At 45.4% G+C, this 288,358-nt stretch overlaps 4 protein-coding genes across 18 annotated transcripts; 2 read left to right on the forward strand and 2 right to left on the reverse strand.

The window, feature by feature from the left end:
* Window positions 1–3,116: 3,116 nt before the first annotated feature.
* Nuggc (nuclear GTPase, germinal center associated) lies at window positions 3,117–47,755 on the reverse strand. Of its 4 annotated transcripts, none has more exons than XM_063234921.1 (19): window positions 47,626–47,755; window positions 40,940–41,049; window positions 37,715–37,822; window positions 37,016–37,124; window positions 36,064–36,286; window positions 35,310–35,546; window positions 32,915–33,124; window positions 29,175–29,350; window positions 27,907–27,925; window positions 27,661–27,750; window positions 20,789–20,894; window positions 19,084–19,217; window positions 14,916–15,080; window positions 11,425–11,582; window positions 9,528–9,666; window positions 8,339–8,447; window positions 7,154–7,290; window positions 4,966–5,056; window positions 3,117–3,357 (listed from the first exon to the last, which is right to left on the reverse strand). In XM_063234921.1, exons 2-19 carry the CDS (start codon window positions 40,980–40,982, stop codon window positions 3,200–3,202), a joined length of 2,412 nt encoding a protein of 803 aa, XP_063090991.1. In that variant the 5' UTR covers window positions 40,983–41,049; window positions 47,626–47,755; the 3' UTR covers window positions 3,117–3,199. The 4 variants fall into 4 exon arrangements, with proteins under 4 accessions (XP_063090991.1, XP_063090992.1, XP_023417290.2 ...); XM_063234922.1 differs by lacking the exon at window positions 47,626–47,755 and adding an exon at window positions 44,006–44,290; XM_023561522.2 differs by lacking the exons at window positions 40,940–41,049; window positions 47,626–47,755 and having other exon boundaries at window positions 37,715–38,015.
* A 7,353-nt stretch (window positions 47,756–55,108) lies between these two features.
* Window positions 55,109–127,911, forward strand: Elp3 (elongator acetyltransferase complex subunit 3). 2 transcript variants are annotated; one of them, XM_003479376.5, is made up of 15 exons: window positions 55,109–55,265; window positions 58,266–58,365; window positions 60,721–60,859; window positions 70,803–70,873; window positions 71,634–71,697; window positions 73,318–73,386; window positions 75,553–75,707; window positions 84,815–84,976; window positions 86,328–86,454; window positions 91,509–91,702; window positions 102,140–102,230; window positions 103,908–103,973; window positions 105,206–105,433; window positions 106,334–106,415; window positions 126,857–127,911. In XM_003479376.5, the coding sequence occupies exons 1-15, from the start codon at window positions 55,247–55,249 to the stop codon at window positions 126,931–126,933; spliced, it is 1,644 nt and encodes a 547-aa protein (XP_003479424.1). In that variant the 5' UTR covers window positions 55,109–55,246; the 3' UTR covers window positions 126,934–127,911. The 2 variants fall into 2 exon arrangements, with proteins under 2 accessions (XP_003479424.1, XP_063090994.1); XM_063234924.1 differs by having other exon boundaries at window positions 55,191–55,286.
* Window positions 127,912–226,387: 98,476 nt separating this feature from the next.
* Pnoc (prepronociceptin) lies at window positions 226,388–245,504 on the forward strand. Of its 4 annotated transcripts, none has more exons than XM_003479377.5 (4): window positions 226,388–226,687; window positions 236,124–236,273; window positions 242,140–242,533; window positions 245,101–245,504. In XM_003479377.5, exons 2-4 carry the CDS (start codon window positions 236,148–236,150, stop codon window positions 245,184–245,186), a joined length of 606 nt encoding a protein of 201 aa, XP_003479425.1. In that variant the 5' UTR covers window positions 226,388–226,687; window positions 236,124–236,147; the 3' UTR covers window positions 245,187–245,504. The 4 variants fall into 4 exon arrangements, with proteins under 4 accessions (XP_003479425.1, XP_063091001.1, XP_063091000.1 ...); XM_063234931.1 differs by having other exon boundaries at window positions 226,398–226,687; window positions 242,140–242,590; XM_063234930.1 differs by lacking the exon at window positions 226,388–226,687 and adding an exon at window positions 226,774–226,841.
* A 2,167-nt stretch (window positions 245,505–247,671) lies between these two features.
* Znf395 (zinc finger protein 395) lies at window positions 247,672–284,101 on the reverse strand. Of its 8 annotated transcripts, XM_063234926.1 has the most exons (11): window positions 283,975–284,101; window positions 283,596–283,681; window positions 260,728–260,992; window positions 259,581–259,813; window positions 257,304–257,413; window positions 254,028–254,266; window positions 253,570–253,670; window positions 252,923–253,223; window positions 251,472–251,564; window positions 250,589–250,692; window positions 247,672–250,396 (listed from the first exon to the last, which is right to left on the reverse strand). In XM_063234926.1, exons 2-11 carry the CDS (start codon window positions 283,601–283,603, stop codon window positions 250,285–250,287), a joined length of 1,566 nt encoding a protein of 521 aa, XP_063090996.1. In that variant the 5' UTR covers window positions 283,604–283,681; window positions 283,975–284,101; the 3' UTR covers window positions 247,672–250,284. The 8 variants fall into 8 exon arrangements, with proteins under 8 accessions (XP_063090996.1, XP_012998953.1, XP_063090999.1 ...); XM_013143499.3 differs by lacking the exons at window positions 283,596–283,681; window positions 283,975–284,101 and adding an exon at window positions 283,164–283,227; XM_063234929.1 differs by lacking the exons at window positions 283,596–283,681; window positions 283,975–284,101 and adding an exon at window positions 282,979–283,034.
* Window positions 284,102–288,358: the final 4,257 nt, after the last annotated feature.

Here is a 288,358-nt window from a genome sequence, read left to right on the forward strand (position 1 = left end):
TTTCCTAAGCTTTGGCTGGAGTTTGGGCCTTGATTTCTGATAGTAATTAGGTCATTTTAACTGGGCAAAATTAATCCAACAAGAGGACCCAGAGCCCTCACCTGGCCTTCGGGTTCCTTAGAAGTATGTAGCTTTAGTGTCAAAATATTGGGAGATTTTTGAGATTTCCTGTTATTGATTTCTAATTTAATTCCATTGTGATCAGAGAGCATGCTCTATATGTGTATTTTTAAAAAATGTATTAAGACTTAGTTTATGACTCCAGATATGGCCTGGTTTGGCAAATGTTTCCTCCACTAGAAATGAGTGTGCTTACAGTCTGTGCTCAATGAATGTTTGCTGAATGAATGAATGAATGCAATTCTAGCTGCTCAGATGGTTACTGAAATGTAAGGCATGATCTTGACATTCAGTGTTTGAATGAAAAAGATACGGAATAAGCAATGCTTGAATAACTTGTACTGCTTAACATACCAATAAAAACTGTATCATTAAAAAAAAGAAAGGAAATGTGTGTACTCTGATGCCCAGTAGAATGCTGCCTAAATCTCCATTGGGTGAGTTGGTTCATATACTATTCAAGCCTCCTACGTTCTTACTATTTCTCTGCTTGTTCTGTCCATTGTTAAGACAGGCTGCTGAAACTTCCAGTTATTATTGTGAGTTTGGCTGTTTCTCCCTTGAGTCCTGTCAGCTTTTGGTTTTTGTGTTTTGAAATGTTGTTAGATGCATAAATTAGTGAGTCATCTTGATGAATTAGTTTTATCACTATGTGATGACCCTCTTATCCCTGACAATATCCCTTGCTCTGAAATTTGCTTGGTCTGATTTTATATTTAGGGTGAATTTTGTTACCATTCTTAAAAATTTTTATTGGTTCATGTTTACAGTACATAGTGATTATATTCATTGTGGGGAGTTGGTGCATGTGAATAACACATCTTTTAAAAATTTAAAACACTTTTTATTAGTATGTTTGCAGTGCATAATCATTACGTTCATTGTCTTGTTCTGATATTAATATAGAAATACTGCCTTTAATATTAAAAAAATATGTAACTTTTGTCCTGTTGCTTGTAACCTCCTTATGTGTGCATGCAAATTAGATTTCTTATAGACAATATATAGTCGGAGTATACTTTTAAAAATTTAATCTGATAATCTCTGCCTGTGAATTCAACCATTTACACTTAATATGATTATTTATCTGATTAAGTTCAAAATTACCATTTGGCTATTTGTTTGCAATCTGTACTTTATGATATTTGTTCCTTTTCTGCATTTTCCTTGTCACTTTTGGATTATTTGAATATTTGAATGCTCTATTTCCTCCCCTTTAGTGACTCACCAAATATAGCTCTTTTTTCAGTGGTTGCTCTCAGGTGTATGGTCTACCCTCAACTTATCACATCGTCTTCAAGAAATATTACACAACATGGTATATGATTACATATAATATTGTATAACATGTGAAGTAAAATCTATGACTGAGGCCAGGGGAGGAGTTACGTTTTAACCATGCTGAACCTTGCACTAAAGGTACAAAAGCAAAGAGGTAAATCATCTGAACATTAACAGCAGCAAAGGTAATCACAATAAACTCTATTTGCTACTATTGCATTTTTCTCCTTTATGTAATTGCAATCTAACAATAAAAGCTTGCTTCTACTTAAGTTTTCTTGATAAACAAAATAACTTCTTAATTCTAATTATCAACTCTTATGTAGATGCCATTTTCTTAGTCTGTGCAACAGACTTAGAAAACGCAGTTAAAGCATTTCTGCCACCACAAGTCACTGTGTGACTCAGCTACAAGCCACCTCGACCCTTTTCCACAAGCACCGTTTTTACTTGAAATAACAGCTGACAAATTATGGCTCACTGCATGGTTACAGGCAGAGTTTTTTTTAAAATGAAACTTTCACTTCAAAGAAAACAACTGAAAGTATTTACTGCCAATGATCAGATGAGCTTTTAGGGAAAAACTGAAATGTATTCAAACTTGTATTTCCTGCCATCAGGCTGATGGACAATTGTTGTAGAACTTCAAGAAGTTCCTGATAAGATTGGTAAAAATACTAATAAACAGATTTTTGGTACTGTATGATGAAATATGTCAATACTTGAAATATCTGCTTAATTTGGAAAACAAGTATTTTTAAAATGACCAATGCCAGATGCCATAAAATCATGCCTTGATTTAAAGAAATCCACTCAAGTGCAAGGTAACACAATGGACTTTAATGTAACGGGATTTGAAAACAAATCCACTGATAGAGTTTCAGGTTCCACAATGCAACTAAACTTCAAGAAACTATTTTCAAGATTGTAGTACCAAAGAAGAATACCCAGTAACCTAACAGGGGCTGTTAAAAATCGTTGCCTGCCTTCCAAGTGAATGTCTGGATGATACAATTTCCTTCTTACACATCAACCAAAAAGATACACTACAACAGAGTGGATATAGACACAGAAATAAGAATCCAGCTGCCTTCTATCAAGCCAGAGAATAAAGAAATGTGCCAAAGTGCAAAATGATGTTACTCTTCTCACTCAATTATTGTTTTTGGAAAACAGCTTTTTTTCATTTAAAAAATTGTCTTTAGGTTAAATTGTCAAAGGTTTATTCTTGTTCCTTTGCATCGAGCTAGCACAGAGACATCTGAGTTCTTCGGTCCTAACATTTGCAGTGGATAACCCACACAAGCACACAAACCCAGGCTCAGAGGTCGAGGGTCCTGAGGACAAAGTGTCTGGGAAGCACAGGTGTTAGCACAGCCGAAAGGTGGCAAAGCCACGTCTGATCCTACTCCCACACTTGTGCTTTTGTCTTGGCAAAATGTTGTCTCCCTCCACCCCAGAAGTCTCATCACTATTAAAATGGGAAACAGAACTGGGACCTTAAAGCTTTCTTTTGCAATGGCTTTCCACAATAGTTTGGGTTTTTTAGTGTTTACATATAAGTCTCTTTAGTGTTTAGTATGAGTCTCTTGTCCTTAAAACTCTAGAATTCCATTAGGGATTCAAGATGATTTGGTGGGGGTGAGGTCTATAAAATAAAACTGAGCCAGAAGCAATGAACTAGAAGGTTTATATTGTATATAAAGACAGCCCAGACAGCTGGGAGATGTCCTTTATTAGGTTTCAAAAAACAGATTCTGATTATTTGGCTGCAGTCTTATTTGTTCTCCCTTTTGGGCTAAGTCTCAATTGTTGACGTTCTGTTTTGGGGGGCCGCTTTGCTGGGAGACATCCTCAGCAGGAAATCCTGCATGCCCCTCCGCAGCTGGGCATTCTCAGCCACCTCCCTCAGGCTCCTGTGGAGCTTCTCCATCTCCTTGTATTCACTCCTGACATCTGTGGAGAGAGCCCCAGTCATTCTCAGAACTGTCCAGGATTCCAGGACAAGAACCTGTCACTCGTCCCAGAAGACCAGTGAGGGATGCTGCTGAGAGGTCAGAGAGTCCTTGTTCTGTAAACCCCTGAATCAAACCAGCTATTCTCCCTCCATCCCAGGCATCTCTCAGCACGGGTCACCCTGTGCTGGGTGGAAGAGACACAGCACCTCACAGCTCTGCCCAGAGCCATCTCAGGCTCTCTCCTCTCCATTCCCTCTCCCCCTCCAGCCCTGCTCCAGGGAACTTGTTCTTTTCTGTGTGTCAGATTGTCACCCCATGATCTGCAATCTAGTATGTCCTCACCATGGTGCATCTCATGTGTCAACTTGTTCTGACCACAGCACCCAGCCAGATATGTGGTCAAAACTTAGGCTGTTCCTTAGTGGGTGAGATTTGCTTTCAAAACATCAGCTCTGGAGTAGAACAATTGTCTCCCTAGTGTGGTGGTCTTGTCCCATCAGCTGATGGCCTGAAGAGGACAAAGGCCGACCCTCTCCAGTGAAGGGGAAGTCCCCGGGATAGGGGTTTCAGCCTTCTCCACACCACAGGCACTTCCTTCTCTGCAGAGACCATGCTTGGGCTCTGGATACAGCCCTCTCTGGGGTCTTCAGGCTGCTCCCCTACCCCTTAGGTCTGAGATACATTGAGCTTCCACAATGGGGTGAGCAGTCCCATTGAGACCAGGCTCTTTCTACATCTGCACCCACACAGTGGGGTCTGTTTCCCTGGAGAGCCAGATCACTACAGTCCCTTGAAGGGACACTTCAGACTGACTGTGGAGTTGGCTCTAGCCATGCTTCTGAAAGCCCGAGTCTCTCTGGGCTCACCATGCCTTAAATAGTGACCCAGAAGAACACACCCTGAGCTCACACTGGGACCCCCCCTCCTGTCCCCTTATGACAGGAAGGGAGTTGGAACCAGGGTATTCTGTCTCGCTGGGCATCTGGAAGGCTGCCCTCCTGCTTGCTGCCTCCTCCATCCTGCCCACCTGCTCTTCAGGCTTCCTCAGTGTCCAGTGATGGGTAGCCCCTCCCCCACTGCTTTCCTCACCGGCTCACACTGGGTGACCTGGTGGAGCTCCTGGCAGGAAAGGGAGGGGCTGCCCACCACAGGGCACCTGCACCAGTGTGGCTTTCCCAGGGTGTCGTGGGTTTGTAGACACTTTCCCCACAACCACCAGAAATGGAGTTTGTCTGAAGGAGGCATCATTAAAAAAAAAAGTCTTTACAGAGACAGCAGGCCAGAATTGTGGATTGGAATTTGCCACTTTCTAGCTGGAAAACCTGAGCTTTTCTGACTACCCAGTCTGAGTATTTTTGCATCTGTAAAATAGAGTAATAGCCTTTGTCTCTGAGGGTTAATGTGAGAATTCCATGAGATCATAAAGTCAAAGTATGATGATTGATCTCTGCTGGGTGCTTAGCAAAGGGTTACTATCACCACCATCATCTCCACTTCTTACCTTGGAAATTCCTCCTATCTTGATTTCTTTGTATTTAGTAAGGAGCAGCCTCACCCTCGGTAGACCGCACCATCACCCTCATTTATACAAGTCTCCCATGGTTACCTGCAAGCTCCTTATAGAGACCATCTCCCTGGGATGACGCGAGGGCCAGCAGGGTGGCAATACTGCCCTTTGCCTTCTCCGTAATTCCATTCTACGGGACAAGGACATTCAGTCTGTTAGGGCGGCACAGCCCAGGGGAAGTGAGTCACATAAAAGGTACCTCACCCCACCCTCCAGCTGGAGGAGATGGAGAATCGGAGTTTCCAGAGTCCAAGTCCAGTCCACTTGGGAGCACATGGATAGCCCAGGGGTGCTCAGAGCAGCTTTTCTGTGGGCTCCTACTTTTGTGGGGGTCTTTCCCTCTGAGGCTGACCTGGGGAACAAGGAGCTAATGAGGGGCACCTGGAGGTATGTGGGCAAAAACAGGAGCTGGAGAGATGGAGAAAAAGCAGCTCTGGTCCCCTCCAGCTGTCTTCCCTGCACCTGGGCACTGAAGGGACGTCTGGTGGGCACCTGCTGCAATTGAGAAGTCTGATTCTTCTTCCCAATCACCTGAGAAGTGTTCTCTTGTTACTTGAATCCTCTCATCAACTAAAACCATTTTCTTCCCTCTGCTGTCTCCTGCCTCTTACTAGAAAACATAAGACTCCTCTCTCTGGCCTGGTAACTCCAGTTCTAAACCCAGATCTTCTGATTCCAAATTTTCATCCTTCTTCTTCAACACCAAGTCAAGAGTTGTGGCCTCACACTGGTGATTTAACTTCTGTAGGCCTCAACTTCCTTGACAGAGATCCATCGCTCCCAAAGCTCTGGTTCATGATGGTTCTGCAACTCAGCGAGAGCAAATCAATGAGCCACACAGCCGTGGAATACATCAGAGACCGATCGGGACCTTCAGCAGGTCATTCCATTCTTCACTTCACGAGAGCGTTAAATAAGAGGTCGTTGTTCAAACATTGTAAATCTTCAAACATTAAAGATGTATTAAAAGAAATTCTGCCCATTATTAAGAGCTCAAATGTTTTATTCAATGAAACAGTCACTGAAATTCTTTTTCTAATTTTGAAGAGTAGATCACACTAGGTCTGACCCCTTTGTAGCTACCTACATTTCTGTGAGGTAAGACACATTTGTGCACTAGTGGCTTCTTAGAGAAACTGTTTCCTTGAGTGACGTAGGATGTGACTTCTACATACTCAGGGGTGGTCTGCTCTGTAGAGGTTGGCCATTTCCTGCATGTAGACAGTAATAATCTATTAACCAACTGACCTTAAACTGTGCTAGGAAGTGAGAGAGCTGTTAGCCCACCCACAGGAAGGGTTCCTGCTTTGTTCTGGGAAGACAAACACTTTGTAAAATTGGGAGGGGCAGTTAGAAGCAGGTGAGACTGTTCCAGAAGGCTGGGGCAGCAATGGACCAACATGAACCCTGGCCAGTTCTGCCCCAGGTGGTTGGAGAGACGGGCAGCTTAGCTTCCACCAGGAGAGAAGAATTGGGAGTTTTGCGTGGTCGGGAGGGTACATAACACACCTGAGTTCTTTTTTCATCCTCTGCAGTTCCCTTCCATCTCTCTTTATGCCCTTCCTATTTACAAAAGAGCTGTCTCCCTTTTTCCTATTATCTGTCCTTTTGAAATGCTGTAATTTATTTATACTCTGGATTTCTCCTGTAAGAGAGTCTGTATGATAGTTAAGCTTATGTGCCTGGTTTATGTCACTTCACATCATGGTCTCAAAGTAATCCATTGTCCTACATTTGACTCAAATTTATCCTTCTTTATAGCAGGGTAGTATTCCAGTGTGTATATTTATTGATATTTCATGTAGATGAGTTATTTGTTTCATTAAAAAAAATATGCCTGGAGATCATGCTATGGTCAGCAATGCAGTATCCAGGTTTCCAGTCCCACCGTCTGGCTCTGTGTCTCATGGGTTCAAGACCAGTACCTCACCTCACAGGCTCCTGGGGTGAAATGAGCTAAGGCATGGGACGAGCTAGCTGGAGAGAGGTGGAGGGCTGTGTTCCAAAGCCCCAGCTTTGGAGGAAAGAGAGGAAACCTGATGCCAACACTCCAGGGGCCAAGAGGAAAGAGCTCCAAGCACTGAGCACTGGGGCAGAGGCCAGCCCTCGCATCCTGGGTGCAAGGCATCCAGCTGCCCTCTGGCCACTGGGCCACTTTGTGCATTGCTCCCTGCAGTCCCCTAGGAGCATCCCTAGGACCCAGACCCTGACTGTGGATGGCAAATACCTTCAGGAGCTGAAACTGGTGCTGCATCCTTTCCTGCGCCCTCTCGAACATTCCCTCGGCCACCTGCCGCTCCACCCCTCTTCTGATGATGTCCTTCATCCTCTCGCACGCCTTCTTGCCAGTGATCTGAGCTGCCTCTGGCAAAGGTGATGGACACAGTCACATTGCAGGAAGACTTGTTTAAAGATCGGTGACATCATAAAGAAAAGCAAGCAAGCAAAAATACATATCCACATGGACACACACGCATGCACACACACAAATGACAATCAATAATTTGACAACCATCATTCAGAGAACATCAGGAATGAATCGAGCAAAAGTTAACAAAATCATCCCAAAATGAAACCAAAACAGAGAGCCAGGTGTTGAGACACGGCAGAGAGAGGAGAGGCAGGTGTCCAGACAAGGGCTGGACAGCACAGCTGGGAAGCAGAGATAAATAGGACCTCTCAACCAGGCATGGTGGTGCACATCTGTAATCCCAGCACTTGGGGAAGCTGAGGCAGGTTAGAGTCCAGAGTGGGCAACTTAGTAATTTAACAAGAATCTGTCTCAAAACATGAAATAAAAAAGGACCGGGGACAATGTGAAGGCCCTGGCTAGGTTTGACCTCCAAGGACTCCCCCAACCCCAACACACACAACAGGTTTCTATGACATATCTAGATGACCCCTCAACGCCACATGTGCTCACAGGCAGAGTGACTGGATCATGGGCATCTGGCACCGGATTAGTCTGCTGCTGGATTAGCTGAGCGTGACCTTGGAAGGAGAAGCCTGACCAGAATCATCGGCTCCCTGTGGGAGGCTTGGAGGATGCCTATCCTTCCTACTCCCTCAAGCTCTGCTGCCGCTTAGCTGCCTGCCACAAGCTCTTCCTCTTTTGTGCTGCCGCCCTGCCTTAGAGCCAGCTGTCTTTGGACTGAAACCTCTACAAACTGTGAGCTAAATAAACCTTTCCTCCTTTAACTCGTGGGTATTGGGTATTTTGTTCCCCGCATTGAGAAAGTAACTGAAACACTTGCCGTGCCCTGCAGTTATCTGACTCAGTGTCTAGGCTGAGCATGTCTCAAGGATTTAGGACACCAGAGGACAGACCCATGGAGGAGGAGCAGCAGGGAAGAATGCCAGAGGAGCAACAGGAAGACCCCAGAGGAGAAGGAGGCACTGCCCCTGGCCTCACCTTCATAGCAGGGCTTCAGGTCATTTTGGACAGAGCTAGTGACAGACTCGTAGATCTTCCTCTTCTTTCTGAGGATATAGCCTTCCAAGCCTCCTAGGATGGCACTTATCTGAGGAGTCACATTAACACAAACCATTTGTGACAGTTCCTTGAACGGGAGGGGAGAGGTCACGTGTGCCTGTGTGCAGCTGCCCCCACCTCTTGCATAGCTGTCTGTCTGAAAGTCACCTCAACTCTCAGCTCAGCTGTGAGCCCCTCGTAGGCAAGAGCTCTGACTTAAGCATCTTCATGCCAGACATGGTGATACATACCTGCAGCATTCAGGAGGCTGAGGCAAGAGAATCACCACAAGTTTGAGGCCAGTCTGGGATACCTAGTGAGTTCAAGGCCACCTGAGCAACATATCAAGGCCCTGTCTCAACAAACTCCATAGTGCCTGCCCTCAGCACACTAAACATGCACACAGTTAAACCCGGCACCGGCAGCACCAGGCACCCGGAACAGGCTCTCTTTGGGAGACCTGAGTGGTGTCAGCCATAGCCCTAGTATTGCCAGTAATTCTGGAGTGACCCTGGGAGAAAGTGATAAAAGTCAGCATCAAAGTGAAAAGCAAACAAGAGGAGATGGGAGGGGACAATCCTAGATTTAAAAAGGCCAAAGGGAAATGAATGAGTTATGACTTCTTGTCTGTGGAGTGTAGGTATACAAATTGTTTGAGGGGAACAAATTGTGTAAATCTGAATACATTCTGTTTCAGCTGTTTGAGACAGGGTCTCACTACACCACTCGGGCTGACCTTGAACGCACAGGCTGGCCTCTAGCTTGTAATTCAAAACTAACAAGTAATTTGCAAAAATAATGCCTGACTTCCTTAAGCTCGGTGGCTTTGAATTCTACTTCATCACACAGCAAAAATCATAGAGAGGCTGATGGCAATGGTGCAGGTTGGTCAGGATTCACCGAAGGGTTCTTCCTGGGAACTGAGTGAACTTCTCACCTTGTGTACACCTCCATTCTTCACTGTGAAATAAAGCCCTCTCCATGTCCTACATTCCTGTGGCCTCCTCCGAGGAGCATCAAGACCCTGGACTCCCCAGGGGTGCATGTGCGGAGAGCCAGGCGACCTTCAATCCTGCCTGGGGAGCCCTGGCTTCTCAACTTCCCCAACCTCTTTACAGTAGGAACCTACCTCCTGGATTATGAAGGATTTTCTGTAACCATCGTATTTCCAACCGTTTCTCATCCCTATTTCTGTCATTTTCTCCTGCAGGGACTGCTTGAAAGCTTCTATGTGAGGCATCAGGGCCAAGCTCAGGGTGTTCTCAGTCCTACAGGAAAAGCAATATGAAAGGGGAGGAGGCAAAAGTGGCTATTGTGGCGCTGAGACAGGCGTTGTGCTGGTGTTCTTTCATGCATTTTAAAGAGCAGAGTACTGGAACCTAACAGTGATCCAATTCCTGTGCTGGGCCACACCCACACAGTGTGATAATGCCCATTTTACAGATGAAAAAATTTGAGGTTCAAAGAGAATGACACATGTGTCCATGGCCACACAGCTGGCCAAAGGCAGAGCCAGGGCTCAACGCCACCCTCCCCACAAAGCTCACTGTCTTTCCACTCCCAAAGTATCCCCACTTTGGGGAGGGACCAGAGCTGCACCTACAAAGACAGTAAGATTTGAGGAATGAAAAGAAAGGGGAGTCATTCTCTGCGGGATAATACAGTGAAGCAAGTTTCACAGCACCCTAGGAGGGACACATACAGGTCACTGAGCACAGGGCCAGCTTCAAATCTTTGCTCTGAAGGACCCTGGCAATTCTTCCAGATCTTGATTTGTTCATACTTAAAAAGACAGAGCCACTTCATGGCGACTGGGAACATCCCACAGGGTAATATATGTGAGTCAGCCATGGTGGGGCAAGGCGTAACTGAGGAGGCAAGAGGGCTGTGAATTAGAGTCCCCCTGGGCCACTTAGCAAGATGCTAAACAATAAAACAATAAAAAGGATGCAAAGTGCTGAGAACGTAGCTTAGTGGTAGAATACTCTAGGTTCAATACCCTATCCCAATGATGGCGGACCTTCCAGAGCCTGAGTGCCTGAATGCAACCCAAATCCACTTATTAATCATAAAGCGCCAATGTGGCAATTAAACCTGATGCTCAGCTGCTGGGGCGAGGTTGAGGCGACTTAGCTCACAGACCGACAGAGAGGGCTCTGTGTGCTCACCGCGGCACGTGTGCCATGGGTTCACCATCACTGCCCCATACTGAAAAAATAAACAAACACATGCAGGTGCTCAGCACAGTGTCCCTGACAGCCCCACTAGCCAGGCAGGCTCCGGCAAAGGGCTGATACCACTGGGCACAAGGCAGTGACAGTGGGAAAGGGAAGGGGGAGGCAGGTACTATGTGTTGATTGCCCGTAGAAGGAATTTGGTGTTTATGCCACGGATTGGTCCAGGAGGGTGGGGTGGATGAAGGTGGAAGTCGTGGTCCCAGATAAGTTTAAGGGAAGGTGGGGGAGGAGGTTTGGAGAAAGACACCAAGGTGGGGGAAGGGCTCAGCAGCAGCAGGTGGCTGTGCAGGTGACAAGACCAAAGAGCTTGGGGATTAGGAGGACCTCTGTCTATATGTGGAGGAAGGAGCTAGAGCTCAGGAATGGGGGCATCAAGTAGACACCCCATCCCCAGCTCGGAGTGGTCAGCCTCAGCGAGCCACTTCTGTTTGCATTCAGAGAAGGTTCCAAAGGCCACGTGTGTGCTTAACTCCATGCTCTCCAATCAAAATACCCTGTCCCGGGCTCAGGTCCCTAAGAACATTTATCCCCTGCTGCACATAGGAGATATTTGAAAAATAATAGCAATCATAACGTTAGTCCAAGGCAGTACCTCATTCTATACGCCAAATCACCACGGGACATTTTTAAAGCAAACCGAGAAGGCTTTTGTGTTTTGCCAAGACTAAGCTTTCCTCCTTGAGTTACAAGCTACTCTTTACACTCCCAGATCCAAAGTGTAAATCTTAAAACTGATCCCCTGGCTTGGCGTTCTTCAAACGTTTGTTCACCATGCAAGATCTTCTTTACCTAAAAATGGCTCCAAAGACAGGGTCAATCTGGTCGTAAATGGGCTGGGCAATGGCTTCGTTCAAGTTGATTCTGGCCAGAGTCCTAGAGGCATAGATGCCATTTTTCAAGCACACAGCTTTCAGAGTCTGGTGAAAACCTTGGTTTCCTCTGCTCCTCTAGAAAAGTAAACAGTGAGTTAGCAGAGTTAGGAGGCATGGTGCAGAAAGCCAGGGGAGCAGTTTGCATTGCCTCTGGCCAAAGGCCATTATGGAGAATCAAAAGAAGGAGTAGAAACCACAAGGTCTGCTGCAACCTGCCGCTAAGCTAGGTAGGGAAGAGCACAGTCATGTCTCCACATGTAGGCTGGGAACCCCTGCCTGGGGCTGCCACAGTGACCTGGACTCACTCCCACCACAACTCTTCCCATACACTTTTCCATTTGTCAGTTCACCCCTGTGTTGAGCTTTGATGCCAGCCCACTGGCTTGCTGAGATTAGGGATAATGTTCCACCCACCCTGATCCACAAATACTCGATAAGTATGAAATGAAGAAAGAAGTGAAGTGAGCTATGACCCAACAGTACTTACATCTTAGATTTCCTAAGGATAGCCCCTAGTTTTATATGCTTTTTTTTTTGCTGTGTGGTGAAGCACAATTGTTCACATTGTAGCTTGATTTGATTTGATTGTCTTAGTGATATTTTTCCTCCAGGGAAATAAATTCACAAACTAGAGGAAAAATGTTATAGTCAGGGCTATGAGAAATATTAACCAGTTTTAGCCAGAAAGTGCACATTAGTAAGAATAAAACTGTTTGCTAAAATTTTAATAGGAGGCTTTGCGATCTTTAATCAAGAATATGTCTTAAGAGAGTATATGTTAAGAGAATAGCTGCGGGCTGGGGATTTAGCTCAGTGGCATAAGTGCCTGCCTTGCAAGGAGGCAGTCGTGAGTTCGATCTCCGGTACTGATAAAAAAGAAAAAGGCAAAAAAAAAAAAAAAAAAAAAAAAAGAGAGAGAGAGAATAGCTGCATAGTAGGATGCAACTGGTATAATTCTCTCCCTCTCCCTCACTCTATGTAATATTACAACATAGGCACACCCCCAAATTACTGTAAGTATATTTCAAAAAGTCCTTTTAATAGTCTTCTAATATATTATCTAGAAAAATAATTCATTTGATCATTCTCTTATTTTTAGAAATTTAAGTTATTTAGGTTATTTTATTATGTTAGTGCTATGGTTTACAATTAGATGTCCCCCCAAGGTCTCAGGCACTCAGAGGTGGGGCATTGGGAGCTGATTGGATCATGGGGTTGTGATACTTGGCAGTGGATCAGTCCACTTTTGAGTTTATAGGTAAATGATGGGAGTCAAAGCTGAGCTGGATGAGGTGGGTCACTGCGAGTGTGGCCCGGAAGGGTTTATCTCCCACCCTCTTCCCTTGATCTCTCTGCTTCCAGATGCCAGGCCACGAGCTGTTTCTCTTCTGCACTTCCACCCTGCCTTGGAGTCAGCTGACTGTGATCTAAAATCTCTGCAAATTGTAAGTTAAAATAAATCTTTCCTCCTTAGAATCATAAGCACCTGGTATTATGTCTCAGCGACAGAGAAGTAGCTAAAACAGTTAAGAGATGATGTTAGTATATAAATGTCTGCTCATCTTTCTGATCACAAAGGAAATGTTGTTTATGAGATAGGAGCACCTTACACATGCTGTAGTCACAGAGGGAATAAAAGAGTGGGTGGGAGAGGGGACAGCTGTAGTAGGGGTCTGCGGGTAGCTGAGATTCCTTCCTTCCAAAAGCAAACAGCCCCAAGGGGCATCTCGTCTCTGCCTTTGTCTTCTCCACACACCTGCAGCCTTTCACTACTGTGGTCTGGTTCTTCTACCATAGGAAGAAGGGCTCACTTTGCTGTCACTACAAAACAAATTCACCCATGTGTAGTGATACAGTGACTTAAAACAACAGTGAAGGTTTATAACCCTCAGATTCCTTGGCCTGCAATTTAGGGGTGGCTTGGCTGGCCTGGGGCACCTCATGAGGTTCAGCCAATGTGGCTGGGCTTCCCATCATCTGAATGGGGCTGGAGGATCTGCTCCCCATAATCATGGCTGGCAAGGCAGGGCTGGCTTTGCACCCACGTGGGATGACCCAGCCCCTCTTCACACAGCCAGCAGCTCCCCAGCAGCTCCCCAGCTTGACTTCAGCACACGGAGCCTGACCTACCCTGAGCAAGTGTCCCAAAGGATCACGGTGGAGGCTTCAGTGGCCTGTGGTGACATAGCTCAGAAGCCACACACTGCCCACTCTGCAGCGCTCTCCTGGAGACCATGCAGAAGGAAAACCCACAGGCAAGACCCAGGAGGTGAGGACACTGAGGGGGAGACAGGTCATCTAGGAGGCTGCCCACCACTGTCACTGACGCACACCTTCAATGGCCAAGCCCAGTCATTTTCCTTGATCCCTTGGGAGCATCTGATGACATCCTTCTTAACAAACCTTCCTGCCTTGGTTTTCTTTTTGGGAAAAAAATTCAAGTGACAGGTTAAGCCCCCTGCGGCTCCCAGCTATGTGTTGTTGTCAGAATGCGACCCATTCCTCTGCCTACCAAACGCCACCAACCTTTCCCTGGCAATTGGCCTTTCTAAATAATAATACAGGGGTTGCCATCCAGCGTTGTTGTGAGGATTAAATAAAGTCAGGTACAGCGTCCACACCAGAGTGGATGACACTGTCCAGCACTCCTTGCTTTCCGTGGGCATTAGAGGTTGACTTCTATCCCCCAAAGTTTATATGTTGAAGTCCTAACCCCAAAGGTGCCTATATTGGACATGGGACATCTGGGAAATAATTAGGATTATGTGAGGTCACAAAGGTGGGCCGTGATTCGCTAGGATTGGGGTCCTCATAGGGAGAGGAGAGTGTACACACATGAGAGAAAAGGCTGTCACCTGCAAGCCAAGGATTGAGGTCACAGGAGAAACCATCCCTGTGGATGTGTGCTCTTGCCTTCCATCCCCAAAACTGAAAAAGTAAAAGTCAGTCATTTAAGCCTCATTTAAGTCTCTGGAAACTCTTTTCTCTTCTCTTTGTCTTAGATTAATTCATTTACATTTGCTTCTCTCAAAAATCCCATATGACTGATTAAGAAATAAAATAATTTGTACACCAAGGGTATGCTTTTATCATGTGTATACTAATCACATCAAAGTTAATGCTACAGGATCTGTGGCGTACGTACTTAGCACCCATTCTATGGAACAGAAAACCAAGAGGTTTCAGTGGGCTTAAGGCCTCAGGTGGTTCAGTGCGTGGCTCAAGGCTCTGCAGTGGCCATTTGGGGCTGGTGATTTCCCTGGGACCCTAAATCCCAGCTCTGTCTCACCCTTGTTCTGGCCCCCAAGGTGCACCGGTGAACACCTCCCACCTGTGCTTTTAACAACCTCATAAGAAGCAACAAGAGAGTAAAACAGGAGCTTGGGGGTCTGGCTGAGGGTCACTCACCACAAGGCACGCCCCAAGGAGGCGTCGATAGGAAGCCCTGGCCACCAGGACTCCTTCCTGCAGAGGCCGCTCCACAAGTGCAAAGCACTGCTCCATGGCCCTCTCCAGCAGCGCCGTCTTCTCCTCCACGAATCTCCGCAGGCTGCTCAAGTGCAAGTGTTCGTTCTAGGGACAAGGGCCGGAAGAACATCAGGCTGGGCTTTCCCCAAAGATGCCTGCTCCTCAATTTCTGCCTCTTTTCTACTTGTCACCAACACAAGCCTTGGCTCAAGGTTGTCACCTACTTAGTCTTCTCCTCATTGTCCCCATAATGTGGCCCTCCATGAAGCAATCTCCTTAGGTTTTAGGGGACTTAAAGATAGCACAAGAGATGCCCACTGCCATTTCTTTGGGTGTAAATTCCACTAGCTTAGGTGGGGAAGTAACTGTCTGACAGAATTCTCCAAGGACATCTGAGCAGACAAACATTTAAGGTGCTTTGACTGCACATAAAGCAGCTTTTGAGGATAATACTTCTCAGACTTTAATGAATCACCTGGGGAACTTAGAATCCAGGGAGTGTGGATTCTACACTTCTGGCAGCTCCCCAGGTGAGGTGAGCTCCTGCGCCTTGACCACACTTGGACCAGCAAAGCCACAGACCACAAAAATAAGGCCCTGATCTTTTCTTCACTTAGGAATCAGGGAGAAAAATACAGGCACGAATCACCAGCAGTGTTTCAAGCAGCAATGGCTGGCAACAAGGCAGTGGTAAGATGTGAGTGCCCAGGCGGGTGTGTAACAGGCTGCACCACTGAGGTTCTCATACGATCATGACACCAGCCAAGTGTGCATTTCTTGGAACATGTCCCTGTCCTTAAGCAGTGCACAAAAAGTGCGAAAAAGTAACCACCAAGAACAATGTTGGCCCTTTGCTTCCAGGTAGCAATCGTATAGGGCTGGGATAACCTTGGGGGACTCCACAGAGCCCTCAAGTAGCCCCTCCTGGGCCACTGTTGCTCTGTGGGCCCTGCAAGTCCTCCCAGGTGGCTGTCCCTGCACTTGCTGCTGTCCCTAGGTGCCCCTGTACCTCTGAACTGTGGTTCCTGCTTCCAGCCCTTCAAGGCAGAGCTCCAAAGTCACTGCTTTCCTGACTCCCCAGAGAGCCCGTCCATCCCTTTGACAAGTCACACCCACTCTACCTGTCTCCTTCCCTGGATGAGGGCCTTGCAGAAGGGGCAAACAGGCGTTCAGATTATCTCAGGGCCCAGTGCAGGGCAAGGGCATGGACATGCGTGCATGGCACGCAAGGGTGAGAAACTGCTAGACCACACTGGCATTTAAAGCCATTCCAAACAGACAGGAAGAGCTCTGGAGCCGGTGTGCAGCCTCAGATGGCGGCTGACCTGCTCTGCTTCTCCGCTGCGTCATCATTAAACCTGGGCTGAAGGAAGCCGACAAAACCTTGACCTCTGCCATTCTACAAGTCCCCGGATTTTGCTTCTGGCACACTGTGGGGGGTTTTCTAGTTTTCTTCCAATAAGAATTTTGTGAGCCATATTTCCCCCCTGAATTCTTGTTTGGTTCTTTTGGATTTATGGTGTCACTGGTGACCAACATGAAGAAAAAAAGTGATTAACAGGAAAGACTCTCCTGGGTCTCTCTCTGTAAACCCCTATTGAAAAAAGAAAAGGATGGTAACAGAGGAGGAGCTGAGTATAAAAGAATAATAAGAGGGGGAAAGCCAGCCTGGTGTGGAGGCGCACACCTGTGATCACACTCTGGCAGGCTGAGGCAGGAGAATCCATCAAAAGTTTGAGGCCAGCCTGGACAATTTAGCAAGAGCCTGTCTCAAAATAAAAAGTGCTATGGATATAGCTCAAGGCAGAGGTCCTGGGTTCAATTCCCAGCACCACAGAAAGGGGGTGGAGGCCAGCACTCAGTAAGAGGAAACGCAGGGCTCAGTTGACATTGAGATGCCATAATCAACTTCCTATTGATTCTAAAAGTAATGACTATTTTAAGATTCAAACCCTCAAGTTTTGGTTTTCATTACAATCTTGAAAAAAGGATCAATCATATACATTTTTAAGTTTGATTTTTCAGAGTTCAAAGACTCCTGTCTTCCAACTTTCCATCAAAAGAGCTAAGATGCATAACTCAGGCCAAGGAATTTTGAGGAAAGCTGCTGGCAACTCCCTCAGGAGTCCCTCCAAGAGATGCCAATTAGCATCCTTCTCTGTGTGTCCCATGGCCTGGCCCTGGGTGTTGGGATGGGACTGAGCCCCCAGGCACCTGTGCATTTCCAGGAAGCAAGAAGAGCACCTCCTGCTTTGATTGCAAAATGCCTCGTCCTTGGGTTTGTGAAACCCACCAACCACACAGCCCACACCTAACTTATTTTCCATCGGCGCTTCCAAAAGCAATCTTGTGTTGGGCAGAGAGGCAAATTTCACCCCAAAGAACTTTTTCAGGAAGTTAAAAGGTCAAACCTCTCCCCAACTATTTCAGAGGACAAAAGTCAAATCACAAAGCTCAGATTCCAGGCGTTTCATTTTGGTTTTGTTTCACACAACTAGATCATAACAAGGCATACGAGGGAAAAGATGGTGACTTTTTCTATGCCACATTTAGACAGAGGTTTTCAATGTAGGCATTTGGCCAAACGCAAAGTTGGTCCAACCAACACTGCTTCCTTTCACGTGGAAGTCAGATCTGCAGAATCTGCCTCTCCTTGTCTCCCTCTGGCTCCTCCCAGCTCACGGTCCCCATTCTGGGACCAGGCCCTTGACCTCCCACAGAGCCTGTGGCTGAACTTTCTCTGCCCTCCCCTTTCCCAACACAGAGTCAGACAGCTTGACTATGCAGCTCTACTGGATGAAATAAACAAAGATCAGCCAACTGACGCCAGCAAAGGGGGTTGCTTAGTTTGCCGTGGTGGTGGGGAAGAGAAAGTACACCTAGCAGAGACTCAAAGACAGGTGGAGAAGTGAGAGAGCTTTAGAATGGAAAAAAGGAAGGCACCAGGTGTCCTGAGTGGGGACTGTTGGCCAGAACAAGTGACCTGCAAGTGGGGCATCTTGTCTGATTGCTGGGAGGACAGCTTTGGCTTTCTTGGCTGGTTTTTTTTTTTATCTTTTTATCTTTTTATTGGTACCAGGGATCAAACTCACGACCGCCTGCTTGCAAGGCAGGTGCTTATGCCGCTGAGCTAAATCCCCAGCCTCTTGGCTGGTTTTAAGCAAGAAGCAGGCACAAAGATCAGGAAAGCTATTCATCCAAAACTGGTCATTTGGAGTTGACTGCCACAGAAGTCATGGTGTGGCTTCCTGGATTACCACCAGACCTGGATAGTCTGAGGTCCTGCAAGTCTGACTCGGCCTCCTGGGTGGGATATTAGAGGTAAGGGGTTGATCTGCTGGGCAGGTTGGGTAGGTTTGTGGACCAAAATTCTGTTTTTATATACAGTCTGGTTATTGTCTGTGTATTTTCTCTTATAAACAAAGCAGTTAGGGATTGATCAAAGGGACTGATTTTTTCCATAACCCTCCCAAGCTTCTATTCAGCAGGTTATCTCTCTTCTATTAGTTTTTTTTTTAAGTCATCCATCAAAGAGATAAATCTGTCCATTCCCATGAGAAATGTCATTTTAGCTGGTTATGGGAAAGACCTACATTCTAGACACTGAAGACAAATATTAAAACCTTTTGGGATCAGTGTCCTCCTGCTCACATTATTTTATTATGCTGTCACTCTGAGATTGAGACCTGGAGGGAAAGCCATGGACAGACAAAATGTTTTTGGAGCACAGGTGTAAACACACTGCTCCAAGAAAACCCCGAGCCATCCGTACCCCACTGCACATAAACCGTCATGTAAATACATTCTGCCCTGCCCAGCTCTCGGGAGAGGTGGAAAGTGGCCTCTAAGTTTTGCACTTTCCTCTTGGCCCATCAGTTCTGGCAAAATATTTTAAAGTTTCATTTTATAAAATAAAATAACTCTTTTATGCAGATGTTATGGTTTTAACCCCTTCATCATCTTTCTGCCCTCTTACTGTCTCAGAGATTTGTCTCATCCTTTGATAGGAAAAGGACAAAAATGGCACATGTTAATTTTCTGATACGGTAAAAGGGATGGCCTGCCCGGGCGGGGCTGGAGAGACTGGGCAGCCCAGTGTCTTCATTACCGGCAGGTTTTCCGCGGAGTTAAAGCTGGCTGTGAGGAGCAACAGGCCAAAGGCTTCCGTCACGTACTTGGTCACCACCTTCCTCTTCTTGTCCAAGAGCCTTTTTCTGATGTACTCTCTCAACTTCGGGATTTCTGGAATTCACGGGCAAGGCAAACAATTGTAAAAGCCAGGAGTTTGTAACTAATAGAATTCCTAAAGTGGAAATATCTGCTCTGTGGTCTGGATGCACTGAAGCTGAGGGGCCTGCTGCCCATTAAACTGACCTTCTGAGGGACACTTTCTTCATATCTAAGATCAATAGCAATGAATGGCAGATCAGCTGGATAGTAATTTTATTTAACTGCCCAAAACAAAATTCATAGAAAAGTACGGACTTTAGAAGGAAAAAAAAAATCACTTTCCTTTGGATTGGTCCACAGTGCAGAGTTTAAGCAAAGGTGCTTATTTTCAGTCCCAGCTCTTCGGCCTCCCTTGACATTTCTATCTACGCAAAGTAGCTCTCAGCATCCGCATAGATCAGAACCTGCCTTTGTGCTAAGCTGTATTAGAGTCGGTGATAGATGCCACCTATGCTTTTCCCATTCTTCCCATGCACGGCAGGCTTTGAAAGTATTATTCCTGTGCATATCATACTAATTTTGCCTCTGACACCCTTGTTCCAGCAGTTCCCCTAATTTTGGGACCATGTGACAGCTTCCACTGCTTAAGTTCCATTCACAAGCATCTTTGCATCCAGTATACTGCGTGGGCACTGTAAGCCACCTCAGGCTCAGATCGGAGGGAAGCTTGGATCCCCAGAGCCTCCCAGGGTACTCAGAGCCAGCACCATCTTACTATGCCTGGCTTCTCCTTTAATCTTTGCACACAGGTTAGTGTTAGCTCCTCATCGAGACTTTAAGTTCTATGAAGAAAACAGTACTTTTCCTGCCTCAAAGACAAAGCATGTAAGACCCTTAGAAATTACATCCGATGTCCTATAGCTGAATGGGAGAAGAATCTCCAGGTACATGCTAAGGACATTACAACCTGGTCCCTGACCTTTGCCAACCCATGGTAAGATTTGGAGGAAAGATGAATAGAGGCGAATTGTGGTCCCAAGCACCCCAAGATTGCAGGGAGAAAAAACACATATAATATATAACATGTATAATATATATTATATATATTATAATATATATAATATATTATATAACATATAATATGTAATATAATGTGTTATACAACATATAGTATGCATTATATATGTGATTTTTAAATATGATATTTTAAAAATTATTACAGTAAAAGACATATTGCCATGAATCACCCTAAGCATCATTTCTAATACACTTATCCCACCATTCCTGACCCTTCTGGAAGCAGTTCTGGAATCCTCTTTTGTGACTGTCTTTATTTGTGCTGTTGTGGCTGCTTGATATCCTGAACTGATGTAAAATGTCTCCCTCTTATGGTTCTTTTGGCTTCAAAGAAGAGCCGAAAATCACACAGTGCCACATCCGGTGAACGAGGAGGATGAGACACCCTGTCGTGTTTTTATGAGCAGCCATGGTCACCATAGTTTTGGACCATGCCTTGTATATGGGTTTGCAACAAGTACAGAACCTGTGACAGACTGGGGCAGGGGTTAGTTCCGCAGCAGGCGACCGAGAGTGCCAGGCTCAGAGCTGGCAATGTTAGTGACTGAGGTAAAAACATAAATTACCGGTTTCCTCCTCAGTCAGGTGAGCCTGCTGCCAGTACTCGTGGGCGCTGACCGTGTACACCAGGTCAGAGGCTTCCAGAACCTTAGAGTCAGCAGGCAGTTTTCTCTGAAGTAAAAGGGACACATCAGAAGAGAGCAGGTGAGCCAGGCAAAGCAAACACCACATACACCTTGCGAGAACCTTGGCAAATTCAAGCCCATCCACTTTCAGTTCTCCAGGCACCCTGGAAAGAACATAATTCTAAACGTCCAGTATTACTATCTCTCTACTCTTAGTAAAGTCAGTTTTTGTTTTATTTTCTTTCATTTTGTTTTGATTTGGTTTAGTTTTCTTTGAGACCATCTTGCTATGTGGTTCAGGCTGGGCTCAACCCCCACCAGACCCTCTTGTCTCAGTCTCTGAGTGCTGAAATCACAGGCATGTGCCACCACACCCAGCTAGTAAGATGAATTGTGAGGAAATTGGTTCACAAAAAGCTAGTCTCTTTGAAATTAAAAATATCAATTCTAGAAAGAAATGTACAGAGACAATAGTTCAGAAGTATATGTCAATGTTCAGCACAAGAAGGTACTAGGATCCTTGTATGGACACAGAAGCGTGGCCGAAATGGGGCCGGGGCGTAGCTCAGGGGAAGAGCACATGTGTAGCATAGGTGAGGGCCTGGGTTCAAGCCCCAAAACTGATTGAAGAAACAAACAGGCAGCAGCACATTTCTGGCAAAAGCAGAAGCATTCTGAAGACAGAAATCCACCAGCAGCTCGCTGCCACGTGGCTTTGCAACCCCACTTCAATGACATCACATTTTAGCTTGAAATAGGCAAAGGTAGGAGTGTCTATATCACAGGAACTGGCAAATGGTACCCACTGGAGGTTTTTAAAATTATTTGTTACATACAGATTGGATTTTTAAACACTACCTGCACAACAACATTGAAGTAAGGTCTTTAAAAAGTAAAAGTTTCTTACCCAGATGGCTAATGAGTTATCATGTACATTTTAATGCAGTGATGGTTTTAAATGTCAAGAAATTCAGAAATATGTGAGAAACCCTTTCTCCATGATTAGAAGAATATCATCACTGAGAAGTCACGCTAGAATCATACATAAATACTGTTCCATAACTCTTCATTCTTCTCACTCAAAGGAAAAGATGAGAGAGAGAGAGAGAGAGAGAGAGAGAGAGAGAGAGAGAGAGAGAGAGAGAGAGAATGAATTTGGGGGAGACAGAAGTAGAGTTGTTGATCTTTTTCTGATATAAAAGAGCAAGTGAGTGGGGCCCTGCCTTTGCTGTGTGCTCTGTGACTGCTGAGAAGCCAAACCTCCTGCAAGTGGTGAGCACAGGTAGGCAAGGGTGGAACATCGATGCCTGTGTAGCAGACCAGAAATCCTCAGGTTATGGGTAAAACTGCACGCCATGCTCCTATGTTAAGGTCCTAACCCTTAGTACCTCAGAATGTGACCTTATAGAGAAATTGGGTCATTGCACACGAAATTAAGATGAGGTCCTATCAGGTGAGCCCCAAATCCAACATGACTGGTGTCCCTATAACAAGAGGCTAATTGTATACAGAGACACACAGAGAAAGAATGCCATGTGACAGCTACATTCATGCTGCCATCAGAAGCTAGAGCGACCCCTGTGGCAGATTCTTCCCTGGTACCATCAGACAGTACAGAGCCTTGCTAGCACCCTGACTTTGAATATTTGCCTTCCAAATCAGAAAAACTTCTATTCTAACCCACACAGCATTTTTTACAATAGCTCTAGCAATGCATGTGAGTGACTTTGGTCACTGATGTCCTCTGAGGGGCTATGTACATTCCCTTTAGTTTCCATTTAAGAAGATTTCAGCACATTTCAGCATTGAAAAGGAAAAGTCACTGTTCACATGACAGACCTGCAAGGAGAAAATCAAGGTACACATTTGACATTAATTAAAAACATGGTTCATGGAATGGACAATAGTTCCAGGTTTTCACTCAAAAAGCAACATCAAGGTCCTCCTGGGAATCGGAAAGAGAAACCGCCATGTGTAAATGAAATTGGGCAAGGTTTTGACACTTTGATATGGGTACAAAATGACTGCTTATCTTACCCCTGCCAGAAAGGTCCTGAGATCAAAACTAGCTCAATGCAGTCTGTGACTTAGAAGAAACTCCCAAAACAATGGCAGAGTGCTCTCACAAGAAATGTTGCATTTGCAGTACTCTTGAAAGTATAGAACACTTATAGAAAAGAATTGAACACTCGCTTACACGTGTTAAGTCAGGTGGGATGGCCAGCTCCCATATTCCCGGTCTCTGGAAAGGTGAAAGAATAGGACCACAAATTGGAGTCCAACTTGAACAATTTACCGAATTAGCAAGACCTTGTCTCAAAAAAAAAAAAATAATAATAATAATAATAAAAAAACTGGAGATGTAGAGCCCAGCTAAACCCTACTATGCTCAATCTACAGCATCACAAAAACAAAAACAAAAATGTGATCTATTTAAGTTGTACTCTGAATAGAAAAACAATTGCAGAAATACTTTATCCAATATATTTTACTATATTTTCATTATTTTTAATGCACAAGTGTATGTGATTTATAACCCCCCTAATCTAATACAACTCTTCTAATATTACAAAATAAAAACTCTAAGTAATAAGAAAACATTATGCCATAATTTAATTGGCGGGATTTTTTTCTTTTTTAGAGAAATATAAAATAATGGTATACCTTAGAATTAAAGATAGCTTAGAGTTTTAGAAATATGAAACATTTACTTTCCAGGGAGAAGGGAAGATACTTGCAGCCTTAAAGGTATAAAATAATTATAAAGGTTATAATGAGAAGAACCAAATCCATTGTATAAATTATTTTATATTGAGCTTCAGAAATGATTTTCAAGCACGATAATCAGAGTATGTTACATTTACTTTTACAGGTATTTGTAGGGCCAAAGGTCATGACTATAGTTTAAAATGTCTACAAGAAATATAATTGAACTTAAAATGGTACAATTTTATGAAGGAATCAAATCCATCAACTCTATACGCTAAGGTTTTAGCATAAAAATTTCTAGAGTTGTAAATAAGACTTATAAATTGAGTTCCATGACTCCTGATTCCCTCTGACAGTTTAAATAGAAATGATTTCAATCAGACAAGGCCTTGTATGTGCACAGTCATCCGTAATTTTCATAGTCAAGTGAGCTGGATGAACCAGGGAGTAGCTGATTTGCACCTCGAGTGGGTATAATTGGACGAGTCTGCGGGACACTGATAATGCTCAGGCACCCTGTTCCAGTGATTTCCCTACAGCAAGCTGGTCCAGATGCCAGCACTTGCTGTACTCTGGGACCAGGAGTCCACTGTGAGCATAGAATCCTCCCAGAGCTGGCCACAAGCCAGCAAAGGGCAGGGCACGTGCTACAGGGCCGCCGGCACTGGCCTCTGCCTCGCTCTCAGCACATGTTACAAAATGCTGTCTTGATGATTTCCCTTGGTATCACTAAAAATTCCAGATGATAAAGCTAAGAGCAGTTCTAGCCTAATCTGAAGATTAAGAAAATTCCAGAGCTTTGGGGAAAAGGGGAATGCCAAAAAGACATTGTTAAATCCTACATTCTTCATTTTAAAAAATATGCTAGTGTTGTTTTTCCCTAGCAAAATAATGTCCCCCATCAAATTGTTTTTCAGGAAAGTACGCTTGCTTGGTAAAAATGAAACAAATCATTCAGAAAGCTATGAACTGCATATTTGTGCCCTCCGAAAGACTGTATATTAAAATCCTAACCTCCAAGGTGATGATTTTAGGCAGTGGGACCCTGTGAAGTCATAAGGGTGGGGCCTTTCCTAGTGGGATTAGTGCCCTTAAAAAAAAGCACCCCCTCCCTTTCCACCATGTGAAGATGAGCATCACTGTATGAGTCAGGAAGTGGGCATTTGCCAGACACCAAATGTGCCAGCCCCTTGATCTTGGACTTCCAACCTCTAGAGCTATGAGAAATGTCTGTGATTTACAAGTCACCTCCTCCAGGGTGCTTTTGTTCTAACAGCCCAAATGGACAAAGGCGTGGTGAGGCTTCAAAGCCTTGGAGGAAGGATAAGAACAGAAATCCTAATAACGTTCACTCTCAGCTCCTTCCCTCTGCATTCAGAGCAAGAGCTGCTGCGAATAGCAGGCAGGGAAACGTGCCTAGAATAAGTTGTGTGTGTGTGGGTGTGTGTGCACATGCAATAGCCAAGGCAGAATTTTAACTTGCTTGGCTTCGGGATCTGCCCAGGGGGCTGGTGGGGCTCACTTCTAGGTGTGTGTGGGTGGGTCATGGAGGTGAGGCCTTGGGGTCTCTGTCTGGTCCTTCACCCGCTCTGCCCTAGCATTGTTCCCCTGCTCTACTTCTGGGGCCATGCTCTGGTGCACTGAACTCTTCAACCATGATGTCTTAGCCATGGGACTGCTGATCGTGGACTGAAACCGTGAGCAAACGAAAGCTCTTTTCCCTTAAGCTGTTAGCGCTGGCTGTTGTGTCTAAGCAATGAGAAAACTGACTAATACGGTGTGTGAGGTCATCCTTCCCTCTCTTCTTCTCTTGACAAGTTAGCCTCTTGAATGAGGAGCTGGCACAACCCACTACAACCCAGATTCAAATCTGGCCCTTACCCTGAGGGATGCTCAGACAGGGTCTCCTGATTGAAACCAGCAAGCAGTTTTTAATCCCCTATAAGATTCTGTGCTAGCTTTAAAAGGATTGCACACTCTTCCTTCTTAGCTTTCTCCCTCACCTTCTGGACTTCATTTATATCCTTCCACTGCCTGCCTCCTTGGGCCTCTGTCCCATGTCCTCTAGGGCCCTGTTTTCCTAGTGGTCGTTTGTTTGCTCCATATTGGAATGGAACCCTGGACCTCACACAGGCTAAGCAAAGATTCTGCCACTTGGCTATCCTCCCCTCCAGCCCCCTTTTCCTGTGTTTCATAATTTTTATTTTATAACTTTAAAAAATACTGGCCAATAACTATATGAATGACCAGCCATTAACTATATGAATGGCTACCTCTCCACAAACTTCCTCCTCATATTTTGTTAAAATGAATGTGCTCCAAATGAAGGCATGTACTACAAGTGAAGTTTTCACAATCACTCAAACAATATAGGGAAGAATGGATTTGTAGACTTTAAAAGAACTTGCACCCCAGTAGGAATTGCCATAACCCCCACAAGCTGATATCCTGCTGCCAAGACATTTGCTCATTCAAATTGATTTGCCACATTGATTAGCAAGAAACCTAGTTGTGAATTGTGCATTAAAGCATTTTGTTTCCCATTTCAGAAATAATCTGATTAGGTCCTTATGAAATATGTATTTCTTTAATATCAACAAGATCAAAAGATTATGAGCATCTCTACTGAGTTACCACCTCCAGGAAACTAGTATTCAATTGCTGAGTAGGAGACTTGACTTAAATATGAGCCTTGGTCACACTGAATTTTTTTAAAAAGCTTTGAATTGTTCAATTCCACGTACATAATGCAAAGACATTTTCTGCATCAATATTGTTGAAGTCAAAGTACAGAAAACCACTGAATACAGAACAAGACACAGGCCAAATGTTTTTACCATGGAATCCAGGACTAAAGATTTAGTTTTGGCAAAACTAGGTCATCTATCACATAATACTCATCCAGACACATCATTTTTAGTGCTCTCATTTTTCATCTTAAAGTTGGTTTTCATTATAGAGCTGCATGAGACTACTATAATAAGAAGTTTTAAATTGTACTATTTTAGTGACAAAAAGTAAAAATAACTGAAGGGAACACTACGATTCCCATGGAATGATTACTCACACTCAGAAAATGCAGCTCAAACCTGATCACCCACTCTGGGCTACATACACATTTTCCTGAGCTATTCATTCAAAACTCCTCGCACAGAGTTTAGGTCTAAAGTGTCCTCCAAAAGCTTCATGTGTGTAGAAGGGGGTTAGATCATGAGGGCACTATACTCATCAGGGGATCATCCATTAAGTTCAGTAACTGAATGTGCTGTACGTACATGGGAGGTAGATTACTGGGGGTGTGACTGGAAAGGATATATTATTGTTCCCAGTTTGTTTCTCTCTCTCTCTCTCTCTCTCTCTCTCTCTCTCTCTCTCTCTCTCTCTCTCTCTCTCTCTGTCCCTTCTTGGCTGATATGGAATAGGATGAGAGGCTGTCTTCCCCTGGGCCTTTCTACCATGGCATTTCTGCCTTGGGGTTTGCCAACCATGGACTTAACCCACTCAAGACTGTGAGTCAAATAAACTTCCCCTTCTTTAAATAATGGGTGTCGGATATTTGTCTCAGTGACGAGAAAGTGACTAAATCAGCAGCCTACTTCAATCGTGTTCTTGTCTTTACCACAAGTGCCCCTTCCTCTACTTCTTCACCTTACCAAAGACTACTGGTTCCTTACAATTCTATTTAAGAGACTGGAAAGTTTCCTTGAACCATTCCCCATACCACCTTCTGCTCTGCTTGTGTGGTTCGGCCATCTTTCCTGTGTTCCTACCTCTGTGATTCTGTAGGGAAACACACGGTGATCTCTAATTCGCCCAGACTCCTTTCCCAGGAGACCACATCCTCATTCAATCTTTCCAACAAGCACAATCACAGAGGCAGAGATTACCAGGTTTCCATTTTACAGAAGAGAGAGTGGAGGCTCAGACAGGCAATGTAACTTGCTTAAGGTCACAACAGTACTAAGCAGTAGGGCTATGTTAAGTCCAAATGATACACTCCTAAGCTTTTTCTGCTTTTGCTAATGAAGCTAAATACAGATCTGTTTCTCAAACTTTGGAAGCTGAGAAGAAAAAAAAATGCATCAGAAATTTTGTAAGTTTACCTTAAACTTTTCCTTGAGAATTCTACTCCTTTGTAACTTAATTGTTTCATTTCTTTGTAAAACCGCCTCTCGCTGATTTTGAATAGCTCGCTAGATTGTGAAAGAAAATAAAAAGTTTGCAAAGAAACTAAAGTTATTAATAGTGATGAAATAGTAAGATACCCAGACTGTCAAATATGTGTGCATTGGTATTGTGTAGCATTGATCATAAAAAGTTTTGTTGAAAAATCAGTAGTCCATACTTACAGTTCCCACTTTTCTTTCCCTGAAATGAGATTAGAAAAATATCACAATTACTGCACTTTTATTATATGGCCCAGCAGTCTGATTTTTCCTAAAGACCATGTCTCTGTGCCTTTATATGAGCTCTCTGTGATTCCATACCCCATTTACCGATTCACTTCCAGGGTTCATTTGGGGGTGAAGGAAATGCCTCCTTTCTCCCCAGTGAGCCAGAGTTTGCATCCTGAAATTTCCTGAGACCTCCCTTTCCATCCCATTCAGAAAGCAGCCCTCTCACTCCGGGTTCCACAGCACTTTGCTCATCCCTCTCCTATACCATTGAACCTCTTTTAGAACAGGAGTTCAGAGACCAGACAATCTGCAGCTCTGACCACAATTCAATAAACATTTATCAAATCATTTAATTATGTTTAGTATCCATGTTGGCAGGAGAACAGATGAGTCTGAGGTATTATCTCATGGCAGAAAGTAGGGTGAAGAGAAACTGCAGGGAAAAAGAGAAACTGAGATTCCAGCCCTGATCATGAGAGCGTGTGAATTCCACACTGCACAATTAGACTAGAGTTTCCCTGGGGAAGAGGGAGGTGGCGGAAGAGACTGGCTCGGAGGCTCTTGGGAGAGAAATGTCAGCAGTGTTGCCCGTCATATCCGCATGCTTTGTGTGCCCTGCACAGCCCAGTTCACACCTGCTCCCTTCACACTCCCAAAGGTGTCCCAACATGGAAGCTAAGTTTTCTTGTTACTGAAGGGTAGCAGAGATCTACCTGGAAACCAAAGTTTGCTAACATCCACCAAGCTCTCTGGTGCTTATCTATCATTATTAGTTGTTAGACTGTTACTCTAAAAGAATGTTTTACTTTGGGCCAAAGTTCTAAAATTTAGGGGATCTTTTTCAGCTAAGTAAAAAGAATCTCTGCAGTAGACAAATCAGAACTAGAACCTTATATTTTAAAGCTGTTCTGACCAGATAGTCCTATAGAATAGAGTTCCAGTGATGGGACATCTACACTGTCACATCTATGGGCCAGGGGGGCCAGGCTACACCGTCTGCACATCAAACATGTTAGAGTCAAGGACAGCTGGCTTGGCACTGAGTAACTACCTGAAAGGGAGTCAGGTGGCTCAGATTCTGGAGACCATCCACCCACACCCAGGAGGTGACCCAGGCTTTCCTTTCACCTCCAGCAGTCACTTCCTGGAGGATGAAGTGACATCAAGTCCAAGAGGAAAGTTGCGGCTGGGACCCACATCCTGTGAGCCCAGCACCACACCTGAGATACTCTGGCAGGTTGAGTTTGTCAGTCTTGGTGACCACCAGGGCAATGTCCATGCAGAAGCCGCGCTGGCAGGCTTTGATGCTCTCATTCACAAGGTCTTCGTGGGCTCTTCCCCCAGAAGCTCTCTCCACGTCGCTGATCACCCAGATCACTGAGCACTTATCAATGGTCTGTAGAAAATGTCAGAGCAGATGTCAGAATGGCAATGGAACTCAGTTCCAGTGTTTATTGCCTCTCCCCTGAGTCTTAACTACCATGAGGGCTCTCAGAGCTACTGTGCGGGGCCAGCTCTCTTCCCCTAAGGGAAAGGGCTGCCTGCACCTCTCATCTTGAAATCCAGCACCTCAAGCACAGTGTTTGACCCACAAGAGCTTTGCAGCTGTCTTTGGAGCAACTGATTGTTGGAATTCTCAGAATCAGCCCTCCTGATCTGTCATTTGCTCACCTCAGTTTTCCTCTAGGGAAAATAAATTGTTTCTGCAGACCTGGTTTTGGTTGTCCAATACCCGGAACTGTCAGCGTTTGGCATCCTTTTGATGTTTTTTTCCTGCATGTTGAGCATGCAGCCACCATGTGGCAGCAGGGAGCCAAACAACCCTGTGATTCAACTTGCAGAGGCCAATGACCATGAAATCACCACTTATTAATAGTACAAATATTGTTTTACTTAAGTATGCAACTTTTGTGTATCAAGTAACCATGTGTTTCCCTCTGTTGCTTTTCTTCTCGGGTTGTTTTCTCTTATGTCTATATAAATAAAAAGCTGGTCCAAACCAGGGATTGTTTATTTGTATCTGGCAGACACAGGTGTCACAAGTCTGTGACTTGATAATTAAATCATTATTGTGCTTCATGCCAGCAGTTTTAACTAACAAAGATTTTTGTGCCCCAGAGGCTACCCGGCAATATCTGGAGATATTTCTAATTGTTGCAATTTGGGGATGCTGTGAATAAAAGCGATCTGTCCTATGCACCCAGAAAAGCCATGCACAACAAAGAATTATCCAGCCTCAAACATCATGAGTTTGAGAGGCCTTGATTCATGTAGTGAATTTCAAGCAGCTTTTGAACTGGGAGAGCAGATTTTCTAACTCCCCAACTGTGGCTCTATCAAATACTCCCTGTCCCTAAAATGTCCCGTGATTCCCTTCCTTAAAACAAGGCAGTCCCAGCATCCTTTCCCTTGGTAAGTACTCAGCTCAATGTAAATGCATAGGGAAAATCCACAACATACAAACTCAATTTTTAACATACAGCTGCCCTAGTTGAATTTGGAATGGAAGATCTGGAGCTACCACGTGCTCAATGTCCCTACCCTCAGTCACAAGTCCTTTGGCCCCATGAACCTAGGCCTAAAAAGCATTTGTTTCATGCACTAGACAAACCCTTGGATGATGGAGAAGAAAATAGGCCCCAAGAGGCAAAGGGACTATTTAGTGTCACCCAATTAGGGAGCCTGACTCTCCTCAATTCATGAGAAGACAAAAAAAAAAATAGGAACAATGGCATCCTTCCATTTCTCAAATTCTAATCAACTCAGAGAAACGGGCACCAACTCAAAGAAAGTGTCCACAGGGGCAGCAACTGTCCAAGCAGGTCTGCAGGGTTGAGGGGCACCAGGTGGCAGCTCCTCTGGGACAGGGCCACTCACCCCGTGTTTCCCAGGGTCTTGGTAAACCTTAATAAAACACATGTTAATGTGAAAAGGGCTGTGATCCTTAAGGTTGCAGTGGGTCAATTTCACGCCCCACACAAAGCTGAGTGACAGGAGTTGGTACAGTTAAGGTGGGTGGAAGTCACAAAGTAGCACGACTGATTGGACCGCAGAGTGGGTGGGCTGGCACCTGGCACCTCAGTCCCAGCCTTCCCCAGGATGACAAGGGACCTCGAAAGGGTTACAGAAGACAGCAAAGTCACAGGACTTCTAAGTGGCCAAACAAGGATGTCTGATTGGTTATCATTTTTAGGGATGCAGAGTTGGGGGGCCAGCAATAGGTGTCACTGTGCTTGGCTCTCCCTGGGAGCAAGGGACAGTCTTCAGTGACCGCTTGTGAGAGGCTGTCACAAAGCCACAGGAATGCAGGAGCAGGGGCCAAGCACCATCCCTTGCGCCAGCCGCCCTCCTCAGAGTGTGCTCCCAGCCAGAGCTGTGGGCTTTGATGAGCTGCCCAGCATATCTGAACTGTCTGTAACCAGGCTTCATCCAGAAAGAGGGCCTGGCCGCCTCCCTGGCTGCCTCTGCCTGGAACAAGCCAAGGTGGGTGGTTCCCCTCCCAGAGCTGGAACCTGGCTTATAATGAGGCTCCCATGGCCAGGCTTGAGTCAGCTGACCAAGACAAAGCAAGCTTTTTCTACCCTAAGTATGGCATTTTCTTGTCTTCATCCCCTACACAATACAGCACAACTGTTTACATAGCACTTGCGCTGTATTAGATCTTAATTAGTCATCTAGAGATGATTTCAAGTGAACAGGAAGATGTGTAGGTTATACGCACAATGTACACCATTTGATGCAAGAGATTTGAATATCTGAGAATTTTGGGACCCATAAGGTATCCTGCAGCACATCTCTCAGTGACACCAAGAGATGGCTGCATATGATTCTTAATAAGAAGTCATGATTGGCGTATTCTCAGCCACTTTGCATAGAGTTTTATCATGGAAGCTAATAATGGCCATTAAGAGCAGAAGCATCTTGACAGGGCTACGCTCTCAATGTTACAAGGTGCAATTTACTTCACTTATCATGGTATCGAGCACAGTTCAGTAAATGGTGGCTATCATTATCATTACTGCCTCTAATCTTTGCATTCTTGGCACATGGAAAACTGTATGTGGTCGATCAAGAACAAAGAGACACATTTTTAGAGATGCCTCACCATCTACATATAAGGTGCAGATTAAATCCCCATAATGCTTCACTCCTTGTCCACACATCTGGGACAGCCTCTTCAGCTCACATCCCCAGGTGCCTGACCATTCTGGTGCTGGGAAGTGAACTCATCGTCGTTCTTCTGGCTGAAGGGATGGACCATCATCTAGGGGATCACCTTCAGCCATAGCAAATTAGGGTAGAGATGGATGCCTAACAGCAGGACGATTAATCCATTCAGCTGGTCGGGAATCTATCAGATTCCTCCTCTTGGGAATTTGTGCTAAATAGGCCCATGAACTGCAAGATCATTTAGAGAGTGGGCTAAGATGGTGCTCACTTTTAGCCATGTGGATTCACATGGCTAAGCTAAGACAGAGGCAAAATTCATGAAGAGGGAAGCAGAATCACTAGAAACCTGCAGAGGAAGAGGAGGGGCAGCTCTTTGACCCTGACGGGTGGCCTGGCTGTGTCTCAGGAGCTCCTTCGGTACCCTTTCCACAAGCCCCTTTTAGCTTGGTGTCTGTCACTCAGCAAGGGCTCTTTACAACCAACACGGCCACAGCTTCTGGGTTCTGTAGTGACTGGCTGCTGTGTTTTGCACCCTGAGTGTTCTCAGCCTGTACCACTCTGTGTTTGCTTAGTCTGCTTACTCACAGGCCTCTTCTTTGCTGGCCCTGGTTACATCACACATCCTTGTTCCAGCCACTAGATCCACACTATGATTTCAGAACGTGGAAAGCAGAATATGTTTCCAAGGAACTCGTGACATCCCATAGGCTGACAGCAAAACAGCCTCTGTTGCTTAGAAAGGGTGTAAGAGTCAAGGGGAGAAGGAATGAAGTCCATGAAAGAGGATCACCTTTTTCCACATCTCATCTCTCTTACTGTTGAAGTCACCAGTGCCCGGAATGTCCACCAGCACGACCCCTTCTGGAATCAGCGCAGATTTGGGCAGAGTCACTTCTACGTGTTTGATCAAGGGCCAGATTCGTGTCTCGCCTGACTCTCCATCCCCATCTCTCGTCTGGGTGCGGATGTAGGGGTCCAGCTTGACAGACAGCTCTCCTGCCTGAGAAGGAAGGACAGAGTCACATGTACCAGCAGTGCTCCTGGCTCACTTATACCAGGTGGCCTGGGATGGGGGTGATGGAAAGTGTGCTGAATGATGGTGACAAACACTTGGAAAATTGGGTCAGGAGGCCTGGGATCTGCCAAGGCCAAGGCTCTGAAAGCCAGGGGAGAGGCTGCAGACCTGGGAATTCAAGGTCTTTAACTTACAGATCCAGAAACCCACATGAGCTGGAAGGGGACTTCAGAGAAGTCATACAGCACTGGATAATAAATGGACCTTCCAACTCCACTGGACTCTAAAACGAATGTGATTAACACGCACTTCTCTCCATTTTGTAGATAGTACATTCTTCCCCTATGGCAAATGTGAACATTTTAATTATCAGAAATCCAGCATGATTATAAAAATATGGACAGTCATACAATCACTGCCTCTTTCAAAGTGAAAATTAACTGCAAAATTGATCTTTGAAAATATTTTTAAAATAAAACAAAAATTAAAATATTTTTAGAACTTATCTTCCTAGCACACACACACACACACAAAATATGGTTCTTGGCTTTCTCAGGACATTTTAATGACAGTACATGGGGTAGAGAATTGCTCTTGGCCTCCTGTTCCTGCTTTAAAAAGGACAATGACATATTCATGTGTCATATTCACTATGGCAGTGAATCACAACTGGGAAAACTTCAGGGGACAGAAGATTTGGGATTCAGGGTGGTATTGTTAATAAATATCTGTAGAATGATCCTGAAATAAAAAGTGTAAATTTTGAAGAGTGTAGGTTAAGTTGGGGGTTTGGTGCAATCAGCATATGCAGCCATGGAGGACATCAATTCTAATAAAAGAGCAAATTGGGAAAGAAGAGGCAGTATAGGCTCTTTAGCACAGTTCAAAAGAGAAGATAAGATAAGTGTGCAGGGAACACACAGGCTTGAAAAGCTTCTTCCTGGGCTGGGGGTTTAGCTCAGCAGCATAAGCGCTGCCTTGCAAGCACAGTGAACGTGAGTTCAATCCCCAGCACCAAAAAGAAGCTTCTTTCTACAAGAAGATGGGTCAGCCCAATGCACTGTGGTTGTGAGCAGACCAACATGGCAGGAGAATTCAAATGGCTCAACTCAGTCTAGACCCTAACAAAAACCTCAAATTCATAAATGGTAAATGTAAATTTGTAGGTGATAACTCTGTTCCCCTTGTTTTAATAGGTAAGTTTTTAACAGTGGTAAAAAAAATTTCCCAATACACAAATGGCAATGAAATGAGTGGGCTATCAAAATCTTTGTCTAAATTGTGAGTAATAAGATGAAGTGATCAGTGTTATGTTTTTGAAAATATGAAAATCATTTTAATAGTAATATCCATGTAAATGTAAGAAATAGCTCCTATAAGCCAAGTGTGGTGGCACACGCCTGGAATCCCAGCACTCTGGGATGCTGAGACAGGAGGATTGAAGGTTCAAGTCCAGCCTGGGCAAGTTAGTAGCTCAGCAAGAACCTGTGTGAAAGAAGCGGTGAGGGCGGGTGTTTAGCTCAGAGCAAAGGCCCTGTGTTCAGTCCTCAGAACCGGGGAAAAAAAGCTACTGTATTTATTTTCTAGACATTCAAGATACAGCTGAGTGCTTTGAAAAGGTTTCATTCATTTGGTTTTGAGGCATTTTTTGAGCATTTAAAATACTCTGGAAGAATCAAATACATTAAACTTTATAATACAAACTGTCAAAGGAAAATTTAGTTATGTTAGGGATATTAAATGTTTAAAGAGGACTTTCTTTGAGATTGGAGCAAATTGAACATTAAATTTTAGGACAAGTGTGAACAACTGTTCTTATTTTATACAAAAATTGCAGGATTTATGAATAGAAGGACAACTTTTTAAAGACGATTTTTCAGAAACAAAAAGTAGGTTTTAGAACAGACAGTATTTCTTTGTTTATGTGTTTGCATAGGGGTCTCACTATGTCGTTCAGGATGGCCTTGAACTCACTATGCAGCCCAGGCATTAAACAATCCAATTTGACAGCCATAAGTAATGCAGATAATATGCACTGTGGATAATTTTCATTTGGGTGTCAATTGGTTTCTAATAAAAAATAGTGTACCTTAGGCTATTCCCCTAAATAGACTCCACTGTTACATTTGAGATTCATGATAAAATGAAGAGAATAAAACCTTGCAGGTACCTCTTCCGCCTTGAGGGTGATGATTCTTGAGTTGGGAATCTTCCCCTTGGGCTTTGCCCTTAGTAAGTCCTCGTAACTCTTCCTTTCTGCCCCAGTTCCATAGACCATTTGCAACTTCCAGATGGCCTCCTCCATGGCCTCACCCCTGTCCCACATCTCCACACCCACATCCTCTCCGCCAGCCTCCTCCGTCCTGTGCAGGAGTTTAGTCAGGTTCTTCAGTTCCTCCTTCCACTCCTGCCAAGAAAGAGCAGGACCATGCCCCTCGTGACCCAGATGGAGAAAACAGGAATGAAAGCACTGGCTGCTTGGGGGCTTCCCATCAGGAGACCTATGATCAGCTCCTCTAACCCCTTGTTGTGTTGACCAGGAGGCAAGGACCCAGAGAGGGCGATGGCTGGCCCAACACAGTCTCCCGGAGAGCTGGGACAAGACCTGACTGGAACCCACCGCGCTCTACTGAGCTTAATCATTCTGGTGCTCCTTTTCACTCAACAAAGATGTGAGTTGGATTTACAAGGAATATTGTGTTAATCTCTAGAAGAGAGGGAGAAAGGAAACAAGAAAGAAAGGAGAGGCTGGGGATTTAGCTCAGCGGCATAAGCACCTGCCTTGCAAGCAGGCGGTCATGGGTTCGATCCCTGGTACCAATTTAAAAAAAAAAAAGGGGGAGAGAAGGAAGAAGGAAAAGAGGGAGACAGAAAGGAAAAAGGGAAGACTGGGCATCGGGAGGGAGAAGGGAAGAAACGCTTGCCTGGTCCGAGAGAAGGTGGATTTTGGCCTCATACTGCTCACTGCAGCCCGAGCTCACTTGCACAACACAAGAAGTGCATATGCTCTCTCCAGACACTGGGAGAAACATTGCTTGCTGGATGAGGGCGTTGATCAGAGAACTCTTTCCAGCACCAGTGCTTCCAAAGAACCCAATGTAGATTGGCTCCAAAGTTGGCTTTTCAATCATGGCAAGAAGTCTGTTTCTGTATTCATTTTTAAATGCACATTGTTATGATGATTCAGAACAGAATGCAGAGTAACTGAGTTCTAAACCCCAGAAAGCCACTACATCTGCCTTGCTCCTCTCCTGAGTCAAAGGGGAGCATCGTCCCTGTTTCATATGCAGAGCTGGCTGGAGGTTCAAGTGAGACTATGCAAGAATACTTAGTGAAGATATTTTATTCAAACAGACTCACAGCATCTTTGTTTATGTTCTGTGGGAATTGCAAACTTTTGGCTCTAAGCAAACTTTTGCAGAGATAAAGTAGTTTTAGGGACAACTCAGAGTCTTACTGAGCAGGAGAAACTGTAACCTCAGCACCACTCAAGCCCTCAAGTCAAGCACAATGTTGGGGACAGTAGGCTCAGAGGTCACATGGCCAGGGTCCCTTTCACTTATCAATGGTGTGACTCTCTCTGCTCAATGTCTCAGCCTCTTTGAGCTTCAATTTCTATAAAGTGAGATAACCATAATAGTTCCTACCTTATGGGGGTGTGGACAGGCTGTAATGAAGCTGGACGTGGCAGGTCACTTGGTGACAGTGACAACACAATGGGTAGAAACTGGTAAGTGATAACAGCCCATAGCTGCAGACACTTTGAGCTGCTTTGCTTAGTTTCTAAACAAAAATTCCTTCCCCCTGTCAGGGGAAAGCACCTCAGTCAGCTAAGGAAAGACACTGACGTGCAATCTGAGACTATTTCGGACTCACATGAGATACTTGACCCCGCTAGGAATGCTGTCGTCCAGGAAGACAGACTGAATTAGTTTCTGATAGGTGTTGCTCAAAACCCTTCTGGTCCGTGACTCCAATTTTTCATCTGGAATCAATAGAAATGGATTACCTGAGTATACCCAAAAAAGATCAAGTCCTGGTCCCTAAAGAAGGAGTCTGCTGCATATCACAGAGAGGGGAAAGGATAAATAACATGAAAAGCTCATTAAACTCAAGAGCAAGTTATCTGATGCTGGAGAAAATGTCTCACTAGAGACAGCAGTGCTGGTTCGGAGCCCTCTGAGGAGCCAGCCTGCTGCGTGGCTCTAACAGAAGTCATCACACACTCTGTGATTCAGCCCCTTGTGGATTCTTCTCCCCTTCCTGCCGTCAGAAGACAAGACACACACATAAAATGCAAGGAAGGCATATAAACCCCCACCAAAGCACCAAACTAACCATTTTCACATCTCTGTTCTAATCAGGAAGTGCTTATTTTGATAAACAGAGCAGTCTGCAAGCTGACTGCCAAATTCTGCATCTCTGCAGAGACTCAGGCACGCAGAGGGACTGGCTTGTTTAAAGATGTTTCACCCAGCTTTGGAATTTAACTTTCTCCTCCTTGGAGAACTTTAACACATTTGGAAAAGACAGAACTGGTTAAAACAAGCTGTCAAATTATTTCATGACACTCACATTCCTTGAGTGCGCTTTGTTCTGCAGAGGGAAAGGCTTGGAAGCGCAGCTCTCGATCTGATCGGCGTCTTTTCCTCATTGGTTCTTTAAACAGATCAGCAGCAGCAGCTAGGGATAAACAGAAGTTATAAAAAATTGGAGGTCTGGGTTCCATGTGCCCATAGGAAAAAGAACACTATGGGGTTATCCTAGTTGCACCCCTATTCTGAGAGTCATGGGACGTTTTGTATTCAGTTTCTAAAACAGAAAGTCCAACGTATCTCCCCAGATGAAAAGTTAGAAGCCCTCAGAAGCCAACGCAGCTGGACATTCCTCACCAAATACCAAGTTTTAGAAAATCAACCAACTGTGAAGAGAAAAATCCCCAAACAGGGCCAATCATGGGAGAAAGCCAGAGCTTTCACATGAAGAAAGAATTGACAAGAAGCAGAAATCGAGCCAGGCATGCCTGTAATCCCAGCTACTTGGAAGGCTGGGGCAAGAGGATGTCAAGTTTGAGGCTAGCCTGGGTAATTTAGTGAGACCCTGTGTCAAAATAAAAGAAGGCTGGGAGGATAGTTCAGTGGAAGAGTGCCCCAGTGGAGTTTCAGGGCCCAGTATCGAAAAAATAAGCAAACAGGAAAAAATGCAGAGGAAGACAGACCATGAAACTGGGATGAATAACCCCTTCTCCTAAGCTTCTGTTTCTTCATCTATAAAACAAGAAAGCTGATAAAAATGTAAGCATTAGAAAATATGAGATAGATGCCTTCCAGAGATGAAATGAGGGGAATTTCCCTTTCTTCACCTAGAGACATTAGCATCTGCTTCCTCACAGGGCACATATAGAAACCATGAGCAGCATATATGTGAGGTCTGCACAGACCCATTCACTCAGGTGGCTCATGCAGTGGAAGGCTGGGAGGGCCCATGACCCTAAGGAAAGGGAGTCACCGAAGTGCTGTGCTCTGGATGGGAGTTAGAAACCACCCCTCAGTCTTGTTTGCCCTATTAGAAATGGGCAAGAGCCAGGTCAGTGGGTGGAGACTTTGGAAAGCATCCTAACCCAGTTCTTGGGGGGCTACAGGCAAATGGGAAGAGCTGATGCCCAACAGACAGGACCCCCAAGGCTCACACAAACAGGACACTGAGGCTCCATTCTGCACATAACCTGAGCTGGTCAACTTCCCTGCAGAATTACACTAGGGATCCAAGATGGAAGCCTGACTAGGAACCTCAGGCTTTGCCACTCACTCCAGAGGCAGGCTGGCCACCTGGAGAGTTCAGGCAGCTCCCCATCTGCCCAGCAGTACACCTCCCCGTCTGCCCAGCAGTATACCTTCCACATTCTGCTGCAACCTGGAGCCAGCTCACATTTTGCACAGTATCCGGTGTGAAGACACAGATTTGCCAAAGTCAGAACCTCTGCACCTCAAGCTTATCCTGTGACAGTTGACAGAGTTTGAACTTTCGACCCCTCTGTCTTAGTCTTTCACGTTTCATGACTGAGCTCAACTGAAACAATCTCCCCTCTCGGTCTCATGACTACACCAGAGTTTTAAATACCAAGTGGTTGCTGGCTCAGAGCTGGAGCTGGAGAGGAGAAGCAGGAAGGAAGAAAGAACATGCTCCTTCAGCCCCAGCTGCAGGCTGAACCCGCCCGTCTGCTCCAAAAGGCATCTCTGAATGCAGGATGTCTCCAGGACCTGTCTGTGGAAAGAATGTAAAAGGACAGCCACTTTGTAACTGAGGAACTCTTCTGTGTACACAATGTTCGCTTGGCTCCTAACCACAAGTATAAAACAGACAATCTCCTTTACAAAGACCAGCAATTGGTCTGATAAGAGACTGGAAGTTTATTTCTCAACTAAAGCAAAAGCAAAGGTGTCAGATAAAACAGGAAGATTTAAATCTCTTCCATTTCCACAATGGAAAACCATCTGGAAAAGAGAAAGCATTCCGTGTTTGACTCACACCATGTTTGATGAAACTTTTCTATTAGCTGGAATGTACTGACCTGAGCATGATTCAAAGCTCTTATTTCCCTTCAATTTCTCAGTACCCATCTGCCTTTTCCTGCATTCTACACGGAAAGCAATAAAGGTGCACAGAGGCCGGACCAAGTACAAACTACAGCTGCTGTGGCTTTTTGCCCCCAGAAAGTGTCACTTTGGAAAACCGATCCCCAGCACCCTCGTCTGGGATGCAGATTGTTAATTCAGACTACTGCCAGGGTCACAGGTCTTCTATGCAAAAATGATCCCTGGGCACTAAGGTCAGCTAAGTGGACCCCAAACTTATGGTTCTTTCCATTTGTAGTCGCAACCACACTTCGGGGGCTTACTGTTAACCCCTGACCCGGAAGCACTGCTTCCCTTTCCTGGTGTGGGAAAGAAGCAGCTTTTCTTCCTAAGTTTCATAAACATCAAGGATGTGATATACCCTCATTTTCTGTGCATGACGGTTACTTCCCTGCCACCTTCCTAGAAAAGGCAGTCACTTTGGGCTCCACTGGCCATCTGAGGGAGGAGGTCACCAACATGAACTCCAATGGAATGCACCCTTCAAGGAGCAGCTTAAATCACCAGGCATTCCAGGAGAGCCTCACCTTTTCACCGTAGGAAAGGCTACACTCAGAGAGCCTAAACTTATCTTTTGGGACCTTTTTAAAAATTGTTTATTGGTACCGTTTAAATATACATAATAATCACATTCATCATAGGGAATCTGTACTTGTGCATTGCATATCTTGGTTCTTCTTTTCCTCCATTCCCCTCCCTTCAACTCCTCTTGCCTCCTTATTTACAAAGCTTCATTTCCATTTTGTCTTTCTTACTCTTTTCTTTCTTTTCTTTTCTCTTCCTTTCCCCCTTTCCCTTTCCTACTTCCCCTTTCCTTTCGAATATTTTCTATTTCACAATATCTATTATACATTTTTAGTTTTGATTTACACTTTCAGTTTCTCACCGCAGAGAGGCAATGTAACACAAACCTTCTTTTTACAAACTGGCAGGAACCCCACAACCTTAATTTCTAGTTAAACAATTCACTTCCCTACGAATAGTCTGCTTTAGCTACTGTCAAAATAACTGATAGTCATTCACTGTTACAAATTGCCCTGAGGAAGCAACATCTGACTGAAGAACATGGAAAGATGGCATAGTTAAACTTCATCTCAGGCACTTGCCCTGCCCAAAGAGCAGACATCAGTTTCCATTTATTCCATAAGGGTTGTGGGGATGTTACCTGGGGGTAGCTTTGGACCCAACAAATCCTCTGTTTCTGCCATTTCCTGTTCTTCAGACTCCTGCTGTGTTTTGCTCAGAAGAACCAGCGTGAAAGGACACACAAAGAACCTGGAGAGAACACAGATGTCATAAACACAGAAAAGCAAAAGCTCAGGCTGTGTTAATGTTTGTTTTGTTTCCCCGGCTAGAGCCTAAAAGAGCAGACACCATTCTCATTTCTCTTTGAGTATCTCACAGAGCCTCGCACGCTACTTCTGACTTAAGTATGACAAAGATCCATGTGAGATCACTGTTTTTCTGTAGTGCTTGTATCTATGGAAGTTTCGATGCATGTTGCCTCAGATATTGAAGTAACTCACTCTGAAATGAGAATAAATGTCTGGTGGTCAGGGCTGTGAAGTCAAGACACGCAGCTTTGCCAATTTGGTGAGGTCAGTGCTCCAGATAGGTAAGCTCTGAGCCCTGTCCCAGTGATACTCACTTCCAGCAAGAAGCTGGGCAGCAGTTGGGAGCTTTCAGTATTCCTAGGGCTGTGTGGGGAAGGAAAGATGCAGGAACTCGGTTCCCTGGACCCTCCTCATACCCCACCCCACTTCAACCACGGGACACCCCTGCTAGGGACCACATGGAGCCCTGAGGCATGGGGCATCTGTGGAGGGAAAGAAGGGAGAAAAACCCCAGGAAGTGTCAGTGCTAGCTGTGTGCTGTCCCCTGGCAGGCAGAGCCTCAGCAGGGAAGGAGAACCTTGGACACACAGAGGCTTAGAACACAGGGCACTGCTTAGGCTGAGTAGGAATTTACTCAGGACCTAGGGGAGAATGTGGGGAGCACCCAGAGAGCTTGCTCTCCTTATCTGTGGTTTCTGTTGGGAGCATCAGTCATGCATTTCAAAAACAGAGTCACCAGCCTTTCTGAAATATGCAAAATCCCTCCTGCATGTCAAGCTCCTTTAGCCCACAGGCCAGGCTGTTACTGAGGAAAACCGGGCTCATTTACACATTAACCCCACATCCAAATGCAAAGTAAAAGGCATCAGTTGAAACAGCCTCTCACCCTGTTTGGCTTGCAGATTTGAGCTCACTGAATGGCTTCTGTGCTTGGCGCCTGTGGGTTGAATGCAGTGTGGTGCTGTGCTCAGTTTGGTTGAATGTGCTGTGAACGCTTATTATGCACAAGGTCCTAAGCTCTTTCCCTGTCTACCCTTCTCCTGCAGCCCTCTCTCTATCCATCCCACACTGTGTTTCTCCAGGCTTCCATGCTGCCATATATGTGTCCTGTACCCTTCCCCTTCTCTTCCCAGTGAATTCCTACTCTTCCAAGACCCTGTTTTGACACTTTGTGATTGGGCACCTGGATTCCTCACCATTTCCCTCTGTGTCCCCATTGCCCCATGTATACTCCTGTTTCTATGATGACCTGGTTTTCTTTATGTCTCCTTATTGTGCCACGAGCTTTTTAAGGTCAGGAAACTGCATTTTTTCAATGCTGAATTTCTATTAAGTCCAATGATAGCAATAAATGCTGAATGAATGAGAAGCTTTCAGGGAGATGCCACACCAAAGTGTGTTTAAAAGCTAAACTACAGCCAAGTGTGGGGGTGCTCATTTGTAATTACAGCACCCTGGGAGGCTGAGCCTAGCCTGGGTAACTTGGTCACTTGGGGGGACTCTCTCTCAAAATAAAAAACAAACAAACAAAAAAAAACGGGCCAGGGATGTAGCATAGTACAAAGGACCTGGATTCAATCCAGAGAGAGAGGGGGGCCTCAAGGAGTAAAGCCAGCACTGGGAACAAACGGACAAGTGTGCAGAAGGAGCAGGACTCAGAGTGAGGCCTGCACGACAGACCTAGTGATGCTGGAGAAGAAAATAGGAGACACAGGCAAAGCAGCTGATGGGAAGGGGAATTCATAGTGGATTCAACTACCTGCCTGGGGGAATTATAAAATAGAGGAGACGCATATTCCCTGTGGTTCCAAAAGGGTAGAACTAGATCTACTAGGTGGAAGGCATAGGAAAGCATTTTGGCTCAGATTTCTGAGGACAGCAGTCGGAGCTCCCTTTTCTGTGGTTTTGCTTTCCATAGTTTCAATTGCAGTCTACTGTGGTCCCAAAATATCAAATATAAAACTACAGAAATAAGCAACTCATAAGTTTTAAATTGTATGCCATTCTGATGTGCATGATGAAATCTCTTATTGGTCAGCTCTGTCCTGGCCAGCACCTGAATCACACCCTTGTTCAGCAGATCATGGTGTGTGGATGGTACCCACCATTAGCTGCGGAATAGCCCTCTAAATTATCGGATCGATTATTGTAGAATCACAGTACCTATATTCAAGTAACCCTTATTTTACTTTATAATAGCCCAAAGTGCAGGGTGGTGATATTGGCAATTCAGAAATGTCCAAAACAAGCCAAACATTAGGAGTCTTGGGGAGCATTTTCCAAGGGCAGGGGACACTATTGAAATCAAAATTGTCCAAAATACAATGTCCTTCCTTAGAAAATAATGTGCTTTCTGCCATTAGGGGAACGTGAAAATAAACTTTATGATCATCTGATAATGGTACTGGACTAGGTAACTCATAAGACTTCTTCAAGTTATTCTCACTGAAAACATTCACCAGCGAAAGTGACAGTGGACGTGGCCTATGAGGTCACTGAATGTCACGAGAGACAGTAGTTTCTGGTGTGAAAAACTCAGTTGGAAATGCTAAACCATCTCAAAACCTAGGAGAACAAAGAGAAAGAAAGGTAAATGAGATTCTACTTGGGCAAGAATACAGCAATGTCTGTCAGTAACTTCACATGCACACAAGGAATTAACACAGAAAGCTGATGCTCTCTGGAGACAGTAGCTCCATGAGCTATTGTCACACAAAATAGTAGGCACTAAATCATCACAAGGTACTCTGGAGAAAAAATAAAACATGATCCTACTGGTGGACTAAATCCAGCAGACTTCCAGGACAACTTTTGTTCTAGAATTCAGCAAGAAATAATGGCCCTAGACAAAGCCCAAAAGAATCAATCAAGTCAACAGGTATTACCACCATACTAACCTTGAGACTGAGGTTCTTCAGTCTGAGAGGGCTGGGGATCAAAGTGCCTTAGAAAAGTCGAGTTGAGAGAAGCAGGTTGGTCATTGCCTTCTGGAAGTGGGCAGTGGTTTTGGCTTCTTTTAGGGCCACGTGAAGTTCAGTTTGAACTATTGAGCTTCATTCACTACATCAACAGCACACAACAGCCAGCAAGGGTTGTTAGCATGCAACTATTCAGGATTGGAAGAGGTTTAACGGCATGCAAAAGAAACACCAAAACCTTCCACGGTAGTAGCATCCACAGTACCAGCACATGAGCAATTTGTGACCATTCACTAAAATTTGGAGAAAACGGAAATTACCTGAGCTGTGACTGTAAAAATTTGGACTTCAAATTCCTTCTGCCATGTTCAAAGACTGATAAGAAGGGATCATTTAAGTGACAGCCAAGACATTGGAAAAGGAAAAGGAATCATCCATACAAACAGTAAGGAAAACAGAAAGAAACAGAAAGCACCTGGAAAGGAGAGCCCACAAAGCCAGGGGGAGGGATGGGTACTTGGGGTACAGTCAGTGAGTGAACTGACTGATATGCTAGGACATAAGGGTGGAAATCAGGTACAGAAGCTGCATGTTTGTTTTGCACCAATCAAAACAACTATTGTCAAGTTAGGTTGTCACTCTGGACCTCAAGTTTCCCACCTGTAAAGGAAATATGAAACTAGTCCTCAAGGTGTGAGTGTTCTCCAATTTCATGGTGCTAATGGATGAAAATTTCCATTGTGAAATATTTCTTGTCATTGAAATCAACAATGTGCCAATGACTGGTATCCTGTGTGCTTAAAGTCACACAACTGAAGATTCTATAACGTCAAACTCATTGTATTGAGGGTAAAATGATGGCTAGAAGCACAGCCTTTTCTCAAATGATGCTGGAATCTACCTCCCCGCAAAGAGAGGTAATATGGTGGTATATATTGTGAAAATCTGGCTTCTATAGCAAAGGACAGGCAGGGTTCTGTATGTGTGGTTTATTTCACCCATATTTAAACAATGTGGTTAGCACATAAGTTTTGCGTTTAGTACTTATTTACATTCATGTGCACTGAGCCTCAAAATAGCATCTTTTAGGTGAGACTCTGCACATTTAGCTAGATACAGGAAAGTTCCGCACAGAGCTGGTTTCCTGTTAGGTAACTGACTTTTGACAGTTATTCTTATTTTCTCACTCTCCCTTTCTTCTGCTTGTGTTTGCTTATTGTTTTTCTCACAGAAAAATAATGCAAAGGTCATTCCCATGGTGCTCTGGAGCAGCTGCACACAAGGAATTAAAGAATGTTAGGACTCCTTCTTTTACAGATATGCACTGGAGTCGGGAGAGGGAAAGGAACTTGTTCTAGGTCCCATAGTGAGGTAATGGCAGTGAGCATGCAAGCTCACCTTTCCTTACTGCAAGCTCAATGTCCTTTCCAGTACTCTAAGTCGCCTGTAACAGGCACTGCTTAAATGAACCCTCAAGAGCTGAGGCATACGAGAATGAAGGGAGCAATGCCCCAAATGAGGGTTTTCTTAAATGTTGACAAAGGCATTTCTTGGGAATGGAGGCTGTGGAGTAGGAGGGAGCATAGCAACTTGACAACGTGAATCAGAAGCGACTGCCTGCAAGCTCTGGGTTGCACTCAGAAGTAAACTGAGCTGAGGCGTGGGGGAGCAATCAGAGCAGCACATTTTCACTGTATTTGTTCCTTGTTTGGTGTACAATTGGATGTGTTTATTACACACTACAAGGGTCTTTTCCCTGGTTCTTCTCTAGCCAGGGTCTCATCCCACCTCGATTTGCATCATTAAATCTTCCCAACATTATTATCTTATTTTCATTTCCACGCTCTGTCCTCTGTCTCAAAAATAGCACAAATAGAAAAAAATCATAAATGCTTAAATTGTCAAAAAAAATTAAGGGGCATTTTATCATGAACATTGGTTAAGCTCCCACTTTTAACACAGATAAGAAGTTCTTGGAACATAATAAGCACTGAATAAATACGTGTTAGATGAGGATATTCATATTTTAAACATATCTGAGAGGGCAAGATGAATCAATGAATGTGTGTCAAGTTTGTCATCGTTGCTGGAGATTCAGCAGGAAGAAAATGTGCAAGGTATCTGCACACACAGACTCACACTCAGTCTGGTTTTGGCACAGTGAAATTATTCAGGATTTCAAGTGATTTGAAGATGATATTGGCCCTGGATGTCTTTCGCCAAGTTTCATGCCCTCCTTCAGAGATGTAGGTTAAAAAATGAAATGAGGAGGGGATTCTCAATTCAATAATAGCCTGTTGAGAAAATTTATGATATACTTCCTAAGTTTTAGGTTTTGGTTTAAGTATGTTTTCTAATCACCTTATTGGACATTCCACTGCTCTTCCAAAGTAGCTGTTTAACACAGGAGCTCAGAAGGAAAGGTGAATGAGGGCCTTGAACCCAAGGAAAGAGGTCGGTTTTAGCATGGACACATGAGTGAGTGAGCTGGACACTGTGTGTGGCTGCCAGAGGCAGTTACGGTGGAAGCAGCACCGGCATGACGTGCTTTTCCTCTGCCTGTCTCCCCTAGGTGAATAGAGGAGTAAATCAGTTGGTATTTTTCATAATAAATTACCAGAGATTAACCAAATAAATTTTACTCTTCTAGTACTGCTCTCCTGAGCCTGTCAAAGTTAATGATGCATAAGATAACATTTCCTTTCTCATTAGGAATTTATAAGCTCCCCAAAATGCCTGTGCTAGCTGTTTTCTTTGGGAAGAAATGATTAATGACTTCCCTAAAATCACATTGTCAAGGAACATTCAAATTAAAACTCAATTCTCCCATTTCTAGGCTACTGGCCTTTGCATGGCCTTAAAATTCACTAACATAAACAGACAAAATTCACTTTTCCTCAAGAAATAATTTAAGAAAACTAATCTAGGAAAAAGACACAAATCTCCCATACAGAAGAATTCCAAGTAATTTATATAAATACTCAATTTTCAGAGACAGGGACAAGACTCCCAGTTCTTAAGGCTCCTTAAGTCATTGCCCAGTGACTACCTTCATTTTGCCAGGTATGAGGTCAATACTGATGGTTATGAGTCATAGTGGTGGTATGTACCCTCCATTCAGTGCTGTCTGGTATTCCTTTTCAATGCATAACTCTAGTCTAATCATGAGCAAAACGTTAGAAATGCCAGTAGAGGAGTGTCCTGTAACACACTTGACCACTACTCCTTAAAACTGTCAAGGTCATTGAAAACAAGGAAAGTCTGAGAAAATGTTACAGCCAAGAAAAGCCTAGGGAGACATGACAAATAAATGCAATATGATATCCTGGATGGGATCCTAGAATAGAAAATTGACATTAGATATAAACTAAGAAACTTGAGTAAATCATGGGCTTTAGTTAATAATAATGTATCAATATTGTTTCATTAATCACAGCCCAGATGCCATCCGAATATAATAAATAAATGGGTGTAGATTATGAGAACACTCTGAACTGTCAGCTACCTTCTCAATTTTTCTGTACTACAATGTTCTTTTTGAAAGTCTATTAAAAACAACTACATGTTACAGTATAAATTACGTAAGAGAAACAACTTACCAAATGTTTCTGAACAGAAAAAATGTTGCAAACACTTTTCTGCTTCAGTTCCAGGAGTCCACAAAAGAGTTGACAGCAGCTTTTCTGCCTTGGTAGAGATATTTGGAATCAAGCTATAAGGGTCACAGGGCCATACTTAGCAGAAGTGAAACTAACTTGCCACCAGGGGGCTGGTCATATTTTCCTCCCACAGATACTGAGACATGCTATTTTCTCCTCCCACTTAAAATCACACGACGAGCCAGGTATCAGGCACTTTTCTTCTCTGCCCCTCTTCCGATAAGCAAGCAGACCTTACCCGCTTCTCCTTTCATAACATGGACCCCACAGCATTTTTCTTTGTGGGTAAACACTATTCAGATGGAAGTGGCTCACTTGAACAGATTCGAAAGATGCCCCAGTTGCAAGAGAGATACATTGCTGGTTCTGAGACACCCAAATATGAGACACAACTGGAGAGATGGAAAAGACAAACCAAGTCTTGAAATTCACTGAAAACAACACCAGGTTGTTTGGTTATGGAAATGAGTGACACTGAGTTATTATTCTTCCTGGAACTTAACTTTCAAATCTGTATTTTCAAAAATAAATACTTTTGGGGCCGGGGATTTAGCTTAGCGGCGTAAGTGCCTGCTTGGCAAACGCAAGGTCATGAGTTCAATCCCTGGTTCTACCAGAAAGGAAGAAAGATTTTTTTAAGGTGCTTTCCACTAAAGAAGGGCAGAAAATAAATCCTGGTCCAGTGTGCTGCCTGACAACCCAAACAATGACCCTTAGTATGAGAAAAAGGTTGATCTGTGAAAATTCAGCTTCAGTCTGTGTTTCCTTTTGAGTGGGAAAGAAGGGACACAAACACAAACCTGAGAGGGACCTCGCTGTGCAAATGCAGCAGAGAAGGTGTCTCTTCCATGCTAAGAAGCCTTTTTTATAGTGTTTTTCTGTGGACTTTTGAGGGGATAGGTTGGAGAAACAGTGGGCTTGTGGCTTGCGGATGAGTCCTCTGTGACCATCTGACGTGTCCTCTGGGGACAGCTCACGACCTAAGTAAGCAGGGCCCATGTTGCTCTAAGACGACAAGAGGTCTTGTTCGGACTGGCAGTGTCCCTGTCCCGGCTCTATCATTTTGGAGGCCAACTCAGTCATTCCCAGGGCAATTCTCAGGAACTCTCGGTGTATGTTTATGTTAAAGGTGGGAATTCAGAAAGTAAAGAATCAAAATGTGGGAAGAATTGAAGATAAGTCTTTAGAGTGCAGTTTTTAAAGATGCTTTGGACTTTTGGAAAGATGCAATTCCCTGGGGAAAAAAAAAGCCATAGTGATATGGGAGAAATATAATTCCCAACCTGCTGATGTTTGAAACTGGAAAAGGAATTTTAAGGAACAATGAAGGTTAAGAGTAGGAAAGACAGCCATGTGGGGTCTGGGAGGAGAAACAAAAAGCCAATTTGCCCTTCTTATGAGGCAGTTGGCACATGGACTAGGAGACAAGAAAACACCCCCCAACCCCATAAGCAACTGGCTGATTGGGAGGAACACAGGCGGAGTTGATAGCAACTGAGTTACAAAAACAGCTTACTGCTTGTATTGTTTGATTGACTTTGCAGGCCTAGAGCCTGTAGTCTGAGCTTCTATTTAGAGGATAGCAGTATGCAATATAGCAACTATGGGGATTTCCTTCTGTCTTGTTTTTGGAATCCAATATTCTCACTGTTTTATTGTTTTATTGTTCTGTTTTACTCAATCTTCTGTTTTGATTGGTTTTATTCTTTCTGTTTTGATTTTATTACATTAGATGGAATGGGCAGCAATTTTGAGGATAACAAGAGGCGTTATGGTAGCCATTTTGAAGTTCCAAACCAGGATAATAGGAAATCAGTATCACTTTCACTGTTTTGATTGGCTTTATCCTGTTTTATTTTGTTTGATTTTATTTTCTTTAAAATAAAATTAAAAATAAATAAATAAAGAGCAGTAAATATTTATTGAGAGAAAGCTCCTGAGACACAGAAGGGGTCTCAGAAGTCACTTTCCACCAAGGCTCTTCCTTAAGGCTAATTTACACTGCAAGGTCACTATGTGGGTACAACATGGATCAAAATAGGATCAACCTATAGGATTACAAAAGATTACTACTTAGCTAGTAGAAGGGACATGGGATACACAGCAAGGACACATAGAAGGGACAAAGGCTTTTGGGGGAAGGGAGGGGTTTAGATGCTCTGGTCACCCCCCTGGGTGGCTGATAACCGATGACTATCTGAAGGCTACTGGACCAGGCGATATCACCCACGGTAGTCTCAAGTTACTGTTTACCCTTCAGGGAGACATGTAGGTCTGGTTATTGTATCTCTATCTTGAGGCCTGGCCTTCAATGGATGTGCTCTCGACCTTTGTACTGGTTTACTTGAGGGCCTGTCCCTCTGTCCCTGTCCACCCATTTTTTTTTTTTTTTTTTTGAGACAAGATCTTGCTTTGTAATTCAGGCTAGGTTTGAACTCATTATGTAGCTCAGGCGAACCTCAAATCCTTAGCGATCCTCATGCCTCTGCTCCCTGAGTGCTGGAATTACAGTTACGTGCCACCACACCTGGCTGTCTGACTGCCTATCAATTTACATCCAGCTTATGCCAGAAATGCCAATATAGAGTTCAAAACAAAGAAAGACAACATGAAAACCATCTTTATTGTTGGATCTGCTACTTAACCTCTTGGGCGTAATCATCCCTTACACCTGTATTCATATCTCTTGCACTAAGCTCTCCCTCTACTGGCGGTTTCTTTGTTTCCACAATTGACTGGATTCCTAATTACAAATGCTACTAAATTACTCAGTATCTAGAGTTAGTCCCGGGCAGTGTGAAAGCTTCCAGGGTGCTTAGGATAGTGCTGGGCTCTTACTAGTGGACACTAGAAAGCTTAGCCTGTTAGCAGTTTGGACTCCGGCAGAAGGAATCTTTGTGGAACTCACTAGAAACACTGAAGTAATGGAAAGAGAATTGGCACAGGGCACTCCTATCAACTCCAAGGTACACCGCTGCTCTGCCACTGGCCTGCTAATGGCTGACCTGTCCATGAGCCCATTGGAAGCAGAGCCCTTTTCTGCCTCGCCTTCCGCCCCTCTCTCCAATGGAGCACGCTCTCTTAATTCATCAAACGTTCACTCTGGGTTATTCCTATCGCAGGCAAACTTGCTGTCATTCCATTTTAAAGGACACACACTCCCCTTGACCTCAGCTTCTCCGTCAGCTACTATCCCATTTCTCTTCGCTGCTTTGTGACAAAAAGTCTCAAGAGCTGTCTGGTCCCGCGGCTCAGTCCTCTCCTCTGTCATCACTCTGCTCCAGTCAGCCTTTGGCCCCCTGTCCTTTCACAGAGGCCAATGTCCCCGGCCAGTGCAACCCTCATCGCCCTGACCCTCAGCAGCACCACTCCCTCCTCCTTTGCATCCTTTCTTCCCTTGTCGCCAGGTCACCGCACTGCCCTCCTCTCCTTCCTCCCTCCTCGGGGCTCCCCCATTAGCCTCCATTGCTGGTCACTGCTCTTCTTCCCTGACCTGTTAATGGCAGAATACCCCAAGGTTTAGGATTTGGTTTCATCTCTTTCCACATTTACTGTCTCACGGCTTCAAGTTTCACCCACACACATATCACTCTTGATTGGCACTTTCAGCGCCAACCGCCTTCATGTCTCACTGGGTGTCTCAGAAGCAATGGATTCCCAACTGACTCCCCAAAGCCCCCTCAAAACCCTCCTCCGTCTAGTCTTCTCTATTTCAGCTAATGACGACTACTTTATTCCAATCCACTGGTTCAAAATCTTTGTTCTCACACTTGATATTGAAGTCATTAGCATATATTGTCTGAATCCCTCCAGCCATTTCCACTGCTTTTCTACTTCGATTGGGGTCTCAGTCATCTCTCATCTCATTCCATAGTTCCCCAAGGTTTGCCCAAGGATTCTAAAACCACTGACTGCTTCCTACGCCTTGATGGTCTGATTTTATGAGAATCTCACTGTTCTCCAGGTGTTTCTAATGTGCATCAGAGCTTAGGACTTACCAGTAAGTGTATGCTAACGGCTGCCTAAGTGGTTTCCCTGCTTCTACTGCTCCGCTGCTCCCAAAGTCTATTCTCCAGTCAGTAAACAGACACACCTTTAAGTCAGAGCATAGCATTTCTCTGTTAAAAACTCCAACAGCGCCAGGCAGTGTGCTCCTGAGAGGGCAGCGTGTGAAGCTGTGAATGTGAAGCCAAAGGTGAAGTGGAGACCCCAGAAGTCTGGAAAAGCCAGGAACGTAGATCCTCTGAAGAAATTTGTAAGGAGGGAGCAGTGCCAGCCACAGAGAGAAGCCATGGGAGTTGCCACCACCAGAAGTGCCACAGGGGTGCAGCCACTCAAACCCTTTGGAGTTCACACCTTGCCACAGACTGCCTCACATGGTGCGTTGGAACTACAGGACTTCATGTGCCCTGCTGGACTTGGGACTTATTTTGGTTCCATTCCTTTGTATTCCCGTTTTGGAATGGAAACCTCTATCTCATACCATTGAATGCTGGAAGTGTTTAACTCTGTTTTCCTTTGTGCAAGGGCTCACAGCTAAAAGTTTGACTTAAATCTAAGAGGAGACTTTGGACTTGGGCATTTCAGCAATGCTGAAACTGTTAGGACTTTGTCAACTCTTGGAGATGAAAGAAACATACATGAGTCTTTGGGGGATCAGGGGTGGAATATTCTGGTTTGTGACTGGATGTCTCCCTAAAGCCTCATGTAGTTTTAAATGGGGCTTTTTTTTGAAGGTGGTTGAATCTAGAATGTGTGATTAATTTGTGGTACAATTCTGGGACTGAGGGGGCTAGGATTAAGGGTGGGTGCTTGCTGGATCAGCCCACTGACTGGATTGGCACTGCTCTAATCCCAGTAAATGATACAAGAGACAGAAAGAGAGAGAGAGATAAAAACCAAACCAAAACAAAACAAAACAACTCCAATGACTCCTATCTCAGAGTAAAAGCCCAAGCTTCTTAATGACTTATGGTCTCATATGAGCTACATGGTCCTTTACTGCCACTCTGTCATTTCTCTGACCTCTACTCTGTACTTGGTCTCACTCCCTGGTCCAGTGACATTGGCCTTCTTACATGAATACAGCAGGTGTCCTCTCATTCTAGGACCTTTGCAAAACTGTCCCCTCTGCCTGAAATACACTCTCCAGTAATAATCTCCCTAAGGAGTAGAGGTTCAAATGCCACATTCCTCAGATTCTCTAAAAGGCCTACTGTAATACCTATTTAAAATTACAATTTTACTACCCACTAATCAATCTCTCTCTCTGTGTGTCTGTCTTTCTCTCTCTGTGCTGAGGTTTATGATGGTACCTTTAGATAAAAATGCTGGAAAGAGAAGATTTGGAGGCAAAATAGATACCTGTTTTAGACATATTAAGTTCGAAATGTAAAACAGACATCCAAATCTAACATACTGTCAAACAAAGGAGCAGTGGGGATCGGGTTACCTGAATCTGGGATGGAGAGGTGGTACTCTGTGGATCATCTTGGGAGAGACAAGATGGAGTGACCACTCCGCAATACCAGTATTCTTGAATCCACAGGGACTGAGAAGAGTAGAATAATTAGAGTACAGGGACCCATAATAAAGTATTTTCAAGAAATTTCAAGTATTTTCAAGAAAGATAATCTACGTTCATTAGTAGTAGAATGACTGTAAGGACAATATATGTCAATGAATTTAACAGGATAGGATGTCACAAAGCTTCACCAGAGCAGTTTCAGTGTATAAGGGCACAGTTATACAATAAGTAAAGGCACAGTTATAGAAAAACAAACACAGACATGTTATAGCAAGTTCAAATCCAATAACAGCCTCTGCCTATGCTCCAGATGCCTGTGACATAAACACCCTGCTGAATTCAGTCAGCCTTGACCATCTGGGTCTGCTTTTCTTCTGATAATGCACTGAGCCAATCTATTTTCAGTTTATTTTCCCTTACTTAAGAAAATATATGTTGTCTCTAACTGGCTTCAAGGACATTGGAAGTAACTCAGTCAAAGATACTTTTCAACTCTGCTTGCTCTCTCCTCATCGCAAGGATGTTCCTATGTTATGATAAACAATTCCTTTTGAGCAAATATAGTTTTCTTGACAATATATGACTTAATTCAACCTATGTAACCAATCATGTAATGCCTTGTACTTCCTGCTTGTAAACTATATTTAAACTGTACTCAAAGCTGGTTCTTCAGTGATTTGGACTTGGTCCCACTAGTGTAAGAGTCTTCCATTCGCTTTGATTTTTTTTTTCAACAGTAGTGGGGTCAAAGACCTGGAATTGTCTTAATTCTAGAAGGAAAGGAAAGAATTGGAGATGGCACCTGTTTCCATCATTATTACTAAGAAGGATTCTGAATCTCGCTCTGATCCATGGACATGAATGGACTTCCAAAAGACATTCCAAGTCTTGTCTCCAAACTACAAAGTTTCTCCAGAGAGACATCCATCATTTTCATAATGGTTAAGCTGGCTCATACACCGTGATTTAAAAAAATACAATGAATTTAGTTTTTAATAATTTACTACAGCAAAAGACACATGGCCATCAGTATCCCTCAAAATGTTCTCACATCAACCACATTTACCCATTGTTCCTGCTACTCTCCGAAGCAGTTTTGGAAGTCCTTTTTCATGAGTCTTGATTCGTGGTTGCCTCAGTATTCTGTGTTCACCGAAAATGTTTATCTTTCATGGTCACTTTGTCTTCGAAGCAGTCCCTGACGCCCCATCCAGTGAACAGGGTGGATGAGAACACACTGTTACGTCCTTACCAGCCTGCCTTTCCGCGGGATGGTGGCTGACAGCAGCATTCAACATAAGTTTTAAAGCACACCTGGTAAAGATATTCACGAAAGAAGACTTCTAGAACTGCTTCAGAAAACCACAAGAAGATGGGATCCGCAGGCCCTAACGCAGGGGGACCATTTTGATAGGGGAGGAGATTTGTAGCAACGCCATTCACTGTAGTTTTCTTGTTGTTGTCTTTTTGAGACAGGGTCTCACTGTGCAGTTCAGGTTGGCCTTAAACTCACTTTGTAAGCCCAGGCTGGTCTCGAACTCACTATGATCCTCCTACCTCAGCCTCCCCAGTGCTGAAATTACAAGTGTGCGCCATCATTACCGGCTTGTAGTAAATATTATTTAAAATTTGACTATTCACCATATTTTGCGATCAGCCCTTGTCCATCATTCACAGAACCTGGCCCATAACCTGCTCCTAACCCGCATAATCTCCTCCAGCCTCTGAATACAAATTCCTCCCATCACGGTCTCCGCACTCCAGCTCCCGCCTATCCTCCCCGGAAGTGATGTATTTGGCCCAGGGCCCAGTTCACCCCGCGCGCCCCAACGCCGCCACTTAGGCTTCCCTGCCGCAGCGTCTCCCACCCCGCCTCCTTCCGCCGGGGAGCGCCTCCGGGGGGCGTGGCCAGGCAAACCAGCTTTACGGTACAGTGGCCGCCGTTTTACGACAGGCCGGAGTTGCTTTGTGGCTGTCGATTTTCTCGTGTATGAGCTTCAGTATCGTGGTGGCGTCCGCTCCGACGGTGCTGAAATGAGGCAGAAGCGGAAAGGTGCAGAACGGGAGAGCGAGGGTAAAAAGGGAGGAGGGTGGTCGCTGCAGTGGGCGGGTACGGACCCGCGCTTCTGCAGCGGAATCTGCTCCCGGATTCGGTTGCCCCGACGCCTGGGGCTATCGTTCTGCCTGTGTCAGTCCTTCGCCCTCTTGTTTTATGCATTATGCGTTAAATACCAGTCTACCCTTACTCTTTTCCTCTTTGTCAGTCCCTTGATTTGCATAAACGGCCGGATCAGCTTTATTCCAGGGTGTGCTCTCTGTGGAGTTAACGCGGCTGGTGGATTGAACGCTTTCTTAGACTCTTCGAGACACATTTGACGTATTTGTGATTTTCTCCTAAACCCTTCAGTTAAAACATGAAAAGTCCTGAGGTTCCATGGAGCAATCGTGCACGCATGTATTGGTCCTCAGCATAGATCAGTTCATTCTAATTTTCCAGCGGGATGCAGTTACATCTTAAGTGTTTTCTCACAAGTTGTTTTCTTACTACGTTTGGTTGAGCTATTGAGCTAACAATGCTGATGATTATCACAATAATTGATACTATTTATGAAACCTTTACCAGTCATTCTGAAGTGATTGTCATCTCCACCTTATACATGAAGAGGGGGAAGATTCCGAGTTAAGTAACTTTCCCACCCTAAAATTATATTTTGAATGTATGCAACTGGTTGGTTAGACTGTATTTTGTGACCCCAAACGTGGAAGGAAATGTGTCCTCGTCACTGTGCCTCTTAACATGAACCGCTATTTCTCTCTCAAGCAGCAGCTCCACATGTCATCTGTTTTGTCCATCAGACTCTGCATCCCCTAAGTTGATAGCATTATCTCTCGCTTGCTCTGTCAGACAGCCTTACTCTTTTGGCTTCATCTGTCACCAAGTCTCGTTCTTAAAACTTACCTCTTGAAATAGCTGACTTCTCTGCCTTCTTGCTACTGTCTCCTTACTTCCATCAGTAACTAATATTTGACTGGTATTTTGGCTTCCATATGTATTATTTGAGTTGATTCTTCCACTGGTATTGCAAAGTTTGTTTTGTATATCAGTTTCACAGACAAGGAAATGGACACTCAGATGTCACTGATTTTCACTCAGTGACTCAATCGTAGAGGTTGGGACTAACCTGTCATGTTTAATTTTTTTTTTTTTTTGAAGTCTCATGGCTTTTTAACGTTGCCTTTCAAGAGCATTTTGCGTAGCACCCAGATGATATGAATCCCTTTCACCTTCCTTGTACTGCTAACCTCGCTTTAAATGTGGCAGTCACGTTTTTATTTCTAAAATTGAGAATATATAATTCTCCACTGCTTACTGCATTCCATTTAAATGCCTTTCCCTTGTGGCAGGTGTGCTCTGTGCTGTCTGGTTACTGAATCCTGTCAGGCAGCCTGTATTCTAGTTAGGCAGTGCCCCTTTGCACAATGATCAACAGTGTTTATATCTGATATTATTTCTTCAGGATTGCTTCTGTGTGCTTCTGCCTTTCTTTTAAGATTCCTTTGCCATTTTTTCCAGGAAGCTTTTTCTTACCAGTTTACTCTTCTATTTAACACAAGCAGTTTTCAAACCTTAATCTGTTTTTACCAGCTGAACCTGCTTTTAGCCTCGAAATAAATTCTTATATAGAATCTTGGTGCATAACCAAATGAAAGAACTGTTATGGTTATAATGGGAGAGACACACCCCTCCCCCCTTTCCTCTGTCCCCAGCACTGCAACCTCTTACCTCTGCTACCTGGCCCCTGAGGCACCTTTGTAGAATTCCTAAGTGCTGAGGTATGTGGTTTGGAAAGCACTGAGCTTTTAATTATAGACTTTTGTGATTTTTTTTCTCCCAAGTTAGTGTGTGTTGTGTGAGCCTTGACTCTAAATTAGAGGCAGCGTGCTGCAGTGAAAAAAGCATAAAAGTTACGGGGAAAAGATCTGGATTTGAGTCTTAACTGTGCTTTTTAGAGTGTTTTAACTTGCCTTTACCTCATTTTTTGCATCAATAAAGTGGGATAACAGTGCCTAGCTACAGGGTTCTTATGAGGTTGCAAGTAAAATTAAGTGAATGGGCTCCATAGTTACCAGCACTTTCTCATCAGTATTTATGTATGATGGCTTCATTATGCTCACCAGCTTTCTCTGAAGGCAAGGGGCAAACTTCCTGAAAGCCCCCATGCTGCTAGCCTACAGCTTTTTATGTAATAGGCAGATATTCCTGTCTGTCTGCTTCGCTCTGTTCTGAGGATCTGTTGAACTGAGGAATCTAAATGTTCTCTGGGAATTCTAAAGTATGCAAGAATTAGTAATTACTAATCTGGAGATAAAAAGGAGGTGTTACTTTGGTATTTCAGTGTGCAGGCAGATTCTTTTCATCTCGTGTGTCACTGCAATATTCTTTTTCATATCTAATATTTCTTGTATTCTGTACTTCTAATGGGACTGTTTCCTACATATAGGTAAAACCAGGTGTTAGGCACCATGGTCATCAGTGGATCAATCCATTGGTTTGTTTATAGCTGACAGTGCTGTTAGGGAGTGAGGCCTGGTCAGAGGTGAGTCACCAGGGCTGTGACCAGCAGGGATCTGTCTCCCTTTGGTTCCTCCCTTCTATCTCTGCTTCCTGAATGCAATGGGTTAAGCACCCTTTCTTCTGCTATGCCTCTCTGCTGTCCTGTTTCTACCTTGAAGCCCTCTGATCATGGGCTGAAAACTTAATAAACCTCCCCTCTAAGTTGTAGGCATGAGACTTGTGTTTCCGAGATGGAAAAGGGACTAACACACCAGGCTTGTTTTAAAGTTGTGATCAGATTGTAACTAATAAATTTTGTGTCTTCCGAACTTGAGCTACACATTCAGGATATTTGGAAAATGATTTTGGAATGAAAACTGCTACTAAGTAAGATCTTTACATCTTTCCTGAAGAATGTGACTTCAGTTTTGTTGAATAATGTCTGTTCAGGAAATCTCAGTCTTCCTGATTTTTGATAGTTGAATGTTATCATTCCAGGAGATCTCAGCCCTGCTGAGCTAATGATGCTGACTATAGGAGATGTTATTAAACAACTGATTGAAGCCCACGAACAGGGGAAAGACATCGATCTCAATAAGTAAGTAAATCTATAAAAGGAGGGCAATTTCCTTCTTAGCTAGTAGATATGTTTTAGGAAATAATTTAATACTACTCTTTGTGCTGTGTTTTATTTTTTACCAGCTTTCTTCCTGCCCTGTCACTTGCTTCACTGTGACACAATTGCCTGACAATAACCTAATAATACTACTACCCTCTTAATGTTTATTGGGCCCCTATTATATTCTGGGCACTATTATTAATGCATTGTATGCAATAGCTTAATTAATCCTCTTAGAAACTGTATGAAGTACACGTAGGGCTACTTTGTTTGACAGAAGGGTATTTTAAGACATAGAGAAGCTGAATTTGTTCAGGGGTAAATGGTAATTGCCAGAGCCTGGATGTAGAATTAGGTCCTTTGTCTCCAGAGCCCGCGTTCTTGTCTCCTGCACTACGTCCTTCTTCATGTCCTATTCCTCTTCCCTTGGTGGAAGCAGTAACTCTTTTTCATGACAACTCTCCCTTTGGGGCCATTGATCTAATCCAGTATCTCTTTCCTTGAGAAGCCCTTTGACATGCTTGTCCTCTTCCTCTCCATCATCGTGTTCACCGTGGTCTTTGCTGTACCTTCAAATGCAAGTGGTTCTGCATGTTTGTGTCTGTTTTTTTAAACAGTGTATCATTCACTCTCTTACAGATCAGCCCTAATGAAAGGATTCTCCTTACATCGAGGTCATCTAATCACTATATGTGAGACCTTTGCTTAGATTCTATTCTCCATTAATTGAGATGCTGCAGTATTTGGCATTTTTCCTGAAGCACTGCGTTTAGGAATCATTTGCTAAGGGAATAAATACCCTTTTATGGCTCTGAAGTTGTGTTCTGTCAATCTTTCTACCATGTCTTTTGCAGTTTTTGTTCTTTTTTTGTTGGTTGCATCCCTTTTTTTGCGGGGGGGGGGGGTGGTGGTGGTGGTGGTGGTGGTGGTGGTGTGTGTGCTGGGAATCGAACTTAGGACCTTGCCAGGCCTGCCTTGTGCTATGCCACTGAGCTATACCCCCAGTTGCATTCTTAATTAGAAAAATGTTTAATTTCTATTTAAAATTTCTATTTCCTACCATTTTTGCCCTTCTCTTAATTGAGAGCATTAAAGCTGACACTTTTAAAACTAGTCCCTGCTCACATACCTTCATTTGTAAGACCTCTTGGGCTGGCTTTAATGTGCTTTTCCTACTTTTTAAACTTCTGTTTCTCTACACTGAAAGTATCCAGTTTCCTGTCGAGGCTGTGTCTTCTAAGTTTGCATCTTCACGTAAGCTTAGTGTCACCTCTGCAGCTGCGCTGCCTCTCTGAGGGCTCCCTTTCTCCAGGGCCCGTTTGACTTGACTTTTCCCAGGACCCACTGAGCCCACTCTGATCTCTGGAAGCCTTCATTGTGCTTGTGTGTGAGTAGGAGTTGTTCAATATGGAACACGAAAGGACTGTGCCTTCCTCGTTCAAACATGCCAAGAGCATAGGGAGTCTTTTGTACATCTTAGGTAATCATTAATATTGTTGAAAATTCAAGCACTCCACAGCTGTTTCAAGATGGATTATAGTTAGATTTTTTTTTTTTTTTTTTTAAATTGGTACCGGGGATCAAACTCACGACTGCCTGCTTGCAAGGCAGGCGCTTATGCCGCTGAACTAAATCCCCAGCCCTCATAGTTAGAAGACAGAATGACTGTTAGAATTTAGCTAACAGTCACAGAGAAAAATAAACTGGTACAGTTGTAGGGAAAATCAAAGGAAGCATTAGTCAGGGTTAAGGTTACTTCTAGGGTTAGAGTTACAGTCAAGAAGAAGTATACAGAAATATTTGCTTCATAATTATTAAAGAGTATTCATATGCTTTCTGCTCTGTTTTTATGCATGTAATATTTTAAGAAAGTAGTTCTTAACCAGGGTACTTTCACCCTCAGGCAATGCCTAGAGATATTTTTGATTGTTACGACAGGATGCTAGTGGAGAGAGGTCAAGAAGGCCACAGGTGCCATTAAACAGCCTGCCGTGGGCAGGGCAGCCTCCCATGGAGAATGGCCTGGTCCCACATCTTGGTCATCCAGAGGCTGAAAAGCTGTGCGCTGTTTTAACCAGACCCACTCTATATCATCACCCAGGTCTGTCCTCTGTAGTTTTCTGGTTTTCTTGCCGGTACTTAAGTGTGAGAAGAGGAAGTCAGTTATGCATTTTTGTCCTTTTGTCCTGTTTTTTTTTTGATATTGATAGACCTTACTGCTACTGGTTGTCATCTGGTGAACAGGCAGGAGAGACAGGAGATGGTATCATTCACATGTCATCCCGTTGGTAGCTGGTACCTGAAATATGGTGATGCTCGATGCTTTACTTGCAGGGTGAAAACCAAGACAGCTGCCAAATACGGCCTTTCAGCACAGCCCCGCCTGGTGGATATCATTGCTGCAGTCCCTCCGCAGTATCGGAAGGTCTTGGTCCCCAAGTTAAAGGCAAAGCCCATCAGAACTGCCAGTGGGGTGAGTGATTTGACTCATGGGCTGTGGGTGCAGTGGGGGAGGCGGGGGCTTAGGACTCAAGCCCATGTATCACGTGTGTGCAGAATGTTCAAAAGGCAGAGTGAGGAAACCAGTTAGTTGTACTGAAAGAAACAGAGGAGGTTTTGGTACCTTTCGACATGAAGATCAAGGCTTGGTGACTATCACATATGATAAATGTTACTGGCTTTCTTAAGCTATCACTGGTACTTATAAAAAGTACTGTTAAGGGGTGGTTTAATGGTGCATAGTGTTCTGTATATGGTAACTGAAATGATTGGCAGTAGGGACGCCATGGGATTTCAGAGGACAAAAGTGTCCTTGCACCTCAGGAAGTCCCAGAAGGCATGATGCTGGCTCGCCCTTTAAGCAGTGCTTAGATAAGTAGAGAGGAGCAAGCTACAGGGGGCCTGGGAGCGAGAGTACAGGGCACCAAGGCGCAGACAGAGGAGTGACGCAAGGAGCGTGCTATGTACAGGGCCAGTGAGTGCCCCAGGACAGCCGTTGATGGCTCTCTTAGGAAAGCAGAGGACGTTAGTTTTGGATCAGCTCATAAAAGAGCTTAAATGTGCAACAGCGAGGTTAGGTAATGGAGAACAGAGGTTTCAGAGAAAGGCGTGGGGAAGGGGTAGAGAGAATTGAGACATGTTATGCTTCTGTGCCAGCTCCCAACGAGGAATGTAGTCATTGTGGACTGCCAGCGTCTATGAAGACATGTGAAAAATTTTAAAAATAAAATCCTAAGACAGTATGCAGGGTGGTTTGAAACAGAAAGACCCTCTTAGACTCTGTTGATCTAATCTTCATGAGAAGGGTCTAAATTAGGGTAAAACCTGTAGGAAAACAAAGAGGAGTGTGAGAGACACAAAGGGAAAAATGCCAGGGCCCTGACGTTTTTCAAATGTCCCAGGGGTCAGGTTCTGTGTCCCCAATGTGAGCTTACACGCTGAGTCCGCTGTTTGCATCAGGATATGTTAGTTCTGTAATGGCTTCTCGGTGTTCTATGTGTTCTTGATCATATTACATTTCTGGATAATTAAATTGTAAAGCTTCTACATACAGTGTGCCATTAAGCTTAGAGTCTTCCAAAGAAGACTCTACATACAGTGTACCATTAAGCTTAGAGTCTTTCAAAGAAGACTCTAAGCTTAATGGTACACTGTATGCTTGTCCTTTTGTTTGTTGTGTTTTATCTTATTAAGAACTAATAACCCTATTCTCCCCTCATCTCCCTCTCTCCATCATCCCCCTCAGTGACACTTAACTCTTGGAGATTTCTTTAGCATCCATTCCACATCCCTCAATGACATGTTTCATAGACACCTCTTGAATTTTTGGGTGTAAGCATTAAATGTGGGCTCACTGCCATGGCTGGCAGGGTCAAGCCTTTCAATCTGACCCATACATCTGGCTTCCATATCACCTTCTCCAATCCTCCTGCTGGCTCTGATCATTCCTGACCTTTGCTTTTAGGGAGTCCCTCCTGCTTACCTCTAACAGTGGATGTTTGCATATTCCTTAAGCCCACTGTGTTTGGACTGTGCTTTCCTACTTGGATGTTTGAGTAGAGCTGTGATACCAAACACAGAATCCTCCGGCTGGTGGCAATAGCAATGAGACCAGGCCAGGGGCTAAAAAAAAGCACAGGGGAGGAAGTTGATTTGGGAGAGGGTACCTCAAGGGGTGGGGGCACAGTGCTGATGTAGAGAAAGAAAAATCATGCTGCCCTACTAGTGAAGAAAGGGGTGGGCTTTTCTTCATGTGCAGGGATGTGGGGGTGAGCTAGACTGGGGGTTTTTACCAGGCCTGGGTGTAACTTTGCAAGGTGTTTGCTTTTTGTGCAGACATCTTGTTTTTCAGGAATGGGCAATTAGGTCATTTCGAACTTTCCATCAGCGCCTCCATCTTGCACAAATTTCCTGGTCATGCGATAAGAAAGAGGCTTTGTGGTTGCTAAGGGAACACTTCATGATTTAATGAACAGCAGGCAAAGGATTCAGCGTTGAGTGTGTCCCAGTCCTTTTGTGGTTTTATTCTCTCGTCTGGTTTATTCTTCAGGTATTTATGGCAAAGGCACTCTGGGTTTAAATGATGTACCTGGCTTTTGAGGTTGATAAGGTTGTTTGGGAGTGTGAGGAGGGAGAGAAGATTGCATACCATGTGTTTAAAGGATAACAGGCCCTGAGCTCAGGACCCAAAGTGTGCCTGCCCTTTGTCCCCGGGATGATCCATGTCTTAGCTGTGTGCCGACTCACAGCCCTGACCTGTCCCTGAACCTCAGATTCCTGTCAGCTTGCCTGGAAGACATCTGTCCTTTGACTGCTTTAGAGTCCTGAGAGTAACAAAGCCAAAACTACCTGCAAATTTGCTTTTTCAAATTTCCAGCCCACATTAGTTCTTGGTGCTACCATCTACTCAGTTTCCAAAAACTCAGCATCTGTTCCTCCCACCACTGGCAGGAAAATTAGCCTTTATCCTTTTTTAGATTATTTCAGTCATTTCCTACTCTGACCATCACATCCATCTTAGCATCACCAGGATGGTTTATAAAAACAGCAGAAATGCAGTTATTCCCTGTGTGCTTCCAGTCTCTCCTCCAGGATTTATTCTCGCTGTTACTCTGCTGGTGCTTTGTTTTTTATAGAGTGGTTTTAGGTTGACAGAAAAAATGAGCAGAGTGTACACAGGGTTCCCATATACTTCTCACCTTCCCCAGTGCTGAGGATTGAACCCAGGACCTTGCACGTGCTAGATAAGCACTCTGCTGTGGAATCACATCTCCACGGCTACATTACCATTGACGAAAGCCGCTAATCTGCACTCTGGGTCACTCTTTGGTACATTTTGTGGGTTTTGCCAGATGTATAATGTCGTGTATCCATCACTATAGCACCATACAAACTACTGTCCAGCCCTGAAACTCTGTACATCCCTCTCCATGATCCAAACCTAACCTGACATCCTTCAGTATGTTTATGCCTCCCTAGTTTTGCCTTTTCCAGAATGTCATGAGCTGAAATCATGTACAGCTTTTTCAAATTAGCTTCTTTCACTTAGCAGCATAAATTCTTGATTACTTCCAGTGTTTGGCAGTTAGGAACAAAGCAACTGTAAACATTATTGTGAAGGGTTAGTGAATTGCATACATTTTCAGTTTATTTGGGTAAATACCCACGAGTGTGAGTGTGGTGTTGTATGGTTTAGGAATACACTTTCTTTTTTTTTTTTATTTTATTTAAGGAGAAAAAAGAAAAAAAAAAAAAAAACAGAAAAAGGATACAAGTTATACAGAATTGCAGAAAAAATAAACAGTAGGAAATCACTAGTTAATTGCATATTGTCATCTTAGAAATAGTTGTTGAAGTTACAAAATTAAAGCATATACAGGGGACTTTCAAACAGTGAGACTGCAAACAGTTTTGTTCAATAATCCAACAAAACTCAGTAATATGGTTATCTATCTTATACACTTAAATATATATGCAGTTATATCTTTTAGAGAACTTTCTTTTCCTTTCTTTTGTACAATGACAATTACACATTTTGGGTTTTATTACTCCCACAGTTCTTATTACTTTTTTTTTTTTTGAAGAAAGTAAAACCAAATGTGACATACTAGGACAGAGTCAGTCAAATAATACATAATGTAAAAACAAAATACAAGGTAATCAACAATGGTTACCATAATGCCTCTTGTTATCTTAAAAAGAATTGCCTATATCATCAGTTATAATAAAATTGGACAAAACAGTAAAGAATAAGATCAGTAAAACCAAAACATTGGGGTTAGAGGACTTCAAAAGAAGATAATAGTCAACCAGAATGGGCATCACAATGGATCTTACTGTCTTCATAGTTGTTGCCTAGACTTTCAAACTTGGTACTATCTAGCATAACAGAATAGAGGAAAATCAGTCAAAACAAGATGGTGAGAGCAATACAGAATTTCAAATCAAGTTAATAGGAAATCAAAGTGGGTTACTATAATATATCCTGCTATTTTTTATTTTTCCCTTAATTAAAAGGATAAAAATGAAAAAGTAGATAATAAAAAGGAGATTGAGATAAAAAAGAGGGCATAACAACAAAACAGTGCAAGTCAAAACATAGCCATTTAAGCAAAATAGTGTTTCACCACAAGATAATCTCGACATAATAGTAGTTACCATAGTGTCTCTTCCATTAAAATCTTTGGGTATAACTTCGTATACTGTAGCATCAAACATATCAAGACAATGTAAAACCATTCAAGAGAATGACAGTATTACAGGGTATTTAGAATCAACTAACAGAAAATGAACAATGGTTTCTGTATAATCTCCTTGTCTATAAAAGTTTTTGTTTGTATTACCACATATAATAAAATCCAATAAGATACAACACGTTAAAACTGATGGAGACAGAAGAACAAAAAAGCTTGATGGGACTTCAAAACAAGAGGATATTAAGTCAGCACTAGCTATTATGATGTCTTGTTTTCTCCAAAATGGCTGTTCCTACCATCCTCATTTGGCATCCTTCTCTGCCTCATTTCTGTTGAGCTTTTTTTCTGTCACTAGTTGTCAGTTTGTCCTCTTTATTTCACTTTCTGCTCCATTCATTGTGGCCGCTCTGCCACTGTTTCTGGAATCTTGGTATTTTTCATTTTTAGAATATCCTGCAGTAATCTCTGTAGAGTTGAATTGGTGGTTGCAAATTCCCCTAGTTCCTCTTTATCCTGGAAGCACCTTGTTTTTCCATCAATTTCTAGGGACAGTTGTGCAGGATATATCAATCTTGGCTGGAGGTTCTTATGTTTCAAAGCTTGAATTATTTCCCCCCACGCTCTTCATGATTTGATGGTTTGTGCCAAGAAGTCTGCTGTAATTCTGATGGGTGTTCCCTTGTAAGTGATCTGTTTCTTGTCTCTGATGGCTTTTAATATTCTGTTCTTATATTGGATTTCTGGAATTTTGATTATTATATGCCTGGGTGTAGCTCTGTTTGGGTTGTAGGTGGCTGAGGTCCTGTATGCCTCATACATCAGAGTATCTTTACCTTTTGCTAAATTAGGGAAATTCTCCTGGATTATTTCTGTGAATAGCTTTTGTAGTTCATTTGTTTGAGTCCCTACTTCTTCTTTTATGTTCTTAATTCTTAAGTTATAGATCCTCTTGTCATCTTCTAGCCTTTGTATTATTGCTGTTTGTTTTCTTGTTATTTTTAAGAAGTTTTTCATTTCATGTTCCCACCTTACAAATCTGTCCTCCAGTTCTGATAATCTGTCCTTAGTTTCTTTCAAGCTGTTATGCCAGCTTTCAATAGAGTTTTTAGTTTCCTGGTAATCTCTGTGAACCTGCTTCACGTATTCTATGTTTTCTCTATTTTCTCCATCAATAATTCTCCCCTTTTTTTCTGTTCTTCCATTCTACCATCTGTTTTTTCTTGGGCAGTGCTTAGCATTTCTCTAACTATTCTACTTATTTCTTGCTTTATTTCATTAAATACTTCATTTTTGAACTCGTCTATGAGGCTCTGGAGAGAGTGTTTTATATCTATAGATGCCGTGTCTGATATTGCATGTTTTCTGTCTTCATTCTCTTTTGCTTTTACCTTTCCTGGATCAGTGTTCTCAGGATTGGGGACTGAGGAGCCTTTGTTGTTGCTCCCTTTTCCCGTACTTTTTGTTCCTTCCATACAAGCGTATGTAGGAGGCTCAGTTTTTTTTTTTTTTTTTTTTTTTTTTCTCTTTGTCTGTGGCAGTTTGTTTGAATCCGCCAGCTAAGCGTTCCCGCCCACTGCAGTGTACTAGGGAGACACAGACCTGGGCAGCCTCTGCTGGGCCTGCCCCTCCAGGTCAACCCACTGAATGTTTCACTGCTAGGGTGCACCGCCAGGCACAGGGACCTGCTTTGGGCTAGCCTACAGGATCTTGGTCCGCGGCGTCACCAGGCCAAGCGCTCCCCACCACTCCCGCTTGAGAGGGGAATATGCGACTAAAGTCACTGCAGGGCTGTGTTCCGGTTAGTCTGCCCGTTCCCAGAATGTCCTCTGTTGGAGCCTCCTAGTCTATGAAAGGGTCCCCATTTCACTCACTGCAGGTCGAGCCAGTCCCGCACTCAAAGCCGTTTGGGCCGATTCTGCTCTCAGAGCTTTGGTGCGCCTCTTTCCCTGCCATGCGGATTGGGACGCAGTATGGGCAGCAGGAAATTCAAATCACGGCTTCCAATGGTGTGGGATCCAGCTTCCACACTGAGATTTTATCTGTTCCTGCTATAGCATCAGGATTGCATTTCCAGTTGGTTTCTCTCAGCTTACTTTGTTCCTGGGTCAGCAAGGTACATCTCCCCTCGTGTGGGATTCCTCACACGGCACCGCTCCTGGATTCTAAGCTGGTAATCGCAGAGAGCCTGCGTGGCTGCTGTTATTTGTCTGCTATGTTCTCCCAGAAGCGGAATACACTTTCAACTCATAACAAAGTCGCTGTGCCATTTTGTATTCCCTCTAGCTGTTAGAGTTTCCATTGCTCCACATCCTCATGGCATTTGGTGTTTTGTGTTATATTTTAGCCATTCTAATAGTTGTATAGTGATAGCTCTTGTTTTAATTTGAAATTCTCTAACACTGTATATTGAGCACCTTTTTGTGTAGTACTCATTTGCCATCTGTGTACGTGGTGTGATTGAAAAGTAATGTCTTCCTTTGTGTCATCACGGCTGCCTCAGTGTCCTGAATCAGTTCAAAACATTCTGCTTCTGTGGTCATTCTGACTTTGGAGAAGAGGCAGAAGTCGTGGGGTCCCGAATGATGTGAGTGAGGAGTGAGGACACGGTGAGATGTTTTTATCAGCCCGCCTCTCTGTTGGATGGCAGCAGGACTCTGCGTGTTTTTATCACATCTTGGGAAGACCCAGGAGGGGTGTTCCAGCGCTGCCTCAGAAAGTGGAAGATGGTGGGTTAAGTGTGTTCAGACCAAGGAGGAGGAATTTCGGGGGGACCCATGGAAACAGGTCTTTCCCTATAATAAAGTTTTTAAAAAATGAAGCACCATATATTCTGATCACATCATGTAGACTCTTTAGTCGGATGTCTACTCATATCATTTGTCTTATTCGTAACTTTATTTTCTTATTAAGTTTAAGGAGTTCTTTGTGTGTTTTAGATATAAGTCAGACATATATTTTTGCAGATGTTTTCTCCCAATCTGAGACTTTTCATTCTCTTCGGTTTTCATGAAATTTAGCTTGCCACTTTTCTTCTTTTCTTTTATGGTTATACTTTTGTATTCTATCTAAAACTCACTGTGAAATTCAGGATCACCTAGATTTTGTTCCCTCTGGAAGTTTATAGTTTTGCATTTTATGGTTAAATGTATGACCCTCTTTGAGTCTGTATGTGTATGTTTTGCTTAGAGCCCTGTGAATGCTGCTAGTAACAGACTAACACCAGCATTAGCAGCAGTCAGCAGCTGCCATATGTGACTGTGCCTCCTGTGCCAGCCACTGTGCTAAGCAGTTTGACTATGTTTTCTAACTTAACTCTCAGAATAGCCCTGAGGGTTAGATAACATTGCCTTTATTTTACAAAATATAGAAACACATAGTAATAACATAAGAAAAAGTCAAAGCTAATTCTCTCTGGTTGACCCCAAATCATGGTTTTTCCACTCTTATCAGTGATCCTTAAACTGTGTTCTACAAGACCACAGATTCCTTCAGCAACTCTTAGAGTCTGCTGTGGGTGACACTGCAGGAAAGCTGTAGGAGTCGCCCTCTTCTCTGCCTTGTTCCGGAGCAGTGACCTTCACCGCTTTTCTGTTTTGAGGCTGTTGGTACAGTGGTGCCCGAAAGGGTCATGCTGTGGCTTTGAGAATGCCTGCCAGCTTCTGCACCCCGCCTCGTCAGCCCCCCTCCCTGGTCTCTCAGTGTGGCTCTCAGGAGGCCTGTGTGACCCTCCTGGCTGGGCCTCTGGCGGAGCCTGTGCTCTCCATACCCTCTTGGCCTGTTGTTTGGAAATAACCAGCTTCCCAGCTTTCTGGCCTTCTGCTCCATGAGGCAGCGCGAGTTCAGGGGGCACAGACCTGAGCTGCTCTTCTGCCATCTCTGGACCCTGCACAGCTCTGGACCCTGATGCTCTGCCAGGCCCTGCATGAAATGTTGGTGAATGGGGGACTCACCTCATCCGTGGTGAGATGGTGGTGACTCTCTTAAATAAAAAACATTTGTTTGAAAATCTTAAGGTTTTAATTCAGACTTTTAAATGAAATTTCTGGCTAAATTATTTTTGGGGGGGGGTTCTCTAAATAACTTACTAACAGTGTAAATTAAATGTTAGTCATTTTTATTGTGAAAAATAATTCCAAACTTACAGCAAATTTAAAAGTACTGCTGGGGCTGGGGATGTAGTTCAGGAGCATAGAGCCTGCCTAGCAAGCACGCAGTGGTGAGTTCAGTTCCGAATATCAAAAAAAATGAAGAAAAGTACCCCAAACAATTTGAAAGTACACTGCAAAGCTGATGCCATTGAATGCTTCTATGTGTGTTTCCTGTCAACAAGAACATTGTTGTCATCGTCGTCGTCTTCTTCTTCTCCTCCTCCTCCTTCTCCTCTTCCTCCTCTTTTTCCTCCTCCTCCTCCTCCTCCTCCTTCTCCTTCTTTTTTTTGTACCAGAGATGGAACTCATGACCTTGAGCTTGCCAGGCAGGCACTTACACCACTGAGCTATCTTCCCGGCCCATCAAGGACATTTTCTTTTTTTTTTTTTTGGTACCGGGGATTGAACTCATGACTGCATGCTTACAAGGCAGGCACTTATGCCGCTCAGCTAAATCCCCGGCCCAAGGACATTTTCTTACGTTACTACAGTACAGCCATGTAAACTACAACATAATGTGGGTACCTTGGGGACTGTTTTCAACCCCTCATCCAGGCTTCACTGCTTCAGTAAGGTCCACAGGACCCAACAGAGGAGCCCTGGGAATTTACACATCATTTCTCCTTACTGTGGATGGTCCCGTCCTTACCTTCAGGACCTTGGCAGTTTTGAAGATTTCAGGCTAGTTATTTTCTCACACACCCCCCAATTTAGATTAATCAAATGTTTCTTGATGATTAGGGTGAGACGGGCTGTCTTTGGCAGGAACATCACAGCATACTGTGAGACTCTACATGTTCAGGACACTCATAGGTAACGCCTTTCCATCTGTATCTGTATCATCTGTATCTGTATCTGTATCTGTATCTGTATCTGTATCTGTATCTGTATCTGTATCTGGCCACACACTGATCACTGGGTTCACACCGTTCCTTTCAGTTTTATCCAGCACCAGTTTGATCCAGCGTCATTCTACTTCTTTCCCTTTTGGTTTTTACAATTTCCTTTCTTCCAGCGGAAGCCAGGATTGCATTAGCTTTTATGTGTACTGTCACTGCCTACCTTTCTGTCACCAGCTCGTTTCTGAGGCATCTACTTCCCTCACTGAGCTTTGGCTCTGTTCTACCCTCCAAGACTGTTTTTCACTGACTGGATGAGTCATTGCTTAGTGTCACCATGCTAGCTATAAATGCTGAGATCTAGTGTTTCCTGAGGAATTTGAATCACAGAGGTTAGGTGTATACCAAATTTTTATAAGGTCACGTAATTTTTTTCTTTTAGGCTATTTTAGTAAAAGCAATAAAACAGAAAATAAGCACTGTAGCTTTAAAAATCAATTCCTTAGTTTGTACTTAATTTATTATAAAATGTATAAAGCTCATATGGATAATTCATATGTACATTTTACAGATGACTAATATTGCAGAGAGCTTGCCTTATACCCAGCCTAAGAAATTTAGCCCTGAGGGTGCCATCTGATTGCATTTCTCTTCTTCCTTCAAAGAATAACTACACTGCAGAATTTTGTTGTAATTTTTCCATAATTGCTTTTTCGTTAATCTTTCTTTTATAGATTGCTGTTGTTGCTGTGATGTGCAAACCCCACAGATGCCCACACATAAGTTTTACAGGAAACATATGTGTGTAAGTATAGTGATCTTGATAAGTTTTGTGTGTGTGTATTTGCTTAATAAATTCTATAATGCCTTGATCAGTATGTGCTGGTAATGTTTAAAGCTTTGATTTAATAGATGTATAGGTTAGTTTTCTGAAACAAGCAACCATCATTAGGATAGTTCAGTACTTTAAAAATGGAACATGTAAATATTTTGATTTATTACAGTATTAGAAAAAAATACTCGGGTTTGGAACTTAGATGATTGGACACCCCGATAACTGGACAAGTGACATGTGGATGTTCTAACTACTTCAATTCCAGTGTCAAAGATTTAAACTGAATTTGGATTAGAAGAATAACAAAATAAAATAATTATACTTATCAATAAGCTTTAGATTTCTCAACTTTAGATATGTGGAAGAATTAGTGACACATACACATGACAGTAGGTGGGAGCATTAAAATGGGAGAGATTTTCCCCGGTGTGTTAGAACACCATGGTTATTGGTTCATACAGGAAAACTTGGTTCCTGTTATTTACTCTAAGAGTTTAGACCTCTGGGAAAGTGGTGATTGCAGCAATTTGAAAATCAGTGTCATGGTATTCCTTTACATAGTAATTTTATTTACTTACTGTGGGAAGTACATTATTTGCAGACACTGCTCAGGTACGCTGTTCCATTAGGGCTTGGAGTGAAGCTCATTGGATTCCAGGGTTTTATGGGGACTGTTAGTTTTTGAACTAAGTTTTGTGTCTGACATTTTCTTCTCTCACCACATTGTCAGCTATTGCCCGGGTGGACCTGATTCAGACTTTGAGTATTCTACGCAGTCCTACACCGGATATGAGGTACAGCACTTTGAGGATGTCCTGATGAAGCGTTGCATTGTATTTTACCCAGAGTGTGACTTTACATGCACCAGCTTTCTAAAAAGTCCTCGCTTCCTTTCCTGATTATCAAAGCTGTTGATTCCCCAAACAGTTGCTTTGTGTTTACTGTGTCGGCATTGTTCAGTCACCGGAGAAACACTGGAGTCAGCACTTGTCATTGATAAATTCTAGCCACTGTCCTGAGTGCTTTGCAGCATTAAATTGCACAGCAGTATTTGGGAGATAAGCAATGTGTCTTTACCGCTTACACAGGCGAGGACGCTGGGCCATAGGAGGCTGGCACAGAGACACTGCCAGCACATGGCAGCCGTGCTCTCTTGCTGCTGTATCTCTGCCTCTTCCAGCAGAAAGTGGAATTTCCTTTCTGACTGCAGAAGACAGGCAATAAACAATCAAGAACAGCATCAGATGCTAACAGATGCTGGCAGCGCAGTGTGGTGGAGTGAGGCCGCGCTGTGAGCATTAGGAAGGCATTCTCAGGGCAGGCCTGAAAGGACAGCAGGAAGGTGCACAGACAACAGCTAGGAGCAAGGGCCGTGGTGGGGTGGGGCTGGGGGTGCTCTGCAGCTCGGGGAAGGGAGGCAGGCAGGCAGGGAGGCTGCATAGCAGCTGGGCTCTGCAAGCCAGGGTGCGGAGTCTTAGCCGTGTCAGGAGAAGCATCAGGTTTAAAGCAGGGCTGTTGTACAGTCCAGCTGAGGTTTTTAAAAGACCATTTCAGTGGCCATGTGGCAAAAAGGAGTGAACAGATAGGGTGGGGTCAAGGTGAAAGCAGAGGGCAGTCACCCACACTGGAAGGAGTCACCCTCCGCAAAAAAGGCCACATGCTGGCTAATCCAGCGACCCTTCCTTCTTGTAAATTGCTTTCATCCCCGATCCCGATTTTCTGTGGTTCAGATTTTTAAAAATACAGAAGAAATCATTCAGTGAAAAGATCCCCTTTATTTCTATCTGCTGGCCCCCTTTTTCTGCTCCTCCTCTCAGTGGGCAGTAATCAGGGTTACCTCTTTCCTTCACATCCTTCTATGATATTTTGTGGATCAAAAAGCACAGACATACTCTTTTCCCTCCCTTCTTACACATATGAAGTAGTGTGTGGAAGCAGTGTTCTGCTCCTTGCCTTTGCACCCCGCAGCGTGTCTCAAGAACACTGTCTGCCAGCGCACCGATTCATGGCTGTGTAGTATTCCACCGCAAGACAGTGGCATCAGGGCTATCAAGTCTTTACAAACCGTGTGTGCTCAAGAACCTTGTTTACAGGTCATTTTGCCCCATAAATCTTTGTGCATGTGCGTGCACATCTGTGTAGAACACTTTATAGGCCCCGGGAGTTTCATAAGCATTTACATGAAAACTGATGAGATCCCAAGAGTCACCCTCCATTTTGAGGCCCTGCCGGCAGTCAGGTGGGACTGGCACAAGACAGTATTTTGAACCCTGCTTAGACCGAGAATGGCAGATGCACTGCAAGAAAAATTTTTAGTATTCAAAACCAGAGAGAATTTTATTTCTGATAAGTCTTTTCAGAACTACTTTTTCAGTTGATGAGCGTTAACAGAGTATTTTTTCTTTTTTTCTTAGCCAACCTCCATGCGAGCTATTCGTGCTAGATATGACCCTTATCTACAGACGAGACACCGGATAGAACAGGTAAATTTTGAAAAAGCATTACATTTTTTAAATTTTTAGTGCATATTGATTTAACAAGATACTGGGTTTCACTGTAGTGTTTTCTTACATGTATGTAACATACTTTGATTGTATCCATCCCTTTATTGCCTTGCCTCATGCCCCTGAAGTAGCATATTTTCAATTAGATTTTTAGACTTAAGAAAGTATTATTGTTTTATTATGAAATAAAAAGTAAGAGTGTATTTCTCTTTTCTGAGTTGTTCATACTTGTTCAGGGTTGGGGGAGACTATATTTTGCGGTGTCTAGCATGGGCCAAAACACGACTTTCTTTATAGATTATGATTTTTATGAGGGTTCTGTTCTATGGAGAGTCATATGGTATGAAATTTATGGAACGAAGTATGTGACAGTTCTTAGAAGACAGTGAGTGGATTGAATTTTAGGTTTCATAAGCTGAATGAAGAGGTGTTGGGACTGGTTTGCCGGATAGGAATTGATTGTAAAGTGATGTGAGGAACCTCAAGAGCTTATGGAACTGTCCTGTATCATGACTTTGGTGATGGTTACACGATTTAACTAAACATTTACCAGAACTCACCCTTTATCCATTTATCAGTAATGTATTTTATTGCATATAAATTAAGATCTCTACTTAACTGATTAAAAACAAGTATTGTGCAAATGACCCTCTGCTCTTCTAGAAATCTAAATATGGATACAGATTTTCTTTGTTTACAACTTTGTTTTAAACTTGTCCAGTTTTAAATATGTAAGCTGATTTGTAATCACTATAGTAACATATGGCAGGGCAAATACGCCGTCTAAAATAGTAAGTGGAATATAATAGACTCAGTAAATTGCTTCAGCGTTTATATAACTGTGTATCAGCCTGGCTGTAACTTTCATTTCACTATCATCTGAGCATGCTCTTGGACAAGATCATTAGCGGTAGGAACGGCTCCCATCTGGGGAGTGTGTATAGCTCGGAAAAGCGTGTTCTATACCAACCTTGGTTTTTGTTGTGGTTGTGTTGTTTTTTAAGCTATGGTATCAACTCAATTGAAAATACAAAACTGTTTCAGAAGAATGTGAATTGTTCACATTTATTAAAAAGGAGCCTGAGTTTTAGAGATTTAGAAACTAAAATAGGGTGATGATTCTTTTCTAACTTTAAGTGCACCAAAGCCATTGAATCACTTCTGTGACATGCGCAAATCCTCACCTCCAGTGTTCTGGCAGGATTGTTTTGAAAATGCCATCACAATGATTTTGATGTATGCTCCCTAGAAGCAATCATAGATATAGAAGCAGAATGTTCTTATAGTGTTGAAGCATAGATAGATAGATAGATAGATAATGAATTGTTATTTGCCTTATTCAGAAAACAAATATAAAAAGATGCCCTTCTGTCTTAATTAGTATGGACAGCCTTATATAGTTTATTAATACTAGTTTATAATTTTGCACTTTGCTTTAGGGGGGTTTCCTCAAGGCCAAGGGTACAGCAAGAAATTTAAATAACCTATTTTTAAAAATTACGGTCTTGGCTTATTGTAGTTGACAGAATGAAAGATTTGTGCCATTACATTGCCTAGTAGAGGAGACATAGTATTTCATTTTTAATCAATCATTCACTTTCATGGCTTTTTTTCTCCCAGAAGACAGGCCTGAGGGGTCTTCTATGACTACAGCTTCAATTGTAAACTGGTTTCTTGATTTTTCTTTCTAATTTAGTGTTCTTTTTTCTTCCATCTATGCAGTCCCGATTATGTTGTACAATCATACATGCATAATTGTTTCATAATCAGAAATGTATCTCTTTTGTCCCCAAGGCTTATCACAGACTCTAAGATGTATGATACATAAATATTTATTATATTGCATTTGATATTATATTTTCTTTGCTGCTTTCTAGTTTATATTCCTTGTGGTTTTTAAATTTCCACGTAATTCTAGGTATTGAAGCCAGTATTTTTGTTCATCTTTAATTCTCTCCTTCCCTTAAGCAGTAATTTTTTTCTTTTAGTCTTTTTTCATCTACAGAATTTGCTGAATGTTTAATGTCTTCTTATGTTTAAATTGTACTAATGACTCATTGAGAAATAAAATTAGAACTTTTGTAATGCCCTGTTAGAACAGTTGCCAGTACCTTTCTAATGCTGATGAACTTATGTTTCTTTCAGTTAAAGCAGCTTGGTCACAGTGTGGATAAAGTGGAGTTTATCGTGATGGGTGGAACTTTTATGGCCCTTCCAGAAGAATATAGGGATTATTTTATTCGAAATTTACATGATGCCTTATCAGGACATACTTCCAACAATATTTACGAAGCAGTCAAGTAAGAAATTATTATTTTATCTCACTCTCCAGCATGGTTACCAGGTTATCCTTTTAGAAATATGTTTTTAAGAATGCTTCTGTTCTCTATTCCTCTGTTCTATATTGACATGCTTCTTTCTTGTACCCTCCCCTGTTTTGTGGGAATCGGATCACTTTCCTTGAAATAATCCTTTTAAAACATGAATAAATGAATGAAAAGACTAGCCATGCATAATAGGATATGCCTATAATCCCAACTACTCAGGGAGCTGAAGCAGAAGGACTAAAAGTTTGAGGCCAGCCTTGGCAGCTTAGTGAAACTCTGTCTGACAACCAACAAAATGAATATGACTCATTGACATATGCTATGGTTTGTGTCTAGATGTCCCCCTAAAGCCTCACACAGGCATAGAGTTTTGTCAGAGATGGCTGAATCTAGAGTGATGGATTGGTAGTACGGTACGGGAATTAAGGATGGGTGATTGGATTGGCACCACTAATTCAGTAGACTGGATACTATACAAGGGACAGAAAAAGGCTTGCTTTCTCTCTCTTTGTTGTTTTTGCTGTCTTCTACCATGAACTGTTGCCCATCTTTCATGTGCCACTTTGCCTCGGAGCCAGCTGATTATGGACCGACTGAGCTAAGTAAACCTTTCCCCCTTTAACTGTGGGTCTCAGGTATTTTGTGTCAGTAACAAGAAAAGTAAGACAAGCTAGTATTTTAAAATAGAGATGTACACAAAGTATAGTCTGTAAAAGGTTTTTTTCAGGCTTAAGCTGATCCAAACTAGGACTAGTTTCAGTCGAGCTGGATACTATTTCTCAGAAATACTATAAAATCAACAAAATAAATAACTATTTTTAAAGCCTATTTTAAAACCTATTTATTATTTTTAAAACGTGATTTATTAGTGACTGTTGTAACAATTACATAATTCCTGTTTATGAATGGACTCAGTCTGTTCTGTGCTGCTGTAACCAGGGTATTAGCATCTGGCAGAGACCTTCTTGCTGTGTTATACCAGGAAGACAAGTAACAAAGAGGAGCCTGATACCCTCTCTTGTAACTGTGTTATCCCGCCCATGAGGGCTAAGACCTCATGCCCTAACCATCTGTCAAAGGTCCTGCCTCTTGATTTTACTTCATTGGCCACTAAATGTCAACATGGAGTGTGGAAGGGGCAAACATTGGAACTACAATGGATTCATCTACTCTTTCTGAATTCTAATAAAAAAATAAGAGAATTATGATTTCTTCTGATACTCTGTGTGGCAGAGTTTAGAAGGAAAAGTACAAGGTTTCATCTAACATTCAGTAATTTAAGAAGTATTAAAATAGTTTTGTTTTTGGATTCTATGAGACTACTTGGGTAGCCCCTTGTTTGCTGCTGTGGTTAGTATCATTTTACCAGATGCTTCCGCAGAGGCTATTAGGTCTCTGTTTTAGGCCCCGGGAGCCACGTGGTGATTAAGATAAACATTGCTCTTGTCCTCACGGTGTTTCTATTCCGCCAGCTCAACATGAGAGTGAGTGCTGCCATGGAAACGCACCACTGCGCTAGACAGGACAGGACCTGGTGGATAAAGGGGAGTCAGTCAGACCCCAGCCGAGGGGGTGAGACGGAGGCCCCAGCGCGGGAAGCAGCTTGAGGAGCAGTGGCTGGATCGGGGTGCAGGATGCTTAGTAAATGCGAAACTCTTTAAATTTTAGAAGAGACCCCAGTGGACAAGAGGGCAAATGCCCTGAGATGAGATTGGCTAAGGGCCAGATTATACACAGCTGTGAGGAGATGAAGCCGTGTGGGTTTTCTGAAATGTAGCAGGAGCATGGACGGCTGTAACAGCAGGGTGCCATGTTCTAGTGAGTGAGTAAGGTTGTGGTGGCTGCTGTTGGCCAGCAGTTTACGGGGTTCAGGAGTGAAAGGGGAAGCCTATAGGACCTTTGACTATCTCAGTTAAGGGTGGTGGCAGGTGATGAGGAAGAGGTCGGAGGTAGAAGGAAGGTGTCCAAAACGACACACGGGTTTGGGCTGAAGGCTTTGGTGAGAAGGTAGCACAGTATGCCAAGGTGCACGAGGCTGAGGGATGAGCAGGGGTGGGTGAGGAAAGCCAAGAGGTTTTCTCTGTGTGTGTTAGGTTCAAAATGCCTGCAACGTGTTCAAGTGGCAGCGTTGGGTGGCCTATCACTACAGAAGCCTGGACTAGCACTAAAAAATGGGGTGACCAGCTTAGGGGTGCTGTTTGCGGCCATGTGCATGGATGAGATCGCCTAAGGGAAAGTCTCAGTCTCAAGGGCATTTGAAGTGAAAAAGCACCGCATAGAGCAATTCTTATACTATGATGTCATCATTTGTGTGTCCACGAGTGTGTGTGTGTGTGTGTGTGCAGGAGGGAGGACACAGTAGAACCATACTGACCGGAGGCCGGAGAGTTGAGGAGACAGGGGTATGGGAACAGGAGAAAAGGAGTATATTTACATTTGCTCTGTCTACAGTGCCAGGATTGTAACAGGTGCTTGATTCACTTCATACTCACAGTAAACCATTGAGTCTTCAGATTATGTCTATTTTACAGATGAAGAAACTGAGTCACGGAGCGATAAAGTAACTTGTCCAAAGCTACTGTGGGAGTTGGTGGCAGAGTGAAGGCAGAAAGCCCAGGCAAGGGCTGGGAGTGTAACTCAGTGGTAGCGTGTTTGCCTCATGTGCACAAGGCCCCAGGTTCAAGCTCCAGTGCTGCAAACAGAAACCAAGAAAGAGACCGCAGGCTGCTTTGCTTCCAGAGCCTGATATCTGCTCCCATGCCAGAAGCTGCTGTGTGTAAAATTGTGCTGCATGTACTGTGTGTGTGTGGGTGTGTGTGTATACGTCTGTACTAGTACACCTGTGTGTACATCACTAGAACTTAAAACTACTACCAGGAATGTGGTCTCTGTTTTCTGCTGTTGCTGTCACCTTCAGGCTTATCTCTGGCTCCTCAATTATAAGAAAAAAGGGGAACATCGTCCAGCTGACGCTGAGGTTTTCACACTGTGCCCCAATCACAGTTATGGTGTGGTGGTAAGTAGGACCAGATTTTGAGTGGACCACAGCTGGCTTTATTACCCTGTAATTAAAGCAGTTCATAGCACGCAGTAGGCTTAAGTAGATGTGAACAGATTTTGAGTGAGTGATTGTCCTGCAGGTGAAATATTGACAGTGACTGATGGTGGTGAGGTGGCCTTCTGAAATTGGGCAGAGCGACATCTTTGTGTGCCATATCTGCTTCCCCTTGGTCTCCTTTGACTCTGTAAAACATGAAAAGAACAGAGAGGCTTTTTCACAAATTTGAATAGAAGTACAGCAGTGGCTCTCGGGGCCTGTGTAAAGAGCCGCCACTGGGAGAATGTGTGTCACGGCGAGCAGCTTGCCTGTCTTTGCCTGACTCGGGGATTTGTGACAGTGAAGCTGTGTCTCTGAAGCCAGACTTCTCAGTGGGCTCAGCTCCCACCACAGCGTCTGGAGCAGGAGGAGCCGGAAACTGTTCTCACCACTCATTCCAAACCTTGATCATTCACAAGTGTGACTCATGCTTAGTGAAACGCTGAAGTCTTCAAACTTAGAGTAATGTTGTCATCCAACTCGTTCCTCTTGATACCGAAAAATCGCATGACAGCCTTGATAAAATGCAGTTAAGGAAACTAAATTAGTCCAAAGCACAAGACTTCAGGGTGGCAGCAGTGCCTCAGAGGGTCACAGCTGAGAGCCAGGCAGCTCGGAAACTTCCTAGCAGGGTGGTCTTCAAAGACCATTCTGGTTTTCTTTCCAAGCTCCTGTTTCCGTGTCTTCCTGTCTTGGTGCAGGTTTCTTTTGCTGAGGTCTTCTCTGTTAGGTGGAATTGGGCTATAAATAACTTACATACGTGGTCCCCACCTGGGTTCTGCAAAGCAGGTGGTCCCAGCCCAGTTCAGCATGATGAGTTTCTGTGTGCCATTTCATTGTCTGCAACTGTAACAATTTACTTTCTCCATGACGTGAAGCTTTGTGTAGAAATGTGCCAGTGCCCTTAAAATTAGCCAACTTCAGTTCACCAAGGGTGTCTCCAAGAAAGCAGGGGAGAAAAAAGCCTCTTTCAGTAATAGAGAAGGCAAAGCCCGGTTGTTTTGTTTCTATTCTTGAACTTACCTCAAGAGGGCAACAAACACTTTTAAGTTTCAGATAAAAATTTATATATGGCTTGAGTCTTCACTGCAACAAATCTCATGAATGGCTCTCAGGAAATAATAAAAGTGCAATCCGGGACCCATAAAACCATCCTTAATGCTGCACAGAGCCCTGCCAGTCCACACTGTGCGTTTCACTCTATTCTCCTTGTCGCTGTATTTTTATGAGGCAGTGTGAAAAAAAGCCAGTTTGTGAACTCTTGCCTGCTTTGTCGAGGTGAATTTTGTTGCTGCCGACTTCCTATAGCAGAGCTGGTAGTTGTTTGGAGGGAACTTGGTGTTATTTGAACAAGCAGTCTGACATGGACTAGAGAACTAGACACAAATAATTATTTGCAAATATTAGCATCACTGTGATAACAAGCAGTCCAGGACAACATTATTTTTGGCACATTACATCCTTTTCAAGATGTTTGGATTCAACCTTGCTGTTCTCTGAATTAAATTGTGTAGAGGGTTTTGGTGAAACTTGGCCAATTTTCCCACTGTGTTTGGCCTCCCTCAGACGTAAAGTGAGGAGATTCCGGTTTATTTTGCTACTGGTTATTAGATGTTTGTGCTCACCACACAGCTATAGTTATCTTTCATTACTTTTAAAGGGTGCTTTTTAAAGACTTTAAACTAGGCTGAAAATTATGTATTGAGGCACACGAGTCGACAGTGTTTAGGGGTAAAAGTCTATGGAAGCCAGGATCAGGCCTCGCCGTTAGCGCTGGTGCCCCTGCTAACCGTCTGCCTCTTGCTTAAAAGATCAGGTATTAGGGTCAAGAAAAACTCCAGCGAGGCAAGCCTGGTTACTTGTGTCAGGCAGCACATTGTGTCCTTGCAGGTGGGAAAACCAGAAAGCTGGGTAAACGAGATCCGCTCAAGGGCAAAGCCAGTTACGGTCTTTGCAGGCTCACCGCGTTGAGCACAGCGCCAATCTCTCTTCACTATCAGCTCAGTCTCCGGGGAGCGACAGTTACTGGTGTCTGTCATCCCTAAGAGTCATAGCTCAGGAGATGCAAAGACCATGGTGGAGTATGAGTCACCCATTCACCAGGATGCAGATATTGCCAAATAACTCAGAGCAACCTTTTAAAGGAGTTTTATTACTTTTTAATCAGCTCTGCCCAGAAGCAGGTCCGCATTCAGTCTTTAATGCTCCTTGGCTGTTTTCACAAGATGCAATTTAAAAGGGTAGTTGCCCATCAAGAAGTGAGTGAGTCACACAATCTCCCTTGGAATTTTTAATTCATTTCCGTTCCTCCTTTTCCCCTTCACCCATGCCTTTAAATCCTCTAGTTGTCCTTAGATGTCTTAGAAAAGCTATAGTGATAGGGAATGCTGGGTACCAGAGTCTGAAGTCCGTTTTCTAGACTTGCAAATCCGTGAGGCAAGCACAGCAACCTGGGAGGCTTGGAACTGACTGTGTCCTGCTTGCTGCTCTGGGCCTTAGAACCCCAGGCCTCAGAACCTCCTGAACCTGGGGCTCCCCGCTCCTCACTTGATGTACGGACCACTGTCTTGCACTGATTTTCATAAATGGTCCTTAACAACAGCTAGGCAACCTAAGATACAGTCCTGGTTATCATAAAGGAGATGATACCAGTTTTCCTTCCAGCATTTTATTTGAAAGACAATTGGAAAGAATTTCCCAGTGAATATCCACTTACCCATCACTTAGACTCTGCAATATCACATGACTGTTCATTTTGCTATCCATTCATCATTCTTGTGTGTGTGTGTGTAAGGTGCATGCTTAGTGTACTACTCTCCAAGTACATACTTTTTCATGGATTACCTGTGTTCATTGTTGGGTGTTTTTCTTTTGACGTAATTTATGTATAGTGAAATACACAGATCTTAATTATACCATGAAGTAACTTTGACTAATGCATGTACGTATGGAGCAAAGCCCTATTAATATGTAGAACATCATCATTATCCCAGAAAGTTGCCTTCTGCCCTTCTCAAGAAATGCTCACTTGTACCTTCCAGAGGCAGCCATGCTGATATTTTCCTCCCCATCGGTGGATTTTGCCTACTTCAGAACTTCACATAAACAGAACCATCTAGCATGTAGTATTTTGTATAAGGCTTCCTTCACGGAGCACAGTATTTTAAGATTTCATCAGTGTTATTAGGTGTTTAGTACTTGCTAGCTTTTTAGTACCAAATAATACTCCATCAGAAGCATCAACCAGTCTGTCTATCCATTTCTTCATTAATGGATACCAGCGCTATTTCCAGTGTGTGACTATGTGTAAAACTTCACAAAATATTCTTATACAAGTCTTTGTGAATATACATATCTATTTCTCTGGGTAGTAACTAGATTTGCTAGTTACTGCTAGGTTTTTGTTGTTGTTGTCTTTTTGAAACAAGGTCTCGCTATGCAGTTCAGGCTGACCTTGAGCTCACTTTGTAGCCCAGGCTGGTCTCAAACTCGTAACGATCCTCCTGTCTCAGCCTCCCGAGTGCTGGGATTACAGGCACGAGCCACCATGCCCGGCTAGGTTTGTTTAGTTTTAAGGAAACCATCAGCCAGTTTTCCAAATGTCTGTATCATTTGTACCCCCGCCAGTAATGGCTGAGCCCTGGATTGTTGTGTATCCTCAAAAACAAATGATTTTGCCAGTCCTTTCGTTTTTCAGGGCTGTGTATGTGTGCATTTGTGCTGGGGCCTGGTACATGCTGTGCAGCTGCTCTGCCCCTAACCCACACCTCTTCTCAAGAAATCCTCCCCGTGCCTCCCAGAGGCAGCCGTTCTGGTTTTACTGGTACCTAATGCTGGTGCTGCACTGTGTCGATGACTATAGCTTTTTACTGTCTTGAAGTCAAGTAATGTGAGTCTTCATCTTTTTTTTTTTTTTTTTTTTTTGGTCTTTTTCCTTTTTATCGGTACCAGGGATTGAACTCACGACTGCCTGCTTGCAAGGCAGGTGCTTATGCCGCTGAGCTAAATCCCCAGCCCCCAATGAATCTTCATCTTTGTGACTCCTCTAGATAGTCTAACCCTGGCCCCCAACCTTTTAATTTTAGTATAACTCTGTGGGTATGAAATGATATTAAGGTTTTAATTTGTGTTTCCTAATGACTAATGACATGAGGCACCCATGCTTATGCTGCTGAATGTGTTTCCTTTGTGAGGTATCTGTTAAAATCTTCTGCTGATTTTTTACTGAGTTGTTGTTATATATCCTGGAATCGGTCCTTTCACACATTTGTTTTGTGTAAATATGAAGACCTAGTTTGTTTGTTCATTGTATTAATGATATCTTTGAGCAGGATATCTTTGATGAGGTCTAATTTAGCAATTTTTCCTTTTATGGGTATACTTTCTGTTTTGTCTCTAGTAAACGTTGCATGTTTCCAAGGCATAAAAATTTTCTCTTGTGTTTTCTAGTTACAGTTTTAGCATTTATACATAGGGTTTGTGGTCCACCTTGAATTAATTTTTATGTATAATGTAAGATAGGCATCAGGGTTTCTTTTTTTCCCCTGATGGGTAGCTAGTTATTTTAAATCTTTAAAGCCTTTCTTTTCCATTTGAATTGCATCCAACTTTGTTAAAAATCGAAGGCCTGTATTCACGTGGGGCTGGGCTCTTCCGTTGCTTCTGTCCTCCGCTGTTGCTGCACGGTGTCTGTGACTGTAGCTGCTTACTGTGCTTGAGGTAAAGCAATGTGAGTCTTCATCTTTGCGACTGTTTTTCAAGACTGCTTTAGGGAGTCTAACTCTGCATTTCTTTGTAAAATTTAGAACTAGCTGACTAATTTCCATTAAAAAGTGTTATGGAAGTTAAAGGAAGCTGATAATTTATTGTCTTCCAATTCATGAATATAGTCTACCTCATTTGTTTACATCTTCTTTAATTTCCCTTAGTAATGCTCAGTGTAGAGATTTGGTAAGCCTTTTGTAAAATTTTTTCCAAAATATTTTTGTTAATGCTACAGAATTTTATTTTAGGTTGTTGGCAGCATTATGCATGCAGTTGACTTTTGTGTGTTTGCTTCTTATCATAAGACCTTACTACATTCATATCCTGACTGGAAATTTGTGGTGCTGTATCCTTGGATAAGCTCTTAGTGTCTTTCAACTTCAATGCCTTTATCTGCAGAATGGGGATGATAGGACTCACAGAGCTCTTGGAAGGATTGTATGCTGAGAGTCTGTGCATAATAGTTGACCCAGGGTGGCCTCATCAAAGTGATTTTCTGTCCTCGTCCCTCACTAGGCCCTGAGCAAGCAATTTGATCCTGTCAGTCTGTGGCCAGCATAAAGACCACTGACTCACAGCACTGAAATTAACGTGCTGCGCACTTTTCTGTACCTACTTTTAGAAGATGACAAAAATGTTTTCTGATTTTGTAAATTATTACTGAGTAATAGGCTTGATGGGAAGACTTCTGTATATGTAGAAGACATTTATTTCATCCAAATTATTCCTGTGATCATTACATATATTCTCCCTCCCTCTTTTTTGCCTTTTGTTTAAAATGACTCTGAAATACAGAGTGCAAAATAATGCAGATAGTTTTCACTGATGTGAAAAATGGTTACTAGGAATTGAAAAATACATTTTCAAGTAGAAATTACTGTTTTGCAGAAGATTATAGCTGTAGCACACTGCATGGGAATAATAAGGATAATGATAATAACATTCCAATCTGCTAGTTCAGTCACGTCAGTCCTGTGAGGTAGAGGTACTGCTATTACCGTCATTTTGCAGAGAAGAAATCTGAAGCCCGAAGAGGTTAATAGCATTGCTGTTTGCATAGCTAGGCAGTAGCAGAGCCAGGATTTGAACTTAGTCTGCCTCCGTAGCCTGCTCCTAACCACTGCCCCATCCTGGGCAGATTAGGGAAAGGCAGTACTTGGAGTGAAAGAAAATGACCCAAGATTATAGCAGATGTGTTATTTTTAAATGTGCTCTACAGGTATTCTGAGAGAAGCCTCACGAAGTGTATCGGAATTACCATCGAGACCAGGCCAGATTATTGTATGAAGAGACACTTAAGTGACATGTTGACCTACGGCTGCACTAGGCTGGAGATTGGAGTGCAGAGTGTGTACGAAGATGTGGCCAGAGACACCAACAGGTGAGAGGGTGGCCGGGGATCTCGTAGTTTTTCCCCTGCTCCCCAGTTTCCTCACATTCTCACACATTCTTCCTTCCCTCCGGTCTGGGAAAAAGGAGTCTGCGATTCCTCCTTTTCAGAGTCTTTTCCTCTGCCCTGCTCTTCAGTTCATGCCTCTTCCCTCTTTTTCAGCCCTTCACTGTGGCCCCTCGTCCAGTGTCCTACAAACATGTACACCCCATGCCCCATCCCTGCCGTAGGTGGCTTTTCCCATGCAGAAAGCAGGAGGCTCCTGTGGAAATTCAAGCAGGAATTTCCGATACCCCATTAAGAAGTGAGCAGCAGTGTCTGGTGAATGCTTAGAAATGAAAATAGGAAGTCCGGAAAGTTTGGAGGGAGACGGGTTTCATTTTGGACTCACTTTAGTTTTCGATAGTAGTGGAACCAGTGCGGATGCCAGGGCAAGGCCAGCCAGGGCCAGCCAGTAGAATGTTTCGCAGGGATGAAAATGCTCTGTGCCTGCACTGTCCAGTATAGTACAACTAAGAAACTAAAGCTTGCTTTTTATCCCACTTAAATCGTTTGAAAACCGCACATACCTAGCAGCTAGCACATCATACAGTCTCACTGTGGGGTGTTGGTTATGTGAGCATGGAATTCAGACGACACGCCTGGCTTCATCATAGAACCTTGGGAGTCCTTAGCCAAAAGAGATTAAAAGTGAAGCCATGGGAAGGTCTAGGAAGGTGGTGGACTCCATGGTTTCCAGGGTCTTTCTCTGGTGAATGGGAATATCCGGGAGGAGGCAGGGGTTGGCACCGGGCTTCCCTCTTTAGTGCCCCGGACTTTTGGTGCATTTCGCTTCCTACTTGCTGGGGCACTAGAGTGTATGAGGTGAGAGTTTGCCCACCTTCTCACTAAAGCGGGCTCCTCAATTTTTTTTTAGTTTAAGGATCCCTAAATCTATTTTGCATTTTAGGGTTCACTCCTCCTCTTTCTCTCCCAATAGTTTCACAAGACTTTTAAAGGAAAGTACAACAAGCTGTAGCTTCTGCATGGTTTGGAGCTCATTGTTGTTCTTCTAGCATGGATATGAGCATTAATAAGCTCGTTTTGACAGACAGTAGCACCACAAATAGCTACAGCATGCATGAGTCCTTACTGCCCTGTTGTTTACTGCAGGACTAGAAGTGGCTACGTAAGGGGACTCTGAGACCAGCTCTGAATTAAGGTGGTTCACTCTCAGGGCTCCACGGATAGTTTGCTTCCCCAGCCGTACATTTCCTGGTCTCACAGATCACCTTCCCCTGCTCCCTATGTTAGCTTCGTTGTCCTTTTGTTTGTATAACAGTTGTGAATTTTCTTTCCTCAGAGGCCACACTGTCAAGGCAGTGTGTGAGTCGTTCCATCTGGCCAAAGACTCTGGTTTCAAAGTGGTGGCTCATATGATGCCTGATCTGCCAAACGTGGGACTAGAACGGGACATCGAGCAGTTTGTAGTAAGTGTCACCTCCATGGGCAGGTGGAGAATGCCTCTGTGTACACTCAGACCCTTCTGCTTTAATTGCTTATTGGCTGTGGATTTTCTCCATTCCTGAAGCAGTACATCATCACTGTGGAATATTAGAAACGCAGTAAGGAGAAGCCACCCACAGCCCTAGTGTCAAGACAACTCCCTTAATACATGCTCTGCAGGGTTAGTTTCATGCTTAGGATTTGAGGGGAATAGGACTGTCTAACCATGTCCAGTATAGGCACGCCTCCTTGCCTACATACACATGGGGTGGGTATTTCTTTTAATCTCTTCTTTTACTTAACTTTACAGTAAGCCTTATGGGTGTTGCAGCCTGATCCTGATAAATTAACGTATTTAAATGTCTGTGTGATTTAATCTATCCTACTTGGCTTTACTACATCCACATTTTTCAAAATTTGAATTCTGGCCCCACCACTTAGAAACAAACTGTTTCACTGCTTCTCTCCTCGGTTTCTTTGTGTCTTCAGTGAGGCCAGTTTAGCATCTGCCTGTTGCAGAGATTCACTGAGGTGCCACACAGGGACCCCAGGGAGACACTCGTCGGCACCAGCAGCAGCTGCTGGTGCGTCCATCCGGCCAGGGTCCTCTCGGCTGCCTGCACGCGTCTTTCAGGCTGCCGTCCGTCATTCCCCCGTGACAGCTGCCCCGCAGGCTTCCTTGGCTCGCCACGGTTAGCATCTCACCGTTCACTGCTGCCAGCCTTGTTCCGTTTGGACATGTCATTAGCAGAGTGATATAAGCTAAAGTCATTTTTTATCTTTGTTTTACCAAAGCCATTAGAGAATAGGAATCCTATTAAATAATATTCTCAAATCCAGTAATGCTAAAAGCCTTGGCAGTAGTATTTGCCTCCGCAGTTTTTAATCCTGTACTTGCTGTTCTTGGCTTATCAGTTTTAGATAGCTTCCTTTGCCTTGCTGGTGTGGAAGTTGAGTATTTAATTCTTTTACCCTTCCCTCCTAATATTGCATTATTTTTATCTTTTTAAGTTAAGCAGTGTGGTAGGAACATTTCTGCTCTTGAATAACCTCATTTTTTTCGGAGTCAGCAGCTGCCTTGTTTGCTTGCCCAGGACTTGTCTTGTTTTCCCCCTGGGGAGGTTGGCTGCTCAGGTGTCCTTACTCCTGTCTCAGCCAGGAGACCGCACTGGCAGGCAGGGCCCCGTCTTCCAGCCACACACAGGGCCACCTGGGCCTTTCCTGCTCTCTCGACCTACTCCTTTGTTTGCTGGCTCTTCGGGTGTCTTCTCTGTTAACTCTGCATTTTGCTGGAATGTTCTCCAGCAGCTTCCTAGAAGACGGTTCCTCAAGGGAAGTCAGTGTTTTCGCATGCCGTGTCTACACTGTAGAATTCTAGGGTGAAAGTTATTTTACCTCAGATTAAAAAAGAAAAAATCAATTACACCATTGTCTTACAGCTTTTAATAGTGCTCTTAAAGAGCCTAATACTATCCTGATTCTTAATCCTCTATAGTATTCCTGACTTCAAAATCCTACAATGTATATACCTAGGTTTTTTCCCCTCAAAAATTTTTAAAGAAATTCTTTTTATATCCTATAGGTTGTGAGATTTTACAGTGATATATCTCGGCAAGACTTTTTCTTTCTTTTTTCTTTTCTTTTAGTGCTTTCTCTTTCCTCTTTCCTCTACTCCTCCTCTTTCTCTTCTTCCTCCTCCTTCCTTCCCTCTCTCTGTCTTTCTTTCTGTCTCTATCTCTCTCTGTGTAGCTCAGTGGAGCCCTGGTTGATCTTGAACTCACTTATGTATATAATCCAGGTTGGGTTCAGACTTGTAATCCTCTTGCCTCACACCCCCAAGTGCTGAGATTACAGGCATGTACTGCCAGCCTGGTTTATCTGGGGGGTTTTTTCCTCCCTAAAACTCCACTTAAGAAAAAGTTGGATCTTCATAATTGATCATCTAATATTCCTGTCTTTGCTGGTTTTCATTTATTTTTATTTTTTACTCTATTAACTATATCTTTCAAACTTTGTATTAATTTTTTTATAATTTTAATTTCCAAAAGTTCTTTCTTGAATTCTTGTTATTCAATTTTCTGCAGCATCCTTTTCTTATTTTATAGATGTGATGTTTTATCTCTGAAGGAAATGTAGGGTTTTTTTTAAAGTTTTGTTTTCCTGTATACCATGTTTCAGTGTCCTTTTATTCTTTTTGCTTTGGTGTTCCCATCAGCTTCTAGGCTTCCCCAGTTTTATGGTGCTCCTTAACCAAATGTTTGTTCCTATAGATTGAGGATCTTCTGCAGGCTCTCTATAGCTGCTGCTGGTTTGCTCCATTGAAAGACATGATGTAATAAGCTTTTGTTTAGCACATTCCTGTCAGTGTTTTGAACTCTGTTGTAAAGCCATTTGATTACTCTCCATCTTCCTGGTTGGTGGCAGATAGTGTGATCCGCACACTGGTTTCTGCTTGGTTCTCACCCAGCCCTTCCTTTGTTCCTGGTATCTCAGAATCTAGGGGTTCTCCAGTTTCTCCAAGTGTCTTAGTTACTTTCTTCATCACTAGGATGAAATACCTGATACTCACAGTGTAAAAGAGAAAGTTTTATTATGGCTCACTGTTGAGGTTTCACTCCACAGCCGGTTGGCTCCAAGATAGGGTGGTGTAGCAGAGGGGCCTGGTAAAGGAGAAACAGTCTGTGACATGGCAGCAGAGAAAGATCAGGGGAGAAGGAGGGAGACAGGCCCTCCTAGACCACGCCCCTGGCCAACTAACTCCTCCAACCAGGCATCACCTTGGGCTGATCCACTGATCATATATACCCTGTGGTCCAGTCACCTCCCCAAAGCCCCACCTATGTGCATATGAGGCTTGCGCGGGCATCTAAATGTAAACCATAACACCAGGGAATTTGCCGCCTCCTTGTCCTGTACAGTAGCGCAAACCCTGATCCAGGCCCCGCTTGGGTTGCCATATCTCTTTCCCTGGGTCAGAAGTCCTGGGGTTTGGTGTGATCGAGCTGACCTTTTACTGCCGTTTCTTTGCTTGCAAAGTCACTTCACTGGTCTTCCATCCACTTTCTGTTTTCAAAAACTTTTTGCTCTCAGTTATCCCACTGGTTTGCTTTCTTGTTCTTCTAAGTTTATACTTCTTTTAAAAATCTTTCCTATATTGTGGTTTTGGAGGAAAAGGAGAGAAACACTTATTTTATTTCCCGGTCTTTCACTAAAAGTCCAGAACCGGGACAGTCTGTCGTCGCTCATACAAAAGCAGTAATCAGTTGACATGGCTCCAGGAACCAGAAGTACTTTCCTGAAATCTCCTGTCAAATGTGGATTCAGACTAAGTGGAGATGTGCTTTCTTTCACACTCTTTGTGGGTGGCTATTTATTAAATACCTGATGCACCTTTGTAAGTGTCACAGGGAAGATCACAGCTACAGAGCAGTATCTCTTAAGACCACATAGTTCAAAAGGATACAGCATTTAAGACTATTAAATCAATGTGAGCTCCAAAACCCTGCAGGGGTTTCTTTGAAAAGCAAGTTAAACAATAGAAAATTTTGCAAAAATAATGTAGTGAATACTAAGAAGCATTCTTCCATTTCCTAAGGGAGAGCATGGCTGGCCAGATAGTCATGGATGCCAAGGTGAGGATAAGAGTGAGCCTGTGAGTTCACCTCCATTTATCCACCACATACCTTGCACAGTCAGGATTGGAGCAGTGATCAGCACAAAGTCATGAGAAGGAGAATGCCTGGGGTCTCCTTGCTGCATCCTAAGTAAAGACATAAGGTGGTTACAGGAGACAACATAGCGTAAAAAACGACTGCCAAAATGGATGAGTTCGACATGGCGCCCAGGGTCCAGGTAACAAATGGACAGTGTACAACCCAAGTTAGCATTGATGCCAGCTGGCCAGAGGACAAGATAGTTGCATCAAAAACTCAGCAGGCTTTGTAATGGCCCATGTGGTAAACAGTGGATGTTTTGTAAGCCAAATGATACCAGTCACAACTTTTTGTTGTTTTCTGTGTTCCTGTCACAACTTTCACAAGATTCAAACAATGAAATATATTCCATTATTAAGGAAGCTATGGTCAGGAGCTGAAGGCAGACATCGAATAGATTGTCAGTGTGATTCTAACAGAAAGATGTAATAATATAAGATTCCCCAGAATATTAGTTTTCTAATGCAGCAGTTAGTATTTGAAGGTCAGGAAGACCAGTCTCTAGCATGGCATTCTGAAACAGGAAGATTAGCTAGAGGAAGAGAAGTTGATGACTTTCCACACAGAGCACAGAGCCTTTGCAAAGGCAGACAGGCAGCATGGAGGGGGACATGAGGTCAGGTAGCTATAGACAAGGATTGGACAGGCCTTGAAATCCAATACTTACATGTTTGGTGCCCACAAAGCTACAAGAACACGTTTCAGTCCTGTCCTGTCTCCTCACTTGGCCCCACAGTGTGCTGGGGGTGTGAGAGAAGCTGGCCCAGGCTTGAGACTGCACCGGGGGGTGTGATGGTTCTGTCAACCTGAGGAGTCCAGAAGCTTCAGTAAGTAACTCAGCAGTTCTACATGCTGGGATGTAGAGAAGACATGCCCTTACCTCTAGGGTGTTGTTCATTGTGTCACCTTGAGACCTTTAGAAGTTTAAGGGACTCAGCAGGGGGCCAGGGTCCTCACTTTGTAAATATCCTGAGCCTGTGCAAGAGTAGTGTGAGGAGACAGTGTGAGCACTACACCTGCCCTAGGGAGGATAGCCTGCATACAGTATAAGGGAGGAAAAGAGGCTCAGCCCCACCCCATTCTTTTTGTTCTTGTTGCTTTTGCTGTCCTCTGTCGCCTTGAACTATTGCCCTTCTGCCAAGCCACTGTGCCTTGGAGCCACCTGATTACAGACTGAAACCTCCACAAACTGTAAGCTAAATAAACCCTTTCTTCCTTAATTTTGGGTGTCAGGTATTGTTTCAGCACCAAGAAAAAAGGAACCAAGACAATGGGTAATCCCTACCTACCTAACAGAGAAGTAACTTTTTGTTCTTTACTCACAGGAGTTTTTTGAGAACCCTGCTTTTCGTCCTGATGGTATGAAACTCTACCCTACCCTGGTGATTCGTGGTACGGGACTGTACGAACTTTGGAAATCAGGACGATATAAGAGTTACTCTCCTAGTGACCTGATCGAACTAGTGGCTCGGATCCTAGCCCTTGTGCCTCCATGGACTCGAGTGTACCGAGTGCAGAGGTAGCATGTTGTCTTATATTCTCCTGATAACTGGTGACCAGTCTATTTACAGTTCTAACGGGAGTGGTGTGATTTCACTGAATCAGGAGTTTTCTTTTTCTTTTTTTTTTTTTTAATCGGTACCGGGGATCGAACTCACAACTGCCTGCTTGCAAGGCAGGCACTTATGCCGCTGAGCTAAATCCCCAGCCCCGAATCAGGAGTTTTGAATTGTTTTATTAAACGTGCAGTATCTGGAATGCTACCTGTCAGTAGAAAGGGATGGACACCAAGGGACAGCATGTCCACGCCACTTTGCCAGCAGTATATTTATTCACTTACCTGTTCATCCTGGAGTTGGAGGCTTGACGGAAGCACTCATAAGGTCTGATTCTCAGGAGCTTGTGGCCTGGGTCAGGGTTTCCTCTGGCACAGCTACTTCAGTCCAGATCCAGTGAAGAGAGTGAGAGGAGACACAGCATTGTGGAGCACAGGGGATTCCTCCCTGCACAGAGCTGATCTGTGCCAGTGTCAGAGTGGAGCAGCATGTGGAGGGGGAAGGAGGACAGAGAAGAGGGGCAGCAGGAAAGATTGGTTACTTACAGGGGTTACTCTAACTGGTAGATGTATCAAGGATAAGGAGGGCTAGGGTTTTTAGTCTGAGAAAACAATTACAGATGTGGAAAAGGAAAGAATTAAAGTGGATGTCCTGGTGTCTTAGAAGAGAAGATACTGGTCTTTTCAACGTATGATTACATTAATAACTATAAATATAACAAGTAACAATAAATCTAATGTGTGTGGAGAACAGTATTTTATAGCACTGAGCACACCTGGTACTGTATTCCCATCCTGCTTACTAAATGCTGCGTTCACTAAAAGGAACCAGGGCTCTTGGAGAAATGACTGATTGCAGGCCTGGAGCCTTTTGTGCCAAAAGGTGAGGAAGTATTCAAAGGAGAATGAAGAAGCCTGCTAAGAGGGCCCTCACTGGCCAGATCTGGGGCAATCTGAGCATCAAAATAAATACTGATGTTAACATTATACCCACCCAAATAAAATAGGAGCTTATGAGTTCATTCAAATCAACATAACTAGATCAATGCAGTGACACAATTCAAAAACATAAGTCAGTCTTTGTGATATGCGGATTCAGTGTTTGCAAATCTGCCTACTTGATTAAAGGTATTAGGACTCAAAATCAATACTTTCAGCACTTCTGCCACAAATCATTCAGACATGTGAAGAGCAGTGAAAAATGTGAGCTGCCCAGCAACATACCTTCTCAGCTGTGGGCAAGCAGGATGACGCTCTGCCTGCCTTTTCCAGCCCTCACACCGTCATGACGGGCGTCCTTTCTACAGCCTACCTCGTGCCACATTTTGAAAACTTTTGGGCAGCTTGTTAGGGATTGACTCTAAAATGGCCCCAAACAAGAGCTGAGTGTGTTACAGATTCCTAAGCACAGGAAGGCCATGATGTTCCTAGTGAAGAAAATACACAGGCTAGGTGAGCTTCGTCCAGGCCTGAGCTGCAGGACTGTTGGCCCAAGTTCTATGTGAATAAGTCAAAAATATCCTGTATATGAAGTAAGGCATCTTGAAACAGAAATACGCACCAAACAAGGGTTCATAGTAACAGCCAGAGGCTAAGGGGAACGTAGCCTTGTATTTTATGGAATGTGAGAAAGTATCCTCATAGGAAGAGCTGAGAGTATTCTGAGGGCAATGGTACTTTGTGTGTGTGAGTGTGTGAGGTACCGGGGGTTGAATCCACACTGAGTGACATCCCAGGCCCTCCCTCTGCCTTTAATTAAAGACATTGTCTTGCTAAGTTGCCTGTGCTGGCCTTGACCTTGTGATCTTCTGCCTTAGCCTCCTGAGTAGCCAGGATTGCAGGCAAACACACTCCCAGCCTTTTTGTTGTTGTTTTCAGTACTGGAAATTGAACCCAGAGCCTCATACTTGCTAGTCCTAATACTCTACCACCAAGCTACAGTCACACCCTTTTTTATTATTTATGGTTTTACTCAGTTGCCCAGCTGAGCTTCAATTTGCAATCCTCCTGCCTCAGCTTCCTGGGTAGCTTGGATCACAGGTGTGCGTCACCACACCCAGCTAGTGCTGACATATCTTGTTAACATTTTACTTTCTGATGTTTAGAAAAAAATCATTATTTGTACTTTTTTCCTGTGACTTTGAGGATGTTTCAAAAAATTTAAGTTACAGCAGGAAACAAGAGTGTAGTAAACAGCATTCATTGTCAGAGACAGAGGACAGAGATCATTTGTGTTTAACTGACTCTGACTGCTGACCGCCACAGAACACCAAAGGCCCTTCCGAGCAGCAGCGCACCGCTGTCACATCCTAGAACCAGCCTCACATCTGGAGAGCCACTGTCTTCTACCCAAAGTAGCGAGCATAGCTCACGCAGGCATTCAGATAGAGAATCTGCATTCTGTCCTTTGCTTGCATCTTGAAGTTTCTTACTGCTGTGATCAGTGAGTGAACAGCAGCAGAGGCACATTTCACATTGAAAGCTTCGTCTTACAGCCATCGTGAAACACCACTGTGGGCCATTTTCCTGGCACACTGAGCTGAGAAAGTCAGGCCTTGGAGCCACCAGGGCAGCAGATCTGCTCTCTAAAGAGTCAGTGAAGGAGGTAGAAGGCAGGCGTGCAGAGGCCTAAGGTTTCGAAGTGGTGCTGTGGTGCTTCACAAATGTGTGGGTGAATTAAAACTTCAAGGATCACTGTATGATGAGAAGTTGGGTTGGAGTCTCTTAGGAGTGTGTAGTTGGCAGTGTTTGTGGCAAGCCTAAGGTAGCGCATTGTCTGCAGAGAACAATGACTTGGTTCCTAATGCAGTAACGAGGCACCTCCACGCCAGCCAAGATGGCAGGTTTTTGAGCCTTGAAAGTGATCGTTTACTTAACTTGTCACTGCAAAGACAAAAGTCTTTATAGTGCTTTCTACTTTGTTTTTTACATTTTTTGATGCTTTATTAAATGTTCGGTAAAGCATTTGTTTTTTGTTAAGCACCAGAAGTTTGTCAAATACCATGTTATTTTGTGTTTTCCATTGGGTATTCGTGAGCTGTTAGTATGGCTACCTGTGTAAGAAGTCATATTTATTGTATTTTGCTAATTGATCTTTTTGCCTATTTTTATTTACACATTCTCTTTTTGTATATGATAAGCCCTCCATATCAGTGGGTTTCACATCTGTGGATTCATTCAACCTCCAGTTGCAAACATTCAGAGAGAAAAATCTGTGTCTGTATTGAACATGTAGAGACCTTTTTTCTTGTTATTATCCCCTAAACAATACTGTGAAACAGCTGTTTGCATAGGATTTATGTTATGTCAAGTGTTACACAGGAAGGCCACAGACATACTTGACACCATTTAATACAAGGAATGTGAGCATCTGTGGACTTAGGTATCTGCAGGGAATTCTGCAGTTGGCCCCCTCCCAGCCATGGGAGAATAACTGCACCACCTTAAAAAGGGACTCAAGTCTAATTTATCCTGAACTGTGGTTCCCAGTAATCACTGAAACTTACACACAGCAGACATAGTACTGAGGTAGGGCATTAGCTTCATTTTCTAGTCAGTATTTTATATCACATATATTTCTGGTGTAGTCCAGTGTTCAAGGATCTCCATACATTTCTTTTTTAATAATATGAGTTTATACTTTGTTTCCAACAGAGTTTACAATATATTACTAATATTTGGAATTTGTTTTCTTCATTTCTAGCAATACAGTGCTATATTTACATGAATAAAATCTTTATAAAATTACTTTTAAATCACTTCAATAGATGTGTTAATAATGAGCTTGTTATTTTTTTGAAATTGTTCTTGTTTAATTGGATGCATCTTTATATAACAGCACATTTTATACACTGGAAATATACTGTTTGCACAGCAGTTCTTGTTCAAGACACAGGCTGTAAAATCCTGTGTGATCATTTGTGGAATCTAAACAAGCTGATCTTATACAAATATTGCAGAGTAGAATACTGACCATCAGAAGCCAGGGAGTTTGGGGCAGTTGGTTGGGGTGTAGCGAGATTGGTCAGTTGGTACAAAATGATGGTTAATAGAAAGAGTACGTTGTGGTAATCTGCAGCACAGTAGGATGACTGTAGTTTTAACAGTTGTGTACTTCAAGACAACAAAAAGGGAGGATTCTGAATGCTCTTCTCACAGAAAAATGATAAATGGTTTTGAGGAGATGAATATTCCCCTGGCTTGATCATTTTACAATATATACGTTTCAAAATATCACATTGTAGCCCATGTAGATACAGTTATTATTTGTCAATTTAAAAAATCTGAAATATCCAAAAAGTGCTAGAATACGCTACATCATTTTTTGTTGTTGTTTTTTATTTTTATTTATTTATTTATTTTTGGTGTCAGAGATCGAACTCATGACCTCACGTTTGCCAAGCAGGCACTTAGGCCGCTGAGCTAAACCCCCAGCCCCTACATCATTTTAATTTTAATGGCACATAATAGTCTGTCATTTAACTTGTGTTATTCAGTAATTATTTCCATTGTTAGACATTTAGCTTGGTTTCAGATTTCTTTTAAAAAAAATACTACTCTAGGCACTATTACAGCAAAAATGCATGCACACATTACTTTTTACTGCTGTTGAAGTAACATCTTACAGTAGTGTGGTCTGAAAAGAATGGCCCATAGTAAAGGTCTAAGCATCTTGTTTTTTGGCTTCCATTATCATGTGTTATATCCTTTCTGGAACAAGAGAGTATAAATAATGTTGCAAGTTTTGCTCCATCTATTGATAGGATTGATGAGGCATTAAACCAGCTTGCCTATTTAGAGAACATAGTTACTGTTTTTATCACCTTCTCTATAAAACTGGATCCCTATAATTTTCATATTAAGTATTAATTTACATTCTGCTATTATTATATAAAGTCCATTGTAAAAGATTATCAGTTATGTTTTTTGTACATCAGTTATCCATATCTAATTTTCCAGGTATGGAATTTGGATCATAAAAGTGGTCCTTTTATGGTGATAGCTCAAGAAAGAGTTTGTCAACCCTACCTCAGTTGAATTGTCTGCTCTCGCCTGAACGTAGGAGCCTGGGGAACCAGAGGTCCTGTCTGTGCTTAGACAGCGCGCTTACACTTCACACCAACTGAGAGCTGCGGTCTAGTGAAACAGAATCATAGCTGTTTAAAACCTTCTAGTTCATTTCAAGATGTTCTAAGGCTTACCTTCAGCTAGAAGTTATTTCTGAACTTCTAGAAAGAAACTTGCATCAAAAGTTAGATGGTAAAGTTTTGAAATAAAGGTGCTAAGGAAAATGTTAATCCACAATTTAAATATTACAAAGGTACACAGAAGGCTGGGTGTTTGGCAGTGTGAAGTGGTCCAGAAACCTGATTTGGGAAAAGAGAATCTTGGAGTTTGATTCTCAGCATATTTCTTCTTTTAGCTTCAGTCTTAAAGTTTGAGAGCAATTCTGAGAGTATAGAAAACTAAGTTAAACACCTCACTTACGTAAAGGAAAATCATGTGTCTTTTCTGTTCTGGGCCTTTGGAAGTCTGCCTGTTTCCCTGTAGGTTTACTCGGCAGCTTCTTTCCCTTCTACGCTGCTGCCTGGCGAGGCTGAGCTGCAAGGCTTAGGTGGAGACAAAGACCTTAGGAGCTATATTTTAGGCAGGTATCTGGAGGAACCAAGGAAGGGAAGACACTCAAGTAACTTGTTTACTATATTTTTTAACAAATTACTTGGTATTTTTGATTATTTGCCACATACCCCACTGTACAAGCACTTTTAAAACTATCTTTCTAGTTTCCTGACAGTTGAGTCGGTTGCATCTGCCGGGGTGCTTTTATGAAGCAGCCTCCTGACAGAAGATTCTGTATTCTCCCCAGAAGGGTGCAGTTAGTGATTAAGTGTAAAATTCTGTCCGGGCACATGATGGAACCACATTAAACTTGCAGCCCTTGGGCTATTTGACAGCTGTCTGCCTTGATGCGATATTTAAATCACTGTGAGGCTTGGAGTAGAAATACCAATTTGCAACCAAAACAGGCTTCTGAAGCATGAGAAGACAGACAAAAACAGCTCTAGACATTGCTTCAAAGCTTTTTGATGAGAAAATTGCAAATATCAGCACCTCTAAGCATAGAATATTATCTATTAAAATAGAAAAGTGAATATTCTCATAATATAATCTCTCTTCCACCCAAGGAAGTAAAATGAAATTGAATTAAGTTGAAAACTCTGAAAATAACCCTAACTCCTACCTACGTGCCTATAGCAAGATCAGATGATCGGTCATCTCGCTGGGTTTTATGCTCTCCCAGCATAAAACAGTGTGTTTATGGAGTCCAGACAGCCTAGTACAGTGTGTGTCCGTGGAAGCGGCTCAGCCTAGGTTACTTCTCCTCGGTTTCAGTGCAAGAGACTTTATCACTGGACTTGGCAATCCCCACATTCCTATTCCTTAATGTGAAAACGTCCATCTGGTGCCATCCAGGCCTGTCACTGCCCAGCGCCATGAGAACCGGGCTTCCTTTCTACAGCAATAGACATATACTTAAGGATGTTTATGAACTGTCAGAATCCTTGTGCATCCCTGTGTTGCCAGGTCACCTCTGGGTGTCAGGGCCAGCTTCAGAGCAGGGGACCTGTTCTTCCCCTAAGCCCTTGCACTTGGCTACATGCCCCACTGCCACCATCTTGAACTTATTAATACCTTTTTTTAAATAAGGAGCTCATATGCTCATTTTGCCCTGGGTTCCACAAATTAGGTAGCAGCCTGCTGGTCATTCTTGATGTCAGTTATGCCTACTACCACTGTCTGATAAAAACCTTCCTCTGCAGGTTTATGTCTCCTGAGAAGGTAGTGCTTTTTATTTTTGTGGTGTAGGGATTTGAACCAGAGCCTCACCTGTGTACCACGGAGCTGCCTCCCCAGCCTTAGTGTCTTTGTAAAAGGACTGGCTTGTTATTAAAATATTCATCTAGCCCCTCTTCCATTCTGCTTCTGCCACCTGTGGAGTCAGTGCCATGGAGGTGCTGGCAGCATGGGGTAGAGTTAAGGGAGGGGAGGCAGAGGGGCTGGGAAACTGGTTATATTGAGCACATAAGGTAATTGATTTGCATGTGAGTAAATGCCCTAAAGCTGAAGGCCACCTTTCTCACTGTCTGAAAGGATGTATAGGTGGCTGACAAGAATACTGGCACTGTTCATACTGGGATTACCAGCCTAGACATGTAGATTTTTAAATTTCTATGTAGAAATAATTACAAATGAGTCTTTGTGTTTCACAGGTAAATTGCACATTGTGGGTGCATATACACACATTTCTGAGCTGTGTATGGTGACAGCAGCCAGCGGCGGTGGCATAATGCAGGCTGTATGGTGAAGGCCACCTGTGGGCTGGGTCACCTTGTGAGCAGAGCAGTGGCAGGAGCGCTTCCATCACAGAGTGCACCAGGCCTGCTCATTGACCAGAGAGCTGCCATCTAAGGACAGGTCCCCAGTGAGCTGAGGGCCTCCCGTAGGCCCCACCTCCCAGTTTTACTGTTCTAGGGCCGAGCTTCCAATCCCAGTGGACCCTGGGAGCACACTCCAGCTGCTCCTTGGTTTTCTTTTGACCGTTCATAAGATCTGTAGTGATGTCCCACTTCTGTCTCTGATATTAGTTGTTTCTTCCCTATCTCTTTTTTCTTATTCTGTCCAGATGGTAGTTGATTTTATTGATCTTTGCAGAGAACCAGCTTTTGGTTTTGTTGATTTTTCTCTACTGATTTCCTGTTAGAGTAAGAAGGAAAAAATAAGTTTTTACTATTCACTTATATTTGTTTAATGTGCTTTTCTTTACATGGATCTGAGTTTCTTACCTCTGTGATTTTCCTTTTTGCTAAAGAATTTATAACATTTCTTGCAGAGCACATGTGTTAGCAACACATTCCCTCAACTTCTGTTTGTCTGAGAAAGTCTTTATTCCTCCTTTTTCCTTTTGAAGGATGATTTCACAGGACAGAATTACAGGTTAGTGGATTTTTTTAAAGAGATAAGTGAGATATTTTAAGTATCTCAGTCCACTGTCTGCTTTTTTATATGATTTCAAAAGAGATGTTATATGTAATTCTTAATCTTTGTTCCTCTGTAGGTAAGATATTTTCCTCCCTGGCTCCTTTCAGGATAGTTCATTAACTTTGCTTTTATGTTGGTTAAAAATGATATGCTTAAGTAAAGGTTTTGGGGGAATTTATCCTGTTTAGTATTCTTTGAACTTCCTGGATCTATGATCTGGTGTCTGATACTAACTGGACAAATTCTCAGTCAAAAATTTGTTTCAAATATTTCCTGTTCTTTTCTCTTTTTTCCCCTGTTGTTCCCATTATTCATAACTTAAACCTGTGTAGTTTTTACACAGTCCTTTGAATATTGTTGTTTTCTGTCTTTGTTGTCTTTGCTTTTCTGGTTTTTGAGATTTTTTGATAATGTTCTGAGATTTTGTTCTCAGCCATATCTATCTGCTGATAAGCCTTTCAAGGGCATTCTTCATTTCTGTGTTTTTGCATCTTTCTTTGTTTCCCATCTTTCTGCTTATATTCTCGACTCTGTTCTTAAAATGCTATCTTCATGTGCCCTGGCAAGTGCAAGGTCAAGAGTTTGGTCCTTAGTACCCAAAAAAGAAACAAAATGCATGTGTTCGGTGAGCTTCTTTGAAACATAAGTTAAAAGTGCTGTGGTCACAAGTTCATTGTTAATGAATCAACTGTATGTCAAATAGGCATCTTTTAACAGAAACACACATAAAACAAGTTATATATTAATCAGTTGAAAAAAGTGTTTAGAGTCTCATGAAAACCTAACTCCATTCTCGGAGCAATGTTTCAGTATTATGTAGCTCAGTAATTCACAGCAATTGTATTGAATAGTACTCCCATGAATAATAAGAATTGAATGTTATTTTTCAGGTCATGGTGCCGCTTGATTTTCTGAGATTAATTTCATGCCATATGTAACAGTGTTGAAAATTTTAGTGAAGTGTATTTATGTTCATATATGTGCTATATAGTTTATTTAATATATTTTTGAATTATTTATAAAATATTTTAAAGTTAAAAAGACATTTAGAAGACTTTACCTTTGGCTTATATAAAACAATAACACTTTTATTCAGTTTCATCTGATTACTAACTTTACAATAGGTTTAATTTTAAGAAATGATAGCTCCAAAGATAGAAATTCATTTTTCTAAAAACTAAACCATATGGTATATAATGTCACTCTCACTTGTAATGCCTGTGTGTTTTTGCTTTGTAGTGTTTTTATGAAAACTACCAGCTTCTAGAGCCTCATAGACTTACAAATAGCTCGTTAGGCTAATTGATAGCTTTTTGATTCTTCTGGGTGAAGAATATCTTATTAGAGTAGAATAGATAAGTCTGCTAATTGCATTTAGCATATGAAGGAATAAGTGAAAAGAAGAAAAAGATTGAAGTTGGTTCTAAAGGAAAATGAGGAGAAAAGATAACTGGCATATTTTTCACATCTTCTGGTTGACCAAGTATTAGACACAACAAATTGGAGATTTATTCTTCAAATAGGAAGAAGTGCCAAACATTTTCTTTCTTTCTGTTCTGCGTGTGTGTGCCAGAAATTGAACTCAGGACCTTGCACTTGCCAGGCAGATGCTGTGCCACTGAGCTGTGTCCCTCGCTTGCCAAGCATATTTTTACTTCGCACATTTTTTTCTGAGAGATACTCTAATATATGCTAATTATTTTTTCTAGAGATGGTGTTTGAAAGAACTTTAACTTTCAACTGAAGCCTTCTTGCTGCCCAGCACTTTATGCTATGTTAATGCTAGGAGGTAAATTTTTATCTCCTCTTGTCTTTAGACAAGCTGTTGTTATTTTAATGTAGAGTCATGTCTAATCTAGATTTTTGGGAAGTGAAGGAAAAAAGCGTATTATTTGAGACCAGTTACTGGCTATGCCAGACTTTTGCATTTCCGGTTGCTGTCATCCAGCAACTACATTAAAGAGTGTTTGTAAGCTGTAAAGTAGTGCATTAAAAATCCCTGTGTCACATCATTAAACAGATTGAACTGTACCAAACACATTTTATTTCATGTTCTATTTATTATAAATGTCTCTTCAGCCAAAAATTCATGGTACTGGGCATTTGTGTTTTCTGGTTTGGTAAAATGATTTCTGTTAGACGTTTCTCACCAAAACTCTGAGATGTTGATGAGAATTTGTTTTGTAAATTAGAAAACTGAGTCATGGGGATGCTGTGAACCTTCCTTCCTGGTCAGGCTCTTCGGCCTTCACTTTCCTGTCTGCCTCGGGTTTTTTGCTTTTCCCTCTGGTTAATATCCTTGCCTTGACTGCCCTGGAGAGGGGATTGTGTTTAGCCACTGCTGTTGTCTGTCTCCCACAGAGACATCCCTATGCCCTTGGTCAGCTCGGGAGTGGAACATGGCAACCTGAGAGAACTGGCCTTTGCAAGAATGAAAGACCTCGGGATACAGGTATGGGTCCATGCAGCTGCCAGACCATGTTACTGAGAAGGAAAGTCTCCCTAGACAAAAATCTCTGGTACAGTCGCTCTTCCTTACCCCTCCTACCAGTCAGAAGGTTTTCATGAGGCAGAGCCCACCTTCTGTCCATTTCTTCCCTTCTGCCTTCTCCCACAAAGAGTGGTAGCTTCGTCAGCATAGTGGTTGTTTCTGTCTGCTGAGATTCTCTACTATGTGTTCAACTCCTTTTTCTAAAACACTTTTTCTTTTGGAGTACTGGATATTTGGCTCTTGACTAGTAAATTATAGAAGAGTAAGATGTTGTTCCTCAAGAGGAATTAGAATCGTTGGAACAGGTAAAGGTCATGTGCTGGAAATCATCGTCAGACAGTGCTGTTCCTCCACGTGTACCTAGCTACCTCACCATGGCCACCCCTGGTGCTGGGGGAGGTGTTCTGTGTTTTTGAGACGGGATCTCGCTATGTAGTTCAGGTTAGCCTTGAACTTTCTGTGTAGCCCAGGCTGACCTTGAACTCTGAACCTCCTGGTAAAGATGCTACCCATGAGAACTAGACATTTATTGCTATGACTGAATGTAAGCTTTCAGACTCAATCCCAGCCTGTATAACAGAGGGACAGGCTTAGAGAAGGCAGGTAGGAGAAAAGACTGTCAGCGACCGGGCAAGGCAGGGACTGAAGGGCTGGGGACAGCACACAATGTCATTTGGGGCTATTAGTTACTCTAAATGCATTTGCTTTTTTTCTAGAACTGTATTGGGAGTGGTGGTAAAATAGACCAATAATGTTCAAGAACCTTATTTCTGCCATTAAAATAGCCCCAACCACCACCACCCCCAAGTAGGAGGATAGGAGCAACCAGCGAATGTTCACTGATACACTGACCTGCAGCCTGCAGACTACTGTACAGAAAGACAGCATCCATGTGTAGTGGGTCGGCGGGTCAGGGCTGGATGACCCTTGCTTGTTATATACTCTATTCCAGCAAAGTATTGTCTTGGACTTGGTTCCTGGGAAATGGAAATAGCTTTGTTTTATTTTGTTTTACTGTAGGCTTGAATCATAAGCTCTTACTTTGTTATGGAATTTCATACATATGTAACAGTTCTTCATAAATATGTTATTAGAGAAATGGCTTTCATGATATCAACTTTCCTACATTGATATTTTCTCTCTGGTGAAAACTCAGAATCCTGAAAATAATGTTATACGTTGTGGTACATTTAGAGAATAATATTCCATCAGACATGTAACTGAATGATATATTTTTATAATACATCAAGAATTTGCTTTCTACTCTTCTGCATACATGATTTGGGATTTTACTTTTGGAGAGTTATATACACTGGGCAAAATTATTTTCTAACTCTATGATTTAACATCTTTTATCCTCAAGATTATATTACATGTTGGTCTCTTTAAAATTCAAAATTTATTTTAAAAGCAAAAGAACTCAACTTCATAAATTTCTGCTTTCCCCATTATCAAATTTATTAAAGATAGGTTCCTTTTTAAAATTCAGTTATTTTACGTCAATGTAGATTATGTCAAAACTTCATTTTGAGCCCAGGGTTTAGTTTACATAAAAGAGAGTTTTAACTAAACATTGTATCAGTTACCAGTTTAATCACCAGGTACCTTTTTGGGTTTTTTGTGTTTGTTTTATGATAGTGTCGGGATGTGAGAACCAGAGAGGTTGGAATCCAAGAAATTCATCACAAAGTACGGCCGTACCAGGTTAGTTTCTTTTAAATCTTTGCCAAGGCTGAATCCCCTTAACTGCTTAGATGAGTAACTTGGAGCAGAGAGTAATTAAAGAGTAGGGACAGATATGGAGACCGGAGAGCTAACCAGGAAGCTAGCTGAACTGCAGAAGAGGACGGGTGTGAAAACAGTGTCTGCCCCCGCATTCCAGATCAGCAGTGTCCAACACCTTGTGCAGGGTGGGAAATGTCTGGGGGTCAAGCTGCCTGGTTCGGTAGCCAGTAGTTGCATGGAACTGTCAAGTACTTGGAATGTGGCCGCTACAAATAAAGAAGGGCTTAGTTTTCTTCCCCATTAATTAATTGACATGTGCGAACCACGTGTTAGACAGAGCTGTGTGTCTCTTGGTATGTCACTGGTGAGCTGCTGTCTACTGGTGCTGGTCATGTGAATAGATGGCATTATTAGCAGTGACCCACCATGCCATGAAATGTTCATTGCATGTATTGGGTTACCTTCCTCTGCATCTCCAGTATCTAGCTGTGTGCCACATGCTCTGGGGTATAACTCAGTGGACCCCATCTGGGAAACACTGAGCTGGAAATGATCTCTGAATCGATATGTCTAGTCTTATTTAATTGACATTTGATACATTTTGGATCTCTTGAGGAAAAATCAGACCCAACCCAGTTAATCATTTTGTCAAATTCTTACACAGTCCGGTTAGTTAGCAAATGTTGAGTCTTACTGTTGAGTCAAATGTTGGTCTAAATTGCTTACCTCACTTTAAGGATAATCTGCCTATCAACAACAGCCCAGTATCTTTTTTCCCCCTCCTAAAGCAGGCTTTAGTGGAGAAAATAAGTTTTTAAAATGAAAACACTGAATTTGACAATTTGGGGGCAAAAAGGAGTGTCCATAAGAGCTACCAGTGTGACACTATATGTACTTTTTATCTTAGAACAGTTCATGGACAATCAAAGATTTAAATACACAGAAGCATTTATGGCGCTGGATATCTATATAAGAATCTCAAGGTTAATTAAGTTCAAATATTTATAAAATCATTCTCCATTTGTAATGGTCCATGAATAAAGCATGAACTCTTATTTAATCTCAGTGCTATTTGAGAGCAGACAAGTAAAAAGAAACATAATTAGCAGTGATTCATTCTTTATTCCCAACTGAATATTAGCCTCAATAAATACATACAATTATAGAAATAATTTTGAAAAATTTATGTCTTGTGGCTTTTTATTCAACAGGTTGAGCTGGTGAGGAGAGATTATGTTGCAAACGGTGGCTGGGAGACGTTCCTGTCCTACGAAGACCCTGATCAAGACATTCTGATTGGCCTCCTGCGGCTGCGGAAGTGCTCGGAGGAAACCTTCCGTTTTGAGCTGGGGGGCGGGGTGTCCATTGTGCGAGAGCTGCACGTGTACGGAAGCGTAGTCCCCGTGAGCAGCCGGGACCCTACTAAGTTTCAGCATCAGGTACCCTGCTTTTGTTTCTGTTTGGCTTCCAGTTAAGCAGTGACTCATAGTGGGAGGAGAGAAAAGGAATAGGTGAGGAGGGAAACAAAAAGAGGGGAAAATGGGGAACGGAATACAGAAACAAAAGAATCGATGTTTTTAGTCATCGCCCATGTTGTCTCTCCACCTTGCTGCCTTTTGGGGGTGATGGGAAGGACACAGATGTAGGCACGCTGAATATATCAGACTGAGCCATAAGAAACCGCTCTCTAGAAAGTCAGAAATGGAGCTTGCTTTGGCAGCACATAAACAAAAATTGAAAATCAGAAACCATCTAATACTGGCAATTTTACATGACTCAATATACTGTGGAATCCAGTAAGACGGTGTGAAAGCACTCATAAAATACTGAAGTACTCCATAAATGTAAACTAGTGTGGAAGTAGAACTCTGAGCCCAGACAGCTTAAAATGAGTAACTTTAAAATTTCAGGCAGATGTGTTGAGAACATTAAGGTGGCTCTGGGGCAAGCCCCAGAATGGATGTAAGACTCTTGCGTGGTTTGTAAATGCCTTTAGAAAGTGGAGGGGCAACTTAGAAGTCTAGTGCCACAGACACCTGTCCCCTGAAGATGGCCTGAAATGTAGCTAAAATAAGACAGCTAAGTGAGAATAACCCCTTGCTGTGACAGGACTCCATCACCCAGAGTACTGTGTGGTGGCTCTTGCTGGAGAGTTCAACCTTTTTTGTTGATCGGCCAACATGAAGTTTTGATACAAATTTTTTTCCTTTTTATAAAAAGATTTTTGTCATCCCCTTTAACAGATTTTAGAGGCTACTGAATTACAGCTTGTGATGTGGGCCTTGCTCAATGGACTTCCTCCCCTTCCTAATCCCCAACTCCTCCGTTTCTCCCACCAGGGCTTTGGCATGCTGCTGATGGAGGAAGCAGAAAGGATAGCTCGAGAGGAGCACGGATCCGGGAAAATAGCTGTTATATCAGGTAACCCGGGAGGGCGAATTCATGATCCAGTCTCATTTTGAGTGTGCTACAGTGGTGCCATCCAGCTCAGTCCTCTCTTGCCCCTTTCTGTGATTACTGTATTCTTTACTGGGCCGGGCTCACACAAAGGACTTGTGCCCATCATTCAGGACCCGCATGAAAGTAGGGTGGCTGGCTGGAGCTGTGAGAAACTCTCCATCTGAGCGAGAACCAGGCATCCTGCTCTGCTGTCTGCCACGCTGCCACCATACTTAACTCCTCACTTGTGCTTTGTGCCCAGTTACTGCCTAAGGAAATGGATTTGGAGGATATGGATCTAAAAAGGTGGAAACCAGTAGAGAGATCATCGCTGTTGTTCAGAAAATGAAAATAGAACCTCAGTCCCAGTACAGGATGTTAAAAGGCAGATTTCAGTACTGTTCTGTGTGACAGCATTCCTAGGGAACAGCATTCCCCTGCCCGGGAATGCAGTGTGGGGAGGGGGGTGATACTAGCCCTCCTAGGGTCCCTGGCTCAGTCTGAAACTTAAACTGGCAAAGAGAAATTGACAAGGGAAAAACGTGCACATTTATTTAATGTAAATTCAGCAGCGCAGGAGCCTTTATAAGGAAATAAAGACCCAAGGAAACAGTTAAACCCGAGTGATTTTAGACTAGGCTTGAAAAGAGTGAGAGTCTCAGGAGATATGATAGGACAGCAGAGTATGAGCTAAGAGTGGTGAGCGAAGCCATCCTGGAGACCCACCCAGTGTCTGTCCACTCTCAGAGACAAAGTGTCCCCTCCAGTAGTCTCAAGAGGGCACCTCTCCCAGCAGGGTCACAGAACCCTCTGCAGCAGAAGAGAAAGAAGGGTCCAAGAGTCCTTCCTGCCCTGCCTTCTCAGGATGCCCCCAGCTTAAGGCTTGTGTGTGCAGCAGACAGCATGCTCTCCCCCTGGCTAGAAGCTGCCCAACTCCTTACCTGAGCCCCGGGCTACCTGCGGAGGTGGCCAGGAAAAGCAGTTTTGGCCGAATGGGGCAGGAAATGAGACGTACTGCCTTCGCTCCTAACCCTTTAGTGTTGTGGCCCTACCAGAATTGTAATTTCTAGCAGAAAGCTTAGACCTGAAAGCCAAGATCAAAACACTTTAAATGGATTTTAGCCCTCAAATTTGTTTTCCCATCAGACTACTACATTCCAAAAGCTAAACTATACCTTTTGTGAAAATAATGTTTTCTAAAAATTCAACTGTATCTAAAGTTGAAATGAGTTTTTTTAGGAAGCAGTTGATAAGTTGTTGCTATTCAGTAAATCATTCCACATACTCGGGTCTTAATGAGTATAATTACGAAAATGTAATCACCCAGGCTCACTTAATCAATTAGACTGGGCCTGAGTTTTGGTATTAGCTTTATATATTTTTCCTTATCATCTTTAGTCCCACGTAGAACAGGAAACTAAATGAGGGTCACCTGACTGGTACAGTATCTATAATAAGCTTTTACTTCTCAGGTGTATAACCTGTAGTTGACCCGAAGTAGCAAGAAAGAGCCAGGCTGATTTCAGACACTTTGTACATGCACATCTGTGTAAGCCTGATAACGCCTGAAGTTTTCATGGCCTCTTTTGCCAGAGCAGGATCGGCACTTTCATTAGGGAACTTCTGAGACTGTCCTATGCTTAGGCATCACTTGAAGAGCTTGTTAAAATGTGGATCCTGACTCATGACATCAGGCTGGGGCCAGAGCCTACGTTTTTAACCAGCTGCTGGGTGACACTCAAGATTGTCTTCAGACCACATTTGAGTAGCAGGATCTTAGTATTCCTTCCAGATGTCCCTTCCCAGTGGTTGCAGGAATAACTCTCTATGGCTCTGTCAGTACCACACTCTCAAAGTCTGGTGTACAGTCACATGATTTTCCAGTGTCTGCGAGGACCTAATCAGTTCTGAAACTGAAGCACATCTGTATGCCATCGTTGCTGGTTTTTATTTCCTCTGCCTTCACAACTTCCATCTCCTCAGAAATGCTGCATGCAGGGGACCCCTGACTGGCCTGAGGTCATAGCCAGTTGCTCCGACGGGCCTCAGTTTCTGCTTTTCTGAGCAGGGCATCTTTCTAAGTGGAAATCAGCATCTGTCCCCTTTCTAGCTTGTTATCATAATTGACATGATAGCTCAATTTTAGATCATCTGTATGGAGAGTTTTTAAAATAACAAGAGGCTTTCTCAGTCGGGAAGAACCCTTCTCGTAGCTGAGTAGTACATCTGCATTCTCCACTGGGTGCTTTCTCTGTGGGTTTCTATGGGAACAGCCTCGGGTAGGGTCTTGAAACTGAAGTCAGTGCTTCTTTGGGAGAAAGGACAGGGTGAGTGTTACTTCTTTCCACTGGCCTGGAAGCCCCACCGTTGCTCTTTACTGAAGAAACCACATAGGACCTTGGCTTTCTGTTTGAGTCAAGCCCTGGGCACCCTTCAGATGAAAACCACCGAAAACATTTGTTCTGTGTTTGTTACTGTATTGGTAACAGTTTTTATTTTTTCCTTCCATGTTTATTTTCTTCGACTTCAGTTTTTCTGATTTGAGTACAGTGGTGCATGTGTGTATATGTGTGTATATGTGTGTTTTAATTTATTTTTGTAAAAAGTCAATTATCCTATGTATGTCCTAAACCTGAAAATCTCCATGTGACATTTGTGGTTTTATGGTACTGGGATGTCTGTAGGCTGCTTTTTATGAACAGCGCTCCATTCCCCATGGCATACAGGGACAGAGACTGGGCAGTGGTCAGGGAGCCAGAATACCTTTCCCACTCTGCTAGTAACTGTCCTTGTGATCAAGGGTCATTCTGCTTGACCTCCATGGGCCTTCATTTCCTTTTTAAATGTACGTGGGTCGGGTTATCTTTCACAGTTCTGATACCTAGGATTCTATCCCTTGAAGTCTTAACTTCTTTAACTCTTATGGCCATTGGGGTTTTCCTGGTTATATTTTAAGTAGATTCTTATCTGATGCTATGGCTCTGATGGTAGATTGAGTTTGATGATGAAAACGGTAACGATAAAGTTTCCTGTAGGTGATTAATCCTGTCCGAGACTTGTGGAGACATAGTAAGTTTGGTCACAAATGATACTTTGGGACCTAAGTGTCCTCCATTTTTCACTGGCCTTGTTTTCCGTTTGTAAGTCCATCCTTGTCCTGGGTTCCTAAGGTTATGCACAGTAGTGACCTCGGTGTTGCGTCCTAGCATGTCTAGCAGCTGAGTAAGGGCGAGACAGGATCATTTATCATCTCAGTTACCCTTCCTGGAGGAGTAAGGCTTGTATATAGAATTTTAACTTGTGTTCAGATTCATTATGACTTCCTGTCATCTTGCCAGTAGGTTTTGTCCCTTAGATTTACTACTTTTGTTTCTGCCTCTAGACAGTATTAACTCTATAGTATATCTGATTTGAATCACCAGTCAGAAAGACTGTGTATTCTCATTTTCTCTATTAAAAAACAAACTTTTTATGTCTTGCCACTGTATGTACACCTTATATATACATACTATATGTTTTATAGGTGATTACCCTTTTTAAAACCAGAACTACATTTACAGCTACATAAGAAAATTGAAAATGTCCTCATTTATCAGAGTCAAATTAAGAAAGACCTAAGTTTATTGAGTTTTTTTCAAAGTACATGTAATTGTCCTGGGACTGTGTTTTAAAGTTGACTGTCAACTCTAAATGTGAAGAGTTTTAAAACAAAGGGAAAGTAAGTATTTAGCTGCATCAGCATCAGAATGACCAAGTGTGCCAAGAGGCAAACAGGAAAAGCCTGAGGTGGCTCGCTGTCTTCTGGAACATTCAGACAGGCTCACAGGAGTGGTCTGCCTGCCACAGGACAATTAAGGTTTCTCCCTGTACTACAGATTATTTCTCCACTTAGGATAATTGCTTTACAGTAAGAAATCATTCTTTTTCTTTGTATAAAAATGGATAAATCAGTGTTTAAAGAACAACCAGGTAATAAAATAACAACACATCGGCTGAAAATAATGTTAATCACTGCTGAAATACCTAAGCAATGTACTCGTCCTTGTAAGTCCAAGCAAGAGTGAGTCGCTCAGCACTTTACTGGTGTCTCTTCACAGTCCCCTTCTGTTTACGAGTAACAAACTGTATTTATTTTAAAATGCTACTTATTGGCTTGAATGATGAGCATTCTTTCCTTCAGACCTGTCAAGATAAAGCTATTTCTGTCCTCCTCCACGTATGGTGTAAGGTGCGAGGCATTCTACGGTACAGGCTAACCACAACGTCTCAAATGCCATCACTCATGGTCACCATGGAAACCAAAGATCGCTGATGTCACACTGCCCATACCATTTCCAAAAGGGCAAATAGAACTGTCGACAGCCGCTATTTAAAAAGCCATTTAACACCCCTAACAAAATGAGCATTTTTATGTTTTGTTTTTGGCAATTTTGGCTAGGTATCAGATTTAATCATGTTACTGTTTCAGTTTGCCAAGCTAATTACTGCACAGTAAGATGAACAGCTATTCCCCAAGCTCCCCTACTACCTTCGTCATAAGCAGTATGCTATTTGTGTTCTTTCAAGTAGAAAATTAATATGGCCATTGGCCAGGACTTGTACAAGGCTGATAGATCGCACAATGGTGAGGAGAAGTGAGGAAAACGTCTGAAGGGTTGGTGACAGAAACCAGTGAAGTCAGAGGCCGATAGCCATTTTGTTTAAATCTATTGAAAAGCCCAGGAAAAGGAGGGGAGAAGAATTTAAATAGAGGGCAATTAAACCGTCACCGCAGAGATGGGCGCTGGAGATGAGATCACTTTTAATCGAGGTAGTCAGAATTATGTGGCCCTAAAGCTGTATCTGTAATCCCCAGCTGTCAAAAATCAGTGTGCCTGTGCCTTACATAACACACGGTGGCTTCCCAGGACTGAAATTAATGGGCTCGTCCCCCAGAACCGCTGATTAATAAAGTCACACGTGGGCAGAAAATAGCAGTTGTTTTGTTTTCTTAACTGCAAATGGCTGAGATTTGCTTCCTGAACCCCAGAAACCCCACCTCTGGTCCAGGCTACTGCACTGCTCCTTCGATCTCAGGTGCAGGTTGATTTATTCCTTGCATCACAATCTAGTTGAAAAGAAGGGTGCTGTGGTGGCGAGGCCTCTCTGATAACGGACTCCAAACGCTTACTAAAGTGCCAGGAAAATGTCTTCTTCATTATAGTAGAGCAGTCCGCTAGTGGCCACGTTACATCTGCCAGGTACAGACCTGTTCATGCCACGTATGTGTTCCTTAATGTAGGACTCACCAGGAAGGACAGGGAAGGATCTTTGCCTCTTTGTGCCCTCTCCTTCAGCCTTTTACATAATTAATCTTTTTAATAAATTACTCGTCCTTTGTCCTCTGATTACTTGCGTGTTTTCTGTGTTGTGTGTTCTTCTGTTCCATTTTGGCTAGAATGTCCAATTCCAGCACTGATCACACGTGTTTCTTTTTTGATGCTTGTTCCTGTAAACTGTTATCATTATTAGTGTCTTTCTCTTTACAGACAATGGCTACAGCACAATGTATTGCTTTACTGCAAGAACACTATTAATTTGATCATGATTGTTAATCAGACTGGCATCGATGACACAGGCTTCTTCTTTCTCGATAACGAATTGGCTAGGTGTTTGCTAATTGCTGTGTATTGCAGCTCAACCATGAAGGCATTGTTGCATGGCTCCTCTCAGAAGTCTTCACTGCCTGGCTTGACCTTTATTCATTTGTAGAAGAATTAGGTACCAGTTTGAGGTGCTTTGCCTATCAAGTGCATTAAACCATCCCTCACAACACTGTTAGTGTGCGTCTCCAATCATCTTGAATAGGCCACCATTGAGATTCGACTGTTTGAATCTTGGGGGCTACTTCTTTTTTTTTTTTTTTTTTTTTGCAGTTTGCCAGCTTAAGCTGCCCTGATTTGTAGTGGCTTCATGGCACTGCACTGCTGCACTGGAGGGGCCGCAGCCAGTCCCAGGTCCATGCAGAAATGTGCATCTTGAAGTCTCAAAGGCTGGCCTTGCCCACCAGACACATTGTGCCCCAAAGACTTCTCTTTCCATTCTTGTTCCTTTTAGTTGGTGGACGTTGGCAGTGATATGTGCTTTTGCTTAGATGATGATACTATCGTGTGGTGTCCAAGATCCAGGAGCTGAGAGAGATGCCACGATTGGCCAGATGGACACTTTATAGGCATGTTTCTGAGGAAGGAAGCTGTCTCCAAAAGGTTGCCTGACTGAGCTCCTCATGCCACCTGTCCAGCAGAAAGTCTGATTTAATGCTTTGTTGCAACATTAAATCCTGGTCACTGTTAACTTTCCTAGGCATAATACTCTTCTTTTCTCTAAATATTTGACATTGCTTTGATCCATTCAATTTGATAATGCTTTTCTATTTTAGAGTGATCAAAGGCAGGAATTTGGCAGATTCTTCCCCTTTGGGTGAGCGTGTGTTACAAATTGCTGAAAAATATTGTTGCTGCCTTCTGTAGCAGCTATCAAGAAAGTGGCTTAGGACATAGGGGAGATAGTTACTCTTGAGGCAGCCTGCCCTAAACTCCTGTCTGTGACCAGTGGCGCACCACTCTAATGTTATCACTGTTGGGTTTAGGATTTCGGTTGTGTTCATGGGATCATTTTCTTATGTAGCTCATCCTCCACATTTCTGAGCAGCAGATTATGTAATTTGTCCACCATTTAGGACAATGGTGAGCCAATCCAGAGGCTCCAGGTCTGTTGCCTCTTACTGCAGATCAAACCAGTTACTGGTTGTCAGGTTATTTACTGCTGTATAACACCATCCCAAGACTTAGTGGCTTAAAATGCAACTGTTTTGTTTGCTGCATGATCTGTGGGTGAGACAGAGATGACTCATCTCAGTCTGTGATGTCAAAGGCCTCCACTGGGGCAGCCTACATGGCTTAGCTAGGATGGTCAAAGATGAGCCACTTAGTGTGCCATGTCCTGTCCACCCTGGTATCAAAGATAAGTGTGTGTCCTCTTTAATTTTTTGAAGTATGTGAAAAAAAATTCTTTAATCCACTTGATAGAGTTTACCAGGAAAGCCTTTTTTTTAGGGAGGAGTCATTACTGTTGTAGTCCATTTAGACTTTCTTTTTCTTCTAGAGTCAGTTTTTATGCTCCTAAGAATTTGTTCATTTCATCTAAATTATCCAGGGTATTGGTTTACACTTGTTTGTAGTATTCTCTTCTAATTCTTTTTCTTTCTATAAGGTCAGTAGTAATTCTTCCTCTTTTATTTCTATTTGGGGAGGTCAACCTAAAGTAAAGGTTTCCTAGGTTTACTAAGAAGAAACATTTTTATTTTGTTCATTATTTTTATTTTCTATATATCTCTGTGTCTATTACCTTGCTTTGGGTTTAGTTTTTTAAGGTATAGAGTAGGTTATTGACTTGAGATCTTCTTTTCACTGTAAACATTTATAGTCATAAATTATCTTTCCCACACTGTTTTACTGCATCCTGGGAATTTTGGAATGTTATTTTCCTCTTTTGCTTGCTCAAGGTATTTTCCAGTTTCCTTGAGGATTTTGCCCCCTGCATTGCTTGTTTAAGAGTGTGTTGTTTAATTTCCACTTACCTGTCAGTTTCCTGGTGTTCCATCTGTTCCAGTGTCCACCTTCTTGCCTTGTGATTGGAAAAGTTCCTTTAACCTCAGTCTTTTGGGATTTGGGCGAGGCAAACATGATAACCGATCCACTATGGAAACTTTTGGAATTTGTGCAGGCTCGTTTCTCGACCTGACTTGTGCCCCTCCCCGGGAAGCGCGTCCCCAGGGCCCTGCTCTGGCAAGCAGTGCGCTCCTTGTCCTGTGTGCCCGCACTCTGCCCCTGCATGTCTCCGTCTCACCCCCTTTCCACTGTTTCTGTCACAGAACACATCCTTGTACCTATGTGCCAATTAGCAGATTATAATTACTGGTTCACAAATTTGCCTTTTGAATTATGTTGAAAGAAAAGGGCAATTACAAAAGTACAGCAAAACCAGCTTTTACACTTACTTGCGTAATAACCTTTACAACTGTCCTTATTCTTCATGCGGCTTCAAGGTACCGTCTGGGGTCCTTTCAGTTCAGGTCTCAAGGACTCCCTTCAGCACTTGTTGTAGGGCAGAAGGTAAGGAGCCCCTTTCACTTTTGATTTTCTGGGAGTGTCTTAATTTCTCCTTAACCTTAAGGGATAGCTTTGTCAGTATACGGTTCTCAGTTGCCAGGTTTGGTTTTCCTTCCATACTTTCCCTGTCGCGTCCCTCAGCCTTCCGACACCCAAGACTTCTGGTATTGCTGTGAATCTTACTGAGAGTCCCCTGCAGGTGGCAGGTCCCTGGTGCCTTGTACAGACAATTTGACTGCAATGTACCTCACTGTGGATCTCTGTGACTTTTTCCTGCTCAGGACTTGCTGAGCTTCTTGAGCATAGTGTCTTCCATCAGGTTTTCAACCGTTTCTTTAAAATTTTTTTTCTACCTTTTAACTACTATAGTCCTCTGCTCCAGAATTTCTGATTGGCTTCTGGCTATAATTTAATTCCTTTATTCAGGTCCCCTCTACTCATTCAGTGTACCCCTGCTATCCTTTACTCTTTATCTTGGTTTCCTTTAGCTCCTTGAGCAAATTTGATAGAGTGGACTTCAGTCTCATGTCCAGGCTTCCTCGGGAATAGTTTCTGCCAGATTGTTTTCCCTTTCCTGCTTCTTTGGATGCTTTACAGTTTTTTGTTAGAACTAGACTTATAACTATAAAATGTTGTGCGTCAGGAAATCAGAATTGTCTGCGTCGTTCCATTTATCTAGTGACATCTGCAAATTATTTTTACAAAGTCTATATTCTCTTTTATGTGGAGACACAGAAACCACTGTCATCTCTGTTCAACCTGAAACCTTAGAGGAATCCCTTAAATGTGTAGAGTCAGTAACAATCTGGGTTTGTGTTTTTCTTCAGATCTTCTGGTGGCCCTTCCCGGAGATACTAGCATGACTACAGGGGTGCAAAACAAAGGCAGGGGTTTGCCCTGGACCCCCTAGGAAGCTCGAGACTGACCAACACACCCAGCCTAGATGTCTACAGAGCAAGGCCCTTACTGCCCACCCTGCTGCAAGCCAGCTGCCCAAATGATGCATTCCTGTGGCTGCAGTGCGTCCAGGAATTGGATTGTGGGTGGTTTGAGCTTGCTGCTGTCTGACCAGAGTTCTGCACCAGCTCCTTTTGTCAAGCACTCCCCCAGGTGCTGTGCTTTATCAGGTTCCAGCATTCCAAGGCAGTTGGGTCCAGTTGTTATTTCTGTCTTCATGGTTAGTTCCATGGAGAGACTGAGCTCTGAAATGCCCCACTTTGCCCTTCCCCTGTACTGAGAGACCGTCGGTCCAGGGGCTCCTTCTGCTTCCCTGGCTATGGGGTTCCACAGTCTTCAGCATCTCATAGATAAAAGAATGACCTGGGGCACAGCAAAGCAGTGAAAATGGCCTGTACAGTAACAGACATTCTACCCTGTAGGGACACAGTCGTCCTGCTTTTGAATCGGATGTTATGGGCCGCCTGTATCAGACTCCCTGCTAGGAAGAAAGCTGCTAAGACCGCGAATGTAGCCCACCAACATCACCCATCTGTGTTACCATGGTAACCACTATTTGGATCCTCTATACCTACTTTATAAGTTATCTGCATTTATTTATTTTTATTCTGTTACTTTCTTGCTATAATCTTTCAAAATGAGTAGAGGAACACTTGTGCTGCTGAGTAACAGACTGTGAGATGCTATATACTTTCAAGGTGATGGGGATTAATGACTTGCATAATAGCTACTTTGAAGAGCTAAGATTATTTGTGAGTAACCTTTATCAGCCCTGTAACACTTTTTTTTCCTAACAAAATAGGAGAAAAATTCTCGTAAAGACTTAGGGTCATTGAGTTAATTGGCTCATTTTCAAACGTTCAGAATAATAACCTTTCATATCAGTGTGCATTGTTGAAAAGTGAAATATTGCCACCCCTCTAGGAGATCAATGAGATATAATAAAGTCTAATTTCAAAAGCAAATGAATGAAACTAACGAATACATTTCTGTGTTTTAATGCTACTAGGCATATAGCAAGCACTCGATAAATAGTTGATTAATTGAACCAAAGTAATTGAAACAATTTGTTTTTATTTCACTGATTTTTTATTAATAATGAATCATCATCTCAAACTTTTCTGTCTAATCACAAGAATCAGATTTAACTTTCAAAGGGACAAATTTTTCCATGTTCTCTCTCTCTCTTTAAGTTTGGTTGTGGGAGTATCCTGTGGGCTCAGGTTTTATTCGACCCAGTAACACATTGCTAGGGATACAGGGGAACCTGTGTCCTAACAAAAGAACTGTCAGCAGGAGTCTGCCTCCGGATGTCTAACTCATTTTTCTACCTCAACATGAAAATATCTAAATTATTGACCAAGTTTTCCTTTTCTTGAGTTCTCCAACATAAAACTTTTTAATTTCTAAACTCCTAGGGTGCATTCAGTAAATAACTTGTTCAGTCAAACTTCCTTTATTATTCCTTTCTCTATTAAATCACATTTATAAGTCTACATTCTTTGCCTAGTTGGAATCAACAACCAACGTTCTCTAGTTTTCTATAGCAATGAAGAATTGATTTATTTTCTCATTTAAATAAGCATTCACATACTGGAAATAACTTACCTCTTTTTATTTTTAAAAATATTTAACAAACAGTAAAGTCTGCAGCCTGTTAGACGGTGAACTGTGTAACCTGCCCTGTGTCTTAGCCCACCCAGGCTTCTGTAATGAACACCTCAGGCCGGGTGCGTTATGAGCGGTGGAACCTTATTGCTGCAGGTCCGGAGGCTGAGGAGCCCAAGACCAGGACATCAGCCGACTCAGCGTCTGGTGGAGGGCCCTTCCTCAGGATGGCACCTTCTGTACCTCACAGGGCACAGGGGCAAAGGGGACAGGCAGGCTCTTTTAAGCCCTTTTAGAAGGGCTCTAATCCCATTCACATGCAGTTTAATGTTTTTAGTTTTAGATAAGTACAATCACTTTAGTGTAATTTTTCTGGCTTTCACTCAACATTGTTGTATGATTGAATCACATTGAGTGTAGCTATAGTTTGTAGGATTCCATCATGTGGATGTCCCACAATCCATCTGTCTTATTCCCACTGGATATTTGGGTAGTTTCTAGTTTAGGTTTATGGCTATTCTTGGATTTGTATGTTGGGACGCTACACGTTTCTGTAGAATATACTCCCAAGAGTGGAACTGCTGCGTGGTAAGAGAGTGCCGTGTTCTGCTAGAAGGTTCTGTGCAGTGGTTTTCTACAGTGCTGTTATTGGTCTTCACTCTCAGCAGGAGGGACTCCGTTTCAGTGGTGCTGATCTGATGAGTGAATGGTGCATTGCTTTGTGGTTTTCACTTGTACCCGAGTCACAGATGCAGTTGATAACCATCTCCTAGGTTTATTGGCCAATCTGATGTCTTCTTTTCTGCATGATAATTTTTCTAAAGTCCACAAGTACTGATTTATTTAGTAATAATCTGTTGGTAGCAAACTATTCTGGTTTTGATCATTAAAGTCTAGACATGAAAATATCTTTATTTTTAAAGGAACTATTTGCTACATGTGAAATTCTAGGTTTATAGCTCTTCTGTTTGTGTACCTCAAGTCTGTCTTGTACTATATCCTGGTTTTTAATACTATAGGTTAGAGTTAAGAACTCTGCTCTTTGTGGATCTCTAACTTTTGGGTTTTTGTCATTGTTTTTGTTTAGTATCATCTTTGTTTCTTCACACTGTCTTGATTGCACTCTGGCATTAACCTGATGTTTCATGGGTATGGATTTTCCATGCCTGGCCTGGGCTTCGTTAAGCCTTAATGGATTAAATTTTTAATCAGTTCTGAGTAGTTTTTAACCTCTAAATTATAGTACGTTGGCTCCTTTTCTCTTGCCTTACTCTTCCTAAGATGGATAATACATATATTCACAAATACACATAATATATAGATATATGTAAGATACAAATATGTTAGGGCTATTTCTGCTGCCCACGACCATCTTCCCACCCACATTATTTCTTTTCTTCATATTGCCTTGTTGATTCTTTGATTTAACTTTCAGTTTACTCATTGGGCTGTGTCTAACCTGCTCAACCTGTCCATTGGTGCCTCTGTCTTTATTTTTTTTAATTTTCGAGTTTCTAGTATTCTTTTCACTCTGTAATGTCATTTTATAGTCACTAGTCGTTGGTAGACACTCAGACTTCAGCTTCTCTCTCTGTAAATATGGTAAGCATAGCTCTTTCGCCATCTATGTCAAATGATTTCACGTCTAGGGTTCTACTGTCTTGCACAAAGTCTGTCTCATCTTTGTATATATGTAATTTATTCAGCATTTTGAATGAGAATTCGCTTTCCAAAATAATTTCAAGACCTACAGGTGTTGGCTTCCTCCAAGGAGGAGCTTTGCATCCTTTCGCCGGGCCCTGATGGCTGCTGATTGGCTGGGACCAAGCCTAGGGACCCCAGAGCAGTCTCCCTCCAGTTTCACCAGCAGTCCCAGACTGAGATTGCTGTGCCCGGTCTGCTCCTGCACCAGGCTCCCAGCTCAGACCCGGACCCTTCACCTGCTTTTGTCCTTAAAGCAGAGGCTCCCCACCTCCCAGAGCCGGAACTGAGATGACAGTTAATTCATTATCAGTGATGACAGTGTGCCAAGTTTTTCCTGAGAAGTACCCCTTCGAAGACCTCTCTCTTCATAAGCCATGTCTGCTGCCCGTCTCTTGCTGGCTGCCCGTGTAGCCACTCTTCACTATGATTAATCCTTCTGTTCTCCCGAGCTCTGTGACTGAAGTGGAAGTAAGGTCACTGTGTTTCAGTGTCTCTAGTGATTTATCAAAGAGCATTGAAAAGCTGGACACAGACACAGAAGGTTAAAACGATGAAGACAGATTGACGTCCTTCCTGCACGTAAGACACGGGCCACGTCTCGCCAGTGGCAGACGGTGTGGGGGTGTTAGGGGCGCAGGTACATTGAGTTGCGACCCATCCTGAAGCTCACGCCCCTCTGAAGAAGGTAGTTCCGGTCTTGTTAGGCTTGGTGTCTAAAGAGAGTCTGCCCCAGTGCACAAAGCTGCGTGTGGCCAGGAGCTCCAAAAGGCCGTCCCCCTCTTTGGGCTTTATACCTCACGGTAACTCAGCTGTCACGTTGCTCTCTTCTTGTTTTGGAATGGAATTAGTCAGAATCACAAGATCAGTAGCATTGAGGTCCATTTCCTGGTCTCGATTTATTTTCTGTTTTAAAGGAAAAGTGTTTATTTCCAGCATTCTGAGACTTGACTCTGGGGTCGGATTTGTCCCCTCGGGAATAAAAGCTGTCTTTGAAGGAGGAGAGTTGATTTTTGCCAGTGCAGCCACCCCAAGCCTAACGCCAGGAATATTTCATTTGCCCCCTGGCCCCTCCTGAGGCCCTGGGGCACCAAGAGAGAGGAATTAATGGAGTAAACTGTTTCTTTGTAAGGTGTGTGACCCGACCCCTGTTCCTATTAAGGAGCGTCGAGCAACCTGACTCACCTGCTCCTGAACCCCCAGCCGAGGCAGTCGACATGGGCGCTTCTGTGGTTTCCTTTCTGTCTCTATGCTCAAATCTGCTTATTCATGAGCAAGGGAGAGGGAACCAAAGCACAGGTGTTCTTTGCCCTTGCAAGGGGCTTGATTCTGGAGGATATTAGAGAAAAGGTCAGAGAGATGCGGTCACTGTGGTCTCTCCAGGGCGGAGATTCTGGGGAGGTCAGCGGCCCTCAGCAGCCAGCCTCACAGAGCCCTTATGGGAAAGGAGCTTCCCTTCTGTGAGCTGAGCAGCTCCCCATCCCACCCAGGACCCAGCAGTCTCCCTCCATCTGCATTCCATCTGGACTACACATTCAAAGCCACCTGAATAATTTAGTTCTTTTTATTTTGAGACAGTTACAGGGCAGTTCAGGCTGGGCTTGAACTTACTTTGTAGCCCAGGCTGGCCTTGAACTCATAGCCATTCTCTTGCCCCAGCCTCCCAGTGCTGGGTTCACAGGCATGTGACACCACAGCCAGCTGAATAACTAAATTTCTAAAACACACAATAAAATCTGTGCTCTCCTCTTGTTTATTTTCTTCTGAAAACATGTAAGTCCTGGGGCGGGGATAGAGCCAAGGGTGGCTTATGGCTCAAGCCACATTTCCATGTTGTGTTGCTGTGAACGTTCCTCAGGGCACCCTTCTTTCATATTGACCCACTTCATCCCCATCATAGCTGGTAAAGTAGTGAAGATAAAAGTATTTATCCTGCCCACAGGGAAAGAGAAAGGTCCCTACATCACGAAATTGTAGCTGTGTATGAGGTAACCTGGAGGAGAAAATAAAGTGTTTGCACTGCACCTTCCTCCCACCCTGATGCTCGACTAGCAGTTGCCAGCCCTGTGGCAGGGCACTCCAAGGCCCCCGCAGGCAGCGGCTAGAGCATGTCTGCTCCTAGCCTGGGATCTGGCAGCAGCCCACACTGGCGGCGGAGTGGAGTACTCAGTTCCTTGTGCAGCCCCAAGCATGCCCCTGCAGGGGCAGGCAGGAGATGAGCCCGCCCGCTCAGTCTGGGCGGCTGGCTGACGTCAGCTCAGGAGGGTAATTGCTTCTTCCTGGCTGACTAAGGAAAGGAAAGTTACTGTGACAGGACTTTCTGGGACCCTGCTAGGCATGGCGAGGAGATGGGAGCAGAAGGAGGCTTGGGCGCAGTCCTTTCGTAGGAGGTGAGGGGCAGGCTGGTACCTTCAGCAGGTGACAAAAGCAGGCAAATGTTTATTTCAAGAAGCAGCAGGTGCAAAGAAATACTGTGCCAGTGGAGAATGTTTGTTTAGTTGTGTGGGTGAAAAGAGGAAGATGTCCACACTGGCTTCCACCCTGGGATACGAGGAGCTTCTCAGAGCTCCAAGGCTGTGTCCCTCTTGGGACTTGTCTCAGTTACTTTTCACTTGTTGTTGCAGAAACAAAATACCTGATGTCCAAAGTGAAGGAAGGAAAGGTTTATTTAGTTCCCAGTTTTTGGAGGTTTCAGTCCATACTCAGCTAGCTGTGTGGCAGGGTGACGTGGCTGAAGGCAACAGCACATGGCAGCTGCAGCAGACACCAAAAACAACAAGAGCAAAAGGGCAAAACAGGGAGCAGGTCACTTTCCCTGCCTTGTATCGTATGCCGGCTTCCCAACCCAGCGCAAGTGCAGCACTCTCACTACCAATGCCTGCGCTGGACTGTGAACCAATCACAGACTCTAGAACCTGCCTCCGAAAAGCACCGCCATGACTGCATGAGGCTTTGGGGGGACATCCAGACACAGACCATAACAGAGCTGCTGTGTGTCACTGACAACAAGGAGGGAGCTGCATAGACATAAGGCCTAGAGCAGTGTGAGGCAGAAGGACCTGCAGCTTTTTGTGGTGGACAATACAGGTAGTTGGAGAGTCCTCAGAAGAAAACGTTTTGCCCACCAGCAATCCTCCCTCTGCAAATCAGAGTGTCATCCTGATTTGACAGAGGATGCATAGAATAGCACAGTTAAACATGTCTCCAGGCCCTGAGCTGAGCACCACCAGAAGCAGGAAAGGCTCACTGTGTTGTGTGACACTTGTGAGGAAAATCACCCGAATCCTGGAGTGGATTGGGCTTGTGTGGTGGGCTTTTGGAACTTCAGCAGTATACTCCAGGATAAATCGCTCCAGTTCATGGAAAATAACATCTGCTCTGTAAAATTAGAACAGAAATATAAAAAGAAATATTTCTGGAGGAACTGGGGAAAGTTTTAATTAGCTAGAGATAATAGTATAGCTCAGAAAGCTGCCTCTAACTCCCTTAACTGACAAGGAAGGAAATTTGCAACAAGGTAGGAATTTGTCGGGGTAAGAAGTCCTGCCCTTCTGTGCTTTTGTATGGAATCATTCCCACTACCCAGCACGTCACATGGAGCTCCTTCTTAAAATTCGTCCTTCAGGAGCACATTCTTTGTATGTAGCATGAAAATAACCAGTAGTAATAGAGCTGCAGGCGCTCATTGCATTTTGATTACGAGCCAGACACTGTAACCAGCCCTGATGGTAGAAACCATTGGCTTTAAAGATCCAACACTCTAGGGGAGAGGCAGGCAGGCCAGGGAAACAGTGCAGTGTGATTGTAGGACAATAGATCTATGATTGAAGTATGCACCTAGGCTGGTGGGGAGGGCCAGTAGTTTGGTCTTCCTTGCAGAGAGGGGGAGGGTGTGGTGCCCAAGAGACCAGGAGACCAGGCAGGCTCTGCAACTCTGGCTGCTCCTGAGATGACACCAAATACCTGTAGCCACACCAGCAGGCAGATGTGTGGCTCTGCCTCACCTGCGAATCCTAGACCACCAAGTAGCCAGTAAGGTCAGTGTTGGCTGGCATGAAAGCCAAAGAGTCAAGTATGAAGGACCTCGAGTGCAGGTCAGGGAGCTGGAACTGTATTTCAGAATGTGCCCTTGGTGAGTCTAGGCCAGAGGATACTGATTTTCCAGGGTGACCTGACCTCATGTGATGATCTTTTCCTGTCCCCAAACTTACATGTCACTTACTGTATTTTCAGGTACAGGGTATAGCAAATATAGCTCACATGACTGCTGTGGGTTATCCGTGGTTTAAATGTGTCCCCCAAAGATTCATGAGGAGGAAGTGCAGCCCCTAGTATGGAGCCTACCTCTCACCCCATGTTAGCTCTGGGGAGACAGCTGTTACCATCAGAACCAGGTGGCCCTACCCAGTTCTCTATGTGGCTTCCTGTACCGTTGCCATCTGCCATGACGTGACACAACCAAGGCCCCAGCCAGAGCTGTGCCAGTGCCTTCCCCATCCCATCAGCTGCTTTAAAGCCAACCAAACCTGTTTTCTTCATAAAGTTAGCCTGCCTCAGCTATTTCACTGTAGTAATGAAAATGGACCAATTCAGTGGCTTGAACACTAACATGATTGGTCTTGAAAACACTGTGCTAAATAATACATTCTCTTACATGAGGCCCCAAAGGGAGTCGGATTCACAGAGGCAGAAAATGCTGTGCTGGTTTCCAAGGGCTGTAAAGTTACTGTTGAACAGGGACAGAGCTTCAGTTTTCTAGGATAAAAGGTAGTGGCCACGGTCTTGCTGCGGTGTGAGCGTTCTCAGTGCACTGAACCACACAGTCCAAAACGTTACAGTGGCAAGTTTTCTGTTGAATTTCATCACAAAATAACTCCCAAAAATGACAGGGACCAACAGAAGAGACCTCATTTCATGACAAACGTGTAGATAGAAGAGCTTTGGACTTGGTTAATTCCCAGTTCACCAGCATCCAAAAGGGACCCAGCTGTTCCCATCTCTTACTCTGCTGCACGTGCCCTTGGGCCCCACGAAGGCATCCCTCTTGGTGGGAAGTCGCTTTCCACTCGTGGAGAACCAGACTCTCAGCACCACAGGGCTGCACCACCCAGGCTGCAACCCCAGTCGCTCTACACTGAGACTTCCTGGGGCGATTTCCCTACTCCAGCCATCACTCAAAGTCAGTTCACCATAAGGAGAAAGAAAAGTCCATTTTCTACTGAGAATGAGTGAGTCCAACTGCGAGCTTCCTGCTCTTGTTATTTGGGGGGAAAGCCAAGTTTAGGAGCTCACACATAGCTGGCCAGTGGGAGAGGAACGGAAAGCTCTGGGTGAGGCTCCCAGCACCTGTTCCCTGCCCAGGGATTGGCCAATAACGGCTTCCTGATGGCTCTCTCTTCTCCTCCTCCCTGATTGCACTGAGATGTTTGGACACATCAAGCTCTCAGCGAACATAAAGAAAACATGCTCCTCCTCATGAGGTTTTTCATTTTCTGTATTGAAGTATAACACTCACAAGGAAGTATGAAATCTCAAGGCAACTCAGTTAGGATTAGTGTGCATACATTCCCTCAGACGCGTTCCCCAGACCACCAGAAACTTCTTCCAGACTTGTCACGTGACCACTGTCTGACTTCCGCACAATACAAGCAGCCTTGCCTGTGCCTGAACTTGGAGGAAAGGGAACGTGGCTTGATTTTGCACACAGGAGTGGGATGTGCAGTACACCGCGCTGTTGCAAGTAACTGCACTTGGGGTAATCATACTCCTTTCAGTGAATGTACGAGGTTTTCTGTTCTACTCCTGATGGAGAGTTGGGTTTTTCTGGTTTGGAGATTTATAAATAACATGCCTTTTCTTGGAGATTTATAAATAACATGCCTTTTCATGGACGTAAGCGTTTCTGTTTCCACGCTGGAGTGTCATTGCTGGGTTGTGGGGCCCTTGGGAGATATAGTGAACAATGCATTTCTGTCTGGGAATCTTCGTTCTTCACCGAGCCTGAGGTGCTGGCCCGCCCACTATTCATGGTGTCCTTTTCCTCTTGCTTTACATCGGAAGTGGGAAGTAGTGATAACAACAGGAAAAAATGAAGAGCTGCCCTTCGGGGAGCCCGGTTAACCTTCTCGGGTGCTAGGAAGTTCCCTGGGGACCAGCTCTGCTGCCTCCACCACCTCTGCTTCACTTGTGGAGAACCTGACTCTCAGCACCACAGGGCTGCCCCAGCCAGGCTGCAACCCCAGTCACTCTACACTGAGAGCTTAATGCTGAAAAGATCTTGAGACAAATGTAACGGGAAATGCGGTCCCAAATATTGATCATTTGGGTTAAACATTGGGATAGACTTGAGAAAGCTAACAAGCATTGATTTCCTGCTGGGAACTTTTGTCTTCCTATTAATCTATTCAGTAAAAATTTATTAGACACAGTCAGTACCCATGGCTGGAAACCCAGTGGCAGGCTGGATACCCTAGAACTGACACCCTGACACAGCCACTGCTGTGCCCAGCACTTGGGAACCACTAGGGTGAGGTCAGCAGGCTGAGGGCAGAGAGGCTGCAGCTAGGGGAGGAGCCAGGGACAATTCAAATTGACCTTGACCATGGCACTGGAAGTGAGAGGAAGCCAGAGATGTCACCAGCCGGCCAGTCAGAAAACCCTCCCAGTCGCTGCAGCTGCACCGTTCTTCGGGGATTACCTTCTCCCACCTCTGGCCGAGGGCACATCAGTCCTTCGACTTACTCCTCAGCACTCTAGAGACATAGGTCGCCTCTTTGAGGTGAGAAAACAAGGCTGGGGAAGTCAGAAAGAGACTCAGATCTCAAGTCCGCATCTCCCAGCCCCAGCGCCCCTGCTCTGAGCCGCGGCTGCGAACTCTCAGGAGTCAGACTGTGTCCCAGCTCAGCTTCTTAGCTGCGGTCAGGTGTCCATCATAGTCATCGTTTAGAAGAGGGTCCCTCAAACTTAGCCTTACACAGATCGGTTTTAAAGGGAGACCAATTCCAGCACCCTCAGTGTTGACTGAAGTCAGTGAAAGTTCCGTAAACATCGGGCCATAATAATCAGTACCTAGCAGCTTTCTGTCTGCCTTTTCTGACACAAAACTCCTAAGGTCTTGGAATTTCCTTGGCATAGGAGGTGACTCTTGGTGGCACTCTTGGTGGGGGCTGCTTCCCAAGGAAGCAAGCCTTAATCAGCAGCTTGGAGCCCTTAGCTCCACCCCCGTGCTGGGGAGCAGCAGGCTCTGGAAATTGAGGTAATAAATAATCCTGTCTATACCATGGAGCCCCCATTAAAAAATCCCTAAATACCTGGGTTCTGAGTCCTCTCCTGATAGGTAACACATTACCTTCCTCCGGCTGTTCATCTGTGCCCTTTGTCATGTCTTTTAATGAACCAGGAAACAGGACACAAATGTTCCTCTAAGTTGTGCAAGCCCTTACAGCAAATTCTGTCTCCAAGGTGGGTCTGCAAGAGCCCCCTAAATGTAACCAAGTCAGACAGAATATCCACATGTGCAATTGAGGTCTGAGGCTGAGGACAGTTTTGTGAGGCTGAGTCCCTGCCCAGGCCAGTCCAGCACACTTGCCTCCAATAGCTGGGCAGGGAGAGACTGGCCGGGGCTACTGCCTGTGCCTTGGACTCCTCTGATCTGGTTGGCTGTTCGTACCTTTGCTCAGAGGGCTGGGTGGGGCAACCAGGTACCATAGACAACATTCACCAGTCTCACACTGCATCCTGTGACCCACAGATACATGGGTCAAACGCCACCTGCTGTGTTAGCATCAGGGGAGAGAGATTTATTTCTCCCACACAGCAATTGCTGTGTTTGCATGCAGCCTGATTCAGCCTGTGAAAATATTCTAAACTTATTAAACAGGGATCGATCTGGAATGGGGTTTGGCCTGTGAAGGGGAATGGGTGAGGGCGAGGCAGAGGCAGTTGCTGATCTGGGCAGACGGCTACCGGAGCACTGATGAGACCTCTCTCACTTTGGCTTCTCCACAGGGGTTGGCACCAGGAATTACTACAGGAAGATTGGCTACAGGTTACAAGGCCCATACATGGTGAAGATGCTGAGATAATGACACAGTCCCCTCTCATGCGGCACCCTTCCTGGCAGAACATGGCAGAGCAGCAAAGCAGACAGACCTCCCTTGTCCCCCGGCCACAGAGACTGGAAACTGTCACAGGAACCCAGAGCACCCCACCTGTGTGTACCTGAGAAGTGGCTTCGGTTTTTGAGGCTTAAATCATTTCTCTAGTTTTCACGTTCTGCACTGGGCTGCCGGTGACCTGTTTTTACTCACTGACAAGAGCAGATCAACTCATTTAGACCGCGTAGCCCAGAGAGTAGGACTTGTGATAAGTATTTGAGGAGCGGCCTGGGGGGGGGGGGGCGGCTATTTATATACTCTGGGGGTGAAAGTCAGGTTGAGAAGCATAAAAACCGTCACACTCGCCTCTCTGGCCCTTAACTACATAATGCATTCACCCAGGAGTTAAGAAAATGAGCTTTTGTGTTAATGGAAGTCGTTCCCATTACTGTGCTGATGCTTTGACAAGAGGCTGACAAGGAAAGTGGAGTTAAGCTCGGGCTTCATGTTAAACTCGGGAGCTGTCGCCAGCCCCTGCCGTGCACCCTGCGCTGGGCCTTCAGGGCCTCCTGTGCCCAGTCGTGACTGTGGGAGCTTCTCACACCCTGGCGATGCAGAGCAGTGTGGTCCCAGAGAGCCCTAGGCTGCTTGTGCCTCTCCAGTGCAGGCAGGGTCCAGTGGTCAGAGGTGTGACCTCCAGCCACCATACTGTTCCCTGCATTTCCTTCTCGGTGGGTGTTGGTTTGTGTTAAGGGAGAAAGGCAAAATTTCAGCTCAGCTATGACAGCAAAAAAATAAATGGAAATTGGGCCCAACTATGAAAATAGGGGATGACTGGTATTTTTGAAGGTGCATCTCGTAAAGCTGCTTCTTGAGACCCCCAGGGACAGCATGGCTCCACTCTGGCCCCAGTGTCATGTCCTCACAAAGTCTAAAGGCCTGAAAATAAAGTCTTGTACACAGGAAGGAGAATCGTGTGGTTTTGGTGTTTGGTTTCCGTGCTCTGTAAAGGCAGTAACGTTTGCCCTGATGTACAGGTTCCAATTTCCAACCTGTGACACCGCTCATTTTCTCCTGGGAGCTTTTTGCCATTTCATTAGACTGCTACCAGGCAAATGGCATGGCTCTCTACGGGTGCGCAGTGGCACACCAGTCACTCCCTGTAAGTGTGCCTTAGGGAATTCAGCTACTTCTCAATTAGGCTCATTTTCCCTGTAAGAGTACAACCACTAAAGCAACACACTGGATGTCACACACATTCCAGGAAACAGCTCACCACCTGCAGCTTGCCCCGGGGACACAGCCTCAGGGCCTCCAGTGGGCCTTTTCTTCATTTACCCAGTTGGGACAAATGGCACAGTGGCCCAGAAAGTCCTTTGGGAAGGGTTTGTGCAAAGTGGTGTGCATGGTGTTCATTGTAGAAGGTGGTGATGCAGCGCCCTGGGGGCCCTACTGTTTATCTCCACTCGCGATAGACTCTGCAGCCCACCCTCACCTCCTGTCACCTTTGTGCCACCAGACTCAGCCACAGGGCTTTTCCCAGCCACTGGGCCAGGTGTTTGCAGTCCCCGTTATGTGACTGCTTAGCAGCCCTACTTGCAGCTCAGCTTTTGGCCACATCACCCAAAGACTTGAAAAAAACAAAAGCCATGTGAGAGAGAGACTGAAATATATTTGAGTAGAAAAAAATTTACAAATACAAAGTGAAAGGTCCTGGTAAAGGTCTTCATGTCTCCCATTTAGGAATAGACACATTTTCCATCCTGCTGATTGAAAAGAGCACTGAAAGTACAACCCTGAAACCAAACCTCTTCTATGGAAATACGTTGTAAATTACAGATTTTCATTGCCGAGACTCCGGGGTTTTGATTTTGGCTTTTGCTGTTGTTTTTAAGATTTTGAAAACACAGATTTTGTTGTTAAAGAACTCAGACCTCTGAGTTCACCAGAGCTAGAGTAAGGGGTGAGTGCCCTCACCTTTCTGGGATTTGGTTTTCCCATTTGTGACCCAAAACCAACAGGCATTGCTCAGGACAAGTGTGAGGATCAGACATGGTTGTGTTTGAGAAATGTCACTGAACTGTGATGTTTTATGAGCAGTGGTTTCTGTTCCAACGAGGCAGCTCCTCTACAATGCATGACCTTGGACAGACAAACTACAGTTATCCCCATCTGTGAAATGAGAATAAGAACAGTGCCTTCTTCGTATGGTGCTTTCAAGAGTTAAAAGCCTCATGAAGTCAGGCTCTTAGAGCAGAGCCTGTGGGACATACAACACCCTGGAAGCACCAGCTAGTATCCCAGACCTCTGATAAATACCATACTGGGCCCTTTTCTTTGGGGAAGGAATTGCTAATCCTAAAAAAAGAATTTCCCTTTTTTTTTCTTTCTCGCCTGGGCTCCTGACGTCTTCCTAGAAAGGAGGCATCTGGTTCGAGGCTCTGCCTCTGCACCCTCTAGCTGGCCTTTCTCTTCCATGCACAGAAGTCTAACATTGCAAACTGTCATGTGCATGCTTTAGGAGATGAGATACTGGCTGAGGTGGCAGCAGGAAAGAGCTTTTTGAAATGCCGGTGTCATTCTGAGGGCTTCCCAGAGGGGTCTGGTCTCCAAGTGCTTGACTGATTTGCATCACCTGAGCCAGTGGCAGTGTCCACCATGGGATCCCGCAAAGGAGTCTGCTGCCATTGGTGACCGGGACAGGTTGTGTCTCTAGAGTAAAGTCCCCTACACTACAGTGCCTTCATGATGCTTGAGAATCAGGGTTCCAGCTGGAGCAGTGACTTAGCCAGACGTCCTCAGGCCACACTGTGCCATACTTTCTGTTTGGGGGTCAGGAGGTGGAGTTTTCAGGGAGTCTACGCTGAAGATGATGCTAACAGGTACTGAGCCCTGTGCTGTCATGATTATTTCATCTGCACACCAGCTTGTGGGGAAGGCCTTGTACCATCACCCGGCTTTTACACCTGCAGGGAGTAGACATGCGGGGGACTTCATTAGAGAGAGTACAAGGGAAGCAGAGTCTGCTTTTTGTACTTAAATGAAAGTAGCTTGTTCTGGACATAAACGTTGTTTATGTTAATTCTAATGAATGCAAAAGGGACCAAAAGCATAGTGAGCTGAACACCAGCAGAGACAACCATGGTTAATGCCATGGCGAATGCTGCCCCCAACCCTCTCCCTGCATCTCTCTCACTCACACAAATTTACGTAAAGCAGCCATGAACATCAGGTGCACATCTTCCCAGATTGATACAGAGCGGCTCCCCCTAGCAATGAACACTGATAGATCCACCGTCTGCAGGGGTGGTGTGGCCTGGATGCATTCCCCAAGTTCATGTGTTGGAAATTTAATCATCAACATAGCCATACTGAAGAGGTGATGGGATCGAGAGGCTCTACCATTCAGAATGGATTTAATGCTCACATCCAGGAGTAGGTTACTGACGAATTCACATGTGATTCTTGCCCTTTTTTTTCTTTTTGCCTTTTGCAATAGTGCATATAGAACCCAGGTCTTTGCACAGAGCTACATACCAGTTCTTTTTTATTCTGAGACAAGGTATCACTAAGTTGCCCAGGTTGGGCTTAAGTTTGCAAGCCTTCTGCCTCAGCCTCCTAGAATGCTGGAATTTCGGGCATGCACACCTCACCTGGCTGCTTCTGGCCCTTCTGCTTTCTGCAGTGTGGGAAAGGCCCAGCAAGAAGACCTCTCCGAGGCAGGCCCTCTGACCTTGGATCTCTACCTCCATAACTCTTAAGAAATAAATCTTGGTTCCTTACAGAACACCTAGCACCAGGTAGTCTATGATGGAGCACAAGACTGGCTGGAGGTGTCACGAGTCTTAAGAAGCAGGGTTTGTATCTTCTGCTATCTCTGTAGGTTCTCAGGGTCAGAATGCTTAGGATCAGGTTTTAAGCACAGGGCTGCACAAATGTGCAGATTGAATCCAAGATCTGCTTCTTTAGCTTTTTTGTCTAAGCAGATTCACTCATCCAAGGCCAGTGTCCTCTGTGTCCCTCCCTAAGGTTGTCCCCAACCTTCCCAGTCCTCCAGCATGGACTGCCTCACAGGTTGCGGTGGGGGGAAGCAAGCCAGTCTGTCTGGTGTTTGGCCTTTCTCATTCACAAGGTAGCAGCGCCTTCGATCATGACCAATCCCATCACACAAAACGTCAGGGTGCCTGCTGGCGGGGAGGCACTGGAGTGTGAATGTCCTTTATTGAGGTCACAGGTGACTACTGCCTTTCTTCCCTTGATGCAAGGCCCCGCATCATAGCCATTCCATACCAGCTGCAGCCCCTGGAGAAGGTCATCCTCTTGTCTCAGGTTAGACAATATGAGCATGGAGAGGCTTGACAGCAGCTGCTGTCACCAGCAGGGCAGGCAGGGGACAGGTTGTCAGCACAGATCCCACTCTCACACCCAGCAGCAGCATGCTGCTGCCTTTGGCCAGTTCTGTAGGGACAGAATGTGACCTTGTGTTCAGGTGCTGGGCAGTGGGAAAAGGGTCACCTGTGTCTATCGGAAGAAAGAAAAGGACAGGAGGCCAGAGTGTGTTAAGCAGCGTGCTGTGCCTAGAGCCCCTCATGCCCACCCTGGGAGGGACAAATTATGATCTCCCTTGGCAAGGGACACTCCACAGTTCACACGAGGGAAGTGACAAGCCAGGCGATGGGGTAGCCAGTGACGAGCTGTCTGTGAAAGCAGTGACAATGGCAAACTTGGAAAGTCTCAAGGGTTCCTATCTCTGGGAGTGGAGCTGGCTCTAGGGCATCTACATCTAAGTTTGGGCCTGGCAGGAGATTGGCAAATGATTGGCTCATAAATTGACAACGTTCGCTGTGCCTCAGCTGCCCAAAGCCCGCTTAGCACAACCACCAGTGAGCTCCTCGGGGAGCACCCTTGGGAAGCAGCCAGGTGAAACATCCAGATGAAGAGCAGAAGCGGAGCCAGCACTCAGAGTCAGCCTAGAAAGCAATGGGTGCGACTGAGTTAGAAGGAAGGTTGACTCCACACATCTCATTCTGGGTCCTCCCAACCCTCACAAGACCGAGGTGAGTGAGTTCTCTGAGTAACACTTAAGCAGAATGTGGTGGCGCACACCACAGTCCCATCTACTCAGGAGTCTGAGGCAGGAGAATCACAAGTTCCCGGGGACAATGTAAAGAGATCCTGTCGCAAGTTTTAAAAATGAATTTAAAAAGGATGCAGCAGGCTGGAGGTGGTCGGGATTGAGAGCGTGCTGTTTGAATTCCTGGGCTGCATTTGGTGTGGTTACCAATTCAAGTGCATAATCAGTTTGGAGCCCATCTTTGGCTAAGGTGTTAGATTAAGCCAAAATATTAGACCTCAGACTTTGGGAAGAAGGCAGAGTGGTGATCAGCAGAGAAACAGTCCCTCAGAGATTTGGTGTCCAGATGCTGAAAAGAAGGAAAAGGAGGGAAGAGGGTCACTGGGTCCCAGCAAGGACATGGCAGGTGGCACTTTCTCCCTGAGCCCAGACTCACCATATGGGAGCGACAGCTCACATCTGCAGCTGCACAGAGACTAATGGCTACCTCAGAGGTCTCCACAGAGATACATACCAGTGGAACACAGCAGTGGACACAGCAGACTGCAGTGGCTGGTGAAGTATTTGCATCCAGATGCACTCCAGGAGAGGGCAACTGACCAGTAGCCATTTGGGCGAGGGGCCAACTGAGCTCAGAACTCAGCAGCTGTGGGCTGACTTCATCTAACAGCTCCTGGGGACAGGGTGAGGCCAAACTAAGGTCAAGGAGCCAATTTCAAGCCAGCAGTGTGCCAAGTTCAAGCTGGCTGGAGTCACAGGGACTGTTGCAGGCTGAACAAATCAGGTTCCCACCTCACAGCCAGAAACCAGCCTGAACTTAGTGGAACAGAAGCTTCAGGCTTCCTGGAATTAACCACTGCCCTGCCTTAAATCTATGGCTAGATTTAATCAACTGAAGTTAATCAGCATGGATCTGGGCTCTGTCTGCCCATTCTGTCTACCAATGACAGGACAGACTTGCCCTAAAGTGGACATTTTGTTTTGTTTTGTTTTCTTCCTCCCCGCCCCATTTTGTTTTTTCTTGATTGTTTGCTTTTATTTTTGTGAGTGTGAACATTGTTTCTAGTTTTTGTTGTTGTTGTTCTGTTCTTATTTTTATTTCTTCCTTCTCTTTCTCTCCTGTCTTCATCAGTTTCCCAAAGTTTACCTAATCTTCCTTTGTCCTCCAGCCTTATTTCTAATTGCTTTTTCATCTATTTCTCTATCCTCCCCCCCAAACCCTTTTAAATTTTCTCCACTGAGGGTAAAATCACCATATTGAAGGCATATTTACTGTATACAATTTTCTGATTCATTTTAGTTTTTTTATATATATTCACAAATATAGTTCCTATGGGTTAAAGATAGCAAATTAATACTTACCACAATTTGTCATTTTCCAGGCTGTGCTTGTTGCTGTTGTTATTGCTGATTGCACTACTTTGGCCAAGGTAACATTGTTCTAATCATTTGTTCTTCCTGGTATGCCAAGACTGAGACTGTCTAAAGGTCATAAACAATATTATAGGCTGGTACCAAAGAATCAAGGACTAGGCCAAATAGGCAGCAGCTTCTGATCCTCCATCAATTGAAGAGGTAGGATTTGCAGCACTCGCAAAGCCCAAAATCAGCTACACCTGAAAGATATCTCTGAGCAATAGTCATTTCCTAAGAGTTCTCAACACTAGCAATAAAGCTACCTGCCATAAGCAATTTACAAGCATCAACCCAGGAATTAAATTAAAAAAAGAAAATTAGAAGACACTTAAACAAGATGGAGCCCCAGACTTTTAGGTCACCAAAGGCAAACTCAGTGAGGTGGAGCAGTTTGAAAGCCACCAACCTGAACCTCTGAAATGGTAACAGCAGAAGTAACAAAGCAGATGGGTGAGGCTCTAGAACAAAATCAAATCAGATATAATTTCTCAGATAACTACAGAGATGGTGACCATAATGAAGGACATTGTTAGCGACTCTAGAGCAGATACAAATAAAAAAAAAATAGAAGAGCTTAAGAAAACAGTGGAAACCATGAACACTCAGCATAAGACAGAAATGGAAACAGATTCACACAGATATCCAGGAGATTAAAAATTCCATTGAAAGTATGTGCATATCAGTATAAATTGACTGAATTCACTGATCAAAAGAGACAGAGTAGGACTATGGATCAAGGAACAAGATTCCACAATATGCTGCATAGAAGAAACACATTTAACTAAAAGAAATTCACAGGGCTAAGGATGTGGCTCGGTGGTACAGTACTTGCCTTGCTCGCACAAGGCACTGGTTTAAATCCTCAGCACCACAAAAAAAAATCATAAACTGAAAGTCCAAGGATATAAAACAATACTCCATGCAACAAGAACCCAGAAAAAAAAGCAGGGGTTACTATTCTATTTGCAGACAAAGTGGATTTCAAGCTAATACATCAAGAGAAACAAAGATCACTACATCCTTGTTAAAGGAATTATAAAAGAGGTAGAGATAACACTTATAAATATATATGCACCAAACACCAGTGTACCCAACTATATAAAATAAGCAATAACAGACATGAAAAGTCAAATAAGCCCTAATATGTAATGGGGAAATTCAATACCTCAGAATCACAAATAGATCAACTAGACAAAAAAAAATCAATGAAGAAATAAAAGAACTGAGTCAAATTTTTGGACAAATGGACTTAGTAGTTGTCTACAGAGTGTTTTGCCCCACCACAGCAGAATACACACTCTCAGCTGCACACATGATATTTTCCAAAATAAATCACATACTAGCACATAGAACATGCTTAAGTAAATGCAAAGCAATTGAAACTATCCCATGTATATTATCAGACCATAAAGCAGTGAAATTGGAACTCGGTGGCAAAAGAAACCACAAAAACTTCATAAACACGTGAAAATTAAATAGCACCCTCCTGAACAACAAATGGGTCACAGATGAAATTAAAGAAGAAATTAGGCAGTTTCTACTATTAAATGATCATTCCAGTGCAATTACCAGAATTTATGGGACGCAATGAAAGCAATCCTGTGAGGGAAATTTATAACAATGAATTTCCATAGCAGAAAAACAGAGTGAGCTCAAATAATCAACCTAACATTCAACCTCAAGCTTCTAGAAATACAAGAGCAAGTTTAGCCCAAAGGCTGTACAAGGGAGGGAATAACAATGGATCCTGCAGAAATATAAAATGGATCCAGAAGATCATCAATACCTACTTCAACAAACTATATTCTAATAAGATGAAAAACACAAAAGAAATGGACAGATTCCTAGATACATATGAATTACCAAAGCTGAATCAAGAATATCTAAAATTTCTAAATAAACATCACTTAATTAAATTGAGGATTAATTAAAAATCTACCAACAAAGAAAAGCCCAGGCCCTGACAAATTCACTGCTGAATTCCATAAGAAATTTAGAGAAAACCTAATGCCTCTATTTCTCAAACTCTTTGATGAAATTGAAAGGGATACAGTACTCCCAAATTCATTCTTGGGAGCAAGCATTACCCTGATACCAAAACCAGAGAAAGATCCAACCAAAAAAGAAAACTACAGCCAATCTCTCTAATGAATATACATCCAAAAGTCCTCAATAAGATATTGGCAAACAGAATGCAACATCATCAAAAAAAATTATACACAGTAACCAGGTAGGATTTGTCCCAGTGATTCAGGGATGATTCAATATATGTAAGTCATTAAATATAATGCACCATATCAACAGAGTCAAAAATAAAAACCATGCAGAAAAGACATTTGACAAAGTCCAATGCCAATTCATGATGAGGCCCTACAGAAAATTGGAATAGTCTATTTTAGGCTGATAAAAGTCATTTATGACAAACCAACAGCCAACATCATACTAAATGGACAAAAGCTGAAATTTTCCACTCAAAATCAGGAACAAGACAAGGATGTCCAGTATCACCACTCTTACTCAATAAAGTTCCGGAAACATCAAGCCAGAGCAATAAGACAAGAGAAAAAGCAAAAAGAATAAGACTAGGAAAAGAATAAGTTAAATTATCATAATTTGCAGATGACATTAACTCTGCATAAAAGATCCCAAAAATTCCACCAAAAGACTTCTAGATTTAATAAGCCAATTCAGTAGCGTAGCTGAATACAAAGTCAGTACTCAAAAATCAATAGCCCTCCTGTACATAAATACAAACTCACTGAGAGAGAAACTAGGAAAACGCCTTTCACAGTAAGCTTCCAAAAAGATGAATCAATATAACAAAGGAATAAATCTAACAAAGGAAGTAAAAGACTTCCTTTATATTAAAAACTACAATACTCTGAAAAAGGAGGTGGAAGAGAGTATCAGATAGCAGAAAGAGGAGCCAAGGATATGGCTCAAGTGGCACAGTACCTGCCTGGCAAAGGCAACGTCCTGAGTTCAATTCCTGGTACCAAAAAAAGAAAGGGAAAGAAAGAAAGAAAGAAAGAAAGAAAGAAAGAAAGAAAGAAAGAAAGAAAGAAAGAAAGAAAGAAATCCCTTGTTCTTGAGTAGGAAGAACCAATACAGTGAAAATGGCCATACCTCCAAATTTGTTATACAGATTTAACCCAATCCCAATCAAAATACCAATGTATATCTCACTGAATTAGAGAAAACAATTCTAAAATTTTTTGAACTAGAAGAGACTTCGAATAGTGAAAGCTGTTCCGGGCAACAAAGGTAAGGCAGGGGGCATCATCATCCCTGATTGAGATTATACTAAAAAAGGTACTGTTATTTTTTTTTTAAATGCATGGTACTGGCAAAAGAAAAAAGAGAAGCAAAAACATATTCAAGGATCAGTAGAACAGAATAGAAGACGCAGAAACAGCTCTAAATACACTCAGCCACCTTATCTTTCAACAAAGGAGCCAAACACCTTCACTGGAAGGAAGATGGACTCTTTAGTAAATGGTGCTGGAAAAATTGGCTTTCCACATGCTGAATTTTAAAGTTAGACCCATGTTTTTTACCATGTACTAAACTAAAATTAAAATGGATCAAAGATTCAAATATTATGACAGAAACACTAAATCTGCTGGAAGATAGAATATGCAGAACCGTTGGAACAAAATGTGTAATAGACCCTGGGAAATGAGAGGCAAATGTTCAAATGAAAAGAGGAACAAGGGAAGGCAAGGGACAAGTAAAAGAAGAGAATAGAGGGGAGAAAATGGAAACAAAACTTTTTAAATAAGGGAAGAGGCGTTGAAGGGAGGAAAGGGGAATGGGAAAAAATAAGATGCAAGATAGACCCTGCACAGGTACAAATCCCCTATAGTGAATGTTGTCTATATATGTGTATCTCAGATGTACTAATAAAAAATTTTTAAACAAATAAAAAGGATGGAGCCTTTTAGCACAGTAGCAGAGCACCCCTGGGTTCCATCTCCAGTACCATAAAAATAAACAAACAAGTAAATAATAAACATCCAGAAAGAAGAAAAAAAGATAAGGAATTGAAAGCTACAGAGCAGATTCACAAGTGGCAACAGCCCAGCAGCTGGTGAAAGTTCCCAGCCAATGTGGGTCCACCCCGGAAAACCCGCCAGCCACCAGGTCCCCGAGGGACAAGAGCAGAGTGAAGTCAACACGGATGAGAAGTTGCCTGGTGGGAACTAGACCCTGAGACCCCCACAGCCATGAACACCCCAGAGCAAACACTGTGGCTCGAGGGTATACCCTGGCAACACCGAAGCACGGGTCTTAGGCAAGAACGATGACCCTGAGGCCTGGGTGGACCCGGGCCAGGACTGAAGGACGCAGCCGGCCAGTGCATGGCCAGTGTTCTAACTGGATGTCACCTCTCTGCTTAGCTCAGTGGGGCAGCTACACCTTTCCCCCGAAAGCAAGAAATTGATTTCTTTTCCTCCTTCACTTCTCCCCTTGGATTATCTTTTTAAAATTCTTTTTAACAAGAAAAAAACAATAAAAATAATGATACAGAATTTCAGACTAAGATAATAAGAGATTAACAATGGTTAGTGTATTGCGCATTATCTTCAAAGTAGTTGCTCAGATGACAACATATAGGCATAAAAATGGATCAAAGAATATAAGCATAAACAGTCCTTTTCAATGAATTTATAGAAATTAGTGGTATAATTATCTTAGCTATCTTATGTATATATTTTTTTCTTTTCCCTTTCTTCTTTTCTCTTTTCTCTCATCTCAGTTTCTCGTTCCTTTTGAGCAGTTTCTCCCCATTTCACAGTATCTGTTGTATATTTTGGATCTTATTTGCTCGTTCAGTTTCGTACTCTAGGGAGACAACTGATGTTCCCACTCGCGAGTGTGATTCATTTCACTTATGCATATGGTTTCAGGTTGCATCCATTTACCTTCTGTGGACACCGATCTAACCACACTGGCCAGGCCACACTCGAACGCCCGGCTCATGTGACTCTCCCCCATAGCTGACTCAGGCAGGACCCTGAAAGGCTGTTGTGTAAAATCTGACCAGCTCTAGATGAAGGACCTAACTGTAATGTTCGTAAAGTTCCACAAGAAACAAGCCAGCCTAACAAAACCCAGTGTGAGCCTCTTTATTAGGGACAGATGTGCTGTGACCTCCAAAATCCATCCTGAAGCCCCAACTCCCAAGGTGACTGCTTTTGGTGATGCAGCTTTGTGGGGGTGATTAGGGTTGAATAAAGGGACTGTAGCCCTGATCCAACAGGATCAGTGTTCTTAGAAGAACAGGCACCAGAGCTCACTTCTCTTCACCCCCCCACCCCCTTTCTACCACGGTACCCTGAATATAAGACCAATAGCCTAGGAAACTGGAGATCAAAACTGCCAGCCTCAATCAGCCTACCGCTGTTGTAGCTGCCATCAGAGTGGCCACTAAGCAAGAGAACAGTAGGTATAATCTTTTGTGTGATGCAGGCCGTCTCCATGGTAACAACCAGCTAGGGCTTATTTTCTAGTTAGGTCTTATTTTCAGGAAAACACAGTATGTAAAAACCCAGGAACAAGGCAACCACATGCAGCAGGAAGACAGCCATCACCAGACACCACCCTAGTGACACCTTGCTCTGGGACATCCAGGCACCAGGCTGAGAAAATCCATTCCTGTTGTTGATGCCTTTGAGTCTGGGGCACTTGCTGCAGCACTTGGTGCAGACTAAGACACCTCCTGTACCCCCTGGGCTATTCCAACTTCTGTCCCTCAATCACTAGTCAGCAGCAAAGAATTCCTATGTTTCTGAGGAAACTTCTGTTATGGAAGCGTGAGAGCAGGACAAACAGGAGAAAGTGGCTTGGGAAATAAATGTGCATCAGAAAAGGTTCCAAAGACTATTCATAGTCTCAAAGAGTTGAAGAAAATATCACACCCATGAAACAATAAGATTGTACAGATCCAGACAAACACAAATAAAAGTGAAAGCTGTAGGAAAATTAAGTACTCCTTAATCTCAGAAGATTGGGAGGCCATTCTGTATGGTCAAAATAGAAGGTGGAGCCTGATGGGAAAAAGAGAGGAGAGTCTCTAACAAAACTGTTCAGAATTATTCTCCCAAATCTGAAAGGCGTGAGTATGCACACTGAAATCGGATTGCAATTTCCCAGTGCTAATTTGAAAATAGTGAAATTTCAGGACACTGAGGACAAAACATCTAAGTTTGATGAGAAGTAGAAAAGTTAGGTCTACAGAGGATGGAGAATCAGAATGGTTTTGGACTTCAAAACAGCAACCTTATCCTCAAGAAGGAAGAAATGTCTTTAAATTCTAAAGAGAAAAAAATTCCACCCCAGAATTCTACCCTCAACCACATTATGAACTAGTTGTAAGGGCAAAGTAAAATTATTTTCCAGCATTTATGTCTCAGAAATTCACTTCCCTTGTACTCCTCTATAATCTCCACTTGCTAGACTGGAGGATACAGGACAGACCACAAAGCAGAAATTTCTGGGGAGCAAGACTGCAGGTGAAAACAGTGCACTTGAGAAATGCATAAACTTCCCTGGACTGTGGAAAATAGAATCACCCTAAAAGCTAAAGTAAAATGAAGGAGAAATACAGGAAATTGAAAGGAAGTATTAAAAACACAATAAAAAGAAAGTAACACTAAAACCAAACATATGCGTTAGATAGCTTTCCACTACTGTAAGATACTGTTACAGTAAGATACTACTACTGTTGAGATAATCAACTTTAGAAGAAGAAAGGTTTGTTTGGCTCATGGTGTCAGTCTCAACTGGCCCTGGAACTTTGGGCTGGGGCAATGCAGCACATCATGCCAAGAACCATGACCTCTTAGTAAGAACAAAAAACAGGAAGAGAACAGCATCCCACTATCCTCTTTTTAGGCATGACCCTAGGACCCAAGGCCCTCCCACTAGGCAGGACTTCATAAAGATTTCCAGGCTGAAGACCAAGCCTTTAACATGTGGAATACTTCATCCAAACTAGCAATATACATGTGATTTTTTTTCACAAATACAAATGGACCACATTCATACTGGGTCCAATAATAAAGTCCAAGTTTTTTAAATATGATATTTAAGAAAAAAAATTGAAACCAGGTATGGTGGTGCACGCCTGTAATCCCAGCACTCAGGAGACTGAGGCAGGAGGATCACTGCAAATTCAAGACCAGCCTGGGCTACAAAGTGAGTTTAAGACCAATCTGAACTGCCTAGCGAGACCCTGTCTCAAAAAAAAAAAAAGATGAAAAATTGAATTTAACAGATATCTGTTCTATCTAACCTATAGTCTGTTAAACATTGACTAAAAGCAAAAAGCTGGAGTTTTATTAATATTAGACAAAGCCAAATTTGATATGGAGGTATAAAACATATGAAAGAGAACTTTATCATGATTTAGCCAGTAATCTACAGTCAGTCAACTGTCCTCAGTAACAGTATAACTGAATTTTTAAGAACGGAAAAATCCGGATACTCAGGCAAATACAGAAAAAATAACTATCAAAGAATTAATTTAGCTGGGCGTGGTGGTGCCTATAATCCCAATACTTGGGAGGCTGAGGCAGGAGATCCACTGTGAGTTCAAAGCCAGCCTGAGCTACATAGTGAGACCAAGTCTCAAAAACCGAAACAAAGCAAAAAATCCACGTAAGTAATTGGTGAAGGGAGAAAGCAGAAAGGGTCAGCACCAGCTGAGAGAGCATTTGAGGAGCCAGCTGTGTGCAGATGGTTAATTTAATCAATCGTGGTTCATGGATTAGACACCGAACTGGTTCACAGACAACAGAGCCATAAACCTTGGGTAACCTGTGGAGTCGCCTGTTCCTCCAGGACATGAATGTCTTACCACAGTCTCGGGCTCACCTTCCACCCCTGCAGACTTGCAAAAGGCCTGCGAAGTAGGGCAGAGCCCAGCATGGCACGGGAGGAACACTTAGCAACTCTCTTCACCCTCTTCCAAACCTCAGGTAACTCTGTGCAAAAGCACAGAAGCAGTAAATGAAGGCCAAATACCACACACAGAAAACTAATTCGTTTCTGTCTAAAAAAGATTAAACATTTTTTAATGTTATGTGAAATAGACACACAAGCTTAAATATCACATGGTTTCTCTTATTTGAGAATCCCAAAGTATAAATAAATCAAAGAGAAAAAAATAGGAAATAGAGTAATCTTTTGCAAAAGGGAAAGTGATCAGGTATGGGGAAAGGGGATGAAACAGGACTGAGGTGTGTTACGGACGTGTGCCAACTCCCCATGATGAATGCAATTTTTTTTTTTTTTTGGTCTTTTTCATTTTCCTTTTTATCGGTACCGGGGATCGAACTCACGACTGCCTGCTTGCAAGGCAGGTGCTTATACCGCTGAGCTAAATCCCCAGCCCCGATGAGTGCAATTATTATGGCACTGCAAACACTGTCTTATTCAAAATAGAAGCTAAGGAAAACTTGGTAAACTATAGGCTTCAGAGTACCCATGGGGCCAAGGTTAACAGAATGAGTGAAGTGGGTTTAAGAAAGACACCAGCACACAGGTAAAATACAGTGTGCTGTGCAGGGCGGCCTGCTTCCTCGGGGATGTAATGATAATATCTCAGCCTTTGGGCTGAAGTCTCCCACACTGGCGGGGTGCGACAGGAACAGGAAGCTGGACTGAATGCACTCTAGGGTTTTGAGAAGCCACAGCAGAACTAATAAGCCAGCAAACCCTAGCAGAGAGCCAGTCTTGCCAGCAAAGGAGAGCCAGCTGGACATGCCTGTGAGCAGTTATCAGGAGGAGTTCCTAGCACACATCAGCCCCCTGGGGTTACTAGGGGGCTGAGAAAGATGGTTCTGTGTCTCCCTGACTGTGGGAACTCCTAACAACTAGTGGGGCCACCAGGATGCACACCTGTAGACCTACAAGGGAGAGCTGGGGGGAAACCAAGTCTGGACATGAGTGGACATGGGGATGGCTGCCTTTGCAGGAGACCAAGGGTATCATGGGCACCAGGGACCTGCAGGAGCTGTGCAAGAACCTTGGCCAGGAAACATGTGTGCCCATGAAGCTAGGGGTGTGGGGACATGGCTGGCTGGTAAGGGAGCATCTGAAATGTGACTGGCCAAAGGGTGTGTTGTGATAATAGAAAGAGGGGACCAGCAAGGCCTGTCTCCTCAGAGTCTTCTTGGCCTCCTTTAAGGCCTTCTTCCTTCCGTGGGTGTGAGCAGTCCTCCCCCAACAGTGAGGGCCTTCAAGGGACAGGGAGGGTGTGGCCTTCCTAGGTGTTACGGTTTAGATTAGCATTATCCTGAGACTCACATGTTCAGGCCCAGCTGCCAGCTGATAGACTCTTGGGGAATTGATTGGATCATGAGAACTCTGACTTTGTCAAGTGGATTAATCCACAGGTGAGATTATAATTTGATGGCACTTTTAGGAGTTATGGGAACAAGCAGTAGGCCCTCATTGAGGGGAGGGCATCTGTGTCTGGCGCCCTGCCCCCATCCCTCTGGCTTTTCCCTTCTCTCACTTCCCAGGCACAACAAGATGAGCAGCAGACTTCATCAGCTCCCTTCCGCCGTGATGTTTCTGCCTTACCACCAGCCTAGAGCCGTGGAGCCAGCTGAAACCTCTGACACCATGAGCCAGAATGAGCCTCTCAGTCCTTTGTTTTTTCATCTATTTTGCCACAGCAACAGAAAGCTGACTAACACTCTAGGGCTTAGGGCTGGTTTGGGGGGAAGCGTTCTGGTTTCTACGACCTTCCTTGGAACACAGGAACTCTAGTTTCTCAGACTTGCTTCTGGGGAAAGAGAGGTGGGAGGACGGAAGAGCAAAGCTGAAAACATCATGGAACCTCAGCACACTGCGGTCTCCGGTGATGCCCATGTTGCTCACAGGCTCTGCCCTCTGCCCGCCAAGTTTAGCCACCTCAAGAAAGCCCACCTGTGTTATAAAACTGTTCCAGGGTGGCTCGTTGACATCGTTCACCTCTTCCCCGGAACCACCTCTAGCAAGAAATCCACAGGGTGCTGTGAAACCCACTGGATGAGGGGGCCCGGAAAGCCTTGTGTGGACAGGGACACCGCTGTGGTTTAAGTGTATTTCCTAAAGGTTCATGTGCTGGACTTGGCTCCCAGTGTGACAATGTACAATGTACGGCCCTTAGGAGGCCGGGCCCCATGGGAAGTAGGTCACTGGGGTCCCTGCCCATGGCAGGGATTCATGCAGTTCTTTTAGGGTCCTGGTTAGTTCCCACCACAGCAGATTTTAGAGGAAGCCCAGCTCCTGGATCCCTCCAGCTTCCTGTCTTGCCATGTGATGTCTCTGCAGCCACCATTTACATGTCACCCTCCATGAGGTTCTCCCCCGAGCCAGCAGAAGGGACGGCCCCATCCTAGATTTGACTCTAAAACTGGGAGCCAATTTATCCTTTTCTTGAAAAATATCCAACAAGTGTTTTGTTATGTCAACAGAAAGGCGATTAAGCTAGCTATCAGGTAAAACAAGAGTTTGCAGGGCTGGAAAATCCTTGGCCAACAGACTATCAGGAGGATGGGTACAGGCACAGGTGGGAGCAGGGGACGGCAAAGGGGCCCTGCCTGAGCAGGTATCCTGGCACCAGGTGGAAAGACTCATTTTAGAAAGAGACTCACTGAACCAAGCAAAGTCCAGAGGGCTTGTGAGAACTCAGTGTGGAGATTCAAGCTGCAGCTGTGACTGGATCCAAAGAGACGGGGTCACCACAGAGCAGGCAAGACCCTGACTCACCCTGTGCTCTGTGTGCCAGACCCTGGTGCCCAAAGACTGTTTGCTGGGGAAAGACAAGACTGGAGGAGCTGAAGAAAATGTGTGGAATTGGGGAAGACCGTGAGAAGGAAGCTGAGTGTACTGGGGTCAGACGGTCACTTTCCTTTCATGTTGTTTTGCTTTATGCATCTGCCCCCCAAACACTAAAGTGAGCACAGCTGCTTCCTATCTTTCATTTGTTTGAATTTTATTTTTTTTTTTTCTTGTTTGTTTGTCTTCTGAAGTATAGTCCTCCTTTTTAGCCCCAGCTGGCCTTGATCTCTCAGCAGCTCTCCCGCCTTGGCCTCCCAGGTGCTGGCATTACAGGTGTGCGCCCCCACACCTGCTTCGCCTTGTCTTTTAACTTTTTATGTTTCACTTTAAATGTGCTAGCGAGGAAATTTTCTGTGCACTCAGATTCAGTATCCACGTGGACCCTACTGCCTTCTGCTCTGAGATGACACACAAATCTGTTAGTGACAGCCGTGTCCCCTCCACATGAGTGCCAGTCGCCCATTTCCAGTGGCACACTTGACATTTCTATGGTAACGTCCCACTGTCACCTCAGAGTCATCTAAAATTAAACTCCCTTCCTTTCGTCCCCATGAGCCATTGACCTCCGTGACGCCATTGCTGTTAATGGCTTCAGCTCCTTCCCCACCGCCCAACTCCAGGTCGTGGTCACTTTGGCCTCCCATCTCCTCCCTGAGCTCCCTGAGTAGGTGGCCCATTGCCACACTTTTTTTGTGTTCTCACCTTTTCGTCTGCATCTGCATGGCTTGACCACCTGTGAGATTCACCCCACAACCCCTCTGCCCCTGCTTGGTCCCTCTGCCTGCCTCTGTTGTCTCTCTCCTTTGAGCTGTCAGGTTAACCTTCCAGGAACAATAAAATCAACAGCTGTCAGCATTGACTAAACACCTAGCGGGTGCCAGGCACTGCTCTAAGATCTCCGCATACATCCAGCGCTCCTGGCAGTCCTCATTTTGTTATTTTTATCCTACAGACAAGAAAAGATGAGGCACAGAGAGGTCCAGTAATCTGACCACGAGCACACAGCTGGGGACAGGAGTGGTAGGATGACACTGAGTTCCTCACTTCTGCAGAAGGTAGAGGAAACTCCATCTTCCCCTGCTGGCCTGGCCTCACTCTCTGGCTCAGATGTGCCTGCTGCAGTGAGATGGGTGCCTCTCCTGTGCCCCATGCTTCCCTCCTGGGCCCTGTGTTGCTCCATCCCCTCTGCCTCCTGTCCTGTCCTCCAGGCAAATTCGGTGGGCACGGTCCAGCTCCCTTTATGGCCATCCCAGCTTCCTCGGTCTGCACATGGTGCTGCACATGGTGTAGGAGGATCTGTGTCTCACAGGGCTTGATCTTCCTATTTCTTCCATTATCTGATCTTTTTCCTAAGATGCACATATGTAAAATACAAAATGCCAAAGGGGATAGAGGACACATCAGGAAGAGTTTTCTTTATACACTCCCCAAAGTTAAGTGCCCATCTTTTCAGAAATAGTGCCTGTTTGGGCTTAGCTGTCTATTCATGGTTTTTTTTTTTTTGCTTTTTTTTGTTTTGTTTTTTTTTTTTTTTTGGTACCAGGAATCAAACTCACAACCTCATACTTATACCGCTGAGCTAAATCCCCGGCACCTATATGCTTCATTTTTTTAAGGTGAAACTTCCATCATGTGTCTTAATGTTGCAATGATGAAGTGTTTCTTTAAATTGCTAGTTTTACTAGCACAGGTCTGCAGCACATCGCATTCGTGTGGAGAGTTGGTGCAGACACACGGCGCATCTCAGTTCTTTCACATTCCCTTCTCTCCTCCCTCTTCCCTCCCTCCACTCCCAGTCCCCTGCCCATTTGCAAAAGATCTATCTCCCGGTGTCTTATTATCTATCGTTTATTTTGCTCTTTAATTTATTTATACTTTGGGTTTCTCATATAAGAGAAACTGAGCAATATTTAAAAAGTGTGTTTGATTTATTTCATTTAACCTGATGGCTTCAAAGTGCATCTGTTTGCCTACGAATAACTTGGGTTTCCTTCTTCATAGCAGAGCAGTTCTCCATTCAGAGATACAGATGTTAAAAATGATCCTGATGTTGAAATGATAATGTGGATATGTCACTATCCAACTCTTTGCAAAAGAGATGAAAGGTCTTTGCCCTGAGCTGCTTCCCAAGCCCTTTAAAAAAAAAAAAATATATATATATATATATATATATTTGTTTGTTTGTTTTGTTTTGAGACGGGTCTTACTAAATTGCTAAATTGGCCAGGCTGAATTCAAAGTTGTGAATCTGCTGCCTCAGCCACCCAGAGTACCAGGATTTTAGGCCGGCTCCGCCATGCCTCAGTATTTCTTATCTCTGCCCTCCTCTCCCCCAGGGCCCAGCACTGATCCAGTGTTGTGCAGAGAGAGGCTCCAGACTGTGGTGTGAGGAAAGGTGGCTGCGAAAGCAATGGCGCACTGGTGAGGAGGGAACCGGAAGGAGGAGAGAAAACATGCAGGTGAGTGCATTGCCTGCCCGCTCACCGGTGTGTTGGTGAGCCCAGGACAGCCCTGCACACTCAGCTGGGGTCCCTCTCGTCCCGCCTGACCCCAGCCTGCCCCCCTTCACTCTGCAGAATTAAGCTCAGCTCCACCTTCCAGCCACATTAGCTAAACAGCGCTCAGCATCCCTTCGAGAAAATTGCTTGTTATGACTCACGGGGCAGGAACCATAAACTCTGAATCACCAAGACCCCCTGCCCTGCTCCGTGGCTTCTGCTCTGTGTTTTCCCTCCCAGGGACAATCTAGGATCGGTTTCTGGATCCTGCTGGCTACGCTGAGATCTGCAGTAAGCTTTTCCCCAGCTCATTGTTGACCTGAAACTGGCTGTCACTGATAAATGTCGTGCCTTGTCTGGCTACTAACCAAGGTGAACAAGAAAAGAAAATCAGATCAACAAAAGAACAGATCTGTGCTTGGCTGAGGCCCACACTGTTTCTGTAGAATAAGTGAGAAGTTCATGCCCCTGACTGAGACGCCGAGAAGAAACCTTTTTCTCGCTGTGTTTGAAACTGGTTAAGAATTATTTTGAATGGTGTGACTTTGAAAAGACCCACACACAAAAAAAATGAAACATTCCTTGAAGATGAATAAAAATTTTTCTAGAAAATGCCCAGCAATCCACATGCAAAACAAGTGAATCTAGACACAGACCTTAGCACTTCTCAGGTTAACACAAAAGGATTCTCGGACACAAAATTATAAGACTCCTAGGTGATTACACAGGACACAGTCTAGATGACCGTAAGTATGGCAATGACTTACCAGTACAACATGAAAAGCACAATCCAAGGTAATAATAATGAGGATAATAATAATCAGTAGACAGGGCGTTGCTAAAATTAAAAGCTTCCACTCTGCAGAAGATAATGTCAAGGCAATAAGAATACAAACCACTGACCAGAAGAAATATTTGCAAAAGACAGATCTGATAAAGGATTTATGTCTAAGATGTACCCAGAACCCTTAGGTAAACTAAATGGTAAGAACGAAAACAGCCTCTTTTTAAAATTAATGAACTTCACCTAAAAACATCAACAGATAGCAAATAAGAACATGGAAAGATGCTCAACATCTGTCCTCAGAGAACTGCAACTCAAAACCAAACAAGATAGCACTGCCCACCTTGCAACTGTGGCTGACACCTGACGCCCTGACAGATGAGGACAAGAAACAACAGGGTGCCCCATCCTCTGTTGGGGGAAGGCCAAATGGTACTTCGACTTTAAACTGACGTCTAAATGCCTTGTGCTTCACAACACTGTGAGGTGGGTCCAGGTCATTCTACAGCTACCCCAACCCGGAACCTATGATACCACGAGTGAACCTTACTGCCTGTGGTGGATTCTGGATGTCACCAATGTGTCCCTGGAGGTTCCTGAGTTCTTAATAAATAAACCACTTCGCTGGAGGATGTTGGTTATGGGGGAGGCGATCCATGTTGGGGAAACAGAAACTCTTTGAACTCTCTGCCCACTTTTGCTGTGAAGTTAAATCTTTAAAGAATGAAGCCACCTTTAAAAATCATGGGATGAGGAAATATTTTTAAGAATAAATTAATATTCAAGGTCATGTTTTAAAACATGCTCAGAGAGTAAGGGGCAGGGAATCTCTCAAGTCCAGGAGAGGCTGATAAAAAGCCCCTTGGGCTTTATTTACTGAGCTTAATTGAAAAGTGGACTGGCCCGGTATATCAGAATCAGAGCTTTTCTTCTGAGTGGTCCAAGGCATACCAGCATAAGCCCCGATGTGTGTCCCAACAGTAGATGACCACAGAGGTCCCTCAGGCGGGGACAGTGTCCTCCACGCAGATCTGTTTCTGTCTTGTCTGGACCTTTTCAGGTGTGTATATGTTCTGTCTTTGTGATTTTTTTCCCACAGTACTAGGAGTCAATGACTTTCACACTGAGCTTCATTCCCAGCCCCTTTTTACTTATTATTTTGAGACAGGGTCTCACTAAGCCATAAGTTACCCAGGCTGGGCTCAGACTGCAATCCTCCTGCCCCAGCCTCCCAGAATGCTGGAATTACCGGTGTGCACCACCCTGAAAGGCTCTTCTGTGGGCTTTTAAACCCAGCCATCAGCATCTGGCCTGGCTGTTGTTTCTTTGAAACACTGGTTTTCTCCTTGTACTGTCCCTTTCTCCCTCTTTTCTTCTAGGCTCCATAGTTTGACTCAATGTGAATGTTTATTTCCAGGTTTTATTAGCCAGTGGATTGGGCAGGCTGTGCAAAACACGAGGGAAACAGAAGATGAAAACCAGAAGGAGTTCGGTGCCAAGGACAAGAAACCTCCGCGCCCAGCCCACTGATGCTCCAGCCACGCTCTCCTTCTCCTGGGAGCTGCACATCGTCAAGGTCTGACACGGATTACTCACACAGTCAAGGGCAAGTGAAGAGAACAAAGACAGACGTCACGGAATGAAAAAGCACCTGGCCGGCAATTTGTACAGTTTATGCATGTGAATAAGCAAAACATACCCTGGGCTGATACACTGTGCACAGCTCAGCTTACACATAAGGTGCACACACAGCACATGCAGAAATTTAGCCGTGGACACGTGTGTACAGAGAAAGATCAGAAAGTGTTCTCCTGGGCATGTAGCCATAATGCAAAAGACAGTGTTTCTCATTTCCACCATCATTATCATCTTATCAGTACTAGTGAGAAAAGTGACCGCTGTACGAGGCAAGCTGGCACTCTCCCTGGATGACAAGCTGCTTGCTAACGTGCAGCTTATCGCTGTTCTGTTTTCTTCAAGTATTCTGTCATTACTTTCTCATCTAAAATTATGCAGAGTTCTGCATCAATAATTACCCTGAATTGGTTCTGTCCTTCTAAGTCTTGAATGTAAGCTATAAATGCATTTATGCTAACGTTTTGTTCTTTTGTAAAAACTGCTTTATTGGGCTATAACTTACAGAGAATCTCTTCTCGTCCTCATTGTGATCCAGGAAGTTTATATTTGTAATCCCATGGAAATGTTATTGGAATTCTAGCAAGTTGATTCCAATCTACCACTTCTGGTACAACTCGTGGTGAGAATAAAGACACTGAGACATATTTATAATTATGACAAACCAAGAGAGTCCTAAGTCTGGCCTAGAGAGTGGCTTATCAGAACAAAGCCCTCTACCCAGAGCCCAGCACAGATTTTATTAGTTCATGAAGAAGGGAGTGGTGGAGGATGAGTGACTGTGAGAATGGCACAAAATGCGTGAGTGCTGTGAGCTGGGCTAGGTAGGAGGCCAGAAAGCACCTCTGTGATATACTGAGAGAAGGATATGCAAGAAGAGCAATCTGCATAATGCAGTGGAGGTGGCATTAATGTTTTGGGGGCCAGTGACTCAGCTCTGATGTGCAAACTTTTCTGTCCTGGGATGTCATGACCTCTTATGTTGAGGCTAGAACCCAGCTGACAGCCCTGGAGCCATGGCTCTTCATCCTGCCTAGCTCAACTATGTTTTGGGAGTCACAGGTGGGGAAACAGTGACTGTCACCTGGCTTCAAAGATTATGCATCAACACCTCAGCCAACCCTGTTTACATGGCTTAGAGCCAATTGAAGGGAGAAGGAAATGGCCCAGCAAGCTCTGTATATATCAAGACATGGAGACAGGGCCAGGTTTAGCCAAAGCGGAGGTAACTGCTCTTTGTTCCAGGAGAGCCATCCAGCTGGGCCTCCACAATAACTCATACCATACAGCTCAGCCATTTGAGATGCACAAGTGAGTGGATATTGAATATTCACAGAGTGGGCAGCTATCACCACATTCAGTTTTGAAATATTTTTGTTTTTATCATCTCTAGGAAATAAACATAACAGCCACAATTGGAAGGAGGAGAGATTTATTTAAATTCATATTTTCAGGCCATGGTCAGCTGGCTCCAAGACAGAAATGGCATGGAAGGGCATGGTAAATGAATGCTGCTCACATCACGGCAGCCAGGAAGCAGAGGGAGCTGAGAGGAGGAGGGGAAGCAGATACACCCTCCCGGGCCACATCCACAGTGGCCCACCTCCAACAGGCCCCACCTCCTAACAGCAAATCACCCATGATTCATAGCGACCCATGATCCAGCACCTTCCAGAAGCCTCACCTCTGGACGCCTGAGGCTTTGGGGAACATCTGAGATTTAAACCCTAACAGTTCTCAATTCCACCAGCAGAAACCCCATCCACTTAGCAGTCACTCCTTTCTTCTCCCATCCACACTAACCCTAAGCTATCACAAGTCCCCTTTCTGCCTCTATAGATATAGCTGGCCTGGACATTTGCCATAAATAAAGTATGTAATGTATCATCTTTTGTGACTCAGTTCTGTCACTTAGCATATGTTTTTGAGGATCACCCACACTGCAGCATGTATCAGCACTCCATTTCCTCTTAAGGTTGAATAATATTCCATTAACGTTTGTTTATCCTCTTACCTTTCAATGCACATTTTGCCTCTTGGCTATTGTGATGAACACAGATGTACAGGTAATAATCTGGGCCTATATTTTCAGTTCTCTTACATGTATACTTAGAAGTAAAACTGCTGGTTAATTCTATGGTTAGCTTTTGTAAGAACTACCAAACTGTTCTCCACAGTGGCACATTCCCAACAGCAGCAGGTTCTGATCTTTCCACATCCTAATCAATTCTTGTTAATTTCCCTCGCTATCGTGATAATTCATATAGCCATCTTAGTATAAAATAGCATCTGGCTTTGGTTTCAGTCTGTATTTCCCTAATATCTAAGGTATTGATCATCCTTTCATGCACTTGCAGGTTTCTTTGGGGAAAAATGGCTACTCAGGTCTGTACCCCCACTCAATTGCAGGAAAATTCCCAAGTCATACCAAACTGAAAGGAAGACTCTTTGTACCTAGGAGATAAGAGGGCACTGCTTAATCTTTACACCAGTGGACTGCTGAGTCTTCACACCAGCAGACTGTTGCGGGATAATTCCACAAAGGCAACAGCACTGAATTTAGAAGGAGTTTAGTTTCTATGAGTTCAGAAGTGGGAGGTACAAAGCAAGTGACAAAACGTTACATAAGTGGTTACATACATTGAGTCATATTTTGACAGGCAGGCTAGTCTTGAACAGATTGGTTGAAACAAAGGAATTGTTTATCATATATAGAAACAGGGAACAAGAGGAGAGGCCCTTAGAGAGTGAGCGTAGTTAAGGGCATTACCGTAATATAGGAACATTCCAAGGAGGAGGCCCTTGAATTAGCCAGGGTGCCTTAGGGTGCAGACAGTTGCTCTGACTCAGTGCCCCTCAGAGCTGTACAGCTGGGCTGCAGACACTGTCAAGGTTAGATGAATTCAGCAGAACGGAAACTTGATCAGAAACCTCTCACTGACTATGCAATACCTGTAAGTTGGCTATTTTATAAATGTGATCTTACACCAGAATCATGCCCCAACAGCCCTACCCCCAGGAGTACTGAGGACTGAACCCAGGGCATGGGGCATGTTGGCCAAGCACTCTTACCAGTGAGCTATGGCTCCAGCTCCAGCCCTTGCTGGATTTTTAAAATTGGGTTGTTTTTCTTTCTATTTTTGAGTCGATTTTTTCTCAGTGATGGTTATTTTAATCCATTTGTCCATACTTTTAGTAAGACCCTGATAGACAGGTTACATTTCACATCCCCAGTGCTGTGACTAAATAAGATAAGCCATTCTGGTTTGGACAGTTCACCTGCATGGCACTGCCTTGTTGTTTCAACTACGAGCTCTGTTGTGCTTATGGCATTTAGGGACTCAGTGCAAAGACTGATATTCACCCTGGGAACCCCTGTGAGATGGAGGTAGTGAAAGCATAATCATTGCTAGAATAAGTTCTGATGCAAGAAAAATTATCACCAATTTTGTGAAATAAAAAGTCTAAACCTCCCCTTTCAACATAGTAAATTTAAAAAAATATCTACCACAGAAAAAATATCCAGTAAACATTTTCGGTGTCATTTTCAACCTAATCTTGATATAAAATGTGCATTCGGATGAAGGATAAATAATATTTACATGGAGGCACTTGGACGGATTTGCCACTTGCTGCTAAGGATGAGGAGAGTTGAAGGGCAGGCACTGTACACAGCCACCTGCCCCGCTGTCAAACAGCATGTGTCCCTCAGAGTAGGGGCAACACCCTTTCGCAACAGACACACTAGGATGTTGTTAAGAATGCATATTCCCAGGTCCCCTCTGTGTATGGGCCCAGGACCTACATGATTCAGTAAAACAGAGCAGGACAGGGAGGTCTTGATCAGCCTTTAAGAAGTTAGGCAAATTCAGTGTACAGAAGAAATGATTAATTTCAAAGACTTTGATTAAGCAAATACCAGTATGTTAAGAGTCCTTCCTTCAAAGAATACTTAAGAATTTTAAGATTATTGTCAGGTTAGAATTCTCCTGATTATCTGGTTTCTGGTTATTAACTATTAAATCAAGGAACAGCCTACATGTACCAGTATACATCAACCTTGAAATACCCCTTCCAGAATTTCCATCCTATGCTGCTTGAAAGGAACCTTCCTCTGTCCCTATCTTTATCCCTGGGGAGCCAAGGGCCACAGTAAACTCTGAACATACTCATCTGAAGTTTTCCCTCACAACTTTTACATGTAGGACGTGTGTTATACTAAAGGGATATTCCACAGCAAACAAACAGAAGCAGACAGGTGTTCAGTAATACTTTCTATATTAGCCAGCTTTCTGTCACCGGAACAAAATATTTGTCATACACAAATCAAATGCAGAAGAATTTATTTTAGCTCATGCTTTTAGAGGTTTCAGTCCATGCTCAGCTGGCCCCAAGGCAGAAACACCATGGAAGGGTATAGGAGAGGAAAGTTGCTTATTTAATGGTGGCCACAAGCAGAGAGCAGGGGAAGAGTGTCAGAGAGAAAGGGACCAGTGATCATGTGTAGTCCCCAGTGTTACATCCCCACGACCCACCCGGACACACCAGAAATGTACTTTGCTAATCTCTAATGCGTCTCTCACATTAATTAGGTCAACAATCAAAATCAGCTATCATAACTCACACGTTAATATGGCAGCATACTGTGTAGTTATTAAAATTGTACTTATTAAAGCTGTGCAATAACATGGCAATGTTTAACTGTGATGGTAAAGAAACAGTATATATACCTTTGTATCATAAGAACTGCGAGTCCAAAGGCCTGAAAGTAAATTCCTAAAAACACGGTTTCCATCTTTGAATAACACAACTATGGTTTTTCTCCCTACTATTCCAAATATCCAGTTTGAAGATCCCATATTACTTTTATAATGCAATAAGAGATATTTTAGTGCAGTGAATAATTACTACCACTGTTTCACAGTTCAGTGTTCCCAAACACTGGTTTAGTAGCAGCCATCTATCTTGCCTGTGGGATTATTCACCTATCAAAAATTCAATCAGAACAAAATCAAGGACTCACCATTTTCTCTTTTATCTGTCACTGGGCTGGCTTTGGAGTGACAGAATGATATGGGAAAGGCATTTATAGGATTCTCAATGTCGGATCTGAATGTTGACTTTGACAATCTGAGAGCTGTCACCTGCATAGAGTTAGTGATTTCCAGAGACAAAACCTAGCAATCAAACAGCAGAATCCATTCATCTGAAAGACAGTCACGAGAGCTGTCACCTAGGCCTTGACCCACTGTCAGTCGACTGCCCTATGTTGGGGAAATTACTTCTGCTCTCTTGGCCACCATTTTTCTGAAAAATGATGAAATTCAACTATACGTGCAAGGTCTTTCTGCCTTTAGCAATCCATGAACCTATTAAAGGAAGTTAATAGTCCATGGAAATTCTAATTCTGAAGAAAACATGCTCTTGTGAGCCTACACAAGAGCTCAGGAATTAAGAGGAGCAGGAGGAGAAAGCGTCCTAGAGAAACAGTAGACAAAGGAACACAGACACATCAGCAAGGATGTGTTTTACAGTGTATGGTGGTTGCACCAGTGAAAATACAGAAACAACAAATCATTCCAGCACAAAGGAAACAGCTGAGTGAATTGTAGCAGAGTTCGAAACTATAATGCAGATCTGTACCTTCTGGCATAATTACAGCATAAATGAAAAATCTACCTATAAAAATGTATCAAATGGACCTATTTCAAATATGTATACCTACACATACCTCTTACAAAATTAAATAATGATTGTGTGGTAGTCAGATTGCCCTAAGGTTTATCTTTTGGTTTGTTGGTGATTTCCAGTCTTTTACAATAAACTTGCCTTATTTGTGTAATTAAGGGTGTGTCAGTCAGGGGTCCCCAGAGAAACAGAACCAGTGGGACATGTGCACACGCACGCTTGCACTTGCACACACAGAGAACCAATAGGAATGTATGTGACATATATGGATATGTGACTAAATTCATTTTAAGGAATTGCTTGACACAACTGTGTGGCTGGCAAGTCCAAAATCTGTAAAACAGGCCACCAACCAGGGACCCGTCAAGTCTTGAGACAAGATTTTTTTCTTCTCCAGGGAAACTGGTTTTCTCTTAACGCCTTCCACTGGTTGCAGGAGTCCCATGTACTATTGGGGTGCTCTCCTAAAGACAGTTAACTAACTGTAGGGCTGGGGCACAGCCCACTGGTACAGCACCTGCCCAACATGCACAAGGCTCCAGGCTAGATTCCCGACACTGCAAAATAAAAAGGGAAATAAACCCAAGTGACTGTAGATATTAAGCACATCTATGCAATGCCTCCCAGCATGCCTCGAGTTGGTCTGTTGACTAATGAGGGGTCTTCTGATTTCCAGAAATAATATATCATAATGTGACAGAGACAAGTTAATTCCCTGGGACCGCTTTGACTCAGGGCTGGGTGGTCTGGTGTGATGCAGACCTCTGAGGCACCCGCCTTCCAGGCCCTGCATGTGACAGTCACTCAAATGGCACCAATGTAGCATGCGTTTCAGATAAAATTTGAAGTCATTAATGGTTCAAAGTTAGCCAGCTGAATGGTCTCACTGTGTAAGGAACAGAGCAGGCCTGGGTGGTGGGGCCCTGGGCCAGTGACTCACAGCTAGGGGCAGCAGTGAGGCCAGAGAAGGACGGGAAAGGCAGTGAGAGGGACAGGTGTGGGGGTGCAGGCCTGTAATCCAGCACTGGGAGACTGAGAAAGGGGGAACACAGGTTCAAGCTCAGCCTGGGGAATTTAGCAATTTAGCAAGACAATTTCAAAATGTGAGGAAAAAAGGGGTGTGCTGGAGGCTGGTGCTGTAGCTCAGTGTGAAGGGCCCAATTTCAATCCCCAGTATTGAAGAAGAGAAAAGGAAAAAATATATATATAAAGGAAGGAAAGGAGGGAGGAAGGGAGAGAGGGAGGCTGACCCATGATGAGCGCACTCAGATACCTGGATACGGCAAACAGATACCTGGATAGAACCTTGCTGCTTTCTTTGGGGAAACTACAAAGCAAACCGAGGATCTTTGTCTCTTAATCCAGCTGGCAACCAAGGGGAAAGTGTTGGTTTGTTTTGTGTTTCTCGGTCCTGGTAGGTGAGCTGCCCAAGGGTCTGGCTGGTGTTTCCAGATCTTCACACCTGTGCAAAGGCTGGCAGGCACCATCTGTGTCTGCATCAGGGCGCAGGATGTTGATGTTCAAGAAAAAGAATTTACATTTTAAAAATCTACTGGGAGAAGAACTGAAAACATATCACAGTGATATACGCACATCCATGTTTATAGCAGCACAGTCTATAATAGCCAGATCTTGGAAACAACCCAAATGCCCATCACCTGAGAAGTACATAATAAAGATGTGATGTTTTTATACAATGGAGTACTACTCAGCTATAAAGAAAGATTGCATTGAGGCTTTATAGGTAAATGACGTGACAAGATCATATTCATAAGTGAAATAAATCAAACTCACATTCCATATTGTCTCCCTAGTATAAGAAACCAAAAGAGCAAATAAGTACCAAAATCTATGATAAATATTGTATAAGGGTAAGAAACTGCTCAAAGAGGAAAAGTAACTGGGATGGGGGAAAGGAGGAGAGAAGGAAGGGAAAAGGAAAAAGACATAAATGTGTATATATATTATAGCTAAATTGACTGTATTTATGAATTCTGTTAGTTCTTAGAAAAGAACAGTTAATAATCATATGATTAAATCAATTTTGCATGTCTATCTGGTAATCTAGTAATCTAAGCAACCATTTTGAAGACAACAATATGCAACATAACAACCATTGTTAAATTTCTATTATCTAGGGGCTGGGGATTTAGCTCAGCGGCATAAGCACCTGCCTTGCAAGCAGGCAGTCGTGAGTTCGATTCCTGGTACCGATAAAAACGAAAAAGACAAAAAAAATTAAATAAATTTCTATTATCTTGTTTTGAAAGACTATATTTTTATTGTGTTGGATTTGTTGTTGTTTGCCACTTTTGATATTTTTCTTTTTCTGTGTCTTTTTTTCTCTTAAATAAAAAAAAATCTATTGCAAAACTCCTAGTTTCAAGATGATCAATTGAGAGCACAGCCTTCCCTTCCCTCTAGTGCAAAAACTCTTTTTTGCAATGATCCACACATAGTTTAGTAATGGGGAAACAGTAATAGCCAGACCATACCATGAAGGAAGGCACCATAAAGGAGACCAGAAGTCTAAGCACTTCCTGCAAACTTGGAAGCCAATGGGAGCAGGGAAGCAGATGGGGAGAGTTTAACCTGCTATGCTTCTCCAGAGTGCAGTTTGGCAGAATATCAATCATACACAAGCACACCCAGCTCCACAGCCACCTTGCCCCTAGGAATTAATCCTGAGGAAATATAGACACATGTACAGAGATGCATGCTAATGATGACAGCTGGCTTCTCATTTGTTTATGTTTTTCAAGGATTATTAAATTTCACCTCTGTCCTTCATATCTGAATTTCTAATTCCTGTAATTCTAAATGTTGAAACCCATTTTTAAAAAAGCCATCGCATTAATATATTATGCAAACATTGTCCCTTGGTGGGCCATAACACCAAGCTACTTGAAGGGGGATCGCTCTCCCATGAAGGACAAATAGATTCTCTATTACAGTTCATTGGCTCCTTAAAATTGTGCATTTTATGTTAACCTATGCATTCCCTGGCAGATTTTTCTAATTTCCCTTCCCTGTTTATGTAACAATTTGTCTTTATATCCTCATTTTCCCCCAACATTTTAGCCACATCCTCCATTCTGTAGTTTCCCCATTCTGCACATATCCCCGCCCCCCTTTTTTTCCCCTGATGAAGACCTTGGTCCTTTTCTCCCAGTGATTGAGGTTTTCAGAGTCCGCCATGCAGCTGTCGCCCAGAAGTCTCTCCCTCTGCCCTCCAGCAGCGAAATCTACTGTTTTCATGTTTGCTCTTTTCTTTAACGTCTTGTTCGGCTGGACTATATCAAGTAACTTCCTAAAAATGATAGATAAATACTATTAGAAATAAAAAAAGAACACAACTGTCAATGCTGCAGAAATAATAAAGACAGAGATGATGTACTGTGAATAAATTTATTCAGTTTGCTAATTTGGTTGAAATGGATCGATTCCTTTTTAAAAAGTTGTATCCTCTCCAGGAAAACTAGGACATTCCACACTATGTCCCTGAAAGTCCTCCTTTAGAATCCCAAGATTCCTACAAGCCAAAAGGGTGTTGAGATCAGCAGAAACTGGATGGGAAGCAGAAAGATGCAATCTGAAGGACACGGGGCTGGATGACTAGTGTTATCTGCAGAAACTGCCTCCCTACCTGAGTGCTGAGTCCACTACTCCTTGAAATGTTGGGCATACACTGGACCCAAGCAGGCTCACGATGTCACTGCCATGTGACCTAATTTATGAGACACACTCCACCACCACCATAAACGGGCACAGGACAGATTGCTGTGGCATCCTGTAATCCAGCCAGACACTACTATTACTCTCTGGCCAATGCTTGTCCAGCCCATTAGCACTGGACCCCTCATGGGCTTGCCGAGCAGGGCGGATTCTGCGTACATGTCACTGGTGAATTTCACCAAATGATGCTGCTGAAGAATACACGCACTTCCTCAGTAACAATGTTAAGCACCTATGCATCTTATGGACCCTTTGCTGTGAGCAGTATCAGTAAACCCTATCTGCCTATCAGTACTGTTAGTAACTCTAAATAACTTGTCACCTCTTGCAAGCCACCTCTGGCTATTTTCTTTGGTCTCTCAGCAACATACCCCACTGTCCCAGCATACCTAGGATGTGAATGAGACAGAAGTAGAGCTCATCAAGATGGACATGAGGTCGAAAATGGAATCATTCTTTAACCAGCTACCAAACTGAATCAAAGAAGCAGCCAGAAACCTTAATAGGAAAATTCTACCAATCATTTAAGGACTAGCAAAGTTTTTTCCAAGAAAGGATAGGAGGATAACTACACCCCGGCTATTTTTTTTTAACTTATTTTATTTATTTATTTGTCTTTTGAGACAGAGTCTCACTATACAGATCAGGATGGCCTTGCACTTACTTCATAGTCCAGGCTGGTCTTAAACTTGCAATGATCTTCCTGCTTCAGCCTCCCAAGTGTCAGGATTACAGGCGTGCAACACCACGCCCAGAATAATCCTCAATTTCTAGCCCTTTATAACTACCATACTGAAACCTAACCTTAATATCAAATACCAGACAAGGAATTTCATAAAAGAGCAAAGTTCCAGGGCAATCTTAGAAACACCATAGCAAGAATGTCTGCTTGCAAGGAAATCCATCTTCTGCCTTTCTTCCTAGCATGTGAACACTGTGTCCCAGGCTTCCTGCGGTTGTGTAGCTGGAGAGCTGAGTTCTATCCAATGAAATGAGCAGGCAACATGTGAAGCTTCAGGCTAAGACTTTCAACAAGCACTAAAGTTTCCTCTAGATGCTCTGCCCTGTCTACTGGCCATAGGCAGAGAATGGCAGGGTGGGGGTGGGGAGATTATTGATCACAAGAGAGAAGGCATCTGAGCACCACCACCCAGATTGCTACACAGCAAGAATGAACACCAAGTGATTGTGTAAAACCCTGAAAACTTGAGGATGTTTGTCACAGCAGCTAGCACTGTTCCTAAGAACAGAAACAAGGAAATTATGCATAAAAATTAGGTAAGATTTGTCAGGTTTCCTTAATTACTCAGAGGACTCAGTACTGCAAGAGAGATTAGATTAGGAATGCAGTGCCCTTGCAGGGAAGGAAGAAGGAAACCAGGCAGTCCCAGAAATAATGTCCTAGCCACGTGGCCCAGTTTATGTGGTACAGAGCCCCAGAAAAGCAGCCAGTCCTAATTTACATGTATACTAAGAGTAAAATAAACATCAGATTTCAAAGACCTGCTATGAAAAATGTCAACTATCTCATTCATACTGTTTTATAGTATACTATCATTTGTATTGAAATATGTTTTACACTTGAATTAACACTTTTTAAAAATGAAAGCATTATCATAAGCACTTCAGCTCCTGCAATTTTTTTTTTTTTTAAAGACAAGGTCACACTAAGTCCCTAAGTTGTCCAGGCTGGGCCTGAACTTTTGATGGACCCACCTGTTTCAGCCTTCAAGAGTGCTGGGATTACAGGCAGGCAGGCACTATCAAATCCAATTTCAGATTTCTTAAGAAAGCAAAATTCAGAAATAATGAACTACAACACCGTTATGGTTTATATCTAGATTTCTCCTGAAGCCTTCCCACTGCTTCCCGTGGCTCTCTGCTTCCTATCCACCATGCCGTGAGCTGCTCCTCGCCACACCTCTGTACAGGCCATGCTGCCTCACAGCCTGCAGACTAAAACCTCTGCAAATGGAGCCGGAATGATCCTCTCTTCTTTTAGCTGCAGGTGACAGATATTTTGTCCCAGTGAGAGAAAAGTGACTAAGACAAATACCTGTGATCATTTATTCTTACATAGCAAATATAAAACACATGAATAAAGAACATGGTAGAGAAAATTAAATACGCAACACGCATTTTGTTTTTACTAATCAAATCTAAAACAATAAGCTTAACACTTTAGGAAGATGGTTTCTTATAGCTCTGAATTAATAGAAGCTAAAGTTTTTCAATAAAAGATGCATAAATAGGCTTTGCTGTAGAATGATAAGTATTTTTGACCTATAAAGAAAAAGCCTTTTAGATTTGCCCAAGCTATGGAACCTTGGTATCCAGTTATGTCTAGAAAGTTGGTAGCTAAATACTAAACTATTATTCTGCTATGTACAAAATGATTCACTGTAATCCCAGCACTTGGTCATACAGTGAGTTCAAGTCCAGCCTGAGCTACATAGCAAGATTGTCTCAACAACCACACAAAAGCCAGTGTGGCGGCTGAGTGCGTGACATTATCATCTGCTGCTCCTGCACTAGAAGAAGGTCATGCTTGTAGAATTGAGTTCTAAACGTTCAGTATGAAAAAATGTAATAATATTCATGTAAAGGTTTGCCCCAGTGCGGACATTTAGTTCTTGAGTTCTAGGGGGAGCTGCTGGCAAGGTCATGGCCAAGTGATCCTGTCCATGTTCCAGGCAGGGCCGGGGGTGCGGCCCACTCAGAGGAGGCGATTAGGACCATTCAGCTCTCTTCATTTTCAAACTACCGCCACACATAGAGATCTTTTGTAGTATTTTGTGCCATTAATAGTTTTGAGGGCTGAGGGAGGAGCTCAGTAGCAGGTCACATCTCTGGCACCCATGAGGCCCTAAGTTCACTCCCCAACGCGGCAAAGAAAAACAAAACTAAAAAGGATTGAAAATTCACCTTGGGCATTTGCTGACCTTCCAGCAAGCCATGATTACATGCGTGACAGCAGGCTTAAAGGGTTTTCTGATGAACTCAGGACTAGAGAATGCTTTGGAACATGGCAGCTTCGCCTCTGTGAAATGTATACCTGGCATTGCCTTTAGGTCGATCAGGAAAATTATTATGAATTTTTAATTATACTTTTTATTTTGAAAAAAATTATTTACCAGAAAAATTGCAAAGATAGTTCAGAAATTCTCATATATGCTCTACTTCCTCCCCTCATGTTAATGTCCTACTTGACAATGGTGCCTTTGGCAAAAACAGGAAGTGCACACTATTACAATGCCATCCATTAAGCTAAGGTGCTCTACGCTGATTTCATTAACTTCTCCATTACTGCACCATTTTGGTCCAGGATCCCATCCATGGTTCCACTTTGAATTTAAATATCACCTTTCCCTGGTCTCCTCTGGCATAAGTCAGTTTCTCAGTCCCTCCTCGTTTTCATGACCTTGAAAATTTCCAAGAGTTTTGAGTGTCATCTGATTGTACAGCACCCTTGAACTGGCTCCGTCTGATGCTTTCCCGGTATAAGACTGGGGTTATGGCCCTTTGACAGAGTGCACACAGATAAAGCAGTTTCTAGTCACGTCAGCACGTTAAGGGCTGCAGGCCAACAACGTGACTGCCGACTGCCGAGGTTAACCTGGATCACCGGGTTAAGGTGGCATCTGCCAGGTTTCTCCACCACTAAGTTACTGTTTTTCCTTTTTCACACTCTTATTTGGAAGCAAAAGGAGAAGCGAGTAGAGTTTACATATTTACATATGTAAACAGTGGTTCCCTTTTTTTTACACTTTTTTTTCTTTTTATCGGTACCGGGGATTATGCCGCTGAGCTAAATCCCCAGCCCCTAACTGGGGTTCCCTTTAAGAAAGCCTTGTCCTTTCTCCCCCATTTATTTATTTCTTCAGCCACCTACCTTTACCAGTATGAACCCCTACATCTTTCTTCTATCATTTCTGATGGAACCCATTATTTTTTCCTGTATCCCTTCAACTTCCTGTCACCAGAGATTGAACCTAGGGCTTTCACCCTGAGCTACATTCCCAGATCTTGTTTATTTTTTGAGGCAGAATAGTGGTAAGTCACTAAATTGCCCAAGGTGGATTCCAACTTCTGGCCTTCCTGCCTCAACCTCCCACGTGCTGGGATTACAGGCCTGAGTTTATAACCACTCACTCTACTAACAGGGCCCCAAAGAACTTGCAAGGGCAGCGCCCCCTGTGACCTAATCACCTTGCAACAAAGCCCTGCTTGTTAGGGCCCTGCTGCTTCCCAACGCTGCCACTCTGAGCATTGAGCTGCCCACACACGAGCTCCTGGGGCACACTCCCAAAGCGTACCCAACTGTAGCACCCAGCTTGTACTTTCTCTGCCCCAGTCTTATTGGTTGCAGTTTTGTCATTAAGGTTTTGATTACACGGGAGCAGGATACTGATTCTGACAAACCAATAATCATGGGACCCATGTGACCTGTTCTTAAAGTGGTACTTAAAGTGGCCTCTGTCTTCAAAGGGAAAGTGACAGATAATTCTCTGAAAAACAAATTCACATACGAAGAAAGGGGCCACGTTATCTCATTCTGGAACTCTACTCTCTTTATCCCACTGGGAATCCACAGATTTTTTTTCCCCAGAACAAACACCAAGCTAGAAGAAACTTGGGTTATCTTAATAGCCAGCTATGGGGGTACTTGCATATAATCCCTCTGGGAGGCTAAGGCTGGGGATCACAAGTTTGATTACCACCTGGACAAATCAGTTTAGCAATAATTTGCCTCAAAATTAAAAATAAGTAAATAAAGGCCTGGGGGTGTAGCCAGTGCAAAGGCCCTAGGTTCATTTCCCAGTGCTGCTAATTGTCATTGTCATTGTCATCATCATGATCATCATCTTAAAAGACTTCCTGTGGGTGAATTCCAGGAGGGAGGTCTATTAGATCTATCCATTGTGTTCTATCCATTGGGTGGATGTGTACCAGCTCACAGACCTTCTCAGTCCCTATGCATCCCTTTCCAGAATAAACCCCCCAAAGGACCCATTCTATCTACCAGTGAAAGAGGGGCCCTCAGGGAGATTTAGGCACTGGCACTGTGGTCACTGTTTCCACACACACCCCTCGGAATCTGGTTGTTATGGGATAAATCCCTCCCCACCCCTAATTACTGTGAGGTTCCAAACCCTGTACCTCAGGATGTGACTGTATGTAGAAGCGGAGCTTTGAAAGATGTGTCTGAGGCAATATGAGGCCCCTGGGATTGGTCCTGACTCAATGTGATTGTCTTCCACATAAGGAAAGGAGATTAAAACCCAGACACAGAAGGACTTCACAGGAGGACTCGGAAAGAAAACAGTCACTTCAAGCCACAGAGAGAGGCCCCAGGACAAACCAGCCCTGTCTACACCCGACCTTGAACATTGGCCCCCAGAATGGTGAGGTGCTGATATTGATGCTACTGGTCTGCAGTGCTATCGTGACAGCCAAAGGGGACTACACGCTAGTCACAGGGTCACTATAGGAACCCTACTCTCATCAGAGCACCATGAAATCTGAGGCTGCCAGGAACAACCCGGAAGTCCCAATGCAGAGAATGAAAGCAATGAACAGTGTCATATCTAATGGCAGCCAGGGAACCAACCAGCACAATACCATGTCTGATGACAGGCAGGAGGACGGTATAGCAAACACGGTGAGACCTCTGGCAGTTTGTCACCCTACTTCCCTTTGCAATATTTATTTAAAGGTAATGACCTTGAATATTCTTATAAGAATAATTTACATTACTGTTCCACAGTTGGGTCAGACTATTGAAAGCAGTGTGTGGACCAGGGGTCAGATTACAGGAATACACTCCATTCACAACCAAGTATAACATACAGGTGCATTCGAATGCAATCTCTTTTTGGAGTCAAAGGAAACATAATTGTAGCTGCCCAATGGAGCCTGCAGCTGAGACCTAGATCAGATGGGTTTAGATACAAATCCATGCCGCTGTCACCACCCACAGCCTAAGATAACTACCACCATGATAAAAGGCTATTTGTTCCCAGACTTCCTGAAACTTGTCCTCATGGAAAGCAGGCAGAGTGGCTTAGTGTTTCACCTCATAGGAACCTCACCAAGAGAAATGGATAGACTCTGCCACGTAAAGTCCTTACCAAATCTAAGGGCTGGTTTCTTTCTACCACTTTGAGAAAGATAGGCTAACCTATGGCCTGTCCTTTAAGCCTTTGAACATACCTTCATCAACTCCCAATGAATTCCTTAGATGGTAACTATCAATACTGTGATTCAGATCACTTTTGGCACTCTGACTTACTATTCTGGGGTAATTAAAACTCTAATTGGTACATTGGCATCACCTTTATTTGGTCTAGGTTGCACTTGACTTCTGACAATTGTATAGCAGAACATTACATGTTCTTAAAGGGCCCCCAAGCTTAGTCATATCATGCACCTCTGGATTTATTTACCTTCAACTTAGGCTATCGTGATGAACATTGTAATTTCTCCAATATTCCTGGAAAGTACCTTCCACTGGGGAGGAAAACAGGCACCAAACACTATGATGGTATCCTCCACTGACCATTCCTAGATAAAGCCCTCTGCAGTGAAGTGATGGGTGATACAATAAGACCTTCCTGGTGCATAGTAACATCAAAAGGCCAGGCAGTGCTGGATTAAATGTCATTAGAGCTCAAGGAATTCCTCTCTACAGCCTTAAAGTAACTGATAAAAATGGAATTTTTGCATTACTAAAGCAAGACCAGTGCTTTATAAGATAAGAAACCACCATGATACAATTTTAAAGTAAGACCATGACAATCAGTCTGGCTTTCAAAAGTGATCTGTCACTGTGGAGACCAGCTTTGCTCACAGGGAACTGGTTCACTGAATTATCAGCCTGCTTTTGTAAAACTATTAGTCTAGTACATTATTTTCACCATGAAGTTTTACTTTATTAAAATAGCTAGGAAGCTTAGCAATTAATCATAATAAGTAGCACTTATCACATTTTATATTTTAGTGTCTTTACCAGAATATAGTAACCTGGGTACTGGGGCGAGCTTATTTTAAAATTTCATTTAAATAAAGACCTAAGTTACTGTAGCATAAAAAACTGAGATGGAAATATCTTTCACTGCAAGCTGAATTACTCCTTTTTAAATTTTACTGTGATACATGAAACCTAAATTAGACACTGCTAAATCCAGTACATTCATAAACAAAGCACTTACTGAATTTTTAAAAGTACACTCTCAAAATCTAAATTGTGTTATACACTATTGCAACTAGGTAAGAAATATATACATGTTTAAACAAGATGCCAGGGCTTTCTTTTTTACAGCCATGTGGGAAAGCTGTATCATAAATGCCTGTTCCTGCCTTTTGTAAGAGCAGAGAGATTAATTTTCAATAAAAAGTCAGCTCCAGGCTTGTACCCTGTAAGTCCCTTCAGTGACGGTAGTAATTGGCTTAGACCTCAGCTTCAGTGGGATGTTGACAATCCACTTAGTCCAACCCTTTGGATTAATTGCCTTTGGAGATCCACTTAATCCAAGCACCCACGCTCCTGGGCCATGCCGGATGGCATATGGGTGCTGCTGAGCTGGATGGTGAGAGAATTTACCAATTGACAAGGAGTACAGGAACCACAAAGCTTTATTTAGATCTCTGAGGACCCTGTCAAGAGGGACAGCAGACAAGCTTCCAAGAGCAGAATCACATACGTGGGGTTTTTACCAGGGAACGAAGGTGTGGAAAAGGGTCTGAGGTTGGCAGATGTGCTTATCTTAGAAATGTGTTTTCCAGGGCATTCTGTTCTTTGTTAATCTTTTAGGAACACCTGCATTGTAAGTGAAGTGGGACATCAGCACTGGAAATTGTCAAGGCTCTCACTCAAGCCTCAGGAAAGGCTCTATAGATTTAGATAAGCTAATCCCTAGGTTTAAACCTTTTGGGAGAAAGATATAATCTTAGCATAGGGGAGAAAAGGATGATTTTGCATTTATTTTACCTTGTGCTGTTTTTAGTCCGCATGATCACAGTGCTTAATGATTGCTCCTTGTGTTCTGGGCAGAAGTGTGTTGTCCAGGAAGTTAAGAATTGGGTCTGGAGATTCAGCTCAGCGGCATAAGCGCCTGCCTTGCAAGCAGGCAGTCGTGAGTTCGATCCCTGGTACGGATAAAAAGGAAAAAGACAAAAAAATAATAATAATAATAGTTTTTACCCCATTGTTAACACATCGTACAGTGGTATCCAAAGCAGCTGAGACATTTAATTCCTAAGTCTGGTTGACATTAGTGAGCCATTAGCAGCAGGAGATAGCCTAGAATTCCTGCCTCCTTCCAGGGGGACCCACAGGCCAAGCAGGTCTCTCTCCTGCACCTTGAGATGCCGGGGCTGATGCTTGGCTTTTGAGACTCAGGCAGAGATCAGGAACTGAGCCCAGGGAGGCAGAAATGGAACTTGAACACCCAGGGGAGAGCTGCCGGGTACACTCAGCTCTCCTCAGACTGCTTTTAAAGATGCTAAAATCTGGCAATTTTGGTTTTCAGAGGACCTGGATGTATCATTGGACAACTTCTCCCACAAAATGTAACAGGGAGCTATGGGTTTGGACACCACCACAACCATCTGTGTCTCTGCCTCAATGAGGACAATAAACTTGATGAGGGTAAAAGCTACCATGTGAGTCACAGGTATGGCAGCCACAGAATGACACTGAACAACAACTGGCCTGGGGTTTTGATGTCCTGTCAGCCCCAAACCCTTTGCTTTCCAACCCTGGGAATCGAGGCTGACATTGGAAAGGGGTCACAGAAAAACCAGAAACCAAAACAATTTTCTGCCCTTGAATCTCAACTGAATTCTCTTTCCCTCCAGATTTATCCTCTACTCTGAAACTATAGAACCTGGAATACATGCATGGAAAACGATTTGCAAGCCTCTGTCCATCAGACAGGGAAGAATTGGGATCCCAGAGAGACAGGTGTCCACCAGGTAGTTCTATGATTGCCCCGGACAGTTCCAGGGGAAAGCTGTGGGTGGGGAATGGGGGACCCGAAAGTTGTGCTAAAAGGGTCTGCACAAACACGGAGCCAGATAGTCTGCATAAACTAGGGAAATTGGAATCCACTCGAGGAGGAGGGTGAAAGACACAGAGACTGAACCGACTTAAGTCATAAAGGACTGAGAATTCCCTAAGTAATTTTATAGTGATTTGATTAGTGTTTACTAAGCATTAGATGACACTTGAAAGAATTTTCTTTATGCATTTTTGAATCTTAGAAATTCTATTCATTGCCAAATATTTTACATCAGTGAAATTCCACTGCTAGAGTTAAAGAAATAACTGGAATTAGAGCATTTTCATAGTCATTCCTCTATTTTCCCAGGAGCTGTGTGTGGTGTACCAGTCTATAAAAGTCCTTGCATTTCCAGACATCACAGTGAAGAGTGAGGGAGGAAACATCTGCAGTTCCTCCGATTAGAAGTCATTCTTCTTCCTCTGTGAAAAAGCAACTCCTCCCCACCCACCCCATAAAACAAAATGCTCACATCAAATCTCTGAATCCTGAGCCTGTGACCTTGTTTGGGAAAAGGCTTTTCGAAACCATGATTAAGTTAAGGATCTTGAAAGGAGGATTATCCAGGTGACTCTAAATCCCATGACAAGTGTCCTTGCAAGACAGACAGCAGGGGACTGGAGACAAGCAAAATGGGGAAAACAGACACACAGAGACAGCGGTGGGAAAACAGGGGCTCCCAAGCCAGGGTGCAGGGACAGCCACCAGCCTGAAGCCGGAGGGGCAGGAATTCAGCCCCACCTGACGCCCACAGGGAGGGCAGCCCTGCTAGATTTCAGACTTCCAGACTCCAAAAGTAGGAAAGAATGCATTTTCTGTTTGTTAAGCAATCACGCTTGCCATCTTTAGTTACAGCAGCCAGAGGACGGTGACATATCCTGACTGTCACGCTGAGCTGGCCAAGCCAACGCTGGGACCAGCAGGACTTCACCCGTCTGCACACCCGTGGACACAAGCACGGGCGGAAACATTGCCGTCTGTTGTAGTTCGGGTATTGATCGGCCTGTGGGGGTGAATTACAGCTCCTCTCCCGGGAGTCCAGCGGAGGGGAGGCGCACGGATTTCTACATCTCAGGCCGGGTTCAGTCAGAGCTACGTTCAAGGTCAACCAACTTAAAAAGCCCATAGACAGTCAGTCTGAGATTTTAAAACATTGATCTTGCTGTCATTCTGATGATAAAAAAAAAAGTAAACCGTTTATTCGTCCACGACACGCATCTGATTAGCACAAGGCAGGGAAACAGACCTTCACGGATTGTCTGTGCATGGGAAAGTGGAAATTCATCGGCAAGAGGTCAGGGCGAGGAGAGGACACTAAGAAATTCAGGGAGCTACGGCCCTCTCCTCAGTGGCAGAGACTGACCTCACAGCGCACCACTGTGGAAGTAACTTGGCGTCTTCAGCCTATTGTGCTCTGTGTCCCCTGGGATCCTCCAGGAAGCCTCAGCCTTATCTGCCCAGGCTCAGAAACCTCTCCAGGGCGTTTTGGGAGCATGGGATCTCAGCATCTCCTCTCTGGGGGACTTTAAGGATGGCCAAAGGTGGGAGTAAAGAAGTGAATACAGAACAGGTTTTTGAAAGCCTTTGGAGGTCTCCCATATGGTGATAATTGTCTAATGCAAAGGCCTAAATGTGAGCCCTCCAGAAAAAAATAAACGATATATTTTGAACTCTCTCAACAGTCGTGCAGGTCAAGTCATTGTCCCTATTTAGGATGGAGTACATGAGGTTCCAAGAGTGTGACCGACTTGTGGTGACACTAAGACAGGAATCCTGGGTTAGAACCCAAACTTGTCTGCCTACCAAGGGCCTGGCCCTCAGGGTCCCCCGCATTTCCCCAAAATCAGATGGACACGTGCTCAGGAAGGGGACGGCAGTACCCCCTGGGGAGGGAAGCCTTCCATCCTGTGCACTAATTTCCTCCCTCTGAGCACTTGTCCTGAGGATGGTGAGGAATGAAGCTGAGGGGACAGCAGTAGGGAACACGCTGGGTGTGTTTCATCAGGAAGAATGAAGAAAAGCCCTCACTAGTGGAGAGGGGTTGCCGGGGAAGACCCGGGGACATGCCTGAATCTAGGGGCCTGGGTACAGCCTCAGGTTGGTGTGGAAGGGACAGTTTGTCACCGGCCACTGCCATCTGGAGCCATTTCCAGACAATGAAGAAGAAAAGCAAAGTATAACTAGAAAATTGGCAAAAGACAAGAAAACATATTTCACTGAAAAATCTATAAATACATCAAAATAGTTTCCTATATGTGACAATGAGGCACCCAAACAGATGCACAGCATCATGAGCTATTAGGGAAATGCAAAATAAAAATACAATGACATATGACTCCGCAGCTATCAGAATAACTCAAAATTAGTTACGTGTTATTGAGCATGCATAGAAGCCCAGTTCCTTGTGCACCACTTCTGGGAATGCAAACCAGCATGGTTACGCTAGAAGACAGACTGGCAGTTTCTTTAAAAAAAAAAAAAAAAAAAAAACCAATCACCATGCAGCCTAACTGCCATGTTCTTGGACATTCCTCCCAAGGAAATTAAAACTTAATTTCCCACAAAAATTTGTACACTAACATTTAAGCGCTTATTGATTTATTTTTAGCAGCTTTATTTATTTTTTATCTTTTTCCTTTTTATCAGTACCAAGGAATCAAACTCACGACTGCCTGCTTGCAAGGCAGGCGCTTATGCCACTGAGCTAAATCCCCAGCCCCAGAAGCTTTATTTTTAATAGCACAAAACTTCACACAGCTCAAGTATCTTTCAGCAGATGGATGGTGAAACACACTGCGATATGTCCACATGAGGGAACACTGCTCAGCAATAAAAAGCACGCGATGCCGATTTGGATAAATATTCAGGGAATTATACTGAATGGAAAAGAAACTGAACTCAAAGGGTTCCATACTGTACGATCTTACTTATATAATATACTTGAAATGACAGAATTATGGATGTAGAGACAAGATTAGTGTGAGGAGGAGGGTCTACAAAAGGACTCCATGAAGACTCCTTATAGGATTGGAAATGGTCTGTGTCTTAACTACATCAATATCCACGTCCTAGTTGCGATTTTGTGCCATAGGTTTATAAGATGTGACCATTGAATTTAAGTAATTGGGAATCTCTCTGTACTATTTACAACTGCAGGTGAATCTATAATCATCTCAGAATAAGAAGAAAAATTTCAGTGGAAAATCAAACTATGAGATGATTATACAGCAATTGCAAATATGTAAAAATATAGGCAAAGACTGGGAAGAATACACAAAACTGAAACTATCTGTATTTGGTGTAGTATCATAGAGAACTTAGTTTCCTAAAAATTAAAATTGTTATTATTTCACTCTACTATCAATAACTTATCAGAGATATTTAGACCAGCATTGTGGTGAATGGATCAATATTTCTTACTATCATGTGCAAAGACTAGGTTTCACTTGTTGCAAAAGTAGCAGAAACTACACCCAGTTTAATCTGCCCATCAGCGTGTTATTAAAAAAATAATCTCTAAGTCTCTGTTTCTTTGGAGAACTCATAATGCCTCTTCACCTGCCTCACTGCATTGTTAAATGAGGTTGAAAATGGTAAGGTACCTACAGTCTGCAAGCCATTATAAATCCAGTGTAGTGTGTGACTGCAATATTGTCTCCATTTTATATTCAACGTACAGAATTTTATTGACCAAAACTGACTGAAACAAGGAATTGATTAAATATATCCACAGTTAAGGGCTGAGCTATGATTCCCTCAGATTCATGTAATGAAGCCCCACACCCCAGCAAGACCTCAGAATGGGACTATAATTAGAGATAAAGCCTTTACAGAGGTAATTAAGGTCAGGGGAAGTCATTAGGATGGATCCTGAGCCAATAGGACTGCTGTCTTTGTAAGAAAAGATTAAGTCATACACATGCACAGTGGAGAGACCATGAGTGGATACAGATGGGAGATGGTCACCTCCAAGTCATGGAAGAGGATTCAAGAGAAGCCACCCCTGCTGGCACTTTGACGTTGGACTTTAAGCTCCCAGAACAAGGAAAGAATAAACATTTGTTGTTCAAGCCACTCAGACTGTAGAACTTTGCTATGGCAGCCCTACCAAACTACTTTGGCTACCTTGACTCATCCACTGAAGGATTTCCAGCTTTGACTGTTATCTAGTGATACTCAAGAAAAGGTCCCAGGAATCTTCACGTATGGTGTAATCTGGATGTAGAATCAAACCAACCTGGTTACAAGTCTGTGTCAGCCGATTCCCAGTAGTGAGACGTGAGAAATGAACCTCTGCCTTTGTCCCTTAGTAAATTCTGCAGGTTTAAAGACAGGTCTGACCTCTTAGTGTTTCGCTGAGACTGGGTTAAGTGAGGCAAATTTTCTGAAGTTCTGACTCTGCAAGGCCCTGCAGATATAAATTCCCTTCCCCTGCATAAAGCCTGTGTCAGGTGAACTGATACCGTCCCACACATAGACTCCTTGGTAATTGCACATATCTTCAGGTGTTCATCTGATTTTTAACTTAACTGATGTTCAGCTGCGATAGGAAGGGTAACTATGACCTCATTTTATAGAGAAGGCAACATAAAATGATTTGGACAAAACACAAAGGAAAATTCTGGAAAAAACTAGAATCTGGGCTTCTGACTTCTCTAGGACAAGCAGGATGGACGTTCCCAGAGTGGGAAGAGGCGAACCCTGTATAGGATAAGAATTTCTATTGTTGGATGAAAGAGAAAGGGGAGATGAAAGGACACTTTTATAAAATACTGGCAAACTAATAAAAGCCAAGGAAGCATTTCTATTCCATGGCCTACTAATTCTACTTTGGGCACTATCTTCCAAGGAAATCCAAAGGGGAAAATAGAAAAATAATGAGCTGGATGTGGTAGCTCACACTTGTAATTTCAGTGCTCTGGGAGGCTGAGGCAGGAGGGATCACTGCGTTGACAGTAGCCTGGTCAACGCAGCTACTTAGTAAGACCCTGTCTCAAAATAAAAATTTTAAAAGAGGCTGAAGATACAGTTAAGTGCAAAATCACTGGGGTCAATGTCCAGAACTAGAAAAAAAAATAAAAGATAATATTGATAATGTTTACACAAAGGTCCACCATGGTTTCATATAGAAAATAGAAAATTTGGAAATAACACAAATGCTACCCTCAGTATCTACCACTGCTCCCCTCCAAAATTAGGAAACTGGGAAAGGAAATTACAATCGGTCAGTTCTCTGGACTCTTCTGAAGCTACAGGCAATTTTGAAAAGATGAATGATGTTAATGCTCAGAAATGTGTTTGAAAAACAACCAGAGATGAAAATCAGACACACAGTAATGGTTGCATCTCCCCAAACATTTATCCCCCAGCACCACTGGACCCACAGTGAAACTGGAACAATGGAAAGACAATGCTTCTGAAGTTCTGACTTCAGAACAGTTCTGCAAGCAGCACAGTTGCTTACACTTTTAAAAGTGAGGGTAAAGGTATTTTCACCACAGGCATAAGGCAAGGCCACGACCGGCACTTCTCTGCCGTACCTCTAAGTGCAGAGAGCCTCACGGGCTTTTGAGCGGTAAACAGATCAATCTCCACATAAGAAGAACATGGTCAGGGTGCATGGACCACTTCCTCATTCCCAAAGCTCTGTCTTCTCCTCTTGAGGGTTTCAGGACCATCTCCCCTTTCTGAGCTAGGAGACCTAACTGAAAACACTCATGACCTCCAAAGCCTAAACTTCTAGTCTTTGCTTTGTTGAGGTTTATATTTGAAATGCATCCCTCCTACCCCACCCTCAAGTCTATGTGTCAGAGGCGAGGCCTGGTTGGAAGAGGCAGGTCACTGTGTAACCTCAAAGGGTGTATATTTGTTTCTAGCTACAGTTCTCCACTTCCTGGGACATGAGTATCTGTCCCCTATCATGTTCTCCTGCCATGCTGTTTTTGCCTTGGAGGCATCTAACCTTGGACTGAACCCACTGTAAACTGTGAGCCAAATAAACCTCTCCTCCTTTCAACTGTGGATACAGTGACAGGAGACCTTGCCTCAAACCACCGCCTCCTCCAAGAAGACAGTTGAAAGATACTAAAATAAGATGGTCAACTAAGAGTTTTCCTAGATTTCCTTTCCTGTCTAGGGGCAATAGATCTTGAGAATCTAAATTCTAAGCCTGAATTTTACCTTGGCTTGGCCTGTGGCCAAGATTTCCAAATTGGTTTTGAACCCAGTTTTTTGTTTCCATTGCTTCATGTGTGGGATGACCTTACCCCCAGCCAGCTGACACAGTGGGGGAAAGACAGACGTAAAAGTCTTGGCCCCATGAGAAAAAAATAAACAAATCCTTCTAATTATCCTCCACAATCCACTAATCCAATTTCCACTACTTACTTGCTAGACTGTGTTACTTAACAGATCCTTATGATTCACCAAAGGGAATGATGCTGCTGCCTACCAGAAATTCATCTCTAAAGCTCTAGAAGCCCTGCTCAAAGGAAGCCATGGCCTCACAAGGTGATAACAAGTCCTCTCCACACACAGGCCTTGCTAGAGCAGGTGTTCACCAAGCACCTGCTGACCAGGAAGCAGCTCCCCTCCCCAACCCTCCCACCCAAAACAGCACAGCCTGCCACACAGTAGGAGAACCTAGCCCAAGAGTCAGGGACAGGACTCTGGCCTCAGTGGACTCACCAGGAAGGTCACTATCAAGGCTGAGCTGTCACCATCACAGGGTCTCCCACTCTCCCAAACCCATCCAGACTCACTCTTCCAAGTGTGATTTCACGTCTCTTCACTACTTAGAACCATTTCTGGCTCCTCTTACCTGATTTGTGAAACAAATCATAAAGAAAATATGGCGTTTATACACAATGGAGTACTTTTCTGCCATAAAGAAGGGTAAACGTGAGTCCTTTGTAGGACACACAGTTTACAAATCATATAGTTTCTGTTATATGAGAAACTCCATGTATAAATAAACCAAAGAGCAAACTAAATGATAGAGATTAGGAGCAGGGAGAGAGACTTTTTGCAAATGGGAAGAGAACCAAGAGACATTGGGAGAAGGAAAAATAGAGGGGAGGGGAATGTCTCACGTGCAGGCATCAGCTGTCCACAGGAATGCATTCAGAGGGACTGCAAACATGGACTAATGAAATAGAATTTTAAAAAGAAGCCATGTCCATCTGACCTCACCTCTCCTGAAAGTCAGTTCCTCCTTCATGGGCTCATTTTCTAGCACCCAGCTTTGACCCACTCATTTCCACCCACTTCCCCCCATGCCAACTAAGCTGTCCTCTTCAAGACCAAGCTTATTACCCTCTGATGGCTCCCAAAGGACAGTAATGCCCCTCATTTCCAAACTTTCTCTGTCTCAACACCCCACCTCACTGTATGATCAGCCTCATTGCTTCCCCTAGCCCCACCCCTCAACTCCTCACCCTTCACTCCCATGACTCAGAAGGTTCTAGAAGGCAGGCCCACCTCTGCAGGAAGCACTTTATGAGGCCTGTACAGGTGTCTCCTGCATGGAAAGCTTCTTTCAAAATAAATTAGTAAACAAGGGCCCAGGGCCTTTTTCTTGAAAGTTGAATTAGAGGATTTGTTTGAAGATTCTTTTTCATTTTAAAATGTTTATAGATGTTACCTTGAGGCTACTTCTGAAAGCAAGAAAAATACAAATTTCTTCTTATGAGTCAACTGTGCCATTTTTATGGATTTTATATCGTCTTCAGGAGGAAGCATGGAACAAAAGATCTTTGTAGTTCTCTCTCTCTCTGAAGTTAGCACCAGTGGTAACCTTGGCAGCCTTGACTCCCAAGGTCAGGGGTCAAAGAGCAGGAGACACTTGCTCACTGGCTAAAGCAAACTCAGGGGAACTGCCCATAAAGCAGGCCACTGTAAGCATATGGCCCTTGTGGAAATAATGTTTTAACTAGGAATCGATTAAGAAGCATAAACTGAAAGTGAAGACATCTACAAAACAGTTCTCAAAGTACTTACAAGAAAAACCTCTGCAAGAACTGTCATAAATACATCATATACATACTTTATATGCTAATGAAAAGGAAAGTTTCATTGTACACTCATAAATAGATTTTATCTATACTGAATGTACTAAGTCATAACCATAAACATTTAAGTGAATACTAATTTTTCTTTCTTTCTTGGCATTTGAGGATAGTTCAAACAGAAGTTGCAAATAAAAGCATTCAGAAGATCTAGTTTGTCATTTATTATCAGTACATGTATGTGGTGGTAATGTGTATATTACTTGTGGGGAGTGGTATACATACACAACACATCTTAATTCCTTTTTTCATCCCCTTTCCCTCCCTTATCTCTCTTCCTCTATCTCTTGATCTCCTTGCTACTTCTGATTATCTATCTTTTATTTGCTCTTTGTTTATATTTTGGGTTTCTCATATAAGAGAAGCCATGCAATATTGAGGGTCATGCATCTGATTTATTTCACTTACATTATGATCATATCTCATCCTACAAATGTTTATCCTTTTTTAATGGGCGAATAGTACAGTGATACCTCAATTCTCTCTACGATTCTGGTCCCAAACCAAACTAGATAGGAACTAAATCAAATTTTCCCATACTTCAACCTTGCATCTAACCACTGAATTTGATTCAGTTCCCATCCAGTTTGATTGCCACCAGAATTGTGGAAAGAACCGAGTTTGTGAGCTGAGGTACCACTATACTCCACTGTGTGTAAAGACCACATTTGCTCTATCCATTCATCTTTTGATGGACACATAGGTTGCTCCCAAGATTTAGCTATTATGAATCGCGCTGCTATGAACATGGGTGTGCATGTATCACTATAGTATGATATTTTCCATTCTTCGGGGAAAATACCTAGAAAGGAATGCTGGGTCAAATAGAATTCTAGTGTTAGTTTTTTGAGGCATGTCCATACCAATTTCCTTAGTGATTGTACTAATTTACAGCCCCACCAACATCGTAGGAAGTTTCCTTTTCCCACAGCTTCTCTAGCACTTGTTATTATCTGATTTTTTTTTTATGCTAACCATCCATACTGGTATAAGATAGAATCTCAGTATTGTATTAATTTGCAAATGGAACTGGCACAAGAGTAGATACAAGGATCAATGAACCAGAAGAAGGGTGCAAAAACAACCCCAAGCACCTCCAACAATTTGATCTTTGACCAAGGGGCCAAAAACATGCACAGAAGGAAAGATGGGCTCTGTAGTAAATGGTGCTGGGAAAACTGGCTCTGCACAAGCAAGAAAGTCCGCACCCAAATCTCTCAATATGTATTAAGTTAAAATCAAAATGGATCAAAGATCTAAATATTATAACAGAAACACCCTGCTGGAAGATAAAATAGGCAAAACTCTTAAAGTCACAGGTGTAGGCAAGGACATTTCTGAACAGAACCCTGGTTTGTCTCTTCAAGTGGCCCAGGAACCATGCAGGAGGCAAATGAGGATGTGGAAGTGGTGGGAAAGGTGTGCAAGCCAAGACAGCACCCATACTTAGTTTGGAAGGAGAAAAGAATATAAAAAGTTATCTAAACTTCAGTAAAATGTGGTGGTAGGCAGGGGAGAGGAGAACCAACAAGAACAGCAGGATAGATATTAGGGTGACAGTGCCCCCCTCTCTCTCTGCCATATTTAATTGTATGTGTCAACTTGGCTCAGCTCTGGAACCAGCCGTGGACCAAACACAAGTCTAGAGGTTGCTGCAGACTTATTTCTTAGGTGTGATTCTAGCTAATGGGCAGACTTTGAGTGAAAGACAGGAGGGACCTCACTCAGGCACTTGAAGACTTTGAGAGCAATACCCGAGGTTTCCTTTATGATGTTATGATTTATATGTCCCAAAGCATGGGGCTTTGGAAGGTGGTTGGACCATGGGGTGTCCATATGCATCAGCAGATGTGGTACTTTCTTAGCTGAAAGACCTGACTCTCCTGCTAGCTCTGTTCCTCCGGGGACCCCTGACCAACACTCTGCTCTGGCACCGAGGGCCCTGGAAAGAGCTGTGCATAGAGGGCTGTGGACAGCAGAGAAGTTGAAACAGATGCAGGAAACTGTGGCCAAAAGCTCCAGTTCATCCACTTTTCCAAGGTGACAGAGTGTCCCAGGTGGCCCCGGACTCCACACTTTTTGGAAGTGAGACCATCTTCAGAGTCACTGCCCCAGAGACAGACAGCATATCTCACAGGACATCAGACATTCGGGAGGAAGCCGTGGGTGTTTATAAGCCGATCAGAAGAACCAGGAAACGAGGCCAGTTCACCTCCTATTCTATCATTGCCGGAGCTGTTGGGAGCATCCCTCTGGCCTCCCGGAGACCAGGTTAGCCTCTCTGACTTCCCAAGTGACCCTGTCAGAGCCAGGGCTCCAGAACAGGGCCTGGCAACACCCCATTCCCACTTGGAAAGACACAGAAAACCTGTGATCTCTGACATGAAGATGATTTTGATGTCAGGTAATGAGTCTGTGACACCTGCCAGCCTGGGTGTCAGACAGCACCTGGAGATGTGCAGAAACTGGAACTGGCTGCTTGCTTCCTTCCGGAGGACAACTCTGAAAGAGTTTTGGCCTAGACAGGATACTGTAGCCAGTAAAGCCTCAGGGGAACCAAGGAGCTCCATCTCCCCCACCCCTAGGAATTTACCTGTGACCCTATCTTCCCCACCCCTAGGAATTTGCCCCTGGCACCAAAAGAGTGCCAAAGAGATACCTGTGCATCCTAATGCCCCCTCAGGCACCACCCCAACCCAAGCTACATGTATGCCCCCACTCCACGTGTCCCACGGAGAGATCGCCAACCCTGGGGGGAGATGCCACACTCCAGGGTGTGGGGGGGTCTCTCCCCGCATTCTTAAAATAAAGGTCATTTATATTTCATAGTTCTTATCTTTTGAACCGCTGCCCCCCACAAGTCTATCAAACTCCTTGGTCCCCACACAGGGAAAACACTCCCCCTGAGCTCTGATCACATATCTCAATGTAACACCCCCCCCCCCAAATTGTGCAGAAGGGAATTAACATCTTTAATGGGACATGTAAATTAACGCCCCTGGGGACAAAACTGGCTGAGAGATGGTGACCAATGGCGAGGTCCCGGAGGAAGAATAAATTAGATTCTGGCAGATGAAGCACCTCAGCGGGAGGAGCACAGAAATGTCACCATAACTCCTCCAATCAAGAAACCCCACAGGCCTGGAGGGGCAGAAGGGAGAAGCTCAACAGACTGAGAGAAAAGCACCACAAACCACACCACATTTATTCCCTTGCTTGAGTCTCACAGGAATTCTCCGAAGCGTCCTTAGTCTGACTGGACTTTTTCTTTCCCAGATAGAGAAACTGAGCGTCCCAGAGGCTGGGACTTGGCCAAGAGCCTACAGACCGTCAGAGGGAAGCTGGGAGCCAAGCACGGGCACACGGGCTTCTCCACCCACCTCTGCCCACCACACCCATGCCCATTCACATGGAGGTCACTACCTGGTGCTGGGACCCAGGTAGGTACTGGGGGAAGCAGCGACACAGAGAAGACGGCCCCGTAAACAAAGACAGCCAGACCCAGAGAATGATCAGTGAATTACTGTTGCTCTCATATTCCCCTGATTTAAAACCGTTTTATTTTTTTCTATTTTTCTTCATCTTCTCTTTAAAATAAAAGTTTAAAAAGAGTGGACACCACAGCCCTCCTAACTGGAGCTTCTGCTTAGCAAGGAGGAAAGCCTTTGAGCAGGCCCAGACGTGTCCAGTCTGACAAGGGAGACAGAGGTATGGAGGTCACAGGGGTCAGGGCAGGCAGCAGTGAAGGCTTCTGGGAGGAAACACAAAGAGGCACAGGGAAGACAGTGACACCATGTGCTGGACACAGAACCAGTCAGAACAGTGCTGTGTTGGGCCAGTCAGAAACTTGCTGCCATATTTTCAGTAGCAATCTGGTGCTGTTCACAGGTTCAGTCACAAGATTCTCTTATCAATCCTTCATTTGCATGCAGGCACAACCAATCAAAACACAATATTTTTGATCTTTCATTTCCATGTAAAAAGAAGCCAAAGGAGTTTTTCCACAGGACAGTTTACACGTTGTGCTGTGAGGAAGACCAAGTGAATGAAGCCAAGAAGATGTCTCAATGCCTTATTTATAGGCAAGGGAGATAAACTAGGAATTTTGGATACAAAAGACCCCTTTTTCTTAACCCCGGACTGCTGAGAACCTTTTCACCACCCGTTCTCACTCTGCAGACCATAAATGCATGTTTTTGCTGTCATTTCTGTGGACCTTGTCCAATTTTTTCTGTGACATCAAGAACCTGGAAAGAAGCCCACTATCTAGTAATACAGAGATGAAACAGGAGAGGGGTGGCTAGAGGCCCTGAGGAAAGCAGGGTGTGGCAGCCCCAAGAAGCAGAGAAAAGTCCAGCTGAGGCCCTGCTGTGTACACAAAGCCAAGGCCTCACAGGGCCACCGCCACCGGGCCCCTGATGTCACCAAACACGGCTGCGCTGCGGTGCTCTGGCGCTTTGCATGAAACCCGCTGCACAGCTGAAGCTCACCGTCCCAGCTTAGAGCTGGCCCCCAGGATGACCTGTCCACCCAGGTGAGTCCCCAGCACCTTCAGTGTCGCCCCCCGCCAGGGACAAGGGCTTCGTGCTGGAGGAGCTGGAATGGCTCCTCTGGCACCTCCACTACTTCCTTTCCTAAAGGAGCATGGGGGTCACTGGGGCTGGAGCCTCACTGGTCCCAGGGGAAGAGCTCCTACAATGAGCCCACGTGAGCATCTGAGACATCAGGCAGTGCCACGCACTTGAGTCAGAAGCGGCAGCCAACATCAGTGGTGGATTTTGAGAGTCGGTTTTAAGTCTGAGAACAGGGAAGCCATAGCCCATTGCATGTTGGATTGTACTAAGAGATTAAAACCCAATCAGAAACAGCAGACTGTGGGCGATTTAAGGAGCCCCCTCCCCCACAACCTCTCCTGCCACAGCAGTGGAGCCAGTGGATCAGGATGTGGATCGGACAAGACTGCTTGCCTGGCTCAAGGCCCTACAGGCATCTTCCTCTGGACCTTGGCCCCGCCTTTCCATCCCTTGTCCATGGTGTGTTCCTGAGTGGGCGCTACCTACACCCCTGCAGGCCTCCTCGGCCACCGAAGACCATCTGTCAGCTTTGGTCACCCATGGCGCCGCTCCCCAGCTCCTGCAGGCCCTGGGCTGTGCAGTCTGCTGAGGAATCCCTGTGGGGAGACACTTGTCCTCGCCTTGCTGCACTTCTGCACGCGCTGTGAGGGGCTGCTGAGAGCCCTGAGCCTCAGACTGCTTAGAAGGTGAGGCATTTGGGAAACCTCTGCCTCTGGGGACAATGCCAGTCCTGGAAGGGTGGTAATGATGTGTCCGGTAGCCGAGGGCAGACAAGGCTACTGTGCTCTGCTGAGCTCCGAGCAAGCAAACTTAAACAGGAGCTAAGCAAATGCTAACCCAGGATGCACACCCAGGAAGCAGACTCTGTGTGTGAAAGCCAAGGAACACCACCAGATTCCTAAGGACGGCTGCCTTTGGGTGGGGTGGGGCTTAGAAAGAGGGGGGGGGGGTCCTTAATCAGTGCTCAATATTGGAAATTTAACAGGAAGTTGGAGCATAGTAACTGGGCCTTTGATGCTCTGTGCCAATTCAACCCTGCAAAGCAACATCCGACCTCAAATTCTTGAAGGAGTATCTTGAAGATGAGGAAAGACATTTATGGAGTTTACAAGGCAAGTCATAAAGCTTCCTACAGCTATTTTATTTTATTTTTGTCTTTTTAAGGCAGGGTTTTGCTATGCAGTTCAGGCTGGCCTCAAAATCACTTTTTAGCTCAGAGTGGCCTTGAATTTACAGCAATCCTCCTATCTCAGTACTGGGATTATAAATGTGTGCCACCACACCTGGTTTACAGCTCTCTTGACGATTGATCTTTATCAAATATTTTTTACTAATAGCAACCATCAACAAGTCAACCTCGTCTGCCTGTCTCTCTTTTAAGGCAGGCACATGTGGACACACATACTGCACATGTGTGTACAAACAACTATACATGTACATACTACATAGAACTATGCACATGCCTACACACATGCATTGTAGATGTACACATGCACACGCTCACAGGCACATATACGCGTGCGCGCGCACACACACACACACACACACACACACACACACACACACAATGTCCCGCTTCCCTGCCACGCTGCCTGCTCTCCCCTTCCACCGACCTCTCTGGCTGTTGTGGTGCCTCCTTCCTCTCCAGAACCTGCTTGAAAGTGGGACCCCTTTTCCTTCTGGGACTCCCCTTCTTTGGTGGAGAGCAGCTACGTGGGATTCTTTGAGCCAATTCTCCACTTGGTCACATGCTCAGCCACAAGGCCCGCCTTGCCACAAGCAGTGGCCTTACTGTCTTTTCTGCAGGGCACAGCCCAACCCCAAGGCACCCTTCCAGGCCTAGCTGGGAGCCACATCCTCCACCCTCCCTCCACTAAGATTAACAACTATCTGTTGACCCCTCTGTTATCTTCCTATCTTGTCTGCCCAGCCTTGGCTCCTTTCTAGTTTACAAACGGCTCCAGTCAAGGGCTGTGTCGGGTTAATTTGTAACCACCCCAGGCTCTAATGCAGGCCCCTGCACACAACAGGCACTCAATAGATATTTGTCAAATTGAATGTAATTTCAGCTGGGTTATTAATTCAGGTCTGTTCTGCAGAGAAAAAAAAATCACTTTCACTGAGATAAACTGGCGACATTTGCATATTGAGTCCAGGATGGAAATAACATTAGAGAAGAAATAATTTCACATTTTAAAGCTGAAAAAGTCACTCTTGGAAATAAGGAGTGATTTTTATTCCCATTTTCACTATTTCTCCAATTATCATAAATAAATGTGCATCTATTTACACTAAAAACTGACTGTTTTAAGCAGGATGTGGTGGCACACACCTATAATCCCAGCACTCAGGAGGCTGAGGCAGGAGGCTGGCTATGAGTTTGAGGCCAACCTGGGCAACATACTGAGTTCCAGGCCAGCCTGAACTACTACTCAAAAAACCAAAAAATAAAAATCAACTTTTAAATGAGTACATCGGAAAACAAATCATGTAATCACCATGTCCACTGGACTATTAACACAGATATACTTATTTCTTCAGCCTGAAATAATCATCAGCCAGTTTCCAGACACTACCAGCTAAGCATTCCACCAGAGAGAAAATTGTCAGTGGTCCAGCTCTCTGACACAGATGTTAAACACCGAAAAGCCAGTCTAGGCCTGGGCATGCAGTTGAGTGGTGGACTTTGGGTGCATTTACCCTTCCCCCACACACTGAAATAGTAACAGCAGCACAGCTATGCAGATAATAATAAGAGCCAGTCAATCTACATGCCCAGCCAGCCAGCTTCCTCTCTCTCCAAGCTGATCCTTAAGATTTGCTCTTAGTTCCGGATTTGTGAATGAAATTCTCCCAATTCATATCTGGTTGGGTTGTCCAAAAAGACTCTAACTAACCTCACTATTCAAAGACCTTGTCAAAGTTCAATTCCCAAAACACCTCTACTTTAACCTGGGAAACCTCATCTTGAACCCCACCCATCTCTTAATTCCCTTCACATTTGCCAAAGTTTTAATCTGCCTAAAATAAGATTTTAATTCTTCAGTTGTTCATATAAACCCTTCACCCGTACCGGTACCCTCCAGCCCATGCCTAGGTTTCCCTTGGAGCCAGGTTCTTCGGGAACTGGTGAGAGTGCAGACTCCAGAGCCCACATAAGATATAGAATCAAACACTAGTTCAGGTCCTCCAAATTCGAGCTCTGGTCCTGGAGCCCCAGGACCACCCACCATTCCTCCAACATAGCTCAACACTGTGCATCTTCTTCCCAGAATGCTCCTCTTCCTCTTCATTGATGTCTGCTCATTCTTCTAGATCTGACTCTCGTGTCACCTGCCCATGAAGCTGTCCCTGGCCTCCCCGCAGAGTGAGTTACTTCCTTGACTGGTTCCCATACTTGTTACCCAGTTCATTGTCCCCTCTCAAGCTCGGTTTGGGACTTAATTGCCACTTCACAGCATCAAGAAGTCAAGCTAGTGGGAGGTGCTGTAGGTCACAAGGGCTGGATTCCTGTCACTGTCGCAGGAGGGGTCTGGTTATATTGAGGACCGGTGAGCTACGACTGAGGGGAGGTCAGTACCCTTCTCTCTCGCCACGTGGTACCCTCTGCCATGTTCTGACAGAGCAATGAAGTCCTGCCCAGATGTGGCCCTTGCTCTCAGATCTCCCAGCCTCCAGAACTGTGAAAAATAAATATCTATTTACAAATCCTCCAGCCTGTGAGATCCAGGGTCTAAGACAGCAATACAACTGCTTCCTGAAGATGGGAAGCCCCTGCCCAGTGCAGATGGAGAGGATGTAAGTGAGGGCCAGCGCAGGACCAAGCATGTGGCATGGGACCCACATGTATGCTGGCAAAGCCAGGAACTTTCACAGCCAGAAGACCACATGCCCCTGCTCTAGTCCTTCCTGGCTGCAGGACCCCAGATCTGCATCTGTCATCTGGAGAAGGGAGTGGGACACCTACCTCCCAGGCAGGGCTGCCAGAGACGATCCAGGCTGCCCAGTTACATTTGAAACTCGGATAAGCCCCATTTTACAGTGTAAGTATCTCCAGTCAATATGGAGACCTACTTCTCCTTTTTTAAATGTATTATTTACACGCAATTCAAATTTTAACTGGACATGCCACATTTAAATGCCAAGTCCGGCCACCATCTCCAGGAGTTTAGCAAGGATCAAGGGAAATGAGTCCAAGGTCTGTCAGGGGAAGGCACACAGTAGGCGCTCGGCAGTGGCACTTTTTAAAGGACAGGAAGCCATTAATACAACTTGGGCAAGCGCATGACAGAACCATCCATCTCAGAGGCTCTAAAATTAGCTCCGGCCAAAAACAATTATTTGAGATTTCTTAACATGGCTGGAAGTAGAAAGTCGAACTCATTGAAAATATATCACGTAAGTGGCTTTCAATTATAACTTTATCTTTTCCAGGTTCTGCCCCAGCAACTTTGTAATCTAGCGTTTTTCCAAGTGTCTGGAGACACCGGGCATAATGAATGAGCATAATCATTCTTTCCCAGAATGCCTCGGCTTTGATGATATAGTGTGTCAGATGTATGGTCTGACTCGAATGACAATTGACTAAGTCATTGTTTCCGCTCAATTAACTTACAGCCCTCCATCGCTGAGGCTGGATTCTGAGCACAGGTTGCCTGACAAATCCCCTTCTGTCAACAGCCCCAAATCTGAGTCCAAACCTTCACTGGGGAAATAATGGGACGCATTTCCCTTCATGGGTGACTCCTAGGAGCAAACAAAAATTTTAATACATTAAAAGAGAAATTCTATTAGAAGTTTCTCCTTGTGTTCTTTTCTCTAGCATCACTCAAGAGAGCATCACTCTCTCTTGCTCTCTTTCTCTCTCCCTCCCTCTTTTTCTCCCTCTCTCTTACTCTCTCCCTCTCTCTCTTTTTCTCTCTTTCTCTGTCTCTTGGCCCCAGCATGTTGCATAATTCCTGATGCATCATGCTCAGGTTGCAAAATACTGAATTGCTGATTGTTTAGATGCAAACATATGTAAATATATCTGGAGAATTAGAATAGCTCAGTGGAAGTCAACTTCCAGGGAGGTGGCGGGACTTCTGAAGAAGAGATTGGTGGTGGCTGATCCTATGGGTCACTTTGCCTGGGCTATGCGGCGCCCAGATATTTGGTTAAGCATCATCCTGGGTGTGTCTGTGAGGAGTGCTATCATTTGAATATTTGTGTCCCTCCAGGATTCATATGCCGGAATTTAAGCCCCAAGATTATGGTATAAGATAGGGGAGAGGGCACAATTTAGGGAAGTGCTTAAGTCATGAAGTGAATTTGTGTTTGTGAGAAGGTCTTGAAAACATCACTTTGGCCCCCTTTTGCCTTTCCTCCCTCTGCCACAAGAGAATATAGCAGCAAGGTGACACTTGGAAGCAGGTAGCGACCCTTAGCAGTCACTGGATCTGCTGGTGGCTTGATCTTGACTTCCTCAGCCTCCAACACCAAGAAAACAAATTTTTGTTCTTTATAACATATCCACTGCTAGAGGTTCTTTCTAATAGCAGCAACATTTCATCCTGAACCAGAGTTTTTCTGGATAGGATTAGTATTTGAGTGAGTAGACCGAGTAGAGCAGCTTGCTCTCCCCACCTCAGTTGGGAATCATGCAACCCCATTGAGGGCCTGAACAGACAGAGCAGGAGAGTTCGTGCTCCTCTGGTCTCCTCTCTCCCTGCTCTTCTCCCCCTGCCCTCGTTCTTTCTCTCACTCTCTTTCTGAACCTGTGCACTGGAACATCAGCCTCCTCTTGCCCTGGGACCTGGATTCACCTTGCTGGCTCTCCTGATCTCAGAACTTCAGGCTTGGCTGGAGCTTGACCACATGCCCTTCCTGTGACTCCAGCCTCTTAGTGGCTTTTCCTGATGGCCCTCTGAGTGTGGGCATCTTGGCAGCAAGTGTATCTCCAAGGAGAGAAGGTCACTGGTGAACTAAGAGTGGCCGTTAGCTGTCCCCTCTTGGAGGCAAACAACATTGCTCTGAGACCCTCCCATTCTTTCACCTCACTGGCACTACTGAAGCCTGCACCAAGCAGGGTCTTGACATGAGAACCACGCAAGGAGTAACCGGCAAGAGCACCAAGCACTGAGAGCAGACATCCAACCGGAAGCTGTAGCACTATGCACCACCACGCACCATGGTGGTGACATCTCCTGTACATGTAACAGTCCCTCAGTGATCCCTGGGAATTCCTAGGAAGACCTGCAGACAAGGGGGCTCCAGGATGGGGTACAAGTATGCAAGGTAATGGGATCCCGGGAAGCGAAGCAGGTGAGAGTCTGGTCATAAAGCTGGTGACAGAAAACTTCAGTCACTTTCATACATTCCAGCAAAGGTCCCCCCAACAATCAGAAAAGGTAAGAGCTGAAGTGCTTGAGGAAGAAACAGGTTTAGAAACACTGGGAGTCTCTCACAGAGCACCCTGGTAGCAATACATGTGTTGCCTCTCAGGTGGTAATGATCAGACTCCGGACCACCTCGGGGCTGGCGCTCTGCCCCAGGAAGTATTTCCAGCAGTTGATACTTACAGTGATTGAGACAAGCGTTAGTTAAAACCAGCGCCTCTGCAGTCAAAATCTTTTTCAGTGCTCTAAATATCGTGTGCGTTTAAATCATAGAGCTGGTGTGGGGCCTTCTGTGTACTTTGAGAAGTTTACATCTAATTGAAACCTCACCCCAAATCTGTTTTCTCGTTGGCTCCAGTTTACAACCAAAGTAACAGAGGCTCAGGAAGATGCATGTTGACCCAAAGCCACAGCTGCTTGGGACACCGAAGATTAAGCCTGGAGCCATCTAACCCTAGCAGTCCTTCCACTCCCCCACGCCACTGCCCAGGGACCAGATAGCCCCCTTCACACCGGACTGCTGAAAACACTGATCCCCAAGTGTCCAGAGGGCATGGCGTCCAACTGATTCTCTCTCAGGGTTGCCCCAACCTGAGAAGGCTGGAGTCCTTCCAAGCACACCAACTGCTGGCAGAATTCATTTCCTTGCAGCCAAAGCCACTGTCAAATCCAGGATGCTCCCTGTGGTGGTGGACATAGCATCCCTATGGACAGTTCCGGCAGGGAGTGTGCTTTCTTCCAGGCAGCCAGGGTGTGACCCTGTGACTCTCTCTTCTACAAGCAGCCAGAGAAAAGTATTTCAAAAGGGTTCATGACATTAGGGTTCATGATATTAGGTCAGTCCCATGCAGATAATCTCCCTGTCTCAAGGTAACCCAATGGGACCTCAGTGACATCTGTAAGAACCTTTCGCATAGCATAGTATCAGAGTAACCTTTGCAGAAAACTGAGGCTAGGTGTGTCTACCCCAGTGACCTAGAACCTCAGGGGTCGGCCTAGAGCCACCCTGCCTTCAGGGGTTGATTGGTGTGGTGTGGATGCCTGGGGAAAGAGGCCAGTGACATCCAATAGGAGCTCCCAGAAGAGAAAACTCAGTCACCAACAGACACATGAAAAGATGCCCTACGTCCCCAGCCAGGAGGAAAAAATTGAAAGGAAACAGTGACAGATCTCAGACCCACCTGACTGGCAAAGCACTGCAAATCTGAACAAGTGAAGGATGGCAAGGAAGACAAACAGGACATCTCGGAGCACACGGGGTATAGATGGTACGGCTCCAGAGGGCGCTGCAGCCACACCCAGTGCACCTGGCAGCGTGCAACCTCTCATCCGACAATTTAGAATCTGCAAACACACTGGAGAAAGTCTCACACGTGTGCACCAACAGATATGAACAAGGATGGTGATTGTTTCTAAAAGAAGCAAAACCAACACAGTGCCCTCCAGCAGAAATAGCCTCATGCCCAGGTGAGTAGAGTACTGAAAGAGTTTTGGCCCAGACAGGACATGGTAGCCGGTAAAGTCTCAAGCAGAACCAAGGAGCTCCATCTCCGCCCCCCCCCCAGGAATTTACCTATGGCACCAAAAGAATACCAATGGGCTACCTGTGCATCCCTAATGTCCCGTTAGGTTCCACCCCAAACCTAGGCTACTTATATGCCTCCACTCCCCATGTTCCACAGAGAGATCGCAGGGAGGGGGGATGCCACGCCCCAGGGTATCCGGGGTGTCTCTCTCCGCATTCTCAAAATAAAGGTCATTTATATTTCATACTTCTTATCTTTTCAGCCACCGCCAGTCCCCCACAGTTCTATCAAGTACATCATAGATACTGGGACACTGTATGGCATTTAAAAATGAAAGTACTAGCACCAGGTATGATAGCACACACCTGCAATCCCAGCACACGGGAGGCTGAGGCAGAAGGAGAATGGCGAGTCTGAGGCCAGCCTGAACTACATAGTGAGACCCTGCCTCAATAAAAGTGGGGTAAGCTGAGGGTTTAGCTCAGGCAAATGCCACAAAGTGCCAGACAAATGTGAGGTCATAAGTTCGATCCCCAAGCCCCCCAAAAGTACATCTATTGCTACATCTATTGACTTTGAATGAATCCAAAAAATGATGTTAAGGAGAGAATGAAGATGCAATGGGACATTTATAACAAAATACCATTTATATAAACTTTTTAAATGGGTTTTAAAAATTCTTTGTAATTGTTTTGTGTTGTTTTTTGTACCAGGAATCAAACTCGGGACCTTGTGCTTGCCGGGCAGGTTCTTATACCACTGAGTTACATCCCTGGCCCACACTTTATAATCTTTATGACTACATAGCATATGTAGCAAAAATGTGTGTGTGTGTGTGTGTATGGGAATGGAAATGATAAAAGCTGGATTCATGAGCAGAATGTCCTTGGGGAGAGAGAGGAAAGACATGAGAGCGTGTGCAGGAGGCTCAGCTGTGTGCATGATTTCTTCCAGAAAACACTCAGGCACGTGAGGCATCACACTTAGAGCCCATGAGGTGGGGTCCTGGACGTGTGGGCCTTCACGATCCCGCCCTTCCTCAGGTCTGAAACTATCAAGTTGCTCTTTCATTTGCAATGAAAGAGGCAAATTCATTTTCTAAGGGGAACAACAAAATAGCAGTGAGGGAAAAGCGAGGTTGGAAGCTATGGATGCAGGACAGCAGGGAGAGGGCGGTGAGAGGATCTAGAATATTCCCGGACCACTCCAAGCAAGCGTTCCTGGACCCCACTCCTGACAAGGTCCTGGACTCCTGTAGCACCTTGTTAATCCATCTTTCATTATTCCAGTTACCTCCAATGGAAATTTTTTGTTTCTCATAACGCATAATGTCACCCCATCATTATATATGGGGAGAAAATAAAATATCCCAACAAACCTTTTTTTGAAAGGGGGGGGGTGATACTTGAACACAGGGCCTTCCTGCTGAGCTGTATTCACAGCCTATTTTTTTAATTTTGCAACTGGCTCTTGCTTAAATTGCTAAATTGCCCAGGCTGGATTCACACTTGTGATGTGATAATCCTGTCGCAGCCTTGGAGAGTGCTGGGATTGTAGGTGGGTACCACCACACCCTGCTAAAAATGAATGTTTTTATAAAAGAAATTCTTTGCCCTGTCTTGTGTCTGTCTACCGACCCAGAGAGGAAACTTTCATGAGGCAGGAGTCACATGTCTTCCAGATTATTCAAGCCACCCTGTCCTGCTGCTTACCTGCTACTGGAGTCTGTCCAACAACACCCCCAGCAAACTTTCATGCATTCACTAACCAGCCTCTGCTCACCATAGATGGTCTCTCTTTATTTCATTTATTTATTATTTTGCTTTGTTTTGGTTTGGTTTTGGGTTTTTTGGTTCTTTGTAGTTTTATTGTCATGCCACGCTCCAATACACAAGCCCGCCACAAAAACACAAAACACAAAACACATCCAGCTGTGGCCAGGCTCCTGCATGGAATCCACACAGCCTCCCCACATGAGCACAAAACTCCAGGACCCGGCTATGAGGCCGGAGCTCTTCCGCGCCACCTGGGGGCCCTGCTCTGCTCTCTTAAGGCTGACTTAGGTCTCTTCTATTTCACTTTTCAGTGCCTTGGCCGGTGCCTCTGCCAGAGTGGGATGCCAATCTGTTCCCCTAGTGTAAGAAAATCCAGTCCTCACCTTATAATCCCAGAACAGGAGTCCTGGCTGGAAAAGTGACCACACAAACCTTCAGGAAATTAAACCATTTTTCTGTTGTTTACTTTTGCTTTTTGATACCATCAACAGTGACACGCTACAGTGAAAAGCTAGCACTGCCTGAAATGAGGATTTTTCTCTCTACTGAATTGCTCTCTGAATTCCCAAAATTTAATCGTATTGGAACAGCAAGGGCTTATTGGTGACCCAGGAACTCCCACTCCAGATTGGCTTCTCTGAAAGCGACTCTATCAACCATAGCCCAGCATGGTCAGCAAGGGCCTCTTGCTCCAGGGTCTTGTAGGATTGGGGAGTATCAGGTTGCAAGCTGAAGAAATGTGGACCCACCTCTGTCTTCTCCTATGTAGTCTCCTCAACACAAAATGTGCTCCTTCAGAAAGATGGGAAAGTAGTAATTTGAGTACAAGTGACCATTTCAGTGGAGAGAGAGACCTCCCTTCCTCCCCCAGCCCATAGGCATCAGATAACAGTCAAGTAAGCATGAGAGAGAAGAGAAAAAGACCAGGAAAAGTGGTGAAGATAAGACAGAAGACAATGAGAAATTGTGAATACACAGCCATAAAGGGATTGGGAAAAGCAGGAGAGAAAAAATGAACCATAAAACATGGCAGGAGAGAAACAGTAGAGTCTGAGACAGAGAGAGAGTGGAGACAGACGGCAGAGACCAGCATAACAAACTCACAAAACCCAGCAGGCAAGGAGACTGGTGGCAGAGGGCCTTGGATTGAAACCAAAGGGTTCCTCGAAACCCTTGGTGACCCATGCGGGGTTTGCTGAAGGGAGTATCACATAAGAGAAGACTGAGGTGAGAGTCCCCAAAGTCTAATGTCACCCACCCTGTGTCCCCGTAAGTTACATGGGGGAGGGGATGAGGTAGGTGGTAAAACATGGGCCAGTGACCACCAGGAGGCTGTGGGGCAAAGGATGGAGAAACCGGAGCCCAAGTCCCTGGCTGGATTCTACCATTTTTCCTTCCTCCCCAGAGAAAATCAGGGTCCTGAATTCAGAACCTGCCATGTCCGTACGGATTCCTAGTCTTCCTACTGGAGTTTGTGTGTGTAAATACCATGCAGACTTGTTCTGCAGATCTCCAAGTCTCTCACCTGCCTCTGTTTCTCTCCACCGTGGAGCTGAACTATACCCAAACCTTAGCTGGACTCTGCTCTTTCCCACCATCGCTGTGTCCACAGCCTCACCTCTTTCCAACAGCCGGGAAGAACCCTTCCCAAAAGTCGGCTCCTTCCCTTCCTTCTCATCTTGCTTCCCAGGGACAGGGTGTCAGCATGTGGAGCCAGATGGGCTCAGCGGTCCTCCCAGAGCTCTGGGCCCAGCTCCCACCATGTGATGGTGCTGACTAATTTCCACCAGGGTTCATCCCAAGTGCCTGGATTCATGGGACTACTGACACAATGATTTCACAGCCATCTTCATAATTAGTTCTCAGTGGAAGTTGTTTTAGTCATGATCCTTCTCAGTAGGAAAAAAGGGACATAAACATGGGAATGGAGATTTGGGAACAACAGGAAGCAGGAGATTTGAAATGGAACTTGACTAATCCCTAACTCAAAGGACCACTGAGACAAGGTGACTAGCAGTAAGGTGAACGTTGTAGTTTGGGCATGGTAGGCGGTGGACACAGGGACAGCATTTTCTCAAAACACTCTGGTAAAAAATGAGACTAAGCAGTTGTTACCCAGACACCCCCTTCACTGAGCACACTCTGGGCTAAAATGGTAGGTATTACACTGGTGTTCCATGAACTGTTTTGTGAATGAAGAAAGCAGTGACCATGAGGCACTTAGCACATAAAACTTCTTGGAGATGGTTGACAGGAAGAGGAATCACACCAGGCTGCCAACATTTCTCCAGAGTGAGCTCACATGTAGCAGCCTGCAATCAGAAGGGGCAGAAGCACAGCATGATCATCCCAAGGCCAGGTCCACTGGATGTGGGCAGAGCCCGAAGAATGGAGGCCCCAAGGATGAGGGAAGGAAGGGAATGTTCTCTGGGTGGCTGTGCTCTAAGTTTATCTGTGTTGGGATTTACAGATGGGAAGAGTGCAAGCTCCGTTTCCCAGAGAGGTGGCTGACATGGTCATCGTCAGTGACCGATTCATCAGTAATGGCCCCAGGACTCAGGTTCAGTTCCTCTGACCCAAATGCATGTGGGCTTCCATGGCGAATGTGGCATCTTTCCAAGGTGCGGGGTGGTCCTCCATTCTGAAGAGCTTATGACCCAATAAAAGAGATCACTTTGGATTGGTTGTTTTAAATAACTGTCAAATAATCATAAGGAGAGAGAATGCTATTACATTGTTCTTTACAACCAGGGAAAGTTTAACCTATTATATTCTGTCTCCCCCTGGGGTTTTTCCTATATTCTAGTAAAACATTGGTTTGATATTTTCAAGTCTTCTATTCTGCCTCAGATGCCTTTTTTGTTACCAGCGTGTCATAAGGTTTTGTCACAGACATTCTCATTTTGGGTCACACAGAGCCTGAGCCTGCTTCCAGCATTTGGGGTGCTCCTATCCTATGACTTCAGTGAGAGATACCATCCACCTCCCACAGTGGGGCTCAAAAGGCCACCTGGTCACCTCCTCAGCCCCCTAGAAGATAAACATGTGGCCCAAGCTCTGGGCCAGGCTCACCCTGGGCTTTGCAACAGGAGCAAGTGTCAGAGAAGGGAAGACCACAAAGCTTCTGTCCAGAAATCTAGCAAGAGCAGGGCTGGAGAGGCAGCAGCCCCTGTCCAGAGAGGCAGCTCTGCACTTGACTGGCTCATTTTCACGTAACTGTAATACTTTATCTATTTGCGTGACCCTAAGCTCTAGACAGAAATGTCTTGTGTATCCTTAGACTTTGTACAAATGCTTTTGTTCCACATAGTGACTATGGGATTCCTCCAGGATGATTACGTAGCTATTGGCTCATTTCTTTTTACCTCGATGGCATGAGTGACGGTGCAACAATTTTTCCATTCCCCTGTGGGCAGAAGTGCGACTCACTTCTGATGCTCTGTTAATATGCCTAATACTGCTGTAAACCCTCCTGAGCCTCTCTCCTAGATTTTGTGCACAGGTGTTCTCAAACAGTATGAATCCTAAGAAGCAGGTTTGTTGAATCCTAACCTCTGGGCCTTCCTAAGTTGATTAGATACCATCATGCGTGTGCTTCTCTAAAGTGGTTGTCACTTGTATTCTAACAAGTACCTTCCTCTGCTTAAACCAGCCAGCGTCTGTTCTTGTAGTGTGTAACCAAGGATGCAGATTAGTGCAGGAAATGGTTTCTCAGGGCCTCTTACTTTCTACATGTCTCAGAGCAGAAGTTCCGGCTATTTTTGCTCCAAACCCTCTTTCCAAGGACGTCTCTAGAGGTGACAGCGTTTGAAAAGAGAGACAGGGGTCTCCCTCAGCAGCGGAGCTCCGGACAGCTTTGTGCTCTACCAGCACCTTGATAGAGATCATGTCTTCTTCCAAGGCAGGGTCAAGCAGGCTGATGCTCACTGTCAGAGCCTCACTTGGGCTTGAGATGGCCCTCCTGCCATCTGGACATTGGAGGTCTGCGTGTCCCTGCAGCTTGGGGAACTGATACGAATGCTCCTGAGCCAGACACTGTCACTGCAGTGAATAATAAAGACCTTTGTTTCTGACTTTCCAACCGTGTATCTTTTGCAATTCTGGTGAGCAGTTCTGCATGCTAACTCATTAGTTTACATGCATGACAAAAATCCCAGGCTTTTCACCATTCTCAGACATCAACACAAAAAGTAGAGCAGTTTGGGTACCAACCTCAGGAAAACCTGGGAGAGGAATGCAGGATTGGTTCCCTGATCTGCCCAGAGTTAAAGACGGCAAAAAGCCCACGAGGACGGAGGAGTGAGACATCAACCGTCTACATGGTTCCATTAGGAATAAGCTCAGCTCTAAGTAATGAGATATTCCTGTTAACAGTGGCTGAAACAATGATGATTTTAATTACATTGCAAAAGGAGAACTCTGGACATGACAATTGTGGAGATACCAGTGAGGCCAGAGGCCCCATCTTCTGTTTTCTGTGCTTTGCCATTCTTAACCTTTGCCTCACTGTCCTGAGAGAGCTGTTGAAGCTCCAGACATCTTGCCTATATCAAAGTAGGAAGAGGAAGGAAAGGATGGCACCTGTTGCATCTGTTCTTTTTACCAGGAAAGCAAGACACTTCTCTGAAGCCCTCTGGATCGGGGTAAATTCGTTACATCTCACTACTCTGTGCTGGGTAAATTCTCCCCATGCCACAAAGTCAGGGTTCTGTAAGCAAGACAACATAGGCCAAGGATGGCGAGAGTGTTCTTTGGGGATCTGGTGGTCTGAGATCAAACAATAATCCATTGCTACAACCAGCTCCAAGTCCAATCTTAGGTCCTGTGGGCCTTCTCGGTAGCTGTTGACATATAAGCTAAAAGAACACGTTATTAACCTCACCTGACAAAGAGCGAGGAAGGGGGAGAAACATAAGTGAATCAAAAATTTTCAGAAAGAGAGAGAATGCAAAATACAAGGCAAGCACAGATGCGCAGCACACAAGCCATGTCCACTGAGTACGAGTCCAAAGAACACTGGCTGGCAGCGGGTGTCTCAGTTTTTTGACCTGGCCAGCCATGTTCTGCTCTTGGGATGACCCTCTCTGCCCACTGGCCTCTGTGGCGCTTTGTCCGAACCCTGGGAGAAGCTTCCTATTTTTCACCCACCCAAATAAAAAACATCCAAAATTTTGGTCATGTCTTTGTGATCAAGGCAGGAGCTCTCATGTATTGCTGAAGGGAGCATAAATTGGAATCGCTTCCATGGAGGGCAATTTTGCTAAATATATTATGCATCTGTCTATGAGTAATTGTGAGATATATATGGATGTCTATCTATACACATCTGGCTATATACATACACATTACTCAGGCAAACTCTTTGACTAATTCCACTTCTAGGAACTGGGAACGTATCACACAAATGTATTCACACATAGAAAATGACGTGTCTACAAGATTGTTCATTCAGGACTGCAGCTGTATTTCTGAAGCTTGGCATAGGAAACCACCTAAATGACAATCAGTGAAGGGTAGTTAAATAAGTGTGATACATCCATACAATGATATTTAATGAAGCTATAAAAAAGGAATAAGAAGGTGCTTAATTTAGATCTCCAAGAAACACTGTTAAATCGGAAGACTAAAAACAGATGCAAGGGCGGGGATGTAGCTCAGCAGCACAGTGCCTGCCGGGCAAGCATGAGGTCCTGAGTTCAATTCTGGTACTAAAAAACAAAAAGAAAAAAAAAAGATGCACACCGGGGTATATAGGAGAGTTAAAGTGTCATTGGTGTCAAAAGGAAAGGGAAGTTATGTATCTCAGAAAAGACACATAAAAAATAAATAACAAGTCATTGGGGGCAAAGGGAAGTGACTTACAGTGGGCAGGAACAGGAATGAGACTTTTCTCTGGGTATCAATTTCTTTGTACTTAAGCCAATTAAAATACTAGCTACTTAACATTTTAAATTAAAAACTCATTAGGTCAGTGTTCAGAGAAGCATTATTCACAACAGTAAAAAGATAGAAACAGCCCAAGTGCTCATCCACGGATGAATGAGTACATAAAACAATACTTATACACAGAGGAATATTACTGTCCTGGGATTTTCCAAAAGAAAATTCTGCCGGGCATGGTGGCCACTCCCAGCATTTGAGAGGTTGAGGCAGGAGGATCACCATGCGTTCAAGACCAGCCTGGACTACATAGTACAACCTTGCCTCAAAATAAATTGACTAATTAGAATAAATAAAATACATTTTAAAATTTAAAAAATAAAATAAAAAGGAGATTCTGACAGGCTACAACATGGATGAACCTTAAAGATATTTTTTGAAGGAAATACATGGTCACAAAAGGACAAATAAAGTATGACTTTCCTCACATGCTTTACCCGGAATAGTTAGATTCATACAGACGAAAAGCAGAGTAAGGACTACCAGGGGTTGGGGGGTGGGAGGAATGGAGTTAATGTCACTTCAGTTAGGGATGAAGAAACAGTCTAGAGCTGGATGTGATGATAAATATACAGCAGTTGTGGATATGCTTAACTCCAATGGACTATGCACTTTATAAAATATCATTTTATATACATTTCACCATAGGGAAAAATTAACTTGTAAGCCTCTCTGAAAAACCTTTGAATTGTCCTCTTTGAACAGGTGTACTACAGCTCAATACCGCTGTCTAAAGAGAGACCTGAGAGGCTTCCAACTTATTTCTTCCAGTCAATTCCCCCATAAAAGTAATGACTAACGAAGATTAAATCCACAGAACCAGCACCTTCCTCCCTGTGTCCCCACAAGGTGATAAGGAGGTGGCTCTCTGATATCTTCTCTTGTGACACTAATCCTATTGGATAGGGGCCCCACCTTTATATCTTTATGAGCTCCTTTAATTTTATCATCTTCCAAAGATCTCATCTTCAAATATAATCATAATAATGGGTTAGGGCTCCAATATATGAACCTTGAGGGTACACAATTCAGTCCACAGCTCACCATTAATAGAATTCAACATAATGGAGAGAAAATATTTTCAAGTCAAGTTTGATAAAGCACTAGAATATAGTATATAGTATATACCAAAACCTCTTAACACTCAGCAATATGAAAACAAGCAAATCAATAAACAACATAGCAAAATATCTGAAAAGAATCTTCACCAAAAAAGGTGTACAAATAGCAAATCAGGAGTTGAAAAAGTGCTCAACATAATTTGTCATTTGAAAAATGCTAATTAAAACAACAATTATACATAACTGTATGCCTATGGCTAAAATTCAACGAACAGGTTTACCAAACCCTGGCAAGATACAGAGCAACTAAAACTTTTTCATCCTTCCTTTCCTAACTTCCGTTTTTCCTTCCTTTTCTTTCTTTCTTTTCTTTTTGCTGATAGGAAGGCAAACTTGTGTAACCACTTAGAAACAGGTTAGCAGCTTCTCAAGAAGTTAAACACAGATTACCTTATAATCCAGCAATCAACCCCCTAGGCATTCAGGTCTGCAAGCAATTTTTAAAATGTATCCTCATATAAAAAGTTGTATGTGAATGTTTATAGCAGCTTTATTCATAATAACCCACAGCTGGAAAAAACTGGATGTTCTTTGAAAATAAATAAAGAAGGTAGGCACGGTGCCTATACCTAGCACTCCTAGAGGCTGAGGTGAAAGATCACAAATTGGAACCCAGCTGGAAGACTTAGATACTTAGCAGGGCTCTGTCTCGAAATAAAACATTTCTAAAAAGGGTTGGGGATGGAGCTTAGTGTGAAGGCCCGGAATTCAATCCCCAGTATTGGAAGTGTGGGGCGTGTAGAACCTGGGGAGATAGTGTATACCTGTGATCCCAGCACTGGGGAAGCTGAGACAGGAGAGTCCCCACAAGTTCAAGGCCATCCTGGACTGCATAGTAAGTTTGAGACCAGCCTAACTTCATAGTAAAACTCTGTCTCAAAAAGAAACAAATAAACAAAACCCAGTAGATGGTCTATCCTCCCAGGATAATAATTTTTAATGTTAAAAAAGAATATATTATTGACTTATCCAACAACATAGGTGAATCTTAAATACCAGTTACTCAGAAAGTAAAAAGCCAACACAAAAGACTACCTATTATACAGTTTTATTCTAAAACATTTTGGAAAAAAGCAACTGTAAGGACAAAAACAGATAATTTTCTAAATTGAGAGGAAGGAGTGGTTTATTACAAAAGAGATGCTTAGAGGAAATTTTAGGGCGATGAGACTACTTTTCACAGTACTAAACATGAGTGCATGACTCAATGTATTTCTCAAAATCACAGAACTTTACACAAGAGGTAAGAATAAATGCATACAAAACTTGTTTTAAAACATCCACTAGAGGTTTGAGAATCCCAAAATAAACTGCAGAGTGCACCTGAAGAATCCAACAAATTGCACACATGCTCACGCACACACATGTGTGCACATACACTCACAGAATGATCAAAAAATACAGTGAATGTTTTTAAAAATTTTATATATTACAGCAAAATACACATTGCCTACTTCCCTCCATTAACCTTGTCTCAGAAAGTGGCAAGGGTGACAGGATAAGTGTAATAGCAGTGAGATAGAGGATTCTCAGGAAGGTTAGTGGCAATGTGCCTTTTCCTGTAATCATTTAAAATTTATGATTATAACCTGGGTGTGGTAGTACATGCCTGTAATCCCAACACTCAGGAGGTTGAGGCAGGAGAATTGTTGCAAGTTGGAGACCAGCCTGAACTGAACTGCATAATGAAACTGTCTCAAAAAAGGAAAAAATAAAATGAAATACATGAGGAAGGTTGGAGGAAGAAGCTACAGATAACTTGGAAAATGGTGTTTTGAAAAAACTGTAAGATTGAAAATAAACTGCATGTGAACACTGTATCCTAGTTAATAAAGTTGTTTCTCAGAGTATGCGATGATAAGCCTGAAAGGGATTCCCATCTACTGTGGGATCAAATTCAAAGCAAAATGAATGGTGAAGGGTGGGAGCCAGGTTTCTTAAAACTGGGAAGTGACGCTACAGATGGGCAAGGGGGAGGGCTAGAATGAAACACTGGGAGTGAACTAGGGTCTAAGACTTCAGCATGAGCTCATCTTTGCTTAGCATGATGTAGATGAACGGATACAAGAGTGACTTTGGATAACTGTGTGTGCTGGCATGGAATACAGATGTAGTTTCTTGCTCTGCAGCCTGGAGCAATGACACCTCTGTAACAAGAAGCACTTGGTATAATTCTCCAACAAAGGAACCACGGATCCTTGGAGAACTGGTTGATTCTAGGGCTGCAGCAGAGAGAAGCTAAGTCTAGAGCATTTGTCAGTGCCAGAAAGTAAGTGATAGGATTATTTCCAAAAGATGAAAAATATTTCCAAAAGATGAGAAATATAAAACAAAAAGTGGCCTTTATTCTGATAACATGGAGAGAGATGGCTGGCACTCCCCACTGCTGGCATCTGTCGATCTCTCCAGCGAACACGTGGCGTGGGGTATGTAAGTAGTCTCGGTTTGGGGTGGAACCTAAGGAAGGCATTAGGGAAGCACAGGTAGCCCATTGGTCCTAGGATTGGCACCATAGGTAAATTCCCAGGGGTGGGAAGATGGCATCACAGGTAAATTCCTAGAGGTGGGGGAGATAGGGGCTTCCTGCTTCTGGTTGAGGCTTTCCTGGCTACAGTGTCCTGTCTGGGCCAAAACCCTTTCATATCCCGTCTTATGATTATTATTATGAAAAGGGGCGAAGATTTCTCTCTTTAACTACTTCCTGCTAGCAGAGGGCACTGTACTGGAGCCTTAGGGGAGTTGATGGGATGAAGGTTGATGCCCAGGTGGAAGCTGGTACCAGGTGTTTTAGCCAGGACAACTTCACTGGTGAATGCACGTATGTTAGACTGGAAAAACAAAGAGACAAGATGTTATGAGAAGACATGGCACTGTCACATTTAAGGACCCAGGTGAGGTAGAAGGGAAGGTGCCTTTGATTTAGACATGTCATTCTATCAGGACGATGTTGAGGTAGGAACATTTCCACGGTAAGGCAGAATTCTGAAAATTAAATGTGGAGTTAGGAGGAGTGAAGTTATGAGAGGTGCTTACTCGCCCATCTGAAAGTATAAAAGTTAAAAAGGGTAGGTGTGTAAGGCTTGTCTCTGGTATGCATGACGTTGGAGTCTGTAGACAATACTGTTAAAGAGTCCTGCTGTAAAAATGATCATTAATAGAACATAAGAAATTAGGAACCAAAGTGGATAACAAAACATGACTTAAGCCTGTCAACTGTGGCTGAGAGGCCTTCATGAAACGGAGATGGGTGGGTGACAGAAGATGAGATGACCATTCAGAATGATCAGATTTAGGGCTGGAAGGGCACCTCTTAGCCTGAGTGATGTGAAATCAGGATGGCAGTCTATCAACTTTGATTTAGGCATGGGTCACTGTAACCTGGTTGTATCAGCAGTTTACCTGGTTGTGGGAAAGGCTTTTATGTCTCCTAAAAAAGTATAACCAAAATGAGAAGACAAAATATATCTGTCAGCATTGACTAGGGTTACCTGAGAAATTGGTAAATAAGAAAGGAAGGGAGTGGTCTTATATCACTGAGGAAGGGTCCACCAGTGACAACAGGTGGAAGCTGCCAAGGCCTCAGTGTGTCTAAGTCAGCCTGCATAAAAGGCATTTTTAAGATTTAGGACTGGGACCTGCACGAAATAGGCCCTGTTTATAAATGGCATAGGTTGACCATCAATACCCCATCATAGAAATTGAGGACTTAATATAGCAACCTGAAAACGCAGGGAGAACTCTGTATATATGGCCTCTATGTCCACAAATATAGAGAACTGTCTTACCTGAAACTTTAGTCAACTTAGACTCTGAGATGGGACACCTTAAAGGGGGCTGTTGTTGCCCTAACCCCCTCAGTCTTCAGCAGCAATTTTTTTCAGCGATGAATCTGGCAGTGTCGACATTTCCTGTGAAGGCTAGAAGTTAGGATGGCTTACCCACTCTCTGGTGGCTAAGACAATCCAGCAGCCCTGGAGTAAGGTCTCAAAGAATGCCAGGATGGGGCATTTTCTTGTTCAATGTCTTCTGCTGCATTTGGGCATGGTCCATGGGGGGGCCAGGCAGCTCCACCTTGTGTAGGTTTACCTGTCTCAGAAGTCCAAGTGTCAAAAGTGTTAAAAATATGAAAAACCATATTAAGATCTCTCTAAGGTTTGAAGGTCAAGTTTTGCCTTTTTGTTTGGTATTTGGACTACAGTAGAATTAAGTAAGTATGCAGGAATTTAATATTGGCATTTTAGATCAGAGAGCAGACTTTATCTGGATGGTATATTGTTTTTTATAGGGTGACACGTGGAATTGACAAAAAAGGCTTTAGTCTGCCCTCCCCTTTTTGGAGTAAAATCTTAATGGAAACATTTTTGCAGTAAAGGTTTACCAATCTTATGAATAAATCTATGAAAACTGATCTAACTGTCAAATTTTGAACACATTTAGTTTTTTTAAACCTAAACAGGAGATTGGCAACAACAGAGTATAATGTAGGCAATAAGCCATAGGCAATACGCTCAACATATAACACTAGTGGTCTACAGCAAAAGGAATTGATAAGTATCTTAATTTTAGTCATTAAAACAGGAGATTAGTCAAGGCTTTGATTGATAAACAAGGCTGGTAAAATTATCAGGTGGCCAGTAACCTTGATTAAATGGTTTGAGAATTGTAATAAAAAAAATAGCATCTTTTGAGCAGAGCTGAATTGTAAAAGAAGCATGCCTGAGTGGAGCCACTGAGCTGCTGTTTTGTGGCATGCCAGCAGAGCACGCCCAGCGTGGGGGTGGGGCAAGCATTGAGACGTAGCGTGCAGGGGCAGGCTGGGACTGCCCCCGGAAATGTGTAAGGCAGCAGCGACGATGGCGCACAGGAGAGAAAGGGGCTGGGAGGCAGCCCAATGCAGCATGTGAAGCTGGAACTGCTTGCAGGGCATGAGGATTAGAAAGCCAATTTAGGAACACAGCTGGGTTTTTATTAGCCTCCTGGACCTGTTTTAAAAGTTTGTTATAGTTGGTATGCTTGTCCTGCTCTGGCACAGCTATAGGCCCAGCGTCATTATCAGCAGTGTTTACGTTATGTCTGTAATCAGCTTCTTCTCGAGCTGCTTGCCACAGCTGATTCCATTCTTGTGAGCTGAGAGTGGTATTTAGAATCCCATAAACATCCTTAAAATGTAAATCATAACAATTAGTAATAAATTTAAATTGCCTGATATAATTCTGTGGGTCAACAGAGAAGCTACCTAATTTATGGGTAATTGAGATAGATCAGAAAGGGAAAAAGGCACATGGATGTTAACAAGTCCCTCAGGCCCAGCTTGCTCCCAAAGTGGTAGCAGAGCCTGAGGAGAAGATTCCAGAGCAGAGGGCCATTGGGCAGCCATCCGTCCGGTAGCCGTGTGTGAGTAATCATCTGTAGAGCAACTATAGAGCTGCTGCTGGTCACCCTGGAAAACACAGGCAGATGGTGTCTCACTGTGTGCCTTGCAGTGAGAGGATTGCTATCGGCAGCACAATGAAGCGTCATGTGCACTGCAACAGGGCAGCTGTTGCAGTTCACAAGAGGAGCCACAAGGGGGCACCCATTGACAGTGAGGGTCCTGGGAACATTGTGGCGCCCTGTCAGGTGGCCCCAAACATGGTGGCACCATGCCACATGGAAGAGGGTTGCAACATGGCGACTGTTCCCGGCGCAAGCTGGAACAATCACGTGGCCTGCTGGAAAGACATAGCAACAGACCTAGTATGGTGGGCGGGTGGTGAGAATGCTGTAGGGGATAGAGAATTCTCAGAAGAAGTCGGAGACTTCGAGGAAGCACTAACAGAGGGATTAGAGCTGCTGGGAGAGTTATGGGTCCCGGGAGACAGAGGGGAAGAGGATCGAACAGCAGGAGATAACTGTGACACAGAGGGATTAGAGCTGCTGGGAGAATTAGGGGTCCCGGGAGAAGGAGGGGAAGAAGAATTAGGGGTCCCGGGAGAGGGAGGGGAAGCAGGAGATAACAATGGCGAGGAACCATTTTGGGGGTAGGGAGGCAGCAGCCGGGAAAACACCAGAGGGCAGGATGAAAAAGTTTGCAGTGCGGTAGAGTTAGCTAAAAGTATCTCGGCAGGAGCACAAGACTTAATGAGAGACGGGCGTGTTCTCAGAATAAGAAAGGCCTGAATATAAGAGAGTTCTAATAACTTGTCTCTGCCCTGACAGAAATCATACAAATTCCTGAGAATGCAGGGGTCAAATGTTCCTTCCTTGGGTCAATGATTGCTGATAAGTGGGTAGGTTGGCCAGACCTTCTGGCAGTAAAAAGTTAATTGTTTAGTTTTTATGGTACTTTTACATTTTAGAGTACGTAAATTGGAAATTAGGCATTGTAAAGGTGTCTTTTGGGAGTTAGAAAATACGTTTCCCATGACTGATTCAGGCAAGAAATAAGCCAGTCGTCCAGGACAAGCCGTCACTCGTTTGTGGCACCACACAGCAGCTATGGTCCCAAAAACTCATATATTCCAGTCATCACTGAGAGATTTATGAGTGGAGCCCACTTGGGGTCAGTAACAGTTTTGTCCATGAAAGCACGAGGCTTCAAGGGAAGTGAGGGCCTTTCAGTGTGGGCAGTCCAAAAATCTCTGCTTTGGGCTATCCAAACCCAAAGAACATGAGAGATTTTAGAGTGTGGACACAGGTTTGCCCAGAAAGAACCCTGCCCTGGGCTGTCCTAAGGACGTGAAAATGCACAGACCCATGTGAATGGGGAGAACAGTCGACTGGGGCTGCCCAATGCCAAGAGTTCCCCAGGGAGTGCTCACCTGAAATCAATCTGGCTAATGCTGAGTGCAGGCGGCTGGTGACAAGGACGTCTTGGGAAAGGAAAAAGCTCAGAATTAATCCAGGATGCTATCTGGTTATCGGGTAGGGGACTCAACTGGGTGTGTCCCAGGAGTTAATCATCTGCCAACTGAATCACGGCACCAAATGATAGGATTATTTTCAAAAGATGAAAAATATTTCCAAAAGATGAGAAGTATAAAACAAAAAACAGCCTTTATTCTGAGAACACGGAGAGAGATGGCTGGCACCTCCCCACCACTGGCATCCAGCGATCTCTCCAGCGGACATATGGCATGGGGGTATGTAAGTAGCCTCTGTTTGGGGTGGAACCTAAGGAGGGCATTAGCGAAGCACAGGTAGCCCATTGGTCCTAGGTTTGGCACCATAGGTAAATTCCCAGGGGTGGGAAGATGGCGTCACAGGTAAATTCCTGGGGATGGGGGAAATAGGGGCTTCCTGCTTCCAGTTGAGACTTTCCTGGCTACAGTGTCCTGTCTGGGCCAAAACCCTTTCAGTAAGTACATGCTCAAAAAGTAAAAACATAGGGATGTGTGCAAAGAACCCAGGAACTGAGCTAGAAAAGCTCCAGATGCCCAAGACTGGAAGAACTTGACAGATAAAACAAACAACAGAGAACTAGATCATAACCCAGTTAGAGTTTAGCTAATTTAGCAAATACATGAAAAGAAACACGTCTTCCTTGCAGAAGAATTCTAGATAACTTATATGAAGAATCTGTACCCCCGGCCCTCACAAAGGTGGTATTTATTCTAGTGTTCCTACTCCACGTCTAAGTGTGATTGGGATTCACTGCTTACTTCCAAAGAGCACAGTGTGAGGGAGGGAGGGAGAAAGGGAGGGGAACTCTAGTGTGATGAAAGCTGGCAAATCCTTTGATCTGGTCATGGCATAGACTTCGTTCATATCTGGAGTACAAGTGTTAGGTCACCTCTATAAAGTCTTGTAGTCCAAAAATGAGCCCCTACCCCCCAACCTCGAGTCCAAAAATGGGGCAAGACATGTTTTTAAAAAGCAGCGCTGATTTATTTTATCCTGGGCAGTGCAGTTGGAGTTTGCAAAAGCTGTGTGTCTCCCTCCAAACTTTTTAGACTTTTTGTAGAAAGCACGGTTTACAAAGTAAGGGTTTATGGGCTTGGATCAGGAAATGAAAAATCCTTGATTTGCTAAGGAATGAGGGAGACCTTTGTTTCCCTTTGCAGAGGACAGAGAACTCTCACAGGAATTAACAATCCTTTGTCAAGTTATTTTAGCACTTAATTTTAGATAACATCTGTTGGTTAACATATCAATTAGGTCAGATTCCCAGGAATTTACAGTTCTTTGCAGAGGGGAACATTGATTAACATATCAGCTAGGTCATCCAGAAAAATGTCGCATACAGAACAGTATGACGACATTACAGGTACTTTGGTCATATAACTTAGGCTCTTTTTGCTAGTGTACAGCAAAGAAATTCATAATTTTAATAATAAATATAAAACACATAAGGTCAATATTTCTCATTTGTATCCACAAAAGAGAGGTCAGCTTGAACTCTCACCCTTTGGTTTGATAACATGGTTTGTGTCCCCAGCATTGCAGTTCTGTCTGATTGGCTCTCCTGTTTCTACCTAAGTATAAAATTGGAAGTCCAAGTTTCAAGTTAGGAGTACTGCGGTAAGAGTTGGGTTTTGTTGACTGGCGCCAGACATTTGGGTTGAGTGGGGACACGGAAGTCATGGGGAGTGAGTCACCTAAGGCTTCTTTCAGCCCGCAGTCAGACACTAAGTCAAAAGTGTATCACACCCAGTTCTGGGGGGGATGGATGGTTCTCAGCAGGGAATCGGCACTGAATGGATTCCTAATCTACTCTTTGGAAAGTAGCTTTTCATGCTCCATTGCAGCCCTTGGAAGTAATGTTAAAATATGCCCAGTAATATAGCATTTATTTCTTCTGAGAAGAAAATCAAGTTTTGGAGAAAAGATCAACTTTCTGCAACTGAGCTATTTGCAGCCTGGAAAAATTTGAGTCCTTTGTCCTCAGTATTAAAATTCATGATCATCCCAGGTCTAAGACATAGATTCAGGCTGTAAAGACAATAAATATATCACTGGGCACAGGAATTGAGCAAACGATTTTCAGTCTCAAAAATGGAGTTTATGGCATTCAGTGTCATGAAGAAATGTTTTTGTTTCATTCTGATTCAAAAACTCAAACTGCTTGCTCTTTTGTAACTAGGATATTTCAGGGTAGAAAAAGACTTATGTTAGGTGCCAATTTCTTGACAGTCTATCTAAGAGATTTGTCACCAGTGGATATAATTTGGATGGACTCAGAATTTTCACTATTTGTACCAACCCTGAATCAAAATCAGGATGTATACCGTTGGCTACCAGTTGTTCTCAGAGTACAATAAAAAAAAAAAGCTCATCTTTGAATCAAGTGCTTTTTTAGTAACGAGACAGCATCTCTAAATTCTGCTTCTTGTAATTCTCACACCTGTACCATAAGCTACATCAGTAATGTCAGTCAACCAGCTGTAATGAGAATTTCTCCTCCATACTACATGTAAAGTCCATCAGCACCATTTTTAACAGCATTGTTTTTCAATGAAGCTTTTGATATTTTTTCTGCTTTCTCTCCAAGTATATTTATCGTTAGTGTTTGGCTGGTCCTAAGCAGTTCCCCTCAGGAGTGTAACTAATGCCTTTTGTCATGAGGACTGCAATTCTGAAGGATATCTTTCCAGTGCCGGCTTCTTCTCTACCTGGAGGATCAAAATCAGTCAGAGGCTAAGTAGATTTCTGTGTTGGTGCAGAAAGAGTACAAGAACCTGAACTTTCCACATGTTGTGGGATGGGAAGCATATTGGGGACCAAGAGAGAAATGGGTCACCTCCAATAGCATTCAATTTTTTATTTAATGCCATAGATATTTGCACTCCTTTTCTAACAAATTGCAGGTTTACTTGTTCAGGCACAGAGTCGCACTCTGTGTTTACACATCCTACATTTCAGCTGTAGAGTTTACATTATTGCTTATTTTCATGCTTCGGTAAACTACTCCCAAGCCACATATGCCTGTGTAAACTGTGGAAATACCAGCGCACGTTTCAAGCTGTAACCTTTCTTATAAATGTTGCTTTCCCTGTTTCCAGTAGGTTTTGATAAAGAATGCACTGTTTTCCGTTTCACTGGTTTTCCAGATATTGCAGTACAAAGTGACTGACAGATGCAAATTTCAACTGTGTAAATACCATGCAAATGACATGTAAATATGTTGATTTGGAGAACTACTGAATTCTGTTCACTGAAACGTTACAGGCGATATTGTGAAAAATACAGCTCATACCTAACCTTTCTTGCAGTATATACAGAACCTTCAAGAAGATAAATGTGCTGTGAGAACTCAAAATCATTAGGACTGGAGACGCAGCTCAGTGATAGAGCACCTGCCCAGCATGCATGGGCTGTGAGTTTGATCACCTATCACTACACACACATGCACACACACACACCCCTCAGGCTCCCAAATATTTGAAACATGTAAGAATACTATGGCTCCATTTGTTATTATCACTTCCCCATCACTAGGACAAAATACTCAACAGTTTAAAGGAGGAGAGGTTTATTCTGGCTGAAGGGTTCAGTCCATGGCCGGCTGACTCCAAGGCAGAAAAAGCAGAGCAATAGGATCTGGCAGAGAGGAGCTGCTCAACCGATGGCAGCCAGGAAGCAGAGATCTAAGGGAATATTTGGGGAGCTGGGTGAAGCCTTCCGGTCATTCCCCAGGGACCCGCCTCTTCCAACCCGGCCCTCACTCCTAACAGCATCCCCTGATGAGCACAGCACCTTCATGACCCAGTCACCTTCTGTACACACAGGCTTCGGGGGGATATGCTAGATCTAAACCCCAACACCACTGTTTTTTCTTTTGAAAATAATCTGCAAACCACTTCATAGCCAAGCAGGAACCCAAAGTAATCAGAAATCTGTTCACCCTTTAGTTATCCCAGTTACCAACTGCGTAATGTCTGTTTCAATTTTTTTCAAGTAGACTGCTTGATAGTCTTGATTTAGAAATAATTTTCATCTCTGATAGTTTCGCTTTAGTCTTTGGCGTTCTTTTGGAATTCAATCTAGTGTCTCCATATCACAGTCTAGTGACTCCTATCACTGGATGGTCGTGTTTCCTCCCAGGCCTCTGTCAGAACTCTTTTCTGGGTTTGGTTAGGTTTCCATTTCAGGGTGCTGAGCCCAGTAAGTGGCTGAGGGACTTTCTTGGCCTGCTTAAAGCACCAAATAAGGATCAGGATGCTGGGCTCTGGCAGGTTCTGGGGAGTTGGCCCCTGAATAGGGACTATTGCAGACTCCTGATTGGAGCAGCTGAGGAGGCCCCTGAGTTCTTGGGGACATGAGAAGGGCAGTCCTGCCCCAGTCACATGGAAAGAGAGCAGGTCATCCCAGCAGGGATGTGCCCCATGAGTGGGACCTAGATCAGCAGAGTCAACAGTCTACATCTTCAGGAAGAGAGGGCTCTGGTTCTGGCTTCTTTCCAGGTGCTGGGCTTTCCTTAGTACTGCAGAAACCAGTGCACCCATGAGACAGACGTTCTGCCAGCCCAAACCTGGTCTTTGCTTCACTGAGCACTCTGTATGTATTAGGGTCTTGCACTCACACCTACAGGGACCTCACTATTATACTGGCCCTAATCCCACCAAGGAGAAGGGGACAGGGTCACAGCAATGTGCTCCAGCCAACTTCGTTCCAGAGTCCCTAGTAGCCAGGCTGACTTCCAAGTTCTCTGAAACATGAAAATATCACACTCTGATGAGAAAAATTCATGATCAGTGGAAGAAAAAGTAGGAGCCCACGAGTTGCTGGATTTGTTGTACCTGCCGCTGACACACGGTTTACATTGCACTGGCAGAGCTGCTTGGAGTCTGACGTCACTGTGCACAGCTGTGCGATCTGATCCTGCAGCTACACCTCCTTTCAAGTGGTCTTGTAGCTCAGGATTGGCTCAGGTTGTCACCTCCTCCAGGAAGCAGTCCCTAAACTCCCAGGTTAGGTTATGTACCTGACACTGGTGTTCCCTAGGCCACAGGTCACTCAGCTCCGACTGTGCTGTCTCCTCTTAGGCTGTTAGTACCTGAAGACTAGAAACCCCAACTTGTTCTGTGGGTGCCCCTGTGCCCAGCAGAGTGCCAGCCACATTCCATGTTTTGCACATCCCACTGACTTAAAAGGAATCCAGGTCATAGTTTGTATCTTGACCAAAATTCTTCCTCGTTTTACAATTACCTTACAAATGTTCTGTGAGCACCTTACGAATAAATCCAAGTATTTAATGTGCAATTTACATGATAAGTCATCGTCCATTGTGTGACCTACAGTATTGGATTTCTAGACCCAGTGGAGATTAGACTATTACTTGGCTTCACGTTTCTCTCCCCAGACCATACTAGACTGCTTCTCTGATGCTCCAAAGGCTTGTTCATCTGGGCCAGAAGAACTTGTTCATGCTGAGTTCTTGACCTCCAGGTCACAGAATTCTATAGCAAACTGTGTGAAGTAGGACACTGTGCTGCTGTTGGCCGTGTGTTTCTTCCATAGGCGGGAGACCCGGCTGCTTGGCCAGAAAGATTCACTCAGCCAAGCCGCAGTGTCAGTTTGTCTCTGAGTAACCCGTATTTTCCAGTCCATTAAGATGAGCTCCTTCCCATGCCCTTTTTATCTGGCCTCATTAGCAACCATCGCATCATCAACACACAGCTACCGTGATGACTCACTCCCTCAGCCTTGTTCTCAAGAGTCACCGATGCTCAGGTGACAGGAGATAAAAACAGCTGGAGGGAACACCTACTTCCTAGGTTTGAAGGGAAAGAGAGGAAACGAGCAGGAAGACAACTGCATGGAGTAAAGTTTTAAACCTAAAGATGACAGATTTTCTAGCGCATGACAAAGCACCTCCGAGGTCACTCAAGTTGTGAAGATAAGGATTTGACCTTAATGGGTGTGTACTTGTCCATCAGATCCCACAGTTCAGACCATTGCTGAGGATAACAACTTTGAAATGCCTACTCTGGGGCTCTTAAAAGCCTTGCTAAGAGAAGTGATGTTCAAGAACTTGACTTCCCCTCCACCATTGTTCAGTTAAAAGCCCGCACTTCCGGGCTCCCACTTGCCTGATCTCCCCCAAAGAAGCACTGCTCCCTGAAATGCACTGGAATACTCAGCAACGATTTCCGTGAAGCATCACTGCAACAGCTGATATGTGCAAGGGGCACTGATTTTGCTATAAAGACTGTTTGATAATTCTGGTAACAACAGTAAAAATCCAGTATGGAGGAGGAAAGCCTCAGAAACTCACAAACCAGAACCTAGAGATACCAGCTGACTAATTTCAAGGAGGATCCTGGATTGAATCTTTGAACAGGAAAAGGATATTAGTGGGAAGACGAAAAATCCAAAAAGTCTGGAGTTTGGCTCATCATGTTATGCTAAAGTTGATTTCCTAGTTGGGGCAAATGTACTGTGGTTACATAAGGTGTGAAGGGCATTTGGATAAGGACTAGAAGGGACCTCTGCATTATCTTTACAATTTTTCTGTAAATCTAAAGTTATTACAAGATTTTTTTAAAGGTTATTTTTCAATTTTTTGCATGAGGAGGTTAAAGTTAAGAAAATTACATAGCCCAAGAGAGTCTCATGTGCATCCTCCTTTTTAACAATAAATACCCAACATGCATCATGCTGGTTACTTCACTTTTGCTGTTCAGATGCTCAGAGTCAAATCCTACACTAGATCCCATCAACATTATTAACCTTTAGGTTATCGTATTTGCTGCCTTGTTTCTCTGGGGCCTTATTTCCCTTTTCAGTTAGATGTCCAATCTCACCTGGCTACACTTTTGTTATTTTGTCATGAACCAACCCTAATCCTTTTGGAAGGGATCCTGGGCATTAATTATAAACCTGAAAATTGTCCAAAAGGCAAGATTGAGAAGGTGAGAGACACAGCTGAAGGAACCAGCTCCTGCAAGCGGGGCGATGACTCAGGAGGGAAATGATGGCTATCGTCAAAAGACGGCAAGATTGTCCTTGGGAGAGCATGGAAGACATTCTGTGCTGCACCAAAAAGCCGCATCCAACCAGGGATGCACACGGGACAGGAAACCCTCACCCCGCAAGAGGAAGAGCCAGCAAAGCCGAGCCCAGACAGTGCAGTAGTTAGTGCCCCTTCCCTGAGTGGGATCTAGATGACGAGGAGGAGATCCCTGCAGGGAGCCCCAGTCTTCTGCCAGGTGTTTCTGCACATGGCAGAAAACAAGGGAGTAAGAAGACAGAAGGAAGGAAGGAAGGAAGGAAGGAAGGAAGGAAGGAAGGAAGGGCAAGAGATGACATGGTGGTAGAGCGGGATCTGGGATGCCAAGTTATTTGCAAGGAACAAAAGGCCTCGAGGTAGCCAGAAACTCTGCATTTATTGATTAAAGGGGTTATTGGATGATTTAGAGGGCTGTGATGATCTTAAACTCACAAGGATCTTGTTCTAGGGCATCTTCAGTCTTAGTAGTCTTAATTTTAGTCCTGGTGGTCTTAGTCTTAGTGGGTGGGAGAGGATGGCCCACCTCTACTGGGATAATGGGAGTCTCAAAAGGGTGATCAATGCCAAGCCTCCATTCATCCTTTAGGGAAGTATGTAAGACTAGCCATTGTGAATTTGCAGTCCCCAACAAGGGTCCCGGTGTGCCCACCATATGGTGCTCTGAGTTGCAGGCTCTAATCTAGACCATGCAACAGGAAGTCTACACTGAAGGAATTCCACTAAAAGATGTCGACATGCACTTTCCTCCCGCTGCCAGCAGCCCACAGGGCAGTGCTGAGTGATACTTGGTCGATGCAAGGAACGCTGCCCTCTGGTAGGACCTAACGAGTGCCCCGCAGCCAGGACCTCTTTTAGTCCTCCCCACAACTCTTCGAGGTGGCCCGGCAAGAGCATTGCTGCCCTCCTGGTCCCCACTGTCTTGGTGACAGTGACAGTGTTTGTCCACCAACTGCACCATGGCACCCAACAGGGACAGCCTGAGACAGTGACTAGTGTTGGTTTGGGACGAGGTATGGGTGACTGAGCTGGTGACCAGCTTAATCACTAGCCACACGCCTGGCTGCCGGAAGGAGGTCACTAAGAACACAGCCCCCCTGACTTCCAGGAGAGCCTCCTCCTCTCTCTGCACTGGGGTCAATGCTGTGTGGCGTTGGACCAACCAATCACTTTCTTCTGTCCACCCCTCGCCCCTCCAGGAGGCTGATGGGTATTTTCTAGGACCCCTAATTCTATCGTTATTCATTTGAAATGGTACTCCAAAGTCAAAGAATGAGCTAAGGATCATCTCATGTCTCCTCATGAACTGCAAACTACACTCAGTCGCCTTCCCTAGCAGTTTTATCCTTAGCATTCCCTGAGAGTGGCCATGGGTTCTCATCTTCAACATCTGTAAAATGGGCTCATCTAGTACCATAACCCAGCTTATCACATTAGGGACTGAAACTGGGGCAGGAGGGTGAACCTGGAGATGGTTCTCATGGCACAGTTTGGATGATGCTAAAATTAGAGGTCCAGGTCCCTGAAAGGTGTCGATGTGATCAATGAGAAAAGACACACTAGTAAAGCACTTACAGTCATCATCAGACCACTTTCCTTTCCTCTTCCCATACCTGGGCCACCCACGGTCACCCCAACGTGCCCTTCTGCGTGCTCTCTGCTCCCACTGTGATCCATCCCCAGATGCTGCAAGCTCATTTTCCAAGAACCTGTCACAGTCCTCAGATCCACCCCTCAGACTCCTGACTAAAAGAAAGAGAGTTTGAGGACTTTGAATCACTCAGAGTCACCCCAAGTCGCTCATGTCCTTGCCCCCGTGCAGAGCCTGCCGCCTATGGAGCTCTGCTCTCCTGCCTGTGTGAGCTCCTTGTGCGCTGCTTTCCCTTATGCAACCTTCCTACTTCTCTCCACCCGTCCATAGCCTCCACTTTCCTTAGCATCCCCTTCAGCTCCACACAGATGAGCCTTGTCGTGAAGACATGCACCCAGTTTGGGTCCCCCAGGTCCCTTCTTGCTGCAGAGGACCAGCGGCATGGGAGTCAGTCCCACTGCACAGGACCAGCTTCCATTGATCTCCTCTAGGAAAGACGCGACTCTCCCCATCAGACTCCAGGAAGACAGAACCTGCATTCTGCAGAGACTTCTGCCTCCCCAGTCCCTGGCTCCCATCCGTCCTCCACCGAGTCCACATGCAGTGATCTAAGATGCTCACCCTTCACTAGGGCTCCCCATTGGCCTTGCCAATGACACCTGACCAACCGCCCCCAGGATCAAGAGTGGGTTCCAAGGAGCCCTGCTACCTCTAGTGACAGCAACCTGACAGAAACAGAGATTGCATCAGCTAGAAGAAAACAGGATGTCTAGCCAGACAGGGCTAGCGTAGATAACTGGGTGAAGACTGGCATCTGCTCCAGCCATGGCCATCTTTTAATGACCTTGGGAACAGGATAGGAGTAATGCAAAGCTGCGAGTGACCCGTGAGTTCTAAGAAACTCTGTGCCTCCAATGTGCCAGTCTGAGTCGATGGTTACAAGACATGAAAGAGACCAGTGGAGGCTCTTGGAAGGAAGTAAAATCCAGCGAAGAGGAAAAACACAAAACCACGTCCCATCAATCCTGCAGACGCCTCAAGGCGGTCATTAACCAAGGTCTGCACTCTCTGCCATTAATGGGAAGGCTTGCGCTTTCCTGAGTGGGACAAGTAGCATCCCAGCACTCCCTGGGGACTCTCTGTTCTTTAGTCACTTAACAGCCCTGATAAATTTTTCTGCACGTAAAAGGTTTTTCTGTGGGGGCTATTCTAGTTTACTTTGCCTATTCTAGTTACTAGCCTATAACAAATCTTTACAACCAAGAGCAGAGAGGCTTGGGGCGAACCCCTCTAACAGACAGAGGTGTCTCTGTCAACCCAGCCCAGGTAATTGTGACCAGAAGAGGACACAGAAGGTGACTCAGCTCTCACCCTTACAGGTGGGAACAGAAAACCCCAAGAAGGAGGAAGATGGTCCCAGGCAGAGTCCCAGGCTCACATAGATAGAGGGGAAGAAATGACAGCAGATCTAGGTCCCTTCAATCTCACCCAGTGCCTAATTTAAAATACTTGTCTTCTTCCAACATTCTGGCCCCTTCCATAACAGCCTGGGTTGACGTGAGATACATCACTCAGGTCCCCCCTGAGATAAGGACTTGTGTCTCCCCTTAAGAGGTCCAGCTGCCACTGTCTATAATGTCACTTCCTGCCTCCTCAACCCATAATGCACCACTACAAGAGGGAGATGAGACGCTGAGGGGGAGCCTCTGCCCCCCCACTTCAAACCTATGCTCTGTTTCAATGGGACATCGAGTCTGTGGGGAATGGAGCAGGTGTGCGGCAGACCATTGATGCCTCCCACCTCCTGGGGGTCATCACCCGCTAGTGCATTTTTACATTTTCATTAGCCATTGCTGGGGTTATTTAGCTAACTGGGAAGTTTAAAAATGAAAGTGTGATTGATGGCAAAGCACAAGACCTGCGGGTGCCAGGCAAGTTTTGCTAGATATGGGAGAGGTGACTGTGGGCACCTAAAGTGGCTCTGATAGATGTCCGTCACCCCTGCCTTTCACTTCCAGGTGTCCTGGCCATGGTGACTCAGGGCACAGGCCGCATGGCCTTGGGGTGCACCAGGCTGGCTGGGCCTCATGTTGGGAGAGAGAATACTGCCCCAGGACAGCCTCAGGCCTGAGTAAACCGAGTCAGCCACCAGCTAGAAACCAGCTCAGGACCTACAAGATGAACTTGTCAGACTCTCAGCGCTTTGTTGGAAAAGCAGAAACGTGAAACATGCCAGGCTTTCATGCACAGTTTTGGAGACTACCAAGTAAAAGGATGCTTAGGAAAGGGGTTGAAGCTATAAAGCCCCATTCAGATGCCTGCTGGGCATAACGTCTAACTAAATGGCGGCCCAGGGGCCATGTTAGCTGTCATGGTCAATTTGTGGCTGTGATGGCCAGTTCTCTTTTTTAAAACCAGTGGGTCTTCCATGAAAAAATGGAGTCTAGTTCTCCTACCTTTGACTACGGGCTGGCCTTAGGGACCCATGTTTAACAAAAAGGATGCAGCACAAGTGACCCTGCATAACTTCCAAGGTAGATTATGACCTGTGCTCTAGCCCAGTGCTCTCTCAGGGGGTGACTGGACTTTGGTCCTAGCTGGCAGGCTGAGAGGGAGTAGAGGTGACAGTGGAGAGGCCAAGAGTGAGTGTTCTGGTCCTCAGGCCCAAGTGGGTCCCTAGCAAACAGACAGGTCTCCAGGCAGCCTTGAGAGAACACATACAGCTCCACAGCTATGTGACTGCAGTGTCATGAGAGACCCTAGTGACAGCCACCTCCTGGGCCCAGTCAGTGGCAGAGAAGTGCTCTGTGGGGAGGGGGATAAATGTGCATGGATGTGTCCCCAAACGAGGTGCTCCTCACAGAGCCCACAGCTTCTCAGGAAAGTAGGAAGGACCTGAGACCAGCCTCCAGGGGTGGGCCACACACAGCCCACCTCGGATGGCCAGTTATACCTGTCATCTCCTTGACCTTAGTCTTTGGACTCATTTTTCAGACACTGCCACTTCTTGGGATAATCGACCCACAAGTTGTTTCTCTACCAAACTTCCCGAATTTGAAAATCAAGTGTGTGTCCATTTTGTCCATTGTGCTTGCCAGCGTAGAGACTGCGATCACATTCACTCTCTCTCACCCTTTCCAGATTGAGACTATGCATGTTTTTTCATCAGAGCCTAAATGGAAAACCGGGGCAGCCCCTAAACAGGCAAGGCCTGGGCAGGCATGTGAGCTTCCAGCGGAGCGGGCTTGCGCCAATAGCTTATTTGTTCATAGGTGGTTCGGTTTAATCGGCTTTGGAGACAGTGTGTGGGTTTTAATTTGTGTTAATGAATTTAGTACCTACTTCAGTACTTTAAAATAACGGCATAATGCCCTGAATTGAATGTTAAGATTCTTGTGTATGCTTTTATTACACATTAAAAGCTAAATTTTCTCCTTGGGAAAAAGCTCCACAATTATAATAGAAAGCAGCTGGAAAAATGTTTGCATCCTCCAGGGGTGTTGTAAAGTAGCCTGCATAAGTGAGTTCCTGTCAATCATCATGAGTGACAGGTGGTCATCATAGGACTCCCAACCTCAGGTCCCTACTTCTCAACAAAGCATTGGTGGAAGAACCTGATCCTTTCCCTGACCCTCGTACCCCCATGTCCAGTCCTCTCTCCTTGCCCACTACCCCACCCTGTCCCACCAGCCATGGGCTTGCCAACCAACCAGTGTGCCTAGTTCCCTGCTGCATTTCTTATTTTTGTGTTCAAACTCTTCATGCAAATTGATGTGCATGACTTTTCTTCTCTTTTAGAGTTCTTCCAAAACACAGAAAGAACTTACATAGCTTTCATTATCCAGAACTTTATCTTGCAATTACCAGAAGGTCCAGTGGGACTCACTGTATCTAAGGACAGTGTATCCGAGATACCTGATAGGGTGTTGGTGAACTTACTTTTCTTGTATCCCAAAACATTTGACTTTCATTTTAATAATTACTGCTATTCATCATTACCCATCAGTTGTTCCCAACAATGACAAAACAGACAAAAATAACTTTTAAAGGGGAGAACGATGGAATTTGCCTAGGATGAAGAAGATTTTCTTTCTCTGGCTGCAAAAGAATTATGAACGTCACCTTTCAAGGAAGTATGAAGGAAGAAGGCTTTTAGCATTCATTGAGCACAGTGACAACTCAGAAGTTTTCATTTTCCACCCTTAACAGCCAAGAAAAGAAAATGAACAGAGGCATTTCAAATGATTAGACGAGCTGGGAGATGAAATGAAGAGAGACGAGAACTGCACTCCAGATTCCAATAGTGATGGTAAAAATGTATTCTGTAAGTGAAATCTCATCCTATGAATCCTCGGCTGACACTGTCCTGAGTGAATTCTCTCAGACCTAAGAATCAGTGAATGAACAATGCATTTTTAAGGACAAAAAAAAGAAATCTACTGTTTTCATTCTGTTAGTCAACAGGAAGGACACGATCATGTCATAATGTGTGACAAGAATCTGGATCATTATGTTTTGCTAAAAGGCCAAGTGACAGTATTGTTTCATCTTGGATGATGTTTTTACATCAAAATTTACCTGATGCAAAGCAATTTTCATTTCTACATTTGAATGTTTATTAAAATTTCTAAGAAAATTGTTTTTCACTATCCCCTTCTTCTCGTTTCTGTAAAACATTCATAAAATGACTCAAACAGTAAAAGTAAGAAAATGATCAGTTTTATCCTAACAGGTCCATCTTACTTACCTAATGGTATCCTGTCTTACTTTCTTGCTGCTGGGACACAATGCCTGTCATCTATAACTGTAAAGAAGAGAGCTTTTGGCTCACGGTTTCAGTCCATAGTCAGCTGGCTCCAAGGCAGGCTGACAAGGCGGAGGAGAAAGAGCTCATGGCATGATGGGAAGCAGAGAGTGACTGGGTAAGGAAAGACAGACCCTTCCAGGCCACGACCCCAGTGACTCATGTCCTCCAACCAGGCTTCACTTCCCAATATCACGCGCGGCTATAAAATTATCAATGCCCTGTCACATGATGAGTATCACGTTCCCATGATGAATTTCCTCCCCAATGCCCACCTATGAGCACATGAGGCTTTGTGGGGGGGCATCTAGATATAAGCCATAATGTATCCTGTAGGTTGAGAACCAAGTGGGTTCCCATCTACCTCCCAGAACTTTCTCTTGCTCTGGTCTGTCTAAAACTCTCCATTCCCCAACTACTCCACTAAGATTTTCCCTCAACACAATGAGTTCCTGTAGGTTTTATATTTGTTTGCTTTATTCCGTAAACAAAATCATGAAGCTCTTTAGGGCAAAAATTGGAATTAATAAAACTAAGCATCAACAGCAGTTATCTGCATGTGATAAAATTATAGATGACTTTTTATTTTCATTTTTATAATTGTCTTTTAGTCTTTTTTATATAATGAGCATGAATTGTTTGTATAGCCAGAAAAATTTCTCATTTTGGGAGAAAATGCCATTTCCTGTTCCATAAGTGATTTTTCCAGCTCAGGAAATTACTGGGACAATTGTTTTAAGGTGGAACATTTATATGTTCTCCGAATATTTGAGTAGGAGGGAATATAGTATTGCTTGCAAAGAGTCTAGCTACATTTTGAAAGTTAGCTTCCCTAACCTTAACATTTTTCTCCCTATTACACTATATAAATATTACTCTAAAAGCATGAAACAAAATTTTGAAAGGAAAAGGGGGGACAGTCACCGACCAGACTTTCTTTCTCATCTCCAGACGCACATCCATGATTATTTTGCCCAGTTGTAACCATCCTGTCTTCTGAATCCATGATTGATTCACTTAAAGCCATCTGGAAACTACTTACTTTGGGGATGTACACCCCTTTGTGCCCATGCTAAATGTACTTTTCAGGCTTGGAGAGCCCCAGTGTATCACGGTTGGATCAGGTCTCCTCTAGTCTGTGTGTGCAGCCCCAGCACGACGCCAGACCCCAGGAGACCCCCGAGTGTGTTCCCGTGTGTGCATACACCAATGCTCAGGGCTGTGCTGGGGAGGGGGAGGCTATGGCCAGCCCAGGGCATGGAGGCAGCTATGGCATGCAAATGAGACGCCTTCCACTCCAACCCTGGGCCCTGACTCAGAGCCCTTGGGTGCCTTCTGTCTCCAAGCAGCAGGGAATTCAAGCAGAAAATTCCCTATTAGCAGTTCGATAAAACATTCAGGTCCTGGATGCGCCCCCATGGAGGCCACGTGGCAGCCTGGAATGCAGATGTGCTTCCCGGGGCTCCAGCTCCATCCCCATCCATCACATCTTTAGAGGCCCAGGGTCTCTGGGCCTGGGGACCACAGCTCCCTGGTATGCAAAGCAACAGCAAAAGGCACTACAAAATTTTGGCAAGCGCTGGGCTCCCTGGAAAAGTTCCTGCCCTTTCTCTCCTCTCTCCACATGACAGGTTAATCATGCGAACCTTTCGCTTAGAGGAACAAGCCCATTATCTCACTCGGCCAAGTGGCTTCAGCGAGACGGGCGCAGTTGGCAGGTCATTCTGATGGCGCCGGCTCCTACAGGGGTTCAGTAAAATGCTCTTCGATTGTGATGGTGGCAAACAAAGCTGGAAGTACACCAGTCAGGTGTGTGTATGTGTATGTGTGTGTGTATGCACGCGCACGCGCGCGTACAGAGCAACAGAGGCCTGCAGTGGGAAGAAGCCACGCAGGAGGGAGAAGGGGTGATCACAAGGTACTTAGGTGCTGTCTTTTAATTCACGCACAAAAACTGGACAGAGGAAAAAAAACTGGACAGAGAGATCTATTCTTTTATTTTGCAAAGAACTAAACCATTTTCTTGCTTTGAAAAGAAAATTTATTTTTCTATTTCATGTTTTCCTCTTCCAGAAGCATGAAATGGCTCTGGGCAGGGAGTCACCTTGCACGAAAAGCGCCATGATCTCATGGAGCAGCATTGTACCCACTGAAAGGGACAAGTGATGTGAGGTGGGGACAGGAAGAGGCAGCGCCTGCCACATGCATGAGAGCAGAGGGTCCTACCAGGCTGGCTGTCACAGCCTCCACTATGGTGAAGGACATACCAGAGACTGACTGATCTTGAAAGAGATAACCCAAGGGATTTTCATGAGACACTATTTGTTGAAAAACAGAACATGTTCGGTGCCTTTGCTTGACTGTATTTTTCTATCCTGACTCATAGGCTGCAGCCATCCCCATGGTACACACCATGCTCGGGTAAACACCTACACACGATCCTGCTTGAATGTGCTTAAAATACAGCTGAAGATCCCTGCCCTGCACACAGAGTCTTCCCAGGGCCAGGCGACTGCAGTACCACTCAGGCCACCATTCGAGCCCTCCCTCTGCTGCCATACCCAGCCTCCATGCCCAGCCCCTCCTGCTGCTGCTTCACCTTTTCCGAACCCTCCTCCTTGTCAGCCCACACGGTCCATTCCCGGTCCATTCCCTCTCGCGCCCACCTGCATCTCTGCCCATCCTGATCTCGCTTATTCTCCATGACTCTGCATCTTCCTGGCCACCAGGCCTTTCCTACCACTCCAGCTGGCAGAGACCCACTTCCTCTCAGGGCCTGTGTATCTTCTGCTAACCTGGAACTAGCTGATTTACATAGTTTTTTGCTTTTAGTTCTGGAATCTTAGCTTCCAAGCCATAGTGTGAGGTCTTTGAATGCAGGAACTTTGATTCCATGTTGTTGATTCCTTTGCCCATGAAGATGCTGGCTCTGTTGGGTATCAGTGGTGCCCAGTCAATGTCTGTGGGCCTGACAGATGCTGTCTGCTGGCTCTGTGCTCTGTGCTTCTGTACAGCGTTGTCTGGTGTTCCTTGGCCAGCTGGATGTGAGAGCAGCACATGCACTGTGCATGCCACAAGTCTGGAAGTAAAGAGGGGTCTTTCTGAGGTCCACATTAATTAGTCATACAAGATGACTGTGCTAGCAATGGCCTGGAGAGATGAGCACGATGCTTGGTATTTGTCACCAACATTAACTCAGTCTAAAGCCTCATGTTATTGTGAGGTAGTCTGGGCCCATTTTAAAGAATAAAAACCCAACTCTACAATCAAGAGGAATCTGGCCGAAGTGAAGTTGCAGGTAGGATACTGCGGGATTTAAACACGGCCTGTAGGCTTCAGGTCCAGGGATCTGCAAGAGCACCCTGCCCACAATTTTGCCTCATGTGTTCTCATGTTTTGCCTTTAAACTGGAACTTGGAGCAAGGTGTTAAAGCAAATGGAAATAACATTTTACACATACGAGGCAGGCTGCTGTCTGCAGAAGAGGGGAAAGGAGCTCGCTCGCCAGGGGCTCTGTCAGATGACAATGAAGATGAATTCAGCAGAAGGAAGGACTTAGATGTTTTAAAACGCTGTAAATGGAGCCTGTGAGAATGTTACTGATTACGCTGGGACCGGGGACGGGGAGGTCTCAGGATCGTGACAACAACCTGGTGAGCATCAAGGGCTGTTGAGTAAGAACTTCCCAAAGACACTGGAAATTGGGCGCCAGGGCCCCAGGAGGGAGCCAGGCTGGCCAGAGAGTCCTGATACTATAATGTGGCCCAGCACTGGTAACACAACATCAGCTTAGCATCTAGGGGTGTCACCTCCTAGCTTCGGTGGGCCAGAGGGTAGAAGGAACACACCCCGTTTTCCATGCAACGTCCTTTCTCTGGGGTTCCAGCCCCTCTGTCTGATAAATGTGGTTTCATTTCCCTGTTAGGGGCTAAACTATGCACCCCACCCCCACATGCCTGTTTCGAAGCCCTGAGCCCAGTCCTTCAGGGCATGACTATCACTGGAGATGGACCTGGGAAGAAGTCACCCAGGGCTAATGAGACGGCTGGGCTGGGCCTGAGTCCACTCTGACCTTGTCCTTGTGAGATGCAGGCACAGATGCTCAGAGAAAGGCACAGGTGAATGGGGAGAAGAGGGCTGTCCCCTGTCAAGGAACAAGGCCTTGGCAAACAGACCTTGAGCCTGGCCTTCAGGTGTCAGAGATGGAGAGACAATAACCATGAGTGGCACTTTGCTATGACAACCCGAGCAAATTAACACACCCGCGGATCTCCATCCCCGCCTGTGTGGAAGCCAGCCTGCCACTTTCTGCCCACTCTGAACCTGCAATTGTCCTCAGCATCGTCACATTTTGTTCAGAAAAGATAAACATCGTGTCACCTCTCGTCTCTCACTTGAGTTTCCTTTCCATTTCCAAGCTGATCTATAGTCTGCATGTCGGGCTGTGTTTTCTAAATCTCTAATCACGCTGCACTGGCTGCCACCCCTTACCGTAACTCTTGTCACCTGGCCTGGCTTCTCTAGGGGCAGGATTCCGTCTGTCCTCACAGCGCTGAACCCAGCACCCACCAGGACACTGACAGGAAATCCTGCACTTGCAAAGGCACAGCAAGCTCTGTGTCACCTCTCCCTGATTAGAATGGCCAGCACTGCTAAAATCACAGTGGGTCAGTGATGTGAATGCTGAAACCAAACACTTTACCTGCTGGAACGTAAAATAGGTACAACTCTTGGAGAATAGCTGAGGTGAGCACTTTCTGAACAGAAGCTCAGGGGCACAGGAAAGAGCGACAAGAATCAACAAATGGGATCGTCTCAAATTAAAAAGCTTCTGCACAGGAGAGGAAACAACCCACAGAGTGAAAAGTCAACTTACAAAATAGAAAAAAAAATATTGCAAGCTATTTATCAGGCAGGGGACTGTTGTCTGGAGTGTATAAAGAAGTCACAAAAATGGGGGCTGGGGATTTAGCTCAGCGGCATAAGCACCTGTCTTGCAAGCAGGCAGTCGTGAGTTCGATCCCTGGTACCGATAAAAAAAAAGAAGTCACAAAAATGAGCCCATCCCCCAAAATGAAAGCAAAAAAGGTGGTCACAAAATGGACAAGTGAAATGAATGGACACTTCTCAGAAGAAAAAGTACAGATGGCCAATAAGTACACGAGAACATGTCCAGTGTCTGGTCACGAGAGAAACGCAAATTAAAACAATGCTGAGATTCCATCTTATTCAAAAAACAGTGACTACTGTCAAGAAATCAAATAATAACAAAAACTAAATTGGCTGTGGGCAAAATGAACCCTTCTACGTTGCTGGCGGGATTGTAAACTAGTGTAACCACCATGGAAATCAGAATGGAGATTCCTCAAAAAAATTGCAAATAAAAGTTCCACTTGACCAGCCTGTGCCCTTTCTAGGCATCTTCCTGAAAGAGTTACAGAGACCACATTATAGAGACACACGCACAGCCATGGCTGTAAGAGCTAAGTCTTGGGAGCAGCCTAGCTGTATTCTACCCAATGAAGTATTACTTCACTGTAAAGAAAGATAAACTTGAGTCATTGTAGGAAAACAGATGCAATGAAATAAATCAGACACACAAGCTTAAATATTACGTGATTGCTCTCACACAACTCAACATATAAGTAAAGAGCAAAATAAGAGATTAGTGATAGGAAGTAGAGACTCAGATCTTTTTAAATAGGACAGAGGTCAGTAGATGGAGGGACGGAGAAAGGGGAAGAAGGAACTGAGATGTGTCATGTACATGTACCAACCCCCAACAAGGAAAAAAGTTACTGTGGAATGAAAATGTAACCCCAGCACTCAGGAGGCTGAGGCGGCAGGACTGCCATGAGTTTGAGGCCAGCCTGAACTCCACAGTGAGAGCATGTCTCAAAAAAGCAAGCACGCACTAATAAAAAGTAAAAACTGGGAGTGGCAGAGGAATGGCCATCACCAAGACTAAAAAAAGGCCAAAAAGGTGGGGACAAAGGACAACTCTCCTACACTGTTGGTGGGAATGGAAATCAGTAAAGCCATTGTGGGAAATAGTATTTTCATACCATTCCTCAAAAAAAAAAAAAAAAAAAAAGAAAAAGAAATGAAAATGAAACTGTTGGAGGATCCAGCAACCCCCACTAAGTACATATCCAAAGAAACTGCGATCAGAAATGACTGTATTCTCATGTTAGATGAATGGAGACAAAAAGCAGGGCGTGTGCACCACAGAGTATTATACAGCCATGAGAAGACCATGAAATCCTGCCTTCCACAGCCACATGGACAGAGCCAAAGGACATCCAGCACTCCCTGTTCTCACTCAAAAGCTTAAAAGGTGACCTTGACTGTGTATCTGTAGTTCCACCTACTTGGGGAGCTGAGACAGGAGAATAACTTGAACCCAGGATTTTTGAGACCAACCTGGGCAACATAGCAAGAGCGTATCTTAAAAAACAAAGCCACAGAAGCAGAGAACAGAGCAGTGGTTGTGAGAGGCGGGGAGGAGGAGAGGACGTGAGGATAGAGGAGGAGGATTAACAGGCAAAGTTAATTGGCAGAAGGTTAAGTCCTGGTGCTCTGTAGCCCGGTGAGCAATCATCTACTGTATTTTTAAAGGACTAGAAGACATGGTTTGAATGTCCCCAGTATAAAGAGCTGATAAAAGTTTAAGGGGCTGGTTATCATAATTACCGTGACGGGTTGTTTCACGTACCACACCATCCCCAGAAAACTGTGCATTTGTTATGTGCCAGTTAACAGCTGTGTGGTACAGCACTCGCCTACCACACAAGAGGCGGGGGCTGCGTCCTCAGCACCAAAGGAAAAAACCAAAGTCAGGAGCCCGCTTGTCACTGTTACTAACCCTCCAGAGTTCAAAAGCCCTTCCATATTTTCTTGTACAGATGTAGAGAAGTGTGTCTGTTCTCAAAGTCCACTTGAGTTCGACTTAAAAGTGTTTTAAGCTATTAAGCGGGTTTGCCGTTTTTGGAAATCAGAGGCAGCGTCTCCAGCCGAGACCCAGCCCTGCGGTTCCTAAGGAGGCAGCTAGAGGTGGTGCCCAGGCCTTCCTTCCAGGGCAGCAATCCTGGTGGCTGCACCTGGAAGGAAAACCCTGGAGACCCCAGTGGGCTGCCAGCTGGAAGCCTCCCCTGCTTGGCTTCACCTTGGATGAGGAGCTGAGGCTTCCTGGCGCCTCCACGCTCCCCTGGGGGAGTCTAATGCTTGCAGCCCCCTGGGGGAATAACCATCTCCCTCTGCAGCAGGGGAAGTAACTCGGGGCAGCTTCCTCCTGACTCTTCTAATGAAGGCCTCTGGCGATCAGCAAAGCAGAAGTCACCATGACAGGAAAGCATGGAGCCCCCAGAGACTGTCACCCAGCAGCAGGGTGCCCGGAGAGGCCTTTACGCTGTTGCCTGCCTCCGGTCCCAGAGCTCCGGTGGGCCTGAGCCTACAGCTTCATCAGTACCAGAAGCGCAACCAAGTCCCCAGGCTCCACACCTCCTGTAGAAACCTGGAAGAAGGGGGCTGGGGATTTAGCTCAACAGAAGTTGAGAGACTTTTCCTCCTGCTGCTTCTGTCCTTCGACTGCACAGGAGGAGAAGAAGCACTCAGCTACCAGAAAATTCTTGAAACAACCAGGGTTGAGGTCATTTACCAATGTAACAAAAGACAGACACTCAGCTAAAACAAAACTGAGGGGGCTGGAGCTTCTGGTGGCTCCAGGGAGGTCTCTGCCTTGGGATCCCCCTTTGTCCTGTAACTTTGCAGTCTCCACCCAAACTGGCAGGGGCAGCAGGGGCAACAGGGACAACAGAATGCCTGCCTTACCCCAAGGCCTCAAGAGTGCATGTAACAGAACCCTCTGATTTCTGAGATAAGGGCTTCGGTTGTTTTTTATTTAAAAAAAAAAAAAAGTTGGAACCAGAATTGATATGGTAGCTTCAGAATTGTGGGGATTTGGAATCTTTCCATTTTTATACACCATCAACTTTAGCTATGACTTTCATCCTAAAGTTGTCTCAGGAGCCAAACAGCTGCTAGAGCTCCAGCCATCACGTTTGTATTCCATGAAGGCAGCCACAGAAGCTTCTCCTAGCTGAGTTGGCTCCCTTTAAAAGAGCTTATCTAGATGCTCCACCCAAAGACTAGATAGCTTGAGTCTTAGTTATTACTTTGAGTTATGTAGGACAGGAAATTGCCTCGTAGATTAAAATCAAGAGAGGGACAGGGCATCAAGCAGCTGACCTGAAAAGCCTGTCTCCACCTGTGGGAAGTCTGTCTCTTGACACATCAGGGTGTGAAACTGCCCCCAGGGCTCGCAATGGACATGCATGTCCCGCAGGAAGAATAGGTAGCCTCAGAGAGAAGTCAGTCACACCTTCTGCCGGGAACATAGCCGGGAGGGAGTTTTCTTCTCAGGACTTGAGGCTCACACTTGGCCTTGATCACAATTCCCATCACATCACCTCCACTGCCCGAAGGCCCTCAGTGCAGTGGAGTCCTGCGCCCACCGTATAACCATCAGCCCAGTCGCCCTGAAGACTACTTCCATGGTGTGGGAAAGAAACCTTCCAGCTGAGCTCAGGCCAGAGAAGGCTGTTACCCCTCCACCCATTCCCGGGGCCACCAAAAGAACAGCCCTGCCATGGGAACGCAAGTTTGTGCTGCTGACATCTCCGAGCTGGGGCGACCTGTGTGCTGCAGGGGGAATGGGCAGGGCCGGGGGCGAGGGGCACCGCGTCCTCCACAGCTCCCCAGCCTCCTGTCCAGGAGGCACAGGAGCAACGTGGACGCTGACAAGGGCTCCCTAGGGTGTGTGTGTGGGGGGGGACACAGCACTAACACCAGCCTCCCTGCTCCACTCCTGAGGTATTGGGGCTGGGGACCCATTTCACAGAGGGAGGCCTGAGCTCCCAGAGAGAAGTCTGTGGCGCTCAGAGTTCTCCCGCTGCCCCACACCGAGGGCACCTGTCCTGATGCGGACCTCAGCAGGTGCAGCCGCCCCCAGCTGGGACCTGGCGCTGCCGCCTGTGGGGCTGTGACACTGGGACCGGGACTTGGCCGGGCTTAGCCCTGGGCTTCCAGCGCCGGTGGGAGCTTGCCATGAGCGCCCCCTCCTTCCTGCCTGCTGCCCGCCCTCCCCTCCTCATGCAAAAGGTTGCTCAAGGCGACTCAAGGATTTGGGGTCTGCCTGGTCACGTAGCCGGGAGTGCTTTTTAGCTGAGCACCTCGCCAGAGTTCCTGCAGAGCTCACAGAGCCTCGGGAAGCAGCAGGGAGGAGGCTGCGGGATCCTGGCTACACCGAGCCCAGGTGAAGCAGGCGTCAGGCTGGACGGATGGGGAGGGCGGCGTGTCACGGGTCTGGTGGCAGAGCCAGCAGCAGGGGGGTGGGGGGACAGCCTGGCCGGGCTGGAGGTGCTGCCGTTCGGGGGCTGGAAGGGTCAGCGTGTGCATGTGTCATCGAGGTAGGAGGCTACAAAGGGAAGAGGAGGGCTGTGCGTGGGGGGAGGATATATATCCCGGTGCGGTGTGGCTGCCACGGAGGACGGAACCTCACATCCCAGGCAGCCGGGAGCGACAGCCAGCGCCCAGGTAGGAGCCGCCTGCGACCCAACCCGCCGTGACTAAAGCCTGCCTGGGAGAGTGGAGCAGCCCAGCTGGGCTCTCCGCCCCGTCCTTTGTCCAGCCTGCCTGCTGCTGGCCTCTCCTGAGATGATTTCTTCATTTATCTTATTTTCAGTGCTGGGATGGTGGAGAAGGGGGAGGGCTGAGAGGGTTTTGTTGTTTTTGGGTTTTGGTTTTTGGTTGTTTCTACCACAGAGACAGATGCAAAAGGAAAAAGAAAAACTGAACTTGGAAATGAGGAAAAGTTTTGCTTCCCGGGCTGTGGTCCCTTACTTGGTGGCTGCTCTCCCGGGGAGGCACTGGGCCCCCAGGAACGGGGTCAGGCCAGGAGCAGGCACGGGAGGGGCTTTTGTTTCAGGGAGGGCTGTCTTTCTGCTGTTTGTCCTGCTCTGGTGCGTGCAGGCTGCTTCCCCCTGTTCCACTGAACTTGATGCCGCTCGAGGTTTGGGGTTTTTACCTGGGGGGGGCCCTCTCCCTTTCCTCCCTGAGTAAACATTGCTACTAACATGGGACCTGTGCTCCACCTGTACACGCCGCCTAATGCTGACAGACTCGTGGCGTGGGTCTCATGGAGAATTTCCACGGGCATGACCTTGGTCTCCCAGACCCTGATGGCTCTGGAGTTTCCTTCCTCTCTTGGCATTTCTTCCCCACAGCTGGTCTTTCTCCCATCTAATGGTCTCTGGCCGGGTCTCATGAGAGACTCCATTGGGAAATCGCAGCATCTAAACTCTGGACGGCACTGCCTCCTCCTCTTCCTCCTCCTCCTCCTATCTGCGTGTCTCTGCTCTGCCCGTCTGGCTCCCCTCTCCTCCGCTCCCTGTGTCCCCTCCCTGTCTCACTCCCAATGTGAGCAAGTTCTGGTGGAATTTCAAGTAAGGCAGGATGGTTCGGGAAAGAGACTATTTCAAGCGAGCTGCTTTGGGCTTGAATACCCTGATCTGGGGCTGAAACATCTGTGTTTAGCTCCTCAAGCAGCCCATAATTGCCCCAATTATAACCAATAACATTGTTCGGCAGGCTAACAAAAGATGAGCTCCGCACGGCTTTTGCCAGTGAGTCCAAACCAGAGTCCTCAACCAGAAGGTAGAAAAAAAAGTAACAGCCTGGCTCCTTATCAAAATCTCCTAAAGAAAATATTGCTCTTTCTCTCTGCCTGTGGGTGTCTGCTGCGTGCGCTCTCCTTCCCAAAGCACGGCAGGGAAATTTTCTACAAGCTCCCCCATGCCATGATACCTTTAACAGACAGGATTCGTGTTCCTTGGGCTTGCTGAGTCTCCTCAGGAGCAAGTGTCCAAACGCCCCCTTTCAGTCAGAGCAGCAGCTTCTGCCTCACCCTGGGCTTCCTGTGCCACCTATCCAGCCTACTGTGTTGCAACCTGGGGTATTCTTTTTGGGGGTGCAGCTTTGTTCTTCCAGGGGTAGCATCCCTTGCTTTATCAGCTGAAGACAGGGATTTAGACAACCACAGCAGGTTTTGCATTGCCAATGAAGGGAGTAATTGCAGAATTAGGGGCAAATGGGAACTGTCACCAAGCTGTTTCATCTTCAATCAATCCGGTATTTATCAGCTACACTACACCAGGGCTCCAGACATTCAACAGAGGTGATAATAACAGCACTTGAGTTGTGGCAGTGATTTAGGCACTTTCACACCCATTATCCCAGCAACAGGGAGCAGGGAGCATGATTACCTCCAAGTTGGGTTGAGGCCAAAGCCGAGGGCCTCAGTGATTTGTTCCATGCACCGCAGAGACAGGACAGACTGCTGCTGTCAGGGCTCCGGCCAGTGTACCCCTTTCAGTCAGGGTGCTTAGAAACTAATACTGGGACCCAGCACGAACACCCATGAAAGGATCAGAAGGCAGCACAAGGCTAGTTGTGATTAAACTTCACAGCCCACAGAGCAGGTGCCGGGGGAATTTGGGGAAGGGGCAGTTCCTCCAGGAGGCTGGGAATTGAAGCCCAGTGAGGAGAGAGCTAGAATCCGGATGAGTGAAGGGCTTTCAAGAGCAGGAGTGTACAGCTCATTCACACTCAGATCAGTGGATTTGTGATCCTTCTCTCCCCAACTCTCCTGTTTCCCAAACCCACAAAGGACCTTTCAATTTTCCTGTGTTCTGGGTAAGGGTGGAGCTGCCCATGAGGGACCTCTGGAGAGGAACAGGTCTTCCCCCAGGAAAGAGGGGTCATCGTGCCAGTAGCTTGGAGAGGCTCAAAGTGCTGAGAACTCATTGACACGCTGGATTTTCCAACCACCTTTGTTGAGATGCCTACAGTCGCACCCATGAGCCAATATAAATGCTTCTTTCTAGTCACAAACTAACAGAGATTTGGGTGGCAAGGTGATTTTCTGGGCATCTCCCTCAACAGACTGTGATCACTTCCATTCTCGATTTTCTGAGATTCTGTGGCTTTTCAGAATCCACGCAGCTGCTTCAGCATCACAGAAGCGCAGGCTCCAGTGGTGGCTGACGCGCCCAGTCTGACTCGGCGCTGCCAGCTGCCACCCAGGGTGGCTCGGAGCCAAGCCGGCTGTGCGCACGCTGATCCTGCCACCTCTGCGTCCATTCATCCTCTCATTCATCCAGCCAGGAACGTGTGTGGAGTTCCTGATGGAGCTGCACAGTGCCAGGGCCAGGGCTAGAGACACAGCAGGCAGAGCCCTTGGCTGGCTGCGTGTTCTTGGTCAATGTCACCACCAAACCAAAAGCTCAGGGCAGTGTCCTGCGGGGGGAAGCCTGCCTAGCCACCTACCAGGACTTCTGGACATTGAGACTTTTATTTTATACTCTTACCCCTCCTAATGTGTACTTTAGCAGATTTTATAATGTATAATAATGTAAGTAAATAAATTGAGAGCATGTACTAAAACTGATTGCTAAGCCAGCCATGCGGTATGGCTGTAATCCCCGCACTACAGGAAGCTGAGGCAAGAGGGCCACAAGTCCCTGTCTCAAAGTGAAAAATAAAAATTATTTAGTTCAAAATAGCTAGGCAAAGGACTTTGAATGTTCTCACACAAAGGGAGGATAAAGGTTTGAGGTGAGGGATATGCCAATGACCTCAATCTGTCAGGCATCATATCCAGGGTGCCACAGTGTACCCTATAAATATGTACAATTATTATGTCAATTAAATGTTATTTTAAAAAAAACTGTAGAGGTACAGAGTTAAGGCAGGTTGGAGATTATTGGTCTATATCCATTGCTCTATTGTCTGTATTTTCTTATCTTTTTGAAAAGAACACTGGGTGATTTTATAAAAGCGAATAAAGGCTTTTAAAAGTCTATTTCCATTACCTTGGCAGTATTTGGGGAGCATCTGCCTATGTGACAGTTAAGCATCTCCCTCCACACTGTGGCACCCGGAGACCCCCCCTGAAGCCCCACTGCATGAAGTCCCCTTCTCTCCCCGCTTCCTTTACCCAGAGAGGACAGATATTCACCTGAAGCATATTAACTGTCTAATCCAGCTGCCTTTACAAAAGAAGAGACTGAGGCTTAGAGAAAGAGGAGGCCTTGCTGAGGTCCCGCAGGTAACGAAACTCTAGAACCCAGGGCCCAGGTCTCCCCGCACCCAGCTTCTGCTCATTCGTGGCAGCCCAGGCCTGAGTAGGGCAGGTGGTCCCATGCCCTGCCTGCTGTGTGCCACTCCCCTCTTTCCAGGTGGAGACACAGCAGAGCAGAGACCTTTGTGAGAGCGAATGTATCCATCGGAGGAGGAAACAAATGGGAAGCAGCCTCCCTCGGAGACAGTTGGTAAAGACGCCAAACTGCACGCGGGAGTCCTTCTGCAGTGGGTTCCAGGACCCTGCTTCCCCCCCTTGATGGGCCACTGCTGGGCCACGACAGTTCCTCCCTGGACCCAGGAGAGGGACAGCTGAGAGGCTGTGATCTGAGAGGCAGGCCCAGAACCTGGGGTCACAGGAGGTCACTTAGAGTTTCACCTACATGGCCACAGACTGTTAGGAGGAAAGCTTGGGACAGGAGCTGGGGGATCGGAAAGCATTGCTCCCTCCTGTTCTGTGTCTTTGTCAGGGCTCAATTTCCTCACCTGTAAAATGGGGTGATCCCAAAGGGTGCTCATGAAATCACCGGCACCAGGCCTGCCATGGTAGTTACGGAATTACCTTTAAACTCAGTTCCCCTTCTAAGATTCCACCAGAATTTGCCACACTTCCCAAAGCAGAAACAGTGTACGGGGTTTACAATTGCCCAGAACTCACGATTTGAAGTCCAAACACCTTAGTTAAAGCCTTGGCTCTGCTATTTATTAACTGGATGATCTCAGGCAAGTTGCCAGATCTCCATGAGGTTGTGATTATCACGGAAAGGGGGTAAAATTAACTCCAGGTTATCGGGATGGATGTGAATATACCCAACATCTGTAACCTGCACAGGACAATATTCCCTGCATATAATTGACAAAAGGGGGATATGTATGCTTCTGTCAGCAGGGAGGCCTCCTTTCCCTCCACCAGCAAAAGTACTGAAATTGCAGGTTTCCTCCTAGGTCGTGAAACTGCCAGGATTTGCTGCGGCTGAAGGTGCATACGTAATCCTCAAACAGAAAAGCAACTAATTTTATTGCCCCAGGAAGCAAGAGTGCATGCAAGTAGATTAAGGTTAAATCAGAGGAGTATTTGATCTTTATAAACAGAGAGACGCAATCAAGTTTATGAGCTGTCATTACCTATATAAAAGGTAATTGAACATTTCTGAATTCAATACAAAATGCCCTGATTATGCTGCTGCCACACTGAAAGCTTAGCTGAGCTTGGCTCATAGATGAAACCCAAACCATATGAAATTCAAACAGACTCAGGCATATTATAGTTACTAATGGTCATTTGCTGACTAATACATAAACAGGGAAAAAATCCTGTCTTCATCACCATTTTGCAGTTGAGAACACTGAGGCACTCAGAGATGAAGTAAGTCACTTGCAGTCATAGGATAACTCACGAATTAGCAAACCACTGATTCTCATGCTAATGACCTCAGTGTTTGAACCAAGCTTCAAACCGCTGTGTAGATATAGTTATGATTTCTTAAAAATTAAAGATTTTCGGAGGATGTGGCTCCATGGTAGAGCACTTGTTTGGCATGCGTGAGGCCCTGGGTTCAGTCCTCAGTGCTGAGGGAAAATGCAACTTTCTACTACGTTTCCGAAGTTTAAAATCAAATATATCACAGCACAAATATATTGTGCTGGGTGCTCTGAGGAGTACAAAGTTACAAAATGCCAACTTTCCCATGGCACTTCTGTATATTTTGAGTTTCTACAGAGTAACCGTCCCATTTGAAGATGGCGAGCCACCTGTGACATGGGACTGCATGGCCATTCCACGCTGTGGGTTCTCTGAATTGCAGGGGAAAAGGAGTAGCGTCAAGGCTAGAAGGCCTCTAAATAACAGGGGAATCCACGTGCTAAAAGTGAGGGTAAAAATAAAGGGTAAAGCACACAGGAGACAGATCTTTTGCAGATGAAAGGGGGACCAAGAGATGGAAGGAATAGAAAAAGAGGGGAGCGGAGGGGACCTAAAAAAGGTTAAAGTGTGTGATGTGGATAGGCCAGTCCCCAGCAACGAACGCAATCATTACGTACAGCAAACGTGGACTGATGCAATTAAAAACCGAGATTACATCTGAGTGGTTTTGGGAGCCTGGACAAGAGGTGACTCTCAGGCCCCAGGCAGGGCCTGGTGAACACCCAGTAGATCTGATGCGTTGTCCCCAAAATCCACACAGAGGGGCCTTGTGTTTTCCATGCAGCTGGCTACACAATGGAGTGCACACCCATGTCCGGGACCTCCTCGCCTGGCTTCTCCCTGCTCCTCAATTCTGTTTACCCCAAGTTTGAGGTAACAAAAATCAAAGCACCCATCGCCTTCCTCGGTGGCCCCCAGTTAATGACCCTCAGGAAAAGCCTCAGCGGGAGGCAGTTCATTAGCATCCTCAGCAACTTTTCAGCTCAGCTTTTGCGCACAGGGTGCGCTGCTGCAAGCTCCTGTTAGGAGGCAGAACCAACTCGGTCTGGGTCAACCCTTTCTTCTGCGACATTCAGTCACTGCCATCCAGTGGCTGTGGAGGACACAGCCATGCCTTGGCAGACAAACTACAAAGATGTCTCCTGCCTAGAAAGAGGAAAAGTGAACAGAAAAAGAAATATAAAGGCACTTCTCAAATTAAACAAAGGCAGGGTTTAGGCAGCTCTCGGTTTAAGACTTGCTTGTATTCTAGAGTATTTGTGCACCTACAATGGCTGTTTGGGATGTGAGATATATTTTAACTTCAGAAGAAAAGCTTCCTGGGTTTGTCTATCAACTCCTATTTTACCTGCACAGGCTAAGCACTGAGCCTCATCCGAGCTGTGCCTAGTGGCTTTGTGTAGCCAGTCTTCTACCAGACATGCACTGGAGTCCCCGCTTCGGATGGCACGAGTCCAAGAGTGAAGCATAGTGTGCCCAGTGCTATGGTGTGGGTGCTGTGTGCTGGGCTCACTTCCTTACAGAAAGGGTTCGTTATGCATTGGGTGTTAGTCTGACTGCTTGCAAACCCAAACCCACTAATAATTGTTCCATGAGGTCGGTGTTAGCATTCTCCCAGTTTTACAGGTGAGGCACTGCAAGATTAAGTACAGCTAGCAAGTTGCAAGATTGAGATCCAAACTCAGGAGTCCTCCACTGAGGACGTGAGAAAGCACACGTCACACAACTCTGCAGCGTTGGTAGTTGGGGGGAGCTGTGTTGCATGTGTAGCACCCAAGGCTGGCTCACTTCCCACTGTGACATCATCTCGAGATGCCAGAGCAGCAGATAGGTGGAGCTCAGATCAAAAGTAGGCAATGGCTTTCCCGAGGTGACCCCTTCTTGATGTGTGTGTGAGTTCAAGAGGGTGCTGTGGGCAGAGAGAATGGCCAGTCCCGAGCCGTGAAGACACTCAGACTCTGATGTGGCTGGAAACTGTTATTTCCTGGGACCAGAATGACACCAGAGGGTGTGACAGGTGAAGCAGGAGCCAGTGCTCAGCCAAGTCCTTGGAACTCCTCCTGATAGCCTTGGATGTTCTAAAATTATTTTAAATAGGAAGTGACATCATCAGATTTGGAGATGGCTTGGAGGGAAGCCAGATCATTAGGTGGACTAATTGGGAAGCTATTACAGCAACAAGACAATAAATTTCCACTAAGACGCTGGGGTTTGGGAAAATGAAGAAGAAATTGCATTTGGGATACATCCATGGATATAGATGTGGGTGTTCATTCTTTGTTAGCATGAGACACCCCATAGCTGAAGGATAAAGGGCAGACTCTCAGGAGGGTGAGCAAGACCTGTTCCATCTGGACTGAGCACCACTTGCAGCAGGTGCAAGCCTCAGGAAGTGGGCAGGAGACCCGAGAGGCCTCTGCCTGCTCACCAGCACCTCCCACAGGTTACCACCCGACTCCCTGGTGCTTTTGAAAGTGCAGCTTCCTGGGTCTCCAGGTGGGACCCTCTAAGCAAACTCTTACTCATTTTCAACACCAACTTCAAATGTCAACCCACAGACTTCACTATTTACCAAGCACCTTAATGGTTACCGTCGTCGTGGTCTGAAATGCTCTGAAACGCTCCCATGATGTGGCCATTGGTGACCTCAGCTGCGGGTGCCCCCCTTCTCCTGTTGACTGACTCCTCTTCACACTCTTCTCACTTCTGCACCTCTCAGACTCTGCCACGTGTAGAAGTCACCTCAAAATCTTGCTGACCACACAGGGCCTGAGTCAGTGGGTTTGGGGTGAGGCTCTAGAGTCTACATTTCCCCCACGACTGCGGCAGCTCTGCAGACTACACTTGAATCGCATGACCCCATAAGTTTTCTCAGGGTGCCCCAATGAAAAAGCAATAAGTAAACTATCTTTGTTTTCTATGCTCAACTCTTTATAAGGGAAAAGTGAACTTAAATATACAATCTAATGTATTTAGACAAATGTATATACCCCTATGACCTCCACTGAGAATGTTTCTAAAAACTTCCCTTGTTCCCTTGTCCATTTAATCTTCCAAGTAAAGATGGCTCGTCTGGGATCCAGAAGGATGTAGTCTGAGGAATTATCTTTTTGATTCAAGAAATTTGATCCAAGGAGAGTTTGAAAGAGGAACAAAAGAAATTATTCCCATCTTTCAGGCAATCCTGTGTACAAAATCTACTGGTCTAACTAATTGTTGGTGCTGCTATCTTAGAATAGTTTCTTTGTTCTGTTTTCTATAAATAATTCCATAGACCAGACTGTGTGCTTGACATGGGATGGGCAAATATCCAGCATGACCCTGTGCTCTGGAAACCAACTCTCTGTAGTCATCTTGGCTGCAATGTATCGTTCACAGTTCTGGAGGCTAGAAAAATCTGCGATTAAGATGCCATGTGATCTGCCGTCTCAGAACCCCATGCCCTGGTTTATAAACAGCAACTTCTTGCTGTGTCCTCACATGCTGGCTGGGACTATCTAGTGCTCATGAACCTCTTTGCTATTCTGTTACCTAGGTGCCCCCACCCCAGGCCTCACCTCTGACACGATCACAGTAGGGTTTAGGATTTCAACCTGTGGACTTTGGAAAGACACAGCACTCAGCCCATCACACAGATTTTGGGGAATTGTGCATCCCTGGCTGGACTAGGGCAGGCTGGGGTGCATCGTGAAAAACTTGGTCATTAGTAAATCTCAGATGTTGCTCACCATACTCTTGCCTAGCACTTTGCAAAACCCCCTTTCCAATCTCATTTCATCTCCATAACAGAACTATGACAAGGCAGGTACCACTGTCCCCTTTCATGGTGACGGAAATTCAGGTTTGTAGAGGTTGACTTAGCATCACACTGGTCAGCGGCAAAGTGACATCTGTGCTCTCAGAAAACCTATCTCTGCACCTCACAGCTGCTTGCAGAATGGGGGTGAGGTCAGCAGAATGCAGGAATCAAGGCATCCTCCCAGGACCTAGCCCCGAGTCCCTACTGGAGTTTATTCCTGGGGACAGGACCAGGCCACTTGCACCCTGTGAATCTGCTCCTTGCAGGAAGGTTGTCCTGCATCCCCCAAATGGCTAGAATAATCACCATGCATCCGTCTGTGTGTTTCAGCACCTTGCTGCCTGGCCCTGCACCATGAAGATCCTGCTCTGTGACTTCCTGCTGCTCAGCCTCCTCGCCAGCGTCTTCAGCAGCTGTCCCAGGGACTGCCTCACCTGCCAGGCGAGGCTGCACACAGCTGCAAACAGCTTCAACCTGGAGGTAGGTCCTCCTCGCTCCCCACCAAACTGCACCCTGAGTGAGAAACTCCATCCTCTTCCAGGGTCTCCTGCTCTGGAAACCGATGTGAACCTGAAATGCATCTTTCAACCCAGAATCCTGGGATATTTTACCACCTTCTAACAAAGACCTGCCCACCCTGCCTTGTCATTCACAGTATTAAAATAATGCTTCTTAGCTTCCAGGAATGGCAGTGCACAACTGGAATCCCAGCAGTCTGGGAGGCTGAGGCAGGAGGATCACCAAGTTTGAGCTTAGCCTGAGCATTTTAGCAACTTAGTGTGACTCTGTCTTCAAATAAAAGATAAAGAAGGTTGGGGTATTGCTCTGTGTAAAGTCCTGGGTTCTATTTCCAGTACAACAAAAATAAGTAAATACATAAGCAACAAAATAAAAGCATCTTTAATCCCAGCAATCAAAGAAAGAATCCTACTTCCTCCTCTTACTAGAAATCCAGGGTAATCTTCCCGTGTTACCACATCCTTTGAAGTTCTTTCTTCCATGACTGTGGCATTGCCTTCTTTGCCATTGCCCATCTGCTGAGCATGTGTGGTGCCCTCCATTTTTGACACTGCCAGTAGCCTACAGGCACCCAAGACGCACTCTTGTGTTTTAAATTTCCAACTTGAGGTGCAAATCCAGCATTAAATCTTTCACTTTCAGCATAGTTAGCCCTAGTACAATTCAATGCTTTTCTCCCTTTGAAGTGACTTCTTCCAAGAGGCCACATGTCAAACCCCTCTGTCTTTCAAAACAACCAAAGCAGCTACCGTTCCCTGGAGAACAGAGAACACAGTGACCATGTTGGGTGAGCCACCACCATGTCTCCGGGCTCTAGGGAGTGGTGAGCAGCTCATAGCAACCAATGCAAATCAAGGTCATCTGGTCCTCTTTCTGGTCCCCTGGGCTCTCCTCCGCAGACCTGTCCTGACCTCTCTTGGTTCCCTTGCCTGGTTCCCAGGGCTCTTACTCCTTCCCTCTAGCCCCTCTTTTCCAGCCTACTTTGGCTGCTTTTCCTCTCTGTCCCCACTAAACAATCAGAGAGACCCTACTTCTAGCCTGGTGTGATGGCATAACCCTGTAATCCTAGCACTCTGGGAGGCTGAGGCAGGAGAATCATGAGTTCAAAATCAGCTTAGCCCAGAGCCTGTCTCAAAAGAAAAACTAAAAGAAGGGCTGAGAGCAGCACCGTGCAAGGACTTTGGGTATAAACCCCAGTGTCACAAAGAGAGAGAAAGAGAGAAATTCCCTGTTTCATCTCCCCGCCCCACTTTTCTCCCTCTGGGATCCCATGCACTCCAGCCTTCACTCCTCCAAGCTGGTAACTCCCAAAGCTGTGCCCCTGACCGCCTCTCTCTGGCCTCAGACCCACATTCCCAGTCACCTTCCACAGCTCCCAGGAAATGCCACCTTCCTCCCGCCCAGCCCTCCAGCCCATGCCCGAGTCTTGTCTCCAACTGGCTCACACTTTAAAGTCCAGACTCACTTTCACCTGCTAAGACGGTGACAAACAGCTGGCATTGTAACGTGTGCCATCGGTTCGCTGCCACTGTCCTAGACCGCTTTGCTGATGCATGATGGCAAAGTCAGGATGAAGCAGGGCTTTCATCCAGCAATGGCAGAAGTTTCCAGGAGACCCGACCAGAGACAGAAAGGCAGGAGAAAGTGGCCATAGTCAGACCAGTCAAGAGAAGCTGGGGAAGTGCCAGGGCAACGCTGGTGGTCCCCATTGTCGGCCAAGGGAAGCAGAGCCACAGCAGAGAGCTCCTGGTGGGAGACAGGAGCCCCCTTCCCCACCTGGAAGTGACTGAAAGCGTAGCCTGCGTGCCCAAGCTCCCTACATCCCCAAGGCCCTTGACCCTGATAGCTAGTGTATACATATGACTGAAAAATACAGTGCATGCTTACACTTTGTAAAAAAAGTTATTACAGTCAAAGACATTACCATGAATCCCCCTCAAATTCTCCCACTTGCTTCAAACATACTTATCCCACCAGACTCACCAGTTTCGGAAGCAGTTCTGAAGTCCTCTTTCATGTCTTCTGTTGTGCTTATGTCGCTGCATCAGCATCCTGAATTGGTTCACAATGTTTACCCTTCATGGCCATTTTGACTTTGAGGAAAAGCCAGAGGTCACACGTATCAGATTCGGTGAATGAGGTGGATGAGGACTCTCCGTGCATAATACTTTTACAAACCTGCCTTTCTGCTGGATGGCACTCAGCGGCAACATTCACTGTAGGGTTTTTTTGTTTTTGTTTTTGTTTTTTTATCATACCTCATAAAGATCCCAAAGAGGACTTGCAGAACTGCTTCAGGAAGTGGCAAGCATGGCAGAATAAGCGAGGGGGATCATGGCCATGTGTCTTTTATGATAACAAATTTTAAAAGTAAACATTCACCATCCATTCAATGACCCCGGCCTGTAGAAAGAAACATACCACTGCCAACCTCCTTTACAAAGTGACCTTCAAAAATAGGGGCTGGGGATTTAGCTCAGAGGCATAAGCCCCCGCCTTGCAAGCACTCAGTCCTGAGTTATCCCCAGTACCGACTTTCTCCAGGCCTGATAAGAGAATGAAATAAAATTCTCTCTGGATGATGCTCAGGAGCTGTGTTTTGCCCCAAAATCTACTCCAGCGTTTCCTGGCTGTGCATGGCACCTGCTGGCCTATCTCACCACACGCATAAGCATCCTTAGCTGACCAATCAGAGTGCTTAGTGTAGGGCACGGAGGCCAGTGCTCCGCAGTGCTCCATGAACACACTTGTGGATTCAGTAAGATTCTAAGATCGTCTGTCTCCTACCGGGTACATCTGCCACAGCCAGGAAAGGGTTTTTATGTCTGCATCTTGCAGAAGCAGTAGAGAGCTTGAAGCATATTTCTTTCTCTCCAGTGCATCTCGGATTTGGGCAGTCAAGAAAATATGCACAGCTTCACTTCTTTGAAACAAGTCAATACACAGACCTGAAAAGGCTCCCGTGGCCATGCTTCCTCCTTGTTTTGGTTGCTATTTTTTTTACTTACATTTAACTATTTTTTTAAGTTTATTGAAATGCCAAGAATGTAAGCAATCAGCCAGCCAGGCATGCCAGCACATTCCTGTAATCCCAGAACTGGGGAGGCTGAGGCAGGGGGATTGCTGTGAGTTCAAGACCAGCCTGGACTACCCAGTGAGTTCAAAGGCCTGAATTGCATAGCGAGACTCTGTCTCAAAAAGACCAAAAAAAAAAAAAAAAAGAATATAAGCAATCACATCACACTTCCAAATCTGGCAAGCTTTGCATATGTCTACTCTGTGAATGACAGGGGAGGCTCATGTCTCCCCACTAGATGACATAATCCTGAGCTCTTGCAGGATCCTCTGGACGGTTGGCTTCAGAGAGAATTTTTCTATTTACGCTCCTGGTGGGTGCTTGGCTTTCTGTTAGACCATAGTCTTGATTGATAAATGATTCACATATCCATACCCACTGCAACGGCCTGGCCTTCACCTGTTTGTAATGAATTCTTCCTCACCCATTCAAATAGGAGAAAGCCAGATTCACTGAGTTGTTTAAGCGACAAAGAATAAGACAGCAAACCCCCAAAAAACTGTCTGGGAAATACGTTTGAAACTTACTATAAAAGAATTCTCTATTCTCTTGCAAAAGAAACTGTTTTCATCCTTCATTAAAGGTAATGCAGTACAAGCATTTCCTGTGGTTTTCCTCGGCGCTGTAGCTCTTGGCGCCCCCTAGTGCCAACCCTCGAAGATTCTAGTTGCACCTCTTGGAGCAGAGAGCTTCCCAAGGTCCCCCAGCCACAGCCCTTGGACTCTCTTGGCAGAACTAGACCATCTCAGTGACTTTCTTTTTCTCTCTCCAAAGGGATCACGTGCCTGATCCCCTCTTTGTCCCCTAATCTCTTTCTTTCTTTTTTTTTTTCCTGATGATGAGCCACTGTCTAGCACATGCTGGGCGAGCGCTCTGCCACCCAACCGCACCCCACACCCTAATCTTCCATCCAGACACTCAAATGGCCCTTTGCTCAGCCTCCTCACAAGCTCAACTTCCCAGATCAATTTGGCACCAGTCTGGGCCTCCAGATGCTCACACTAACTCAGGCTTAATATAGCAGAGTCGTCAGCATGGGCTGCGGAAATGCGTCCAGCTCACTTAATGGGCCATTAACACATCTCTGCGAAGAGGTTGGTGAGGCCTCCACACCAGAGCCTAGGCATTAAGCTCAGATGCCCATCTGGTGCTACAAATGCTGCTGTGACTTTGGGTTCCTCATGTTGGCCTCCCACCTTCTTCTAAACCATGAATTGAGATGATTTGCTTCGTATTTAATTTATCTAACAGTGTGCCAAGTCTGGGTATGGATTGTGGGATCTGTTTGATCATAAAATCTCATGTTCTTGGACTGACCCAAAATCGAATGACCATCTGTCTGATCTTAGAAACCTAGGGTTTGCAGGAGACCTAGTATCCTTTAAATTTAGCGCTCCCTCTCATGTCTGTAAATCAAAGGAGCAGAACAATTTAACAATCATCCGGGACTCCTCGTCTACAACCATGGGACCAGATGTACCCATGGTGCCATTCCAGCTCCAAAATCCACATTTCTGTGGCTGTCTCAGAAGTGTCCATGCCTCCCTACATTCCCAAACATTCAATGACCCACCAGGGTTTCTCAAATTTGCCACCCTAGACATTTAGGGCTGGACAATTCTTTGTTGCCAGGAACTCTTCTCTGTGCTGAAGAAATTTTCTTAGCATCTCTGGTGTCTACATGTTATTAGCAGATGAATACACATCATGACAACGACAATGTCTCCATGTACTACTATGTCCTCTGTTTAATAGGATGTAATAGAATAGCTGCTATTTCCTAGAAGAAAAAGACTCCGACAAGGACTCAGACATAAGTAAAATGTTGTCCATATCTCATATTTTGCCATAAAAGTTATTGCAAGCATTAAAATCCCACAAGGGCAATACAAAATTTGATAGAACACAGATTAAGAGAGGAACTAAAGGAAGTATCTTGAGGGGCAGCCCTGGAGTATGGCTGGGTCCCAAAGGATGGGCAGAAGAAACAGAGTGACAGAGTCCCTTCATCAAGAGGACAGAGCAACAAAGCATGGAGATGTTTAAGGCATGAAGAGAAGCCTTTTCTGGATGAGTGGGATGGGCAGTAGAATTCAAAAGGTGGCCAGATATCTGCATGGTCTGCTTGCAAGTTAAGAGCTATTTTGTGGGAAAAGACAAAGAGCAGGCAGTTTTGAGCAATATGACTGCATGTTTAGAGTTAGTCCTCAGGAAGAGTACTCTGCCGAGGACCTAAAGTGAATTCAAGTGGCAAAAACAGAGATGGAAGAGTCAGCTAGGGAGTCAATGTTCCTAAGAGGTGTTTGGACAGTGGCCAAGGAGACGAGAGGGGTGGGGGTGGTGGGAAGGGGGAAGAGTAAGAGATGCTCTGGGTTTAAAGCTCAGTCTACTGGGAATGGGGTACCCATAGGGAGAGACAGAGAGGACAAGTAGAAGGGCAAGCTTGGGGTAGGGATGGGAGAGAGCTGGGGATGGCTTCAGTTTGTGTGAAACTGGGGTGTGTCAACCTCATCTCCGAGCTCTGGTTTCTTTCTTGGTGAAACAATGGAGCTGAGCCAGAGGGTTCTGTTTCTTTCCAACTCTGAAATTCTATGAGCGCATAACACTGCTGCCCAGCACTTGAGACATAACATTTTCAGTCCAGATACAGTGGATAGATATGTTAACTCAGAAAGTCTCTGTTCCTTTTCCCTGATTGGATTCATGGAGGACCCTGATCCTTTTCCCTTCCTCCTGCCTATGTCTCTGCAGCTGTGCATCCTTCAGTGTGAGGAGAAGGTGTTCCCCAGCTCTCGCTGGACTCTGTGCACCAAGGTCATGGCCAGGGGTTCCTGGCAGCTCAGTCCTGCTGGCCCCGAACACGTGGTGGCCGCTCTTTATCAGCCAAGAGCCGCAGAGATGCAGCATCTGAAGCGAATACCCCGCGTCCAGAGCCCATTCCAGGCACAGGAAGAGACAGAGCCAGGCACGGAGGAGGCTGGTGATATGGAGCAGAAACAGCTGCAGAAGAGGTTTGGGGGCTTCACAGGGGCCCGGAAGTCGGCTCGGAAGTTGGCCAACCAGAAGCGGTTCAGTGAGTTTATGAGGCACTACTTGGTCCTGAGCATGCAGTCAAGCCAGCGCCGGCGCACCCTGCAGCAGAATGGTAATGTGTAGCCGGAAGGGGCGCTCCTCCCAGCTGCACCGCCACTGCAACCCATGAGTGAGTTGGGGACAAAGAGAGACCTCCTACACCCAGCCACCTTAGCCTTTTCCCAGGCCCAAACACACGGATACACACACTTGTGCACACACTAACACACACACACCTCAAGGACTCCAGCTCCGGGAGGCCTAGGAGAGCCAGTCTCTGTCTCCTGCCCACCCTGTCTCTAGGGAGCCTGGATTTCCCTCTCCTTGCTCCCTAAACCTGACCACTCCCATTTAAAGATTGGTTACCATGGGGACAATAGTAGTATGTAAGATAACTAATTCCTCCAGAGCTCTCTGGGAGCTTAGTTACTATGGGGACAGTTAAGTGGACCAATTCTCTTATCCAGTTGCCATAGCAACCATTCAGCTCACCTTTCCTCAGAGACTATCTCTAAAAACCAATGGCTGGACCTAGTCATAGCCATTCGCAATGAAGCTGATTACTTTTTCACCTTTGAAGGTGCCTTATCTATCTCTTCCCTTCCTTCTACATGAACGGGACTAACTGCCCCGGAAAAGATGAAACTTTCCCATTTCCTCCAACCGAGGAGTTCTTGTTAGAGCCTAGAGTTATGCTATCTTCCTTTCTTCCACCAGCTATGTGTCCACCTAGGACCTGGCCAAAGAAAAGCAGATTCCTTGCGGTTAATGGCAGCATTAATGAAGAAGAGCTTGAGAATTTGGCCCAGTTGGAGTAGAGTCTTTTTGAACTAAAAGATGCATCCTCTTGCCTCTCTTTTTCTTTCTTTGCAGACTACCATTTTTGCTTTGGTTTGGTTTGGTTTGCCTTTGTTTCTCTCTCCTTTCTTCCCTGCTTTTTCTTTTGCTCTTCTCCTGCCCCCAAAAGCATGGTTATACAAGTTCATATCACACGTCTCAGAGGCATACAGCAAAGACTTCACCCCATCATTCAATCTCAACTCACTTAGCGTATCCATGAATACATAACTGTGATGGCACTGGAAACCATCCAAGTAGAATTTCCTGAAAATTGAAGAAAAATCCCAGCCAGCAAGTCTACAGATCTCCATCTGTGTTTGGGAACATGCTCACACACAGAGCCCCACACTCTGACTTCAAATCTAGAAACCTGGCCCAGTGCAGAGAACCAGTCAGTTCAACAAGCTTGTCCCCAAACATTGCCCAAGCAAGCCATTCCCTGACTCAGAGGCATGGCAGAAAAATGTCTGCACACGCTCTGTCCTTCACCTCTGCATGCATCAGAGGTAAACACGCATGACTCATCTTCCTTCAGGATTATCAATCTATAAATTGATCCCTGGGGCCCTGCTCCATGGGAGACAGCCCTCAGAGCTCTCTGCAGGTAGGGTGCTTGTTTATTTTAGCAGAATGACTAATCTCCAAAGCCCTGCCTGGACCTGAACTCTGTATGAGGTCATTCTATTTTGTTCTAAACCACATCTGCATGGTGCCTAACAAATCTTTCGGAAATGGCACAGATTGAATTCTTCTGCATGGTAAAGACATCCTTCTTTAAAGGGGCCCTTAAGAGTCTAATTCTGAGCCACAACCATTTTCTTTACCCAAAAACAGTTTCAAATCAGTCCCATGAGCAGGAATCAATTTACTTAGGGGAGAAATGAACTCCTATCCAGCCAATTGTTTTTTTCAGATTTTCTATTATCCTTTTAACTAACAGATATTGAAAGGCAGTTGGTTACAGGTTTCATCTGTTGTATCTCTCAAGATGCAGAGTTCTTGGTGGACATACTGAAAACATTAAACAGTTCATGCAGGCATTATTGATGGCTCTCCTTCCTCCGTGGGCCTCTCTTCTGCACATGCGCAGTTGCTGGGTTACACTATGGACATGTACGAATAGCTTGTAATGGGGAACTGACTCCTTATGCTTGGTAACTTACACAAATGCCCCAACCTGCCCAGTGCATGGCAGATTCCTTCAGCTTCCTTTTACCAAAGCTGCTCTTGACTTCTAAGACATCCAGTGCCAATCTATACTGAGGAGTATAATGTGTCATAGGAATGCAAGGCATTGAGGTGCGGGTCCTGCTCTGCACAGAGCTGTAAAGAATACAGCAGATCTCGGTGACTGCCTCCCTTTCCTGACCCTCTACTATCACCCCCCTTTGTGCTGCCTCAGGCCTTGATCCTTCTAGACTGAGTGGAAAATTAGCAGTCACCCATGGCCAGGTATTAGTGACCTGAGGCTGAAAGAGGTTCTCTAAGAGAATCTTAAATGAGGACACAATTTAGCATGGATACTGAACACCAGGGAAGAGAGACCCGTTTCCAGGTAGGGGATTTGTCAGTACCCCTCTCAAGTCATGGCCCCCTGACCTCACCTTTATCCTGCTAGTCTGCCGTGGAAGCAGAGCTGCCATGAGGGCAGGTGTTAAGGAATCCCTCCTGGCTACCCAAGAACATCTTCCTTGGGTTGCTGGTTTTTTCTGGCCTCCTGATTGCTTCAGTCACTTGGGAGGAAAGAACGGGAGGGTCAAAAAAGCATCAATTTGTATTTAATCATTTCTGTCTCTCCAGGCGCCCTGGTGATCCCCAAAACAGCATGTGTCCAGCCCCAAACCTGCCGACTGGGAATCAGGATTCCTTCCTCCCCAAGGCACTGACAGCCTGCAGGCCCTGCGGGCACGGCCTCTGGCACCTCCCTTCCGGTTGTCTCTCCCGCCTGGCATGATCCCCCACAACCCTGTTGCTACATCAGAGTGTATTTTTGTAATTCCTCCAGCTAACATTTTAATGCCCCCTTCTTTCCTTCTCACCCAGCTCCTTTCTCTTCTGGGGTCGGGTGAAAGGAAAATGAAATCAAGCCTGGGGTTTCAACTTGTCACTGCCATAACTCGTTTGTAAAACAGCTGTTCTTTTTGACTGATTGTTTGAAATGAGTATTTCCCCATTAAACTTCTACTGAGCAAATGGTTAATAAACTGGTTTGCTGTTTCTAAGTAGTGTGATCAGGAAGCATAGACTGCAAACAGTGTCACGGCTGTCTCTCCAGGGAAGTAGAGACAGAAAGTAGAGGAGGAGGCGGGGCAAATTCTGTCAGCATAAAGAGCTCACCGCGTACCTACCTCGAGCCAGAAGTTACTTCGCTCAACTGGGTGACAGCTTGGGCAGGGGGGACAAAGGTGAAGTAAATTGGTCAGACTCTGTGTATCTAAATCCCAGGGCGGCAGGCTATTCTCGGTCAGTTCAGATGCTGTTGTAAAAGCTGTTTTCACACAAAGCTGTTTTCACAGTTGACTGAATGCATAGATACAGAACCCACACACACGGGGGCCAACTGTACCCCAGACAGTCGTAAGCTTACTCCCCTGTCAGTTCTCTCACTGGGAAGTCCAAGATGCCAGGGCCCCAGTGTTCTTGCTGCATTCTCCCCCTGCAGAATGACAAGCAGGACCAAAGGCGGGAGCGAACTCATCCTCTTCCCAGGGCCCCACACTCTGCATGACTAACCCACTCCCACTCTGTTGGCCTGGATGAGGCAGAGCCCCGAGTCTCAGCACCTCTTAAAGACCCCACCTCCCAGAATTCCTATGGTAACCATTAAGTGGCCAACCATGGTAAAGAATTTGCAGAGCAGCGAGGGATGGTGGGAGCTCTGTAAAGGACCTGAGGAGGCCCAGTAGGGACAAGGAAGTTGCTGGAACCCATAAGAACTTCAGCCAATCGCAAACTCTTGGAGCTGAGGGGCTCGGTACTCCCACTATCAAACTCCAGAGTGTATCTCCTGGTGGCCAGACCCCATGGGGAGCTGAGTTAGGAGGGCAAGTCTGGGGAGCCCCCACCCCAGCTGCAAATGGAGAATGTCAGCTCATCGACTTGGGGCCATGTCAGCAAAAGGTAGGAGTGCAGGCTGGTCCTAGTGGGCACTTTTGGGGGGGAAAGTGGGGAAAGGACAGAGAGAAGGGGACAAGACATGGAGCGCCCCAACCTGTGCCACCATGAGCTTGCCACATCTTGCAAGTCAGCCCCTTCTGCTCCAGCAATGGCAGGGATCCCCAGAACCCACTCCCGGAGTCACCTCTTCTTCCAGCTCCAGTGTCTCCTGGACAATTTCCGGCTTAATGTGAACAGGGTCCCTCAGCTCTCCCACCCATACCCCACACCCACCGCCCCAAATTCTCCCAAGGACAACCCCACCACCACCTTATTTTACAAAAACTGGACACTTAAACACGCGTCCACAACTTCCTCCAGCCTTGCCTTGGCATCTACGATGCTGCACTCAACGTTTCTTCACGCTTGGTCACTGAGGTTGTAAAGCCAGCCCCCAGGTGGGTACCCTTCCTGCTCAGTGCACTGAGGCCCACCCAACTAGGTGTGGGGACGCCACACCCACAGTCAGGACCCATTTCTCTAAACAGAGGGCAATGCCTTGGAGATGTGCAGTGTCCTCAAAGGTTTACGTGTTGGAGGTGTGGACCTCAGCTGGCAAGGGGAGGTGGAGCCCAGTGGGGGGTCTTTAGGTCATGGGGGTGCACCTCTCTGGCTTCTCATATTCCATACAATCTCTCCCTCCCAGTCCACTCATCTGCCATGTGGTGTCACAGCCAAGAGGCTCTGCCTCTGCCATGCTGTTTGGACATTTAGTCTCCAAAACTCTGAAAGAAACACACTCTTTTCTTTCTAGTCTACCTCAGGTATTTTGTTACAGGACAAAAACCTGACTAATGCATGCCATGACTTCTTTTCTAGCTCACCCCTCAAAAGACTCAGCCATACGGTCAAAGAGATGCTGCCCTTTGTCAACAGAAGCAACAGAAAATAGTCAGTGCCTAGGTCACAATTCTAGTGTTGTTTTTTCCCAACTTGTAACCTTGGACAAGTTATTCAACTTGTGCCTCACTCTCCTCATCTGTAAAATGGAACAGTAAGGACTCCCTGAGAGTCGCTGCATAGGTAACCTAAGTCAGCACTTGTCTGGGTCCCTGGTCAATGTCATCTTCTGTTAATAGAAGGAAAGGAATGTGTACGCCTTATCAGGAGTTATGATGTGTGACCTTCTGCTTAGCGCCAAGAACAATCATCATTTTATTCGTTGTAAGAACAGCGGGGAAGAGGGCAGGCATTATTAAGTCAGACAATGTACCATTTTATTCCTTATAAAATATATTTCATATTGTTGGTGTAAAAACATTACATTTCACATTTTTAAAAAATTTTCAACAGTAAAAATAATACTTGGAAGATGGCTGAAGGGAAAGAAAAGAAGCCAGTAAGACAAATTCACAGATGGGATTTAGCGCCCCTTTTTTTCTCTTTTTTTTTTTTTCCTTTTTTAAAATTTTTAAATTTTTTTATTTTTTTGCCCCTGCTAAAGTCAGAACCTGGATGACCAGAAAGTAACAAGACAGACTTTTCTTCCAACAAATCACAATTTCCACACCCAAATTAATATTGTCCTTCAAGGAGTCATGCTCACCGTAATATGGTGGCCACAACCAAATTGCTTTCTGAGCCAGCTTAAATTCACATTATTCACAAGCTAAGTTATCTGTGTCATTGCTCTGCCCCTGAGATTTCCCGACCACAGACACGATTCTCTGTGCTCCGCATGCAGCAGACTTCACCTCCCCAGGGCACATTGCTGGATCCAGTTTCCCAGGATACCCACCTTGCAGATGAGGTCCCGCACCCGGGGCATCATCCTCCCAGCCTCCCGTCACTTCCGATGCCGGCAGGGGGGCAGAGGGCCGGGAAGCCGGGAGACAGTGCACACGGCACCACTCAACTCTCAGCTCCAAGAAGGAACCCCGGAGGCACGCCAAGGACGGACCCGAGTCAGGGGCCCCCACAGCAGCCACAAGACAGAGGAGGGCACCACCACTGAGAAGGGGCATGGGACAACACAGACAGGAAAAACCGCCCGGAAACAAAATAACACAAACCAAACCACTCCACTGTTAAAGCGCCCCACCTATTCCTTCTTTCTCTCTGCCTTTTCTGTCCTGCGCATCAATGGCATGAGGAGTCTGCCATGAGGAAACATCCTTGTGTCAGCTACATCCGTGAGGTCCAAGCTGCTGCAGCTAGTAAGGGATTTCAGGGCAGGGTCCCCACAAGATGCTCCCTCCCCAGGAAGGTCGGGGCTGGGCAGCGTGGGAAGCGGGCAAAAGGGAGGAGCCGCAGCCTGTCCCCAGCTCCTGATTCTCCACAGAGACAGAAGAGGAGTCCTGGGCCACCTCGCTGGCCTGGTTTCAGGCTTGGACGTCCACAGCCATATTTCCATCACAGAAATGTATTACCACCAAAGACAGTCATGCATAAGTGTATCTGTCCCTTATCACCAGCCAGGCCCCTGCACCCTTGACAACATCACCTCCCTATGCTGAGGTTTTCCCACAAATGGCATTATTTCCACATGATATCATCCTTGGTAATAACCTTGGTGGCCAGGTATTTTTACCGGGGACCACAACAGTCCAGGTAACAACAAACAAACCAAATAGTCCAGGTGGACCCTACTGCTCAGCCCCATGCACGCTGACACACAGGACATGGTGAGACCAGGGTGGGCATGTTCAGGCCCTGAGGCATCCCACCTACCCACGTCAGGGGGCCCTCACCCTGGCCTCAGTCATCTGTGGTTGACTAAACTCCCTGGCTCTCCCTCTTCGGTGACAGCTTTGCGTGTGGACTCCAACACTCACCATGCCTCCAAAGGCCTGTGTCTCCCCAATACCAAAAGCCGAAACACCAGCAGCTACTACTCAGCCCCACTTCCCTCCCTCCAGGTCCTCAGCCTGAGCCTCACGCCCAGAAGGGCCCTGCCTTCCTCCCCTTCCACAAGAAGCAGAATTGGGGAAATCCCTGCGGCTGTCCTCATGAAAGGTCTCACAACACACCAGGCCAAAGACAGTGTTCTGGCCCTTCCTCCCTGCACAGAAGAGAGAGTCCCCAGAGGGGTGACTCCAGGAGGAGCAGCACCTGCTCCAACACAGAAACCCTCTGCCCTTCCTCTAGGAGGCAAGGGACTCTCAGGGTAGCGCTGGAAGGCCACCTTCCCAAAAGCAAACTCATATCCTTCTGCTCAACTGCCTGGTGGCAGTCTTCACAAATCTCTGTGTTCACAAATCTTCTACAGGCCTTGAAAAGAAGCCACAGGACAGACAGCTGTCACCACCACAGGAAGGTTCTCCTTGTCCTTCCAGAAGCTGCCTAGAGGGGCAGCTCCCAGAAAAGGGGCCTCTGGATGGCAAGACATCTGCTGTCCCCACCAACCCGCAGTCCTCCTTCTGGGTCGTCCACACCGGCGAGAAGCTATATTTTTTTTTTTTAAAGGAAATTCATCTTGCTCAGTCCTTTCTGAAGAGTTGAGAAAGCAAAGGATTCACCAGCTCAGTGGGGAACAGGGCTCGTGTGTGACGCTGTCCCCCTCTGAGACAGAGGAACTCATCCCTCCAGCCAGGGGCAGGGGGACAGGGGTGTGGGAAGGGAGGAGGAGGAATTCTTTGGTCTCTGGTTCGCTGCAGGATACCCTTGGTCAGTTTTTGGCTCTCTCCTATCTTAAGGGGAAAAGATTCTTTTCTTTTTTAAAAATAAAATGTTCTCCCACCAAGGGGGAAAAAGTGTTTTAAGTGTTACGCCTTTGCCGAATGGGCTGGGACTCCACACTTCCGCCTGAATCTGCCGGGTTCTGCAGGCAGAAGGCCCATCCGCCTCCCTGGCCCTGGCTGCCAGGTGGCCAGGTGGCCGGGTCCGGGCTCAGTCCAGGAAGCGCTGGCACGCCTTCTTCCACCGGCAGGCAGTGCACCACTGGTCCCGGTGCTCGATGCCATATACCTTGCGGCACTTCTTGGCCTCGCCACGGGCTTTCCTGCCAAGGGACAGGAGAAAGGGTAGAGTCACAAGCTGGTGCCAAACACGAGGCAGGGTGGAAGGGTGGCTGGACAGAACTCAGTAGGGGTGGATCCTCCACCCCTTGGGGACTGACCTTGGGACTGTTCTGGGTAGGTTCAAGGCTCACACTACAGTGGAGATGGGAGGCAGAGCTGAAAGGACATCTTACCTGGTGCTGCTCTGGGCCCGGGGTGGAGAGGTGACAATCAGGTGCGATTTCACGGCAGGTGGCGGCTGCTGCGGCTCACTGAAGCTGAGTGAGCGGCTGCGGACCTGAGTAGGAGGCACAGAGCCATGAGCATAGCCACGTACAGGAGGGCATCATCCAGGACACTGCCTGCATGCCCTGCACCCTGTGTGCCTCACGGCGCCCAGAGCAAGCACCAACCCCAGAGGGAGGGCATGGGGGACACTGCCGGCCAGGCCCAGGCGGGGGGGGGGGGGGGACTGCAGGCGAGGCCAGGTCCTAAGCCACACTGGGGACCCAGCAGGGTCAGAACAGCACAGCCACCTTGGGGCTGCTCTGCCTATGACTTAGATGCCTGGAATAAAGGAGGTGATGGCCGCCTCACTGGCACCTTCTGACTACAGGTTTGTAATAGGTGACACTGCCCTGTGACATATACTTGAGACTAAATCTCACCAAACGTGGTTCCGGTGACTTTCAGTTCCTTTCATTTCAGAGTCCAGCACCCTAAGGTGCCTTTCCCACATGGCCTCGCAGCCTCCTGGTGCTCCTCTCTCCTGTCCTGCCACTGCATCCTACCCAGCAGCCCCACACTCTCCTCCTCCCTCTCTTCTGGGCACCAGGTTCTAACAAGCACCGAGGGACACACACGGGGCCAATCAGGGAACTTACCACAGCTGAAACCCATTTGCCCTGGACTCCTCCATGAGCACCTCCCTCCCTGCTCAGACAGGGCTGGAGATGTGAGGGACAGGGACCCGCAGGGATCCTTACAGAGTCTGGGGGCTGGAGGCCTGGTGACAACCATCCATGTGCCGAGCCCCGGGCTTGTGCCAGGGCCCCTAGTGCAGAGGGGCACACTCACCGGAGAGAGGGGGGAGGCGGCGGCAGGGGCAGCAGCCCAGCTGATGCTGGTGTAGATATGGGGGGACACGGGGATCTGGAGGGACGGCAGAGCCTGCAGAGACACAAGGGTGTCAGCCGGGCTCCAGCTCAGGAAGCACTTATCTGCCCAGGGCCCTGTAACCTTGCATCCCACAGGGACAATGCAGCTGTGCCCAAGCAAGATGAACAGAAAGTACCAAGACACGCCAGAGCCATGGCCCCAGGAGCACCCCACAGAACCCATCTCGCCTCTCTGTAACTCAATCCCGCAGTGCAGAGGCTTCTGGGTGCCATCACACTCCAGGCATAATTCCACACGCAGCTGCCAAAAGAAGCCTGACTCCTGAGTTGGGTGGCATCACTGACATACAGCACTGAGTCAGCAGGCAAAGGCTCCTTGGTATCCGTTAGGTCTATTTGTGAAACCACAGCCACACCACACGGGGCCTACAGGGTCAGCTAGGGCTGGACGTGGGCCAAACCATGAAATAACTAAGTGGCCACTAATTCCAGCGAGGAGGCAACTGGTCATGCTGGCAGATAGTCTAACTGAAAACACTACTTTTTAATTACTAACTTACAAACTGGCCCAGAGGCAAAAAAAAAAAAAAAAAAAAAAAAAAAAAAAAAAAAACCCTAAGCTGTAGGCACAGAGAGATTCTAAAATCAGCACACAGGAAGCTCCACAGGTACCCACTCCATGCCATGAAGACCATCCTAACTGTCACCCCCTGTGACACTTCCCCAAACACACTAAGGCACTACTGTGGTCTCACCTATACCCAGGATGCCTCCATCAGACAGCACTCTGACTATTATCATTAATCCTGGCAAGAGACTCATTTCTCTCCCCAGCTGCACCACGCACTCTACAAGGGCAGGAACGAGGTTGTTCTATGGGCAGCTTACCTGGCCCAAGGCTAGGCTCACAGTTGGTTTTCAAAACTGGATTGTTTCGTGAACAGTCACAGAAACTAAGCTTTGCCTTGGGAAGCCCAACTACACTACTCCACCACTTTTTGTTTTAACTGAGGGTTGAAGCAGGGAATTCTCCTGGAGCTACATCCCCAGCCCTTTATACTTTGAGACAAGTTGCCCAGGCTGGACCAGAACTTGCAATCCTCCTGCCTTAGCCTGGCAGAGTGCTGGGATTACAACCCTGCACCACCATACCCGAAATGTGACCGTCCCCCAGCCTGAACCCATCAACCTGGTTACTTTGGGATTTGGCTGGATTGCTCACAGCCATTGTCACAGCTACTCATGTAGCGCTCTGGGGACTCCCATGGATACTGCATGGGATGCTGGCTTGCTTTTCCTTCTTTGTCAATATAAGGTTAGCACTTTGGCCAAAGGGCTCCGTCCTCTGTCAGGGTAGTCAGAGCCCTGTGATGTCGCTGGTCAGGGACCAGTTATGCCCAGGCTCTTTACCTGGTACGCATGGTCAGCCTGAATGTGCCAAAAGGAGCTGGGCGCCGACTTGCTGAGTGCAGCTGAAGCCAGGGAAGACTCCGGGCCAGGGTGTTTGGAGCCGGAGCACTGGGCTCTGGGCGGAGGCAGAGGGAGGGCAGCAAGGGACGGGCTGGTCACTTGGGCAGCCGGGGCTGGCTCAATAATGTGAGTCCCAGGGGCAGAGGTGCCAGCTGCGGCGGCAGGAGGGTCTTCCTTCATCTGCACCTCTGTGTAGTAGAAATCCTCCTCCCGCTTAAACTGGTCGGAGTCCACAGAGTCCCTGAGTGGAGAGAGGTGGCCAACATCAGAGCCTTCGCTCAAAGCCAGCAGAAACCACAGTGCAGGAGGGAAGCAACAGCTGAGGGCCACCCACCAGCATGTGACAGTGCCCAGAATGCCCAGGAGCCCTGCTCCCAACCACTGCCCGAGGGATTCCGAGCTGGCACAGAAGCCTGTCCTCTATGAACACTGGCTTGGACCCCTGCCCTGGGCCTTCCAGGGGTCCCCCCTCTGCTCCATGCTCAGCAAATCACAGGGCCCCTGCTCTACAGGACCTGGAAGGGGCAAGTAAAGGCGCACTGGCCCGGCACCCCCAGAAGGGAAGTGGCCCTGAGCCCCAGACCTACCCCAGGTGCAGGGCTTTAACATGGCGCTTGATACCCACGATGGAGCGCAGGACTTTGCCACAGCTGGGCCACAGGCACTTGTACACCACCTTCACGGAGTTCTAGGGGAGAGAGGAGTCCAGTAACTGGAGTACGTCTTCCTCCCCGCTCTCAGTGGGGACTTCCACTGGCCGCTGTCCTCAGACTCAACAGCGGGCACCAGGCTGGGTTCCCTGGGAGTAGAGACTGGTAGCCAGGGGTCCCAGGAGTTTTCCCTGGCAGCCAGAGCGGTGCTGGGTACTGTGGCTATGACTCCACCTCAGCTTCTCATGCACAGGCCTGAGCAAGGACGAAGGGAAGAAGGCAGAGCCCAGGAGGAGGCTAACAAGTATGAACAGAAGCCGAGGCAGGAGGATTGCAAATTCAAGCCCAGCCTGGGCAACCTACCAAGATCCTGTCTCATAATAAAAATCACGTACCTTCCTTTTGCGTGGAGCTGGTTCATCCAACAGGAAAGGGTCGGGGTCAGTCTCAAAGCCATGGTCAGTTTGGGGAGAACCAAAGGCATCGCCCAAATACTTGGGGCTGGCCTGGGGGTGCGGGGGCGAGGGAGTGGAGATGCCACTGCTGCCGCTCCAGTGGCCACTGGTGGTGCTGCTGCCGCTGTCGGACACATCCCCGCTCTCCTTCCAGGGGTCACTGCAGGCCACTCGGGAAGCTGGCCCAACAGAAAGAAGACAGAGAACACTCATGGGCTTGGCCGGGGTGACAGAGCCACCGCAGCCATAGGGCTCCCTCCCACCAACAGACACGGGCTGCAAGATCACCCTGTAAAGGACCCACAGACAGATAGTGGGTTAAGGCCTGGATCTTACTGCAGGAGGTTAAAAAGTCAGAAGCTGGGCAAGGGGGTACACATCAATCATCCCCACACTCTGGGAGGCCGAAGCAGGAGGACTGAAAGCTCGAGCCCTGCCTGGGCAATTTAGCAACGTAGCAGGACCCTGTCTCAAAATAAAAAATAAAAAAGGGATGGGCCGTAACTCAGTGCAAAGGTCCTGGGCTAAAAAAGTACCAACAAGGAACACTGAGGAGCCTCCTGTGCCTCCTGCCTGACTTGAGAGTTGGGGGTTGGGGGGAGGATGCTTCCCAGGGCTGGTGGCAGTCTGGTAGCCACAAGGGGACAGCACTGTGTGGGCCACCGCGTCGGAATGCCTCAGCATAAAGGGCCCAGGTAGGGTGTGGGATTTTCAGATTTTTGGTGAAGGACCAGACTCCAGGGCCTACACACAGTGCACAAGTGCTCCCCCATCCAGCTCCACCCTGAGCCCTGATTTTCACTTCAGGTTGCTTCAGGCTCAGCCCAGATCCCTTCACTCCTGGGCCACACATCCCGATGAAATGACAGTACAGAAGAATCTCAAATGTGACACGTGGAAACAGCGAGAAAGAAGGGAAAGGCCCCCAAAACCCCCCAGTTCCTCAGGCGCACTCCAGAGAGGCCTCTGAATTCTGGGGTCCAAGGCAGACAGTCATACTCCTGGTAGCCCGGGTGAAGCCTGTCCAGCATCCAAGCTGCCCCCATCCCTGCTTCCAACCCACGCTCTCTTTAATCTGCACCCTAGGAAAACGGGGTACACACTCAGGGCAGAGCTCAAGAACCACCCAGCAGGCCCACAGAGGGGGACAGGAAGGCACGGAGAATACACATCTGGGATGACCAGGCCCTGAATAGAAGGGCAGGCAACCAGCTGACAAGCATTGGGACTGTGGCAGCTCTGCTACGTGGTGACTGCTTCCAGAGACTGGCACACGGAACCCAGCATGCCAAGGAAGCGAGGCGGAAACCCAGCCAGAAGTCAGCACTGTGAATTAACCTGAAAGTCACTAAGATCAGGGACTTGATCTTTGATCAGAAGTTCTTCCAGGGCACAGGTAACAGCTACATAGCCTAGATCCTGAGAACAAAATACTCTGCGAATGCATAGCGGCGAGAGTTTATGAGCAAGCCTTTAAGAATTGTTTACAGGACCGGGAATTTAGCTCAGTGGCTTAAGCACCTGCCTGGCAAGTGTGAGGTTGTGAGCTCAATCCCTGGTGCCAGAAAAAAAAAAAAAAAGAATTGTTGTAGTCCCCATGAACATGTACATACATGTACACACATCCAACACACATCTCGTGAACTTAGTGTACCATCCTAACAGTACACAGGCCAAAGGGAGTAAGGGGGATTTTATAGCATAATAAATACAGCAAGTCTGTGTGTGTGTGTGTGTGTGTGTGTGTGTGTGTGTGTGTGTGTGTGTGGCAGGGTCTCACTATGTATCCTAGGCTGTCCTCAAGCTCAGGGTGATTCTCCTACCTCAACTTCCCTCATGCTGGAATTACGGGCATACACCACCACACCCAGCTACTTTAAGGCTGTTATGTAGACTTCACACTGTACAACAATTCAAATTATTAGCTGCCAAGGAAGCCTCATGTTTCCACGGACTTCAACCACAAAATCAGACATGTAAGGAAAAGAAAAACTTTAACAGACAATGAAAACTTGCCAACAACAAGCCTCCAATAGCCTGGTTGCTGTCTGTAATCCCTGCTACTCAGAAGGCTGAGGCAGGAGGATTGCAGGTTCAAGCCTAGCCTGGGCAACTTAGTGAGACCCTGTCTCAAAATAAACAGTTAAAAGGACTACGGCTGAAGCTCAGTGGTGGCACTCCCTTGGGTTTAAGGCATAGTATGTCCCCAAAAAGAGGGAACCGAAGACACCACATTTGTGGCATATCATCACGAGATGCATATAGATTGGTGTACACGCATGTGTGTAAACATACACTAATGAGGACTGGAGTCATTCATTTTCTCTCCTGGATCTGTTGATCCAACTTACTGGATCTCCTAAACTTGCAGAACTACTTGAGAATTTAAAATCTACTACCCTCTTCCAGGGTTTTTGTGGGGAAGGCCCAGTGCTTGTGCCCTAATAGGTTGCAGTGCTATGCTTCACCACTAAGTGTCCTCAGAGCGCAGGCTTTAAATGCCTTTAAATTCACTTTCTGTCTGGGGAGATTACTACCCGGTGGGGGGCACTTGTAAAGGCCACTTTCCTCCAGGTCTGACCTCAGATCTAGTTCCATATTCTCCTGCAATTCATTCGGGTCACACAGATGGAAAAGTCCTTCCCTGGGAATAAGACAGGCCAGCTCCGTAAGAAATTTCCTAAAAACCTTGCCAGTCTCATGCAGACCCAGCAATCTTCCTTCCCCCACATGACCACCTAAGTGTTTTGGGGACACCACCTGCAGAATTTCTGTTTTAACACAGATTTGGTTTTTAGTACTCAGCTGGATGTGAGGGCTCTGCTGAGTGTCTGCAGATCCCAGGACTATAGGCTCCGCAAGCCGCCCAGGCTGACTCAGGCACTGGGAACAGGAGGCGTGCGATCCCTGAGGCCACTAGGGGACTGCTTAGCATATTTCTGCCCTAGTGAACTAAATATTCCTCTTGTCACTTTGTTCAGGCGCCCAAGGACCACACTCGCCCAGGCCCAGGTAAAAATTCACTCCAGGGGCTGAGCTCAAACACTGCCACAGTGCACCAGGATGCGCCTCCCCAGGTCGGGAAACTGAGGAAAGGAGGTAAAAGCTTCGGACTCAATGGCACTCGAAGAACGTCCAGAAATCCTACTGCTTACTGCCTAGCTGACTCTGGCATCAGCTACTGAAAGCAGAGGGGGTCAGGCCCTGCTGACTCACCAGAGAAGCTGGCTTCGGCCCCCGGAGGGCTCTGAATAACTGGACTGCAGGACAGGGACGTCAGCACCATAGCCGCCATCATCTCGTCCATCTCCACTGCATCCGACTTCCTGGATTCAAATGGGAGGGGAGAAGCTTACTTCCTGGGCTATCTGGTCCATGGGGCCCTGAGAAGGGGGCAACTTCCGGTTATTTTCCTGGGGTCTGTACTATGCCCGAGTCCCCACCTGATCCGGCAGTCTATGCTCAGATAACAGACTCTGAAGGGCTCCTCTCCTCCTACACCGAACGTGCTTTGCTTACATGATGTTTGTGATAGTAGCCAGCTATGCTGGGAGCAGGTGGGTCCCCCACTTATACCAGGCTGGTACCTCCAAGCAAACCCTATCTCCCCGGATTTCACTTCTAACTATGCAGCTTAATATGGAACATTTTATTTGGGGGAGGAGAGAGAAGCCGAAAGAATAAAGGATGGGAAGAAAAGATGCCCAATGAAATTATCAAAACACTAAAACTACCCCCCTTCCTTTGTTCGTGTTTATTAGTACATTGCCCTATACACGACGATGACATTCACTGCAGGCAGTTGGTACGTGTCTATAACGTACCTTAAATCCCCTTACTTCACATCCCCTTCTCTCCTCCCTTCCATCCCTAGATCCTCTTCCCAGCTGCAAAGGATCCATCTCCCTCTTTCTTATCACCTGTTATTCTGCCTTTTCAATTATTCATACTTTGGGTTTCTCATATAGGAGACACCATGCAATATTTAAGGTCCTGTGCCTGATTTATTTCATTTAACATTATGGTCTCAAGATGCATCCATTCTAAATTACCCCCTCTTCCTGTCTTACGTTGAAATTTAAGAGGAAATAATAACACAAATCACGTTCTTCCTCCTCTCCTCCCAGATACATAAGGCATTTGATTAGCCACTAAATGTCAACAGAGCCTACTACACAAGCCTGGGAGCAAATAAACCACATGCTAAATCTCCCTGCACAAATCTCCGTGCTTTATACAATGGTGTTCTATAAAATTTATGTGCAATTTTTAAAACAAAATCTACATGCAGTCATATTATTTGGAAGCAAAGTTAGATCCATCTGTATGTTAATGCTAAAGTATTAGGAAAAGTTGGTCTGCAACCAACTTCTAGGTGACTTGTTTTTGTTATTGTTGTTGTTGTTTTAAGGAAAAAGACTTCTTCAAAGCTACCCCTGGGGCCACATTCTGCCACATGACATCATCTCCTTGTGTCTAGGTGTGTAAGGGTCTTTCATAGCGTGATTAGTCTATTGGAAGGGACTGGGTTAACTCAGTTTTCTTTTTAAATCCAAGCTATTAAACTATTCAATTGGGTTTGCAGCAGCTAAGCCAAGACCACTGGTATATTAAACAGTTATTTATACGATCTGTGAATATTCATTTATATACTAGAAAACAGTTTCTTTGCAGGTATGCCACTGAGAACACAATCACAAAGTGAAAATACTAAGTCGGGCTCAAGGTAGTGGCACACGCCTGCAATCCCAGCGCTCAGCAGGCTGAGGCAGGAGGATGGCCATGCGTTCAAAGCCAGCCTGGGCTACACAGCAAGACCCTGTCTGAAAAACAAAAACAAAACACTGGGTCTCCGGCACCAGCACTAGCGCCTACAGACACACACAGCAGTGGTACAGGCCATACCGCCCGCCTATCTTATGTGTAACACAGTCTCAGCCAGCAAATTTTTTTTCTAAATTTGAAAAGACCAACAGATGCAGACCATGTAACACAGAAGCTAGAATCTATATTCTCAGGAGAAGTTGTAGCATAAGCTCCAAACCAGGTGTGCTGGCATATGCTGCAATCCCAGCTACTCAGGAGGCCGAGGTCAACCTGGGCTATGCAATGAGACTCCATCTCAAAAACTAAACAAAATGAAGTTCTAAAGCGAATCACCCACCCCACCACTACTACCAATGGTTAGGGTTAACCTGTGATTGGCGCTCCGCCTGGTGCTGTATGGTTTTCCAGCTGTAGACGGCTTTATGTTTTTCAATGGTTTTCTTAAGAAGCCAAAGAAGAACATTATTTCCTGACATGTGACACATAAAAATTATGTGAATTACCTGAAATTTGAGAGTCCATTGGTAATGGGCCAGAGTACAGTCTTGCCCTCGGCTTACGCCTCTGCCTGGTACCCCACCTGGTCACCATCCTGGCCACGAGCCCCGAGTGCCCACATTCCCACTACCCTGGCGCAGCCCGTGCCCCGCCCCCACGGCTGTGCACCTCTTGGGCACGTCGATGTTCCTGGAGACAGGTCTGTAGGCTGGCGCCTGGGCCCCTCGCTCCGGGGACAGCGCCTGGGGCACCGCGCCCTGCAGTTCCGCCAGCCACGCCTCCTCCGCCTTGCAGCAGATCTGCAGCTTCTGGTCTAACAGCCACACGGTCACCTTGTCCTCTGCCCAGCTGTGCTGCTCCACCAGGCCCGTGCACTCACGGCCCCCGTACCACACACAGACCTGTGGGGTACAGCAGCCAAGGGTCACCACTCGACAGCTGTCCCCCCAAGCTCCGGATGTTTCGCCATGCACATTCACTGACTCACTTGTCTACAAATTGGGATGCTGCAATCCACAGGGGTGCTCAGTGTGACCAATTTAGCAGGTGAAGGTCATGGAGGGTGGGTTTCTTACCTTAAGGACAGATTAGGCATGAAAGGGCAGCTGTTCGGAGAGCAAAGTGATCCCAGAGATCCCCACCCAATGCCAGAGCCACACTCTCAGACCTCCCGGTGGTCACCCACCTTTATCCATTAAATTACCCACGCTCCAGGGTTCTGTTACAGCCTCTGCCAAGAGACTGGAGCAGATGTGCCCGGACACCTGCTGCCCACTGAGCACCCAGATGAGCCACCCTGGGCTGACTCTTCCCCAAGCAGGCCCCGCGAACTCAGCTAGAAGACGGTGACCCCGCCAGCAGCTGGGATTCCCTGGAATCCATGTGCCCACCTTCCTGTCTCACCCAGCCTGGCTCCGGAGTCCTGTGTGCTGGCTGGTGCCCAGTTCACCTCCAGAGACTGAGCCTCCCCCGAGGGAGCTGGCAGGCTGGCCTGCCTGTCCTGCTGGCGGCTGTCTTAGCTAATGGGAAGAGGGCCTGAGGCACCAGTCAGTGGGAGGCAGAGACATTATCTCCACTGTTTTCCTAGGCCCCAGAGACAGAGACGCCAGGCATCTGGATGCAGTGATAATATCAGACCAGGAGGGTGACAGCCTGTGGGGACGCTGAAGGCCAAACTGAATTCCCAGGTCACAAACCTCTTCAAGCCCCCAACTCCACAGCATCCAAAGGCAAGGCTAAGAAGCCACCTCCACCCCTAGAAGCTGGAGAGGGGTTTCTCTTTTTGTGAGGCTGGCAGATCACATCATCAACTCACCTTCTGTCCGGGCTGAAAGGCCACCTGCTGGAAGCCTGCAGGGCCCAGAGCCTGCAGGAGCTCCTGAGGCTGCTCTAGACTCCTTCCAGAGTCCTTGCAGGTGAGGACAGGTTGGAGGGTGGAGCCCTCTGGCAGCTCCGCCTGTGGCTCCAATGGCAGCCCAGCCCCCAGTGGCCCATCAGAAGCAACAGGGCCCAGCACCCGGGCTCCCAGGAGCGACCGCTTGCCCAGGCGGCGGGACAGGACACTGGCCATGCTGCTGCGTCTGTGGGGAGGCAAAGGTGACAGTGAGTCTCCATCCACACCGGAAGGAAGCAGAGACCTAGCACCAAACCAGGGAGCATCGTCCAAAGGAGCAAAATGCTGAAGAGTAACATTTATCATGATTTTTGTTCTGATAAAACTTATAGCATCCGTGTAAGTCATTAAGAAAATATTGATAGGGGTTAGGGATTTAGCTCAGCGGCATAAGCGCCTGCCTTGCAAGTGTGTGGTCGTGAGTTCGATCCCTGGTACCGATAAAAATGAAAAAGACAAAAAAAAAGAAAAAAAAATACTGATAGGCACTAAGAAAAGTGAGTTACTCAGGAGCCTGGCTCCCAGCGTGCTAGTTCTTTCTAAAATAGTGTTCTGTGCCTTCTTCCATACACACACTTACACGGCATTACTTCTATAAAAACAAGATGGTTTTAGTAAACTAGACCTTCACTTAATATACAAGCTAAGCTTCTACTACATCACTAAATGGTATTCTCCAAAAACAAAGCCACGAAGGATTTTCTTAGGTGGACACACCACTGCTAATGTAACAAATCGGTATGTCCCTGAAAGCCACTTTCCAAACTTCTGTAAGCTAAACTGCAGCTTGCACGTGCACCCATGTGTGCACCTCTGTGGGTGAGGTTCCCACGCACAGCCCTGCAGGAAGACTTCCCTCACACACGCATGCACGCAGCTTCCCAAGCTGAGTTGGCTCCAAGATACAGAGAGCTTAGAAATGAACCACGCTATTCTGCTCACCTGCTCATGGTGACAAAAGAGACAGGTGCTGGAGCCTGACAGAGCAGATCCCCGTAGGAGACCCCGCAGCCCTGGCCCTGTTCCCAGGTCTGTTTGCTGGTGGGAGGAGAAGGACCAGAGCTCCAACCAGCTCACTGCCCTCTTCCCACCCATGCTTCGAGATGCATCTCCTCTCCTCTCAGTCCCCAAGCACACTGCTGCTCTCTGTTGCTGCAGATCCTCTGTCCCCTTCTACCTGTGTATTCTCCTGGTATTTTGTGGAGGAATGGCTGTGTCAGAGGGCACCCCCAAGACCCTGGTCCTGGGCAGATACAGAACACCTGGGGGTTCTGAGATCTCAGTACCAACAGCTGCCTCTCCAAACCAGAAGTCCTCATCAAGTTAATTCCACTTATCTACAAGTCATGTCAGAAATGTGTTTAAATTTAAAAAAAAAATTATGGGTTGGAGGGTAGGGGAATGAGGGGGAAAAATTATATCATGTACAGGTACAAATTCTCTATGACAAACATGATCGTTATGTGTATCTAAAATGTACCAATAAAGTCTAATGTAAAAATAACTATTACAGTAAAGGATGCACTGCCATAAATCCTCTGGATGTCCGCTTACTTGCAACACACATCCCATTGTTCTGGCCACTTTCTGAAGCAGTTCTGCAAGTCCTCTTTCGTGAGTGTCTCTAGTTGCACTGTCCTGGTTGTCTCAATGTCCTGAAGACCTAAAACAGTTACCTGTCATGGTCATTTTGACTTTGGAGAAGACCCAGCAGTTGCACCCTGCCAGATCCAGTGAACAAGGACACACTCATGTTTTGGACAGCCTTCTTGTCTACTGGACAGCTCTCAGTATGAGGTGGCCTCCTCACACCTTGTGAGGAGACTCCTAAAACATCTGCTTCAGAAAGGAGCCGGCACGATGGGATAAGAGTGTTCAAAGCAAGGAGATGGTTTTGAGGTGGATTCATGATGATGGGTCTTTTACTGTAGTAATTTTTAAAACTTTAAACATTGACCATATTTTTTTTTTTTACCACCCCCTGTATTAGGCTCAGCTCTCAGAAGAGGCTGCCGGGTGACATTCCTCCTCCTACCTTCCTCCCCTGGTCCCATTTCCATAACGCAGCAGCCTGACAGTGCACACTTTCCTTGAACAGTTCCCTAAGCCTTCTTCACTCTCTACCCTAGTCCAAAAGGACCTCGGGGCTTTTTGGGTCCCACACTATCTCCACATCTTCTGATTCCTGGCCTCTTTCCCAGCTTGTCCAGCAAGTTCTGCTAGCAGGCAGGCGTTTCTATAACAAACTGAGAACAGAAAAAATAACTCTAAAGGACAATAAAGTTGCTAACATACTGGGTCAACAGCCGGCTGGTTTTCCCAGCGTTTCACCGTGGGACCCAGGGCTGGGATCTGAGAGAAAGCAAAGAAGGTAACAGGAAAATCTAGGACTCACGGCATGCAGTTCCCATTTGGTGGATGGCGGATTCACCCCCAAACAGGCAATCTTAGAAAGCTTCACCATCATGACAGAAAGGAAAAAAAAAAAAAAAAAAATGCAAGGAATAAACTTCCTATCACCATGAGGGGGAAAATGCCCAGACCTAAGCAAAAGAAATTTTAAGTTTCAGTCTCCAGCGCTGGGGTGCAGCTCAGTGGTAGAGCACTCACCTGGCTGGTGCAAACCCTGAATTCAAAGCCCACCCACAAAACCAACCAAAGGCTGATAGATAGGAGGGCGGAAGGTGAGGCGCGATGCCACTTACGGACATGAGGTGGCAGCACCGAGCCAGAGAAACAGCCAACCCCGTTCTTGGCAAAAATCCCAGCGGCCACCCCCACTTTCCAAAGCAGGAAGTTTGGGGTTTCTACCACTGCACATGAACACAGGGTAGCCTTTCCAAAATTCCTCGGTTTCCAGGCTCCAGACAGCTCCTGAGATATTTGGCCAACAGACTCCCACAGTGTTGTGTTAGCTTCTTTCGACTTTTTTCGTTAGCTTTCTTTGACTTTGCAGGGCGAGCCTGCGCCTTCCGAAGGCCGCTGGGGCTGCACCGAGGGACCTGCCACTTCCGTCCTGCTCCCCCACGCCGCTTTGCCCACGCGTCGAGTCTTTCCCCTGAATTCCACTTGAGAACCCATTTTATTATGCGTTTTATTTATAGTCCTCCTAAATCTTAATTTTTAAAAGCAGAAGAGAAAGACAGAAGGGAAACTGTCTTTTATTAAACGCCTGCCGGGCACCAGCTTTCACAGCTTGCATCTAATTTAATCCTCAGAACAACCTGAGATAAAAATAATGGTCTTTGATTTCTGATGAGGCCACAGGGTTGCAAAGGCGTCAGATTACAGGGCCGCAGGATTTAGGAACTAGCAGGCTTAGGTCTAAACTCACATCTCCGTGAGACCCAAGGTAACAATCCAGCCACAAATGCAGTGTGAGACCTCTCACAATAACTCAGTTCAGCACAATTTTCTCCCCTGTATCAGTGAACCTGATAGAAAAGAACGACCCCTGGCCCTGCCAGGTCCCGACTTCTGCTTCCCATGCATTTTCGTTCCACAGGGTTTTCCTCTCCTTTTGCATCTTGGCCTCCTTCCTATAAAATAAAGGCCAGTGCTTTCGCCTGACCAGTTCGCTGTTAATCATTTAGCGGTTCAGTCTGCAAAGACCTTTATACACACACTGCCCTGCAAGAGGGCCCAAAGGGATAAAGGGAAACGTCAGCCAGCTTTATACTGGGGCAGGTGGCAGGGAAGTGGGCGATGCAAGTGCCCATCAGGGCTCCAGACCACTGACCACTGCTCCTGTAAATCCACACACCCAGTCTGATACCAATACCATGATGGCACAATAAGCAACAAGCCTCAGGGACTCGGGCACTGACAAAGCACAGAGGTGGGTGGGAGGGAAAAGGGCTGACACTGGTCCCTGGAGCCACTTCCAGAGCCACTATGATTCTGCACCTGGTCGGCTTTACCCTGGCTTCTAGTCAGGCCTCTATCAGTTTCTCTCTGAGGAGCAAAGAACAGTTCATATTCCAGCCTTTGCAGAGTGTGCCCTATGGTCCTGTGCAGCCAAGAGGAATCAAAAACCTCCATCTCAGGGTAACAATAACAGTGTTTCACCAGGGAGCCCAATGTTGCTTTACAATTTTACAAGTGCTTCTCAACTTACAGAATTTCTTGCTTGTGCCCAAACTCACGCTAAAAGACTCTGTGGTGCAGAGCCTAGGGTTCTGCCTCTCCCCTACCACTGTCACCCATCAGAATATGTTCTTTGCTCCATGTCCAAAAAGGGCGAGGCTCAGAGAACAGCTCCTGATGTGCTAATGGGCCTTAATGAGGAGGTCTGCCATCAGTGAAGTCACCGGAATGGACAGGAAAGTAACACAAACCCACTCTGGGGTTCAGGGTTGCAGACTGCTATTTGTCATGTGCCAGTTGCTGCATAACTGCATGTCTCAGCATTTGCACACCTGTGCATGTGTTTGCACACAACAGTTTCTATCTCCCCCCACCCGGGGACACTGCAGCAAGCCGTGACATCACCAGTGGCACTTGTAAGACATGGGTGATAAGTCAAAGTGATTCATGACAGTACTAATGATTTTTTTTTTTTTTCTAAAAGGGAAGGAGGGTGAAGTTTGGAGCAAGATTCCAATTCGAAAAAGCTTGTGTGCCTGCTATACCTGTCTTCATGGATCAAAGTGAGCGGCACCAGCCTCTACCAAGGGCTTCTGCTCCCCCTCAGCTTTCTGTGTATTTTAAGATCTCCACTGGGCACCACTGACTAGAACCAGTTTCCATTTTTAGTTCTTGCTTATCCTTCTCAGTCTTTTATCAGAAAGCTACCATTTTTTTTTCCTTTAAAGCTATGTTTTTAACTTAAAACTTTTTTCAGTGGCATGTTTCAGACTCAACCAAAACCCAAAAAGGTAACAGCAAACCACATTTCTCATTTTAAAATGGAACTCCAGGGGCTGGGGATTTAGCTCAGCGGCATAAGCGCCTGCCTTGCAAGCAGGCAGTCGTGAGTTCAATCCCTGGTACCGATAAAAACGAGAAAGACAAAAAAAATAAATAAATAAAAAATAAAATGGAACTCCACTGCCCAAACAATTCACTTAGCGTTTCTTAGCTGGCATCTCTGCTGATAGATGGCAGGAACACTTGTGGGCTACTTATGGTTATAAGCAAGTGTGTTTGTCATCCTCCTGATTTGCAGGTCACCATGTGAACTGTGGCAGAAGCAAGTTGTCACATATCCTGTCATTGCAAACTGGTCATTCTCAAGACTTTCTTTCCCTCCTCGCAGGGTGCCTTCGCCAGGAAAAGTAAATACCTCACTAGGCACTAGGACCTTTTCTGCAGAGAGACAGAAGAAAACTTTCTCTGGCTCTGGTTAGAAACTCCAGCGATTACAACTAAGACTCTAAGAGAGAACTTCTGAATCTCTGAATAGTTGTCAAGTCCTCTTACCCTGTGTCAAAAATGGGTGTGATATGTACATAAGATTTTATAAAGCTTGAGTTACACAGCATTTAGCATGTTAGTGATTGGTATTTTACATCAACTAGCCAGACAGTGACAGTTTTGATTCCCAATTATTGTCTTTTGCTAGAGGCTTTTTTGGAAACCCGATTATACCACATCAGAACGTTAAGATCCCTGGCGAAATTTGAAGGACAGGCCAGCAGGACTGTAAGGGACCTGAAAGGATGGTCCACACTCGGGGCTGGCACCCACCCTCTCTCCAGCAAACCCTGTCCTGGAGCACCCATTGTCCTCTATTGGAGTAACAGCTGTAATGGGACTGCGAGGGAAAGAATACAGCCCCAAGTAACAGTGTTATTTTCATGTCCCAGCAGATGGACACAGAAATAGGCAACCTGATCCAGTCAGAGTGAATTCTCTCCCGCAAATAATAAGTGATCCTGATCAACAAACACCCTGTGGGTCTGATAGCACAAGGGTCCCTCTGTCAAGTAACAAAAACTGTCTCTGTCTGCGATGCAGCAGGAAAGCAAAGTGCTTGCACAGTTGTCCCCAGAAGCCAACGCACTTCCCTTCCTTCACACCTGCCTCCCCACTCGCTCTCAAAGCTCCCGTGACCTTTATCACCATCCTGCTTCACTTAGCCGTGGCAAACTACACAGTTCTGAGACACACAGGGAGGGCTCAGGGACCTAGGCCTATTTCTACTGCAGATCCCAAAGTGCTCCAAACTTTGTGAGCAGCTGCGTGATGCCCCAAGTGAGAAGTCCTACATCTGATATCATGAGAAAGGTCCCAGTAAAAACACAGGCATGTCACCGTACTGTATAAAATCATCTTCGGGCTCCAGGTAGGATAGGTATACGAGACATAGGCAAATTCTGGGTTCAGATTTGGGCTCCAGTCCCAAGGTATCTCACCATGCATACAAAAATGCAAAAAAATTCCAAACTACTATGTATGTTTGGTCCCCTGCATTTCAGATAAGGGCTACTGAATGTTTTCCTTAGACTGTGAGCCCTGTAGAGCAGATAGCAACTCAGCTTTATTCCACCCAGATTTATGATTTTAAACAGGTGATCTTCCCAGGGCCAGGAGAGGCCCAGAGGTGAGAAAAATGTGTTCTCAGAAAGAGCTGCTTTGTGAGCCAGGGGTGAGAAGTCAGGAGGAGTCTGAGCAGTATCGGACTCAGCTCTGAGGCAGTGTCTCCTGAACAGGCAGACAGTGATCCGAGGAGGCAGGGCCGAGTACCTCCACGCTCAGAGCTGCTGAGTGCGGGGAAGCCTTCCAGCGTGGTGTGTGTCATGCACAGGGCGGGGCGAGCATGCTTGCACACAGGGCTGGGGGAGGGGAGTGGTTAAACCTGCTTTAAACTGCTAAAGTAGCCTAGGCTGGGAGGTGGGTGCTGCCGACTTGGCATTCTCCCCAGAGCCAGGGCTGGGATGGGAGGCGGGGCAGCTGGGAGATCCAACAGATGCTTCCAGCAGCTTTCAGGGGAGGCTTGTAAAAGACCAGAACTTGCATTCAAGGAATGCCTGTAAGGAACTTGGGTTCCTCACTTGCATGCATGCCTTTGGGGGCTTTTCTTCTTCCCTGACCTCCCAGCCACTCAATAAAATATAAAGGGACACCATTACCCTAGTTTACAGCTGAGAAAACTGAGGTCCATCAAGGCCACTTATGTGGCCCAAATCGCAAATCTAGCGAGCAGCAGGCCTGATAGCTTTCTTGGCTCCTGCCTGGTCCAGTTCTTCCTTCTCTAGGAGACATGAGGGAGGGCTCAGAACTCTTGAGGGCAGGGGTCCTGCAGGAAGGCAGTGTGGGCCGAAGGGATCTACTGGAAGAGCTTCCAGGACCAACAACTGAAAGCTGACAACAAAAGGCTGCCAGCCCAAAAATATAAGCCAAGGACATGAACATTTTAGCAGTCAGGCCTTGGAAGGGAAAGTCCACACCATATGGGAACCCCAAGGTGCCAATCCTGAGACTTGACAAAAAGGGTTCCTTATGCTCCTGCTCCTGGGGGAAGGCAGAGGGACACAGGCTCTGCTCTGTAGCACTTTTTTATTTAAATGATTCAAGTAGAAACACAACATGGGACTTTACAGTCATTTAAACCAGCACCCGCATGCCCCACTGCCTCCGAACAGATGAGCACCGAGCACGAGGTGCACGGCAAAGCGGTTAAAGCGGAAAACGTGCCAGGAGCTCAGGCTGTCACTGTAGAGAGTTGCCACATTACTGGCAAGGGACAAGGCCAAACCAACAGGCAGAAGGCTGGAGGAGGGCGAAGGTCACCTGGTGACTCCGCTGCTGGAAGCACACAGAAGTGCCACTTCTTCCTTGCAGTGCATGATCATGGCACACAGGGCTGCAGGTGCCCAAGGAAAGTGTCACCCAGCTGGGGGTAGGGACAGGACAGACGGTGCAAACCTGGAGCCAAAGGAAATGGCTTTGTCTGGCTAGAAAGGGGGGCCCTGGCTACCACAGACCAAGCTTTCCATCAGGATGAGGGCTGCACCCCAGTTTGTCACCCTACTACCCTCTCCTTGAGAGTCCACTCTGCTGTCCTGAGTGGGAATGTTCACCAAGACCCTAAACTGGATCAACAGAATGGACACCCAAGTGTCCAGGAAAGACTGGGCAGAGGTACCCCACACAGGGCGAGAGCCAGGGACACAGCAGTCTGCAACTAGAGGGACAGTCAGTCACCTCCACCAAGGTGGCTGAGGACAACTGCCACCACCTCAGAGCCTCCGTTTCCACACCATAGCTAAGAAGATGAGAATCCAAGACCTTGCAGAGCCACAGTGTGGTTACTGCCAGCAAAGTGCCCCATGTCTCAAAGGAAGAGAGGTGGCTCTGTGTCCCACACACACACACTTCTGGATCGGAACCATAAGGAACTCCAAAGGCTTAGCAGCCATTGTTCAGACAACGTCTGGAAACTGAGGCTGTGCCAGGATATCCCACCGGAACCCATAACACAATGACCAACTCTAATGGGAACCCAGAAGTTGACCACAGGGGAACCACTAATTAACTGAAATCACGGTGCTGATTTTAGCAAGATGGGAGAACCAAGAAATCAGACCAACTACAGAGAGGCTGCTGGCCAGAATGAACCACCCCTGGGCGCAGTGCTCCAAGCTCAATGCTGAGCCAGGCAGCTTTGCCCCTGGAGACCAAACCAGTGACTGGTCCTGGTCACCTCACTTGCAGCTAGAGGGGTACCAGCCTGAGCTTCTCCTGATGCCTTCATCTCAGCCCTGGTGCCTCGCCCAGGGCTGCACAAGAACAAACCTCCCTTGAAGTGAACCATGAGCAGACTCAGCAGGCAGATCCAGCCCAGGCTGGTGCAGACCCACCAAAGTCCAGGCAAAGGGTGCTGCAGAATCCAACCCTTGCTGGAGCAATGCATATGGGCCCAGCTCTTGCAGCTGCACTGAGCAGAATGTTAACAAGCTGAAGGTTCAGAGCTGGGCACAGTGGCCCCCATCTGTAATTCCACCACTTGGGAAGCTGCAACAGGACGACCACTATGAGTTGAAGGCCAGTCATTGTAGCCTAAACTAGAGAGAGAGAAAGCTATAAAGGTTGAGACACCACTCTTAAAGAATCTGGAGCCCACACTACCAGTGCTTAAGCGTGAAAGCACTTAATGGGCTCACAGGGCAACATTCATGCGCTTGCCCTATGCAATGAGATGAACGAATGAGCATTTGCTTCTTTCAGAGAAATGCAAAAAACATTCAGCAGTCTGACACCGAGGCCTGGTAAAAGGCTGATATTTAGAATTAAGCTTGTAAAGCTGGGTAGATATCCATGTTAACTTTTTAAAAGGTTTTTTTTTGGACATAAGTTAAATACATTGATATAAGAAATCTTAAAAGTATACAAAAACAAAAAACAACTGAGTTCCTGAACCTTTGAAGGAGATGCTATGTTTCCCCCAAAGAAAAAAAGCAGAAAGTCAGCCTAAGAGATGGGAAGGTTCTCAGGAAAGATCACTTAAATACAAGGCAGAAAGTGTGCAAAACTGGGACAGGGCTGGCCACCAAGAAAGAGTCTGACTTGAGCCATACAGGACAGAGGTCATCTCAAGAATCTTCAGGACACAACATGTGTGGGTCTAAGGATGAATTCAAACGCTACACAGAGATGGAAAAACAGGCTGAGTGAGTGTCCCTCCCAGTCCTAGCTTCACATGTCCCATCTCAGATGGACAGAGTGATATTGATCAGGTTACCAGGGACAAAATGAATGTGTATCAGTCACAGAGGCAATGGCCCATAAGCATGAGTTTTGAGAGAAGTGAGAGAGGAAACTGGAGGCCCTGCCAGCCCTGGGAAAGACAATCAAGGACACCATATCAAGCCTTGCACCATCCTGGGCCAGCAGGGAGACAGTTGGACTTAGTTCAGGACCAGCAGAAGACTGGAATCTTTTGTTTCTTTGTTTTTGCGGTGCTGGGGGTGGAACCCAGGGCATTGCACATAGAAAGCGAGCGCTCTACCACTGAGTTACAACCCCAGCCCAAGACTAGAACCCTTTCAAGAAAAACCAGTGGGATGTTCTCAGGGAATAAAATCACATCTCACTACCTCATCAGAACTGCTACAGAATAAAGAGACAAGAACATGACACGAAGCCTTATATGGAATCCACAGCATTTCAAAGACTACGCTTGTTTCCAAATACTGATAACTCTCACAGCCTAAAGATTTATGTGTCTGTCACACTGCACATTTCATAGGATGTGTCTCATTTAGTACCCCACAAGTAAACCATGAGATAAGCACCATTATCACCCCCATCTCACAGACACGCAAACAGAGACTCAGGGAAGTTGAGAAATTTCCCGAAGCCACAGAAATACCAAGTGATAGATATGTCTGATCCAACAGCTCTAACTCTTTCTCCTGTACAGGCAGAGAAATCGTGACCGAAGCCAGGCTAGACTACGTGACCGCACGAGGTTCCCTGTTAGCAAAAACCTTGAGTTGAGCAGAGGTTAATGTGGCATTGGTGGTTGTGGCATGAAAGGGGAAATGGTTACAGTACGAAGCCTGGGCTTCTCCAGGATTGGGGGCTACAACTATTCTTATTTTACCCCTTCCATATGTCCCGAATCAAACACAAGGAAACCCTGTAGGTCACCAATGAGCTCAGCCTTCCCAGTGAAGTGACCATGGACAACATCCACCTCACTCTGTGACTCACTCCCCCTGTATGTAAGATGATAAAAATGTTGGTTCCTGTCCTGAAGGGCAGCCCGGGGCTGTAATGAGGCAATAAGGTGTTTTTTTTTTTTGTTTGTTTGTTTGTTTTTTTGTTTTTTTTTTTTTCCCCCAATAGTGTCTTGGTTTTAAAGAGTCATGAAGCTTCTCTTCTTAGAGATGCTAATCCCTAATGTATGAGAGAAGAAATAACAAGAAAGAAAATAAGGAGAAAATGTCCACTGGACACAGAAGAGAGCAGGATAAACAGTACCCTGAAACAATAGATACCAAATGCAGGGTGATGAAGAAACAAGGCTGTAGGTGAATTTCAGAGGAGAACGTGCACAAATGTGCAGGGGGGGGGCACAGTGCATGTTCACATCTCAGAAGCCTTGCAAAGGCTCTCTGCTGGCATCAGGCCTAGTCCAGAGAAATCTGTGTCACTGTGGGTCAGATGCCATTCTACTCTGGTCCCAAAGGCCAAAAGGACATTTCACCCAGCACCACTGCAAAAGTACAAATCCCACAGGGAAAAAAAAACCCCCACTGACCAGCCCCTGTAAACTCAGAAAATTGCCTACACTGCAAACAGTGGTTACTGCCCATCAAGAAAGAAGAGCTTCGAGGCCAGTAGACGGACACCCTGCACCTGCTGCATAACAGCAGGGTAAGCTAAGAAGACCACATCCCTCAGGCTGGAAAGGTCAAGGGCAAGTGGGCCCCGAAAGAAGCTATCAAGTAGATGAGGGGAGGGACCACTGACTCAGTTGCCAAATACTGAAGTGAGTTGGGGGGACTCTGCTAACATCTGCATGAGTCCAGAGGAGGAACTGCCTGCAAACTCCAAAGGCAGCGACCGAAGTGAATGTGAAGTGGACTCTATTGGGTAAGGACCACAGCTGTTCCCCTCCATTGCATGAGGACCTGAAAGCCTGGAACAGACAATCACTAAGGCCACAAAGGGCTCTACCTCCTCCCAGCTAGGGCTCCAGGGGAACCAACACACACCCAGCCTTGTGCTGTCTTGGCAGGGACAGTCACACCCTCCTTGGCCACACTCACTAAGTGCAAAGGACAGGCCCAGCGTGACTAACATGTATGCTTTCTAGGAGCTCTACAGAGAGCCAAAGACATCTGGATGCAAACATAAGATGGGCACACACCATTCTCTCCTCATGAACCACGCTCTGAACAACACTAAAATCCTTCCCTTTGGCTCAAGTGTCTACGAGATGCTTTCTGTTGTAAAAACGGCAAGAACACCTGCAGCTGGCCAGAGAAGTGGGCCAAGAATTTACCATCCAGAGTCCACCGTGGGGTGCTCACACTGCACCTCTTCCCCACACAAGTGTTGTCAACACACAGGCCAAAGTCCTGGAGGCAGGGAAGGGCCACATATAATCACTCCAGGACCCAGAAGGGGACTTCCCACCACCAGCCCTACTCACCTACCCGCACTAACTCAAGGACCTGCAAGGGGTACAGTGAGGGGAGCACACACCTCACACACTTTAAATCCTGCCCTTGTCTTCAACTGATCACTGTGTGAGCACATCTAAGCAAAGAAGGGAGCCTACGGTATGTCTCCATCAGAACACAGTTAGCTCAGCTACCCAGCCATTCCACTTTCTCAGCACCTGCCGAGAGAGAACTCCCAGGCCCTGCAGGCACCGAGTGCAACAATGTTTCTTGTAACAATCACTGTCAAAGAACAGAAATGACTCTGTGTCCACCAATGAGAGAAAGACAAAGTAACTGTTTCCCCTTCTACTTCTTAGGACAAGCAGGGATTAAACAAGATGAAGACCTATGAACACTGACAAGATGATACCCTCCCTGGCCAGGCACAGTGGTGCTCCCGGAGGCTGAGGCAGGAGGATTGCTGCAACTTCAAGGGCATAACTGGGCTACACAGCAAATTCAAGGCGAGCCTTAACTATATAGTTTGATTCTGTCTCAAAAACAAAACAAACACACAAAAAAGATAACTTGATGAGGTATATCTATGCCTTGACTTTCTGTAAGTCCCGGAGGCATAGATACAAGTATGCAAAACACTTGGAAAATACCAACAATCCCAGGACGGTGGTATACTGCTGGGAAAAGAACTGAGATAAGAGTGGTTGTCTTAAGATTTTTTTGCTTGCTCTGAAAGATTTACAGGGGTTTTTTTCCCTACAGAGAATATGTTTATGTATTACTTATGTATTAAAATTTTCATGTATTCACTTAATGAAAGACAGACAGACAGACAGACAGAAAGAAAGAAACCCTACTCAATGCATTTCAATGATAAGTTTAGGAGCAATTTTCTACCCAAATCTGGCCCGCCAGCCCTTGCAGGGAGACAGCTCAGCAGGGCAGATGTGGATCAGATTTCCCAGCTAGCAGCAGACTTTGCAGCTTGGATCTCATTTCAGTCTTACAAGTGCAGCTCTGTAACTCTGTGGATTGTTAAATTTATCTGCCAGTTCTAGGAAGAGGCAGGCAAAAAGAGAAACTATGTCACAGGGACTTCTGGTAATCCGCAGGGATGTCCTCGGAGCAATTCCAGCTCCTCCAAGGGAGCAGTGCAGCTCCCCACATGGTACACTAAAGCACACACGTAGGCACACAGGCGTGCACGCGTGCACGCACCAATCAGGCAGCTGGAGCCGGGCCACACCTCCACCCCAGGAGGACAGCGGGCTGTGCCCTCCATTCTTTTTTTTTTTTTTTTTTTTTTTTTTTTTTTTGGTCTTTTTCCTTTTCCTTTTTATCGGTACCGGGGATCGAACTCACGACTGCCTGCTTCCAAGGCAGGCGCTTATGCCGCTGAGCTAAACCCCCAGCCCCCCTCCATTCTTGCATCTGCAATTCGGGATTTCCAACATCAGTCTGGGTCCCTTGAGCAAATGAAAAGGATCTGAACTCTCATTAAACAAACACTAAAATATTATTATTTACATACTGGGGCCAGCCATGCCCCAGCCATGTAAACAGTTTTATTTATTAATTTATTTACTTCCTTACTTATTATGGTGCTGGGGATGGAACTCAAGGCCTCATCCTAGGCAAGCGCTGCACCTCCAGCTGGGGACACCGATTTTCAAACACACATACACACACACCCCTGATCTCTGCAAAGCACTACTTGCAGAGCCCTTGGAAAAACACATTTAGAGTATTAAGAGCCAGCTATGCAAAACTAACCTATAGTGATAGAAGTCAAGATTTGTGGTACTTCCAGATTTGAGGTAAGCATTACTTGGAAATGGTCACAGGAATATTTCTGGGGTGCTGAGTATTTTTGTCTCCCAAAGTATTTGTCGAAACTGACTAAATGGCACACTTAAGATCTGAGTGTTCCACTATCTGGAAAATATGCCCCAATGAGAAAAAGAGAAGAAAAGCCCACTCCAACAGCTTCTCTTCCACCACAGCAGAACTCTGATCTGCCCATTTGGACCTGGAACTCTTTTGTGCTGGGGAAGGTGCATGAGTTGCATGGCCACAATGGCCATAAAAACAGATCGCAAGATTTAAATGGATGGAGGACACATGAATTTAAGAAAAGAACACCAAGGGCAATTTGTGTTTTGCAACAGAATAAATATAAAAAGAGGAAAATGGGTTTTAATTCTTCAGTCACTGCAAGCAGCTGTTCTTACTAAAAGAATTTTATGCCCCCCCCCAATACTCAAAGGACAAAAAAGGCAGAAAACTGTTATTTTTTTATTGAGTTTGTTTTAAAGTCTAAGCTGGGTGTAGTAGGAAGTGTCTACAATCCCAGCACTCTGGGAGGCTCCGACAGGAGGGATCACAAGTTCTGGCCCAGCCTGAGCAACTTAATAATATGCTGAGACTATCTCAAAATGAAAAATTAAAAGGGCTAGCAATGCAGCTTAGTGAAAGCCTCTGGGTTCAGACTCCAGTACTGAAAGAAAAAAAAAGGACGTGGATCTAACTTTTCCCCACACCCAGGACGTGAGGTGCACAGCATAATTCTCAGAAGATCAGCACGCATTATGGATGGATGCGACAGACTCCAATGCAAGGAACGAAGGATGTGGACACCAAGGAGGACCACTGTCCACAAGTGTGCAAAGAGCTTCTGACCTACATCTAAAGCTACCCTGCTTTAGTCAGCATGCCCCAAATCTGCTTTACTCCGTGCGAAGACAGAGCAGTTCTCTGGCCAACTACTGATTTTTCCAATGCCAGAATACGAGCATGAAGTGCACAGAGGCAGAAATCTTCCTGTGATAATCTCAGAACACGAGAGGAACTCTATGCTCTCTGCAGAGCTCTCTAAGAAACACACGGCCTGAGCATAGTCCCTAACAAAGACTAAAGTAACTCAAAGACATCCAAAAGCAGTGTCTGCTCCATGTTCTCTTTCAGCTCTGACAAGTCCCACGGTAACTGCCCTTGAGAACTGGAAGACATCCTGGAGGCCAGCCTAAGTCCTGCTCCTCTTTCTGCGGCAACTCTATCAGCCTTAAGCAGTACTGGAATACCTCCAGCAAGGGGAAGCCCACTACTCAGCGGGAAGACAGGTCCACTGCTGGGCAGATCTGCCGACTGCAGAATCCCTTGGCAAGCTGAAAGGAAATTTGCCTGCCCAGATTGCAAGGTTCAAGGATACTTTAATGCCCTTCAATGTGAGGGCAGCTATTCTACAGACGAGGAATCTGAAGCCAAAGAAGATAATGCCATTGTTCCATCCATGGATCATGGTCCAACATGGAGAGCAAAAATGAACATGTGGGGCCAGGGATTTAGCTCAGCGGTGCAAGCACTTGCCCGGCAAGTACAAGGTCATGAGTTCAATTCCTGGTACCAAAAACAAAAAAGTGAACACGTGTGGTCCTCCCTACACCTGACTACCATGAAAGCATTTTAGAGGCACTACTGCAGACCCCCTCCACAAGCCCACACCGGTCACTCCTGAGTCTCCATCACCCTATCCTCCCTTGTGGATCAAGTCCTGATACTCAGGTGCCTTTGAAATCACCCCAGGAGTCCAGAGGTCATATGACCAAGGTCATTAAGACTGGATCCTGGGATTCTCCACTGGCTTTGATATTTGGAAAGCCTCAACCCACTGAGGACTCCACACTGAACTCATAAATGACAGGGAAAAAAACACAAGACTTTCCACCAGACAGCCTGGCCTTCCACAGTGGCCTGTGCCAGAGTCAGGTGCTGGGTGTTATTTTGTGAGCATGGTATCTATGCCAAAACTTGACACGGGGCAGGTAGGTACTCAACAATAATCTCCACATGAATCATCTACTCCATCCTGTCCTCAAACAACAAGACGTGTTTAAAGTAGCGGTATTTTCCCCAACTGGCAAATAATAAATTTAAAAGCATGAAAAAGAGAAAGTCACTTAGCTCAACCCATCTAGAAACAACGGAGGTTTGGTATTATTAGGACACTTCCTTCCAGTTATTTTCTAGGCATGTGTTTTAAATCTTTGGAATTAGATGGTAGGCACACTGTAACTTTTACCAGAAACATCCTCCCTGGTTATCTTTTAAATTGCTCCTAAATATTATTTTGCATAACTTCATAAACCTCCATTTTAAAGGCACATCCACTGGAATTCACCTATCCACTATCTCCAGCCCACACCAGTGGAAATATAGCTTGCTACCAATTTTTTACTAGAGTTTTTAAAAAATCTGAATGATGGTGCATCTATATTTCATGTTTTGCCTCGGCTACATCCCCAGAAGAATAATTATCTTATTAGACTATTTGGCCATCTTGAGATATCAGCTCAAATCTGTAAAACTAAACCACGCTTTATATCTATTCTTTACAGAAATGAGGGAAGGGGCTGTGAGCTACAACCCTAGTTAGCCCCATTTGTTTATTTATTTAGAGAAAGATGCTCACAGTTACCGAAGCAGGGCCGGAACTTACAATCCTCCTGCCTCAGTCTCCCAATTAGCTGGAATTACAGACATGCACCGCCACACCTGGTTCTTTTTCTTTTTAATTTGAGGTCCTCATTCTAGATGACTCTGATTTATCTACTAACTAAGCAGTCCTTCCCAGCTCTGTGCCTCCAAATAAGACAAACACATCTTCCTTATACTCAACCCAACGCAAGCCAAAATCAGAGCCCTGTGGTGCTCACTTTCTGACCTGCTCCCAGGCTGACACTGAGCCAGTAACTAACAGCTTTTGCAGAGGATCCCTAAATTAAACCAAGGCCACCACCCAGCCCCTAGTTTACTACTTATGATTTAACACGGACAAGTGTATCTTAAGAAACTGTGAACTACTTTACTAAAACTAAACATACCAGAGCTGCTGCATCATTCCCTTCTGGTTTAGTAAGCAAAACATCACATAAAACAGGAAATAGATTCAACTTGATATAATTCGGCTGACTTCTAGGTACCCTTGCATCCTATGGCCATATGCTTTTAAGAAAACTCCTAACTTGTATCTGTGTGTTATTTTTAAAAAAAGTAATCCTTTCGGTAAATTTTGTCCTACCTGTAAAAAGCAGGAAACGATTGGTCAGCCCCTGTCACCTGCAGCTCACCTGGAAGGAGCTCTGAATGGTGGGTAGTTAGGACTCCAGGAAAAGCCAGAGTGTTCTCAGCCATAAAGACTTCCCACACCAGCTGCCCCAAACACACCTACTCTTCTGTAGCCATATGCATTAATACCTGGGCTTGAGCCAGCTACTCTGCAGCCACTATGAACCTCTCCAGACTATGCACCCTTCCCCGCTGGGGCTCCCCCTTCTCCTTGGTCTTCTTTTATGGGCCCACAGAACCAAAGAATCTAATGTCGCAAGGCAACTGACAGCTGTGACTCACAACTCACCAACTCATAACCCCAACATCCCTTTCAGAGCGACATGCCAGGAGCCACGATCTAATCACACCAGCCAGAAGTAGAGTCAGGAGAGAACTTCAGATCACTGGAAGTCTACATCGCTTTCTAGATGACAAGGCAAAGCCTTCTCTAGTAAATACCATGCTGTTCATCATGAAAATATTTCCAAGGCCCAGCCAGCAGCTCTCCAGCAAGAGCTGCTCACTGGCCTAAAGCAAAGCATGGCGCTGGAATCCTCAGATTCCACAGTCTCTGGCTCCTGCCAGAATCCTTGGGGTGAAGAGGAGGGCACCCATGGCCTGCGACAGCAGCACACATTCTCCAGCATGGCATCCAAGACTTGAAAACTGAGGTCACAAAGCCAAATGCCGATGGGACACAGCGAGGAATGCCAAGCAACTGGACCCAGGCAGGCAAGAGAGGACGCTGGAATCATGCTTGGGAGCAGCAGGCCTGACCCTTTCCATAGGCAATGACCACCTCTCTGCTGGAAATGACGGTCAGATCTGACTCTTCTTAAAAAGCCACAAGTTTTTCGGATTATTCTTAATGTTTAAAAGCCTTTATGCTATCCAAACTGTAACAGCATAAAGGCTTGGAAATTTCTACAAATCCCTCCTTAATAAAGACCTATACTTCCTACCTCTCCAGTCTAATTTCCCCCTGCTCTATCACAAGAGTCCCATGTTCTTCACACCCACACGCACATGCTATGTTCACTCCTAACACCTAAATTGCACTCATGAGTTTCTCCCATGCGACATCTGATCTGAGACAGCCAAACTGTTCACCCCAGACTTCCTTCATCCCAAGAGTTTTTTCTATCTACACTGCACATATCATGATTCCTTTTCCCTTTTTTTTTTTTTTTTTTTTTTTTTTGTTACAGGGATTGAACTCACGCACTTATGTTACTGAACTAAATCCCTGGCTACCACCCCGTTTTCATACACTGCAGGCATTTGTTTTTCATTTTTGGCATTTAATCATCTCGCCCTGCTCCTTAATCCAAGCTGCGCCTTAAACCTCCAAAAAGACTGAACAGTTTCTATCTCTCATTTGTATCTTTCTACCTTCAGTACTGCAAAGGGTATGTTTGCACACGCACGACTTAATAAATGTTTACTGAATGTGAAAACTCTCTCTGCACTTTTCAAACTGTTCATGCATTGTGACCCACTATTTCATCAGAGAATAACTCCATGAACTTAGGAACAACAGCTGTTTTGACTTTTGGACAGGGTCTCCCTAAGTTGCTCAGGATGGCCTTGAACTTTCAATCCTGTCTCAACCTCCCTCCCAAGCATGTATTACCATGCCCAACTAACAAGTGCCCTTCTAATGAAAAAAAATAAAACAGACTCCCCCCAAAAATGTTCAGGAAGACGGGACCACGCAAAGGAGGTAGTCCTGCATGAACTGAAATTAGATTGTAACATAATGCTGTATGTACAGGGTCATAATGTAAATTTTATTTCTTAATGTAGGTCAGAGCCAGAACAGTACAGAAAACATTACTCTAGAATGAGTGAGCTCAACCAGTGTTCGCTCACATGCAATTATTTTTCATGCAGTCAGATATTTGCCATAATGAAAAAAAAATTCTGATCCACACCCCTGCAGGTCTCCTTCCCTAAGTCCTGTTCCCCTACCAGTGCACTGATCCTGCAGCTCAGAGAAACAAGGAGGCTAAGTCACTCTACATTCTCGGCTCATTCTGCAGCCTTCTGCAATCATCCTCCAAATTCAGATGTTGCAAGTTGAGGCTTGGGGAATTTGTTCAGCAAATCACCCTAAGTCAGCCGTGCAACAAGAAAGCACAATTCAGTGCTTAGCAAAAAAGCCCCGGATCCCTTCAGTGTGCAGGTCCCCAGACTCCTGGGAATTGGGCTAGGAAAAGCCAAGCCCTAGAGAAGTCAATATCCCCACTGACAAATCTCCACCCACCCCCTCTACCCTGCAGGAATGAAACCTGGGACTAGCCTGAAGATCCTGGTGGAGTCTAAAGTTCAACACACTTCAAAGTCCAACAATATACACCTTTAGCAAATCCTATGCTGCTTCTCTGCAACCTCCAACTGCATGCACCCTCATGCCTAGAAGAATAAATGGCCCCAGTTTCCCAGAAGCCCCGATTCTTCAGACTTGTTTCTCCAACTTCAAGGTCAAGACCAGGCAGTGTCATGTAAATGGCAGCAACACAAAGAGGTGAAAATGACAGGTGGTACATGCCTGTAATCCCAGCACTTGGAAGGCAGAGGCAGGAGGACTGCCATGAGTTCAAGGCCAGCCTGGGCTACACAGTTCCAGGCCAGCCTGAACTGCGGGATCCCAACCCTAACAAACAGACCTCCCAGGCCGGACATCCTCAGCTACCTCTCTGACCACCGAATGCCTGCTCTCTCTAACACTCTATCCCTGGGGTTCCCAAGAAGCCCGGTGCAGGACTTGCTGGCAGTGCACTTACACTTGGATATCCTGGCAAACACAGAAACTTCCACACAGCCTGAGTGTCAATTACTTCTCTACAAAACACACATTTCCGATTTCTCGAGTTGCCAGCTACAGTGGCTCTAAGACCCTGGCATATAATCAATTTCCACAAAGAATTAATTTCCATTCATCTCTTCCCTTCACCCTGGCCCTGTCAACAGAGTATGTCAATGGTAATGTCTCTAACACTCACCCTTTTTTCATTTCCAGTTAAATCAATGCAAACTCTGGGCACTCCTGGAGTGCAGCAGCTTACTAGCTGACCTGTCGCCTAACATTACTTTCAAAATCCTTTCCAAACACCCCTTCCTTGCAGTCCTCCCTGACCCTAAAACTTTTAATGTCTGCCAGGACACACAGACAGAACAGCAATTCCCCAGTCTGATTTTCTAGGACTTGCACAATCTCAACCACTGTTCTCTCCATCTACAGGAAACACGCAAGATGGCCAAGGTCATGCTCATGGTCACTCTGTCGCCATCTCGAGGGTCTCCGAGAGCGCCCTCCTCTAACCTGCAACAGCACCTGTGTCTCCACCTGCCCACCACACAGTTCATGTGTCTTAGCTGGAGGTCTTATTCCGAACTGCCTGTCTTCCTGTGCTATGCACAAGATGACAAGTCCCAAGGCCAAGGATCAAACCCAGGCTTTGCACATGCCAGGCAAGTATGGCACCACTGCTGTGCTACATGCCAGCTTCATTTATCTTCTGTATCCTCCCTCCTCCATAACTGCTCCTCTGATCCTCCTTTCTTGGCCCTTTCTACCTGCTACTCCTGTGGACTCTGGGTCTTGCCACGGAGTCATCCTCCACAGGCACACCTTCCTCCAAAACTAGGCCGCCTGCCCCAACTCGGACTTTTCCTCTCTCTGCTGTGGCTCCTGGCCTTCACCAACTCGGGAAGCCATGGCTCATGCATCTGAAGTTGAGCTCTTAAAGTCATTTCCACCTAGCAGACTAGGCTTCCTGGGGCCTTAGATTTCTTAGGTACCTCTTGACATCTCCCAGGAAGCCGGGGGTCCTGCTGAGAACACAGCAGCTCCCAGAAGGACCTGTGGAGTCCAACACAACTGCTCTGTCTCAAGGCTCCTCAGGCTCTGTTTACACAACACCTGGGGATAGTGTCCCAGACCTCCAATACCTGTTGAAGCAAACTGTCCCAGTCACACCTTCCTGCACAGCCCGTGTGAAGAAAGCAGTGAGGGCCTGCAGATACCCAGCTCCTGCCCAGCTGCACCGCAGGAGTGCTAGAGCCTGGGGAGTCTCCAGAGCCCCAGAACCAGCCAGCCGGGCTGCCAACAAACAGGAGGCGTGGCAACAAACAGGAGGCGTGGCGGTGCCCACCACCTGGCAGGTGGGCTCCTTTAGATCTCTCCACCAGCCTCAATGGAAGGCACAGATCTAAACTCCGAGGCAGGGAAGGAAACGCTGCCTCTGAAATTGTTTGCACATGCCAAACTCCCCGTCCAGGCCCCCACCCGGGAACCCCCGATGCCCAAAGTGCCACCGCCTGGCAAGGCCGCCTGGCCTAGCACATGGGGTGAGGGGAGCCAGGCCCAAGTCACCGGGCCAGAGTAGTGGCCAAAGCGGGCTTGAGAGAGGGTGCGGGGCGACCCGCCAGGAGGAGGGTGTGTCGCGGAGTGGACAGGCGCGAGCGGGGCGTCCGGCCGGAAAGGGTCCGGGAAGGGGCATGGAAGGGCCGGGCTCCCCGTGCAGGGTCCTTCGGAGAGGCGACTGCCAACCTCCGCTCAAAGTTGGGAGGGTCCTAGGTCGGGAGCGCAGGCGCCCGCGAGATAAACAAGGCGGCGCGGGAGACGACAGGCGGCCCCCACGGCCCCCACCCCTCGGCCACCCGGCCGGCGCGGCCACTGCCACAGAGCCCCCCGCGCCCCGCCCCCGGCCCCCCAGGACCCCCGGCCCCGGCCCCCCGCGGGCGCGCACCGCACTGGAAGCGCTCGGCACCCCCAAGCCCGGCTGCAGCGCCGCGGCCCGCGCAGCTCACCTCCCCGCGCTCCGCTCCGGCTGCAGCTGGCGCCGCCCCTCCCGCCCCGCCCCGCGCCCCCCGCCCCCCGACGCGGCCCGCTCGCTCTCTCCGGCCGCCCGCCCTCCGCCGGCTCCGTTCGCGCCCACCTGGCCGGCCTCCCTCCCTCCCTACCCGGGACACAGCGCTCACGTACGCGGCCGCGGCCACAACCCGGCCCGGATCGCGGGCCCGGGAAGGGAGCGGCTTGCCGCCAGCCCGGATCGGGGGCACGCCCCCTGCCTCCCTTCCTCCCCGCTCCCTCCTCCTCCGTCCCTTTCCCCCACCTCTGCCCTCCCTCCACCGCCCCAGGCGCGCGCCCACCCTGACCCCGCACCCCACCTCCGCGCGCCCGGTAGGCGCACCCCGGGTAGACAGTTGGCACTCAATAAGTGCCCAGGCCCCTCCGGGCACATGCGCACTTGAACCTGACCGAGTGGTAACACCCCCCCCCCAGCCTCCGCCCCCAATTCGGAACCGGCAGCTGCAGCCCCGAACCAAACTTGAGGGTGTGCATTTCTTTTTTTTCTTTCTTTTTTTTTTTTTTTTTCACAGAGCTGCTGCAAACCCTGCCAAAGTTTCTCGCTGTTGTTTTTCCAGGTCTGGCTCAGGGATAGGCTTCTCCAAGAGAGGCCAAGCTTGCCCCAGGGCGGGAAAGGAAGCCAGAAAACTGCGGGCTGGCTGGCGTGGGGGACCAGAGCTTGGAGCAGGCAATAGGGACCTGAGGCCTCGGTAGCAGCTCGGCACAGCGCAGCGGGAGGGAGGAAAACCAACCTTTCCATTTGCTTCTGAGTGTTCTCTTCTCACTTTATGACATCTCCCTGGTTTGTAGTTATAAGGCAAGGCGTTATTTACCGATTCTGGAATTAAATGGGAGAAAGTTAACAATTAGCCTTCAACCTTTATGTAAACAATACTGGTTGCTTTTGGCACCATCAGGCCCTGGCTTTTGGATAATTTGTAACAAGCAGAATTGAAGCCCTTCCATTGTGTTGCTCTGTTTTTTCTAGATAAGACCAGAGCCTCAACTGTAGTACAGGAACCAGGGTGTCTATTTTGAGGGCACACTGTATATATTTATATTGTGAATTTAATGAATACAAGAGTAATCATCACCTCCCCACCCAAAAGAAGTTTAAAAATATTTTGCGACCTGATTTTTGAAACCACAGGACAATTTCAGGCCTGCTGCTTCTTCAGCAAAGGCAAACCCGCTTAACTGCTAACCGGGCTGCGTGACCTTCAGCAGGGCCTTCAAGTTGGGACATCAGCCTCTTTATCTGGAAGATGAAATAAAATCGTGCAGAGATGGTGCCTTGCAAATCAGCTCGAACTGTTTCCCACAATGTGCCAAATAAGAAAATTACCCGAACCAAAATTCCTAGAGGATGCGGGTTTTCAACTGGGGCTGATTTTGCTCTCAGGGCACACTTAGCAATGTTTGGGGACATTTTTGATTGTCACAACTGCTAGGAAATGCCGCCTACTGGATTTAGGTTGACAGAGCCTAGGATGCTACTAAACTTCCTTAGGGAACAAGGCAGCCCCCAAGGGCAAAGAGTGGCCTGGTCTAAAAGGTCAGTAGCGCCCCTCTCTGACTTGTCCGGCCCAAGGAAGACTCTGCTCTGGAGTAATTCGTGAAAACCTCCCGCTACCTTTCAACTGTCATCCTAAAGGAAAGAGCTCTGTTTTTCATTAAGAGGAACAAGTTGTGGGACCGTACCAGTTCCATTAATACGCAAAGCTCCTCCTTCCCAGAAATGGCAGGTTGGGATTCTAGATTTTATTATGAAAGGAATAAATCCCATCCATTCAGTTTCATGTCCATGTTTCCATTTGTTCTCAAACTCTGCTGCATAGGCCCTGTCCTGAGGGTCACACACCCACCCAGCAGGGTGGGTCCTTGCAACAATTAAGGAACAATAACAAATAACACTAAGCTTTAACTGCAGCACCCAGGTTAAGGTGGCTGGTGGGAAGGAAACTGAGTCCCTAAAACAAAGCCCAGGTCTTGCCTGTGGGCTGAGATGTTCAGGAAATGTTTGTTGAATGAAATAGAATGGGGAAAGTTTTAGACTTTGAAGTAGGGCTCCGGCTCAGCTCCATCACAGGATATAAACCTCTTGATTTTCTAAACAGATATTGGTGTCTGGCTGTGAATTTATTTTTCTTAAAACGTCTAGTGCAAACTTTTAACCAAAGCTATACATTTCCTAAAATGACTAATAAAACCAAAATGCTTACATGCGTGCCTGCCCTGTGCTGAATGAGCCCAGAGCCTCTCCTGTCCCCAGCAGCCCCAGTAGCTTGTTCACTCTGAGATGCAGTCTGGGCAACCCCAGCCACGCAAGGCATATGTTCACAGCATAGGCTGGATGCAAATCCCTTTCCTGCAGGTAGGTACTTGCATGGCGTGCATTCCAGAGCTCTGCACCTCCACACTGAGTCGGGGAGAACATGGAATCACACACATCCACCCCACAAGCACACGCGGCAAGCAGTCAGCTGCGTGATGTGGAATCCGGGCCCTTCCTGAACTCACACTGCTCAGCACACGCCTTACACGCTTCAGAGCCTCACTGTTGGCTTCCACTCCTGTGCCTGATACATCCCTCCCCCACAACTACCATTTGCTCTACCCCAGGGTGCATCCCATTCAGAACCACCCCCAACCCTGCTTTCTCCCACATCCTACCCCCCACACACCATTAAGGTCTTGGCGTCTTTTCCCTCATCTCCATCAAAGGAATTGGCTCTCTGGGGAGTATCTGCCACTAGTGGAGGTTAAGCAAAACAGACCAGGGCCCTGCCTCATATTATGTGGACACATCCCTAGCTCACTAGTAGGGTGCTGAGTCTGAGACTGCCCCTCCCTCTCTCCTTCACCTGTGCAGACTCCCTGTGCTCCAGTGCTGCTGCCTCTCCTAGAACTCGCCCCATGCCCCCTTTCACCCCTTCACCCAGCTCCCCTTACTCACCCGTAGCATGTTCTCAGAGAAGCTCTTTCTGGCCCCACGAAGGGTAGCCATGCCCCTCCTTTGTGTCCAACAGCATCCACATCTTACCCCTGAATCGTTGTACTAACATCTCCATTCTCTTGGCCTTATCCCCTAGGAAACATTTTGTGAAGACAGCCACTGTGGCCTGTTCTTCACTGTATGTGTATCCAATGCTTGCCGTCTGGCAGGGCTTGCAGGAGGCCCTTCACAAGGGTTTCTTAAGGATGGGTCTCTGGCTGGACCTAGGGACACAGTAGAGATATTCCATAGTTATGGTGATCCCTGACGCAGAGCATGTCCTGATGTTCCACAGGTCCCACGGCTCCTGAAGACCATCTCTGGAGAGCAAGATGAAACTTAAAAATGAGTGGAGTCTTTGGGTTCCACCTGAGCCCCCACTTATAAACGTCTCCTGTTTTCCTGAACTGCAGGTTCTTATAACCAGTTACCACTTTGGCACCTCCACTTGGATGTCTAATCAGATCTCAAGTGAGTTGTGAGCCAGACATGGTAGCACATGCCTTTAATCTCAGCACTTGACAGGCTGAGGCAGGAGGCGCACCTGTTTCAGGCCAACCTGGGCTCCATAGTGAAATTCTAACTCAAACAAAACAAAACAAATCAAAAACTACCATCTCCAAATCCATTTCTCTTGCCCCTCCAAAATCTGTTCCCTTTCATTTAAGTAAATAAGAGTCCTATTCTCCTACTTGCTCAGAAAAGAGGTTGAAATCGTATCTAGTTCTTTTTTCTTTCTCACACACCACAACTCATCAAGAAACTCTGTTGGCTCACCTATGCGCTACCTGAGTAATGCCCCACCATTGCCTAATTCAGCCACCGTCTCGCCTACCCGGCCTCCTGCAGCAGGCTCCTGTTTCCTGCTGTTGCTGGCACCCAGCTATAAACTGTTCAACTCTCAGCAGCCAGAGCAATTATTTTAAAACCTGCATCACACCACACACTCGTCTGCTCAAAAATTCCAGCAGCTTCCCATCTACTTGATCTTGGCTTAAATAACTCTCAGATTCCCCCACCTGCCACTCCTCCCTGGAGCCTGCTGCTCCAGGCTGATGAGCCCCTGCCTGGACCACAGATCCACTCCCAACTCTGTCTTCCAAGATCACTCCTTTGGGCCACAAGACCTGCCCCAGCACTGGCTGCATCACTCAATGTGGGTCCCTCCTCAAATGTGTCTAGGAGAGACACAGTCCCTGTCCAATGTGTCCACAGTAACGTCCCCCAACTGCACCTTCATCCACCTTTTCTTCCTTATGCTTAGCACCAGACAATCTTTTCCTTGTCAGGAATTTTGCTTCTTCCATGCTTATTTGGCTGTAAGTTCAATGAGAACAGGGACTTAGTTGTCCCTTACTGTTATACTGTCAGCTTCTAGAACATTGTCTAGGCCCGGGGATATACCTCAATGGCACAGTTATCTGCCTGGCAAGCATAAGGTTCTGAGTTCAATTCCCAGGACCAAGAAACAAACAAACAAACAAAAAAGAGCATTGTCATTGTCTAGCTGCTAGCATACAAAAGGCAGTAAATAACTATGAATCAAGGGCTCTAATTAGATAACTGTCTTAGTCACTTTCTTTGTCACTGGAACAAAATACCCAACACCCAAAACTTAAAGAAGGAGAAGTTTATTTTGGCTCACAGTTTGTAGAGGTTTCAATCCATATCTAACTTAATCCAAGGCAGAACAGCATGGTGGGAGGGCCTCAGCAGAGGAGAGCTGCTCACCTCATGGCGGCCAGGATGCAGTCATTGGAGGAATCAAGAGGGAGACAAACCCTTCCAGACCGTGCCCCCAGGGACCTGCCTCTTCCAAGGGGACCCCAGCTCCTAACAGCAAGTCAGCTACAAGCCTCTAAAACCCAATCACTTCCAAAAGCCCAGCCTAAAAAGCACGAGGCTCCTGGAGGACATCAACAACCAAAAAGTTACCTACAAACCAGGTTCCTCCACCCTTCTTTAGTCCTTACTCCCTCTGACAGAATTTAGCTCCTGAAGGAGGGCGACAGGATATCGGGCCCCCTTTGACAGTCATCCTCTGTTTCATTCACTCGAGTAAGGGCCATTGTTACTGCCCTGATCCACAGTTTTAAACATAGCTTTCTCGAGGTAATCTCAATCCAGGGTGTGAATTTCAAGACAATGCTACTAATTTGATATTGATAGCATATTTTCTTCTTTTTTTTTTTTCTGGTTGAGAAAATTGCACTGTATTTTAGTGGACAAAGGCAGCTCCAAGACCTTGAAGCACTCTCATTCTAAGAAGCACAAGAGAGTCAGGAGTGCTGAAGAGAAAGTGATTAGAGTATGCCTTGGCAATGCCGTCTTCACATTTATCTAGTTGGTCAGCTCTGAGCCACTCAGTTTGTTTGGCTTTCCTGGGCTGGAGGAGGTCTGCCTTCCACTGACAAGAAAGGGTTGACTGCTTGTGAGCTGGATGTTCCACACTTGAGCATCTCCCTGAAGCACCTTGCTTAGGTCCACAGAGAGACAGGTTCCCACACACCTAGACAGCTG

This window comes from Cavia porcellus, unplaced genomic scaffold (assembly GCF_034190915.1).
Source record: "Cavia porcellus strain 051 isolate PalLab524CR breed Dunkin Hartley unplaced genomic scaffold, mCavPor4.1 scaffold_24, whole genome shotgun sequence".
In the NCBI taxonomy this organism is placed as follows: Eukaryota; Metazoa; Chordata; class Mammalia; order Rodentia; family Caviidae; genus Cavia; species Cavia porcellus.

Bases quoted from the DNA above. Each gene is read 5' to 3' on its own strand.
- Nuggc (XM_023561522.2), bottom strand. From the start codon at position 37,868: ATGGAACCCAGACCTCCAATTTTTTATAACTTCTGTTTATCCCTAGCT. The intron at 37,125-37,714 runs GTGAGTGTCATG...TATTGATTCCAG, and splicing joins ACAAAGCGCACTCAAGGAAT to ATGAAAAATTGGAGTCACGG. The intron at 3,358-4,965 runs GTAACCATGGGA...CTCTCTCCACAG, and splicing joins TCTCTATAAGGAGCTTGCAG to ATGTCAGGAGTGAATACAAG.
- Elp3 (XM_063234924.1), top strand. From the start codon at position 55,247: ATGAGGCAGAAGCGGAAAGGTGCAGAACGGGAGAGCGAGG. The intron at 75,708-84,814 runs GTAAGAAATTAT...TGTGCTCTACAG, and splicing joins AATATTTACGAAGCAGTCAA to GTATTCTGAGAGAAGCCTCA. The intron at 105,434-106,333 runs GTACCCTGCTTT...TTCTCCCACCAG, and splicing joins CTACTAAGTTTCAGCATCAG to GGCTTTGGCATGCTGCTGAT.
- Pnoc (XM_003479377.5), top strand. From the start codon at position 236,148: ATGAAGATCCTGCTCTGTGACTTCCTGCTGCTCAGCCTCCTCGCCAGC. The intron at 236,274-242,139 runs GTAGGTCCTCCT...ATGTCTCTGCAG, and splicing joins CAAACAGCTTCAACCTGGAG to CTGTGCATCCTTCAGTGTGA. The intron at 242,534-245,100 runs GTAATGTGTAGC...CTGTCTCTCCAG, and splicing joins GCGCACCCTGCAGCAGAATG to GCGCCCTGGTGATCCCCAAA.
- Znf395 (XM_023561435.2), bottom strand. From the start codon at position 261,153: ATGACTTACACGGATGCTATAAGTTTTATCAGAACAAAAATCATGATA. The intron at 253,671-254,027 runs GTACGTGATTTT...TCTCTCCCCTAG, and splicing joins CAGCTCCACGCAAAAGGAAG to AACTCCGTGAAGGTGGTGTA. The intron at 250,397-250,588 runs GTAAGATGTCCT...GTCCCTTGGCAG, and splicing joins CGGGCCCAGAGCAGCACCAG to GAAAGCCCGTGGCGAGGCCA.